We start from the raw sequence: 288,358 nt of genomic DNA on the forward strand, positions 1-288,358 counted from the left end.
AATGCTGGCAAGCTTGCTTACTTTGTAAGTGAAAAGAAAGAAAAGAAAACAGAAAATTGTGAGCAGTGTCTCTTTAATTCTTTTGTGGAAGAGAGAATCATAAAATGAGCCTTGCTGGGTCAGAAGGGAGGCCCATCTAGTCCAGATTCCTGGTCTTAAAGTTTCCAACCAGATGCCTGTTGGAGGCCAGCAAATAGGATCCAAGCATAACAGCACTCTTCTCATTTGTGGTTCCTACTAACTAGTATTCAGACTTTTCAGAGGTAGTCCCCTGGTGCAACAACATCAACCCGCCCCTCGTCCCTGAAGGATCAAATGCTTGCCCCCAAACACCCATCCCTTAACATAACTCATCATAGCTGTGATGGGTGTGGGAGAAATTCTGTTTAATTTACATTTTTATGTGAACCTAGCTAATTCATACTTCCTGAGACAATACACAAACTGAAGCACAGTTGACCTTCAGAACTTTTGTTTCTCAGAATTTTGCTATTGAGTCTTGCAACTGAAGAGTGTGTACAAAACTGTGTACAGTGGTACCTCGGGTTACAGACACTTCAGGTTATAGACTCTGCTAACCCAGAAATAGTACTTCAGGTTAAGAACTTTGCTTCAGGATGAGAACAGAAATCACGCAGTGGCGGCACGGCGGCAGCAGGAGGCCACATTAGCTAAAGTGGTCTTCAGGTTAAGAACAGTTTCAGGTTTAGAACGGACCTCCGGAACGAATTAAGTTCTTAACCCGAGGTACCATTGTATATTGGGGTGAAGTGTCCATAAAAATGCATACATTTCTGAAAATAACATACAAAAATTTGTAATATCAGGTAAAATGGCATATAAAAATGTGTCCCCAAAACTTGTAAGGGCTTTTCTTTGTAAACATGGGAATGTGAGAAACTGAATGAAGACCTGAAATGTCAGATTTGACCATCCCTGGCAAAAGGTGCAGAACTAATTCGCTAAAAAAGAGAGGTAGTGTGACATAGTGGTTAGAGTGCTGGGCTACGACAGAGGGGACCCAGGATCGAATTCTCCCCTCAGCTGTGAACATCCCTGAGTCATCATGGCTCATTCGCTTTCTTACAGCTTAATTTACCTCACGGGTTGTTATGAGGATAAAGTTGGAGGCAGGGAAGAACAATGTACTGTACATTCTTTTGAGCTACTCAGGTTGGGGCGGGGAGGAGGGATAGAGTGGTAACAAACAATCAATTTAGTGGCACTTTTTGAATGTCAGTTCTGCCTTGGCTCTTTACCATCACTTGTATGAATTCCTGTTGGTACTGACTACAAAAACAAACAAAGCTATTTACTCAGATTTAGATCCTGCCCACTTGGCTTCCCAAAGCCCTCTGGGTGGAGTAAAGAATCCTGTGCATGCCAGCAAGTTAGCCAGCTTTGCCACAGGCTGGAAACAATTAAGATTCAATACAGGTAAGCTTGTCCCTGAAGCCAACATGCAGTGAGGCGACTGTGAGACTAAAGCATGAATGCCAGAAACACACACAAGTGCTGCCTAAGTGTCTGTTTGCAGACCAATCTCCTGTGTAGGTATAGTCTACTATAGTGGTTAGAGTGTCAGATCTGAACCTGGGAGACCAGAGTTCAATTCCCCACTTGGCCATGAAATTCACTGGGTGACAATGGGCCAGTCACTGAGGAAGGGGCAAAAGTGATAGGCAAAATTAAAAATCCCCTCACATACCCTCCAACATTTCTCTGATGACAATAGGGACATCCTGTGTAACAACAACAACAACAATAATTTTACTATTTATACCCCACCCATCAGACTGGGCTGCCCCAGTCACTCTGGGCAGCTTCCAACATATATAAAAACACAGAAAAGCAATAAATATATATATTTTAAAAAACCTTCCCTATACAGGGCTGCCTTCAGATGGCTCAGGGGTCGGATAACCAATATTACTTTGATGAAAATAGGGACATCCTACCATAATAGATGCTTTTGAATTATGGTGTTGGAGGAGACTCTTGAGAGTCCCATGGACTGCAAGAAGATCAAACCTATCCATTCTGAAGGAAATCAGCCCTGAGTGCTCACTGGAAGGACAGATCGTGAAGCTGAGGCTCCAATACTTTGGCCACCTCATGAGAAGAGAAGACTCCCTGGAAAAAACCCTGATATTGGGAAAGATGGAGGGCACAAGGAGAAGGGGATGACAGAGGACGAGATGGTTGGACAGTGTTCTCAAAGCTACCAGCATGAGTTTGACCAAACTGCCGGAGGCAGTGGAAGACAGGAGTGCCTGGCGTGCTCTGGTCCATGGGGTCACGAAGAGTTGGACACGACTAAACAACTAAACAACAACAACCATATCCTTCAGTATTTCCACAATGAAAATAGGGACATCCTAAGGAAAAGTGGGACATTTTGGGATCAAATCTGAAACCGGGGTGGCTTCTGTAAATCTGGAACTATCCCTGGAAAATAGGAACACTTGGAGGGTCTGCCCTCATCTTTTGCCTTGTCTCCTGTAGGGCTATGGGTGCTTCTCTATGAAATATCTCTCAAATTCTAGTCCATTTATATCCCCCCCTCTCTCTCTCTCTCACACACACACACACACACACAGAGAGAGAGAGAGAGAGAGAGAGAGAGAGAGAATATCTGTGAGGGTTTCTGCAATGCTAATGGTAAGAGACAAATATGCATCCATGTTATTCACATTCTCTTGTGAACGCATGAGTAGCTCCTCTCTGACGACTGAGGCAGGAAATGAGACTCAGTTGCCTGTCTAAAACAACAGCAAGAAGAAGAACCACCACCCTGGAATCTTTTGGGGCTTCTCCTCCCCATTTTTCCCTACCCTGGGTGACTTCATTATATGCAATCCCACCCTTCTCACATGCTCAATTAGCACATGCTTTCACCATAATAAAAAGAGAGCCCTTTCCCTCCACCTTCCCAGCTGCAGATTCCCACCCAGGCTTACATGATGAGTCATGGCAAATACATTCATTTCAAATAATACAAGTATCTCTTTCTCCTCTCCTTCACCTTGCTACGCATTCCCACCCATAACTTCCTCCTCAGCCTGACTCCAGTGAAAATATTCTCTCATGCTCCCCCCGAGCATTGTACATCTCTCTTTCGCAGCAAATCTCTCCCGCTGCTTCCAGAGCAGGACATGACCATAGAGACCTCCACACAGCAATGTCAGGGATTGCTGCCATACTCATTTAAAGTAATCAGGCAAAACAGACACAAAAGGGCAAGGCAAGCTGCATGCAGGCTTTGTGGGTGAACAGAGGAGCAAAGTCCAGGCTTGCTGCTTCTTTGCGAGTTTACAGGGCTTTGCGTACCAGAGGTTAAATCTCTTACGAACAGCTCATTGCAAAGAGATCTCGCTGTGAATGTTAGATTTGTCAGGAAACAGCAATGCATAAACAAAAAAGAAACAACAAACTTGCATATATCACAGGTGATTTCAGTCACAACTTTTCCAGATAAGACTAAACTTTGCCCTGTGGTTAAGTCCATGCCAGATTTGAATTAAAAATGACAGCCTTTCGATAGGTTTACTGAAGCATCTAATGGCCACTAAAGGAAAATAGTAGCTTTTTTAAAAAAAAGCCCTCTGAGAGTTAAAGTTATTCAAAAGAATGCATTTGCAATTGTAAAGCAATCTCCTGATTTTAAGTTATTGGATCTTATTAGTTTGGTTGTTGTGTAGATAGCCAAGGGCATTTTCTGGAGATAGGGGCTGGTAGTGCTCTCTGTTTTTAAATGTACCTGTCATGCTAAATCCTTATCCCAGGATTTCTTTGAATTGCCCAATTTCACCAGCCTGGGTGACAAGCTTAGTTGTTACTTGGAAAAAGAAATGCTGTTGCAACCACATGTAGCCTTTTTGGTGCCAAACAGGAAAGCTTTTCCGTGTTCACCTTTGACAGGATGATTCACAGCTTTCTGTTCAGGATTCATTAAGAATCACTGTAAATTTGCAAAGTGATGTGCAGGCTCTGTCGCTTTATTTGACAAGTTATCATCCTGATTGTTAAAATCCAGAGCTCCAAATATGCATGTGGTATGCTGGTAGGGCCATCTGTAGCATACGCACCATCGGGGTGCAATGATCCGCCCGGCGCCCCCCCCATTTCCCAAATTTAGTTTAGCCCCCAAATTAACTTTGATTATGCTTATGTCAGACACCACACTTATGCCTTATCTCTTGTTTATGAAAGAAGGGAGGAAAAAGAAACAAACTTTTTTATTTGCTCATTTATTTACAATACACTTATACTCATTGAGTCTGACAACAACAACAACAACAACAACAACAACAACAAGAACAACAACAACATTTTATTATTTATACCCCGCCCATCTGGCTGGGTTTTCCCAGCCACTCTGGGCGGCTTCCAACAAAATATGACAAGCACCGCCATTGTGAATGACAAGCGCCTGGCGCACGCGCCTTTAGTAAATGAGCACACACAGTCAAAAGTCCTTTAGTGAAACAGTAGGTATACAGTTCAGTAATACCTAGGTATATATGTATTTTTGTCTTTCTAGCTTGATTAAAATTATTTATTATTTCATAACAGGTAGATCGTTAAGAGCTTAGGCGGCTTCAGCGGCGAGCACCTGGCACCGACCAGAATTTGGCGCTCGGGTGCCCCACACCCCTTGCACCCCTGGGTAAAGACAGCCCTTTATGTTGGCAATGACCCATAACTGGCAAAGAGGAAACTGAAGGGCCAGCAAAAACTTTGCGAGAAAATTTAGGAAATCTCCAGATTCAGCCTGTTCTGTCATGGTGACTGCAGTCCTATGCATACTTCTCTTGGAGTAAAATGCCACTCATGTGTTACTTGTGTGTAGCACATAAATATGCACACTGTGGCTGTGCTTTGAGCCCTTCCCCCCAACATTGCATCTTCTCCTTTTAAAAAATGCATAGGGATACGGGGGAAATTCATTTCAGCTTGCACTTAATGTATGAGCCTTCACAATGTGAACTCTGAATTTTGCACCTGGTCCTCCAGACAAGTAAAGGGTACAAAAATGCATATCTTAGTGAAAATAGCACACCAAGGATATTATATTAGAGGAAATTCCATTGTGAAAATTTGTATATTAGGGGAAAATTCATATGGATGTATACGGTAAGAGAAATTCGTGTTAAAATTCTGATGAACTTTCATGAGGGGTTGTTTTATTTTATTTTATTTTGCAAACTGATGTGGAAATGTGGAGAACTGAACTTAATACTGAATAAAAAAACTGTGACACTGAGATGGATTCACTCAACCCTGGTAGTGCACCAGTAAAACCATCTCATGCCTGAAAGATAATACCAAATGCTTTCACAGTTTTCTGAAATCCCTGCAGCGTATTAATAGAACACAGATGTGAAGGGAGAGAATTCCAAAGCCATGGGGCCACCACTGAAAAAGGCTGTTTCCTTGCGGTCACCCACATCACCAGCCTAGGAGATGGATGTACACCAAGGACTGTCTCTGTCGTGATCTCAGTGCACAGACATGTTGGGATGTAAAAAAGCAACAATTTCCATTCTAACTGGCCTTTGTCACAATCAGCCTTGTTTCCATTCTGCTGCAGTTCAGTTTCCACTACGTTATTTTTCCTCAATGTCTGCTATTTAAGGTAATTTGCATAATTAGTTATGCAATTTATATAAGATACAAATTTAACATAGTTAGCGACACAATTAGTTCTGCACCGTTCATTGCAGTTGAAAGGAAATGGTGAGATAATGTAAAAGAAGAAGTCACCAGCTGATTGCAGGCTAAAAAGAAAACCCAGCAACCAAGAACATTGTGTGTAAAATACCTATGGTATTTGCTGAACTGATATCAATTGTATATGAGTTTTTGATTTCTGTTCCAGAGGTGGGGGGGGGGGACGGACACAAACAGTGGCAATTTCCCTTTTTGCTTCGGTTTCCAACAGATTCTCCAACACTCCTACAGACAGGAGTATATGGGTGCAGGTGGTCCAGTAAATAACTCAGTCTGAAACCACTGAATGCTTTAAAGCAGGGGTGTCAAACTCAAATTCATCGGGGGCCGCATCTGAAGTTTGGTCACCCTCAAAGGGCCGGTTGTATCTGTAGGACTATGTGTCCACTCTTTATTATCATAAATTATTGTCACTGCATTCAATTATTACTGTTTTTTGTAATAATGTAGACAGTCCAGAAGGATGTTATGGTCGATTGTATCAAAGGTCGCTGAGAGATCCAGCAGAACTAGGAAACAAAGTTGTTACAAAGAATGAGCCCTAATGAGACAATTGCTGCAATCCTATGTGCATTTATTTGAAACTCCTGTCGAAGAAAGTGAGGCTGGCTTCTGAGTAAACATACACGGCATGGGGCAGTAAATAAAATGTGTGTGTGTGTGTGTGTGTGTGTGTGTGTGAGAGAGAGAGAGAGAGAGAGAGAGAGAGAGAGAGAGAGCGCTCTGACAGGAAAGCATCAACATGCCTTGTGCACTCTCATTTTCCTTGGCTAATTCCCCTGCCCCCCCCATCTCAGGGTGCCATTGCATAGCGCAAAAGGCGAAAGAGCGCCAGCGCGCTGCCTGCAACTGGATCTCCGGCTTCTTCCTTTCCTTCCCCGAGGCGGGAGGGAGATCAAGGCGGAGCTGCTGGCAGGGCGGAGAGCGAGCCGCCCAATTGTGTGACCGAGTGATGGAAGGGCTGCAAGGAGCCGTGTCCGATCTCCTCCCAGGAATGTGCCAGTGGGACTGACATGTGCCGGAAGGCGGGGAGAAACGCTCAGCGCCGCTGCGCGGGCGCGGAGTCCAACTTGTGGAGCTGAGATAGAGAGCCGGGCGCCAGATCGCCTTCCTCGCTTGGCTTGCCGCGAAATTGCAAGAGGAGGAGGAGGAAGGTGGCGGTGGGGGGCGGGGAGCGGAGGGGGTGCCACGGAACACAGCCCCCTCCCATCACGGCCATCATCATCATCGTCGCCCCCACTTTACATTTATTTTAAGGGTGTTTGGAGTGTGTGCGCGCGCCTCTCTCTCTCTCCCACTCACCCCCCCCACCAGCCACCCCATATTCCCAAAGAACAACTTGATCATGGGCATCGTCAGTCCTGGAAAGGCTGGCTGTGCAAAGATGGAGAGAGAGGCGAAATGAAGAGGAAGGGAAGCCCCGGGCTGGTGAAATCCAGCGCGGCGGAGAAGAGAATACCTCCCACAGGGCGAGTTTGCACGCCGGAATCCAGCATCCCCGGAGAAGATCCAAGGCTGGAATAAAAAAGTTTCTCCGAGGAGAAAGACTCCCCCTCCGCGGCACGGAGAGACCTGACCTTCCGCTTGCTCTTTTTGAGCAGTGAGCGGGAGAGAGAAGCCAGCTGCCTGCCTCGCTTCGGCCCCCGACGACGAAGGCGCAAGTTGAGAGACGCGGGGACATTTGAAGCAGCAGCCACGTCCTTAAGAGCGACGGGGGGAGGCGAGTAGGGAGCTGCACCATGTAAACTTTCTTGTGTAAAAAAAAAAAAGGAAGAATAAAAGGTGAAGGCTGGCGGCCGGCGGCGGCTACACGGGCCACATGACGAGGTCTGGCGGGCCGGATTCGGCCCGCGGGCCTTGTGTTTGACACCCGTGCTTTAAAGGATGAAAAACTCACATGATAAATTGGGCCCAGATTGTTCCTATTGGGACTCTGGAAGAACCAATTGAAGTCTCCAAACTTCAAATATAGACCATATTTTGCTAGTCTAATTTGGACGCGACCAGGGCATGGATCCATGTGGCAAGGTCAGACCTTTCCACATAGGGCTGAAGATAGAAATAAATCATCGTCCTAAATAATACTTTACTCCCTCCCCCTGCAAAAGCTAACATTCTCCATAGGCCCCTCTAATCTTTGGAGCAACTTTCCACAGATTACCTCAGCTCCCACACATGCAATATGTAGTCAACGAGACACGAACGCCAGTCTATGGCTTTATTTAATGAATCTCGTTTCTGAGTTCTTTTTCTGTGGTAGCTATAAGCAAACGTATAAACAAAAGGCTCCGAGCTATACGCTGGTTCTGAGGCTAGTTGCAAGCAGCACTTACAACAGCTGCCTCAGCAAGCTACTTTGGGCTCATGATATGTGCCAACAATAAAAAGGTCAGGCTGAAGACATAGAAAGCAAAGGTCACTCGCAGTGCCCAATGCAAACAGGTTGGTATATTAGTCCTTTGGCTCCCCTAGCAGTTTGAATCCTGGGACTTCTACCTGGGTCAAAAAGGGCAGCAATGCAGCATTTAGTCATTGCCTCTGAACTGGATCTCGTTGCTGTTTATACATATACATTTTCTGAGGCCACGTTCACACAATTCTTAAAGCACTATGATGCCACTTAAACCAGGCATGGCTTCCCCTGAAATAATTCAGGCAGCTGTAGTTTGTTGAGGGTATTGAGAGTTGTTAAAGGTAAAGGTAAAGGGACCCCTGACCATTAGGTCCAGTCGTGGCCGACTCTGGGGTTGCGACGCTCATCTCGTTTTATTGGCCGAGGGAGCCAGTGTACAGCTTCCAGGTCATGTGGCCAGCATGACTAAGCTGCTTCTGGCGAACCAGAGCAGTGCACGGAAATGCCGTTTACCTTCCCGCCAGAGCGGTACCTATTTATCTACTTGCACTTTGACGTGCTTTTGAACTGCTAGGTTGGCAGGAGCAGGGACTGAGCAACGGGAGCTCACCTCGTGGGGATTCGAACCACCGACCTTCTGATCGGCAAGTCCTAGGCTCTGTGGTTTAACCCACAGTACCACCCGCGTCCCACTGAGCGTTGTTAGGGGATCCCTATTCCCCTCCCCAAACAATCTCCAGAGTGGTTCAACAATTGTTCTCTCTTCACAGGGAACTCTGGAAATTGTAGTTCCTAACAACTCTCAGCACCTTTAATAAATGACAACTCCCAGAATTCCTTGGCTCCAGGATCACCAAGTCACAGCTTTCCCCAACCGAATCATTCTTTGGATGTATCCTGTGTTACAATATATTCCTTAGTAACAACTCTCAGGATCCAAAGATCTCATTAGCATTATTTACATAATTACAAAGTAATTATTGGAAGGGAGGAACCTTGGTTTGGTGCTAGTTCAGTTAGAATATTTCCTACTGAGAGTTTTCTTCTGTGGCAGGAATGGGAAGTCTGTTGCCTTCTAGATGATGCTGGAAAACAACTCCCTCATCTCTGACCAATGGCCATATTGGCTGGGAGTCGGAGTCCTACAATAATATTGGAAAGTCCACAGATTTCCCACCCCTGCAATATAGTCCTGATATATCTTACAGATATATCTTATAGATATATTTGACCTGTTCCACCTTGCTGGATTCTTCCCAGCCTTTAAAGGGAACTCCATCATTGTGAAAGTGTATCTGGGCTAACGTTTCAAAGATTTCATCATTTGACATCTCAAGGGCCTCCTAGATTGGTATGCCAAATACACCCTTTCCTGGAGTGAGACTGCTTGGCCATTGTGATTCATGTGTTGGCGACCTCACAACTGGACTACTGTAACATGCAGTTTGTGGGGCTTCCCTTCAAATTGGTCCACTGTGCCCAGGTTGTTGGGCAGAGCACCTTGGTGCACACATATTACACACCTGTGCTGAGGGAGCTGCGTTACCTACTGATTAGCTGCTGGGCTGTGTTCAAGGTCATGTTACCAACAAATAAAGCCCCAAACAACTCAGGACCAGGTTACCTGAATGACCACCTGCCCCTGTACAGACCTGTAATATCACTTGGATCATTGGTGGGAATTTTACTCATGACACCCTACACCAGGGGTGCCCAAACGTTTTTCAAAGAGGGCCAGATTTGATGAAGTGAACATGCGTGAGGGCCGACCAAAGTTGTTGCACTTTTTTAAGGACTGAAGTTGCTGAGTTTTTTTTTTTTTTTAAGGATTTTACCCCAGGACATATACTGCCATGAGGCCCAGATTAAATCAACCAGCGGGCTGGATTAGGCTCCTGAAACGGACTTTGGACGTGCCTGCCCTAAAGCTAGAGCTTTTAGCTAAAGCTAAAAGAGGAAATTTCTCCTGTTTCCCCTACTTCTCTGGAACGCCCTTCCTTCTGCCTTCCAAGAAGTATCTTCCATCAGTTGTTTCGGATGCCTTGTAAAGGCGCATCATTATGTCTAGGCGTTTCCTGACCTATAAGACTGGGTTTTTGTTTATCTCTGCTTTTATGATATTGTTTTGCTTTCTGTTCATTTGTTCTGTTTGCACACCAGTAAGAAGCTTCAAAATAGTAGGTAATTTTGAGCTACTTTTAAGTTAATAATTAGTAAATAAATCCTTGTCATGTGGATGTAGACCACCACCATTTGGGACTTCCTAAGCTTCCTATTTTAGCTTTTTCTGACTTCCTGGGACTTCAGAAGGGGAGCAGAAGTCAATCATCTGACCAGTCATGTAACATCGTGTGTGAGCTGCATTTACATGTGTACGTGTGTTTTAGGTGTCACCCCATCTCCTTGAACATTAATATTTCCACTGCTGCTTCTGTTTCTTTTTCTTTGAACATTATTTTCAAACCTCTTCACATCACATGTGCTTCACTGGCACAATATCGAATACGAAGTGGTGCTTAATGTTTGAGCTTTAGAAGCTAGATTAGACTGGGAAAGGTTATGGAACACCGGTATGAAATTCACGGCATGTAGTGCCTTGAAAGAGAACATTATGAAAATGGTATACCGGTGGTACATGACCCCAGTCAAGTTGGCCAAAATATATCATCTTTCTGATAATAAGTGTTGGAAATGCAAGGAGGCAGAAGGGACATTCTTTCACCTCTGGTGGACCTGCCCGAAAGTAAAGGCCTTTTGGGAAATGATACATAATGAGCTGAAAAAGGTATTTAGATATACCTTTTCTAAGAAACCAGAGGCCTTTCTCCTGGGCATGGTGGACCGGAAGGTGCCAAAGAAGGACAGAACCTTGTTTATGTATGCAACCACAGCAGCTAGGATTCTCATCGCTAAGTTCTGGAAAACACCAGATTTACCCACACTGGAGGACTGGCAGACGCAGTTGATGGACTACATGGAGTTGGCAGAAATGACTGGCAGAATTCGAGATCTGAGCGAAGAAACAATGGAGGAGGACTGGAAAAAATTTAAGGACTATTTGCAAAAACATTATAAGTTGTTTGAATGTTAAGATAGCGCACGATTAAGAAACATTATGCTTCTGCAATTTATTTTAAGCAAATGATAAAGTAAGCATTGATGGAAAAAAACGAGACATATTTGAAACAAAATATTATGTTTATTAAGAGTCTTAAAATTAAATTACAAATTTTTGAAATTGGTAACATAATATATTTAAAGGTATAAATAAGATGGGAAACAAGATAACAAATTGCTGAACTGGCTAGAACAATGAATGCAATGCTGAGAGGATGTGAGGAGGTCCAAAAGTGAACTGTTGAAGGACGTTAAGGAAAGTTTCTTAATATTTTTTCTTTGTTTATTTTTCTTCATATACATATATATAAAAAATGTCTCTTGTATGTTGCCATGTAAACAAATTTGTTAACCTATGAAAAGAAACGCAATAAAAAATTTATTTAAAAAAAAAAAATAGAAGCTAGATTAGTAGCGTGTTACAACGTACTACCTTTCTCTCCCCCTTTATTCTGAGATGCAGGAAGTTTACTAATGCAATGCTAGAAAACCCGGGAAAGCATGCTGGGTTAATCCTAATGTCTTGGTATAATAGCTTTATGTATTGAGAAGCCCACATCTCTTAAATCTGAAATGCAGTAATCCACATATCTACTTTTACAGTGGGTTTACTTATGAATTTTCCAGAATGTAGTTTGCATTTCCAGGCACTTTATAGTGCGGTACTCAGAGCCAAATTAGAACATGCATTAAATGCACGAGTGGATTTAATAGGTCTGGGTTTCGTTATTTATTTATTTTTAAAGCTGGAAGGTACCCAGAATAGGACCAGAACCTTGGTGTGTGGCTGGTTTCTCCCATCCTGCAGTCCCTCTTCCCCATCTGCTGTGGTCCTGATCCTGACACCATGCCTGCTTTTTTAAAAAAACCATACATAATAATGTCTTCACTTACTTACCTGTTTGCTATATTGTTTTTACTGTCTTATTGTCATTGAGTTATATCCAATGTTAATAATTCTCAAAGTAGACTTATTGAAATCAATGAACCGAAGTCCATTAATTGCTATAGGTCTACTCTGAGTATAACTTAGCTAAATAATTATTATATTTAATGCCATTTTTATTATGTGTTTCACTGTTAGCCACCTTGGGAGTTTTATAAGGAACAAATTGAACAAAGTAACATACAGGGCTCATCTGCATTTAACTTTTGCCCTGCATTTTCTACACACAGTTAGGCACTTTAAAGCACCGTGAAAAACTCATATTGCCATTTGTTCCAATCAGGGCTTTTTTTCCAGCTGGAACTCGCCGGAACTCAGTTCCGGCACCTCTCAGATGGGTGCCATTGCCATTATAAGAGAACAAGTGAGGTGTTCATGGTGAGTTCCAGCACTATTTTTCCTAGATAAATAGCACTGGTGCCACTGGTTATTGTGAGTAAAGTGCCAGGGCAAAAACCACTTGGACATGACGCTTTAAAGTGCAGACCTATGTCTAGAAATGTAGCAGAAAAGGAAGTCTGGATGAGACCACACACACACACTATATCATTGGGGTCCCTTCCAACTCTACAAGTCTATGAGTCTATGATTTAGTTTGGCCCTCAGTATGTATAGGCTTTTGAATAGCTGCTTCAGCCTTAAAAAAGATCCAGCCTTTGTTAAGCATCAATCTGATTCACAATCTGGTTAAAGTAAGTACTGGGATTTAAACTGATTGAATAAGCTTTGTTCCAAGTACATAGATTTAGGTGGGTCTGGGCTAGCGCTGCATTCTTACTTTGCGATGAACTAGTCTGCTGCTTGACAGTAGAATCCGTCACAGATGTATGCGTTTTAAAAGGTAACACCGGAATAATTTGTATTTACAGCAGTGTGCTTTTTAAGCGCTGTTATTTAAATGTGCTTGTCCTCCCTTAGCTATATGTAAATAAGCCCCAGGAGAAAACAAGCAAGCAAATAGGTACTTTATTTTGTAGCACTGCATCATGTGCTGCGGCTGACGCCTCTTTGCTTCAGTTTGTGAACACTCCTGCCAGCTCACTTCATGCATTTCTCTACACAGCTTCCGACTGACAAGGAGAATATTTACAATTATGGAAACAATTCAGCAACAAGCTCTGGTGGGGGGAAAAAAGTGTTCACTTGGTTCACTACTGATAGGGTATTTGGATTTTACAAAAAAACATTGAGTGCCGTGTTTCGAGCTGAAAAACAAACTAGGCCACTGACCTTTCCCATGACCTTGACACAAATTCCGACTCACATTGACCAGCAGAAGGTAAACATGAATGGGACCTGTCCTTTCGTTTTTTTTCACCATGCCTCACTCATTTCAAAGTGACAGAGGCAGAACAGAAAACCATAAGTTAGGACTGAAAAGCCTTTTCTTAATGACAAAAATCCCCTCAGGGCCTCACGTTCCTTTCTTTCTGATTTAAGGAAGCTGAGTCATTTTGTTCAAATGCTGATTTTTAACACTGAGTGTTGGTGGTGGTTTTAATAAATGGTACAACCCACAAACAATACACTTAAGCAGGAACAATTTAAGGAATAAATGTTTTTTTAAAAAATTAAAACTTTTAAAGATATGAAGAATGCAAACGGTTGGTTTTATAAAACCATTTTTTGCTGGCGTGTAAGATTTCCTTGTATTACAGCAATGAGCTGTTTGAGATTTTGCAGGTTTTTGCTGTCACAAAAGAGGCTTGTTGCCTTACATACCACACACCTGAGGGAGATTCCTGATGAGTGTTTATTGTGGGATTGGTGCTCCTCATTAGGAGAATATGCTAATTTCAGTTTCTCCCAGGTTCTCATTTTTCCAATCTTGAGTTCAGTTTTCCACATTTCGACAACCCTTAACAACTTTATTTATTTATTTATTTAATAAGTCTTCAGGAAGATTCATCGGCATTCTGTACAAATCTGTACTGAAAGACACATTTATTTATTTGTTGCAATTTTGCCTAATATGTGGCGGGAAGGTAAACAGCATTTCTGTGCACTCTGGCTTCCATCACAATGTTCCGTTGCACCACAAGCGGTTTAGTCATGCTGGTCACATGACCCAGAAATCTGTCTGCGGACAAACGCCGGCTCCCTCAGTCTGAAAGCAAGATGAGCGCCGCAACCCGAGAGTCACCTTCTCGTCCTCAAGGAGAAGGGGACGACAGAGGACGAGATGGTTGGACAGTGTTCTCGAAGCTACCAGCATGAGTTTGACCAAACTGTGGGAGGCAGTGGAAGACAGGAGTGCCTGGCGTGCTCTGGTCCATGGGGTCATGAAGAGTTGGACACGACTAAATGACTAAACGACAACAACAACAGCAACTATCCAGGGGTCCTTTACCTTTACCTTTTATTGTTTTGGAAAGTGAAAGTTAGAAAAGTTTGCACGTTACCAACAGCAGCCATGTGATAAGAATGCAGAACATACCACCACTGCGCCCAATAATCTGGAATTACCTTTTTCTGTGAAAACCAGAGAACTTAAAAATACTTTGTTGCTGGCAACCCAACTGGAATATCTGAATGACCCATTTGCAATATTAAGGCCCTGGTGTGGAAACACCCAAGAGAGTGCTTCTACTTCTGTGTCTCGTTACGGTCTCTGAAGATTCACTGAAGAGCAAAATACTGCCTGCTTCTGTACTCAGGGCAAGTGTGTCTAGGATTGTAGCCTATCCCATACCTCGTAGATTGATTTTATTATCAAATGGTTCAGGAATCCTTTGTGTACTTTTGTTTCTGTTGCTTCAGGTGCATATCAGGTGAGTATCCTCATCTTCTGATTTAGATGCATTAGTCATCTGTAGTGCTACCCAAGTTAATTGCACCACATCACTATTGCACTTGTTCAAGCAAGAGATTCCTAAGTTTGGTGTCTCCAAGTTCGCATTTCTCAAAACAAATGTCAGCAACTTGCTTATAGAGTTCACTGACTGGTCTGCTTCAACTGTTCCAGCCCACTATATCATACTTGCTTGGTAAACATTTTCAATCATCTCTAAAGTCATAAAAACCTGAAGCTTTCTAGTAACAAAATACTTGTTTGTCTCCTTAAGTGCTTGTCTGTAATTCAGTTTAATGATGCCACACTTCCTCATGGTCTCTCCTGGCCTAGAGGGTAGTTTGTATTGATTTAGTCATTGTGTTAGTCTCAGTAACAAAGTACCACATAAAACAGAGACTGGGGAAAGTGGAAACTTTCCTCAGACGGAAAAAGCACATTTGTCAGTGAAAGAAACTTTGTATTCAAGGGACTTTTTTCTTTTCTTTTTTGGAAAGGAGGGAATCTTAACACTTCATGAGGAATATGCACCAGTATACATTTCCTTACAGGACCTCCCTACACACCCAAAATGAACACATTTTTTTAAATAAAAAAAAAATAAGAAGTAGCTGAAATTTAGTTTCACCTCATGTATTCAAATTGCTTATTTCTTAATTGAACCCAGAATTTCTTCACAGATCATGCCTCAGATGCAATACCTCATGATCTCTCTTTAGGGTAATGTGCCATGGAAAGAGATTCTGTTATAAGTGGCTGTTTCTTAGCGTTGCTTCTCTCACTATATTTTTTTGTTTGGTACAAAGATAACTCAGATTTAAGCAGTGTGTGAATTGCCAGTTTCCCCTTTAAAATGCTTGGAAACATCTACTGAGTACAGAACCTAATTCCATGTATTTTAAAGGACAAAGACTCAATTTATACACGATATACATGCTCGCAGGAGGAGCAGCCGCTGCAGCAGGGCACGAGCAGCCTCCGCACCCCGACGCGCCACCGGGCCTCGCCGCGCCCTGCGCTCCCCAAAAACCTCCGAGAGGAAGCCGGTGGGCGGGCGAGGCCCAGCTAAGCCTCTCGCCAGCGGGTTAAGAGGCTTTCGGTTTCGTCAGCAAGTTTGGCGGGCTTGCTCAGGAGTAAATGAGTGGTGGATCATCCCCCTAAGGGTGTGTGTGTGTGCGCTAAAGAAAGGCTTCCGGTTTAAGTTCTTTGTTACGCTGAATGTTTACCTTTTAAAGATACATAGTAATAATAAAAATAAATGAGAAAAACGAAAGGCGTTGGATTTTGCTGTGCATGGTGCCCTTTGGGAACTGGCAAGGTGGGTTTTGAAGCTACTGCTGCAGAGTGGCGTAGCGTGGGGGTGCAGGGGGCCCGGCCGCACCGGCCGCACTGGCCGCAACCTCTGGGGGTTAGGGTTAGGGGCGCAAATCCACTGGTTAGGGGGCGCAAATTACTTGCCTTGCCCCGGGTGCTGACAACCCACGCTACGCACTGTGCACACAGGCTCTCTTCACATGGTCAGAAACTGTGCATTCAGTTTTGTCTACCCATGCAAGTGTACATGCAGTGGAGTTTGTGTGTGGGGTTCCTAACCCTTCAGGATTTTGGCTGAACACATAGATGTTGTGGGCCAGAGACTGTAGACACAATTCTGCTGTCAGTGAATGTGAATATCGCATCTGAATAGGCTATGGTGATGTTGCTTGAGAATAAGATAACACATATGGAAGTAGCAGGAACAACTGATGTGAGGTGGCTCTGGCACTTTTATTTGCTGCTGCAGCAACAGATTTAGCAACAGCCACTATCCCAATGGTGTCTTGCTGAGTGACACTCACACCCAACAAGATATTTGGTGTCATTTTCACATTTGTTTGAGGATACAGGCCTGTCTTATTTGAAGGGTTACATGTGCACTGATATTGGGTGGACTGTAGCTGTTCAACTTCCCTGTAAAACCTCTGCCACATTCAACAGATTATAAAAGTTCACTGCAAGAACCTTGCACAGTCCGTCACAGAGCAGAAAGTCAGCATATTGCTTCTTCACACTTTCCAGCAAGCTAATTGTTCCTGTAGCAATGTAAAACAGAGATACCTTTATAGTAACAATTCATGCTAAACACTGATGAACAGCAATGATTCTTATTGTAAAACAATATATGTAGATTTCAATGAATTTAATGCACTGAGATTATGGCTTTGTTTTCAGGACCAAATCCTTGTTAAGTTTTCTTATTATCAATATAAATCCTTAAAATTTATGTTGAAACAGTCTAGTTACTCTCTACAGCTTCCAGCACATTGCTATCACTGTCTCATTCATCTTCACCAATATTAGGAATGTTATTATGCAGCTTGACATTTAACACAAGCAAAAAGTACAGGAGAGATCTGATGTTCTGCAAGAACTTTATTGTGTTTCCCATTTCATTTTGCAGTTTCAATGGATTGCTTTCAGAAGATTCTCTGATGCTGGAAATCACAGTCATTAGTTCACAAGCTCTCTCTGTAAACTTCCAGCCCATTCATCTGGTAGCAAAGTGCATATTTAAAGTCCAATTATCTGCAAAAAGCACTTTTCAAGCTATGAAACTGAAGAGCTGCTGGAATCCATAGGAAACTCTCTGGCCAAGCAAATGAAGCTGCAGTTGCTAGTTTGATCCTGAAATTCCATCGCAAGAATTCTAATTGTAGAATTTCAAAAGGGGCTGGAAAGCATCATTAGAGCTTTGTTGTTTTTTTTAAAAAAACTTTAAACAGTGATGTATAGTGCTCTCTTTGGAATTATATACCATTCTTCCCTGCACAGGAAACCCTTAAAGCAGTGATGGGAAACCTGTGGCCCTCTAGATATTTGTTGTTGTTTAGTCGTGTCCGACTCTTCGTGACCCCGTAGACCACAGCATGCCAGGCACTCCTGTCTTCCACTGCCTCCTGCAATTTGGTCAAACTCATGCTGGTAGCTTCGAGAACACTATCCAACCATCTCGTCCTCTGTCGTCCCCTTCTCCTTGTGCCCTCCATCTTTCCCAACATCAGGGTCTTTTCCAGGGAATCCTCTCTTCTCATGAGGTGGCCAAAGTGTTGGAGCCTCAGCTTCAGGATCTGTCCTTCCAGTGAGCACTCAGGGCTGATTTCTTTAAGAATGGACAGGTTTGATCTTCTTGCAGTCCATGGGACTCTCAAGAGTCTCCTCCAGCACCATAATTCAAAAGCATCAATTTTTCAGCGATCAGCCTTTTTTATGGTCCAGCTCTCACTTCCATACATCAACACTGGGGAAACCATAGCTTTAACTATACGGACCTTTGTTGGCAAGGTGATGTCTCTACTTTTTAAGATGCTGTCTAAGTTATAGGACTACAATTCCCATCACCCTTGACCATGGGCTATGATATCTGGAACTGAGAGATTTGGAGTTCTACAACATCTGGAGAGCTACAGATTCCACATCCCTGGCTTATTGCCTGGGACTGCTTAGAAAGGGAACCTCTTAAGGCTAACTCTTCAACTCATATAACCTAGTGTGACTGATGTATTTGATTTCAACTCCAGCCTTTTCCAAGCTCACATTTTCATTAGCATCACTCTGTGTTCTGCTCTTGCAAATGGCTGAACATATAATCAGCAGAACTCTTCAAAATCTCCTGCCACATTTTATGACCTGCGGGGAGGAAAATCGTTGTGTGAATGTACTCTGAGACAAAAAAATCCCATAGATTCAAAGCATTTCTAAGACTAATCTAGTTTGTGGACAATAATGCAAGTGATAATGTACTGTAACTAAAACAGAGGACAGAAAGCAGACACAGACATACAGTGGTACCTCTACTTATGAACGTGATTCATTTTGGGGTGCCGTTCACGCCCCAAAAAGTCCGTAAGTAGAGTGCCGCTACTGTGCGTGCTCGAAGTGCGATAGAGTGCTTCTGCACATGTGCAAAGCACACAGAACCTGGAGATAAACACTTCTGGGTTTGCTGCATTCGTAACCTGAAAAGCCGCAATATGAAGCAAACATAACATAAAGTATGAGTGTATCTCTGATAAAGGTGGGCTCCCCTGGTCTACCTACACTTAAAAGCCAGTGTGGTGTAGTGGTTAAGAGTGGTAGACTCGTAATCTGGTGAACCGGGTTCGCGTCTCCGCTCCTCCACATGCAGCTGCTGGGTGACCTTGGGCTAGTCACACTTCTTTGAAGTCTCTCAGCCCCACTCACCTCACAGAGTGTTTGTTGTGGGGGAGGAAGGGAAAGGAGAATCTTAGCGGCTTTGAGACTCCTTCGGGTAGTGATAAAGCAGGATATCAAATCCAAACTCTTCTTCTTATACACTTAAAATGTTAAAAATGTGTGTGAAAATGCTGCTGAAATTCTGTTAAAACAGTTAGGGTTTGTTCACACTTCCATGCCCAGAAAGCATGGGTCTGAGCAGTTTCCCCCTTGCCCCTCTCTTTTCCTATAGAAAACTTGCTCTTTAGCTTTAAATTGTAACAAACAGCAGTCCACAGAAAACCTAACTGCTGTTTGTTCCGACTGAGCGCTAAAGAGCAGTTTCCCCTGGAGGCAGGGAGAAACAGTGGCAGAAGAGGAAGTGTGGATAAGTCCTTAGTTTCTCTAGTTCAGTCTTTTCTAACTTAGTTCCCTCCACCTGTTTTGCACTACAACTTCCATCAGCCCAGCTTGCATAGTCATGCAGGCTGGGGCTGATGGGAGTTTTAAATCAAAGTATCTGGAGGGAACAATGCTGGGGAAAACTGAGCTAGTTTCCCCCCCACCCATCCAGTAGTAAAAAGCTTTACAAGGCAGTCCTATGCATGTCTTTTTAAAAGTAAGCTCCATTGAATCCAATGGGGCCCTATCCAAAGGAAAGTAGGCTTAGGATTGCAGCCTCAAGTGCTTTAAAATAAACAGAATATATGTTACGTTTAAGATGAATTTCACTAATGGACAAATTCTGCAAGAAATGTGTTATTAGATTTCCTGATGATTAAAAAAAATTAATAATAATGGAAGAAATGGACTGGGTACCCATTTTCTCCCAACAATAGTGCAGGGGAAGAGGGTTGGAATTTTCTTCAGATTCTGGTCCAGATCAAAGTCATATCTCTACCCCCACCCTGCCCACCAGCTACTGTTAGCTCTGCAGATAACTAAGATAAAATAAAATACTTGGGAAAAGGCTGGGTAAATGGTGTGTGTCAGAAAGGGTTAATATTCCTCCTCCCTAGCACCAGAAACTGGCAACCCCCATAAAGTTGATTTTTTTTAAGCGTTTCAATCACAAATTTCAGCAAAATATGAAGATTGGTCCTAAGCCCAGGCACTTGGATTTAAACTGATATCGCCCCTTTGGCTTTAATGAAACTAAACTGGCTTTAATCCATTTGACTCCAGCTTAACTAATTTGTGGACCAGGCGGCTTGTATTCTTGTAATTCATTTATGGATGCTTGCATTAATATTTAACAAACAAACAAAAAATGTATCAACCCTTCGCTTAGAATAAATCATGGCAAAATAAAAAGCTACTTTCCTCAAAAGTCCAAATTCTCAGAATTATTGCTTCCATTTCAACTCCCAGGCATAAATAAAATATTTATATAAAATTACATGCAACATTAAAAGCAGAGCGCTAGTAAAAGTACTTGAAATAATTTATGGTAGATAAACAGCGCTGCCGGCATTTTCTTTGGCAATTTATAATCGACCATATTAGAGAAGACATACAAAAATCCCTTTCATTGTAAAATATTCAGGGCTCTGCTGAGTTAGGAAGACACACTTTGTCATTTGTCAGCTCCAATCCCAGGGCACCTCTTGATGTTTCCATGAATCAAATTCATGGAGGATTGGGCTATTGAGGGTTACTAGCCATGATCACTGTGCTCTGCCGCCACAGTTGGAAGCAGCAATGTTTCTGAATACCAGTTGCCAGAAGCCACAGGAGGGGAGAGGCATCTTGCGCTCAGGTCCTACCTGCCAGTTTCTCACAGGCTTCTGGTTGGCCACAGTGAGATGCTGGATTAGAATCATAGAATTGTAGAGTTCTAAGGGACGCAGGTGGCGCAGTGGGTTAAACCACAGAGCCTAGGACTTGCCGATCAGAAGGTCGGCGGTTCGAATCCCCGCGACGGGGTGAGTTCACGTTGCTCGGTTCCTGCTCCTGCCAACCTAGCAGTTCGAAAGTACGTCAAGTGCAAGCAGATAAATAGGTACCGCTCTGGCAGGAAGGTAAACAGTGTTTCCGTGCGCTGCTCTGGTTCGCCAGAAGCGGCTTAGTCATGCTGGCCACACGACCCGGAAACTGTACGCCGGCTCCCTCGGCCAATAAAGCGAGATGAGCGCTGCAACCCCAGAGTCGGCCATGACTGGACCTAACAGTCAGGGGTCCCTTTACCTTTACGAGACCTGAAGCATCATCTAGTCCAACCGCCTTCCAATGCAGGCATCTCAGCCATATCATCCATGACAGATGGCCACCCTGTTAGAATTCCTGCTCCATGATTGCAGTCATGGGATTGTTGTCTATCACATGACTGTGTATGTTTTGACTCCACAGAGTGGGAAGTGACGGAGACAGGATGTTTGTGTTACTGTGTTCCGTGAAGTGGCACTATTGTCCTTTGTTCTTTTTCTATTTGCTATCTGATACTAAAGAGAGAGGGAGCCATGTTGCAGTGCTCTGTGTGTGTTTATATGTAAATAAAGTAGATTAGCCAAAATGCTGAGGTGCTGAGGTCTGTTATGCAAGATGCACAAACTCTCCGGATCCCTAAATGTGCCGGTGTTGATTGGCATCGGTCGCTGTGATGTTTGGGCTGAAGAAAGCTTATGAAGCTCCTGAACAATCGACCATGAGGGAGGGAACGTGCCAGTTGGGCATGTGTCTCTGACAGGGTCCTACTCGAGTGTAGGCTGACACACCCAATGTCTGCTTAAAAACCTGCAAGGAGAGTCCACTTACCTAGGAGAAAGTTCAGCTGAACTCAGTAGGATTTCTGAGCAGTCACTAATAGGATTTTACTTTAACATCTTGAATATTAAGTAGTAGTAGTAGTTTTTTTAAAAAAATCTCCTAAAATCTTATTTCAAAAAATCTGCTATTTTGTTTGCTTGTTTATGACAGTGTGATGGCTGGCTACCACTTATTTTATTGGGAAGATTGCTTGCAAATAGCCCTGAATGGTAAACTGGTGTCTCTTTATGGCAGCCAATATTAGCAGATTGTTTCTGGAAACTTCTCTGTAGTGTTTTAAGTGCGAGAGGCATCGGAGCATGGAGAAGATTAGGTGACTTCCTTCTCCTTGAGGGAACAGCTTGAATGTTCCTGGAGATCTGGTGCCAGCAGTTAGATTTATAAAATTTATATATCACTTTGCGCACACGCACATGCACATATACAGTCCTGAAGCAAATTACAAAAGACATCTCATTTTCTCTTCTCCAGATATCTCCATTATGTTATGGGCATGAGTCAGGTGCCAAGTTTCCAGCTGCTTGGGGGCACCCCCCCTTTCTTCCTATTGCCATCATCAGAGCTGGATCAGAAGCAAACTAAGCAAGAGAAGCAGGGTGGTAGCAGGAGGGGTGTTAGGGACTTGTGGGTCGATATCTCCAGTGCTTTTTTCTGGGGAGACGCAGGGGTACTCATACTCATAAACATTTTGTGAATCTAACGGGCAAAGAAACTTCTTCTTTATTAAAAAAAGTTTCTTCTCTAGCACAGTGAACCGTCAGTTCTGTTGAATAGCATGGTGAATCTTCAGTTCCATTGCTACCCCCGATGGTGGCCTAATTTCCTGTCACGGTGTTTCCTGGGTTTCAGACAGAGTTTCAATCGAGAAGTGAGCACTTAATATGTGAAGCAGTGTGGAATGTGGATGTGTGGTGTTTCACTCATGAATTTTTGATTTCACTGAAAGGCAGTATTTCAATATGAGTAATTTTGTCCAGTATTTATTTTCCCCCGATTTGAATGATAAAATGGTGATTTGCTTGAGTCAAAATGAGAGTACCCCTAAACATTTTTTTAAAAGAAAAAAAGCACCAGGTAGCTCAGTGGTTGGATGAAGTGGATGTGAGAGCCTGTTGCACATGGGCACTTGCACATTTACAAGCAAAAGGAGGTGCATATGCTAATCTGTGTGGTGTGTAATGCTTTCCTCCCACTGGAGGCTTAGGATTCAAGTTAAATCATGGTGAAACCTTTTCTGAATTTGCAATTCCTCTACAATGTGCAGTTGCACAGAAGCATTTAGGAAATTGCTTCTCATCACCCACAGAATTATTGCACTTGGAGAAAATGAAACCATTCGTCAATTACCAGATTGGCTGTATTTCCCCCAAGATGCCGTAAACTGTGTTCTTTAGCATCCTTTCTTCAGTGCTGGATAATATCGTTACGCCACCAAGGTACGGATGTTTGCAAACACCGCTGTTTCAGCAATCTCTCTTTTCCATTTTTATGTGTCATGATTATTGGCAACTTTGTTTGCATTTGAGCAGATGTTGGGGTAGAGGTACAATTCAAATAAGGCCTAGAAAATAGTTCAAAGATGTTGTGTACAGGTTAGCTAAGGTGTTAAGGTGGTACTGATAACTCTGTAAGCGACAAATTTCTATCAACATTATCAAGGGATTTTTTACAGTACACACTTAATAATACTTTTATCTTATTACTTCATTATCGCTAAATTGTCGACACTAAATCGACTAAATTTGCGACACTGTGTCTGTATAACTTAAATAATCAAATCACCTCTTCTAAGTGACCCAGCTCCTATCAGACATGGGCTGAGTTACTTACTTAATAATGAATTCAGTCTCACTTCATTTTCAGCCAAGATTTCAAGCTATGATTGGCTGAGTGCAAAGTTAGACCCGAACTAAACACAATTCTTCACAAACATTTTTGACAGGATATTACTTTTTCAACAATTTTTTTGACATTTTGTGTGTCGAAACTTTCATCTATTTATTCGCTTTCTGCATAGCACCTTTCAGTAATATCCCACAGCCAGGTCTGATTTGCACTGCAGTAGGAGTGTGTGCAGACCCCAAGTTTCACCTTATATCTGTGCATTTTAAAAAATTCAAATTTGCTTCTGAGTCACTCTGTGAAATAAACTCAGAGTCGAGAGTGGATGTCATGCTCTTTATTTAGCTCATAGTGGTGAGGAGAAATGAAAGTCCCCTCAAAGTATCTGCTTTATATACATTATTTACACAATGGGCTGCACGTGATTGGCTAATTCCAGAATTCTCCTGTAGGCCAATCAGGCTGTGGATTCACTTCCATCTGGAGCTGGATTGGGTGGCTCTACAGACCAATCATACTGCTGCATTGTTCTAGGACCAATCAGACTGCTGCATTCTGAATCCTATTGTTCTGGGACCAATCAGACTGCTGCATTTTGGATCCTATTGTTCTAGGACCAATCAGACTGCTGCATTTTGGATCCTATTCAACTCAGTACATAACACTCTGTGCACTCCCCACTTCAATCTGTAATTTGGCTCCTTGAGCAACTCTTATTCACCTTGCCGGGGACAAGAAAAATGGCTATAACTTTTTCCACTTTGGCAAAGTGGAAACAGAAAGACACTTCCTGCTGCTACACGAAGTCACACTGAGATTAAGCTCAATTAAAAGAGAGAAAAAAAAACAAAAGAGAGAACTTAATCTTTCCTGCCTCTCACCTTGATCAATAACTGATAGCTCATCTTCAGAACCATTCTGCTGATTTCAGCAGATGCTTTAAAATATGAACTTCTGGCCTCCACCAGAGACTCTAATTTGGCTGGAAAGGATTAATTTATTTATAGCATGCTTCTCTTTGAACTGGTCACACAGATCATAAAGAAACCCTCTTAGAAGACAGAGTGCAACCTCCTTGCAGAGCCAGGGCTCCTATTTTAAGCCATGATGATAAAGGGTTCCAAGGTTCCTTAAAGGCATGAGTTTTCAGTCAGCTGCTGTAGGACACCCTTGGCTGCAGTCCTGAACATGTTTAGGTTGTCGGTGTGTGTGTGTGTGTGTGTGTGCATAGCTCAGTATAGAAAGCCTTCAGTTCAGTCTCCAGCACTTCCAGTTAAAACAGAGGTGGGGAACCTGTGCCTCTTTGCATGGTGTTGGACAAGAACTCCAATCATCCCTGACAACTGGCCATGGGATCTCGGGGGGGGGGTCACTGCCCGTTAAATACAATATTGTCCTGGGCTGCTATGCCAACAGTCTTTATAAGTACGAAGCAGTTCCATACACTTTCATATACTTGCATTGTAGTCAATAGCACACAGGTGGAGGTGCTTTGGGGTTTATAAACACATATTGAGTTGATGGGTGGGAAGCTTGTGGTCCTCTATATATTGCTGGATCACAACTCCCATTATTCCTGAACACTGAACATGCTGGCTGGGGATGGTGGAGACCAAACAACATCTGTACACCCTTGGACTCTTCTTCCATGGAGGTTTCTAAGCAGAGATTGGATGGCCATCTGCCATAGATGCTTTAGTTGAGTTTCCTACATTGCAGGTGGTTGAACTAGTTGGACCCTCAGGGTCCCTTCTACGTCTAAAATTCTATGATTAGCACTTATTTCATTATTTCCCCCTCTTCTGCCCTGACCTGTACTCCTCTGACTCTTGTTTTCCCTTTCATTGCCTCCCCCAAATCTGGGGGAGTTCCTATCCCCCAAATCTGAATTTCCCAAAGCACATTTATTCAAAATAACACACTTTGGACAGTCTAGTAGTTTAAACACTGTGTGTTTCCCCATGGCAACTTGAACTTAGGACGTGGTCAAGATGAAACGTTTCTGTGACTTAGGTTCATATCACATCTTTAAAGATTATCAACATCCTTCTCAAGGTGCTGTATTTGTGCAGCTGGACCATTTGAATTAAAATTGTTTACACTAGTAAACAATTGATGCTTTTGAATTATGGTGCTGGAGGAGACTCTTGAGAGTCCCATGGACTGCAAGAAGATCAAACCTATCCATTCTTAAGGAAATCAGCCGTGAGTGCTCACTGGAAGGACAGATCCTGAAGCTGAGACTCCAATACTTTGGCCACCTCATGAGAAGAGAAGACTCCCTGGAAAAGACCCTGATGTTGGGAAAGATGGAGGGCACAAGAAGAAGGGGACGACAGAGGACGAGATGGTTGGACAGTGTTCTCGAAGCTACCAGCATGAGTTTGACTAAACTGCGGGAGGCAGTGGAAGACAGAACTGCCTGGTGTGCTCTGGTCCATGGGGTCACGAAGAGTCGGACACAACTAAACGACTAAACAACAACAACAACAACACTAGTGAAATAGTATGAGGCTAGCACTGGGCTGCTTTCTTTCATAAAAGGGAATCCAGGGAAACCATTGCCATTTTTTTTTTACTTTAAAAAACCACCAGAATGTTTTCCACATTGAACGTTAGGCAGAAATTACATTCTTTTCTTCCATTTCACAGTCCTTTTTGGGGGATAGTGATTTATTCTTTTTTCTTTTCTTAAAGAGGCAAGTAAATAAATAAATGCTGTTCAGCATTTGTACAAAACTCTTGATGGAGGACCTATTGTTACAAACAAGTTAATAAGATAATTATAGAAGTTCAGATTGGTTTCCTTAGATACATAACAGTACCCAAACATTTTGGTTGCAATTCTGTGGCAGTGGCCTCAGAGTTATATTTGATTAAAATGCAGGGCTGCTTCAAGCTGGGAGTGCCTGATATCACTGAAAACTCCTTAGAAGTGCTTCAATGTACAATTACAACATACCCTATTTAAAGGTATATTTTTAGTCTTTGGTGCCAAATATAAACATAGTTCCATACATCACTTGTAATGTCTCTGATGAGCTGGTCAGAAAAAAATCCCTCACCCAGCATCAATCAAAGGTCAGCAATTTGGTGTCTGAAGCAAGCAAGCAAAGCAAAGCATTAAGTTCTTTATGTGCAGTTCTCTGCTGGAGTTACACTGGCTGATGGCCTTTAGGATTTGGGAGAAGCCACACAACAGCCAGCAATGGGATGTAAGCAGGGAAGCAACAGGAATGGTACCATTTACAGTAGTGTAGTGGCAAAATTCAGATGTGCAAGGTCTCTTCATGATGGTCACAGCCATGCACCCTTACAGCCATGCCCTCTTCTAAGATTGTGGAATAATATTATAATTGAACAATAATAATACTTGGGGACAGTGCTTTTTCTGGGGATACTCAAGGGTACACAATACTGCCACCTTTTTTTTCTAGAAGAAAAGCGCTGCTTAGGGGTGTGTTGCAATGATCAGCGCAGATCTCCATGTGTTTCTTTTCCAGCTAGATCTGCTATTTTCTGTGCAAATACATGAGCAAATGATCTGGAGTGCTGCCTATCTCCTTTCAGAGTGACTTCAGTTGTGCTTTCCTTGATGTTCCACTGTATGTAACAGAACTTGCACACCATTCTCTTGAAGTGGGCGCACTTTGCATTTTCAGTGTACCTAAATGCTTAGCTTTGGAGCATACAGAATAACTGCCGCTTTGGGTTTGTCCCATGCATCTTCTCCAGAGTGACCCTAGGAGACGATTCCCAGTGCCTGACTCACCACTTTCCCCTCTGATTGGCTCTAACCAGCACAAAGGGTGAGGAGGCTTATTCTCAGTGGATGAAATCTCCCCTTTCATGCTAACGGGATGTTGGAGATAGAGACTTTGCTGAAGAAATAGTAACAGGTCTACTGCCCACCCCCACAACCCTGAACCACTACTTCTCTGCCTTTCTGGTAGCAGTGATATTGGGGGGGGGTCTCTCTCATTTCCTGCCATTTTTGTAATTTCTAGTTGTATGGCCGTCCGTCCCCCCAGCCTCACTGGGCAGGCTACATACTTGAATATGGTAGCTGCTCCCTTTGAATCCTACAATTCCATTATTTCTCTGTCATGGCAGTAGCATATCTATGATCTTAGCATAATGTGTGTATAGAATGGCTTGCTTGGAATCATAGATTTATATAATTGTAGAGTTGGAAAGGACACCAATGGTCATTTATTCCAACCCCATGCAATGCAGGAATCTAAACTAGATCATTCATGACAGATGGCCATCCAACCTCTGCTTAAAAACTTCCAAGGAAGGAGAATCCACCACCTCTTGTGGGAGTCTGTTCCACTGTCGTACAACTCTTACTGTCAGAAAGTTCTTCCTGATGTTTAGTCAGAATCTCCTTTCTTGTAACTTGAAGCCATCCGGAGCAGGAACAAACAAGCTAGCTGAATCCTCCATGTGCCAGCCCTTTAATAATGATGATGATGATTATACCCCGTCCATCTGGCTGGGCTTCCCCAGTCACTCTGGACGGCTTCCAACAAAATATTAAAATATAGTAATGCATCAAACATTAAAAGCTTCCCTAAACAGGGCTGCCTTCAGATGTCTTCTAAAAGTCTGGTGGGAGGGTGTTCCACAGTGCGGGTGCCACCGCTGAGAAGGCCTTCTGCCTGGTTCCCTGTAACTTGGCTTCTCGCAGTGAGGGAACCACCAGAAGGCCCTCGGCGCTGGACCTCAGAAACTTGAAGTTGCCTATCATATCTCCTCTTTTCCAGGATAAACATTCCCGGCTCCCTCAAGCCACCCAAATTCCCCAGTTACTCTTTAAACAACAAAGCTTGTGAAGTTGAAATGTGACACTCTCCAAAACCAACTAGGTTTCAAATTACAGAATCTTGCTGACACCCTTTCAAATTACGTTTTTAGAATCTGTTTGGCCTTTTGCAGTTCCCATTTCATTGATGCCTGATGGATTTTGCCATATTTCATAAATCCCTGATACGATGAATGATGATACTATGATACTATGAATGATGAAAACGATCAGAAAGCAATAACAGCTTGATGTCTTCCCCTGGCCTTCACAAATCTGCAGAAAACCATTTTGTTTAGTAGGAAGGAATGGGATTTGCATAGCTATTTCCCAAGTGGCCTTTTGTGTGCATGTGAACATATGTATTTAATTCATCATGGGATAAAACCAAGCTTTTAAAAAACTGCATTATTAGTTAAACAGTAGTTCATCCTATGCTCCAGCCAAAAGTTCCATCTATTATTTAAAAGGTGAAAAATCTATTGGCAGATGACTGGAAACTAATCATCAAATATATCACCTACCCCACAGCAAAGAAAGCACCTGGAAAGTGTTCATTAAAGCCTGCCTCCATAAGATATTTTGGGATGTGACTCACAATAATTACAAATAGAAAATGACATTATTGCTCAATCTGCTTTGGCATTGATGCACATTTTATCATTGGTTCTACAAAAAGCAGAACAATTTAGCAACATGTTCACATACAGATCCAGTTCACATGATTGGTTCTATAACTGTTGAAAATGTAGACCATTGTGATATTTTGATAATATGTTTCAGGGAAGTTTTCTCTTTTGAGGCGTTTCTTGCAATAGAAATTCCAGGTGAGCCATCTAGAGGCCAAAGCAGAATTATTATTATTATTATTATTATTATTATTATTATTATTATTATTATTATTATTAAAAAAATAAGGTCACAGTAATCACAAATGCATTAATGTTGAAGTACCGTATTTTTCGTCCTATAGGGTGCACTGGCCCATAGGACGCACCTAGTTTTTTTTTGGGGGGGGGGGGGAATTAAAAAAAATATTTTTTCCCCAGCCGCGGGGCTGGGGCGGGGGAAGCCCGAGCTTCCCCTGACCCCAGCCCCCAGAACAGGCTTCTGCCCGCAAGCCTTGTGAACATCTGCCCGAAGCACGGGGCCTTGCAAGCCTTGCGGATAGCTTCCTGAAGCCTGGAGAGCGAGAGGGGTCGGTGCGCACCGGCGCCTCTCGCTCTCCAGGCTTCAGCGAAAGCCTGCATTCGCCCCATAGGACGCACACACATTTCCCCTTCATTTTTGGAGGGGGAAAAGTGCATCCTATAGGGCGAAAAATACGGTATATCCCATTAGTTTTAGTGGAATGTCCTCCTAAATACCCAATCTGACCACAATGAAGAATTTAACTTGTCTTAAATAAATCCCCCTAAGTATTTTTAGCATGTGTGGGTACCAAGGCCATGTGTTAAATTCATGTGTTAAATTCAATACTTTGCATTTTCCTTATACTTCTACCTTTCCTGTGAATTGCAAGCAGGTTTCAGGCTGCTTTCACTTTAGAATGGAGGAGAAGAATTTTGACTGTGTATCTCTGGGCTGGGAAAACCTCCAGTCCATGGGGCAAGTTAGACCCACCAGCATGGCCCACAGTTTCAATCCCGTTTGGTTTTTGTTTAAAAAGTGTGCTCAATATAACATGTAATCTGGCCCTAAACAATTTCAAGGTGAGAGGTGTCTTGATAGAATACTACAAGCAATGAAAAAGATGCCAAGAGCCAAAGCTTGTTAACAGAGCACCTGCTTTTCATGCAGGAAGTTCCAGGATCCATCACCGGACTCTGCAGGCAGGCTTGGGAGAGACTCGTGCCTGAAGCCCTGGAGAACCTCTACCAGTCAGTGTGGGACATACTGAACTAGATGGACCAGTAATCTTGCTCTGCATAAGGCAGATTTCCTCTGCTAACTTTGTCACAACAAAGAGACTATGAGAGAAGGAAGCAGGTTATTATTATTATACTGGTGAAATTTCTAAGGGACTTCTGCACACCCATAAGCTTTCACCAGTTTTGCTCAACGTGACATTATGAAACAAATGTGGAAGTTCCTGTTTGGGGGAAATGTCCAAAGTTCTTTGAGGAAGGAAAGAAAGAAAGAAAGAAAGAAAGAAAGAAAGAAAGAAAGAAAGAAAGAAAGAAAGGAGTTCTGACTAATATGTATCTCACCAAACAGCAAGGAAAATTCTTATAATGGGAACTACTTAGTAAACACATTCATAACTGTGACAAAAATTCTTTTAATGTGGAACTCAAAACCATTTTGCAAGCTGCCCATTGGCAGAGATATACCACAGCTGAACAATGGCCAGGATTCAGTGCTCCTCTTCCACATACAGAAACAATATCCTACACCATGCAGAGCAGCTATTTTTTCTGTTTCATGAAGCTCAGGTAAAACAAAACAAAATGCACACTCTTTTTTATGTGAAGGAAGTTATACTTGTTCTCACCCATGGTTGTTTCTCTGACTGAGAAGAAGGGATGCAGCTTAGTGGTCGAGCACAGGAGGTCCCAGGTTCAATCCTGGCAAGACTGAGGAAGAATGTATCCTGTCTGTAACCCTGGGTAGCCGCTGCTGATCAGTATAGACAATACTGAGGAATATCTGAGTGGTTTACACTGAGTTGTCTGACTTGTTATAAGGCAGCTTCCTGCGTTAGAGGAGAATGAAGGGTGGTTTCAAATGGACAAACAGCTTCAGAGAATGAGAAAGACCCTCAACCAGAGACAGCATCAAGTTCTACATCCCAAATAGCCTGTTTTACACAGCTAACTGTGCTCATATCTAGCAATTGCTTACACATCTGTGCATGGAAAGGGCTGGGTAGCATTTCTTCCCTCTGTACTGCTCATAGTCCTCTGGATCACAGCCAATTCTCAATACATAGAAAGTTCACCATTTCCTTCTAGTGGGGAATCAGTGACGTACTGTTTTCATTTTTATATGGGTCTTTGGTGGTGGTCAAAAGTGAAAGGCAGAATGGTTTATTTTCCCTGCTCATTTCATGTGAAACACACCTGCTTGGGTTGGAACCAGCAAACCAAATGCAGCCCACCAACTGTGCATTGCGGGCTGTCAGGTGCTTGAGAACTGTTCTTGTAGGTCAAAACAGGCAGCAAAATCATTCAGTTGTGGACGCCTCCCATTCCTGGCATAGTGCCTATGTACAACTAGTTGCATGTCCCCTGCTGTTGGAGGATAAGACAGGCCAGACCATCTGAAATGGAACGGTGTGTAATTCACCACCATATTTGTCAGCAGACAAATGGAGAGGGCCATTCCAGTTACTTTTCTCCCAAAGGAAAATAAGTTGTCCATCTGTTTCTCAGGGCTGGGCTTCACCGTTAACAGTGGGGCTGCTGCATTAAGTTTATTCTGTTTCTCTGACATTTCCCAAACTGTTAATTTCTGCATAACATTTGAGTTTTCACCCATCTTGCAAATTAAGTGTTTGAAAAAATATCCTCCTAGTGGGAGAGAGTCTAAACTGGTCATCCTTTGCTTGCTCCCTGCCTTAAATTATGTCATCATTATCTTATCAGGTGTTGAGTAGACTTTACTTGGCAACTTCATTTACAAGGTGTGAGGAATTAGAATATTTCCTGAATGCCTTCCAGGAGATGATGCCGGAATCAGAATTGTACCAAGGTCACCACAGTTCATAATGGGATATCTTTTGCCATATTAAGGTCATTCCAACCTTTTACATATGCCATGATCGGCATTAATAAACCATATAGTAAGTTCACACACACACACACACACACACACACACACACACACACACACACACAATTATTCATAACAGCAGTCCCTAAATTGAGGTACTTCCTGCCCATAGAAATGTGTCAAGCATCTACATTGTACAGTGGTACCTTGGGTTAAGAACTTAATTTGTTCTGGAGGTCCGTTCTTAACCTGAAACTCTTCTTAACCTGAAGCACCACTTTAGCTAATGGGGCCTCCCGCTGCTGCCGTGCCACTGCTGCGCGATTTCTGTTCTCATCCTGAAGCAAAGTTCTTAACCCAAGGTACTATTTCTGGGTTAGCGGAATCTGTAACCTGAAGCGTACGTAACCTGAGGTACCACTGTACAGGTTTTGCCATACGCTGAAGCGGCAGCTCTTTACCTTAACAGGTAAGGTATTTTATTTCAAAGACTATATTTCACTGAATATATATTGTTCTGTTCCATGTGGAATGGTTTTGCATGTTTTATAATTGTAATGGTTTCAGAAGTTTTTATGTGTGTATTCTAATGTTGCAACCCACCCTGGGACCTCGTGCTGGAGGGCGGGTAAGAAATCTTATAAATATGTGCTCATAATAATATGAAATGCAAGGATTTGAAAGTAAGTTGATCTGGCTGCTCTCATGTCATGATTCCTGGCAGAATTTCTTGCAGTCAATCAACACCACACTAAACTTCAGCTGCAATACAGGCAGGACAAACCAAACCATGTTCTACTCGGAAGTAAATCCTATTGAATTCAGCAAGACTTACTGCCAGGTAAGTGGGGTGCTAGTTTACAGACTTATAAGTCTGTTTACCTGGAAATAGGCCTCACTGAAATCAACGTGTCTTTTTGTTGAGTAGACATATTAGCCACTTTCTATGTTAGACTCTTTAAAAATACACCTGGACGGTTGGAAATATATTGTGCTTACACATGGATGGGGCTAGTTCATTGCTGTGCTTCATTATCACCAACATAGAAATGTGCTAACAACCACAGAACAGTAAAGAAACCAGCTCTCTGATCGTGAAAACAAGCTTTGAAATTGGCTCTTTGCTGCCGTTGGTCACATTCCAGGCATCTAAAACTGGGCAATAACATCCCTTTCGCTTTAGGACCATCTGTGATCATGCTGGCAGGTAAAATGAAGATGGAAATAGCTGGAGTTACCACCACAGAGGGACAGGGATAGAAAGTCAATCAATATATTTACTTGCCTATTATTGCAGAGTTGGCTACAGCTGAACAGTTGGCCTGGTCTAGCCCCGAGGAGACATAACAGGTATCCTAAACTTAAAGGCTGTCCAAGTATTAAAAACACTAGATTATGAACAGCTCATTTCCCGTAGCCATTTGAATATAGAGGACTAGAATTTAGCATCCTTATACTTTCAGGGCACATTTTCTTCCGGGGGGGGGGCAGGGGGATGTTTGGCAACGTGCTATGAAGATGGATCTGGCTCCACTAACATGGCTTAATATCACTGTTATTTCCAGCTCTTGAAAATATTAGCACATCGTGGATCATTCATTTGAAACAGGTTTGATGATACGGCTCTTGTGTTTCACATACGGTAGGTTTCTAACCTTTTCTTAAGGCTTGCCTCATCATTTATTATGAGGAGCTAATACCCATATTCCAATACCTTCAGAACACTTTGGCAGCCTGAGAGTATGATTCATCAGGACAACAAATAAGGACCACATTGATCAAACACGTACAATGTCACAATATCTTGGAGGGACTGTTGAAAAGACACCGGAGTCAGATGTTGTACTGTTGAGAACATGCAGTTGCCTTGCCAATAGCACAAACAAACCAGCATTTATGTCTTTAGCCAAATGCTTCTGGAAGCTCACAAGCAGGTCCATATCCTGTTGTTGACATCAAATGTCCAATGACCAAAGATCAGGGCTGGCTCAAGACATATTTTTGCTTGAGGTGGAGCAGCCAAAGTTTCTTCCATACCTCAGTCAAGGTGCGCATTGCCCTAGGGAAGTCAAAATATTTTTGCTCTTGAGGCAGTCTGACTGGGAGTAAATAACTAACGATTTGTTGCCTTTTCCGTGTCACTGAAAATCAACTGCCTGAGGTGCAGCCTCAGTCGGCCAAATGAGAAGCACCAGTCATGAGAGATACTCAGCCAGACCAAAAAAACTGCATTAAAAAGTAGAAATGTATCTCCCTGCCACACCGTCGTACCTGGAAAAGTCAGGGGTTGAATTTGGGACCTTCTGCATTTCAAGCATAGGCTCTGCCACTGAACTATAACCTTTTTGAAAGGAAGATAACGGAAATTATGCTAATTATGAGACAAGCTGAGAAAGGGGCATGGGAGGAAGGAGTTGGGTAGGCTCCTGATAGCTACACAGTTGATATGGTTACCAAGACCAATGTGGCCAAAATGTGTAGATCTTTGATTTTAAACATATTTTCATGATGCTTGAAGTGAAATAGGTAATGAAGAAATGTCTAGATATTGTAAAGGATTTCCTGCCAGCTGCAGTAAATAATAATAATAATAATAATAATAATAATAATAATAATAATAATAATAATAATAATAATTTATTATTTATACCCCGCCCATCTGGCTGGGTTTCCCCAGCCACTCTGGGCGGCTTCCAACAAAACACTAAAATACAACAACCTATTAAACATTAAAAGTAGATACCAAACTTTGTAATCTTGAACTAAAAGGAATGATAAAAGTTGAGATTCGATAGGTATAGGACTATGCAGCATGATTGCAACCCAAAAAGGTAAAGTGAAAACATTTTATGAATGAATAATAATTGATCAGAGGGGGATGTGTACTCGAGGAGGCATCAAGGAAGTTTGGGTGTTTGAAAATTGTAGCAATCCATTCACTCAATCTGTCCTTATCATCACCTCCATAATTAAAGCTACAATGGAGACATCACATTCCTTAACATTATATTTCTTACTATTGCTCTTCAACCAACCTTCTGTGACTTCAGAATACGATCTTGGATTTGGGCTTTACGGAAACGTTTGTCAAGAATGTCATAGCCACAAAACAATGGTTGTAGCTGTATATTCTAAAGACCTTTTGGCAGTGCAATTAAGCATAGTGTGACTCTCTGGCATGAGTAGCACTGGGATTAATCTCTTCAACCAAGGGAAAAAAACCCATCAAACGAAAAGGCAAACATCTGCAGCTGAAGAAAATCATCAGCCGCAAGGTCTCCTTCTGTCATCACCAGAACCAACAATGGTATGTGCTTTGTCTGGCTTTTTATTTTAATAAAAAATGAACTTGGTAATACAGTCAAAGATCTAAAAGTCAAAGTATTAATGGCCATGTTAATTAAATTAAATTTCTGCTCTCTAGCTGTCTCCCCCTCTTGACCACATTCTTGGAGGCCATAAATATATGAAGGTTTAAGAAGAGTTCAGATGTGCCTCTCTGAATGTTATCTGGGTTGGGAAGTTTATTCATTTAAGGACTCAGACACCACTTTACATTCAGAGAATACCCAAGTCGTGTACAGAAATGTTGGCACCCATCTGTCTCAAGAGACAATGGAGTGTGCCTCTGGGGGTGAAGTCAAATTGCTAGAGAACCACAGCGCCCACTGTGGCTGTGGAGACTGGTAACTCCTAACTGCTGCCTCCCGAGTTGTTTTTGCTGTGTTAGCAGCACTGAAGTGACCTCTCTGGGGCTCAAGTCTGGGCAGTGTGTACAGAAATAGACTGCAAGTATAGTCTGATTGTAGGGGACGCGGGTGGCGCTGTGGGTTAAACCACAGCCTAGGACTTGCCGATCAGAAGGTCAGACCGTTGCTCAGTCCCTGCTCCTGCCAACCTAGCAGTTCAAAAGCACGTCAAAGTGCAAGTAGGTAAATAGGTACCGCTCCGGCTTGAAGGTAAACGGTGTTTCCGTGCGCTGCTCTGGTTCACCAGAAGTGGCTTAGTCATGCTGGCCACATGACCTGGAAGCTGTACGCCGGCTCCCTTGGCCAATAAAGTGAGATGAGCACTTCAGCCCCAGAGTCAGCCACGACTGGACCTAATGGTCAGGGGTCCCTTTACCTTTATAGTCTGATCGTAAAAAGATCAAATAGCATTAAAACATGAATGCCAGCAAGAATTAAAAACTGCACAATACAGTTGCTTGGAGATGGCACATATCTATATCTATAAATTAGCTGACTGAAGTATGTACAAGCAGCCAGGGCTAGGCCTATTATGCAGAGATCACATCTCAGACCATCTGGCTGAGCATGATTATGGCAAATCTCTCTTCAAGACACAGATCTTCACACCAAAGAATGTGCAAATTCTCATAAAACCAGGGATGGACTTGGGTAATATGGCACCCTGAGTGAGGACCAAATTTGGTATACCCCGCCCCCAAATATTTCTTATTTTCACAATAATTCCTTTTGGAACAAAATTTGTTAAAGCACCCTCCCTCCCTTCTGTTTTGCACATATTCTCAAGAGCATAATTTTGTGCCCCCTTGACTTGGTGACCTCTGCAGGGGAACCGCCCACACTTCCCTAAAGCCGATGCTGATAAAACCACAGGGAATGTGTAGAAATAGATCTCAATGGGGAATTTGGTTCATGTAAGTTGATCATAGGGAGACGGAGCACATTAAGTCATCAACAGTGGTGGCTGGTGCCCGCTAAGCTCTGGTGGGACTTCTAGGAGGTCCCAGGGTTGTGGCTAATAAGCAGTCACAGAGGTGTAGCTGAGTTGTTCTGGATTTCTCCCCATCCTCCTCTCTTGCAAAGCTGTTGCGGATACTTAAGCATTGCAATTTTACGAATAGTTGGAACCTAGCTAAACTGAAAACTGGCTAACTTTAGTTAGAAGGAGTCCTTGTGGTCACAATTTCCAGTATGGATTTATGAAATGAATTACCATGAATTGTCCTTTTGAATTGTCACTCTTTTATATGATCAAATTCTGTTTTTTTTTATTTAAAAAATGCCCCAATCTGTTTCTCTTCCAGGCATTTGGTAGCCCAAGAAAACAGTTCCAGCAGCTTCTAGAATCACCTGCATTGCTTTGTTCTCAAGGCAATCGCAAGTGAACCCTTAAGTATTTTGCTCATAAGGTATTCATTGTCAGATGGTGTGCTCTGTGCAAGTCAGAGAAAGTTAATTTCCTTGGGGAAAAGACACATCCAGTGAGTAGGTACCAGAGGGCTTGGTTGCTTCAAGGGCTTCAAGCAGAAATCCGATTCCCAAGTCGCTTTAGCACATGTTTTCTTTCTTGAAAATTCTGCCGTCAGCTCAATTTCCACAACTTTAGAGTGAGCGTATTCATTTGAACTCTAAAGTGTGCATGCAGGCATGATTTATATCCATCCTCCTAAGCATTTCCCCACAGTATTCTTTAGATGTTTGCTCCATTCAAGCCAATGTACAAACAAAACAAGGGGGAACTCATATGAAGTGAAGTCTCTGCCACAAGGTGATTCAACGTCACTTAAGATTTTGCTTATAAGTGGTTTAAATCTATCAAGTGTTCACCCAAGCGGTTGCCTTTAAAAAAATCTTAATCCATATAGCAGTAATCTCTTTTTAAAAAACAAAAAAAAAACTGGGAAAAAAATGATTGAAAACAAACAAACAAACAGAAAAGATTTCTGGTTTTTTGTTTCATATGATAAATTAAAATAGTCTATTGACAAAATTACATAGTGGAAAATGTTGTTAATATTTATTTTGCACTTGTTTTTTTAAAAAAATATCAAAACATGTTATAATAGGAACAGTCTATGTTTCTTAAAGATAACGATTTCATTTCAACTATAGAGAAAAAGGGTAACTTATTTTGTTTCTGTAGTGGTTGTTTACAAAGGTACAGATTGATCAGGTAACAAGTTCATAGCAAAAAAAAATGTCCAAAAGCAGAGCAACACCCTTGAGGCCAGAAGTGCCTGTCATATCTAAATGTAGAGCTTGCCAAATAAAGACATACCTCACTGGGATAAGTGGCTTCATATGTTGTTTGCTCATTTGCATCACAAAAGCTCTACCAGCGGCAGCAAAATCCATTGCTTAACTGACCCTTTAGGATGATGGGGTAATTTTTCTGAGACAATGGTCAAGGGTGATGGAGGGCTGTTGTCCAGCAACACCTGGCAGGCCACAGGTTCCCTTCACCTGAGTTAAAGGGAGAATCCAAAGGAGAGGTGGAGCCTAATCAAGAAGGAACTATCTCCTTGAGGAGACACACTTCAGTGTCTGTTTCACACAGGGCTTAGCTAAACAATGGAATATGCTACCACACATTGTAGTGATGGCCACCATCTTGAAGGCTTCAAAAGGCATTCAGGCAATTTCATGAAGGACAAGGCTGGCAGTGGCTGCTAGCCATAATGACCACGTTCTACCTCCAAAGTTGGGGTCAGTAAGCCTCTGAGGATCAATTGCTAGGGCTCACAAGAGTGCTGTTGAGCTCGCATTCTGCTTGTGGGCTTCACATAGACAGCTGGTTGGCCACTGTGAGAACAGGATGCTGGACTAGATGGGGCCTTTGGTCTGATCCAGTTCTTAATGGACCATTGTGAGGATTGAATGGGGGCAAAGCACAGATGTATGTTCTCCATGGTGGCCATCAGATTTCAGGCTCCTGCCACAGTGCATTATCTATATGTGGGACTAAAAGACGAAAACAGAAGGTCCATATTTGGATCTGCTCCCTCAACATGCACATATGGATCCAAGAGTGAATGGATCGTGCCCTGTGTATTCAGCATAAGAACATTAGCAGCCAGGTTCTCAAAAACAGCAAAACTATTGAGAATAAACCCAAGAACTCTAAGTTGACTTGTTGTGGGTCAGACTGCCTGCATGATAGAATTAGATAACTCATGCTGAAAATAAGAGGAAGGGGGGGGGGAATCACTTCTTGCTTTATAAGGAGTTTCAGAGTTTTCAAAATAGAACACAGCAGATTTTCAGTGGGAACGAGTGAATTTAAAACTTTTTTAGATGTTTTTACCATAAAGACAGCTCAACCTCTCTTGAGCCTAAGATAACATCTTCAAGGGGCATTATGTACCTAACTGACATAAATAAAATATTTTAATTACAGCTAATAAGGATTGGATTTTTGTTTCTGAGCTCCATAATGTCAAATTTGGCAAGCTGCTGGAAGGAATCTGCACAATAGGTTTTTCTATAACTCACTCCGACTGCTATGTTCATGTCAGTTTGACCTTGTAAAGAACACATTGTGCTTAGAGTCTAAAAAGCACATTCTAACCAAATGTTCTTGCCTACAGACTTTTCCCAAAACTTTTAGAGTGCAATTTGTTAGTACCGCAGGAGAATAAAAGCAAAAGAGAGAATCATAAGTCTGGTTTGTACTTTTAACTTTGTCTAATGTAATGCAAGGAGAGAGCTCATTTGCATTTGCTTATGGGTGGAATTGTTCCGATTTTGCATTTGCTACATGATCACTCCACCCCAAAGCTTCTTTTTGTGCTGCAGCGTATAAGATTGTAAGGTCTTCGTACTGCATATATTTACATATGCAGCAAATGTCCCATTAAAGTCAGCGTAACTCACAGAACTGCAACTATTTGCAGCCTTCCAGCACTATGACTTGATTACTCCCAACCTTTTGCCTGCGGGTGTGTTTGTTCCACCCCAATGAAGGAGGAAGACTCTCAATACTTCCTCCCAAAGGGAGAGAGGGGAGAGCCAGTGTGGTGTAGTGGTTAAGAGAGGTAGTCTCGTAATCTGGTGAACCGGGCTCGCGTCTCTGCTCCTTCACATGCAGCTGCTGGGTGACCTTGGGCCAGTCACACTTCTTTGAAGTCTCTCAGCCCCACTCACCTCATAGAGTGTTTGTTGTGGGGGAGGAAGGGAAAGGAGAATGTTAGCCACTTTGAAATTCCTTAAAGGGAGGGAAAGGCGGGATATCAAATCCAAACTCTTCTTCTTCTTCTTCTTTTTCATATGGCCTTTCTTAGGCCTCAGGGAAGGGTTACCTATAAAAGATGGCCTCTCCCTGAGTTCTTCCTGTTTCTTAGTTGTGGCACTTCACCCTTTGAATAGCTTGGCCAGTTGCCACTTGGGGCTTCTTAGGAATTTTCCAGTGCATGGACTGCATACCCCACAAGTTTCCCAGGAAAAAGGGACACTCTGTTTTTTCACATGATAGCACAGCAACCATCTTGGGTGCTGTGAGCTTGCATGATTTCAGACCAAGACCTCGCCTCCCCAAAGTGCTTTTTTCAGGGCCGCAATATCACAAGCACCGCAAAATGTGTGTTTCGGGGTACTGTGCAAGCAGGAATGGAGGAATGGAGGCAGTCCTGAAACCCTTTAAGCATTTCTTTTTATAAAAAACCCCCTCTGTTTCCAATTGCAGTTTAATGCAACCATGTGTGCTCTTTCCATTGAGTGATCTCATTTGCAAAATTTATAGCCAAATCATATTTGTGATTCGAGGACCTGATCCCCGCTTGGGGAATAAAGACACGTGGACACAGAATGTAAGGTTAATGGGTAAGGTAAAGGCCACAACTTTATTGATTACAGCATGTGAGAAGGTATTGGCTTAGGCATTGGACCACGGAACATTAGACTCCACCCACTCGTAGAGGGGTGAGTCTGAGGAGGGGTTAACCACCAGTAGGGGAAGCCTGTTGATGCTAATCCAACTATAGGCTCTCTTCCTGATGTCACCGAGGGTCGTGCCATGGCCCCCCGCCACACGGGCATCGGACAGGATCCACGACCGCCGGATTCCTTTAGCGGAATACCCAAAATTGTCGGGGAAGGCGATGGCCACACCTTGCCTGAAACACCAAAAACACATTCCAATGCCTAACCGCCAAATACCACGAAAGTTGTGATGGTTGCTACGAGGTAGGCGAAAAAAACCCAAGAGGCCGGGCCAATTTAGCCAATTGGAAAAAACTCCTACCAGGCCCCCTGGTTAAACAGGGCGACCAACCAGAGGTCCATAGCAAAGTCTCAGGAACAGCTAATCTAAAGGGAGTGGAGGGTGGGTGACTTGAAGAAAATGTGTGTGCAATGGTGGGGATGGCTGGCATGGCTGCGTTTGAGCAGCAAGCCACGCCCCCGCCGAGCTTCCTTATTGGGTGCCCAACCGGGGAGGGGCGTGGCGCCAGCACCCCCTGCATGACGTGGGAATCGTCACCCGCTCACAACCCCTCCCCTCCTGGGAGGAGGAACACTCTATCTATAAATTTGTTCCCTTTATGGGACATTTATGAAGTCCTCATTCTGATTGTTGTCCAATATATCTCCACTTTACTTTAGTTAAGTATTTTCACCTTCCACTTGTACTTCTGTTTTAGCTTTGTCACTTGCTTATACTTTTTTATTGTAAGAAAGTACAGTGGTACCTCGGGTTACATACGCTTCAGGTTACAGACTCCACTAACCCAGAAATAGTACCTCGGGTTAAGCACTTTGCTTCAGGATGAGAACAGAAATCGTGCTCTGGCAGCACGGCAGCAACGGGAGGCCCCATTAGCTAAAGTGGTGCTTCAGGTTAAGAACAGTTTCAGGCAGAACAGCATGTGCCAAGAAGACTAGATTAATTCTTATTTTCCAAATGCTCCATGTCACATTGGTGACAAATCTCCCCAAAAAACTCAGGTTAAATGGTCATACAGTGGTACCTTGGGTTACATACGCTTCAGGTTACAGACGCTTCAGGTTACAGACTCTGCTAACCCAGAAATAGTGCTTCATGTTAAGAACTTTGCTTCAGGATGAGAACGGAAATCATGCTCTGGCGGCATGGCAGCAGCGGGAGGCCCCATTAGCTAAAGTGGTGCTTCAGGTTAAGAACAGTTTCAGTGTGAGGAAAATTATGGGCCGAGAAGCAGTTTCTACCTTTTACATTGAAAAGAAACCCCATGCAGCTCAGGATTGGTGCAGTGTAAGTTTGGAAGATTTAACAGCTGAATGTGTCTGTAGTCTGTTTCAGTGTTCTGAAGCATGTCCAACCTTTAGAGGATGGGAGAAGCTCAGAAGTGCGGGATACATTGAATGCTACGTTGTGATGTTGTGAGCTGTCTATATGTGACTGGAATCTGATTACAGTGGTACCTTGGGTTAAGAACTTAATTAGTTCCGGAGGTCAATTCTTAACCTGAAACTGTTCTTAACCTGAGGTACCACTTTAGCTAATGGGGCCTCCCATTGCTGCTGCCGCCACAGTGTGGCAGAATTTTTGTTCTCATCCTGAAGCAAAGTTCTTAAGCCGAGGTACTATTTCTGGGTTAGCTGAGTCTGTAACCGGAAGCATCTGTAACCTGAGGTACCACTGTATTAATATAAAAAAATTCCTTCCAGTAGCACCTTAAAGACCAACTAAGTTAGTTCTTGGTATGAGCTTTCGTGTGCATGCACACTTCTTCAGATACACACAGATACTTCAGATACTGTATTAATGTTTTGTATGAATGGTTGGCTGAGTTTCTGTATAATTTCCCTAAGTGGTTGTGGGAATGTGTGTTTATGAAATGAGACACATGGCTGTATGGATGTGATTAGGAGACAGGTGTGTGTGTGTGTGTGTGTGTGTGTGTGTGTGTGTATCATACCCACCCACTTCATTTAGATATGCAGCAACCCACTTTTTTTTTTTTTACACAGTTGAATGTCTGAATGAAATGGTTCATGAGGATGGTGAGGGATGAATGATATGAGTATATATCTGAATGGTAGAGACTGAACAGAGGCAAATACTCAGCTGCTATCCTTCTTGGAATATACTGCATAGTATATATTTATCTCCTTATCCTTGATACATAATTTATCAGATGAAACTTTAAATGGCTTTCAAGTTTTTAATTTTAAACCAGATCCTCACATTCCTTTGCCAAGCAGCCGTATCCATCAAAAGTCTCAGGAACCACAAGAAAGCACTCGGTTTCCTTGTTCTGACGCTCAGCTGGACAAGCTGGCAAAACCACTGTCAGAATTGTGTAAAGTTGTAAATAACTAAGTTTTTAGCTCACAGACTAACACTTCATCCAGATGTGATTCAGAAACCACCAAAAGTTGTCTTCAGATATAGATCTCTATTGAGGCCCCAATGAAAGGAACTGTGGAGTAACCACAAAGCTGTGAGAACATTTATGATATAAACAACCGTGACAATAATGATTTACTTAAACACTATCAGTTGGCCAGAGAACCATATTGTATGCACGCAGAGAGGGAAGTAGCTTAATTCTATAAGATGAAGTATTAAATATGTTGTCTCCTTCTGACATCTAGTGCTTTTGAGAGAGATTAGTGGCACAAAGCTATGTATTCTACATGCACTAGGATAGTTGTGCCAGATTCATTTTCGCTAAATTTGTCCCCAAACTCTTTGTTGGTGATTCCCAAAATTGAAAAATGCTTCATTTTGTGAACTGTGAGGTGGTATTAAAGAAAGATTTAGTGATTGTAATTTATTCCATATTTTTGCTAGAATAAAAGAGTATATTTTCTTAGATATTTAGCAAGTAGGGATGGAAGCTGATGTAACTTTGTCAAACTCTGAATGACTTTGGTATTCAAATGTAAGAGTTTACTTTACCTTCATGTGTAATTTACCATTTGCTACATCCACCCTGCAGGTTTAAACAGGAGAACATCTTTCACCTTACCTCTAAGGGTCCAGTGTTCAACAACTGCTTGAGCAGGTACCACTCCACTTCCTGTAAGTTTGCAGTCCTCCCAGTGCTATTTTTCTAGAAAAAGAGGTGTCGGAACCAGTGCTCTTTCTCTAGAGATACTCAAGGCTATGAAGTACAGTGGTACCTTGGGTTAAGAACTTAATTCGTTCTGGAGGTCTGTTCTTAACCTGAAACTGTTCTTAACCTGAGGTACCACTTCAGCTAATGGGGCCTCCTGCTGCTGCCGCACTGCCGGAGCACGATTTCTGTTCTCATCCTGAAGCAAAGTTCTTAACCTGGGGAACTATTTCTGGGTTAGCAGAGTCTGTAACCTGAAGCATCTGTAACCTGAGGTACCACTGTACTGGCCTCCCCACCCCAACACGGTTAAAAGTATGGTGCTTACTGTAACAACTTCATGGTGAGTACTGGCACATTTTTCCCTAACAAAAAAGCACTGGCCAGAGCTCACCACGGATGCATCCCTTTTGCCCTCCTGAGAGGTGCGGGAACTGAGTTTTCGGCTGGGGGGGGGGAAAGCCCCGAATCCTCCTATTCCACTGGAAAGTCTAGCCTCACCCTGTATCAATCTCTTTTACAGATCTGACCACCTAACAAATGACCAGCACCTTGCTCATGGAATGGTGCAATGTTTTGAAGACTTTGCTGTGAAATCCAGAGCTAGCTAAAATGCCCATTAAAGTTCCTGGGAAAGTTCTGGTTTGCCAGCTAGGAGAGTACAACCATCAAATTAAAAATCTCAGGTCTGATAGGTAATCCCAAAGCTCCAAGAATGGTGACAAGTCTATATAATATTAGAGAAAGCCTTTATGGGGCAGATTTCATGAGGCCAGAGCATCATAAACAGAGACCCCTTGTGTGTTTCCTTTGCATCAAGTATAGAACTGTTCTCGCTTCCAGCTTTCATTCCCCTTCTTCAGTATTGCAATATATTAGCCAGCTGATCCTTTAATCTCAATGTGCCAAACTGGAATCTTTGTTCTCGAGCAATGCATCTTTTCCTAAAGCCTGCATGCTGTCTCAGAGGCTTATTGCAATCTCTGCTGTGACTCCTAAGGTATTTAATATAATGATTTACCCGGAACCAAGATATGCCCAACTTCTCACAATTTGAAATTTGCACTTGAAACAAATTCAGACTTGTTGGGTTGACTGAATATTTTTTCCCTGACATTCCACAGCAACAGCTATTTATTATTTAATACTCCTGAATCCCTAAAACTGGCTCTTTTGGTTTTGTAAATCTGTCAGCATCCACAATAGTTGGCATTTAACCATCAGAGAAAGTTGAATTCGGCTTTATCGTGTTATCAGAGCTACTTGCTTCTGTCTAAGGGAGTTTAACCTATTTTAGAGGTTATTCTGTCATACTCAGCCACAGGGATTAATTTGGGTCTCAGAACCTGTTTTCTGCATTCTAATTCAACACAAGAACATGTAAAATGATATCAATTGATGGAGCCCCTTAGAGCATGTTATGGTGCCTTTCTGGGAAACCTGTGGCAGAGAGAGACACTGGAGCCAGCCAGGAAAATGTGACATTTTTAGTTTTAAACACTGATTTTATTTTTGACTGGCTGCCTTATTGATTGTTGCATAAGCCATGTTGTGATCAGGTTATAAATATTAAAAATAAATGACTAAAATGAGCCAAAGGAATCTCACCCATCACCATCTATGGTCCCTATAGTGTTTTATCTGAAAGTAAGACTGTCATCAATAGAATTCTCACAATGGACCCTTGAACCCTACATTGTTTCCACACATACATGAGTTTCTAGCTAGATCAGGGTAATGATAGTAAATGTCCCATATTTCTTAAAGTGTTTGGTGGACCACACTGTTTGTGCTTCTGATGTTTGTGATTTTATAATGCTGAATGGCAATAATTACAGGATTCTGAAAATTGCATATTCCAGACAGTCAAAGAGCTATAGATGTACAACATGTACAAAGATGAAAAGAGCTAAATTAAGATCTAATAAAGTAATGTTGCCATTGTCATAAAGGCTGAAGAGCTACAAGCCAATATTTTCCCTAAATAAAAAGGACATTCCAAAAATGGTTTCTGGAATATCAAAAGCATGTTTAAGCCACTTTGTGGAACTTTAAAATAATAAAAGCAAAACAGATTGAAATAAATCAAATGTAATTGAAGTCTAAACAAAGAAGGGCTGAAACCATTAGACATATGTGCCATTAATTTGACACAGACTAATATTTTAAAGTCAGGACATAGTTTCTCTTTAGCATAAGGTATTATTAACACCAGACACCCAAAGGGGTATTTATTCCAATCATGTAGAGATTTATTTTATTATCTGTTAGTTCACTTACAATCTGTACGTAGGAACACATGGAAAGTAGGAAACTTGCACATGAGGAAATAGTCATAGGGATATAAAAAAAGAAATATATTGAATGTTAGAAAATAGTCACTTAGTATATATTGCCTAATATGTGTTCAAACAAAGGAAAATCCATCAGAAAAATCAAATGGCAGTGGCACAGATTTGTGTTTTTGATGTGTCCCCCCAAAAATGTTTATTTTTCACATTAAAAGTTTGACGCACTCAGTTTTAAAACTCCTTTTTGTCCTTGAAAAAAAATGTAATGCATTGGGGAGGCTGGGGGAGGGGAGGGGATACAACCACTAGTAACCTTTAGGAATTAAGCTGTGAATAAAGCGTTTAGATTTTTTTTTAAAAAAATGTACTCTTTGTTTTTTCAAAAACCTTGTAGAACTGTTTGTGAGTGCACGATTGTTTAATTTTCAGGTTCAGCTTATCTGCAAAAAGGTCCTTATTTTTCTTCTGCAAGGAAGTATTTTACTATGTGTCTTAATACCTTTTTCATTGTTGGGAATATTAATTGGCATGTTGATAAGTCCCCCACCCTGCACAGTGTTTTAAAAGTTTCCATTACATGCATTTAAAGGAAATTTTACATCTAGGTTTAGACCCAACATGTCTGCTATGTCAGATTAAGGGACATTGAAAAGCAAAACATTGAGTCAGCTATAAATAAATTTTTCTCCCTCAAGTTTTATTGTTTAAATCCAACAGATAACAGGTTCACTTACATTTCAAAATTAATAATTCCAGTCCAACGCAGGGCCTTTATGTTAGCCTGACTGAACGTTTCTCCCTCAGCTTTTGTCAAGGGCAGATATTTAAACATCCCCAGAAACAATAGACATTGCAGATTATTATTTTAATATGCTGGACACAGTAGGACATATTCTTTTCTACTGTCCACTGTACAACCAGCTACATCATGGCAGAATGAAAATATCAGATTCTATCTGTCTGACATTAACCTGGAAGTAACTGTAAAGCTGGCTGTGTTTTTATCAATAGTATCTCTTAGAGTGGTGAATGGCACTATTTAGTGGGAAGAAACTTCAATGAAAACCCTCGTTAGTACATATTTTTACATGGTTGTTTATTTGCATGGGTTTTAAAATTTTATATATGGATGTTTTATGATGGTCCATGTTTGTAATGCCTAATAAAGGTTTGGAGAAGAAGGAGTAGTACATGTCTGCTATAACACACAGTGTCAGATTGAATGCTAGGAAGAATATATAGCTACCATATACCCACAGTGGAACCCACAAGAAAGTAGAAGAGCCTTCAGAATTTCTTCTCACCAGTGTTGAAGCAATGATTCTTCAACATCAACTTTGTTGGACTGGTCGTGTTGTGCAGATGCCTGATGATCGTCTTCCAAAGCAACTACTCTATTCCGAACTTAAAAATGGAAAGCGTAATGCTGGTGGTCAGCAAAAGAGGTTTAAAGACTGTGTCAAGGCAAATTTTTAAAAATATAGTATAAACACCAACAACTGGGAAACACTTGCCTGTGAGCCCCCCATCTGGAGAACAGCCTTTACTAAAGGTGTCATGGGCTTTGAAGACGCTTGAACTCAGGACACAAGGGAGAAACGTGCTAAGAGGAAGGCACGCTTGGCAAATCCACACCATAATCAACTCCCACCAATGTCCCCACTGTGGAAGGACGTGTGGATCCAGAATTGGCCTCCACAATCACTTACGGACTCATTGTTAAATCCGTGTTTATGGAAGGCAATCTTACTCGACTACGAGTGATCGCTAAAGAAGAAGATTTCTTCTTACAACAGCAGTGGGGTCACCTGGAAGACAGGTGTGGTCTGGTACATGATCCCTTTGTTAGATAAGCTACTTCAGACAATCACTGGCCCCAAGTAGTAGTAGCAGCAGTAGTAGTAGTAGAAGAAGAAGATAAATAAAGTCATCCAGTAAATATGACTGTGAATCCAGGTCTCCTCAACCAAAATCCAACATGCAGGTTGCCACACAACCCTTCGCCATTTCTTGCGCTTTTCGACTTTCCTTGGGGATGTGGCTCTGTAAGTGTCTTTGGGAGTGTGGCTCTGGGGGCTTTGAAATGAGCCCCTGCATTTCAAAATTTACCATTGCACTACTGCTTCCCCAGATCTCTTCCCAATAAGGTTTTGTTTACCAAAGCAAGGAAATTAAGGGACAAAAGATAAACCTATCTTGTCTTCCTCCAGAGAAGGATTTTAATATTTCTTGTGAACCGTTTCGTATCGTTTTCATCACCTGTTTTTATTGAGTTACGGTATATTGATGACCCTGTTTGTTTCCACCAACATACAACTACAGTGGTACCTCAGGTTACAGATGCTTCAAGTTACATATGCTTCAGGTTACAGACTCCGCTAACCCAGAAATAGTACCTCGGGTTAAGAACTTTGCTTCAGGAGGAGAACTGAAATCACATGTGGCGGCATGGCGGCAGTGGGAGGCCCCATGAGCTAGAGTGGTGCTTCAGGTTAAGAACAGTTTCAGGTTAAGAACGGACCTCAAGAAAGAATTAAGTTCTTAACCCGAGGTACCACTGTATAGCAATGTTGGAAGAAATTTTGTTGGAAGGAATATTGTTGGAAGGAATGCACTGGCTGGGTTCCCACCCAGCCAGCCAGGTTTTCGTTTATCATAATGTACAAACATTCATGCTTCTGGTCCATAATGACATTATCTATAAACTACAGAGAAAAATGGTCAAGGGTATGGGGAGCAAGCATTATGTGGCATTAAAACCTAAACACACACCAAGACAAGAATGGGCCAAGCTGTAATCAAAATAGACCTATCAGGAGAGCTACTGGTACCCTATCCTCGTTCCAGCCAGATATTTTCCTTCATTGGCTTAGTTTCATTAAAGGGAGTGCATTTTTTCTTTCGGGTTTTGTTTTGAGTTGAGGAAAGAAAGTTCAGCAAGGTAATTGCGTGTTGATCTATGTTAAAGAGTTTTTAAAAATACTACCCTGGAAAGTTGAATAATGCTCATCCATAATGCAGGCAAAGGATGGAAAGTGGCAATTATGATGCAGAAAGAAGATATTATCGAAGGCCAAGACCTCTGATATTTCTGAATTGTTGGTAAAATATGGGGGACTGGCTGCTATTGAACTTTTATTAAAGACGAGATTTATCTCTGGCAATTTGAGCCAGCCAACCCAGGCTCATACAAAGATAAATCAACCTTTTGTATAATATTCTCTGCCTAAGGAAAATCTGAAGAGGTAGTTCTTCAGAGCTTAGTGGCACGGTGAATGCACCATTAATTATTCTTCCCTTTCACATTATCCAGTGCTCTTAACTTGAGGTATGGTGTGTTTGAGGACAGAAGGCATCCTGTCAAAATCAAAGTTCTGTGTCAGCATTCTGTCTGGGTTCCTCACCACCACTTTTCTCTCCCCCCCAAAGTTTAGTGTTAAAAGACAAATGCACTTTGGAAGAAGGACCTTGAGGACAGAAGCGGAAAGAAATTTTGGAGGGGATCAACCTTCCAAGGCAGGAACTCACATTCTCCACCTGTTGCCATTGAAAGCTGTACAGTGGGCCAGCAGATACAAAGGAAAACACGGGGAACATGTATAAAGAAAAAGTTCTAGCACACTGGCAGGTTCAAATGTTGAGTAGTAATAGCAGTAGTACTCAAGGTTTAGGTAATATTAACAGTAGCAATAAAAAATTCCTTCCAGTAGCACCTTAAAGACCAAGTTAGTTAGTTCTTGGTATGAGCTTTCGTGTGCATGCACACTTTTTCAGATACACACTGAAAGCTCATACCAAGCTCATACCAAGAACTAACTTAGTTGGTCTTTAAGGTGCTACTGGAAGGAATTTTTTATTTTGACTATGGCAGACCAACACGGCTACCTATCTGTAACAGTAGCAATAAAGTCATTATTGAATTTTTTGTCACTTTATATTTCCTGTGGCAGCCCAAAGTGACTCAGAACAAATTGAACAGGCAGACTGAAAACTACACATAGATACACTAAAACCAAGTGGAAAAAAGAAATACAGTACATTTAAAAACATCCCGGTTACTTTTATAAAAGACAACAGATAGTTAAAGGCAAAAGGTTTTCCCTGGCACCTAAAGAGATATAATTATGTTGCCAGGTCAGCCTCTCTGGGGAGAGCATTCCGCAAAGAGGGAGACACTGTAGAAAAGGCCTGTTCTCGTGTTGCCACCCTCTAGAACTCTCATAGAGGAGGCACATGAACAGCTTCAGATGGTGATCGCTGGTTCCGGGTCAGTTCATATGGAGAGAGGCGGCCCTTGAGGTGTTGTGGTATAAAGTTGTGAGATTAAAACCAGCACTTTGAATTGGACCCGGAAACTAATTGGCAGCTGGTGCAGTCGGGCCAGGATTGGTGTTGTATGCTCAAAACCATCTTGCCCTGGAGAGCAAGTTATAGTAATAACAGTAATAAGTTAAGCTGAAATCAGCTGCTTGCTGAGCATTCAGGAAGCTCTGCGCAAAGGACTTTGCGAGCTCTGTGCTTCTCAAATGCCAACTATATGTTTTACCCAGCATTTTCTAAGTGCCTAGTGATCAGATGGTATGTTTGCATGAAGTTAAACGACTTACTATCTCAACCGCCCCACGTTCCTGTAAGCAAAAGCAACCCACCAGCAGGGAATCTGGCAAAGCACTTCTGACAAGAAAGTACTGGGGAGAGATGCAATTCTTCATGAACATCACTGAAGCCAGTTGCCATTAGAAGGGACAGTATTTGCTCTCTCAATGGGCACAAGTGTCAGTCTGCCTGTTGCCCATGTAGGTCTTCAGTCCTCTGGTCTTGGCAAGTGCATGTTATTGTTTTCCCCAGACAGATTTGGGCCTCAAACAAATCTTCACCTTGTGGAATACTTACATTTTAAACCATTAAGTGTGTGCTGTGCTGCAGAAGACAAAACTCTTGGGGAACAGGACATATAGAGTCTCTTTAAACCACCCTTCCTCAACCTGATGCCCTCCTAATACTTAATATTGATATGAAACTTTGGGGGGGGGGGTCTTATGGGGCTTGGTGTCATCAACATGTAGAAGACATCCCACTCTACTTCTTTATACTAACAAAACCAGATGGAACTGTCTAGGTACTTGACTGGTGCCTGCATGCATTTATGGGTTGGATGAAGACCAATAAACTAGAGCTAAATCCTAACAAGACGGAGACATTGTTGCTATGTAGTTCATGGGTTTGAGAACTGGGTGATCAACCTGTTCTAGATGAAGTTGCTTTTCCCCTGAGAGAACAGGTTTGTAGCCTGGAGGTAACCATGGATCCAGTGCTGTCACTTCAGTCTGTAGACACTGTAGTTTGTTAAGAGTGCTGAGAGTAGCATTAGGAGAAACAGGGTTAGGAGAACCCTATTCCCCTCAAACAGCTACAATTTCCAGAGTTCTCTGGGAAAATGGGATTGTTGAACCACAAAAATAAATATTGCATCTGAATATGTGTAAAAGGCTCAAGGTTTTATTTATCCTCTTATTTTGCTCCTTCCAAACAAACCAGCTTGAATCCTGGCATAATTAATCGGAGATAAAAGGCTGAATATTTAAACTATTGCTTTTATTATAATTACACTGGCGCACAAATAAATAAGCACTAAGTTATTGTAAAATATTGTCAATGCACGAAAGGAAACAAAACTGATTTTCAAACAACATCTTATTACTTCAGAAGTATCAAAGTACATTTAATTACATTTTACTTAAAAAAAGAATCAAGTACAAAAATGAAAAGAAATAAATATGTATTCATACTGTGTATATAGAAATGGCTAATATATGATTACAGTTATCATCTAGCTACTCCGTACACATTTCAGGCACATACCTGACATTTCTAATGAAATATGAAAAAGCAATATGACATTCAGTTTTAAAATATCGGTAAACATATTACATTGGAATGGACATGTTACGGTTTCATTTCCTTTAAAAACCCTGTTGCTTAAAAATGTAGGGCCATTGGCCACTTAAAAAAACCCAACATACTATTTAATACCATCAGCTATAAATTAAGGAGGGGAGCAATAAAGGAAACATACATTTGCTAATATACGTAAACACATTTTTAGTGCAAGAATTAACAAGACCTGTGACCTTACTGTGCTTTCTTGAAATCACAGTGCACTTGACACAAATTGCTACACTAGAATGTTGAACTTTAGAAATTTAAAGCAAAGTTAAGTGCATACCAAACATTTTCGTATATACAGTCAGTATAAGTGTGTGGGTATATATGTGTGACCTGGATGTTAGAGATTGCATATTTAAACACAGCTTTTTATGAGCTCCCCATGCTAATCCTCGTCATTCTCCCTGTACAGAAATAGGAGAGAATCAAGAAAATGCTTAAATAGGATTTGGTAGTAGTGGAGGCATGCTATTTCTTTGTGAGCAGCACCATCTCCTTATATCAGTGACACCCACTTTTGTGTTTTCAGGAATGATGTGTGATTTGGGAAAGTGATGGCTTCATCCCCAAACCATTTGTGTTTTTCCAACGTTTTCCTGTCAAACGCTTCAAGGGATTTTTGGAGCATTGAACAGGAATGCCTGCAACGTCCAAATGGGTAATATGTGCCTGCCCAATAGAGGGAAAAAACTGAAATGCTCTGGAAAGTGTGCGATAGCACTTGCTTTGATACAACCTCATCTAATCACCCTGTAATCAAATCTGAATGACTGCTCATTAAATACCCAGTGTTGTCTAATCTCCCTGGAAACAAATCAAGATGAATCTTCCATAAACAGGTCATTAGGGAGCAACCCCAGAATAAGGCAGTGTCCTATGTTGCTAAGCATGCCCAAAAATGTTCAGAGAATTTCTTTCCCTCACCCCCACCAAAAAAGCAGCAGAAAATCTGCCTGTGTTTTTATAGGGGGGATAACGTTTCATGAACCTTAAGGGTGGGGAAGGAAGAGGTTTTGACAAAGCTCTACTATATATATATATAATCACAGATGTGCTAAGGCAAGTTACTCCTATGTATGAAACTGCATGCTGAGTCAACATAACTGCAGAATGACAACACCACACACAGGTCAGTTTACCATGGGTTAGAGGACCTGGCTGGTGAGATCTTTTTACAAATAGCTGTGGATATGATCACTTTAAATTATATTTGTGTGATTAGACGTTTTAGGGCTGAAGAAAGGTTTAAAAACTAGTCTAAGACTTGCGTGGTGGTATACAGGAATGTCCAATTGTGCTGATTTGTGTTGCTAAGTGCAGCATTCATTAAAATGGCACATTGTTTCCGGAATAGCACATGGGGATGCAGTGTCTTTCCCAGACTGACTTCAACAAGCCAAGCAACTGATCCCTGCAAACTGGAATTTGGATTTTCCTGAGCCAAATGCATGTTACATATGACTACATCAAGCTTCCATTGGGAGCTCAATGACTTTCAAGTCATTCCCCTAACTTCACCCACGTAAACCTCCAAAACCATTTCCCAGCATCCCTCATGCTCGGCTCCTCATTTCTGCCAGCATCAGCACCAAGTATGCATAAAGATCCCCAACAAGAGGTAAATTCCTCCCTTGTGCCCCCAGAACTTAAACAGCCTCAAGATAAGCAAATGGGAATGGATTTCTGGAGACCTCCTTGCCTTTCTTCCATCGCTAGAGCAAATGGAAAGGTGAGTATCGCATAGGATTAAAGCTGGAGACACTTGCATTTGTGGAGGGAGGAGGTGGAAACAAGTAGGTGAGTCAGAGGGACTTGGTGGCAAGTTGTGGATGGGCTGCGGCTCAGTGGTAGAGTATGAGTTTTGCATGCAGAAGGTCCCAGGTGTTGGCACCTCCAGGTAGGGCTGAAAATGTCCCCCATCTGAAACCCTGGAGAACTGCTGCCAATTAATGTGGACAGCACTGGTCCAGATGGATCAGTGGCCTGACTCGTCGTAAGGCAGATCCCTATGTTTCTAACCAAGTGAGGTGCTTGATGGGCGGGCTAGTGGGTGGAAGGAAGGATTAGTGAATTGGAGACAAGTTCTTCTCCAACTGCAATTCAAATCCAAGTCAGAAAGAATTCAAGAGTCATAGTGCTTGCTGTGCCTTGGAGGTGAGGGTTATAGGCCCATCAGGAGTCTCAATCCCTGTCCAAGGAATTTCAAAGCTAAATGCCATCTCTGTGCAGAAGGAGAAGCAGGATGACTCTTAGGAGGACAAATTCTTGGACTGCTCCTGGTTATCTTAAGAAGCGAAGTCCTGCACACTTCAAAAGAAGTGACAATTTCGCAGTATTTCCAAGTATCTATTTCAACATTTTCTTTGCTAAGAATGTAACGGTACTTTCTTTTGCATATAACATTTTCTTTTAACAAATTAAGGATTGCTTCCAACATGCTTGTACTTGGTTTTCTGACTTGGGACACGTGAGCAGGTGTAAACTAGCAACTGAATCACATACCCATTTTTGCTGCTGCATATGCACAGAGTGGCAATATGTGTGTCTGTGTGTGTGTGTGTGTGTGTGTGTGTGTGTGTGTCCTTACGGTGTGGATAAACATAAATAATGATGCTTGAGTAACTACTATATACACTTATAGACCCCCACACTACTTCTTCTTTTAAATCTGATACAGAAATTGTCAATTTGGACATCAAAATATACATTAGTTATAAAATATTTAAAAACTTTATTTTTTTTATTTGTCTGGAAAGAAACTACTATTGGTAAAGTAATAATCAATTTTATCAATATAGATTACAAAATAACCTACTAAAATTTTGTTTCATTTTTGGTCTTATTGATCAGCAGTTGCACTTGTGGCAGTGCTGTCAATATCATTTTAAAAGAAAAAAGAAAAAGCCAATATGACAATAAATTCAAATGACACATTTTTTTCCTTCTTCTCAGAGAATATAATATTCTTAAAATGATTGTTAAAAGAGGAACCCTTTCATGCTGCCAAACTTTTAGAAGCATCGATAAAAATTTAAATATATAAAATATATGTGATCACATCAACTCTACGGCAATATGGATTTTTAAAAATCTTATCCTACACAGTGCCTTCTAGAAGATACTTTAATGCACAGATCTCACCCTCATGTACAGCATATAAACCATCTCTTTCTCCTGCTAAAACCAAGAGGTCATAATTCTTTGGTCATGACATTATAGTCTAGTAAGATGGGTGTGATGTCACAGAGGACTATGACCCAATTACAGGATCAACCAGGAATACGACAATGGTTACTTGAGAGAAATGTGCTCTACAGACCCAATCCAAAGGGTCAGACTTTCCAAGATGAAGTCAACCTTTCTCATTGACTTTAGTGAGATTTCACACTAACTCATTCTATAACTGGACACAAAATACGATATATTAGAAAAGTAACGTGAACATTGTGAACGGATTTTCTTTTTTTGTTACCTTTACTTTCAGGGACCCAAGACAAATGAGGATGGGAATTAGAGCTGCATTATCACCATTTCAACCTGCTAAATGAATAGAGGATAACTGAATCATGTGATGTATACAATTCCTTAATCACAGTGAACCCTGGTCTCCACAAATCATCTGAATAGAAGAAGGAAGAGTTCTCAGTTGAAGATAACCTTTCTGCAGCAAAGCTAACTCACATTTCTAGCTAAACTACTTGATCCGTTTTGCTCAAGACGTACACCCTGATCCAGACGGTTGATCCATGTGAAGTAGTCTATTTTTGTGTGCAGATCCTCCTTGCATTATTGTTTACTCAAAGTTATGTGGTCAAGGCTTAACCCCTGCCCACCATACCAACATGCAATATTCCTGCATCTGCTATACAAACATCTCACTAAGCTGAGTTGTTAGCTCTGACAACCTATCTGGAAGGATGGGGTTCGAGTACAGGGCTGATTTTAGACACCCTCTCGCTACCACCAATTCCCTCTAATGGACTGAATGCTGTTTGGCAGGAAAAAATCCTTGCACAGCTTCTGCACAGACAGGTCTTTGGATCAGGGCCCTATGGTACAAGCCATTAGACAGTCTCCAGCCATGTTAGCAAGGCTGAGGCAGGAGGTTGTGAAGCAGTCGCGCTTGGTAAATTGCAGTTGTTTCTAATACGTTAATACAATTTTACAATAGCAAATATACGTTGTTGTTTTTTAAAAAATGACACATTGTTAACATAATTCCGACATCTGAATGAATACTGTTTTACCTGCCTTGCTTGCAGTTCCATCCACCTTCCTGCCAAACAGTATACAGAAAATGAAATCAAATGAGTTCTTTTAAAATTATTATTTAATTTCACTTCTACATCCCTAGCACCGGTTTGTTACTGTTAAATCAAAAATGTACAACCACATGCTTATGTCAAGATAGAGAATGTAGGCTTATGGGATAATTTTAAATTGGTTTTTTAAAAAGAACAAAAACAAACCCCAAAACATAAAGGTAACACATAGAAAACAGTTAGAACAGTTTATGAGCAAAATTCTTCATACATGTTTGCATTATATTTTAAATAGTGTATTGTCTCAGTTTTTTTTAAGAGATTGGCAAAATATTTACATCTTTCTATTTTTTTTTCTGGATCCCAAAGAATCCTCAAAAATGTGCATGCCTTCATTTAGTGGGAGACATAGATTTTTCTTTTGATTGACAGGTGGGTACCGCTTTAGCAAGCTTTATCCCTAGGTAGTTCTTCACCTGAAAATTAAGTCCCAGCCACCACCTTATTAGGAAGATAGGCTGACAGTGCATGTTTTAGCAATGTGCGGAAGATAGCCCCTCATGCTCCTATCATATTGCAGTGTCCCAGAAAACTGTTTGTTGCTTGGAATATGGAGGGGGGCTGTACTTCTTGGACCCTGTGTTCTTCTTCCAACTCGGCAAGATAGGCATGCTGTCCTGTTTGCAAAGTCCTTTCTCGGATTTCTGCCGTGCCTTGATTTCTTTGCACAGGCAACGTTTTTTCTCAATCATTTCCAGCATTGTATGGTCTCCGTGCAACCACTGCATACATGTCACCTATTAAAAAAGGCACAAGAGTTTAACTGCAGGCAAAGTGGTAGTGCTGGTTCTCAGAAAGCATTTTCAAAATACTTACGGCAATCACTGGAGGAGAAAAAAAGAAAGAAAACCAGAAACTATGCAATCGGGCACCTTTAACTTTCACCCCCAAGACCAACAATGGGCACAAGTTCTGTGTTAAATATACATAAGAAATTTAGGGCTGATAGCTAGAACGGTAAAGGACCATAGCTAGACAGTTCAGTACCTACTTAGCATGCAGAATGTCCCATGTTCAAAACCCAGGCATCTCCCAGTAGCACTGGAAATGTCCCCTGCCTGAAATAGTGGAAAGCCACTAGCCGCCAGTGTAGACAAGACTGACACAGACAGATCAATAATCTGGCTTTGTATAAGGCAGACTTCCCATGTTCCTTTATGCAACAGTTCTTGGATGGAACCATGTAAGGCTGCAGGTAGTGGTAGGGTTTTCTTGTTTGAACTTTTGTCACTGGAAGGAAAATCTTTACACAAGGGAAGACTAGCATGCTAAAGAGAAGGGTAAGGTCTTCTTTTTTATTATTTATTTAACAAACTCCTAAAATCTTCTTTGTGTTTTCTTTCTTTGTACATCCGCTGAGTTTTAAAATGAGAGAATTCGATCCTGCAGTTTCCGCACTTGTTGATTCAAGTGATACAGGAAATTTTGTGCATGTAATGAACCATTTTCTTTAGACCAAACAAAAGATTGTGAGTGAATTTCTGTATGTAGAAGCCATCTTCATCATTCTTCATTTGAGTTAACTAAACACACATGAGGGGCAGTGGGAACGAGTGTGCTAGATTCATCTCCATTGTTATTCCAGTCACCCTCCTCATGTTGGAGGGTGAACTTGTGAAGTGGGGAGCCTTCTGTGCTTGCAGAGAAACCCCTGCATGTTTTGCAACTCTGAAAAATGAGGATTCACATAGTGGCACATTTCCTGGAAAAGGTAGGGATCAAGGCAGTGTTATTTTTCTAGAAAAAGAGGTGCCAGAACTCACCGTGAATACCTCCCTTGTTCTCTTATAATGGCAATGGCGCCCACCTGAGAGGTGTCGGAACTGAGTTCCGGCAAGTTCCGGCTGAAAAAAGTCCTGGATCAAGGTCATATGACATCACTGTGTTGTTCTCTAAACATGCTGGGGAGTGCAGCCAATGAGAGTGGAAGATGACTCTCTTCAGAGTTTCCCACTGGCTGCACTTCCAAGTGATATTCAATATGGTAAGCAACAATCATCCCCTCATAATTTTGGAGAAATATCTCCTCCTGCCTCCCCTCAGTTTTGCAGGGGAGAATATTTTCTGGAAACAGGAGAAGCTGATATAGACCTGGCCTATGTTCTGTCCCCTAGACTTCTCTTCTCATTCAAAAAGCCCATGTGCCAGAGCAGCAACTTTCTTCTCTCAAGGAGAAAAAATGGTGAAGCTCAGCCTTCTGCTTGTCTTTTCTCTCAGAGTCTCTCTCCCCACTGGTCTTCCCCCATTCAGGACTGATCTTTTAGAGTTTTGCCCTGGAGCAATGCTTGGTTTCCATTTGTATGGCAAATTCCCCTTTATTTTTATGACTTCCAGCATGTGTGAGTCTGTGTGTGAGAAAGATAGAGTGTGTGTGTACATGTGCGTTCAGCATGTAAAAATCCTCCCAGTGATGTGTTCCCATAAGAGAAGATCACAATAAGGTGCAGAGTTAACCCCAATGATTAGCCATCTGACAGCTTCTTCAAATGTTTAAGTACAGGGCAAAATTCAGTTGGGTGCCAAATCACAGCAAAAGAAAACTATAGATGCACACCAAAGAGTAAAGATGATTCTGAAGGGCTCACTAAATGTAACATAATATTGTTCAGGTACCAGATGGTCACCTTGGCAACCGTGCTTATTCCCCCTCAGTTCTGTAGTCAACAATGACTGAAGGCACATTCAGGTACCATGAAACTGATCATTGGGTGGCCCTGCAAGGTGAGCACATTAACTGCACCATCCCTCCATCATTATCATCACCCTCCATGGTTTGGTGGGTGGCTATATGCCCATAGTCAGAACCCTAGAAAATCAGGGTCCAAAAATGTGTGGGGATCCTTTATTAATGCAGGAGACCCCAGCTTCACACAGTTGCCCCCAAATTCATGGGGGGCACTGAGACTGCTGATGAGGTAAAGCAGAGGTAGTGCACATATCCCTTTAACCCCCTCTCCCCCCACATGACGACAGTGTTACAGCATTGCAGCGATGGAAGAGGGCTCAGGGTGCCTCTGCATCTGCCTTGAGATTTTGGTAAACAGTTGTTTTGGTAAACAGAAACCACAAAAATGGCCATAGCTTCCATAGCATTAAGACTGTTCTCATGATGTGTGAAAGCTGGGGAATTGAGGTAGGGATGTAGGAGGGAGCTGTTTTAAATTGATTTACACAGGCAGTTCCAACCAGTGGTGTGTGGTCCGTGGACTAGGGGGCTAGGCTAGTCCCTTAAATATTTCTGGTAAATTAGAGTATTAAAGTATTAAAGCCCAGCGCCTCCTTCCCAAAGCCCGGGAAGCTTCTGCCCAGCTTAGGGAGGGAGGATTGATGTTCTACAAGGTCCAAGAGCTTTCCTACCACCTTTCTAAAGCCTGCCTGGATTTGGGAAGGAGGAAGCAGGGCTCCAGCATCCTGTCAGAGGCCTGGTGCCTCATTCCCAAAGCCCGGGAATTTTCTGCTTGGCTTAGGGAGGTAGGTGCGATGCTCATGCACACGACATCAGGACGTCAGGATGTTCCCTGCACCACCACCACCCGCAATCATGCTCACAATCTGGTGCCTCTGGCCCCAACTGTTCCCCTACGGAAAATTTCACCACACGCCACTGGTTCCAACCCCATCATTCTTTGCTCACATTGAACCAGGTCTTGCATTGAGCACCCAGTTATGTCCGAGCATAACATACTCAGCTGCAACGTCAATCAGTCCGAAGAAGAGGAATACAACAAGCCTGTGTTCTTTCTTACTATTGGGTAGTAACATTGCATTCTGAAGAAGGGTTACACGATTCAATCATTTCCTGAAGAGGAAATAGGAGTGCCGTTAATGCTTGGAAGACAAAAAAAATAATATTTCTCTGAATTAGTACGAGCTTTTAAAAATGTCAGGCACTGCAATGTCGACTAATTAAAGGGTTTTTAAATCAATTAATTTTATTGCCTCTGAGCAAATTAACTGACTCGTTCATCAATTAAAGTATCGCATAGTATGTAAGAACTGACAAACCTTTGTATGACTAAATAATAAATATATTTTGTCTGTTAAATGAAAACTAGATAAAATGCATTTCCTCAATCAAGAGATGTGCTAAGCTTGTCTACCACAATGCTATCAGTGCTCAGCATCCTTTCAGAGGGCACATCTCAAATGTAATTTCATCTTTTTAATCTGCAATTAATCAAATTAGGTCCACTGATTAGCTGATTAAATTGTTCATTCCTACTCAGACATTTATGGCTAGTTAGTTTCAATAAAATGTGACTCTCAATGGAGGCAATAATATCAGCATTTCAATATGCAGATCTTCTTTTAGTGCCTCTCAGCACTGAAAGCACCAAACACGCACCACAAGAAACAAACGGTGTCAACACTGTACACAAAGTCAATAACTCAATACACAAAGCACGAGTGAAAAAAAATATGGAAACACCTATAAGAAAACACATTTTTTCTGCAAACGAAAAAGTGACCAAAAATATAGAGAGATTATGGAGGTGGAAAAAATGATATTAATAAAAGTAAAAGAAGAAGACAAAAGCCTTATCATTATATGAATGTGATTCTGCTTCAGCAGCTGATTCTCTTTTGTAATAATAAACTTATTACATGTACCATGCCTAATTGAACAAAAAGTGCATCTGCACAAGCCCCACTGAAATAAATGGAAGCATTTGCTGTGTTTCAGTGCAGTTCTCGTTCGATGGAAGATTGAGAAGGGGAACTTCTAGTTAGAGTGTACCTAAATATGAATCGATCTATTATGTTATAGGGACGCAGGTGGCGCTGTGGGTTAAACCACAGAGCCTAGGGCTTGCCGATCAGAAGGTTGGCGGTTCGATTCCCCGTCACGGGGTGAGCTCCCGTTGCTCGGTCCCTGCTCCTGCCAACCTAGCAGTTCAAAAGCACGTCAAAGTGCAAGTAGATAAATAGGCACCACTCCGGCGGGAAGGTAAATGGCATTTCCGTGCGCTGTTCTGGTTCGCCAGAAGCAGCTTAGTCATGCTGGCCACATGACCTGGAAGCTGTACGCCGGCTCCCTCGGCCAATAAAGCGAGATGAGCGCCACAACCCCAGAGTCGGCCACGACTGGACCTAACGGTCAGGGGTGCCTTTACTTTTTTATTATGTTATGGTATAGCATTAGCTATCTTCAGAACTCCCCACACCACATTCTTCAAGCATGCAAGGGGAAGGAAAAGGCTGTGGGTTCGAGTGTTCTAGCCCTCTTCTCCTCACTGTCACTCTCATCACCTCCAAGAGTTGTAGGGGATGACCAGAATGGTGATGGGCGAGGCGGAGCTAGCTGACTTGACCCCTCAGCCTTACCTCGCATGTTTCCAGAGCACAGTGCTGGAACTCCTAAAGATGGGTAGAAGCATCTTCCCCTCTCACTCCCCCACCCCCAGCTCCACAGCACCTTAATTCTGCTTCGCCTTGTGGATGGGCAAGATACTACTGTTTTTCCCCAGCTGCAGAGCTATTCTCAAGTAAATAAATAAATAAACAAATAAATGCATTGCTGTCCACAGCAGAAACGGGGCACATTGTCTTCCATTTTCTCTCTCCGTGTAGAACTTTTTAAAAACAATGCTGAGCCATTGTGCTGCAAAAACCCTCCCAGCTGCAGCTCCCTGGGACAAGGTGGCTGACATCATAGCGCAAAAAAAAAAAAAAATCCTTCTTAGTTTTCATCAGAAGAAAAGCCTTTCCCACCTCTTTGTCCATATGGCAGCATTTGAAGCTCTGGTCACTGAGACATGCCCACACTTCAGTAGGTGTTTCCATACTTTCCCCCAGTATTGCATTATCACACTTACTTTACTGTAATTGTTTACGCTACTAGGCTGTGGAAGTGGTTGTTCTCTCCTGGTTCTGGTGGGTTTCTTCCCTCTCCTACTGGGTGTGCAGTGGGGTTGATTCTACATTTAGAGTAGGTATGGGGGAGAACCAAATAAAATGATATGGGTGTGATCATGGAGTTCATTACGTATCAAAACAAAGTTCTTTTCCACAATTGCTGCACAGGAACAAAATGGACAAACCAATGTGAGATGAAAGGATGCACAGAAGCGATGGCTGAATTTAATTAAAAATGCAGTCGTTTCGAAATGGCCAGTGTGTCCAAAAATAAAGGAACCCATAAGGTGGTTTCCTGAAAAGTGCAACGCTTTTCACTTTTTGTAGAGCTGTCATCAGGCAAACAAAAAAAAAAAGGAGAGGCTTGTTGAAGGAATCACTTACCGTTTGCTGTAAAGAGGGAAAAAGTGAGGGCACTACTTGCCAACTCTGACTGAACAATTAAGGCATAGAATTCTTTAAATTCCTGGATTCAGTATGTCTGGTGAATGCATTTTTCTGTTATATTGATGAGATAAGCAAATTCTGGTACAAATCTATTATCTATACAAATATGGGATGTCTCTGCTATTTACCTGCAGATTTTTGAAGCAAGACGGCTGGCATGTTAGATTATGAACCCTGGGTACTAATAATAGAATCATAGCATCATATATTGTAGAATTGGAAGGGACCCAAAGGGCCCTCTAGTGCAACCCCCTGCAATGCCGGCATCTTGACTAAAATATCCATGACAGATGGCCATCTAACCTCTGCTTTAAAACCCCAAAGGAAGGAGAGTCCACCACCACCTTCCAAGGGAGTCAGTTCCACTGCTGAACAGCTCACCATCAGAAAGTTCTTTCTGATGTTTAGTCGGAATCTCCTTTCTTGTAACTTGAAGCTATTGGTTTGGGCCCTACCCTCCAGAGCAGGAGAAAACATGTTTGCTTTATCCTCTATGTGACAGCCCTTTAGATATTTGAAGATGGCTGTCAGTCTCTTCTTTTCCAGGCTAAATACGCCCAACTCCCTCTACCATTCCTCAGAAGGCTTAAGTAGTAGTTTTCGGACCCTTGATCATCTTGGTGAAACTCCTCTGTACACATACCTGCTTGTCAATATCCTTCTTAAATTGTGGCACAGAAATACACACAGTACTCCAGATGTGGTCTGACCAAGGTAGAATAGATCAAGACTATGACTTCCCTCATTTGAGACAGTATTCTTCTGTTGATAGAGCCTAGAATAGCATTAGCCTCCCCCCCCACTCTTTTTGTTGCTGTTGCTTCACACTGTTGACTCATGTTCAGTTTGTGGTCTACTAAGATCCCTAAATCATTTTCACATAGTTGAACAACAGTGTGCCTAGGACAGAACCCTGTGACATCTGCTTGTCACTTCTTTCACGTTGATGAGAAACGATTAGTGAGCACTCTTTGGGTTTGGTCAATTAACCAGCTACAGATCTAACTAACAGTTACCTTGTACAACCCACATTTTACAGCTTCTCCACAAAAATATGAAGCTTTACTGAAATCAAGATACACTACATCCACAGCATTCCCCTGATCCACCAAGCTCGTAACTGTATCAGAAAAAGAAATGAGATTCATCTGGCATGACTTGTTTTTGAGAAACCCATGCTGGGTCTTTGTAATCACACTAGAACATTATCTGTTCTAGGACCTTTCCTGGAGGACCACAGGATCTCCATCCCTTGAGTAGGGCTAGAAAACAGGCTGTAGAAGGGAAGAGTCACAGTACAATTATTATTAAGAAGCACACGCGAGATAATATCAAAACATTGAAGTCATTTGAATGACACAGGGACAGATTGTTTTATGTCTGAGACCTAAAGGTTTAATTCATCACTGTTCTGTCATCTGAGAATGTTTAGGCTTATTAAATTGATGCCTCCCACATCTGAAAAGGATGCAAGATTAAGCAAAAAGGAAAGATTCTCCCCACTCCTCAGGTGACAAATCCTTAACATCGAAGTGAGTCACAGAGCAGCAGGCAGCATGACTCAAGGTAAGTCACTGCCAGTAAATTCAGTTCCCTCCTGCACAATGAAGTAAATGGGAGTATTTTCATTTTCTGTCAGAAGAGAGTAAGAGGAGATAATTCTTGGCATTTGGAGTTCCGCAAGTTATGCTGTGAAGGGACTCGTGGAACAGGGGAGGACCAGACAAAGGATCTGGAAGTTATCTTCACAGGTCAGCTGTATTTTCCAACATGGAACTAATGTTCTGTTGGCAAAGTGCTTATTTCTTGCGCTAAAAAGAACAGCAGTGGAAATATATTTACATTCATTTTTTCATTAAAACAGGCAGTCATTGGGAAGAGTCAACATACATTCAGCAGGCTGCCCTGCGGCAATATGCCCTCAACCCATTGAGAGCCTTTGGGTGGGATGTGATGGTGGGGGCAGGACAAGCACACACAACCCTGCTCTTCTCCCCCAAGCAATTATCAGTGCTTTGTTGTGACCACCTGAGCAGGGCAGGATTCTGAAGCACTTTGTAAACTTGAGCACACACAGTAAGTAGTCCAAGCACTGTCCAGTGTAGAATTTCCTACCCTAGTGACTGTGTCCTTCAACACTTAAGGCTTGAGTAAAATTTCTTCTAAGTCACTAGAATGAATCTCATTAACCCGAGAGAGATTTGGATCAGATTGAATTCCCAAGAACCTCTGGTGGAACATATCCTCAACTCATTTTGTTGTTGTTGGTTTCCAGAATCCATCCTTCTAAGTTACTTCCTCCCTAATCCCATAAGCTACAGGCTAAAACTGAGTCTCTGAAGATGAAGAAGAAAAAGTTAACCTACAGAAGGAAGGTCTTGCACAAAAGAGGGATTTCGAGTTTGGCAATCAAAAATTATTATTTTAGAACAACCACCCACCACCTCTTTTTGTGAAAATGTGTTGTCCTTCCAGAAAGAAGGTACACGAGGCTGCCGTAATTTATTGTTCAGTTAGAGCAATCCAGCTGGACCAAGTCCCCAAAGATAAATAATAAAATTAACACTAATTGAATGGAAGTTATTACCCTTAAAAAGTAAATATGCCTTATGTTAGCACAGACAGTTCCTAATAGAGGCTGTAATCCAGCAAAGCACTTATGTGCCCAATGTAAAGTCTGGTGTTACTGATCATCTGTATGTCCAGTAAGAACAGAATGGAGGCTGGCCAAGATTTCATCTGGAGCCTCTTTGTGGCAGGTGTCCAGTGTGGGGAATAGGATGTTAAAGTGGGGCTGTGGAGTGGTACTCAGAGCCAAACATCACTATGGAAACATATTATGAGCTGGAGGGCAACAGCTAGTTTCCATGTATTATTTACCTAACCAGGGACTGTGAAAATGATCGTGTTGAGAACTGTGATAGATTCCATCACCTTAAATGCATTTTTACTCAGTGAATATAATCAACAATCTTAGCACAATCCACCCAATTTCTTTTCTTCTTTTTTAATGACAAGCATGCTAAAATGAAGACGGAAACATTGACTTTGAGATGATGAGATTTTTGACACCTAGTACGTCTGGGATTCTTTTCATTGAGACTTTGGGCTACTCACTGCTGCCATGCTTTTGATCTGAGTGGGGTTACAGTGGGACATGGTTATAGACATAGATAAAATTATTGAGAGTTGGGGGTCCTAGATCAACTTGGCCTCATCTGCACAGCAATCTCTAATTACCCCAGTTGCAAGAAGAAGAAAAGAGGCACATATCATATTCTAAGAGAATGAAGGAAATCCAAAGAGGCCAAGGTAAATATTAAAACCAAACGCCTTTGTACATTAAGCCAAATTTTACAATGTGTGATTTACCAACATCAGCCCTATGAAACAGAAAATATCTCAGGATGAACTTTAATTTAGCAATGATCAGGGTTAGAAATGTTTCATTTGTTTACAATTTTGATTTTAACAAGAATGCCTAACCCTAACAAGTTTAACTCAATACTATGAATACTATTTAATGCCCATTCTTATTGGCTGCGAAAAGTCACACCATGATATAGCTTATTGAGTCTGCTTTTAATTATCTGAAACACATATCAGTGCCTATAGCCCATGGTAACTAGCATGTAATTATGAACCTTGCAAAAGAAACGAATATAAAACTAAGAATATAACTACAAGGCTGCGACCTTCATTATTTGTTAGAAGAGAACTTAAGAGTAACAACCCTTGCTGCTTAACTAAACAACCCAAACTAGTTGAGCAAAGACCGAAATACCCAGGTGTGGGAATGGTGTTTAGGCTTCCCTCTGTGGTGCCTAAGGCTAGGAGAAGGAAATGATGGCTAAATGCAACACTCTGTGGAGAAGCCCTATGCTTTATGAATTCGCCTCTTGTATCTGAGTTTTCCATCTCTGTCCATGTATGGGCAATGATATAATGGGACTGCTAGTGATAGACTGAGATTCCCCCAGTGAGGGACTAACATTGAGGCACCACTAATGTTTCTATAAAAGGGATGCGTGTGGCGCTGTGGGTTAAACCACAGAGCCTAGGACTTGCCAATCAGAAGGTCGGCGGTTTGAATCCCCGTGATGGGGTGAGCTCCCGTTGCTCGGTCCCTGCTCCTGCCAACCTAGCAGTTCAAAAGCACGTCAAAAGTGCAAGTAGATTAATAGGTACCGCTCTGGCGGGAAGGTAAACGGCGTTTCTGTGCGCTGCTGTGGTTCGCCAGAAGCAGCTTAGTCATGCTGGCTACATGACCCGGAAGCTGTAAGCCGGCTCCCTCGGCCAATAAAGCAAGATGAGTGCCGCAACCCCAGAGTCGGCCACGACTGGACCTAATGGTCAGGGGTCCCCTTTACCCCCTTTAATGTTTCTATGCCAATTCTCTACAGATAGTACAGCTTTCCCACCCTTCAGTCTAATATCACAGCACTGATACTTGTTTTTCTGCTGCTCTACCTTGTTCCCTTTAAGGATTGCTGGCTTGTTCACCATTGGGAAGCCACTTTCTCGAACCCAGGCAGTTGCTCTCCACTCCCTGAACATAAACATGGGATCATAAGCAGAGCCCTGCTGGATTGAGCCATTAGCAGATATAGTCTAATATCCTTTTCTCACATTGGCCAACCAGAGGCCTGTGAGAAGCCCACAAGTAGGAGCCAGGCATAAGAGCACTTTCTTCTCCTGCTTTTTCCAGCAAAAGTTGGTGGCCATCACTGCCTCTGGAGTGAGAGAATAACATAGTTTAAATATGTGCTGTGCGAAGAAATACTTCCTTGGTTCGTCCTGAATTTTCCAACCTTCAAATGCACTGGATGTCCATGGGTTCTGGTATGACAGAGGGAGACTTTTTTTTAATCTACCTTTTTCATGTCATGCATAATACAATACGCTGAGACCTTTGCTCTTAAGAGGGAATCATTCCAGCTGTCCACCCTACACCTGAACCAAGAATCCCCACACAGGCTGCTAAAACAAATGACCCCACCCTATCCCAAGGGGCCACGCTTGAAAGTAAAAGAAAAGTAACCACTGTTTTAAAATTCTCATTTAAAATACACGAGGTTTTTATTTTCATTGTTTAACAAGACAAAATGAAGGTTATAAGTTATCAAAAGTGAGTGCTGGCATCCATACTTCATCATAACTTGCAGACATATAATGTTTGTGAGGAAGTCAAACATTTCAGAGACAGACTATGAAGAGACACACATACATATACAGATATATAAACAAACTATACATACATACATGGGTGAATAAATATACATATTTATGGGCATACAGTATACAGACAAGATACTATACAGTTGCAGTAAGTGCAATATACTGTATAAGGCTTTACAAACATTTGAGGGGGAATCTGATGAAATTATGGTCACCATGGCAACAAGGCTAGAGCGGTCTGTGATGTAACAAAAGAGATGGTGATAAAGAAAACGGTACTTTTGTTCACAGTGTCCTGTGTGGTGTCTCCCTCTCTCACACACACAGTTTAAACAGAAGACGCATGGGTGAAACCCAGCAAATTCACATATCAGAAAGGCAAAAAAGCAGTGTTTGTGGATAAAAGAGAAATGTGTGCTAGATGAAAGAAGTGGCATTCTATTTATAGCACATTATAAATAGGCTCTCTATTTTCCTTTCACAAGGGAATGGCGAAACTACAGGCAGTCTGCCATGTTGCCATAAACTTTTGCTTCATGCCACTTTTAATCATTGTTTTCTTTTTTCCATTTATGAGTAAATACCCTATAAAATTGTTGCCCTGAGTCAAACATAAATGTACACCAAAGGAGAAAAGAAAGGCACAAGGATTTCAACAGCAGGTGCAGAAGAGCCACAGGAAAGCAACTGAGCAATCCTGTGTGGGCCACATTTATTTTCTCAACTTGATTAAAATGATAATTTCTGCTCCAGGTCTTAGAAAGTGAATTTCCTCCCCCCCCCCCCATTATATGAAAAGGTGAGTCTCTTATGAAGGATCTTGGACTCTTACGCAATAAAGTTACAACTAACCTATAGATACACATAGGCTGACAAATAATATTAATATCTTATTACCATAAGCTTCATTTCATTCAACTGTCATGTAGTCCCTCGTAAGTTCACTGTGATGCTTGAATGGTATCACATGAAAGGCAGTTATAAAAAGCGAATGAAGCACTTACATTTTATTTCTTTTTATTTGCTAAGTAGACAAAAACAAAACATGGTTCAAAAGCCGTAATAAATTCAGGAAGCAGTCCTATGCACAAGAAACTAGCACCAAGCAGGCCAATGTAAGTTAAGCCAGTGTAAAGTTACACTAGTTGAAATGAGAAAGCCTCTCTGGAATATCTTCCACTGAGCAGGGGCTGGGGACTTAACACTGCTTGAGCCAGGAATCAGCTGCCTGAGCTGGAGATCTGCTGCATCCTAATCACCCTGGAGAACCCTGTCATGGGATAGCCCCTGTAGACCAATGAAGCCATAAGGATAAAATGTTTGTCTACCAATAACCACGTTTGGTTAGTCGCTATACAACTGCCTCACAGATGCCGCTGTGCTGTTGTGACTGTGAGGTCTTTTTGGTGGAAATAATATATTTTATTGCACACATTTACATCTGCATAAATTTTTATAGTATAGTAGTATAAAAACTAACACCCTGATCCTAAACACATCTACTTAAAGAACTGTTTCACTTTCATTTAATAGCAGGTACTTCTGAGGAAGTGAGCTTAGAATTGCAGTTTTCAGCTGCACTCCTCAAAGCTCTTACCTGCACCACATGTTCAAAAGCTACCTATGGCTACAATCCTCTACATGCTTACATGGGAATAAGCCTCACTTATCCCTGTAGAACTTCCTTCTGAATAGACACATCTAGGATTGCATGGGAAATGACTATGGATGAGAGACTTAACAGACATCTCTGTGCATCCTTATCCCTATTTGTTTTGCCTTTGTTCTGTTGCAGTCTACAGATGTGCCCTACTGTAGCCTAGCCTCAACCTTTCATTATAACAAATTGCCTTTCTGGATTCTGGCTCTTATCCTCTAGCTTCTGATTCCTGATCCGTGATTTGGCTCTAGTTCTCTATTTTCCATCACCTCCATCTTTCAACCTTTCTTCATTCCTGAATACGTACCTAATCTAAGCTCAAGTATGGCACCCTCAGATCATTTGGATTGATTTGCTTTATTTGCTTCCAGCTTTTTCTCAGATTATAAACCAGGCCATCATTGGTTTATAGGAGACCCTGGAAGAGTTCTTAACATTTCTCCAATGAGGACCACTTATTCCCTTGGTCTGATGCCTGCCTTTCCTTCCATGAATTTCCCATTCTTATTATAGCACTCTTATACCACTTTAACAGTCATGGCCTTCCCTGGGGAATTCTAGGAACTGTAGTTGGTTGATGGTGATTAGTCCACACAATTCCCTGCACTCTTAACACACTACAGTAACCAGGATTCTCTGTGACTGTTCAAAGTGGCATAATAATCATTTAAATGTTTGATGTGGACCAAAACATGACACGAGGTATCTAAATAATACTCATGGAAGGTTCAATTTCCCTGTTAGCTTTCTATATTAACAGGGCAGTCAGCAACTCCATATGCAGCTCAGGACTTTGCAATATGGATGTAGCAATGTTGCATGGTCAGGTGTCAGTGACCCAACTTATGGATAATACCAAGCTTATATAACACTAATCCTGAAAGATCTTCATTGGCTTCCAGTACGTTTCTGAGCACAATTCAAAGTGTTGGTGCTGACCTTTAAAGCCCTAAACGGCCTCGGTCCTGTATACCTGAAGGAGCGTCTCCACCCCCATCGTTCAGCCCGGACACTGAGGTCCAGCGCCGAGGGCCTTCTGGCGGTTCCCTCGCTGTGAGAAGTGAGGTTACAGGGAACCAGACAGAGGGCCTTCTCGGTAGTGCCCTCCCAGCAGATGTCAAGGCAATAAGCAACTATTTTACTTTTAAAAGACAGCTGAAGGCTGTTTAGGGAAGTTTTCAATGTTTGATGCTGTATTGGTTTTAATATTCGGTTGGAAGCTGCCCAGAGTGGCTGGGGAAACCCAGCCAGATGAGGCGGTGTATAAATTAAAAAAAATATTATTATTATTATTATTATTATTATTATTATTATTAAACCCTCCATAGGTTAGTGTTCTGATGGAATCTTGTATCCAATGGTAGTTTTGCACTAGTGAAAAGCACTTCCACTCATGAAGGGTTGGTTACCAGGATTTTGCTAATCCTCTATCCACTGCAGCCCCCACCCCATACCTCCTGAAAACTGCTCCTAAGTGTTGGGGAACCCTCTCTAGCAGTATGCGATGTGGCACAGAGGGCTGCAATAGGAAAAAGAGTGACTGGTGGACAATGGATGTGCTACCTTGCATGGCCATAAGCAAAACCACCATTAAATCACCTTTAAAATGTGGGTCCCAGTGTACAGTCTAAGGGCACATGAGGCCACCACCTTGCTGAGGCTAAGCAGGTCTTGGTTCAGTTAGTCCCTGGATGGGTGACCATGCAGTGCAATGCTTTGGATTCCATGCTGGGATATTAAAAAGTAAGCATGCAAGAAAAGTGAGATGATGCCTGCCTGTGAAAACTCTGGCAATGTAGTTTGTATGAGATGCTACTCATGCATTGCTGATCCATAAGAGGGAAAATACTGAGATAACCTGTATGCAACAGTTTGCCTGCAAAAATGTACAGTATCAATATCAATAATGGTGCTGGATTCAAGTTATGGATCACTGAATGTTAATAAATGAAAAATCTGTCAATTCAGTATGTGAAGGAAATGGGAGGATGGTTGAAGGCTGATGAAATCTGTGCTGACATGCTTAACTTTATGAGAAATGTGTTTTATTTTAGACCAGTTGTCTGACTAGACAAACCCCAATGAAACACACTGCCTACTGTAAATGAGTAAAATAGTTGTCACTGTGTTTCGCCAGTTCATTTTCAGAAAATTTAGAAATTCTAGGCTCCATCAGACCACATGATTGTTCCTTTGTATGGTGGGTAAAACTTTCGTCCTTTACAAAAAACTAAACACTATAAAACAAAGTAGATCAATACCTCCCTCTTGTGGGCACCCAAAAAAGAGAAACACAAATCTCAGTTAATAACCACCTACACATCAAACAGTACAAAAACAATTGTACACAACACATTTCAAGTCCACATAAGTTTGTGTGTGTGTTAAAGTTTGAACATCAAAACCAATAGGGTTTGGGGAACATTTTGTACATCTTTCAAAGAAAGATGAGGCTAAATTTTAGAGGTAGATTTTGCTAGGCTAGGTTCCATCAATTAAGCAGTTCTTAATCTTTGAAAAGAAGCAGACAAAAGCCGGCTCCCTCGGCCTTTAAAGCGAGATGAGTGCCGCAACCCCAAAATCGTTCACAACTAGATTTAATTGTTAGGGGTCCCTTTACCTTTACCTAAGCTTTGAAAGGTTTTTACACGAGGCAAATAACAACTTTAAGACTGCAGAGTCACAAACTGTCTATATCATCTATGTATCTTTTATACGTTCTTGTCCATTAAAGACATCAAACTTCACACATTTAACCCTTACCTTCCATACAGAACCAACATTAGTTGCCTCCATCTATTTTATTTTTCTGTCCAGCTGCTGTCCTGTGTCACATTTTCTACCCTGGGATCCACTAATCCTGCTGTAGAGCTTTTCTCTTGCAGAACACTCCTGCAACACCTGGCTATAATGACCACCCAACAGGCCCCTCTTCCTCCCCCCCCCTTTCCTGGAGTAGCAAAGGGAGACTAGGGATCTTTCAGAATTGTGGCAACTCATAGATTAAGGGGAATAGTGATGAGGCATGCAATGGGCTGTATCTAATGTTCTCTGTCTGCTAGCACAAGAACTCTTGCACTAGCAGACAGGTGAGTTTTAATGGTGCACAATGGGGGAATCCAATGCAACAGTTATCTTAGTGGAAACTCGTTGTGCAACTGGTTGTGCAATCTATTTTGCAACAGAGTTAACAGCAACCTGCTTATGTATTCTCTTGTGTGACAATATTCCACTGATGAAAAGCAAATTGCCAGTAGAACAAGTATACCTCTAAATGATTTCAACTTAGCAATGCATTGGACACAACCCCATATTTGAAAATAAAAATAAATATTAGGCCTTGGGGTGGAAGGGGTGAAATGCATACTCAGAAGCACAATTCATTTTAAGGAAACATCATAGCAGTAGCTTTGATTCAACTCATTTCCTTCCAGCTTCCTCCACCAACAGGACAACTGTTACTTTTTATGATGTTTCCGTACTTTCCTTTTTGCTGGAATTGCTTTGACTTGATCTAATATTGATGTTGTTCAGTGAATCACCTGCCAGTCTTTCTGAGCTGTTCTGATTGCACTAGCAAATATATCAATGGCAGTCAGAAAATAGCAGGGAAAATGGAACTTCCCTCCATTTCCCTTTCATAAAAATAAAGCAAGATATTCACTTAAATAATAGTGTGGATTCCAGCTCCATCTAGTGGCTGTTACAGTGCACAGTGCAATGGAAGAGTATAAGCATGCAAGGAATTTCATTTCCAAAGTGAAAGCTGGAAATTATGGGTAGACAAAGAACAAAACTGCAATGGACAGATTTCATATTCACAAACATAATCTTGACTTTGATGCTGTCAAGGGGAAATACATGTAGTTGGTTTGCTGTGCTCATTCTAAAGCATTACCAGAATGCACCAGCTTAATTTTAAGACTCTGAGAAGCAAAGAACAAACTTCATAAACTGACTATTCTCACAGTCAATGCAAGGCCAGCTTTTTTGGACCCCTTCCTAGAGATCTTCTTAAAGTCAAAACCTATTACTAGGGAAGAGGGAGAAATTTGATTCACTTCACATGCAAAGTCAGATTTATCAAATTTGCCATTTCTGAAACAACACGAGAGCTGAAAAATAGCAATCCTTCAAAATTCACAGTTATCTGAATTTTGCAATGCAGTTGTCCAACCAAACAATTTGAAATATGCATAAAAATGAAAATATTACTTAAAACAATACAAAAATGCATTATATTAAGAGAAATTGCTTGCAAAAATGTGTGCATTAGTCAAAACTGCATACAAAAATACAGTGGTACCTCGAGTTACAAACGCTTCAGGTTACAAACTCTGCTAACTACCTGGAAGAGTTACCTCGAGTTGAGAACTTTGCTCCAGGATGAGAACAGAAATTGTTTGCTGGCGGCGCAGCAGCAGCAAGAGGCCCCATCAGCGAAAGCACGCCTCTAGTTAAGAACAGTTTCGGGTTAAGAACGGACCTCCGGAACGAATTAAGTTCGTAACTAGAGGTACCACTGATTTTTTATCAGGAGAAGTTTGCACTAAAGTACTGAAAATTTCCCATGAGGGTTTTATAGCAGAAAAATCTGCAAATTGTGGAGAGCTGATTTTAAGATTGGAAAAATGAGAAACTGAGAAAACCAAAATGGACAGGTCCTCCTACTCCCTAGCTGCTACTTATACATGTTCTTTCAGACCTACAAATGGAACTATGAAGGACTGGTGCAGGAAAAGCAGTAATAGTCAGTGAGGCAGGGTGGGAAGGAGTGGCACAGCTTAGCTGGCTGGGGTTACTTCCGGGTACCAAAAGGGGGAGGGGTAAGGCAATGGGGAAGATGGCACGGGTTGGGCGCAGTGGCTGTCTATCTGATACTCCGTGCCACTTTGCCTAGGCTACCAGAACCACCCGACTCCATCCTGCTCCACCAACCACTGATGGGAATAAATCAGACAACTTTGTTAAAATAAGGAAAGAAAGAAAGAAAGAAAGAAAGAAAGAAAGAAAGAAAGAAAGAAGAGTTTGGCTTTGATATCCCGCTTTATCACTACCCTAAGGAGTCTCAAAGCTGAGGCTGAGAGACTTCACAGAAGTTTGACTAGTCCAAGGTCACCCAGCAGCTGCATGTGGAAGAGCGGAGATGTGAGTCCACCGCTCTTAACCACTACACCACACTGGCTCTCACCAGCACCTCACCAGAGAGGTGTAGTGGTTAAGAGCGATAGATCTGGGGAACCGGGTTCGCGTCCCCACTCCTCCACATGCAGCTGCTGGGTGACCTTGAGCCAGTCACACTTCTCTGAAGTCTCTCAGCCCCACTCACCTCACAGAGTGTTTGTTGTGGGGGAGGAAGGGAAAGGAGAATGTTAGCCGCTTTGAGATTCCTTCGGGTAGTGATAAAGCAGGATATCAAATCCAAACTCTTCTTCTTCTCACAGCTAAAAAGAAGAAGTGAGATCTGCTGCCTCAAGTGCCCAAATGACTTGATGAACCTTGACTTAAGGTGATGTACCATTTGTTGGTCTGCTAAAAAATGAGCAGGTGTGTGGGGTTGCTTGTGGGTCGAATCTGTCTCAAGATCCTAGTTGCTAGGTTTAGGGATTATTATACCCCCACACTGTGGTTCAACGCCCTGTGCCTGACCTCTCCATTGGGGGGGGGAGTCCCACTCATTTTTATGAGAGTTTCCCCCATGTGCCCCCTGTGCCCTCCCCAAAATTTCCCTGGAGGGTTGGGGAAACACCTAGAACAGATTTAGAGGGTATTGGGTGGGAGGAGGGGCAAGTTCCATTGCACAAGCAGAAATCCTTGAGCTAATGGAACATGTTAATTGGATACTGCCCAAGTATTTAGTCAACACACAGAGCTGGTCTTTAGAGGTTAAAGGTAAAGGTAAAGGGACCCCTGACCATTAGGTCCAGTCGTGACCGACTCTGGGGTTGCTGCGCTCATCTCGCTTTATTGGCCAAGGGAGCCGGCGTACAGCTTCTGGGTCATGTGGCCGGTATGACTAAGCTGCTTCTGGTGAACCAGAGCGGCGCACGGAAATGCCATTTACCTTCCCGCCATTTACCTTACCTTACCTATTTATCTACTTGCACTTTGATGTGCTTTCGAACTGCTAGGTTGGCAGGAGCAGGGACCGAGCAACGGGAGCTCACCCCGTCGCGGGGAATCGAACCGCCAACCTTCTGATCGGCAAGTCCTAGGCTCTGTGGTTTAACCCACAGCGCCACCCGTGTCCCATTCCTTAGAGGTTAGGCTAGTGCATATCTCCCACTTACATGAAGGCATGCACATGGGGCCCTATAGTCACTATTCCTCAAAGTTAAATGGCATCTGCACAGAGAAAACTGCATTGCCCCAGCAATCCATAGGCATTACGCACAGCACCAGGGTTCACTGCTCTGTAATCTTACCAAGTGCTCTGAAAATTCAGAAGTACAAACAATCAATAGGATGCTATCAAACGGCTAGAGCTTTGTGTTCCTTTTACTCCCTTCCATCCGGATAAGATTTTGCTAGAATCCAGCCAGAATGTGGCATTTCTTTAGAGTTCCTGCAACATTCTAGTTTCACGAAAGCAAAACAAAAGAGACGCGGGGAAGGATTCAAATATTGCCTTCATACTTTGGGTCTGAGAAAAGACGCTAATAACACTTAAGTGAAGTCCCTGTTCCTCCAGTTCCTCAATCCTAAACATGCTGCATGTTTTGGATTGCTGCGTAAGTAATTTTATATTTTAAATCTTGCACTTACGTAAAACACTACTTGATATGATCTCGACATTCATCTAATAAAGCTAAATATTCATATCTTCTTATCTTTCTTCAAGTTATATACATAGAATGATTATTCTACTGACTTCTCTGCTGCCTCTGCAGTTGTGAAATCTTTGTAATATATTGTAAGTAGTAATATTTAAACTGGGTAGTTTTTAACCACGATTTATCTATCTATTGACCTACCTACCTACCTACCTACCTACCTACTTTCTCAACATTGCATCCTATTCTCTAATGTGACTATGGCTCGGTGTAAACATGCAGCAAAATAGGTGGCAGAATGCTAAGGTGGTATCATTACTGCTGAGCTGAAAGTTCAATGGGATGAACTTTCAGCTCAGCGTAAAAAAATATAAGGCTTTGTTTTGTTAAACATATTCACTGCTAGTTTCGTAATTGTGGTGAAGAGGCACTTCTCCTTGTAATTGATGCTATGCTGTTTAGACTCCCTCTCCATTTCCAACACCAATCCCCTGAATCTCCCCTATTTTCCCTCTTGCAGAACTATAAAGGACTCTTCCACTTCATAGTATAGGTGGGGAATACCACATTTGAATCCCTCCCCCTTGCCAAAACCTCCTTGCAAAGAGAAAACTAGTACACTGGCATGGAAAGTTCCAAGCCATCCCTTTGCCTAATGCACTAGCTTTCTGTTTTTAACACAATGGAGCTTTCAAATGTGAGATACCCTGTGAAGCAGTGCTGATCACTCGGACATCTCAGCACCTCAGCACCTTTTACTGCTGCATTTGTAAGCTAAGTTTCCAGGGTGGAGCTATGTAGATAGGCTTAAGGAGAGAAAACCCTGTCTGCTAACCCAGAAAGAGAGGTATCCTTTAACAGTTAGAGCCCAACTGAATTGACTTATTTGCTGACAGAAAGAAGGTTCCTTTTTGGAGACAATATTGTAGTGATGGTAAAACCTGTACCAACACAACAGAGAGGATTACAAAACAGCTACGGGGGGACTGGGAAATCCAAGAAGTCAAGTATCAGCTGCACAAACTGATGTAGTTCCCAACATGTTTTGAGAAAGGAAGAAACAATACATTTTTTAAAAAAATAAAAACTGCTTTGGACAACTTTTCCTTTCCAGTTCACCTAAAGTCTGCTTTGGAACCATCTCTATTTGTGCAGCTGTCTGAGATGTTCTTGTTATTGGGAGCCAAACATGCCACTAGGTGACTTGCCTGTGTGATTGTGGTGGCTCAGGGTCTTGGAGGGACCTTCAGCAGGATACCCTCAGCAGACCCATCTCCTCCTTGCTTTTGTTCCTAATGCCCATTCAGTCACCATTTCCCCCAGGGCCCAACCACCCAAAGGCAAAGTGCACAGCAAGCAAAGGATGCTAATTTATCTCCTCCTTCTGGTCCATCAAATAGGCAGTAAAAACCAGGAGAAGGAGCAGTGGGACCAGGAGGCTTCTGGAATTAGCAGTGGGCCTCCAACAGTAGTGTGGGCCTTGGCCAGTACCCAATAACACCTAGCGGACAGGAAAACCCATTAGTGAGGTGGTTTGCAGAGAGCACATTGCACCCCCTGTCATTCACAATATATGGGACTTCCTTCCATGTATACCAGGCTTCCTCAACCTCGGCCCTTCAGATGTTTTTGGCCTACAACTGCCATGATCCCTAGTTAGCAGGACCAGTAGTCAGGGATGATGGGAATTGTGGTCTCAAAACATCTGGAGGGCCGAGTTTGGGGATGCCTGATATATACCCTGCTCATTGCAAGTTTTTCCCAGTTTATAAAAACGCAAGATATTACTTTATAGTCCCACTACTATTATATAGAAGCAAGAGCTGATGAAAAATGAGCTGCCACATGCAGAAAACAAAATATTTTGCAGCTTCGCTAAAATGTATGTGTGTGTGTATATATATATGTATATATATGTATAGACAGACAGATAGATCTATATGACTGCTAATCATGCACCAAGCTCAAAACAGATGCACGTATAATTACAATACAATAAGTCAAAGTTCAAATGGTATATACAAAGTCAGTGAGAAATAAAGTAAAAAAAAAAGTTGTATGTGAGATATTTAAAAGAAATATATGTTATAAACAGCATCGATTAAATTGATAAATTGTTGATAAAAAAATATACCACAGGATCATTTTTTCCCTAAAAAAAAAAAAGCGTGCACAGCATTCAGCTAATATATAGAGTATGAAAGGTCAGCACATTTATATTACAGAATGAAGAGGAGACAAACAGAGATTTAAAATGAATTAACAGCAAAGAAAGTCTTGACATGATACTGGAGAGGGTAGAATTTCTTTGCTTATAAAAGAGAGAGAGAGAGAGACACGCACATGTACAGGCATACAAACAGAAATCAAACCAAATACACAGAAGAACAATTTACAGCAACAGATGACAGACACACAGAGAGGTGAGAAAATTTGGCATGTTGCATCACAGGAAGTCATTCACGATTGGCTAACGATGGTACCTGGCTCGGTTGCAGATCGCTGGCTTGCCTGAGAGGAGTAACAGAGGGAGGAGGCACACCTGATGTGGATGCAGATCGTCCTAACCTGCAGCTTGCTTTCGGCTCTGGAAAGGAAAAGAAACAGGTCAGAGATCACGTTCTGGAGTCCCTTGTCCAAATCCAGACAGCCACGGAAAAGCATAGTTGTAAAAGTCAGTGGTTTATGATGTTCTCGTTTCTCTTTTGCTCTCTATATTCTGGCAGCGTGGTCTAGCTTGCTGCCCTCCAACGGTTCCCAACTTGTTTTTGAGATTTGCCTCAAAGAAGCCCTTGATTATCCACCACAAGGGCCTATGGAAGAGAACCCGCTGTCAACAAAACACAGCTCAAACATGTGCTTAGCAGGGAGTGGATTGGATCTCCCTCAGGTGACTCTGGAAATAGGGATCATGTGCAGGGAGCACACTGACATCAAGATGCTCAGGATGCCATGCTGAGACGAGGTGGCACTGGCATCACAATAAAAGCTCTCCCCCCTCCCTTGTCAGCCTTCTTCGGTGTGGCATCCCACCTGCCTGCTCTAGGTTGAGAATCAGCTTTGGCTGGCTGCTTCTTTGGAGCAATGAGTAGTCCCCCCCCCCGCTCCCCAGATTTCCCGATTGGCCATGTGGTTCCCTCTTTTTCCACACAGTCCATCTCTGGGTGTGATTTGGCAGATTGGCTTTCGTCATGACTGGCAGGAAGTACAAGCAGGAAATTGCAAGTAAGCTGAATGATTGGCCAGCACTTGAGGCCCTTGCGAGGTGCCACCAGAACACCTCTTGGCTGCCTGGCTTGAGCTGGATACAACTGAATGGTCCTAGGGTCCATTGGTCATACCCCACAGAACACCACCATTGGTCATACCCCATTGAACACTCCTCCTCTTCTCCTCTTCAGGAGTAGGCATTGAAGATCTGGGCCAAGCCAATCAAATAGTTTTGAGAATGTTATATCATTGTAAAGTGACTGAGGGTGAACTCAATAATCATTTCTCCAGCACTGTGCAGCCTCCCTGGTTGCTCTCACTTCCTGATATGAAAAAAGCCCTGTGGGAGCAGTTACCTCGTGACTTCTTCCCATGGGCTATCATTAACTCTTAGGCATCCAGGAAGGCTGAGACTGGAAACTGCTGGAGAGATTATTTGCAGAATGAATGAAAGGACACTCGCAAATACTCCCCAACCACCTCAAAAATAAGGCAAGTTTATAAAAAACCCTACACCTCGCCCAATAAAATTTCACCCATGTTTTCTCCCCCCTTTGATAATTTTTGAACGCAATTCCCTTTCTCATTAATTGATGGAGAATCATTGGGGTAGGGGTGTTTGGTTCATCTCTGCTTCTTGTAGGCAATGTGGTTCTTTAGTTTCGTTGATGTGAAAAACTGCAAGGTCTTGTCTACCACAGCTTCTGAACTGTTTGTTTCCAGAAAATGGAAATGCTAGCATTCTCACTTGGACACATACATCATCATGGAAGATTATCACATCTTCAGTAGCAAAAACCCCTTTCATCTGGCATCAAAGGAATGGAATGTATCATACTCAGAGAGAATGGTTGTTCCTTTTAAAGAATCTACCTTGCCTTATATTTCTAGCATGGTGTGCCTATTGCAGCTTTCAGGCTACAATCCAGTACACACTCGCCTGAGAATAAATCCCACTGAATGGGTAGTAAGTAGATAGGTATTATATAAGGATTTCATTGCCAGTTTTCTAGTACTAATAATTTCCTGTTACTGCTCCAGCACCTTCCTATGTCCATTATTCTAAGACTCAAAACAAAAAGTGGTTGTTATTTATAACCTTTTAAAACTATTTTCTTTAAAAAAAAAACCAAGTAAGAAAATAAAAACAAAATTAAAATAATTCAAATTATTTACTGGCACTTTAGTTAGGAAATAGCCTATTTCTTTCTCATGCAAACAAGGCCTCTGTATGTTTACTCCCATTCAAGATCAAAATGCTGCATCTTAAATTGCTTTATGTAATAATGGAGCTGCATGTCATATAGAATTATAGAGTTGGGGCCCTGAGGAGCATCTAGTCCAGGAATATGTAGCTATCCCATACAGTGATTGAAGCTGCAACCTTGGTGTAATAATAATAATAATAATAATAATAATAATAATAATAATAATAATAATTGTATGCTGGCTATCTGACTGGGTTGTCCAAGCCACTCTGGGTGGCTCCCAACAGAATAGTAAAACATGACAAAACACCATGCTCTAACCAACTGAGTTATGTGTGTGTGTTTCAGTGAGTAGGTAGGCTAAATATGCAGTAGTTTCCTGGTACCAGTGATCAGTAGTGGAGGCTGCTTGACTCTAGATGTCACTGTACTGCCAGATTCCTTCTCAATTTTCCTCGCCAACTCTGGGAGAGGAAACTCTGATAAACTCCACCCTCCTCTGCTAACCCCTCCAACTAATATAGTTATTAACAAATGCAAAACACCACAGCAAGCGTTTCTGTTCCCTCGGGGTCCCTTCCAACTTTACAGTTCTATGACTGTATAGTTTGGTCTCTTCTATATCTATTTATCTATCTATCTAGCTATCACGTTTATATCTCACCTTTGCTCTAAGGAGGTCATGGCGGCATGCACAGTCCCCTTCCCATTTTATTCTCACAACAACCCTGGGAGGTAGGTTAGGCTGAGAGACCATCAAGGAGCCACAGTCATCCAGTGAATTTAATGGCTGATCAGGGATTTGAACCCTGGTTTCCCAGGTCCTAGTCCAGTACTCTAGCCACTATACCACACTGGCATTCTCTAAAAGAAGGCACAGAGTATTATTACTTTTTAAAATTGAATTTATATACTGCCCTTACCCAGGGGTCTAAGGGTGGTTCACAGAATAAAATCAAGATATAAAACCACAAAATACCTAATACAAATAAAAACAACCCAATAGTGCCCCTAGTAGTAATTTTACTACCTTGCACTTGTTCCCAGTAGAAAATCTAGTCTCTTTCCAAGTAAGAACAGGGCTGGCCCACCTAGGAGGCAGACTGAGGCAACGGCCTCAAGTGGCAGAATCCCTTGGGGAAGCGAGGAGAAGCAGTGACAGCAGCTTCTAGCAACTTCTCGTGGGAGTTCCATGAAATCTCACTAGAAGCCACTTCCACGTGACTCTGGTGAGCAAGTCTTTGATGGAAGGGCAGCAGCGGGAGGGAGTGGCCGTCCCTGGTTAAGTGTGCCATCTGGCAACTAAAGAGACAACTCTGCAATGGCTTGCCTTCTTCCCCTCACTGTCACAGGGCAACCAGAAAGTTTGGGGCACCCCCCCTTCTCCCTGCTTAGGATCATCTGGGGCTTATCGGATGATGGCAGGTGGCAGTGCTGTGAGCAGCACCACAAGCAGGGGTGGAGGAAGGAGGTTGTGGTGGGGCTGGGCCACCGTGGGTGTCTTAGCTGAGCGGGGTGACATTTGGCATGAACCCACCTGCGACCCCCAAGCCTACCCTGAGCCGTCGGGAGAAGCGGGGCAGAGAGCTGTGTTGCTTTGCTGGCGACAATCCTCCCTTCCCCCTTCATTTTGACAGCTGGGGGAGGCTTGGGAGTCGGGGGTGGGCAGTGCGCCAAATGTCGCCCCATGGGTGGCTCTCTCCACTCCTGGCACCAGAGCGGCTATCCTGCACCTGGGAGGGCACCCTCGGAAGTGTGCCCACCTTGGGCAACACAAGCATATGCTCCACTGCTGAACACAAGCAGCCCCAGGCCACTTGAGCGCAGCCACCATTTTAATTTCCCACAAAGCCTCAAGGATACTGTGTCAGGTCCGTGGTGGGGAATTGCTACAGTGGCTAGACTCAGTCACACGGCTCTGTTCAGACTGCTGCACCAGATTCTTTCTTTTTTAAAATGGGGGGGGGGCAAGGTTGGCATCAGCGGTTGGCCCTCCTGGGAACCTGGCAGCTACCCAAGGATTCCAGCTGCTGATTTCAGCCCTGTACAAAAGTAAATTGGGGGCGGGAGGAAGAAAATTTCAATCCAGATTCTTGTCCAATAAGCCCTAACATCCAGGCCTGGAGTATCAGCAATAAAATCTGCAGCAGATGACATGATGACTTTAATTGTATACGCATCACACATCTCTGTGTAGACTCTTTCAGGAAAGGCAGCAGAAACTGGTTAATTTGCTGACAAACTGGCAAAGGAAGTTAGTTAAAGTGGTTTTCCTCCTGCTGAATTAAAAGAAGAAGACAGAATTTGCTATTCCCCTTGCATAAGATGGAGGTGAGCGAAGGCAAATGTCTCGCGCATCCTTTTTGTCAACATTTAGACCTTAATATCTAAGATTAATAATGCATTAGCACCGTTCCTCTCTAATCCTAAGCACCTTTACTAAGCGCACAACTGTTTTACTTGCAAATCGTTTTCACCTGACTTCTAAATGATCTGACCAAGTGCCAGCTTTGCAATGTTGAGAAATGAAAAATAAAACCGCAAGTAAACAATACAGTGTGGGACAGCATCTTAAAATGGAGCGCAGTGCATCTTTGCAGCAGTAGGTGGCAGTGCAAAATGCCTTATATCCCAAGCAGGCAGCAACCTTCTGGAAAATGCTGTTTGAAACATCCACAGTTGAGTTCGATGAAGCCTCCCATTTTGCCAACCCCCTGTGGTTTTCCACTGAAACAGCAGTGGCATGTTTTTGAGGCTGCAGTGATTCTTTCTCTTTTTTCCTTTTTCTTTTTAAAATCACTGACAGCTATTCCTCTAAAAAGCCTTCTGATGGCAGAGACCTGAAATGAAACGTCCCTGAGAAATTATCTAAGAGACGAGGGGATGACACATAGGGATGAAACGCAGCGGTGAAGGCAGGTCCCAAGGTCACCTTAATATTTACAAACTCAGAGGGGAAATAGCCTAGTTTCAAAGGTACAGCATCCCAGCACATGGGCTATAATGACACAGGCTGGGAGCAATTGAAACTAATTGAATGGCGCTACGCAGTATCAGAAGTGGAAGTCGGCGAGAGGGGGGATCAGGTGAACCAGATCTGATGCTGCGGGAATGCACAGCTGTGCCTCCACATGAAAGGGGACTTGGAAGGGAGGATGGCCGCCTGCCCTCCGCTTCCACGCTGAAGATAACAAGAGGACTAGTGTGAAGGCTCTACGTCCCACTGTGCAACACCAGAACCAGCTGGGTCCTGCTGAGCTGTTAGGCGGCTCAGCTGCACGGATCCTGCTGTCTGCCGATGCAGCAGGCAGGGGGAACTGCACAGAGCCAGAATTGCTGCTTGCACTTCAGCTCAAGAGTAAGAGTGAGGAAGCTGAGCCCTTCAGGCCTGTCTGTCCAGGCCTTGGGAATCTCCCCAGTCCACATAGCCTCACCAAGCCTGTTCCACATCCTCCTTGAGTGTTTCTGCCTGGTTGGGACATGTGCTGTGATCATGCCTCCTGCTGGCCTGGGTGGAAGACGATGTACATAGAGCCATCTTCCTTTTGTGGGGTTGAAACAAAGGGTCCTATCCATTGCTCTTCATACTTTTTCCTAGCGCCACATCCACCTTTGGGAATGTGTGGCTGAACAGTGTTTCCATCCCTGAGCCACATCCCAGGGGTAGGTATTATGGGTAGGTGGCACTGTGGGTTAAACCACAGAGCCTAGAACTTGCCGATCAGAAGGTCTGTTGGGATTTTTTTAAAATATACAGCTGAGAAAATGAACACTCAGCTGAGCAACTAGAGACCATGAATGTTAAAAATCTAGGAATGGAAAATTTCTGTGGTGCCCCACTTCCCTCGATGCCCTTAGCATGTACTTGTTTTGCTTAATGGGTAAACCAGCCCTGCCTGACAGTCACCCCGACCATGCCCCTTAACTCCTACAGCTTTGCTCCACATGCAACTGTGCCACTGTAGTGTCCCGTAGGTTTGAGAAGGATACTGACCATGTGAAGATACTTTACACTGAGTCTGCCCTAATACCAGGAAGCCAGCAGGGGTCAAGATAATTTCAAAAGTTGCATTTATCGGTCAGCAACAGATCAACAGCTCAGCAGAGCAACTAAGCCTTGTTAGCAGGTAAGACTAAGGTTCCAGCTAGTTTCCAATTAATTATGGAAGGAACCACACCCAGGGAGGAGTGCAGTCACACTACAGTGACCAAAGAAGGAAAACCTCTTAGAGTACACACTCTAATAGGAAGTAAACTTCGCACTTGTTGCATGTAAGGAGCAGGGGATCTGGAGAGATGCAAATGTATTACTTTACACCGGATCCCCTCAACAACCAGCCACAATCTATTTCATCCCTGTAACTGGTGGACAGGACAATGTCTTCATAGCACACTGCAAACTGCTACCCAAGATCTTGAAAAGTGCGGTTTTTTCGGTGACACATGCACACTTGAGGACGCATTTTAACAATCCGATTCTGAGAACAGTCTCGAAAGCTGGTCTACATGGGATGACATCCCCCCCCTCCCCGAATCCCCGCACATAAAAAAAAAGATTGTTATAAAGCAGAAACGTTTTCTGGAAGTGTTGCAAAATATTGTGATTTGATTGGCTTTTGACATCTGGGGTTAGCTAAATAAGGAACAATGTTAATACTGATCCCAACCCACTATGATCAGCTGTGCTGTGGGTTTATTTGCAAAATTAAGGATGCTCATTTCAGGTGTGCTGCTGATTCAGGATTATCTTGAAGAAATAATGCCCTGTCTAAATGCCTACAGAAATTCCACCGTGTTTCAGCTTTATATCGTTTTGTTAACCATCTCAAGTCATTAACGGATCAGTTTGCCTGCACAAGTTTCAAAACTCCAGCTGTTCATGATAACTATAGATAATACAGCTATGCTACTTTGCTCTTGATCACTCGATGGAACTATAGCTCAGTTGGTTAGAGCATGGTGCTGTTAATGCCAAGGTTGCAGGTTTGACCCCCCTATGGGACAACTGTGTCTTCCTGCACTTCAGTGGGTTGGACAAGATGATCCTCAGGGTCCCTTCCAACTCTACAGTTCTATGATACTTCTCCATACTTTAGAGGCACGTGTTGCAAAATGCATTCACTGTATTTTCCTTTCTTTGGATAACAGCACCACACTCTGTATCTGAAACAGATAAGACTGCAAGCAATTTTAAATTCTAATCTCTGTGTTTTATAATTATAACACATTCTAGCCCAGAGTTAGGTATACTTTACTGGAATATGCCAGAACTATAAAACACAGAGATTAGAATTTAAAATTGCTTCCACATGGAAAGCAATCTGCTTCACTCTTAGCTGGATTTAGCGGGTCCACTTACACATCACCAACAAAGAGGAAATTCACCAACAAAACAGAAGACAAGGAAGGACATTGATATAATAATAACAATAATTGCATATACTGATTTATGTGTATATGTATACGTGCAAAGTTAGAAAGAAGTTTTAGAATTTAAATAGAAATGCAATACATCTCGCCATTGTGGGGAAGACTGTGACTTGGTGACCAGTGTGCCTGTTCATTCTGCTGTCTTGGTACTAGCTGCTGAAGCAGATTAGTGCAGGGTGGGGTGGTCCAGCTGCTAAACTACTTAGGTCACTGTTGTTCACTGGGAGGGAAAGGGGGCAAGATGCCAGGGAGGGTGGCGTGGATTTGTCTGCTCTGCTTTAAAAAGAAAGAACCATGAGAAGGGACAGCAGCAGTGACCCACCTACAGAGAAAATAGCATGCTGGCTTTATCCCATCCAGTCAGCTGCTTCTGACTAACTGTTGTTAGGCAACTTCAAGGCTGCTACTGTCCCTTCTTGTGCTTCTTCATTTTTTAAAGCAGACCAGACAAATTCCTGGAGGGTAAGGCTATCAATGGTGAGCTAACCCTGACGGATATGTTCTGTCTCCAGTATGATTCTGAATACCAGCTGCTGGAAAGAGCAGGAATCGAGAGTGAAGTTGTGCTCAGATCTCCCGGGCAGGTTTCCCATAGGTATCTGGTTGGTCACTGTGAGGACAGGATGGTGGACTAGATGGGCCACTGGCCTGATCCTGAAGGCTCGTCCTTTGTTCTTCCGTTCTTGCTTCAGAGTATAGTCCTCTGTAAAGTGTGACACCTGACCACCCTATCTGGAATGTAACTGACTGACTTTAAAACTTCAGCACACTTGCAATGTGCAAAATTAGGAAGCCCTTTGCTTTGCATTCTGCTGTTGTGACAGTCTTGTGTGAGGAGGGCCTACAATGGTGGTGGCTTGGGAGGAAAGCTTAGACACACTCAGCAATAGAACTGATACACAATGTAAGAAACACACTTACCTGTTGCTGGACCAGTTTCTATTGGTGAGTGTGTGTAAGCTTTCAGTCTTCTAATTTAGGTAGAAGTCACTTTAGCAAGATGCATCACCTTACCTATTTTGTCTCTGGTGTTCTGGGACCAGCACAGGAGTAGCACTATATAACAAACAAAAGAAGTTGTTCAACACAGCAGGAATAGCCTTACCTATTTTGCTTCTCTTTCTACGGGACCAAACCACTGTCGCATTCTCACGCCCTGATGTAGGAGAGTCCCGATAAGCCAGAAAGCTGCTGATCTTGGATCAATGAAGCTAATAGCATGCCACCTTGGATTCTTGCATAAGGACAATGTGAAACGTCCAAGGCGAGAGCTCAAACTCCCCCCCACTCCAAAAGTCTGGCTTCATTTTGCATGGGAGAAAACAAGAAGTCCCATGATCCCCAGCAGGAAATGGGGCTTCTTGCATCATATCCACTTAAGGAGAGTCCTTGCAGGGCTTCTTATCCTCTGTTCACTCAACTGGACCCCTTTTGCATTCCTACAAAATGCTCAAAAGGCTCACGTGTCATTAATCTCTCATTAACTAGTACTTCCCAAATTTTGCTAGGTAGCCCATTGCACCTGATCTAGAAACTCAGCCCTTGCATATTTATTTATTTTCTTCTGTACTCACACTTACCTGAGCTATTATTTCCTGCCAACATGGTTGGACTAACAGAAGACCTTCCGAGTCTGCTAGACACAAGCGGTGGTCCTGGTGTGCCATCCCATTCCTGAGCTTTTATTGGCTCTCTGGAGGAAGATGCCCCATGGTGACCTCCTCTCTCTTTGTTTTCCAGCTTTGGTAGTGGCTCAGTGCTGTGGCTCCTGATCTTCAGCTCATCTAATGGTTCTACAAAAGAGGGAAAGGTCACAATCCATTATACCATGCAAATTGATTCCATCCATACTCCAATGCTTTTTTGTTTTTTTCCATTTAGTAATCAGCTAATTGAGCTCCACTGTAAATGCATGCCATAATCAATAGAGGACCACGATAAACGGACTTTATTAAAATTATAGTGGTGATTGAAGTTTGCTTCAGAATAGCAGGGAACATTCAGAATACAGACAGAAATGCTACATGCAGGATTAGAAGGTTGCATTAAATGTATTTCCTGAAATCTTAGATAATATAAAATACATTTCACAGGAAAGCTTTTGTGTGTTTTGTTAGTGGTGCTTATTTCATAGGTAGAACTGTTTTCTTTTTCTTGAAAGTATGGTCACAATTCAGCTTGGATGTGCTTAACCAATGGGCCTAGTACTACCTAACCATGCCGGATTGTGACTAATCTTGTCTGCTTAATGCAAGGGTGGGTCCCTGTGGGCATCATTGTGCTTGCCAGTACCTCTTATGGTGCCTGCAAAAGTACATATATAGCTCCCCCAAAATCCTCATTCCATGAGAGACGGTTTACTCTTCCTGCTCACATCCTGTTTGCACTGGTTCAGCCTCTCCTACACTTGAACATACCCTTTCAGACATGTCCACATTGGATGCACTAGGATTGGACACACTAGGATTGGATTCCCTTGCATTCTAAAGTGAGGAAAGGTTTTCTCTGTGAGCTTTTCTCTGTGAGTGTGGACAGTGGGGGATGATGTAGTGTCGAGTGCCAGCTCGACATCCGAAGAAATCAGTCTCACACCAAGATAGGTTGAAGAAATATGGCTGCTCTGGCTCCTTTAGAGCTACTGCAGCACAGCCTTTATTGTGTGAAATCAGAAAGATACAAAATACAAGCAAAGCAACTTATTCTCAGCCAGCAGATAAGGGCCATCACACTAGACCACACAAGTGATCAGGCTATGTTAGTTGACCAATCATTTGGAACAGCACGAGCTATTCACGTGCTGTTCATGCTCCAAGCAATGTCTCGTGCTGCAAAATCACTCTGCAATAATAAAAACTCTGCTCATGCTCTTATGTACAAGCAATCATTTTCCCACAATGTAGGTGCCTTTTTTCCATGGGGGTGGGGGGATGATGAGGGCATGCAAATGCCGCCTTCATACTCTCCAACATCTCGCTGATCAAAATCGGGACATTCATTTTTCAGTCCCAAGCTCTCATGAGAACCAGCTGACTCATGCAAGAGCATGAGACCAAAAAATGAGCATACTTTGGTCCAGTGCTCTGGCGCAAGCAGGCTGACTCATACCAGAGCAAAAGACAGGACATTCCAGGTTCCAATCAGAAGCTGGGGTGGCTTCTGTAATTCCGGGGTGTCCTACTCAAATTGGGACAGTTGAGCAGTATGTGTCTTGTACTCCTGTCTCTTTTTGTGCAGAAGTCGATTTGTGTCAAGCTACCCCCCACGGCAGCCATTTTCTGATTGGCATCCATGGCACTTCCTTAAAATTCTAGATGTGCCCACTGGCCCCCAAAGACTGGCCACTCCTGGCTTAATATTATTCCTTTCAGAGCTTTCCATGCAAGGACACTGAATACTTGGTCTTAGTCAAGGGTCATCAATGTGGTGACCTTCAGCTATTGTTGAACTACAGTTCCCATCATCTCTAACTGTTTTGTTCTGTTTTAATCTGGTTTCAATCTAGTTGTTGTTTTTTGGAGATTTCACTGAACACCAGTGTTGCATTTTTATGTAAATGCTCGAGAGATTTCGGTGGTTTATGAACAATTTATAGCACTTAATATAAATAAACAACCCAATTCTACTCCTTCTCCAGTTGCTTTTAAGCTTAAAATATTAGTATTTGCATAAACATTATGCATTTCTGTTTCACCCGTCCTCCCATAGGAAACCATGGCAGTTATGCAACATCAGAAAAAAATCTTTACAATAATTAAAAACCTAAAGCTGCATCTCTAAAAGATGAAAACATAACAAATGACAACAACGGTTGGCCGGAAGACATTAGCCAATATCACTATCTTTATTTAGCGACAAAATGTGTGGTACATTGTGCTTTTGGAGGGGGGGGGGGAATCACTTGGCGTATTAGATTTTTGGCTGGAAAAGCTAAACTGGACTTACTTAGATATTATGTGGATAAACCACAGAGAAATATAGAACCAGAGAATTGTAGAGTTGGAAGGGACCATGAGGGTCATCTAGTCCAACCCCCTGCAATACAGGAATCTTTTGCCCAATGCAAGACTCACGGCCCTGAGATTAGGACTCTCATGCTTTACCAACTGAGCTATCTTGTGGGCTCTTTTACCACTGTATGGTGGGGCTTCGCCTTACATGTCTGCAATGAACAATTGTACCAGTCTCTTCCCTCAGCCTTACCGAACATATGGAAAACGTAATTTTTGAGCCGCATGCCTTTTCAACTCCTTATTGACTTTGCTACAAAAATATTGTGATTAATTTATGTAATCTATGGTATACCTGATACGGTGTGTGTTTTCTGCGGGGTATTTCATCCTGATCCTATCTGATTTGACCTTTTTAAAATCTTTTTCTTGGTACTGTTTTGCATTATTTTCATAAAAATCACAATTAAAAATATTACACCAAAAGCAGGAATTCCCTGGCAGTCCATGTCCTTGGAGCCATTGCCTCCTCTAATGAAAGATGTACCATGCCGAGGAAATACTGACGATAGAAGAATGGAGAATGAAAGTGACAGATTATGCGGAATTGGACAAACTAACTGGGGAAATTAGATACACCAGAGACCAAAAGTTCATCGAAGACTGGGGAAAGTTCGTAGATTATCTGAAAAATGTATGTGATGTGAATACAACGCTAGTGGGATTTCAAGAGGCACTGTAAAAACAGAGAAGTATTGTTAATAAGAAATAGATGGAGAAGGGAAGTTTAATGGCAATACGAATGAAGGGAATGTGTATTAAAAATATAAACACGGATGATGGTCAGAGACGCTGAAGGAAGTTCAAAAAGAGACAATTTGTTGAAATTTGGATAAAAATGTATAATTGTATGGAAAACTAATAAAAATTTATTTAAAAAAGAAAGAAAGATGTACCATGCCACTCTAAATGGTCATAGCTTCCCCCAAAGAATCCTGGGAGTTACTGTTTGTTCAGGGTCCTGAGAGTTGCTTGGAGAATCCTATTCCTTTCGTAAGGCTACAATAACCACAGTGGTTTAACAGCCAATCTCTCCCTCCCCAGGAAACTCTGAACATTGTAGCTCCATGAGAAGCACAGGGCTTTCTTAAGCTCCTAACAACACTCAGCACCCTTAAGAAACTATAGTTCCCAGGATGTGGGAAACCACAACTGACTAAAGGTTAGGGTGGTTCATAAAAAACATTTTTTTGAAAATCCCTGCTCCAAAGGTCTTATCTTACTACACTAGGGAATATATAGCTATATCTGAAATTTCATGCATATCAGTTAATATCTTGACCCTCCTCCATGAAAATAGCTGTTTACTTGGCTGTTTTCCTAGGTCATGAGGGCCGAAATTTCAATTCAGTGGAGCAGGGTCAAGATATTAACTGATATGCATGAAATTTCAGATATAGCTATATAATCCCTAGTGTAGTAAGATAAGACCTTTGCAGCAGGCTTTTTTTAAAAAAGATTTTTATGAACTGCCCTACTAAAGGGGCATGATATTGCTTTAACAGTGTGGTGCAAAACAAAAGCGTAGGCTGGGATGCAGATTAATAAGGATCCTGTTGTAATATCAACATTGCAAGATAACCTCCCAGGCTTGAGGGCTGAACGATGACATGGATGGAAAGGATGAAGAGGGGGACTCTGGCATGAGTTCTATTTGTATCCTACCTTTCCTTGTGGTGGAAATACATGCCCCCCCCCCCGTTTTATCCTCATAGCAACCCTGTGAGGGAGGTCAGGTGGAGGGACAGTGGCTGACCCAAAGTCAGTGAGCTTCAGGGTTGACTGGAGAACAAACTCCCTGTGGTTGCCCAGGAAGATGAAGGCTTAATAGGGGACAATAATACTTAGCATTTGTGCAACATTTTAGAGCATTCAAAACACTTCACGTGCTAGATCTCAGTAATTGTACAGAATATCTAAGCCTTGCCATGCACTTCCAAATGAAAATTTGCAGTCCAATCCTAGCAATGTTTACAGAGAAGCAAGTTCCACTGAGTTCAATAGGATTCACTCGCTTCCTAATATGCATGCTTACGACGTCAACAGGGGATGTGTGAGGCGGCCCCACCTTGCCGCCCTGGGCTCCTTTGGGAAAGGCAAGATATAAATGCAATAAATAATAATAATAGCAGCCTCACAGTCAGAGCTCTGGGCTGGGCCCTTCCTTGCTTTGAAGTGTCCCTGCCTTAGACCCTGCATAGGAGAAATATTTGCAAATCCAAATATTCAGCCCTCCCATTGACTTTCATTGGTAAAATCAAAGCAACAATGAACTGCTTGTTTTTGCAATTGGTACTTGACATTTGGAGACATTGTAGCCCCTCAAGAGGGGGATTAATCCTACAAATCTTCAGATAGGTAGGCCCAGCAGTGTCCCCCCCCCCCCGCCGCTAGCCACTATCTCATGATCTCATGCTTCTTGAACTCCGTGGTTGATCACCTAAGCCCCTTGAGGATTGGAAACTGAGAGCTCGCTGGGGTGTTCCAAGAGCTACCGTAGCTGAACTTCCCAAGGTCCCTGGCCAACACTGTAACCACTACACCATGGTGGCTTTCAACAGGATCTATTGGAAGAGACAGCGTGGCTGGGAGTAGAAGGAGCAGCATGGCATGTGGATAGAAAGAGGGCAAGGGAGTGAGATCTGTGGTGCAATATAAGAGGCAATGCGAAACTGGCCCTTATCCAGGTGACAGTGATTTCTGCTTTCCATTACAAGCCATTTGGCTTGCTATCCAGAACACTTCTCCAATACTCCATCAGAACCCTTTGGCTAAAATGTTGCATGTCAAAAACACATCCTTGATAGTGTTAACCAATTCTGTTAATCAATTCTTGAGACCGTTCTTGTGCACAAAAATCTGTTTGCAGTTGACAGGTTATTTAATATATTTACATGGCAAGCTTCATTTTTGTGGTTATCTAAAAACTAATAAAGCTAAAAGAAATGAAACAGTCTGGATCAGTCTGCCATCTCACACGGTCCATTCTTTGCCTAAAGAACATTGTTATTGGATGATATTTATCAGCAACACAAAAGCACAACTTTTAAAACATTGCTATTTTCCAAACCCTATAAGAAGGAGGAAAAAAACATAAACCAAGGGAAATTACATTTTCAGAGAGCATCATTCAGGAGACCTTTCCATTGTCTGGATGTGCAGTGGTGAACTTCTCCCCCGGATTTAATATTCTTTGATGAATATGAAAAGATAATTTGGTGTGCCCGCTCTCTGAAATCTCCCACAACATCTGAAGCAAAGGTTGCCTTCTTTTCTGTGGTCCAATTCATCACACCTCTGCAAACAAATTGGGGCTGTGCTTGCCACACATATCAGCACAGATAAAGTTTTGTGAGTAATAATAAAGTTTCAGCTCAGCTGCAGTGACTAGAGCATGTCAGGAGCTCGTCCTACACTCGAGTAGGACCCTGGTAGAGACACATGCCCGACTGGCATGTTCTCTCCCTCCTGGTCGATCATTTGGGAGCCTCAAAAGCTTTCTTCAGCCTGAACATCACAGCGACCGATGCCAACAGACATCGGTACACTTAGGGATCCGCAGAGTCTTCGCAGCTTGCATAACAGACCTTAGCAACTCAGCATTTTGGCTAATCTACTTTATTTACATATAAACACACACAGAGCACTGCAACATGTCTCCCCCTCTCACTAGCATCAGACAGCAAAGAGAAAGAACAAGGACAATAGTCCCACTTCATAGAACACAGTAACACAAACATCCTGTCACTTCCCACTCTGTGGAGTCAAAACATACACTGTCATGTGATAGACAACAATCCCATGACTGCAATCATGGAGCAGGAATTCTAACAGAGCAGTGCAAATTATATCACATCAGTGCAAATTCCACCATTGCAGCTCTGCTGGTGCAAAGCACTTCGATGCATGCAATGGAACTTCCTCTACTGTCCCTGCCACCCGCCCCAGCACCCTCAAAATAAGCTCTGGAGCAAATTTGTGGGTTGAGGGGCAGGAGCAGAAGAGGGAATGGAAGTCCTGTTGCATAGCATTGGATACCAACGTGTATTTTAGGGTGTGTTGCATCACAAAATACATATTTTATATGTATTTTTTATATATGCAGAAATCTGAATATATATGGAGAAATCTGAATAATAAGTACATTCCAACTGACACGTGCAGGTCACATCACTTCCCACTGGAATTCATAGGGAAGGAATTCCTCAGGCACCTCAACCTGTTGCATCCCTCCGTGTTTACTAGGCTTTTAAATGCGAGAGGCAGAGTCTGGCAGGAGAGGGCATGTAGGCTCTGTGCAAACTGTGAATTCCATTTAATAAGCTACAGCTTAAAACAAAAGCAAGCTGATAAATCAAAGCTGCGGAATTGCTTAATCTAAAAACTCTCTCATTGAAATGAATGTACTCTACCTAGTCAGTCTCACATGCCTCCTAAGCACATATTAATTCTGGAGCCTGGCTGTTATAATGCTGAGTGACAAACAGTAAAGATCTCTTTTTAGGTGGCAGAAAAAGCGCAATCGAAGGAACGAGGGCAAATCTCAGCTAGTCTTCTATAAGTAATCCAAAATGTATCAGATAACAATGCATGTATTATTCATTCATCTTTGTCCCCTGTCTGTTATAAATCTAAATAAATCATAAATCACCTTTGCAGAAAGCAATTTTTTTATTTATTTAGAGAGATAATGAGAGCCAGTTTTGCCAAACTATGTTACTAATATGAAAGGGACTTTTGAGCAGCGCTGCAAAACAAGGTCACACTGACCCATGGTGAAAATTTAGCACACTGAATGGCTTTGAACCCATTCACTGAATGGTTTCTGAGTCGTCCCCCTGGGAGCTGATTTATACAACTATCCAGTACCTGGGAAATCACCATATTTTCTTGCTGATGGGTTTTGGAATGATAAAGCAGTCTGATAAATACTGGCCGTTATGTCAGTATCATGATTCATGATGTCCTGGCTGTAGCACCTTGAATATATATAAAATCAATTTTTTATTTATTTAGGTAATATAGGCTTTGTGGAAAGATTGCCCCACAGACATCAGTTCAGCACCAAATGTTGGGTACATCCAGCAACCATTAAAAACATGCTTTGAAACATCCTTTTTTTCATGGGTAGAGTCGTCATAGTGACCCATTGTTAAAAGTAGAAGTTGACAGATGTGTCCCTCTTTTTCGCTCTTCAGAATATGGCACCCCAATTTCCTGACTATTAATACTATCTCCTGACATTGATTGTTAGTGCAACTGATACAGATGTTCTACTGACATGATATGCATTGCTATACGTCCTTATTTGCCATTTGTTTATTTGCACTACAATTCTTTTAAATGAAAGCTGGTTTACAAATTATTCTTTTTACTTTTATTTTTTAGAAATGCATCAATACGATGACTTTTCCATGCACACTACACTTATGAGAATCAGCCCCAAGTTTCTTAAGGATCAGTTTTCAAAAGCAAAAAAGAATTTTGTTGTTGTTTCTCAGTGTGGAATTCTGCTTGGGAACCATATTTGAGAACTACTTGGGGGGCTCAGATGGATGACCCCCACATCTGACTATGCATCTGAATGCAGATGATGTTCACCCACATGCCTGTACTTTTAAAGGGATGCACATCTAAATGCACACCTCCATTCTGCTCCAACTTACTCATTTTATACAACTGGGCTAGATCAAGGAGCATCACTTTGGTTTCCTTGACAATAGACACATGGTCTTTCTCCCTGCAAATAGTTTCTTACCCATTCCAAAAGCTCCTATTTTGCACCCTGCATTTCACACTAATCTACATGCATTGCACATACAGCTTCAGCTAAGACCTGAATGAGTCCTAATCAAGTTGATTTGATTCTGGGAACCAACCTTTGAATAGATCCTTTGATTTCCCACCCTGTAGTCACTGCCAGCTGCCACCGCCATCTTTTCACTTGCCCTCGCTGCTGCCGCCACCATCTTACCGTTATTTAGATCATATGGGCCACGCTCCAAAAAAAATATAGTTGAGTCAAAGGACGTAAGTGCACTTAACTTTCTGGTGGATTGCCTTGGCACATATGTGCACAATACATTTTAAATGGCCATTGTAAGGGAACGTCTATAGGAGCTCTTTCATATGTAATGTACTTTGATTGTAATATTGAAAAATCTCTGCATTCATTAGCAAATTGGCAGGGATTGGCATGCCAGCTGCAAATCAAATACATTATTCTGTAGCATTTAGATGCATATTCTAGTTTTAAAAATGCTACATATTAAAATCTGCAGCTACAAATATAAAGTATTATTCAATTTTGAAATCAGAGAGAACAGACCTCTGTTCTATGAATGGATATAATTTCTTCAGAAAATGTATAGAGATATATGACTACATTTATTGTAACTAAAATAAGTGTATTATGGACCTTATTGTCCAAGACCAGACATTTTAGGGCTATTTATTTTTTATTAATATTATTATTCTTGGAGATAAATCTGTTATTCAATAGGCATGAAATGGAATCTTGAACTCACATTTCCCAATGCATCTCTTGCAATTTTGTATAAAGGTATTCTGCAACTGCTGTGACAGATTTGTATCTTACAAGGTAAATGCTCAGTCAATGAAACCTGATGTTGACTGCAGTAGAAATATATACAGTAGGCTGGGATTCAAAGCATAGCTTGAAGATTGTCCAAAGGCTTGGCTATGCCTGCTGCCCAGTGAAACTGTTGACTTTCTTCCCACCAATGAATGTCATGCCTTTTCACAAACTACAGTGGTACCTTGGTTCTCGAACTCAGTCCGTTCTGGAAGTCCATTCAACTTCCAAAACGTTTGAAAACCAAGGCACGCCTTCTAATTGGCTGATTGGCACCAGAAACAATGCCGACAGCTGGAACGGATGTTCGGCTTCCATAAAACATTCGCAAACTGGAACACTTACTTCCAGGTTTGCGGAGTTCGGGAGCTGATTTGTTCATCAACTAAGCTGTTCAGGAACCAAGGTACCATTGTACTTCGAATGAATGACACCTTGCTAAGAGATCAAGAGATTGTTAAGAAGGCCCAAAAAACGCTAAAGGACTACTTTGAAATAAATTTGAACACTACGGTGGAGAAAAGAATAATCTGGGACGCAAGCAAAGCTGTAATGAGAGGGTTTCTGATACAACAGAATACAATAAAGAAAAAATTTTGGAATGGAAAAAAGGAAAAAATTCTAGAGAAAATAAGTGAAGGAGAGAAAAAGTTGAGAACTAATCCGAAGTCAAAAGAGGTGCTAAGAGAGATTAAATTCCATCAAGCACAATATTCGAAATTGATTAATCAAGAGATTGAGTGGAAAATTAAACAAATGAAGCAAAGATCGTTTGAATCAGCAAATAAATGTGGAAAGTTGTTAGCTTGGCAATTGAAAAAAAGACAAAAGTTAAACACAGTTACAAACCTGGAGATTCAAGGAAAAATAGTTCAGAAACCAGAAGAAATAAGAAAGTGCTTCCACAGATACTTCAAGGAACTTTATGCACAGGGGCCTCAGAAAGAATCGGAAATAGACCAATTCTTGAGGACAAATGGACTATCTAAAATAAGTCAAGATAAAAGATCAATTCTCAACAGTAAAATAACTCAACAGGAAATTGAAGGTGCCATCCAAAATATGCAACTTGGCAAATCTCCAGGCCCAGATGGTCTCACCTCCAAATATTATAAGACTCTGAAGGATTGTTTGATACAACCGTTGCTGGAGGTTTGCAACCAGATTATGGAGGGGAGAAGGGCTCCGGAAACGTGGAAAGAAGCATTCATCACATTGATTCCTAAGTCAGAGAAGGAAAAGACTCAGCTCAAGAACTACCGTCCCATCTCACTCCTGAATGTGGATTACAAAATATTTGCAGACATTTTAGCAAGTAGACTTAAAAACGTTTTAAACGAAGTAATTCACAAGGACCAAGCAGGCTTTCTCCCTGGTAGACACATGTCTGATAACACCAGGAACATTATTGATATATTGGAGTTGTTGAGAATTAGAAACACAAGGGCTGCCTTAATCTTTATTGATGCGGAGAAAGCATTTGACAACATTTCTTGGATGTTTATGAAGAAAAACTTGAAGGGGATGGGAGTGGGACGGGGGTTTGAAAATGGACTAGAAGCAATTTATTCAGAGCAAAAAGCCAAGTTGATAGTGAACAATGTGGTGTCGGATGAACTTCTAATTGAAAAAGGGACACGACAGGGGTGCCCTTTATCCCCTCTGCTATTTATCTCTGTTCTGGAGGTATTGCTGAATATGATTAGGGAGGACCAGTTGGTGCAAGGTATAGAGGTCGGAGCGAAACAATACAAACTGAAAGCCTTTGCAGATGACCTAGTCTTGACAGTACAGGAGCCAGTATCTAGCACAAAAAGAGTTTTGGAACTTATCCTGGAGTTTGGTCGGGTGGCGGGATTCAAGTTAAACAAACAAAAAACTAAGGTTTTGGTCAAAAATTTGACACCTACAGAGATAGAGGGGTATCAGAAAGAGACAGAGCTAAGTGTGGTCAAAAAAGTGAAATACCTGGGGGTATACTTGTCCACCAAAAATTTAAATCTTTTTAAAGATAACTATGAAAAATGTTGGTTGGAAATTAAAAAGGATCTGGATATTTGGTCAAGATTGAAACTTACCTTGTCAGGCCGAATCGCAGCTATAAAGATGTGTGTTTTGCCAAAAATGCTATTTTTATTTCAAACCCTTCAGGTCGTGGACAGAATGGAATGTTTTGGAAAATGGCAGAAGGATATTTCTAAGTTTGTCTGGCAGGGCAAAAAGCCCCGAATAAAATTTAAAATACTAACCGACTCAAAAGAAAGAGGGGGGTTTGCCCTGCCGGACTTAAGGTTGTATTATGAAGCTGCAGCCTTCTGCTGGTTGAAGGATTGGTTCCTGTTGGAAAACACCGATGTCCTAGATCTGGAGGGGTTTGATAATGTGTATGGCTGGCATGCATACTTGTGGTATGACAAGGCGAAGGTTCATAAATTGTTCAAAAACCATATTGTCAGAAAATCAATTTTTGCCGTCTGGATGAAGTATAAGGATTTATTAGAAAACAAGACCCCGAGGTGGTTATCACCTGTGGAAGCCAAGATTTCTAAAAAAAAGCCCAATATGGAGGCCTATTGGCCAAAATATTGGGAACTGATTGAAAGAGTTGGAGACAATTGGAAGCTCCAAAGCCAGGACAAATTAAAAGGTAAGGTGCGAGATTGGTTACACTATGCTCAAATTCAAGAGGTATTCAAAATGGACAAAAAAGTGGGTTTCCAGTTGGAGAAATCGAAACTGGAGACGGAGTTACTAGAACCAAAGACTAAGGTACTTTCGAGGATGTATGACTTGCTGCTTAAATGGAACACCCAGGATGAGACAGTTAAATCTGCTATGATAAAATGGGCACAGGATGTAGGACACAACATTATGTCTGAGGACTGGGAAAGGTTATGGAACACCGGTATGAAATTCACGGCATGTAGTGCCTTGAAAGAGAACATTATGAAAATGGTATACCGGTGGTACATGACCCCAGTCAAGTTGGCTAAAATATACCATCTTTCTGATAATAAGTGTTGGAAATGCAAGGAGGCAGAAGGGACATTCTTTCACCTCTGGTGGACCTGCCCGAAAGTAAAGGCCTTTTGGGAAATGATACATAATGAGTTGAAAAAGGTATTCAGATATACCTTTTCTAAGAAACCAGAGGCCTTTCTATTGGGCATGGTGGACCGGAAGGTGCCAAAGAAGGACAGAACCTTGTTTATGTATGCAACCACAGCAGCTAGGATTCTTATCGCAAAGTTCTGGAAGACACCAGATTTACCCACACTGGAGGACTGGCAGACGCAGCTGATGGACTACATGGAGTTGGCAGAAATGACCGGCAGAATTCGAGATCTGAGCGAAGAAACAATGGAGGAGGACTGGAAAAAATTTAAGGACTATTTGCAAAAACATTATAAGTTGTTTGAGTGCTAAGACTGTGCACGATTAAGAAACGTTATGCTTCTGCAATTTATTTCAAGTAAATGATAAAGTAAGTATTGATGGGAAAAAATGAGACAAATTAGAAACAAAATATTATGTTTATTAAGAGTGTTAAAATTAAATTACAAATTTTTGAAACTGGTAACATAATAAATACAAAGGTATAATAAGTCGAGAAATAAGATAATAAATTGCTGAATTGGTTAGAATGATGAACGCAATGCTGAGAGGATGCGAGGAGGTCCAAAAAGTTGTCGAAAAAATTTTATAATGATCGTTTCTTTTTTCTATGTTTTTTTTTTATATATATGGAAAATGTTTCTTGTATATTGTTGTCCAAACAAATTTGTTCACCTATGGAAAGAAACGCAATAAAAAATTATATATAAAAAAAAACGAAAAGCCCCCTCCATATCAGAAGAGGTTTCCCATGAGGGATAGGTAGCTAATCCTAAACATACACAAGTTTCAAACCTCTTTTTGTACATAGAATTCATTACACAATTCTGTAGATTATACTGTAAACCAACCTTTGATTCTCAGGTGAAAGGGCAGTCTAGAAATTCAACAAACAAATAAATAATAGATTCAGGCCATATATATGAACCAATTCATGTGGTCAGAACTGGCAACAGGAACTGGATGATAAGTTTTCATCCCATCTACTGCATCCTTCTGGACCAGAACAGATTACATTTTCAGACTCATCACATTCAAAGGACTCTCTCCTCGTAACCCACTCATTGTAAAAGCCAAACTTTTCTGAATAAGGCAACAGCCCTTTCGTCATGAACCCGGACTCAGATTCCCATTCTTTAGGAGAAGAGGCTGAGGACTCTGAAATTGAAGGGGAAAGGAATGCAGAGCCAACCTTGGAAGACTTTCCAGCCCCAGAAGCACTTTCACTAGACAAGCCTGTGTGGTTAGTATCCCTCCAGCCTCACGATGTGACATCGCTGTCCTTGGACTTGGAAGACTCCATTGTAGAAATCCCAGTGATAGCAGAGCTCAGCCACACAGTTACAATAGGAGACAACTCAAGCAAGTTGGGCCCCTTTAAGTGAAGAAGCACCGTCCCGTGCAGCTAGGGCTACTAGTGCTATATAGGGATCAGTTTGTTGCTTCAGCAATGGCAGAGCTCTGTGTCCCATAGCAGAGCCTGAGCACTCCACTAAGCCTGACCCGTAACTTGCCTCATGCCTGAGCCTTGTCTAAGATCTCAGAAAGTGTTTGCTCCCAACTCTTACTACAGATGAGCAGCTTCAACCTGTGATCTGTCCATAGGACTGATAAGTTCTGCCCCTAGTTTATATGATTCTCCAACCAGCAGAGTCTTGGCTTGCTGGCCTTGACATTTTCTTTGTTCAAGTTTACGTTCACTTTACCTATTGAAACCTAACCTTGATTAATGTGACCTAAGAGACCATGCTTCACTGGCCACTATGCTACCTGATTAAGAAGTGCCACAATAGTATTTCATTTCCCTAGAGCTCAGAGCCTAGCCAGAGCAAGACAGGACAAGCCCCTTACCCTTTTCAATGTTGCTGCCTATTCAATCACCTTCTCTAACCTTTTGTACACTGCTATAGACTGCCTCTAAAGGAATAAGGCAACTGAATAAGCAATGGTGATGATTTCAAGGGAGTGGACCCATTCCAGAACAGGTTCCCAGTAACAACACATTGACTAGAGCTTCCCATGCCCCAGTTCTTGAGCTGATGCTGAATGTGGATGGTCAGGAACTTCTCATTCTCACTGTGTCTGAGAAACAAACTGGTTGGGTGAGATAAAACATGAAGCTGCCTCATACCAAGCAGATTGTTTGGTCCATCCAGCTGAATATTGCCAATTAGAAGACTCTCTGGAAGGAATCTTGCTCCCAATATCTGTTTTTGATCAGATGCCAGGGACTGAACTTGGGACCTTTCGGGTGCAAACCATATGCTATGTCAATCAGTTACAGTCCTTTCTACAAAGTGTTTGCAACCCCCCCCCCCCCGGCGTTTTTGTGTGTGCTGGAACATAGGAAAGATTTAATAAGGGAGGAAATCAATGATACAACTCCCTCCCTCTGAACATCACCTGTATCCTATAATCCACATCGATAAGTGCCTTACACTTCCAAGCTTTAGTTGCTAGTACCATTTGCTTAGTATGCTTAGTAAGTTAGGTAAGGTAAAGGGACCCCTGACCATTAGGTCCAGTCGTGATCAACTCTGGGGTTGTGGCGCTCATCTTGCTTTATTGGCCTAGGGAGCCGGCATACAACTTCCGGGTCATGTGGCCAGCATGACTAAGCCGCTTCTGGTGAACCAGGGCAGCGCACGGAAACGCCGTTTACCTTCCCGCTGGTGTGGTACCTATTTATCTACTTGCACGTTGACGTGTTTTCAAACTGCTAGGTTGGCAGGAGCAGGGACCGAACAACAGGAGCTCACCCCGTTGCGGGGATTCGAACCGCCGACCTTCTGATCAGCAAGTCCTAGGCTCTGTGGTTTAACCCACAGCACTACCCAGGTTCTGGCTTAGTAAGCTAGTTCCTCCTAAAAATATATATATTGTTTGCCATGGCCCCGAATGTGTCCCTCTTCTATTTGTAACTCTCACGAACAGAGCAAAGCCAACCAGCCGTGCAACATGTTCACACTGGCACACTGCAGACATTTGTTGTCTTTTCAGTCATTCCTTGCTGAGACTGTAACTTCTGGAAATCTGTTGGATAAATTGCAACTCAAGCTTGAGCAGTTGAGTAAACAAAGAGGAAAAATAAAAAAGTCTGTGTGCATCAGTGTCAAACAGCAGCTGCCTTGAACAACAATAAATAAAAAGAAACCCAAAATTACATTTGTTACATAATTAGGTTCCCTTCACTGATTCTATGTCCTCTTGCAGCATGAAGGCAGATTGGTCTTTTTTTATGATGATCCCAAATTCATCAAAGAGAAGCTAACATAAAATCAGACTCCCAATGAGGAAGCCTTTCCAAAACAGATTATTTTTGTATCCATTACTGAAGGCTGCACAGACCTCATGTGCATCCACTTTGTGTGTGGCTGAAAGATTGAATGACTGTACCCATGTTCATACCCAAAGCATAGATGGTGGAACTTGAACAAACTGGTGGTTGAAGTCACTTGTACATACATTACAGTACATACAGTAGTTGTGTGAACTACTGAACATGTAGCAACTATTTATCTGTGCACAGCTTTATTTTCCAAATTACAGCAACAGCAATTTAAGCGTCGTGCAATCTGCCTACCCAGCATGTGGTGTTGATCATTAGCATTTTGTAGTATTTCCCACTTGACTATTTCTGACTCATTCCCACTGTAATGCAGACTGGGATTTCTGTTGAGAACTTGCTTAAATCAGAATGCTTAATTAAACGGGCTGAAGGTATGAACAAAGAAAATGAACATGTATACAATGATCAATCTGCATTTGGGTAAACCCAGGTGTATATGCTGATTGTATGTGCATTCCCATTCCTTCATCTATCCCCACTTTGTGGATGGGATGGGGGCCACTCAATAATTAAAAGGACAAAGAAGGAGGCAGGAAGCATGGTGGTTGAAGGCCAATAAGAGGCAGATCAGATCAGGAACCAAGTCACCCAGCTCCCTTCCCTTTCCCCTACTAAAGTGGTGTTGTTAGAGGCATGACACTCCAACCTAGTAAGCTGAAGATTTTTACAATAAGTTACAAAGCAGAGTGAGCTAGTTCAGTGCTGTACAAGCACAACAGAAGTCTTAGGGCTTTATTCAACGTAGCACTAATGCAAATGTTCCATCAGTCAACAGAATGTTCTCCACCTGTGCACACCCTAAATCTATCCTGGGTTTCCTCTCAACCTTCTGGAGCAGGTTTAGGGTTAGCGGGGGGTTGGGAAAGGAGGTGTGTATGTCCTGTTGTGCTCTTGGCAGTTCTTGCATGTGCACAACTATTTCATCGAATACCACCTTAAATAGCCAGGGAGCTCCCAACTTCAACTGTTGTCATTGGGGAGTTGAACACATTCTCTCCACAGTGATGATGTGTTTGGCTGAGAGGTCTACAAACACAGCTGTACCTGTGGCTGAACAAATTGCATTACAAACAAATCAATTTCAATATTAATCAATATTAATCAGTTGATATTAATCAGGGTGGGCTGATGCCATCTGATGAATTGTTCAGCCTCAGGAACATCTGGCTTGATGTTCTCTCTTTAGCAGTCTCTATATTGACAGAAGTTTCATTGAAAGCCAATGTACAGGTGCTCTTAGTTTGCACCTTGTATGGTCTGTGTATCATGCAGTTGCACATGCCTTGCTGTTGTTTAGTCATGTCCGACTCTTCGTAACCCCATGGACCAGAGCACGCCAGGCACTCTTGTCTTCCACTGCCTCCCGCAGTTTGGTCAAACTCATGTGGTACAGTTCAAATAGGTGATACATAGCCATACGTATCAGGGATAGCTTGAGAAATCAAATTCAAGTTCATTTATATTTACATTTCTCTCTCTCTCTCTCTCTCTCTCTCTCTCTCTCTCTCTCTCTCTCTCACACACACACACACACACACACACACACACACTGTTGTGCATCATTTTGCTTCCGAGGACACTTGCAGATCATCCCTTCTATGCAAATACTACTGTTACCAGAATTTTTTTTGAAACAGACCTTACCGTAAAACCCATTAGAATGATTAGTGTGCTGTGTCAGTTCTTGAACAATCCCTAAGATCCTAATTTGCGATGAGTAATAATTGTAATGCAACTCTCTTTAATTTCCCTGCAGGGGTCTCTCAAAGCCTGCAACCCTTCCCTTCCCTGTGCAAAAATTCATGTCATTATCCTCAACTATGGATGGGAAGGATTATTATGCACTCACATTTTCAAAAGATTTGAGGACTTAGTTAGGCATCTGAAGATTTCAATAACTTCAATGTTTCAGATTTTTTTTGCTGGATGAAAAGTGAATCTTGGGTGTTATAGAATTTAATTATCTGTCAAGTGACATATACGGGAAGTTGAAAGTGACTAATCATATTAAAAATTGATACATTTGCAAAACAGGGTACTGCCAGCAATTCAGGGATATTCCAGGTACAAAAACAAAACAACTGATTCCAGAAAAGTCTGCAAAAGCTGAATATGGGCCAGCACAGTTCAAGGCCTAGCTTGCCAGCCACATGCCCAGGGTGCTGGTCATGGTAGCAGCTAAATATGTTGACCCTAACTATGAGATAAATGTTCTCATATTGCAACTGGATCATTGCTCATACTGCTCCAAGTTCTAACCAATTAAAGTTTAACTGTGGCTTTGGTCTTGAGGTAGCTTGTTCTTCACTACTTCCTAACACAAATACAGCAGACCCTCCAAGTTTCCATATTTTCCAGGGACAGTTCTGGATTCGTAGATCTTATCCCAGAATGTCCCACTTTTCCTTAGGACATGCCTATTTTCATTGGATGAATGTTGAAGGGTATGCAGTTTTCTGACCCCCAAACTGTCTGAAAGCAGTCCTGTATAGGGAAGTTTTTTAATGTTTAATGTTTTATTATGTTTTAATATATGTTGAATGCCACCCAGAGTGGCTGGGGAAACCCAGTCTGATGGGAGGGGTATAAATAGTAAAATATAATAATATATTGTGGGGGGCCCAGGTAAGCCCCACCCCACATAATCGATCACATGACATGGTGCACACTCACCATTTGAATGGCAATGCCCATCAACTTTGTGGGGCCCCAGCCCCCTCAAATATTTTATTGCAGGGGCCCAAGCCCCCTATGGCCCCCTAGGAGTTGGCTCTCTTAGTTTGTATGTCCTCTCTTTCTCATACCTAAGAATAAATTGATTAATTCCCATGGTGCTGCCACTAAAACCTTATTAACATAGTGGACAGTATCCTTTTCTGCCATGGTAGTGACCAAGGGGTTTGATTCCCCAATGGGGAGATCAAATACTTTGATAGTGAAGGACAAGAGTTTAGTCTGAATGCTTTGCATTCAGAATATCTCAAGTTCAATCCCTGGCATCTCCAGATAACGCAAATCTGGTAGTAGATTGTGGCATAGGCCTCTGTTTGAAACCCTGGACAACCACTGTCGATCAGTATAGGTAATACTGGACTCCATAGTCAAACAGTTTGCCCTGGTATAAGGCAATCCTAGATTCCTAAACTCTCCCAAAGTTCCATATAAGTGAAGCAAATTCCAGTCAATGATCAGAGAAGTGCTGTCTATAGGAGACCGGAAAGTGAATCCACACAATTCACACACATCTGCAATCTGGCTCATTTCTTTCTGCAAGTAACACCATAAATGCAGTTATCAAGTACATTAGACCAGGGTGTGCTCAGTGTTGCTCTTCCACCCCAAAGGCGTAATTTATTGCCACTTGCTACATAAACCCCAGGACTAGAAAATAAAACCCTTCTCAAATAAAAGCACCTCGGCTATACAGGCTTCAAGATACCTCAGACTCACTCATAAAGTGGTTTTATAGGACCTGCAGGGGAAAGTATATCATGCTCACTTACTTCGTTAAACTACTAAAGGCTTAGAATACAATCCCTGCCTGCGCTTGATTCATTTTCCCAAGGACTTGAATCAAAAGCATTTCTGACATGCTGAAGGCAAAGCAGAGACAACATAATGTGAGTGGTGAGAAGGATGGAAGTCAATTGCGCCACCTGTTTTGTGCCCTCTGATTCTTCTGACAAAAATTAAGCTCTTCCTGCCTAACCACAAGGCAGTAACCAGCAAAGAGCAATTTTGGGACCTGAGCATTTTCTTTTACTTGGTAAGAATACTTCTAAAAAAAATATACAGCTGTCTAGCCTTCATGGCTTTCATTAAAGGTTTTCATTGCATTAAACATTTTAGAATCGCAAGGGAGACCTTTGAGAGAGGAAAACTCTGTGATGATCATTCAGTGGTGGTTATTATTTTGTTTGTTAATATGCTAAGTATCTATGTGTTTTTGTATTGCAAACCACCCTGTGACCCTTGGATGAAGGGAGGCATAGAAATCCAATCAATCAATAATAAATAAATACAAACTCAGATATGAAAAGGGCCTTATATGAATAGTCCTAAACTAATCCTGGAACTCAAAAAGCAAATGAGTAAGTTGCATGGCGCCAAGTACACCAAACTCCTGAAATCCCAACAGTAGGCTAGTTCATCAATGGAGGTACTGCACAGTTAGAAATTGATCAATGGCATGACACTGATCTCAGTGATCATCAGTAAAGAGTAAAATAAGTAAATACGTGATTTGAAGCACTTACTCTCTGCAGGCTCTTTAGATCTTCTTCCGCTGGAGGATTTCCTCAGTAAACTTCGTCCTGAGGTAAAAAGGCTGGTTAATTCCTCTAGAGGACTGGTAGGTGTTCTAGAACGGGAACTACTTTGCGATGATGACCCGTAGGTATTGACAGAGGTGTTTACCATTTTCCCTCCTTCTTGCAATATATTTCTGGCTGTAGAATGAGGCACTGATGGAGAACTTCTTGAGAGACTTCCTGAATGTACAGAATCGTAAGGAGGAGGTCTTTTGAGACTTAAGGGGGTAAGTGACCGACCCATATTCACAGGAGAGGGGGAGGCAGAGTGGCTTTTAGGATAGCCATGCGGAGACTGTGTTCTGTATAAGGTAGAAGGATGTGGAGGAGAAGAAGAATGTCCTGGAGTACTAGTTCCATGAGATGCTGTTTGGTCTTTCTCCAGTTTTTGATGACTTGGAGTGTGAGGTGGCAGTGATGATGGAGAAGCTCCAGCTTGCTGCTTGATATAAGACACGTTTTCTAGCACAGGAAGCTTTGCGACTTCCAGTGGTGTTAAAGGAGATTCATCAGAATTTGGGGAGCATTGCACTGGTGCAGGTGGAAATACCAGGAGTGGAGGTCTATGAGAAAGCAAATTTGGAAATGGTGGGGGTATATCACAAAGAACACCCTTGGGAGTGGATGGCACTGAGGACTTGGTGAAATCAAGGTCAGGCACTGTGGGAGTAGCACACTGAGAAGAACAGCTGTGATGGTCATACTCACATGGACATTTTGAATCTTGGCCTCCATCGTCAAAGATGGGGTATTTCATTTCCTCATATACTGCCTCACTTTGATCCTCCTCATCTTTTTTGAAGTCTCTAAGTATATTTCCAACCATTTCGATATAAACCGGTTCTTCTTCCTCAGTATCTGGAGCAGGACTGCTGACCTGTGATAAGGAGGTATCCCTGCTTAGTGTTGACTTTGTGGGGCCATGTTTTTTGATGTATGTCTCATCAAAAGATGCACTTAGCTGAGTGTTTGGGTTCCGTTTCGGCTTAGGGGGAGGAACCTTCTTTGTATATTCATCACTGTGAGGCCTTGGTTTGGCCGACACTGCAAAGGAACCAAAATACACATCGATCAGATGTTTAGTCAAAACATTGTCCACCTTTCAAACACCTATAGTTTAGCTACTCTGTTTTTACATCTCCTGAACTACATGATGCAATGGAAGCAAACATTTGACAAAACACCATTCAGACTTCATGAAGCTCACTGGTATTTTAGATTTAATCTCCAGTGTTCAAAAATAATATTGTTTCAGGATAACTAATGTAAATGTGCCTCATGTTGTGCAGTAACCTTTGCTGATCACCTAAGTATTTTTAGATGAACTTGAGAGATCTAATCTTTTAACATCCTAAGGCTGCAATCCTATATCTACTTATATGACAGTACACATCCATTAAACTGAATGGGGAAATGAGCAGACATGCTTATTGGCCGTAGCTTATTCTGTAGCCTTTAAAACAGGCTTCCTCAACCTCGGCCCTCCATGTGTTTTTGGCCTACAACTCTCATGATCCCTAGCTAGCAGGACCAGTACTCAGGGATGATAGGAATTGTAGTCTCAAAACATCTGGAGGGCTGAGGTTGAGGAAGCCTGCTTTAAAACAGCTTCTTTCTGCTTGCTTTAGGAGATACAGAGCTTTAGAATGACAATTAGATAAATGGCAGTTAGATTGGGAGGAGCTGAATTTAACCAAATTTCTTAAAAAATCAAAACCAAATTGAGATAACCATAGAAATTTACATAAACTGCTTTCTTGATTATTCTGTAGAGATTAATTTGTATGAAATCCTTGACCTTTCTATTCAAATGATCCCAAAGCAATGTTTTTATTTGCAGTTTCAAAGACAGTCCAATATGTTGTTCCTGGGTTTATATTTGTAAAAAACAGGTAAGTTCCTGGGACACACTGAGCCTTCTAGACTTCCACTGAAGCCTTTACAATACATTCATATGCATAGAGTCTTAGAATGATAGAGTTAGAAGGGACCCAACATCTAGTACAACGATGTAAGAATCTTTAGCTGTGATGACAGATAGCATGCATTTGAAACAGGCAGACACTGGTTAATTTTTAGATGCTAAGTCTATTTCTGCTATATGTGTTAGTGGTATTCCCCCTCCCCCCTACACTGTTTGTCATATGTAAATTCCATGTGAAAAAGAAGACATGAATCAATCATGGCTTCCCCATGTGTACCTGAAGCTTGTTCCGCAGTTTATGCTCACCACAGGGAGTCAACTATGCGGACCATGATGATCCTGGCCACGTGAGTAGACTGGTGAGCAACCAAGGTGGATTCAAGTGCCAATCAGTCTGGATTTCAGGAACTGGAAACAGTGCCTCCAGCTCCATAAATTAGAGTTCTCTGGATGTACTTTGACAGGTGCCTATAGCACAATATGCTTCAGGTCCATGCTGCTTTCCATTACACAATAAGCAGCATGGATTAAGCTGTTGGCTTTCATTAGATGTGGCAAGTCCTGAGCCGGGACAGGAGATTGTATGAAGTGACCTTCAGGTTCCTTCCAAGTCTTCCCTTTTTTTTCATTCAGTGAAAAGGTCCTTTTCTTTCCTCCCCCCCCCCCACTCCAATTCCCCAACAATAATTCAGGCATTATCTGTGTTTTCTATTTTGCATTGTGCTGTGCAGTCAAGAAAAGGAAGATAACATGGTTTGAAGTGCACCGCGGAAGCGTCTGGCATTTTCTCATCTGGTGTATGAATGCCATGTTATATCATATACAGAAAACAAAATACAATTAGTGGCATAAAGGTCGGCTGACTTCACCCTCATGCATAATATGGAAGATAGATGTCTACAAGAGGGGTCCTCCTCTCTTATCCCTTTACAAGACTCTTATATCTCTCATGCTACTGTTTGCATGAAGCAGTTTTCACAACGGAGAAAAATATATATATATTTTAGCCTCTGCCTCCCCGCCACCCCACACAAAGTCTGGACTGTAAGTATTTCATAACACAATTTATTTAAAATGATCTATGGTGTACTTTCCTGTTATTTCAAGCCCTGCCTGAATAATCCCTTACCTTCTCAGAATATTAAGAGCAAAGAAATTATTGGGAAAATGAAGTTCTGCTTACAGTAATCACAGAACAAAAAAAAGTGCAATGGTAAGTAGGCAGTTGCTGCACATTTACGTGTAACTAATTATTGGCATGGATAGTGTGTGTGTGTATGTGATATCTGGGAGCATCCCACAGGCAATGAAAAGGAATTATTTGGCAATCTATGTGCAAGAGAAAAAGGCACAACATTGCATTAGCACTGTGACATTTAGCAGACAAGGAAAACATTCCACGCATGCTGAGAACACAAACTCCCATGAATGGCTCATTCTGGCCAATTGCCATACTCAGTGATATCCACACCATCCACTGTTGTCTTTTTATAGACACTAAAACTGATCCGAGAAGAAACCTTCTGGTTTAGACCATGTACTCCAGGGCAAAAACAAATAAATCTACATCTACTCTCCCCAGACCACTCACGGGACTGAATCCAGGCTCACTGATTTCAACTTGGCTCCCAACTAAATCAATTGCATTTAAGTCATGATTAACTTGTCATGCTAATTTCAGGTGGATCTAAGTTCAACTAACCTAATCTAGAACCGAGCCACATTTTTTTCTAAATTTCTGTTACCTGCCATACCCACTTTTCATCTTTATTGCTAAATTAAAAGGCATATTAGCAGTGCCACACATGTATGTTGTTGTATGCATGCATCCCCACACCATTAAGCACAAATTAATGCTGTTGCATATTACACACACACACACACACACACACACACACACACACACACAGCCTAAATAAAAGCAAAACTGAGTTTACCCTGGATTTTTTGTCACATTTGTGTGTGCGTGTTTTATACACTTTCTGGTCTCTGAAGTGAAACACATACATTAAAATCTCTCACGACCTTAACAATAACCCAACCTTCTACCAACATGTGTTTCCATTATTTCATTGCTCTCATGGGATCATTAGAAATTTGTTGAAGTATTTTTATGTTGATGTTTTGATGGATGTACCCCAACCTGAGATCATTTGATGCAGTCTAGGCTTTGAAATTTTTAAAATAAACACACACCACCATTTTAATTCAGGTATTTATGGGATAAAATGCTGTTGTTCTGCAGATAGTTTCACAGAATCCAATTCCACATTCCATCTTTTAATCATACTCCTGACACCCATATTTGGTAGGTTCATTGATATGCAACCCCAGTTTTCTTACCTGCAAATCCTTTTTGTGGGTGAGTGGAATGAAGTCCTGTATACCAGGACTCTAAAACAGCATATGCAGGGTGAGCTTCACCCACCTTTCCTGACAGGATGTGGGTGGGCGTGATAGTGACTGCATAACCCCCTACAGTCTTAGTTGACAGGCCTTCCTAGTGTTAGCATCTTCATCCTGTCTAGATTAAGCTTCAGTTTACTGATCCTTATCCATGAGAATGATACACTACAGTCTGCTGTCATACCTGAAGCTTTCCAGTAACCAGCTAAAGGAGCTCTAAACAAACAAACAAACAAACAAACAAACAAAAAGATGCATGGAGGTCTCCACTATAGTATAGGAAGAGAGAGAGCCAATTATTTTAATAATTATTTTATTACTTTATATGGAAATTTAGGCAAAGGGAGAAGAATATTCATGAAGAGATTTATGTATTTGTGGGTAGTAAATATACAAGTCTGCTCCAAAACCTAGAACTGGAATAGGAAACATGTTGTCCTTCAGATCTTGTTGGTCCCATCATTTCTAACTGTTGGCCATGCTAGCCAGGGTTGATGGGAGCTGGTGACCAAGACTATTAGGACGTCAGTATGTTCCCTGTTCCTAACCTAGAGAGCTCAGTTCTTGAAACAGATCTGATGGCACCCCAACTGAAGAAGCAGACTGATAATGTATAACATTTTTTAAAGGAGGTATTTTTGCAGAACAAAAGATCGGCAGAGCTTTCAGACATGCTTGCCACATGCTGCACTTAATTCTAGAAGTTTTGCATGCTCTTTGTCCTCACCACCTCCTTTCCTGCATAAGAATAGATTGAAATACGAAATTATGTTGTGACATTTCTTTTCATGATTGCTCAGAGTGTGAGGGGAAAGGGCAATTAAAACAACAACAGCAACTAGTTTGTCATTTTCTATTGTGCCTCACCTGTTTACCAGCTTTTGAGACCTCCATATGGAGTTAATTTACTGTGCAATTCAGCCCACTTAGAAGAATGACATTAAGTGCACGGGAAAATTAAACTCCTGCCTCCTCATTTATAAAGACACTATGCCAATAGGTATTTTAAAGCTGAACAACCTTTCTCTCTGCATCGCCTTAAAAAAACCACAAAAATCCCTGAAATGAAAAAGCCATTCTTTAGAGATCTCACCTGCACACATAGCACATAGAATTAGGCTGTGGTACCACGCTTACTACAGGGTGAGTCCCATTAAATTAATCAGGACCCATGTCTGCATAAACATGCTAGGATTGCACAGTTTATCAGGCTATGCTTGGACAGATGTTGCATAGCCTATTATAGTGTGCAAATGGGAGTAAATGGCTAATTTGCTCTGCATTGAACTCCTGATTTGCATTACAGTCAAAGCTGAAAATATACAAATAACTAGGAACTGAGGAGGAATATGTTTTAAAAGGGTTCATACAAGGAATCTGGCAGTTCCAACCTGATAAAGCTTTGCCCACATTGGACCGCCTCTTGCACTGATCTGCTTGTACGCAAAAAGGAACAATATATTATACGTATAGTACATATAAAAGAGTCAAGACCCATGTAGTGTTGTATTTCTGCAGCACAATTTTATAAGTGCAGTTGTACCTTGGATCCTGAACACCTTGGTACTCAGACGTTTTGGCTCCCAAACACGGCAAACCCAGAAGTGATTGTTCCAGATTGCAAACGTTCTTTTGGAAGCCAAACGTCCGACGGGCTTCCGCGACTTCCAGTTGGCTGCAGGAGCTTCCTGTAGCCAATCAGAAGCCACGCTTTGGTTTCCAAACATTTTGGAAGTCAAACAGACTTCCAGAACGGATTCCATTCGACTTCCAAGGTACGACTGTAATATTATATAAGATTTTATATACAGTAGCATGCCTTCTTGTGTGTGTCTGTATATTGCCTGGTTATTTTAGAAAACCTGGAGCTTATGTGTGTACAATATGATATGCAAAATGATGCATACAATAATGCACATAATAGAATTGCGTGGATTTTTAGCAAAATCGGTAAAAAGTAACTTGCTTCTTGTCAAGACCAAGGAGAGAAGATTTGGGGGGCGCACAGAGGAAACAGAGTTAGCACTGTGCTCTAGATACAACCATGGAACTCAACACAGATTTTCAGAAAGTTCCATCCCTACAAATAACTCATTTCTACTACTACTTTTCGGTTAGTTATGATTGGAGTTGTATCAGTGGTATATGTCTGCCATTTAAAAACACAGCCTAACTACCACGATAAATGCTGAAGACTGATTAACAGCAGAAATTCGTGAATGTTGCTTTGAAACTCAACCCCACAGTGCTCAATGAAGTTCACCCCTTGTGAATAGAATTGCAAGGGTATAAATCAGCTGATGTAGATACCATAGTATGAAATCAAAGCCACAAATGTCAAGGTTTTGTTTTTTCAAAATTGAAAAGGGCTTTATTTTGAAACTAAAATTGGGGTTGTTTCTTTGATTTTGAGGATTGTTTCAGAAGTAGTTTTAGCTCTGTATACAGCATGGATGAAGATGTCTGCCAGTCTTGAATGATGATATATTGGATGGATCCAGACTTCGTTTGCTTGAATCAATGGAACTTAACTTAGTCATGACTAACTTGTCCTGCAGATTTTGCAAGCAATGTGAATAAAGGGGAACAAAGGCACAAAGGGTAAACACTGTTATTCTGCCCTTAATCTGAGAGCTCCAGACTGCCTTATCTTCTGCATGAAACCAGGGACTCAGCTAGACTGGTAAAGAAAAAGCAATTTATATGTTTCAGTAGTAGATAGGTAGCCGTGTTGGTCTGCCATAGTCAAAATAAAAAAATTCCTTCCAGTAGCACCTTAAAGACCAACTAAGTTAGTTCTTGGTATGAGCTTTCGTGTGCATGCACACTTCTTCAGATACACTGAAACAGAAGTTGCCAGATCCTTCTATATAGTGAGAAGGTGGGGAGGGGTGTTACTCAGAAGGGTGGTGGGAATGGGAGATAGGCAGATAGCTGAGAGAGCCTCTTGACGACTCTTAACGACTGTAATAGGTCTTACAGGAAAAGGCAAGGGGTGGGAAGGTGAGAAATGGTTTAGTTATGTATAGTGAGATAAGAATCCAATGTCTTTGTTCAGCCCAGGTCTTTTCATGGTTTTAAGTTTGGTAATGAGTTGTAATTCAGCAGCTTCTCTTTCCAGTCTATTTCTGAAATTCCTTTGTAGTAAAACAGCTACTTTGAGATCTTGTATAGAATGTCCTGGGAGATTGAAGTGTTCTCCTACTGGTTTCTCTGTTCTGTGATTCTTGATGTCAGATTTATGTCCGTTTATTCTTTGGCGTAAGGTTTGGCCTGTTTGTCCAATATAGAGAGCTGAAGGACACTGTTGGCATTTGATGGCATACACAATGTTAGACGATGAGCAATTAAATAGTCCCGAGATGGTATGTGTGATGTTGTTGGGGCCAGTAATGGTGTTGTCCGGGTGTATGTGGCAGCAAAGTTGGCATCTGGGTTTATTGCAGGCTCTGGTGCCAGTGTCTGTGTTAAGTCTGGTTGTAGTATTATTGTGGGTTAGGAGTTGTTTAAGATTGGGTGGCTGTCTGTAGGCAATGAAAGGTCTTCCTCCCAGAGCTTGAGAAAGAGAACTGTCATTGTCCAGGAGAGGTTGTAGATCTCTGATGATGCGTTGTACTGTTTTAACTTGGGAGCTGTATGTGATGACTAGAGGTGTTCTGTTATTTTCTTTTTTGGGTCTGTCTTGCAGCAAGTTCTCTCTGGGTATCAGTCTGGCTCTGTTGATCTGTTGTCTAACTTCATCTGCTGGGTATTTTAGTTCTGAGAAGGTTTGCTGTAGATCCCTTAGGTGAGAGTCTCTGTCTGTAGAATTGGAACAGATGCGGCTGTAACGTAGTGCCTGGCTATATACAATGGACTGTTTGGTATGTTTGGGATGGTAGCTAGAGGCATGTAGATATGTTTGTCGGTCAGTTGGTTTGCGGTATAAGGTGGTGTCTATGCGCCCATCCTGTATTTTTATAGTAGTGTCCAAAAAATGTATTTCTTGCATAGATTGATTCATTGTAAGGTTGATTGTGGGGTGAAAATCATTAAATTTCTGGTGAAAGGTGTCCAGGGTCTGTTGACCATGTGTCCAGATGATAAAAATATCGTCAATGTATCGCAGGTACAAGAGAGGTTTGAGTGGGTAGGAGTTCAGAAAACGTTGTTCTAAATCTGCCATGAAGATGTTGGCATACTGTGGGGCCATGCGGGTGCCCATTGCTGTGCCGCTGATCTGAAGAAACAGGTCATCACCGAATTTGAAGTTGTTGTGGGTAAGGACAAATTGGCAGAGTTTAGTGGCAAGGTCCGCTGTGGTTTTATCTGATATGGTGTTCCTTATAGCTTGTAAACCATCGTTGTGTGGGATGTTGGTATATAGAGATTCCACATGTATACCAACATCCCACACAACGATGGTTTACAAGCTATAAGGAACACCATATCAGATAAAACCACAGCGGACCTTGCCACTAAACTCTGCCAATTTGTCCTTACCCACAACAACTTCAAATTCGGTGATGACCTGTTTCTTCAGATCAGCGGCACAGCAATGGGCACCCGCATGGCCCCACAGTATGCCAACATCTTCATGGCAGATTTAGAACAACGTTTTCTGAACTCCTACCCACTCAAACCTCTCCTGTACCTGCGATACATTGACGATATTTTTATCATCTGGACACATGGTCAACAGACCCTGGACACCTTTCACCAGAAATTTAATGATTTTCACCCCACAATCAACCTTACAATGAATCAATCTATGCAAGAAATACATTTTTTGGACACTACTATAAAAATACAGGATGGGCGCATAGACACCACCTTATACCGCAAACCAACTGACCGACAAACATATCTACATGCCTCTAGCTACCATCCCAAACATACCAAACAGTCCATTGTATATAGCCAGGCACTACGTTACAGCCGCATCTGTTCCAATTCTACAGACAGAGACTCTCACCTAAGGGATCTACAGCAAACCTTCTCAGAACTAAAATACCCAGCAGATGAAGTTAGACAACAGATCAACAGAGCCAGACTGATACCCAGAGAGAACTTGCTGCAAGACAGACCCAAAAAAGAAAATAACAGAACACCTCTAGTCATCACATACAGCTCCCAAGTTAAAACAGTACAACGCATCATCAGAGATCTACAACCTCTCCTGGACAATGACAGTTCTCTTTCTCAAGCTCTGGGAGGAAGACCTTTCATTGCCTACAGACAGCCACCCAATCTTAAACAACTCCTAACCCACAATAATACTACAACCAGACTTAACACAGACACTGGCACCAGAGCCTGCAATAAACCCAGATGCCAACTTTGCTGCCACATACACCCGGACAACACCATTACTGGCCCCAACAACATCACACATACCATCTCGGGACTATTTAATTGCTCATCGTCTAACATTGTGTATGCCATCAAATGCCAACAGTGTCCTTCAGCTCTCTATATTGGACAAACAGGCCAAACCTTACGCCAAAGAATAAACGGACATAAATCTGACATCAAGAATCACAGAACAGAGAAACCAGTAGGAGAACACTTCAATCTCCCAGGACATTCTATACAAGATCTCAAAGTAGCTGTTTTACTACAAAGGAATTTCAGAAATAGACTGGAAAGAGAAGCTGCTGAATTACAACTCATTACCAAACTTAAAACCATGAAAAGACCTGGGCTGAACAAAGACATTGGATTCTTATCTCACTATACATAACTAAACCATTTCTCACCTTCCCACCCCTTGCCTTTTCCTGTAAGACCTATTACAGTCGTTAAGAGTCGTCAAGAGGCTCTCTCAGCTATCTGCCTATCTCCCATTCCCACCACCCTTCTGAGTAACACCCCTCCCCACCTTCTCACTATATAGAAGGATCTGGCAACTTCTGTTTCAGTGTATCTGAAGAAGTGTGCATGCACACGAAAGCTCATACCAAGAACTAACTTAGTTGGTCTTTAAGGTGCTACTGGAAGGAATTTTTTTATTTCAATTTATATGTTGTATGTGCAATATAACATTGTGCCATCAGATGGCGACATGGAGTCCTGTTTTCCTCTACCTGTTTTCCCTGTTTAAATTTACACTTCAAACTGAAATGCTTCTTTAAGGTGTCTAGATCTTGCCCAGCTCTTTGCTTCTCTGCTTCTACCAAACTGAATTAGTTAACCTTTCCCACAATGAAGTATCCATCCACAGAGTGTTCTTGGCAAATTACAAAATGACTGATTACTCTCTCCACTTAGGGTCTTTTGCCTCTGGACTTTACACTTTAGCACCATATTTTTCATCAGGACTGTGTAACTGAACAACCTTGAACAACCACAAGAAAATAATAAAAATTCATCAAAAAGGACACTGCGGCTACGAGTTTTGTTTTCAACCAAATGGTTTGGAAAGAAGTTGTTTTACGCCTTTCTTTAAAAACCCAGAGGTTTCTTTCTTTTGGTGAGGAGAAACCCACATGTAGGGAAACTGTAAAGAGCTTAGTAGTTAGATTTTAGATTTCTTTGAGAGTTTATTTCAGAGAGAAAATATCAGTACTTTCTGATCAAAATGTTTTCACAAAATATGGTTTGTAACTGGAAAAATATTAACATTATTTACAGTTAAATACTTCATTTCCTTCCATCCCCAATAATTGATGGGAATTGTTTGTGTTTCTTGATAAACCCAAAAAGCTATTTTGGAAACAGGAGAATAGATGAAGCCTACTGAAATTGGGGGGACGCGGGTGGCGCTGTGGGTTAAACCACAGAGCCTAGGACTTGCCGATCAGAAGGTTGGCGGTTTGAATCCCCGTGACGGGGTGAGCTCCTGTTGCTCGGTCCCAGCTCCTGCCAACCTAGCAGTTCAAAAGCACATCAAAGTGCAAGTAGATAAATAGGTACCACTCCAGCGGGAAGGTAAATGGCGTTTCCGTGCGCTGCTCTGGTTCGCCAGAAGCAGCTTAGTCATGCTGGCCACATGACCTGGAAGCTGTACACCGGCTCCCTCGGCCAATAAAGTGAGATGAGCACTGCAACCCCAGAGTCAGTCATGACTGGACCTAATGGTCAGGGGTCCCTTTACCTTTTACTGAAATTGGGTAGGCACAAAGCTGTTACCAGGCTCTTTGCACTCTGTAATAAAGAGGGTGCTCCCTTTCAGTTCCATATAGAGAAGTCAGCTGGGCTGGCAACTGAATCTTGGGGCAGTCCTCCAGTACTTCGCTACCACTTCCTGTCCCCCAGCATCTGCCACCTGAGGCAGTTTCTTCACTCTGGTTGCACCTGCCATGCAGGGTCAAAATGTGGAAAGAGTAGATCTGCAAAGCAGAAGTGCTTATAATCACAGGACTTATTTTGTATCTTGGACCTGAATCCCCAAGTCAGTTCTCCAATAGATTTGGGTATTCTGATGCTCCTCAGTTTCCTCTGGGCCAGCAGGGGCTACCCCCCCAAAAAAAATGTCCAAAAAGCATGGAGGCAAAACGCGGAGTAGACCACAGCCTGGCCTCAACAGCCGGTTTCTCATCCTTCTCCTCCTTGGTGGTGGAGGTGATAGAAGTCCCACAGCTGCCATGTTCGTCTCTGCCCCGTCTCCTCCCGATGTCGTGATTGCAAGCATGTGGTGTCAGGTGTTACACGTGTGGCATCAGGACATTGCATGCACAATGTTGGCCCCCCACAATCGGCCTCGCAAGCTGGTGTCTCTGCTCTGTGCTGACCTCCTTACCATGGTGTGGCGTTTCTACGGAGCCCCCGGTCGTCTCACGGACTATTGACCCGTATACCACTAATCCGCTGCCACCAACCAGGTCCTCCCCTGTAAATCACTTAGTCAGGTTCTCAAGTTAATAAAGAAGTGTGTAGTTTGTTGCAGATACAAACAAACTTTAACTGCATTCCAAACATTGTTACTCTTTACCTTCTTAGCCTTAGTTTATCCTGTCTCTATCTCTTCTACCTCCCCTCACACAAGAACCAACTGCACTAACTGTCTCTCTATTCCCAACTGCCTGCCAACTGCTTTTCCAACTGCCTTTCCCAACCAACCAACCAACCAACCAACCAACCAACCCACTAAAACCAACCAACTAACCACCCCCAAACCTCGGGCTAAGCCCTTTTATAAACAGGCAGGCTCTGCCTCCGGCTTTCCTATTGGTCTACATTTTAGCCCTTTCTCTCCCCCCTATACAAACATTTTCAAATGAACGGGCAAACGCCACACATGGGAATACATATGTCATATGAGCAAGCTCAAAAATGGCAGATGCTGTTGCTTTGACCAAAGAAGTTTAAACTCTGCAAAGAATTGCCCCATAAGCAAATCTGCAGTGGCATTACGTGAGAAAGTATCCAATGAATCAAAAAAGTATTAAGAGGAAAGCAATATGTATTTGCAGTCTCCCTGGAGATTAATCTGTGCATCCACAGATCAGCTGTAATTAAACTGATATCACTATGTACTCTCACTGTTACCAATCCAGTGACAGGATTTCAAACTGAAAATTAGCAAGCTGCTAAAGATTACTTGTGAAAAACAGGATTTTTCCTGCAGGGACAGAGTACCAATATTCTCACGATAGCCATTTTTAATATAAAAAGTCCTCCTGCTGTTATCTCCCTAATTTGTTTATCAATGGGTTGTCTCATCACCACCTTATGCAGTTTGGAAAAGAAAAGGAAAACATTAACAGGACATGCAGTTTTGTTGAAGGGTGACCAGCAAAGCACATTTTAGTTCACATTTGATCATTTCAGGCCTGAGACCTGAGGGCCTTCACTGAAGTTTGTCTTGATTGCATGCAGGAATGGGGAAGAAACTCAATTCAATTTGCACTTAAAGGTGAACCTGCCAATTACACATTTTTTTTAAAAAAAAATCTGTGAACGAAAACATGATCATCCTTTGAAAAATAAAACTTTTCTGAATTTCACAATGCAGTTTTCCAGCTGAGCAAAGTGTACAATGATGCATGGATCAAGGCAAAGTATGCGTACAAATGCCTAAGTCAGTGACAACAACGTACATAATGCATTGTATTAAGGAAAGTTGTCTGCAAAACTGTGCATTTTTTGTCAAAACTTCATGTGTTTATTATGAGAAGTTTGCAGTAAAATGCTGAATAATTTTTATAAGGATAAAAAAGCACAAATTGCTGCAGAATCACGGAGAACTGAATTTAAGATTGTAAAAACGAGAAACTGAGTTAGCCCATTAATTGGCAGATTTGTTTCCCCCTCATTGTGTGAAGAAGATTTGCATGGACAAAGTAGGATCCTATGGGAGATCATGGCACTATCCTATGGTGAGGTAGTGGAGCTGGAACATGGGAGCATTCAGCTCCAGAGCTGTTTTCATATCATTGATGTTTGGATGAAAACTTGTCTGTCCGCCCAATATGATATTGCTGTGGTGGTTGCTTTATATTCTAATTTACTCCAAGGAGCTCAAAGCGGCATGCACAATTCTTCAACTCTACATTTTATGTAGAAAACAACCCTGTGAGGTTGATTGGTGTTAGTGACTGGCCCAAGGTCACCCAGTCAGCTTCGTGGCTGAGTGGGGATTCGAACCTTTACCTCTCAGGTCCTAGTCCAGCATTCTAACCACAACACCACACTAAGGAGTCACCAGCATTATGCCATGGCTGCAGTTGAGGAGTCCATGGCATGGCTCCTGGGGGTATATTTCAAAGATATACTGTATTGCCATTTGTTCTTATACAACAGCGGAGCCATATCGCTTTATATTGTGAGTGCAGACGGGGCTTTGGCTGAGCAGAAGATATTACATGCTACAGTCGTACCTTGGAATTCGAACAGAATCCATTCCGGAAGTCCGTTTGACTTCCAAAACGTTCGTAAACCAAAGCACGGCTTCTGATTGGCTGCAGGAGCTTCCAATCAGAAGCCGCAGAAGCCCAGTCAGATGTTCAGCTTCTAAAAATACTTGGCAAACTGTAACAGTCACTTCTGGGTTTGCGGTGTTCAGGAGCCAAAACCTTCGAGAACTAAGCTGTTTGAAAACCAAGGTATAAGGGGTTTACCAAGAGTGACACAAATAATGCCTCTTTAGACTGTGCTGCAGCGCTTGTGAACAAGCAGAGGAGAGCCATTTTCAAATTAAAAGGACATCCTAGCAGCAGTGTACATTTTCCTACCTCAGCTAAAGGCACCAGAATTGCAAAAGCCCATTGAAACCCCCCTTGTGAATATGGCCAGGTCACAGAAAGGAAAGGAAAACCTGAATAATTTTGAGGAAGTGTTCTCTTTTTAATGTATCGTTCTGGATGCTTTTTCCTCACAGCAATTGCATAACTGACAGACTTCTCTGTAGTTTATTATACCCATTAGTCAAGTCCTGTATTCCCCAAACTGAGCACACCTAGTAGTTTTGCGGTGAGCTGCGCTCTGCATTCTGAGCATCTTATCCACAGTATTTAAAGGAGTGCATCCCATGGATACTTCACAGAGGTTGTGCTTCACCCTGCTTAGGAAGCTTGAATGGCAGTGACCTAGAGGCACTGTATCCCACATTTGGAGACATTGGTGTTATCCTTCTCACCCATCACAGCTTTTGTATGAACCCAACTCCCTTAAGCTCCACAAATACCGGTTTGCCACTGCAGAGTTGATGGAGGACATGGGGTTAGGCAAAGGTCAAATAGCTTTGGATGTCATTTTGATGTCAAACAGCAAATATCTGCCAAACATTCCCTGCATGTCCGCAACTGGATGAAAATAAATATTTGGCGCATAGTGAAAAAGAACGTAGAAGGAATTTCTGGAAATAATAATAAATGAAGAAAATAATAATTGGGAGGGAGGGAGGGAGGGAGGGAGAGAGAGAGCACACACTGGGAATTAATGAGTGAATAGGGTGCTCCAGAACCCATATATATATATATATATATATATATATATATATATATATATATATATTTGCTTTCGTAGATTATATATATATCACACAGAGCAGAGAATTTTTATAGTGAGATTTTATCCCCTTATCAGCACAATTAAGCACACAATCCGCAGACAGGTTAGCGTATCTTGACTACGAGTGCTTGCAATCAGTTTCTCAGCACAACATAATTCCCAAGCTGCTAAGTACGTGTCATATATTTTAACACCCAACAGACAATGCTTTGCAGTGTTTGCGACTTCCTTGAATGTTAATGTGTCTATAGGTCTCAAAGGATGTGATTCCTGTACAGATTCAGTTAATGCAGTATGAAGTGTTTGCGTTAAATGTTGGCTTTTAAGGAAATCAAAATACAAAATTGTAAAAGACAATGATATGTAGCAGAAAGTACAATCTCTGTGATTGCAATGTGTGCTATTGAAATCCTGAATGAAACCTCTAACATGCCTGAAGTTGTTTCTTCAATAATGACTCCAGGATCTAGTATTCAACTTGCTATTGATATGTAGATCAAAACACACTAAATTCCACAATGTTCTTAGTAAGCAGCACAAATAAATGTAAGGCATTTGTTTAATCAGAGTCAAGTGCTTCCTTTACGTATTCTAGCACCTCAGAAAACAACTGAAGTTATTTTTTAAATGATCAATAGCAGGTATAATGAAGTGGAAACTTAACAAAAATAATCAGGACCAAAAAAAATGGGCTGTCTGCAAAATTCAGTACCCTGTTTCTATTATAAAGATGGGAATTGCGGATGTGAAACAAGGTTAAAATATTAGCCAGTTCAGAGTATTGTCCTTATTCTAGTTTGCATTTGTGATGATATCACATAGCTGAATGAAAATCTGACTCAACCCAACTTCCACTATGCCTATTGCTAGGAAATAAACTGCTGATGAGCAAGAAGAATATTGGGTTCTACTAAATCTTAAGTCCTTCAAACACTAGTTGGTCATAAGCAGGATAGGAACACCCCCCACCCAAAAGAAAAACTTGACAGCTTCAACTCTTTTCTGATCTAACTCATATTTCTCTGCTGTGGCAAGAGTGCACTATGGGTGTTTGGCATCCTGGATTGGTTTGTAGCAGTGATTTGATAGAAAATGGTGTTGCTTTGGTGTGTGTGGGGGGGGGGGCAGCAATTACTGGTATAGTAATTGCCTCTCCTAAAAGGTAAATGCCCTCAATAAGTCAACCACTTTGAGAGATTATAGTGCAGGAGAAACACTTTTGTCTGAGAGAGAATTATAGAGCAGCAAGAGGTACCTTTTCCAGGCAGGGTGCTCACTTGAGATTGCACAAAGAGTAAAAATTGCCAAGAAAATGTTCAGCCTAAGCCCCATTGAAACAAAACACAGTTGATCGAGAGTTGTGCTCTTGTTCAAATCCCATCCATGTTGATGAGCTGCCCAGAGGAGGAAATGTGACTGGCCAATTGTGCCATTACAAAAATAGTGTACATGTGGAAGCATTGTTAAAAGCCTGCATGGGTCTACATCTGTTCCAAGTGAAAGACACAACGGCATCTATTGGATCAGAATCCAGTAAGCACAAATCATTTTTTTTTCTACTGTTTTGAATGCAAATGGTCCTTATCTTTTCCTATATCACCCTTCACTTCCTCCAAGTAGCCCTTCACATTTTATCCTAACAGACCTCTGTGGTAGGCTAGGTTGACAGATAGTGATGGGCCCAAAGTGACCCAGTAACACTACATGGTGATGAGGGATTTTTGAACCACTGGTCTCCATACCTTAGTTCATAATGGCACCATACCCTACTCTTGCTGGGTGGCTGTTGCAACCCCTCACAGATAGAACTCCATTCACAAGGTGCAAGGAGTCACGTCCCAGTGGCCAACCTTCTACATTTCCTGCTCGGCTGCATTGCAAAGCAGGATAGCCCACCAAAACAAAAGTTAAACTGCAGAATCATGGGCAGCCAATGAGTGGAGCCTGCTCCGCCGACTATTAATAATAATAATAATAATAATAATAATAATAATAATAATAATAATAATACTTTATTTTTATTATTTATACCCCGCTCATCTGGCTGGGTTTCCCCAGCCACACTGGGCGGCTCCCAACAGAATATTAAAAACACAATGAAACATCATCAAACATTAAAAACTTCCCTAAACAGGGCTGCCTTCAGATGTCTTCTAAAAGTCAAATAGTTGTTTATTTCCTTGACATCTGATGGGAGGGCATTCCACAGGGCGGGCGCCACTACCAAGAAAGCCCTCTGCCTGATTCCCTGTAACCACACTTCTCTCAGTGAGGGAACCGCCAGATGTCCCTCAGAGCTGGACCTCAGTGTCTGGGCTGAACGATGGGGGTAGAGATGCTCCTTCAGGTACACTGGGTATTTATACAATATTTTAGAGTTTCAAGTCTTACTATAACGCTATTTACAGCACATCTTTTATCAAGATACCCCGGAGGCCATTTGGAACGGAGTTTGGTGTTAGCAAAGCGATGTAAGCATAAGCCATTTACACAATTAGAAAACAGAAGTAATATTTCAATTTATTTATTCTGTGTGTTTATTTTAGGATAGTTCTTAATCACTGTCAATAAAGTCAATGAGTACTGAACTAAGTGCAAACTTGGATTTGCATTTAGAAACTTGCTTTACATTCAGAAATTTAAACTTTAATGTTCAGTTATAACAGGAGAATTTAGCTTTGGCTGGGAATGGATGAGAAATACAAACACTTGCATTTTGGTGATGGAAACTGAAGAATACCCAAGTGCAGAACCTCCTCGGAGTTTGAGGAATACACTATTAACAAGTCAATATTTAATAGTACCTTCAAGAGTAAACAGAAGCTAAGCATTTACCTTCAGTTCGGTCTGGTAGCTTTCCACCCTTATTTGTTGTTCCAGCATTTACAGTTTCAGAGGATGTGCTTAGTTTGGTATTGGGATCTCGTTTCGGTTTCGGTGGGGGTTGTTTGCGGGAGCAGCTACTGCTTTCATCATCGGTACCTCCAACAGAATGAAGCGACTGGGATCTCACGGAAAAGCCACTCGAACAAGGATGAGGCAGTCTGTCCTGAGGGGCGGGCATTGTCATAAATCCCATGCGGAAATGCTTGCCAATGTAGCTTCCTTCATTTCCTCTCACCACTTCACCACCTAGGCTGTAAGGAAAGTAAAACACACATGCATATATATGAAGCTGATAAAGCTATTTGGATGCCTAACAAAATAATAATAATGATAATTCTCCTGTTAAGCAATTTACCCCTGAATTACAGAAAATGCTTTGAACTTATTTGACCCTATAACCCTATAAAACACACACACACACACACACACACACACACACACACACACACACACACTGCAACTAGTTATACTTTAGTTAAAATACAAAGTTCTTACACATGGCATAGATTCAGATTTGCTTTGTTATTGCCACTCCGCCCATGCACCCACCCAGCCTAAACACCCATGAAATAGATTTTCCAGCTTTACTCACAATAAAAATTTGCTCTCAGCACACCAATTTGTTTTATTGATAAGAAATACATTGGGTTTATAACGTAGAACCTCACTAATTGATGATATGATCATGGACATTCAGAAATCATAAAACAATGCAGCTACATAAGAACATGGATCATTCCCAAAAGATAATATTGATTGTGCTTGAATTTTGCTGCCACACTTGCCAGTGTCTCCTGCCACACCAGTGTGCGCCACACCATTTGAGAACCACTGAATTCTAGATGATTCTAGATGCATTTGGATCCAGGGCCATCTTACCCATAGGCGCTAGGAGTGTGGGGCACCCGGGTGCTGGGCTCTCAGGGGCGCCAGGCCAAGAGTCCGGGGCCTGAGAGTTGAGTCCAGAGAAGAGCCCATCTGTCAGTCAGAGTGCTGCAGCGTGCTCTTCTGCTGTGGGCAGCTCTGTGCCATGAATTTGGGGGTGACCCAGCCAGCGAGATGCTGAGGCGGCCGGCCAGCTCTGCCCTCCTGCATGCCTGGGACTGGGCAACCTGGGGGGGGGGGGTTGCCAGGTGGATCTTTGCACCCTGGCACTGCATGTGTTTAAGACAGCCCTGTTTGGATCCCACACTTTCTGATGAGGTTATCCTGCCTTTCCCTCCCTAAACATGCCCCAGACAAATTAAGAAGGAAGTAGTGATTGTGATCTTGCTATAATGCCCGCCCACAACATTATCAGGAAAGCGCTGGGACTGCTTAAATCTGTTTTCAAATGGACATTGTGGTGTAATGCAGAATCAATCTGCAATGAGCTTTTATTTTCAGAATGAGACCAGTTTCTCAGAAGTGCTTTTCCAGGGGCGAGCAAAATAATCATTAGATCTTGACTGTATGTACAAGTACAGTGGTACCTCTGGTTACATACGCTTCAGGTTACAAATGCTTCAGGTTACACACTCCGCTAACCCAGAAATAGTGCTTCAGGTTAAGAACTTTGCTTCAGGATGAGAACATAAATCGGGCTCCGGCGGCGCGGCGGCAGCAGGAGGCCCCATTAGCTAAAGTGGTGCATGCACACAGCATTTTATTTTCAAATTGATGGAGGCTGAGTACAGTGGTACTCAGGTTAAGTACTTAATTCGTTCCGGAGGTCCGTACTTAACCTGAAACTGTTCTTAACCTGAATCACCACTTTAGCTAATGGGGCCTCCTGCTGCCGCTGCGCCACCATTGCATGATTTCTGTTCTCATCCTGAAGCAAAGTTCTTAACCTGAAGCACTATTTCTGGGTTAGCGGAGTCTGTAACCTGATGTGTATGTAACCTGAGGTACCACTGTGTATCTATATATCTATATATCTATATATCTATATATCTATATATCTATATATCTATATATCTATATATCTATATAGCAGCTCACTAAATTTTTACTGCTTCTATTTTTATCTGGCATCTAGTAAATCCCACACTATTACCTACAGATTATCACCAAAAGTCAAACACGAGCCCCCCAAAGTTCCCTGTGCTTTGTTTTTTTGTCGCAGCCTTCGTTTTGCCCTGCCCAGTGATGTAAAGAGTTCATCTGATCTTCCCGACTGTAAATAGCAGGGCTGACTAGCCGAAGCCTGCTTTGTAGCAAGAGGAGGAAAGTGAGATTTATGTGGCACTTTCCTGTAAAGGAAAATGAAGACAGCGAGTAGAAATGATTGCGTAGATGATCTCATTCCATTACTTTTGACAGAAAGGGGACTGTGCTCTTACTGTTCAGATGATAAGCTCGAGCTCGTTTCAAAATTATATTATACGAGTTGCCAAAAATATATATGTGGCGTGGCTTATTAATATATATGGAAATGCATATTTGGATTATTCCCCTGAGAGCTTTTCATTTGGGCTTGGTCAGGTTCAAACTGCTTTTATGACAAGGAAAAACGATCAGCTGAAGTACAGCATGGGAAAGGTTACTTTAAAAAGAGGAGGTGGGGAAAAACATTTGTCAGGAAAGAAAAGTAAGAGGACAGTTTTCAGTCCACTTACCCCAGAGTAATCTTACTGAACGTTAATATTGAACACATGCTTTGAGGTGTTGCATTCTCATATCTTCATGATGATAAGCATTATGGTTTGATGAATTAGCCCATGGGTAGGCAAACTAAGGCCCGGGGGCTGGATCTGGCCCAATCGCCTTCTCAATCGGGCCCGCAGATGGTCTGGAAATCAGCGTGTTTTTACATGAGTAGAATGTGTCCTTTTATTTAAAATGTATCTCTGGGTTTTTTGTGGGGCCTGCCTGGTGTTTTTACATGAGTAGAATGTGTCCTTTTATTTAAAATGCATCTCTGGGTTATTTGTGGGGCATAGGAATTCATTCTTCCCCCCACAAAAAAATATAGTCCGGCCCCACACAAGGTCTGAGGGACAGTGGACCGTCCTCCTGCTGAAAAAGTTTGCTGACCCCTGATTAGGGTGATATTCAACATTAGTAATAATCAGAGTAGACCTAGTGAAACTGATGTGCTTAGACTGAGTAAACTCTGCAAATGACTAACGCTGGATTCCAACCTATGTTTGGCGCTGCTGGAATTCTGCCATCCTAAATAACTTATTGGATTGAAATACCCATGCTACAAAGTTATTCAACCATGGATCCCCAGATGGTCTCTCAGTGTCACTCACCTCACAGAGTGTTTGTTGTGGGGGAGGAAGGGGAAGGAGAATGTTAGCCACTTTGAGACTCCTAAAAAAGGTAAAGGGACCCCTGACCATTAGGTCCGGTCGTGACCGACTCTGAGGTCGTGACACTCATCTCGCTTTATTGGCCGAGGGAGCAGGCATACAGCTTCCGGGTCACGTGGCCAGCATGACTAAGCCGCTTCTGGTGAACCAGAGAAGCGCACAGAAATGCAGTTTACCTTCCCGCTGTTTATCTACTTGTACTTTGACGTGCTTTCGAACTGCTAGGTTGGCAGGAGCAGGGACCGAGCAACGGGAGCTCACCCCGTCGCGGGGATTCGAAGCGCTGACCTTCTGATCGACAAGTCCTAGGCTCTGTGGTTTAACCCACAGTGCCACCCGTGTCCCTTGAGACTCCTTAGGGTAGTGATAAAGCGGGGTATCAAATCCAAACTCTTCTTCTATAACTCCTGGCATCCATGACTATTGACAGCTGGCTGGAAGTTGTAGTCCAACACCATCTGGGAACCCCAGGTGGTCTATTGGTTTTGGCTGGCCCTGATATCAGAACCATATAGCTGAGAGTGGTCCCCCTAGCAACAAGAAACTTTTCACATCTGACCTACGAAGCCTTAAGCGGCTTAGGACCAAAATATCTCATGGTTGCCAATTCCCACACAACCCAACCTGGATCCTACATTCATCATCTGAGGTTCTTCTCTGTGTGACCCTTCTGAGGGAGGTGCAGAGTGGGACAACACAAGAATGGGACTTTTCAGTGGTGGCTCCTTGGTTATGGGACAGGAAAGCACGACCGATGCCATCAGTATTCCATTTGCCAGGCAAAAAAATTTCTTTTCTGCCAGGCCTTTGGAGGGTTTTGATATTCATGGCCTTCTTTAGTGCCTTTCATAAATATGCTTTTTATATTTAAATATGAATGTATTTTCAGTTTTAAATCTGTTTTAGTGTTATGTTGGCTTTCAGTCATGCACTACCTGTCAGTTACTTTTTTTGCAGGGGGAAAGTGACTTGCAAGTGCAATTTTTGTTGTTGTTGTTTCTGTTGTTTAAAAACCGATACTACCAGGGGACTCAGACCAACTCCAGGTACATTAGCAGGACAAAGCTCAGTTTAAGCGGAGTGTGTATGGGGGGGGGAGGCTAAATCAAAATGCCAGTCACCTCAATGCCATATTCTGTCACACACCATAATACCCAGACTAACACACACCCCACCCCACCACTTAACAATATATCTAAATACTGTTTGCGATTGAGGAGGGTAGTTTGTGAATTTTCCCTTTTCTCTTCTTTGAGCCCAAGAGTTTCATTATTTTATTCTCCCTTTTTCTGTATGATGGCATTGCTAAATTTTGACAGAAACCTCATTAGGCAGCTGTAAACCGAACGTGATACGATTATGCAATTTTCACCCTTTAGAAATTTTAAGATGTCTTGGAAATTTCCTTTCTTTAAATGTTAAAGAACTGATGCAGGATATGATACTAGCATGACACGAGAATGTTACAGACCCAATTTGTTTTCTAAACTGACCACCAGTTTCTACCTTCTACACTGCCCCGGAGCTTTTTCTTATTAATTCAGATCTATAATATGATGGTTTCTTGCCTCAGGCTTTACCATCATCCTGTGTTTCATGTCCTTTTGTCTAAAATTTATTTTCTCCTTCTGTGAACCCATGCCTGATATTTAAGTGCCACATACATTTCACTAAAGACACCAATTTCCTATCTAGCTAGTGGATACCTTCTGGATATTTTGATCCATGATCCATCATGTGCAGAAGCATATTTCATTGTTGCGCAGGAACTAATTCATTCATACTTACATGCTTCTTGATCCTTCAAGTTGCTTTACACTTCAAAGTAGAGCTGCACAATTTTTGACTGGTTTTTAACAAGATCTTTTAAAGGCATGGAATGACTCCTGCAAGTCGCTCCAGTTCCTGCACAGATGTGCTAATACGCTGGCTGAATAATGCATGCAGGAGTGTGTTGTGGTTCATTTTATGTTCCAAAAAGTTAGAAAAATGGGTGAATTGGGTCTTGGCGAGTTGTGAACGTAACTCAAGCTGGGGCATTCACCATGTTAAAAATCTACTACAAAGATTGATGCAATATAATTTCAGGGTGTAAAATAAAAAATAAAAAATGTCTCAGTGAATTGCAGCCATATTTCATCCTCAATGGCTCAATTGTGAATTGACATTGGGAGCCACTCACCCATTCGGAGGCAGAAAATTACTGCCTTCAAATTTTCTATGCTGTACTGTTAACAACCTTTATTTCAAGATGTTGCAACCAGAGGTGCTGGTTGTAGAAGATGGAAGGAGCCTCAGCTTGCCCAATATTTTTGGGCAGGGGGCAGCACATCCCAATATTTAGGCGGCCACACCACCACTACCAGGTGCCCACTGCACACCCCAGTTGTGCAGCTAGGCCCTCGGGTGCCTGGTGTGGGGGCATGTCCTACAGCTGGGGGCAGCGTGAACTGCCCATGGGGGCGGGACAAGCCTCTCTGATGCTTGGAGCCTCTCTGCTGCCTCCTCTTCAGCTGTCGGGTGGCTGAGGGAGAGGCAGTAGGCAGACACAAGTCTCATGCTGCCATTTCGGGCAGCGTGGAACCTCTACAGGTGCCTAAGCCACCATGTCACATAGCCCTTAGAAAACAACAACTCATTTTGCCACCCCCTCTCAGTGATGACACCCGGGGTGGACCGCAACCCCTCACCCCCTTCCTCTGCCACTGGTGCATCCCAGCCTCTGCCCAGCATCCCAGGGGCCAGGCAATGACTGGGACAAACACGGGAGATCTTTGCTTCACTTGTTCCAGCAGCAGCCTGGCAGCCTAGGAGCCGGGCTGTGGCTGGGTCAAGTGAAGAAAAGATTGCCCACACTCATCCTAGCCTCCACCCAGGAGCCTAGGACCTGGACGGCAGCAGGGATGAGCAAGCCCGGAGATCACCCTTTGCATGTCCCACATGACATATCACATGGCCATGCCCCCTCAATGTGTGTGTGTGTGGGGAAGTTGGCACCCCTGGTTGCAACTATGTGAGGTGTCTCAGCTATGGTTAGCTCTTTATAGCTATGGTGAAAGCTGGGTTGTGAAAACAGATGTGAACTGAGCCCACATAAACACAAAGAATTTGGCCACCCGAAGATGCTTAATCATAAAAATCATATGTTCAACTTTGGAGACAGAGTGAGAGCTATGGTAAACCTCTGAATGTTTGTTTGGGGACTCAAGTAAACATTGGCAGGTTTCAACAGTAACTCATATTGTATTTGGACAAATGATAAGATTTGCCCTGAACACACTGTTATATTGTTATTTGTTGTAGTTTGAGAAATAAATCAGCACTTTAAAATAAAATAGTTCAAAGGAAGAAGAGAAGAAGAAGAGTTTGGATTTGATATCCCGCCTTTCACTCCCCTTCAGGAGTCTCAAAGAGGCTAACAATCTCCTTTCCCTTCCTCCCCCACAACAAACACTCTGTGAGGTGAGTGAGGCTGAGAGACTTCAGAGAAGTGTGACTAGCCCAAGGTCACCCAGCAGCTGCATGTGGAGGAGCAGGGACGCGAACCCAGTTCACCAGGTTACAAGTCTACCGCTCTTAACCACTACACCACACTGGCTCTCTAAACAATCTTATCTAGTCCATCAGTGCTCCATAACATTCTATTGCTGGAATATTGCCAACAAATGCTACTCAAATTCAACCTGTTATCAAACCACCCCTGAAAGAAGTTGCTACTTTCTTGCTGGGTCATGGCACTCTTTAGGAGCTTCTTCCTAAAGTTCATGCTGGCAATCTTATATCCTGATGGTTAAAATTTTACTGTTCCATGCTCACAATGGAGACTATTAAATTCACAATTCACAATGGAGACCATTAAAAAGATCAAGTTATCCAGCATATAAAAAGATGCCTTGCTTAAGAAGAATCAGCACAGATTCTGCAGACATACATTAAGAGTTCTTTGAGAGAGTAAATAAACATGTCAATAAGCCAGCAGACATTCCATACTTGAGGGTTGTTATTTTTTTAAAAAAAATGATAGGTCCTCACCAGAGATTCCCAAGTAAATTCAGCAGTCCTAGAATAAGAGGGCAAGTCCTCTTACAGATCAGTAACTGGTTAAAGAATAGGAAATGGAGAGTAGGGATAACTGGACAGTTCAACTTCTTATGGTGGGACTATGGAAATTAATGGGCTTAAGTTGTGTTCATTAATTTTAGCAAACATGATGAATACTGGGTACAACCCCCAGATCTTTGCCCTATCTGTTCTTGTCTTGTCTTCTAAAATGTATCATATTTATATCTCTCTCCTCCACGCTTCTCAACTTGCATCATCTGTTTGGCATAAACATAGTGCAGTAGAAGAGGTTCTCATCTGTGCTGAGCAGAGTGGGACTAATACTCTCCAGATCTTGGAAATGATTTTCTTGACAGTGTATCCTAGAATGGCCTTTGCTTCAGCACCACCGCAGTGACTCACGTTCACTTTAAAACAAGTAAGCTCCAAATCATTAAAAGTGGAGATGCCTATAACTATATGCCTATAGAAGCAAGCAATGGTTCCTTGCAAATAGTCATTTTTTAAAAAAATCATTTAATTTTGCTTACCTAATGCACAAAGCACAGGGACATGGGTGGCGCTGTGGGTTAAACCACAGAGGCTAGGGCTTGCCATTCAGAAGGTCAGCAGTTCAAATCCCCCTGACAGGGTGAGCTCCCATTGCTCAGTCTCTGCTCCTGCCAACCTAGCAGTTCGAAAGCACATCAAAGTGCAAGTAGATAAATAGGTACTGCTCCGGCAGGAAGGTAAACGGTGTTTCTGTGCGCTGCTCTGGTTCACCAGAAACAACTTAGTCATGCTGGCCACATGACCCAGAAGCTGTACGCCGGCTCCCTCGGCCAATAAAGCAAGATGAGCGCCGCAACCTCAGAGTTGGCCACAACTGGACCTAATGGTCAGGGGTCCCTTTACCTTTAATGCACAAAGCATTTTCTAGCAAAAGAAAGAAAATAAGCAGCAGGTTGTTGTTTTTCTCTACACCAAATAACACATTCACACTTCAGAAAATGCAGGGCACAATCCACTAGAAAGTTCTCCTGCGCAAGCCCCATTGACAGCAGTACAAGGAAAGGGAAACTGTTGGTGGATTGGGTCCTGTTTATTCATTGTAGAATTTTTTTTGCCTCTTGTGGCTGCTTATGCCATCTAATTACCACATCCCCTCCCTACTTGTGTCTAATTTTCTGAGATAAAGGACTAGGGTGCCTTTGAAATTTCTGCTTCCCCTAAGAATAAATAGAATAAATTATAGAGTTTGTTTGTGTGTCTGTGTGTGTGTGTGAGAGAGAGAGAGAGTGAGTGAGTGAGAGAGAGAGACTCTTTTCTTTATTTCTGAAAAGTGCTTTCAAGATTAGCATAAATTGGATTTGTAAATCGGAACTTGCCTAAAAATTGAAGCTGCACTATTTTTATCCACTCAAACAAGATTTCCACAGTCCATGAAGAAGTCTAATAAAGGAAGGGGGAAGAAGAAAATAAAGATGCCCTACATTCTGACAGCTGCACATAAGCCACTACTGTAAAATATAACTGTTGTAAATTGGCCCAGATCTTTCATCAGGCAAACACAAGCAATGGGATAGATCTCTGCTTCCAGAGACATACAATACTGTTCAGTTCAGCATCTATGAATAGGTGTTGGGGTGGTGGTGATTTTGTCTCAGCATCACTTTTCCCCACAGCAGCGTGATTAAACCCTGTCAATCCTGCTCCTGTGCTTACTGAAATGTGACGAAAAGAAACACTTTCCCCCTCATCCAATCCTTAAAGGAATGGAGTTGAAGGCAGAGGTGGTGGGCTGAGATTGTGATGGACTTTGGTTTCCTGTGACCTAGCCAATGACACAGCATCGCCAGATCTTTGTAAAGTGTCATGTCTCTCCCTGGGCAGCCCAGACTCTTTCAGAATTGACAGCTAGTTGCCCAGCTAGTTGTGGGAGCGGGGAAGAAATATTATTTTGGCCTTTCTTTTTCTGATTGACTTTGGGGGGCTTGCATTTGCTTACCCATCACTGTTGGGTCAATGGAGACTTGTGTTATATATATATATATATATATATATATATATATATATATATATATATATATATAGGTTTATCTTAAAAAGCATCTTAAAAAGTAGAGACATCACCTTATAGGTCCATATAGTAAAAGCTATGGTTTTCCCAGTAGTGATGTATGGAAGTGAGAGCTGGACCATAAAGAAGGCTGACCACCAAAGAATTTATGCTTTTGAATTATGGAGCTGGAGGAGACTCTTGAGAGTCCCATGGACTGCGAGAAGATCAAACCTATCCATTCTTAAGGAAATCAGCCCTGAGTGCTCACTGGAAGGACAAATCCTGAAGCTGAGGCTCCAGTATTTTGGCCACCTCATGAGAAGAGAAGACTCCCTGGAAAAGACCCTGATGCTGGGAAAGATGGAGGGCACAAGGATAAGGGGACGACAGAGGACGAGATGGTTGGACAGTGTTCTTGAAGCTATGAACGTGAGTTTGACCAAACTGCGGGAGGCAGTGGAAGACAGGAGTGCCTGGCGTGCTCTGGACCATGGGGTCACAAAGAGTCAGACACGACTAAATGACTAAACAACAACATTATGCTTTTACTGTAATTTTACCGGTGTTAGGTCTCTAAGCCAGGGTGGGTGGGGTATAAATTATTATTAGTATTAGTATTATTAGACAGTCCAGTTCACCATAGAAAACTTCCTGCACAAGGGACCATCTGAACCCTGGCTGCAGTAGCTCCCAAGAAATCTCATCACCCACCCTTCCTAGTTTCAAAGGAAAACGCTGAACCTGGGATGGCTGCCTTTTACAGCCAAATATTGAGCAGCCTCAACTGAACAGGTTGTCCCAGGGCACACAGTTATTGATTCCATAATGCAGCCTCTCATACATTCCCAATTTAGACTCCAAAGAAAGCCTAGAGGATGTTCTTTGCAGCCAAACATGGTGCGCTTTGTCAGGGGACCCAATTCTCTGTTTGGTAAATGGAACACAAATGTATAGCCATCATTTTCCCCTGAGAGGAAACTCCCTCTCCCTCTTTTATGAACCATGCAAGCACATTTTGCTGCACTATTTAACACACACACCAATCTGCCTAGTGTACAGTTTAATTTAAGCCCCAAATAAAGTCTGCAGGACTCCAGCTAAGTGCCTTAACATCACATCCACTCATCCAGCAATTGAAGTTTAGAAACAGGAAATAGATTGCACTCCCTAATATCTATTTTTTATTAACCGGCCAATCAAATCCAAATTAAATCACATCACATAAATTCCAAAGCCAAATTTTAAATTTTGTTGGGGGGACCCATATTTCAAGATCCGAAGGGGGATTCTGATCATCTTCTTGCTACTGCGTTAATGTCCAAATCAGTCCAAACAGAGTTCATAATTCTATCCAGACTTACCGTAAATTTCGCTCCAAAACACGCACTTTTTTGCTCCGAGAAAGTAAGGGAAAATGCCTGTGCGTGTTAAGGAGTGAATGCACGGATCAGAGCCATGGCTGCCATCAGTCAGGCAAAGCGGGAGCCACTTACACGCTCTACGAGGCTCTCACTTTGCTTTCTTTAAAGCGACCTGGAGCCAGGAAGGAGGGAGGGAAGGAGAGCCATAGCAGCAAAGCCGGCAGCAGACGCTAGCAAAGGTCTGCGCGCTCTCTAAACAGAGCAATGAGGCTGCAGAGAGACGGCAGGAAAGATAAAATTTAAGCAACCAGCAGCAAAATAAAACCAACCTCAAGCTCTGAGCCAGCGCAGTGAAAACCATGAAGTAAAAAAAAAGGCTGGGGAGGGCATGAGGGAGAGGGGAAAACTTCGCAAATCCCCGCGTCTCAGCTGATCGGCTGGGACAGAGCAGCTTGTTTTCAGGCAGGATAGATTTGAGCATTGTCTGGGTCCTAGTGCCCCTACCGCTTTGTTGTGCTCCATTCTATTGCTGCTGGTGGCTGCTTATCGTTCAGGCTGCAAGGAGGAGCGCTTTTACACAGCTAATGGCGAATCCCCTGCAATCAAAGTCCTCCTCACTTGCTCAAATCTATTCCGCCTCAAAACAAGGAGTGGAAGGAAAAGGCTGCAAACTGTTAAATGGAAAAAAAAACCAGGCACAGGGCAAATACCTTAAGTATACCTTTAAAGCAACAGTGCTCTTTCCCTCCCTCCTCCCCGCGGAAAAGCTCCTTGTCCCTTGAGTTCTTTTCCTTCCCTCCCCACTTAAAACGTGGTTACAAAGCACGGATCCACATGGATCCTCAGGATTTTTGCATTGGGCTACCCCAAACTCACTGTCAGATCACATGTCTGTGGCCACAGCATGAACCATAAAAATCATACATCCACTGTTTCATTTAGAATATTTTTTCCTCGTTTTCCTCCTCTAAAAACTACATGCGTGTTATGGTCAGATGCGTGTTATAGAGCGAAAAATACGGTATCTTGCTGTTTCCACATCACATCTTGTTCATATATTTTCTCTTTTTTCTTTATGATCTCTTCTGATAGTCTCCTTAAGCCAATAAACACCATTAATAATAATCCTGTGTGAATTTTTCCGTTCTTCCAATCCTCAAATCGAGATGGTTTCCATATATCATCGTCTTCATAGATAACATCGCTCTTTCCATCATTAATTACAGAACTGTCGCTCTTAAGTCCCTCTGAGGAGTTTCACCCACAATATAAAAAAGCTCAATTTCTCTATTTCTCCTCCCAGACTCAAGACCTCCAACAGAACTTCCCAATATGTCGACGGCATTTTTAACTGTGTCATTCCAGAGCCCTTATACATTCCACGCTCTTCTTAAAGCATGCTTTGGTTCGAAAGTTTATCTCCACACAGCCTTAAATCCACAGCTTAATAATAATAATAATAATAATAATAATAATAATAATAATAATAATAAATTTTATTTATATCCCACCCTGCCCAGCCGAAGCCGGGCTCAGGCGGCTAACAACAATAAAACAGTACAAAAGTGCAGCATAAACAACACTCTAAAATCATTCATTATAAAATTAATTAAAATCAAATTAATGGCAACCGTTAAGCAAAATTCTGTGCAGGTTGCCAGAGGAGGGAGTCAGGCTGCGCCCTGACCAAAGGCCTGGTGGAACAACTCTGTCTTGCAGGCCCTGCGGAAAGATGTCAGGTCCCGCAGGGCCCTGGTCTCTTGTGACAGAGTGTTCCACCAGATTGGAGCCACAGCCGAAAAAGCCCTGGCTCTAGTTGAGGCCAGCCTAACTTCTCTGTGGCCTGGGACCTTCAAGATGTTTTCATTTGAAGACCGTAAGTTTCTCTGAGGGGCATACCAGGAGAAGCGGTCCCGTAGGTACGAGGGTCCTAGGCCGTATAGGGCTTTAAAGGTTAAAACCAGCACCTTAAACCTGATCCTGTACTCCACCGGGAGCCAGTGCAGCTGGTGTAGCACCGGGTGAATGTGATCTCGCAGCGAAGACCTCGTAAGGAGTCTCACTGCAGCATTCTGCATCCGCTGGAGTTTCTGGGTCAGTCTCAAGGGCAGCCCCACGTAGAGTGAGTTGCAATAATCCAGTCTGGAGGTGACCGTTGCGTGGATCACAGTGGCTAGGTCAGGGCGAGAGAGGTAAGGAGCCAACTGCTTAGCCTGGCGGAGATGGAAAAATGCCGCCTTTGTTATAGCTGCAATCTGCACCTCCATGGAAAGGGAGGTGTCGAAGATTACACCCAAACTCTTAACGGACGGTGCTGGCACTAATTGCGCCCCCGCAAGAGATGGGAGTTGCCCCCCCAATCCCATATCGCCCCGTCCCAGCCACAGGACCTCTGTCTTCGAAGGATTTAGCTTCAACCGGCTCCCACGTAACCATCCAGCCACAGCTTCCAAACATCTGGTGAGTGTGTCTGGGGCCGAGTCAGGATGGCCATCCATCAACAGATAGAGTTGGGTGTCATCGGCATACTGATGGCAACCCAGCCCCAAACTCCGAACAAGCTGGGCGAGGGGGCGCATAACGATGTTGAAAAGCATCGGGGAGAGTATCGCACCCTGAGGTACTCCACACACCAAGGAGTGGCGCAATGACAATCCCCCCCCAAGCTCCACCCTCTGTCCCCGACCAGAGAGAAATGAGCGCAGCCATTGAAGGACTGTGCCCTGGATCCCCACGTCAGCAAGGCGGTGGTCCATAAGTTCGTGATCGACCATGTCAAAAGCTGCTGGCAGATCTAGAAGAATCAGCAGCCCCGACCCACCTCGATCCAGCTATCTATGAAGATCATCTGTTAGGGCGACCAGAGCCGTCTTGATCCCATGACCAGCGCGGAAGCCAGACTGGAATGGATCCAGAGCCGATGTTTCATCCAGAAACCCACCAAGCTGTTCAGCAACTGCTCTCTCAATCACCTTACCCAGGAATGGAAGATTCGAAACCGGGCAGTAATTGGATAGATCTAAAGGATCTAATGATGTTTTCTTTAAGAGCGGGCGCACCACTGCCTCCTTCAGTTCCCCTGGGAATGTCCCCGTGCCAAGGGACAAATTGACGATATCCCCCAGGAGGGCCCACACCTCGTCTGGACACGCTCTAATCAGCCAAGACGGGCACGGGTCGAGAGGACAGGTGGTGGGCTTTCCAGCTCGGAGGAGTCTGTCCACATCCGGGGATATCCGGTCGAAGTGGTCCAATACTGGACCCGAGGACAGTCGAGAGGCCTCCAGTTCCTTTATTGTATCCAAATTGGCAGGGAGGTCATGGCGGAGCAACAAGACCTTCTCCGCAAAAAAGCTCGCAAATGCCTCACAGCTGTGTGTCAAATTGTTATTTAAATTTGGCTGTCCCTCAAGGGACGTTAAAGACCTGATTATACTAAATAATTGCGCTGGGCAAGAGCTAGCGGATGCAATGGAGGCCGAGAAGTATGACTTCTTAGCAGCCTTCGCCGCCATCTCGTAGGTTTTCATAAAAGCCCTATAAAATGTTCTTGAGGCCCTGTCACGGGCACCCCGCCATACTCGCTCTAGCCGTCTGAGGTCCCGGCTAAGTCCTTAAGTCCTTAAGTTGCTTTACGTCCTTAAAACGACATTTCTGACTTGTGGGGAGAGGGGATTCTTGTTTAATCACATAAGGAAAGAAAGGAAAGTTCCCCCCTCCCCCATCAGTCATTTGCCATACCGAGTCTTGGTGTATCTTCTCATAATCTATGCTTGTTCCCCCGACTCGTCTTGTTTTATCAGAGATCTCTTCTGTTAGCAGTCTTTACTCCCCCTTCTTCCTTGAAATATGTGCATTCCTTCATCCAAATTGTTTCTTTTGAAGTTCTTGCAGCTAGTGGCGCGGATCAGGGACGGCGTCCAGGAGTGCCGGAATCCCACAGGAGGGCTTTGTGCCTAGTGCCCCCATCTCCACAAATTTGGGGGTGGTATAGGGCACAGCAGGCAAGGGCAGTCCCCCCACCCTCCTGGGGGGGAGTAGGGAGACTAATTACTCCCATCATAGCCTCCAAATTACCTCGTGTGGGTCAGAGAGATGTTATTGTCAGCCATCTTCCGATGCGCCCCCTGGTGGTCCCCGCACTCCCTAATATCTCTGGACTGCTAAGCACTAGACTTGGCAATGCTGAAAATAATTATTCATTTCACCTTCTTCTTCTTTTTGCTCCAGAAGAAAACAAACTGCTTTTGTTCTCACACCCAGTGGGATACTAAGAATCTATCATATAACACTGCCAACACATGCAGTCCCAACATACCACAATATTTCATATGCACTACCCAGTCTTTTTCATTTCTACAAAATCAATGCATTTGAAAGCTGGTCATATATTACACAGGCACGTATATTCACAATTACACATAATGCAAAGCACCAGGAAATCACTCTTAAGGCTTTGAAACCCTAGCAACTAATGTTCGCCACCTTCATTCCCTCCCTCCCTCTCTCTGTGACTGGTTTCAATATGATAAAACAAGTGCGTCAAATATTGTACATCAATATTGGCAGCTTTCAGGCTTGCTTTTCATCCAGGCCTAAAAGGCTGCAGGGTCTTGTTCACTAACATTCAAATTTCCCTTTGAACGGCTGGCTAGAGTTCTTTTTATAGCACATCTTTATTCATAACAAAATGATAGTTATTGCCACAATGGAATATTTAAACGCTTTATTCCTAAATCTAGAAGCAGAAAGCCTATTTCTTGATGGATGCAAATCATTGAGCTGTTGAATGTATATTTACAATAAACTAAAATTCTAAATTTAAAGAAATAAATAAAAAATAGATGCTTTTTAAAAACATGAAATAAGGCTATCATATGATCAGCAAGGAATTTGGGGGAAGTATGATTTGGATTGTGTCTGAAATAAGCAGTTTCATTCCAAAACATGGAAAGGCAAAGTTCTGACATCTGTTGGAAATTACTGAATCTAAGCAAGTCTAACATTTGAATTCTACTGCACCTATGCCTACTTACCTGGGAGTAAGCCCCACTGTTGTCAGTGAGACCTACTTATGAGGAGGAATGTATATGATAGTGATGAAATCCTAAACATATCTACAGTGGTACCTCGGGTTAAGTACTTAATTCGTTCTGGAGGTCCATTCTTAACCTGAAACTGTTCTTAACCTGAAGCACCACTTTAGCTAACGGGGCCTCCTGCTGGTGCTGTACCACCAGAGCCAGATTTCTGTTCTCATGCTGAAGCAAAGTTCTTAACCTGAAGCACTATTTTTGGGTTAGTGGAGTCTGTAACCTGAAGCGTCTGTAACCTGAAGCATATGTAACCTGAGGTACCACTGTATTCAGAAGTAAGTCCCAATGAGTTCCATGGGGCTACTCCCAGGTAAGTAAATATAGGGTTTTAGCCATCAGGATGTAATACAAAGTGGCCCTAACAATGTGAACCTGTGCACATGGTTGGTTTAAACAAGTGGCTTCACACACACACACACACACACACACACACACTCTCCTTGTCAAAACATTGATCTGTTGCAGATGATTCTGATGCTCTTGCTGCATTTTGCATGTCAATATCAATTTATGTCCAGAGCTCAGCCACAGTAGTCAGGTAGACTCCAGCATAAAGTGATATATTTCATGGAACCCTTCTTAGGTCACTCAAAGGACTGACAAATACAGCTGGGATAAGAAACTGGAAAGTGAACTTCATTTTTAAAAAAATGATATTTATTGGAAATTTAAAAATTACAGAAAAAAGAAAAAAGGAAAACGATAAAAAATTTAACAGAACATACATTACAATACATAAAAAGAAAAACATAAAAAATACAATACAACAAAAAGAAACAAAAACACTAAAACACACATCCAATATTCCATATCTTTACCTTTCATTTACTTATTTCATCGACCTCCTCACACCTCCCTTTTTTGTATTCTAGTTCAATTAACTATTTCAGCAAATTCTTTCCATCTTTCTCAATTTTAGTTCTATAATTTATCTTAACGGTCTAACCTTAATTTTTTTCATTTTGGCCCATTATCAATCAGCTTTTACTTAATTCTTTATTACATTTCTGCTAAAACCATATAACTTCATTCCAGCATCCTTCTAACATTCATTAATTTTGCAATGTTTTTGTAAATATACTTTTATTTTTTTCCAATCTTCTTCCACTGACTCTTCTCCCTGGTCTCTGATTCTGCCAGTCATTTCCGCCAGTTCCATGTAGTCCATCAGCTTTATCTGCCATTCTTCCCTGGTGGATAGATCTTGTGTCTTCCAATACTTTGCGATAAGTATTCTTGCTGCTGTTGTGGCGTACATAAAAAAAAATCCTATCTTTCCTTGGCACCAATTGGCCGACCATGCCCAGGAGAAAGGCCTCTGGTTTCTTCAGGAATGTATATTTAAACACCTTTTTCATTTCATTATAGATCATCTCCCAGAAAGCCTTAATCTTTGGGCATGTCCACCAAAGGTGAAAGAATGTGCCTTCAGTTTCATTACATTTCCAATATATGTTATCGGGCAGATGATAGATTTTTGCAAGCTTGACTGGTGTTATGTACCACCTGTAGATCATTTTCATTAAATTCTCTTTTAAGGCATTACATGCCGTAAACTTCATACCAGTGGTCCATAACTGTTCCCAGTCAGCCATCATAATATTATGTCCAACATCTTGTGCCCATTTAATCATAGCAGATTTCACCGTTTCATCTTGAGTATTCTATTTCAACAGCAAGTTATACATTCTTGACAAATTCTTAACTTTAGGGTCTAACAATTCTGTTTCCAATTTTGATTTTTCCACCTGGAAGCCTAATTTTTTGTCCAAGTTATATGCCTCCATTATTTGATAATAATGGAGCCAATCTCGTACTCTGTTTTTTAATTTTTCAAAGCTCTGCAGTTTTAATCTGTCACCCTCTTGTTCCAAAATTTCCCAATACTTCGGCCATTTGGCCTCCATATTGAGTTTTTTTCTGAGCCTTTGCTTCCATTGGTGACAACCATCTTGGGGTTTTATTTTCTAACAAATCCTTATATCTTATCGAAACATTAAACAGTGCTTTTCTGACAATATGGTTTTTGAACGCTTTGTGTGCTTTAACCTTATCATACCACAAATATGCATGCCAACCAAATACATTATTGAAACCTTCCAAATCCAACACATCCGTGTTTTCAAGAAGCATCCATTCTCTAAGCCAACAAAATGCGGCTGATTCATAATAAAGTTTAAGGTCTGGCAGGGCAAATCCACCTCTTTCTTTAGCATCTGTTAATATCTTAAATTTTATACGAGGCTTCTTGCCCTGCCAGACAAATCTAGAGATATCTCTCTGCCACTTCTTGAAACAGTCCATTTTGTCCAAAATTTGCAGTGTTTGAAACAAAAACAGCATTCTTGGCAATGCGTTCATTTTTATCACAGCAATTCGGCCTAACAACGATAGCTTCAAATTTGACCATATTTCTAAATCCTTTTTCACTTCAGTCCAACATTTTTCATAGTTATCCTTAAATGAATTCACATTCTTAGCAGTCATGTTAACGCCTAGATATTTCACTTTCTTAGCCAGTGTCAATCCTGTCTCCTTCTGAAACTTATCTCTCTCAATCTCAGTTAGATTCTTCTCTAAAACCTTAGTTTTCATCTTATTCAGCTTAAAACCTGCTACCTGACCAAGTTCTTGAATTAATTCTAATACTCTTTTAGTGCTAGATTCTGGCTCCTGTAAAGTCAATACCAAATCGTCAGCAAATGCTTTCAATTTGTACTGTTTAGCTCCCACTTGTATACCTTTAACCAATTGGTCCCTTCTAATCATGTTTAACAAAACCTCCAGGACCGATATAAAAAGCAATGGAGAGATTGGGCAACCTTGTCGTGTTCCTTTCTCAATCTTGAATTCTTCCGTCACTACATTGTTCACAATTAATTTGGCCTTCTGTTCTGAATAAATTGCACCTATACCGTTTCCAAAACCTTGACCAACCCCCATCCCCAATAAATTCTTCTTCATAAAACTCCAGGAAATGTTGTCAAAGGCTTTCTCCGTGCCCACAAATATAAAAAATGCTTTGGTATTAATCTTCACTTGTAATTTTTCTAAGATATTAATTATATTCCTCGTATTGTCAGACAAGTGTCTGCCCGGGAGAAAGCCCGCTTGATCTTTATGGATTTCTTCTGTTAACACCTTTTTTAATCTTTTAGCCAAAATGTCTGCAAAAATTTTATAGTCCACATTAAGCAGTGATATGGGGCGGTAGTTCTTGAGCTGTGTCTTTTCAGTCTCTGTTTTCGGTATAAGTGTGATGTAAGCTTCCTTCCACGACTCTGGTGCCCTTTTCCCTTCCAATATTTCATTACAGACTTCCTTTAAAGGTTGTATTAACCATTCTTTCAAAGATCTGTAATATCTTGAAGTCAGTTCATCCAGTCCTGGAGATTTACCTAGTTGCATATTCTGAATGGCCCCTTCTACTTCCTGTTCCGTTATTTTGTAATTCAACATTAATTTATTTTCTTGAGAAATTTTTTGTAGTCCATTTTCAAAAATTTATCAATATCCATTTCTTTCTGCTTCTCCTGTGTACATAGTTGTTTAAAATACCTCTGGAAGCACTTTCTAATTTCCACTGGATTCTGTATATTCTTTCCTTCCACTTCCAAATTCGTGATGGTATTAAGTTTTTGTCTTTTTTTCATTTGCCAAGCCAACAGTTTCCCACACTTATTTGCCGATTCAAATGTCTTTTGTCTCATCTGTTTGATCTTCCATTCTATTTCCTGATTCATCATTTTCATATATTGTACTTGATATAACTTTATCTCTTTCAAAATCTCCTGGCACTTTGGTTTCACCCTCAATTTCTTCTCCCCTTCCTTTATTTTTTCCAGGATTTTGTTTTTCCCCTCATTTTGCATTCTCTTCTTAATTACATTCTGTTGTATCAAAAATCCTCTCATGACAGCTTTACTTGCATCCCAGATTACTCTTTTTTCCACAGTAGTGTTCATATTTATCTCAAAATAGTATCTCAAAGTTTTTTGGGCCTTCTTAGTAAATTCTTCATTCCTAAACAAAGTATCATTCATCCTCCATCTAAAGGAACCAATTGGCATCAATTTCATTTCCGTCTTCACGGCATTTTGATCGGAGCAGGTCTTGGGGCAGATTTCAGCTTTGCTAGTCATTGGAGCCAGTGGAAAGTGAACTTCATGACCAGTTACTTCGCTGTGGGGATTTAGAAGGTCAGGACATTTTTAATCTCCCAAAGCATCTACAAGGTAGGATGGAGGTAGAATATGTTCTTGACTGGACCAGTTCACTAGGGATAGGTGAATTCCTCTCAGTTCAATTTGTAAATGGGTCAGAAATTTAATACACCATTGGAGAACACTAAGAACGCCCTTTCTTAGTATCCTAGATTAATGTGTTCCAAATCTGAAACAATGCTGGAAAAGGACCTAATTTACATTTGACCCTGAGCCTTAGGGCACATGCCATACCAAGAAAATAGAGGGTAGTGGGAGAGAACAAAAGTATCACGGATAAATAGTATTTGCATAAGCTATAAGCAGTGTGTCCACCTGAGAGGTGCTGGAACTGAGTTTTGGCAAATTCCAGCTGATAAAAAGCCCTGGCTATAAGTTTAGTGAGTTGGAAGGGTATGCATGTTTCAATGTTTTGACAATGGTAATTCCTTCTTCATCCACACCGTAACCCTGTCGCTGAATCTGCATGAAGGCAACCAGTTCATGAAGAACATAGGTGCTTTCCCCACTTCAGGAATACAGGAATCTGCTTCATGGCAAGTCAGACCACTGGTTCCTCTAGCTCAGTATTGTATACATCGACCGGTCACAACTTCTGGTGGGGCCACCAATAACTACATTTGCGACCCTGTTATTCACAGTCCAAGAACAGACTCAAGGTTCAAAAGTAGTCTATCCGTAGCCACCAAAAGCTAGGGAAGAAGAAGAAGAAGGAGAAGGAGAAGAAGGAGAAGGAGAAGAAGAAGGAGGAGAAGAAGTTGTTTCCATCAGATAGTGAAATCCCAACAATAATGTGCTGCAGAATTTTGCAATGGACTTCTCCAGTGAAGTGATGTGTATAAAACTGCATACACTAAAATGTGCATAAAAATGCATGTGTTGGTGAAAACAACGTAGGAAAATGCATTATAGTAGGGAAAATTACTTTTCAAAAATGTGTGTATTAAGAGTAGCCAGCACTAAAATCCAGATTAATTTTCATGAAAATTTGTTTTCTAATATAAAAAAAATCAAACCAATGTAGAACTGTAGAGAACTGAACTTTAGGTTGGGAAACTGAGGAATTCAAATGGACAGATTTGGCCATGCCTACCAGTGATAGGAAGGAGCCCTTGGCAGGCAAGCCAGACAGGTTTCTTTTGCACAAAATTCAAAACCGGGACAAATTCCAAGTTTGCTTGCGTTTTATCCACTCCTGCACTTTTTACTTACTTGGAAATCTCTGCACTAACTTCTATTTTAGTGCCTATCTTGATCAATGCAGATCTGATTTAAGTATGGTCTCATAAAGCTGAAATGAACCTTACATTGAAACAAAGCTACTGCTCTCCTCCTCGTTCCTGCCAATTAATAAAAGGGAACTTTGTAGTTCTTTAATTCCTGAGCAATATATTTTGCCTTTGATTAAAGGTAACAAAAATATGCACAGACGATTCTTTCTTGTTTTTCTTTTTCTTTCACTGCAATTCATTGCTTTTGACACCTAAAACAATTTCTTATTATATATCTGTCATATCTCGTATATTTCTTACTCATAGAAGTAAAGTTTGAGCTGTCACTTAATTATATTTGCTGCATATTAGTATGAATTTCTAATAACAGGCTCCAGCATCTGTGTCTGCTTCTCTCTCTCTCTCTCTCTCTCTCTCTCTCTCTCTCTCTCTCTCTCTCTCTCCCTATTGTGCACTGCATGACTCCATTGATGTAGGTTCCCCCCACCCAAGATTTTTCCTGGAGTAATCATTAAGCTCATCTTACTTGCTTTTATATGTTTAAATATGTCTGCCTTGCACATGAATGTTAGATTTTTCTGACATTCCAACTGTATGAGGAACACACCTTGCTTACATCTGGAAAAATGATAGTCCAAAACAGCTTGCCCAAGTTGGGGGGAGGGGTGGCTGATGTGGGTTTTCTCTGACATTAATTGATTGCCTGTCACATATGCCACAAGCAAAAAATTAAATTAAATTAAAAGTATGTGTGCATGTTCTGCAGTACTGCTTCCCCCAAAAATAAAAATAAAAATTCAACTATTGTTGCAAGCAGAAAGACAATAAGTGGATGCTAATAAACACAGACTATTTGAAACCTTAAATTTTACAAATCATTCCCCCCCCCCAGCAATTTTTGCAGCAACTGTGAGAGAAGCCCATTAAACTGAACCCTTCTGCCAGAGGAGCAGCATTTCTCTCTGACTGAAATGCATGGTTCTGTTTTGTATTTCCACTCCCCAACACCACAGTTCAGTCAACGCTGGTCCAGTCATTTCAACTGAGTTTAAGACAAGAGTATCTGAAACTGAGAGTAATAAATTACCTGTCACCATCTTTTCATGCTTTTATGTGAGGCCAGGCAACATGACAAAAAAATCATTATATTTGCTTCTTTGTAATTAGCTGTACATGAGGTGGGTGGTGGGGAGTTTAGGAACACCTAAGGTTGCTCCAGACATGCTACTTGAATGAATCCTGCCTTTGTGTGGTCCTTCTCTATCTCGTTGTCTTCTACTCTTGTCTTGCAATCTTCCTTCTTCATTTTATCAAACCGCAGTCGGGTGTTATAACTGAACTGGGAAAACTACAGTTACCTCTGAGCAAACTAAAGTTTTGAATTGCAAATCCAGTTCTGTTCAAATTATGTTTTACAAACCAATCATCATTTTGCTTTGATGCTCTACACCAGGGGTTGTCAACCTAGTCCCTACCGCCCACTAGTGGGTGTTTCAGGATTCTAGGTGGGCGGTAGGGGGTTCTATGGCACAAGCTGAATCCTCCTTCCATCGAGCACTGGTGGGCAATAAGGAAGTTTTACCATCAAGAAAAATGCATTTTTTTACCTAAGGTTTTAATAGGTCATAAGATTTTATGGTATCTATAATTGTAATGTATTCTTGTCGATGTTGGTCCTTCGATGCTATGGCCTGTTGGCTACGCAAATAAAGTCTATTGATTGCATTAGTGGGTAGTAGGTATAAAAAGGTTGACTATCCCTGCTCTGTACAAAATAGGCCGATCAAAGTGAGGGAAAGGGGTGCTCTTCACAGATTACATACCCTCTAACATGCTGAGACCAAAACCCAGAATGTGTGTCTTTTTGGCCATGCTCCTGCAAGAGTCAAGTGACCTGTATACGAGATCACAGAGCCAAAATACATGTTTTAGGGATCAGTGATGCATTTTTGGGTGATGTGCTGAGAGCAATTTATTCAGTTGAGGTGTATGAGTTTAGAACAAACTAATGTGGTGTTAGTCAATGAGTATTCATACACATGCTTAAGTTGCACATGTGTGGACATGCACCCAACACACAAATGTATACCAGGCTCCAAGTCAGGGCTTGATTTGACTCAGCTAAAAACATTGGGCAGAAAAATATGTTGTTGTCGTCATTGCAATCCTCTTGGGACTTAAGCCTACAGTCCCATTTTTTTATTTGATTTAGGCAGTCCTCATGTTTCTGAATTGTAGCCACCAAAAATAAATGTATTGGTTTGGGAGGGGGGGGGATATGAAGAATTATGAAGATCAGCACAAAGCAGAAGCACATATGGTGGTAGCTGAGCAAAAGATACTTTGAAACTGGTATCCAAAAAGAGCCACTTGTCAGCTGCAAAAACTACTAACATAGAAGGAAGGAAGAGTGTTTATATTTTCTTCCATTATGCTCATAGCACTGACAATCATCTTTCAGTATGCTACAAAATATTTAATCTACAGAGGCAACAATGAAAATGAGTCTCTATTTCCAATGACCAGTCACGGAAAGTAACCTTGGGCCTGTCACTGGCTTTCAGCCCAACCCACCTCACAGGGTTGTTTTGCAGGATGATATAGAGAGCAGAGGACCTATGTCCACTGCCTTGAGCTACTTGGAGTAAATGTAGTATATGAATGTAGTTAAGAAAGAAAATTCAAAATTTCAGTAATCTCTGACAGAGTTCTGGATAAAGGTCATTATCTCATGATTTCTGGTTCTGTGCTTTAGCCATTATCCCATCCTTAAAGTCTAGAAATATTTAAGAACAAACCATAGTAGAAGCATAGAACAAACTATAGTAGAATTTTGGATTGCAGTTCAGAAAAGATTTAATTGACAATTACTGTATTTTATAAACACTATACTCAGCTAGTTTACAGGAATCTGCTGTTTGTTTACTAACTTTACACTAATAGCTGTTGCCATTTGTTTGGTATAGAAGTGAAATAATTACAGTCGACAGTTATCCTAAATAGCATATCTTTGATCAGGTGGAAGTCTGAACCACATGTTTGGCAAAGTTCCTGGACATTGGTCAGCCATTCATGCAACCAGGCTTCGATTTGTCCATCTGAACATTAGGTGTGTGGCCTCCATTTTCTTGCCATTTAAATCATGGAAATAAGGGAAAAGTAAAATAAAGGAGGCCGCCTTGAAACTTACAGAAGGGATGGGTATGGGGACGAAAGAAAAAATAAAGGAAAAGATTAATTCTGTTAATTTGCTTTAATACCTTGATCCATCACCACTCTCATGTGGTTTCTTAGTTCATTATCTCTGTGACTCAGAAATGTAAAAAGAGATAAAGTGAACTTAAATGCTTCAAAAAATTCCATTCAGGATTATGCTGTTTGGCAGCAAGATTCTGACAGCTTACCCAGGCAAGGCAGCCACACACATTGCTGAAGGCTTCCAGTTTGGGCCCTGGCAGTTGCTGGCAAAGATGTTGCCCAGAGAGTTTTAAAACCATATTTTGAGGAAGGGCCATAGCTCAGTGGCAGAGCATGTGATTTGTATGATGATGATGATAAATTTATACCCCGCCTATCTGGCTGGCTTTCCCCAGCCACTCTGGGTGGCTTCCAACAAAAGATTAAAAGTACATTAAAACATCAGTCATTAAAAACTCCCCTAAACAGGGCTGCCTTCAGATGTCTTCTAAATGTCAGATAGTTAAAATAAAAAAATTCCTTGCAGTAGCACCTTAAAGACCAACTAAGAGTTCTTGGTATGAGCTTTCGTGTGCATGCACACTTCTTCAGATACCAAGTGTGCATGCACACGAAAGCTCATACCAAGAACTCTTAGTTGGTCTTTAAGGTGCTACTGCAAGGAATTTTTTTATTTTGACTATGGCAGACCAACACGGCTACCTATCTGTAGTCAGATAGTCGTTTATTTCTTTGACATCTGATGGGGCTCCACTACCGGGAAGGCCCTCTGCCTAGTTCAGTTTCCTCCATCTGCAGGTAGAGCTGAGAAAGACTCTTGCCTAAGGAGCCCCCACTAGTCAATGTAGACAGTCCTGCGCTAGATGGACCAATGGGCTGACTCTGCATAAGGCAGCTTCCAAAACTTCTATAATAATGTACTAATCCAATGCTCTGAACTGGATAGGTGGGAGTCAAGGGAGAAAAATAACCTGGCCATTTCAAAAGGATACATAAGTACCACTATGCAAGAAACACCTCCCATGTTACTCTTCAATGCCTCAGTTGGGAATAGAAAATGCCGTTCTTACTGCATGAGGGAAGGCCTTAGAAACTAGACTATAAATCCTTTCATGCTGCTGCCGTTACCACATCAAAAAAGTAACATGCAACTCTGAGTTCAGAAAAATGGTAAATCTCCTGGAAAGCTCATAGGATGTTGCCAGAGCTGGAAGATGAATTGGCAGTGCAAGAGCAGAAGCTGAAGGTAGCCAGCAGTGCTCCCTTTTCTTGGCAGCATCGCCTTGTGTTGGAAAACACAAAAACAAATGAAGGTAGAAACATCAGACGCAAAGAGTAAAGAGATATTAAAGATTATGAAGCACTTCACGGATGGGAGGCTATTTGCTGCACTACAGAAGAATTGAAATAGGATCCATTTGGTAGATTAATGATGCTAAATATTTACACCACACACTAACTGATCTGGAAAAGCTAGCATGATATTTTTCATTGACTGAGATGACAAACCCATTAAAACCTGGATCTTTGACGCAAATCAGTCTCAATATACTGTTATAGTATCACTGCCGGTACGCTACATTTTAATGGGAGCAACCTGGGTCATTTTTGCCTGATAAAACTCAGATTTTGCTTTATAACGAAGTTTTGCTCCTTCTATCTAGCTCAGGGTTTCAAACAGAAGATATGCCCAGACTAACCTGGAGGCGTTTGGGGGCTGAACTAGAGACCTCCTACCTCCAAAGCATGTGCTCTGCCATTGAGCTATGGCCTCTCCACCATAGCTGGTGTCATGTGCACACACATTCTTGTACCTCTTTGGAGATTCATTTGTTTTGATAATGTCAGCAGTGGGGGAAAGCCACAGGGAAATTCTACCTTCCCTCCACCGTATCTGGAGACAAGAGAAGGCTTTAGACTTGGAATGTGGACAGCAGCCTCATAAAACTTTTGCAGTCAAACAGAATTGATCAGCCTCAACAGAAGATGCTCACCAACAAGAGACTGCTTGGCCAGAGATCTAGTCACATAATTCAGAGCAATTTATGAGGGTTTCATTGAGAGCAGGTAGTTCACAATACGGAAGATGTACATTAGCAATGCTGTTGGCTTTTTAGCTCACATCCAGGTTTTTGTGGGCCCTTATGAGTATTACAGCGGAACAAATTCATATACAGTACAAACCAGCTAATTAAGAATTTTGATGACTTTACTAATTGTGATGGACTGACTCTGCCTCTTGAGTCACCATTTTGCAATTGGTTCCAGCTGGTGAACTCAAATAAATGGTGCAATAGTGACATTTACCCACCACTATTCCTGGGACTGCAATTTGTTTTAATTGTTTTTAATTTTGATTTTTACATTGTTGTAACCTGCCCTGGGACCTGCTGGTGAAGGGTGGCAATAAATTTGATAACAGCAGCAGCAATAATAATAATAACTGCCCTAACTCAATATGTTGGCTTGGAAGGACTTGCTGGTGCCATCTTTTCTCATTCAGACTTTCAAGATGATCTCATAAACAGCATGTAGACCTAAAAAAAGTCTCTCTCTCTCTCTCTCTCTCTCTCTCTCTCTCTCTCTCTCTCTCTCATTGCAAGATAGGTGAGAAAGCCTATCCATCTCAACTGTGCCCTGTTAACAGAGGTCACACTGAATACTTCACATCTGGAAGTGAATCATGATACAGGTGTGCACCAGATGGGTGTTTGTGTTCCACGTGTGTGTGTGGGGGGGGGGGGGTACCCAGTACACCAAGGAAATTTGTGCATGGAAGCATATTTCAGTGTGTAGCTTGACTTTGGCGGATCATGACTCATATCCAAAAGTCTGAACAACGTCTGCTTATGGATATATCACCATCATATCCTTCAAACCCCATTTTGCAGCTCTTGTTTATTCTTGAGGCTGGGCCTCAGAACTTGAATCCATTCTCAGATCAAATCATTTGTGGTTACTTTGAGCACCGACAAACTGTAAATGTCACTGTACATATAAATCAATACAGACGTGTCTTTGCTTTGCCTGATTCCAATACACCAGGATGTTTACAAGATGGGCAAAGTCAGAAAAATTATTGTTACAAGAAGAGGGAGAATAGCAGAAGATGGATATGCAGCATATCTCCTTATAAATATGGGGCGGGAAATCGTCCTAAGAAGAAAAATGTGCAGTGCAAACCTATACATAACACTATACATAACCTGTGGCTAGAAGAAAATTACTAGATAAATATGCATAGCAGCTTTCATGAACCTGATGCCCTCTAGATGTCACACAAGGTCACACAGTGAGTTTCCTGGATGATTTTAATCCTGGTCTCCCCAGTCTCAGTCCACTTGATACCCCTCCACCTTATTCCAAATTCTGGAAAAGTGGCTAAGCTGGTGAAGGGTAATTCTATTATCCCATAGGTCTGGAAATGTATGGTTGCCCTTGTTAACACTCCTGTGAGGCCCCAACTCAGGCCTCCATATTGTACTTACCTATCAGGGAACAATCGCCACAAAATTCAGATTGTTTGGAATGGCACTTAAATTCTAAGCACTGACAAAACTGCAATGATTGCAAGGCCATTGTTTCTTTGCAAAGGAGGAAGATAGTGAGATAATCGGTACAGGTGTGAGGGCAGGGCACACAACTTTTTCCCCAGCAATGATGACAGCAGAGACTGCTTCTGAACCAAAGAAAGACACTTTTCAGTTTAGTTAAGGGCTAACTATTTGTAAAATTACAGTGCTTAACTACCCACTGTAGCTTTGAAAGGGAAGAGGATAGGAAGGAAACCAGAACATAGTATTGCATATTTACCTTGTTGTGAATGCCCTTATGGTGAAGGGTGGGTAAGAAACCTAATAATGATGATAATAATGATTAACAAGAGCAATAATATAAGCTCTTTACATTTCAGTGTTTAAAATAGCATGCAGTATATGTTATTTTAATATTTAAGTAATAAGTATTAAATATATCTTTAGCTATGGGGACACGGGTGGCGCTGTGGGTAAAACCTCAGCACCTAGGACTTGCCGATTGTCAGGTTGGCGGTTCAAATCCCCGCGGCGGGGTGTGCTCCCGTTGCTCGGTCCCAGCGCCTGCCAACCTAGCAGTTCGAAAGCACCCCCAGGTGCAAGTAGATAAATAGGGACCGCTTACTAGCGGGAAGGTAAACGGCGTTTCCGTGTGCTGCGCTGGTTCGCCAGATGCAGCTTGTCACGCTGGCCACGTGACCCGGAAGTGTCTGCGGACAGTGCTGGCCCCTGGCCTCTTAAGTGAGATGGGCGCGCAACCCCAGAGTCGGACACGGCTGGCCCGTACGGGCAGGGGTACCTTTACCTTTACCTTTATATCTTTAGCTGGTGGATGATTAATTGGTATTAGAAACACCAAGTGTTGACAGATAAACACCATTTCAGATTCTATCTGAAAATGTATTAAATGAAAGTGAAACGGGACATTTTCAAACCTGGGGTTGGGAGGATGTGTTTGCTGAGATAATGAGGATGTAAATTGGGACTGGTTAGTGGGAGGCAGGGTGTTGAACGTTTATGGGAGGCAGTAATTGGTTTGTTTTTTCTCCTTGTTTTTATTAAGCATTTTGTGGTTTTTTTTATCTTGTATTTTTATGTTGTGAACTGCCCTGAGATCTACAGATGAAGGGCGGTATGAAAAAATTCAATAAATAAATAGATATATATATAATAATGAAATCATATCCCTGAGGCCACCCACCTCATCCCACCCAGCAAGGTTTAATTCTAGGTGCAGAGCCTACTTGCAGGAAACAGTCACTGCTGGGTGAAGTAGGGGCATTTGTAGACATCAACAGGTAGGGAAAGGGTTAAGTGTTTCCCATTTGCTTATTCTAATGCCAGCCCTGGTGTGAGCATTATGAAGAAAACACAGGCTTGGCAATCTTATATTTACCTCATAAAGAGTTTGGAGCGTAGTGCGTGCCTCCTACGTACCTGTGGGGACCCCAGCGTTTACCGCTGAAGTCATTCCTATTTCTGCCCTGGATGTTCATTCAATAATTAAAAGCGCTGCCATGGATTTAGTCCAGCCTCTCAAGTAACTAATAAATATTTAACACACAATTGTAACTTTCCAGGAAAGATTTCATGTGAAAAGTGTAGAGTAGTTTGCGTTGAATTTTTTATTACAAAATGGTGCCTAAATCTTCAGCTGCTAAAACTGTAAAATTGATGCTGGCACTTCTCCCAAAACATGTACCATTAGTTTCTCTTGAATTAGATTTTTTTTTTAACACTCTGAGTTAAGAAAAGAGTGTTGGCTGTCACACTCTTGCTGTTCTGTATATTCCAGCAGATCCTCTCATTGTATTTTGTTCCCAGTTTGAACTTCCTAATGGTGAAAGAACCCCGAGCCCAGGGGGTGGGGATACTGATGATATGCTTTTGACTGGAGCATAGTTTGACCCACATAGTTAAATCCCTGCACACTGCATTAAGGCATATGCCTTCAAGAGTTATAGAGTAATTTTAAAGTTTAATTAGTAGTCACAAACATGAATATTAAAGTATTCTTAGAAGAGCTCTTCCCCCCAATCTCATGTACAATTTAAGATATATAGCAGCAGAAGCAGTGGAGTTGCTAGGCAAGCTACCCAGCAGGTGGGTTGCTGTTGCTTATGGGAAGCGGGAGAGGGAGGGGTGAGGCAGTGGGGAGGCTCGTGCGGGGCAAACACACCGGCAGGAGTGCTGGATTGGCTCCACCAATGTGTTCGCACAACACTGACCTCTGACCTGCCTTACCTTTTCTCTTCCCGGTAAGCGACAGCGTTTCACCTGTTGGGAAGCTAACATAGTGGCCCCACCCCACCTGACAACCTGCTCCTGCACACCTATGTATCTACAGGAAGGAGATATACAGGAAAAGAAAACAGGGGAGATCATGACAGCATGGGGTGCACATCAAAACAGTATATGGGGTGCACTTGAACAAGGTTGCACCGTGCTACAAAGGAAGAAGGCCTCCACTACCAGGTCCTTCAGACCGATGCTGCGCCAATAGATCTGCACTTTTACTTACAATCTGCTGGAAAGGGGGTGCTTAGTTTGCCCTAGTGGGCAGGAGGGCAGTCATCAAATAGGAACACCACTGGGGCAAATTAAAAACCTCACTTTTGCCTCCTCACAGAGTTTCAAGTAGAAAGGCTAGCCAGGGCCAGCTACAGGTTTGTGGGGAGTAATGGTCAACAGTTTCCATTCATCTGTCTATAGGCCCTGGCAGGTTTATCTAGGTGTGGTGGTAGTAGAGGAATGGGTGAATGGGTCAATTTTGGTTGCTCTCATTTTTTGAATTTTCATAATTCAGTTCTCCACATTGTCACATCAGTCTGCAATTTTTCTTTTTAAAAAAGAAGGCCCAATGAAAATTCATCAGCATTTTTACTGCAAAGTTATCCTAATTTTTTATGTACACATTTCTGGAAGCAACTTTCACTAAGATAATACATTTTAAATGATATTGTCATGAATATATACATTTAAATGCACATTTCATGGCATTATGTGCATTTCTGTCCAAGTAACATGACTGCTGAACTGCACTGCAAAATTCAGAGGTGTGTGAATATCAAAGGATGGCTCCATTTTGGTTTGCATGCTGTTTGGGGAATGCAAATTAGGTAGGTTCACCTTTAACTTTGAACTTAACCAAATTTACCCCCCATTCCCAGCACTTAGCTACCCTTTAATTTTTTCGCAAATCCCCAGAATTATACCAGATCCAGCTTTTTGGTGCTACTTAGAGGGCCAGCTCAATAACGAAGCTAAGGGGCCCAGGGTAGGCATCAACTGTGGGCCCTGCCTAGAAGCTGACACCAGTTTCATCCCAATTCCATAGCACCATAGGACAGGGATTTTCCTAATGACCCTGATTAGCCTTTCAATGTTCTCCTACTTCTACCATGTTTTCAGCACTTACCATCTGCTTCTTTTTAGGTCTATCTGGCTGCAGTATAACAAACACAATACTTTAAGTTTTCGTAACAGAGACAGAAACAATGAGATTGTTTTGTTCAGTGGTTCTGTGACTACATAATAAATGATTGATGATCAATTTAAGTTGTTTTGTATTGTTTCTGAAGAAAGCAGCTCCACTATTTTTTTGTGGCAGGTGCAAAAGTGTCAGAGATGTTAGTGATTTTGCAGTTGCATCTCATGTGTGCTTGCTGTACTTTGTCGTGATTCAGTTGATAGATTGGCTCCTCATCTGCATATAAGAAAGAAGAGGAGGAAACAGAGGAAGAGGAAGAAGCAAAGAATTGAAAGTAGATATAAACGCGACGCTTTACCCTAATAATGTCCTTAACTTTTTTAACATGGAATGTTAACGGTCTAAATGAGAAGCAAAAAAGAAATAAAATAGAGAAAGTTTTGAGAAATAAAAAATGTGACGTGGTTTGCTGCCAAGAGACACATGTGGCCAAAAAACACAAGCATATATTGATTAATAAAAAGCTGGGAATGGAGTTTATTAACTCAACGGTGAATAAAAAGAGAGGGTTGGTCATCTATGCTAAAGAGAAACTGGATCCCAAAATAATTTGTAAAGATGAGGAGGGGAGGATCCTCGGGATTCAAATCACCCACCAAGGAGAAAGGCTCAATGTAGTATCTGTATATGCCCCCAATAAAAACAAATCTGAGTTCTTTAAAAAATTAGAAAAAACATTATTAGAATTAGAAAACCATAACTTAATCTTACTAGGTGATTTGAATGGAGTCCCTGACCCTGAATTGGACAGAAGTGAAAAAAGAAGGAGGGGGAAACAGGGGAAACTCCCTAAAACCTTTGATGACCTTCAAGAAAACCTAGACCTAATTGACATTTGGAGGTTCAAAAACTTAACAGAAAAACAGTTTACACACTTCTCTGGAGTACACCAGAGCTGGGGCAGAATCGACCAGATCTGGGTCTCCAGAGAGCTTTCGTTAAGATCGGGGAGATGCATAATAGAGCCTAGAACATTATCGGACCATAATTCAATCCTCCTGGAAATAAAGTATTTACCATCAGGTCCATACAGATGGAGAATGAACGATTACTTATTGGAACAGGATGAGATTGTCGATAAGGCAAAGAATATTTTAAAAGAGTACTTTGACCTTAACCTCCATAAAGAAACTAAAATCAACGTGGTCTGGGACGCTAGTAAAGCAGTCCTCAGAGGCTTCCTGATCCAACAGAACAAATATAGAAAGAATTTGAGAGAGGCAAAGAAGGAAGAACTAACTAAACAATTAAAAGAAATAGAGGATAAATTAACAATAAGCCCCGGGGACGAGAGACTTAAACAAATTTATAAATTATTACAAACCCAATACTCAACATTGCTGAATCAGGAAATAGAATGGGGTATAAAAAGGATGAAGCAGAAGTTCTTCGAATCAGCAAATAAAACTGGTAAGCTTTTAGCGTGGCAATTAAGGAAAAAGCAAAAGCAAATGGTGATTAACAAAATTAAATTTGAAGACCAAATAATAGAGGATCCCAGCGAGATAAAGGGAAAGTTCCTTCAATATTATGGAAACCTGTATAAAAAGAAAGAGGGAGAAGATATAAGTGAAATAGAAAGGTACTTGGATGGGAATGGAAATGAAGAATTGTCCGATGAAGAAAAGGTATCCCTTAACGAACCAGTAACTCCAGACGAGGTTAGAGATGCAATAAAGAAAATGAAACCCGGAAAGGCCCCTGGTCCAGACGGCCTCTCACAAAAATACTATAAATCTCTAGAGGAACATTTGATACCGGTACTCTGTAATGTAATTAATAACATCCTCCAAGGAGGGGAAATACCTGATTCTTGGAAAGAGGCACATATCACCTTAATACCTAAAGCAGATTCAGATACGCTTAATATAAAAAACTACAGACCAATTTCGTTACTCAACAACGACTACAAGATTTTTGCAGGAATAATGGCAAACAGATTAAAAAAATATCTGAACAGAACAATTCACAAGGATCAAGCAGGATTCCTGCCTGGTAGGCAGATAAAGGATAATGTTAGGCATGTAGTTAATATAATTGAATATCTGGATCTCAAGATTGATATACCAGCCGCCTTAATCTTTGTAGATGCCGAAAAGGCTTTTGATAATGTGTCTTGGCAATTCCTCCTTAAATGTATGGAGAGGGCAGGAATAAGAGGGCCATTCCTAGAAGGTATTAGAGCGATATATTCCAACCAGAGAGCGAATCTTATCATCAATAGTAACCTAACAGACTCATTCACGATTACAAAAGGTACAAGGCAAGGATGCCCATTATCACCCCTGCTATTCATCTTGGTTTTGGAGGTTATATTAAATAAGATCAGAGGAACACCGGAAGTAAGAGGGATCAAAATAGGTAAAAAAGAATACAAAGTAAAGGCTTACGCTGATGACTTAGTAATATCAATAGAAGAACCCCTAGAAAGGATAAACATAGTTATGGGCTTAATGGAGGAATTTGGGAGACTATCTGGGTTTAGACTAAACAAAACAAAAACAAAAATGTTGGTAAAGAACTTAGACGAACAATCGAAAAGCAAAATTGAGTTGGAATCAGGAATAAAGACATCAAAAAAGGTTAAATATTTGGGTATCTGGGTCTCAACTAAAAACATAAACCTAGTGGAGGATAATTACAATAGAATTTGGAAAGAATGTAAAAGAGACCTAGATAGCTGGAGCAGATTACACCTCTCATGGGAGGGGAGAATGGCCGCCATTAAGATGAACATTCTCCCAAAAATGATATTCCTATTCCAAAATATCCCAGTAATCAGGGGCACAACAATGTTTAAAGACTGGCAGAGGACCCTTTCCAGATTCATCTGGCAGGGTAAAAGGGCCAGAATTAAATATAAGTTGCTCACTGACAGAAGAGAAAGAGGCGGTTTTGGGGTCCCCAATTTACAACTATATTATGAGGCTTCGTGTCTTTGTTGGGTTAAGGAGTGGATAGTTTTGGAAAACACCGACTTGTTGGATTTGGAAGGTTTTAATGCTAGGTTTGGGTGGCACGCGTACCTTTGGCATGATAAGGGGAGAGTGCATAAAAGTTTTTCTAATCACATTATAAGAGGGGCGTTGCTAGAGGTATGGAACAGATGTAAGAACTTGATAGAAAAAGACACCCCATTGTGGTTGTCACCCATTGATATCCCAGCAATTAAAAAATTAAATATGGAAGGTAAAAGGTGGACATATGCCGAGCTCTTGAAAAGATCTGAGAAAGGATGGGAAATTAGACCTTATGAGGAGTTAAAAGACAAACTATTGGGGTGGATACATTTCCATCAAATTAACTCTTTATGGAACGAGCATAAAAAAGCCGGAATGAGTAAGAACAAGTCCAAATTCCAATTAGAAATAATAGAAGGGAAGTCCAAAATCTTAACCAAAATGTATAACCAACTATTAGATTGGGACACAAAGGATGAGGAAATCAAGGAGGTCATGATTAAGTGGGCCATTGACCTAGGACACCCCCTAGATTATGAAAAATGGAAAAAATTATGGAATAGGGATATGAAATTTTCAGCATGTGTCGGTCTCCGAGAAAACATGGAAAAGATGATGTACCGATGGTACATCACCCCAACAAAATTAGCTAAAATGTATAAAACCGGAGACAAGACCTGTTGGAAATGTAAAAAGAAAGAGGGAGACTTCCTTCACATGTGGTGGTCCTGTGAGGAAGTAAAGAAATTCTGGGGTGCTGTTTATGATGAACTAAAAAAGATCCTAAAGTATACCTTTCCAAAAAAACCTGAGGCGTTCCTCCTGGGAATGGTGGGAAACGAGATTAATAAAAATGATCAAACCCTATTTCAATACGCGACAGTAGCCGCTAGGATACTGCTAGCGCAGAATTGGAAAAAACCCAGCATACCTACAATCAAGGACTGGCAAACTAAGTTAATTGAATACATTGATTTGGCAATAATGACTCAGAAGATAAGGCAACAGAAAAATATTAAATTTATTGATGACTGGAAAAAAAAAATTTCATACATAGAGACAATGTCAGGAAACATCAAAATCACAATAGGTATAATATAAAAATCGTGAAGTAGAATAAGCGGGTTAATAAAGACACTGCGATACATATGGTTCAGATAGAGGTCACGTTGTGGTGGTGGTGAAGTCAAACGATATAAACGAATGTATATTGATTTTTGTATCTGTTTTGTATCTGTTTATTTTTCTCTGTTTTGTTTTTATTAATAAGGTATATGTGTTTTTTTTAGATATTGGATCATAATAAAAAATTTTAACGTGGAAAAAAAAAAGAAAGAAGTCAAGCCACAACAAACTGGAAGAGTAAATTAGGGATCCTAATTCCTAATTAGGATCAAGTGTTTTGATGTTTATTTCCAGGTAATTAGAGCTGACGTCTTTGTCCTTGTTTAGAATTTCACACTATAGCTACCTCTATCTCTCAATGCAAATAAATAATACAACAAAGAGGAAATTGGGGTGTGTGATTGAGTAGCTTCTGTTCCTCATCTTGCTAAGCAATACAATTATAAAAAAGGAAATTAACTGTGCTGGATTTTAATTAGATCAGAACAACAATAAGTAACATACAGTAACTCCAGACTGCCATGCCATAGAACCAAGACTTCCAGTTTGAATCTCTGTGTTGGTGTGTGCTACCTGTCCCCAGGTGACTAAGATGCACACCACATGGGACTTATATAGGCCTCAGGTTCTCCAAAGCATACTAAACACATTTTCATCTTGAAGAGCCCTTGAACCTCTTAGAAACCGTGTGTGAGAGAGGTGGGGATATCCAGCTAAAAGGATCTGCTGGCGCAATACCTTTTGACTAAATAAAGGTACTCATCTCTTTCTGTTCACCTCATGCCCCACCCCCACCTCCCAGGGCTTCCCTCAAGCTTTCAGAGCAGATTTGAGGAGGGAGCAGAGGGGCAAGGAGAGGGAAGGGAGGGTAATGCCCACTGTGCTGGAGACAATCCTTGTGTTAGTGCAGGCTTCCTCAAACTCGGCCCTCCAGATGTTTTGAGACTACAATTCCCATCATCCCTGACCACTGGTCCTGCTAGCTAGGGATCATGGGAGTTGTAGGCCAAAAGCATCTGGAGGGCTGAGTTTGAGGAAGCCTGTGCTAGTGGATAGTGCCTGGTACCTTGCCAGAACATAAAGCAGTGTCACAAGAAGCAAGGAGTGCCTATAACAGCTCTTAGGTCATGCAAGGAAACAACCTCTCTCCCTCTCACCTTGCATGCCACATCTATGAGAGGAAGAGCCTTTCCCATTCTGCCGCAGGAGGTGGAACTAATAAGAAAGCCATTTTCAAATATATAAAGGGCTATCACGTGGAAGATGGAGCAAGCTTGTTTTCTCCCACTCCAACATTAAAAACTTCCCTAAACAGAGCTGCCTTCAGATGTCTTCTAAAAGTCAGGCAGTTGTTCATTTCCTTGACATCTGGTGGGAGGGCGTTCCACAGGGTGGGCACCACTACCGAGAAGGCCCTCTGCCTATGATTTTATAAGCACCCCATATACAAAAGTCTATGATCTATTGCAGTACAGTATTGAATTTTAAATTCACCTGCATCCAAATTGAACCGAAATTGCAAGAAACCTTCCTGTTCTTTCCACAGTCCCCAAGTTGACATGGTTTATAGCAGCAAGGTGCAACCATAGCACTATTTTTTTTTAGATAAGATGGATACAGAAGGCTCCACTTTGGTTGTCTTATATTTCTGCTTAAAGATCAAGGATAACCTACATCAAAATCTTTTTGTTTAATTATACAATAGCTGAGGGGATGTGACTCAGACTCTTTGAAGTGCCTCAATTGCTGTGCTACTTGCACAAGTGAAAGGATTCATCACTTTGAATTCCACCAGCTTAGATCTGTAACTTAATGGGTGCCATATTTCATCGGATATATTTTTAAACTGGTAAATATAATGTCAACAAGCCATTGAATTAACTAGCAAGTTAGTGGCTTGAAAATATAGGTTGTCAGGCATTATTCACATGCTTCCATTCTACATTCAGATCATTCAGGTGCTGGTAGCACAGCTCCCCTTGTGTATAGCAGAGATAGTAGGGGTTCTTTTTTCACATATTTTGTAATATTGTTATTATCATTATTTCACTTTTTAGCCCAAAGGGATGAACATTATAGTAAAATTTGATTTAAAAAAATATACAGGAGCAGTATAGATCTAATAGAAGAAAACAAAAAAGTACAGAATGAAAAGACACAAATAAAAGAAAGCCCTTCTAAGGTGAAAGATTAAAGCGCACTCCCACTACCGTTCTGCCCCTTATGCTTAGAGGCTAAAAACTCAAACAGATACTTATTCAAATATGCAAATTAGAGGAATTAAGAGGTGCTTGCAGGGCTGTCCTAAGCATATGCGGCACCGGGGTGCAAAGATCCGCCCCCCCCCCCAGGTTGCCTAGTCCCAGGTGCACAGGAGAGCAGAGCCGGCCGGCTGCCTCAGCGTCTTGCTGACTCAGTCGCCCCCAAACTCACGACACAGAACCTCCCACAGCAGAAGAGCCCATTGCGGCACTCCGACCAATGGGCGGGCTCTTCCCCAGACTTGACTCTTGGGCCCCGGACTCTTGGCCTGGCACCCCTGAGAGCCCGGCGCCCTGCACCCCTAGCGCCTATGGGTAAGATGGCCCTGGGCGCTTGCAACATCATCCCATCCCAAATATTCAGTAGCTCAGGATGAATGAGTGATCAGTATAAAGAACTGTTCAGCCTTTTTAAAAAATGTGGAAGCACTTCCAATATTAATAGTTCCCACAATGGGATAGAGTCCAACACATGATCCTATACTATTGTAGAAGGTAGACTTAAAGGGGGTGGCACTCACTGTCATGTCAACCTAAATGGATGACCTAAAGTGCAACGATTCCTTTGAAGTTGTTCCCTTTGACAGCGACACACTGGTGGTGACAACAGCAGCCTGTCAAAGTTAGCCCAAACCTCCCTGGGATGACAGCCACACAGCTGCAACTGCAAAAAATGTTCATAGGGAGCAGAACTAACTTCTGGACTCTGGTAGCTGTCTACTACTACCATTTTGCACTCACAGCAGGCATAAACATTGGGGTCAGATATACCAACTGATGCTTCTTTCACTGTGAGATAAAAATTCTTGTTCTTGTTTCTTTGTTCTAGCCTTGCCTAGCTGGGTATCTTCCAGATGCCTTGGACTACAGTTCCCATCAGCTCCAGGGCATGACTGTGCTGCCTGGGGCTGATGGAAGTTGCATTCCAAAACATTTGGAGTGCATCAGGTTGGCAAAGAATGCTTTGTGCAGTAGACAGTATGGCCAACTGAACAGGAGCTTGGGCCACTTGCAGCCTGCCCATTTTCTAGGTTCTGTAAATAGCTTTGGAACATCGATGCTCGATTATTTATTTCTATTTTATTTTAACATTTTTTCTCTCAGAACACTTCAAGTCAAGCATGCCTGTATCTTTCACACATGCTCGAGAGCTTGTAACTAAATCAGATACCTATTAAAGGTGGATAGCAGCAGCCAAATAAGTAGTGTTTCATGAGGGTTTTTTACATAAAAAATAAACAAACAAAGAGTCAATGACAGTGGTACAAGCACACTTTGGGATTCTAGACCTCCAACATCTGCCGTTGCATAAGTAACTTTATGAATGAAAATCAAATGTAGCAATTATTCATACAAATAACGATCTGCACAATTAAAACCAGTTGTCCAAAAGCTTAGCCACAATATTAATGTTTAGCTCATTTATAGAATGTGCCAAAAAGAAAAGTCTTCCCTTTATATGTTTGTTGAGATAACGTTGATCCCACATACATTGCATCCATCACACTCCCCCTCTCTCATACACACGTAAGTAGTGCCGATAACTGAACAGAAAATTGTGCTACAAGAGCACACACCTCCTGGCTCTTAGCTTCACACTCTGTGGCTCCCTAACGCTCATACTGACAGCATGCTAAGAGCATGGTAAATACAAGGATCAGGCCTGGATGCTCAGTTATAGCCACTGTTGACTTATATCTACAGTCTTCTCTAACCTATATTGCTGTATTTAAGTGAACGCAGTTGACTTTCTAGAGCTGTTAAAATGTATCCTTGGATTTTACCCCAAAGAAACCCACACTTTAAAGCATTTCTGATATCAGTGATCTCTGAAAGATTGTTATTATTAGGGCTTCTGCTGCCAAAAGCTGGAAAAGTAAAAAATCTGATATCAGGAGCATATTTGGGTGTCCAAAAAGGATGACCAACTGATGATGATTTGTTTTATTTTCTTGACTATATTACAGGGTTTCTCTTGTTCCAGATTGCCTCTCTATCCAGGGCTTGGATACCTCTGTGTATTATGTTGCAGGTCATAGAACACCAAAGGGAATTTCAGTATTGCTCTAGCCCACAAAATGACTCCACTGGGGTAGTCTGAGGTGGTTAGTGTGGAAAAGTCAATACAAGCCTTGGATGCTACAGCTTGGTTGTCATCAGTATGCCCTAGAGGCTTAGATGATGGGTAAGAATTTTTACAGGATCCCTTTAGGATCTCTTCCAACTCCACAATGCTATGATTCAATGTCTTGTTTTAGAAACCTAATCTATGGTGTTCCTTATCCCCATCCTATAAACTATCTCTTACCAGGAGTGAGAATTCACTAAAAGATATTGAGTGATTGATTTACCAATGAAAGTCTTGCCAATTCAATTACACAGTTGATTAATAATCAGAATAGCAGAGGGAAAGGGGGGAGTTATCACTTAGACAATACATTGTAAGACATGAAAGCTGGTATTTTCCTACAGGTCCTGAAAAAAATAATATTTTATGACACTTGCCCCTATTCCAATCTAAATATTTTTAATTAAAAAAACCAAGAACAGAACTTTCCCCAGCAATCATAATTTTGCTTCATTAACCAAAGGAAAGATGTTATGCAATTATATATTATTTATACCTGACATGTGGCATGCAAGACGTGGTTAAGATTAAATGACACTTATCACTGCCTACTTACAAAAGCTCCCTGGAGAGTCATGAAAGGGCATCTTGCATAATGGAGTCATCTGTTGAATTGCAGCCATTATTAACGGTGTGCATTAAATGTACTGAAGGTGAACACCAGGTCTCTTAAAGTACTGGGCTCTGATAGCTTAGGTGTGCCTGAGGAAATTTTGCTTTCTTCTGGTTTAATTATGTTTTTATGTTCAAGTACTGGAAAAGAAAGATGTGTTCTCGACAATGAGTGGAGTCTTTGATCCACAGGAGGAGGAGAAGAAAGAAACCCACAGCAGGTTCTTACTGTAAGAAAAAAACATCACTGCTCTGTGTGAGAGGAAAAGGTGTTTACCATGACAACTGACAGCCACTGCAATCCTATGCATGTTTACTTGGGAGTAAATCCTACTGAACTCAATGGCACTTACTTCAGAGTAGACATATACAGGACTGCAGTTTTAGAGACTCCAGTCATAATGAAGGTTTAAAGATATGCCCAAAAGAAAAGGACTGGCCTGCAAACTCTGGATGTTAAAAAAAGAAACAAATACAGTCGTACCTGGGGTCCCGAATGCCTTGCAAGTTGAATGTTTTAGCTCCCGAATGCCACAGACCGAGAAATGAGTGTTCTGGTCTGTGAACGTTCTTTGGAACCCAAATGTCTGTTTTGGCTTTCGCAGCTTCCCATTGGCTGAAGGAGCTTCCTGCAGCCAATCGGAAGCCGTGCCTTGGTTTCTGAACGTTTTGGAAGTCGGACGAACTTCTGGAATAATAATAATAATAATAATAATAATAATAATAATAATAATAATAAAAATTTATTTATATCCCGCCCTCCCCAGCCGAAGCTGGGCTCAGGGCGGCTAACAACAATCAAAATAATCCAACATTCTAAAAACATTCATTATAAAATTAATTAAAATCAAATTAATGGCAACCATTAAGCAACATTCTGTGCAGATTGCCAGAGGAGGGGGTCAGGCTGCGCCCTGATCAAAGGCCTGGTGGAACAGCTCTGTCTTGCAGGCCCTGCGGAAAGATGTCAGGTCCCGCAGGGCCCTAGTCTCTTGTGACAGAGCGTTCCACCAGATTGGAGCCGCAGCCAAGAAAGCCCTGGCTCTAGTTGAGGCCAGCCTAACCTCTCTGTGGCCTGGGATCTTCAGGATGTTTTTATTTGCAGACCATAAATTTCTCTATGGGACATACCAGGAGAGGCGGTCCCGTAGGTACGAGGGTCCTAGGCCGTATAGGGCTTTAAAGGTTAAAACCAGCACCTTAAACCTGATCCTGTACTCCACCGGGAGCCAGTGCAGCTGGTATAGTACCGGATGAATATGATCTCACAGCGAAGACCCCATAAGGAGTCTCGCCGCGGCATTCTGCACCTGCTGGAGTTTCTGGGTCAGTCTCAAGGGCAGCCCCACATAGAGCGAGTTACAATAATCCAGTCTGGAGGTGACTGTCATGTGGATCACAGTGGCTAGGTCAGGGCGATAGAGATAAGGAGCCAACTGCTTAGCTTGGTGGAGATGAAAAATGCCGCCTTTGTTATAGCTGTAATCTGCACCTCCATAGAGAGGGAGGTATCGAAGATTACACCCAAACTCTTAATGGACGATGCTGGCACTAATTGCACCCCCGCAAGAGATGGGAGATGGGAGTTGCCCCCTCAATCCCATATCGCCCCGTCCCAGCCAGAGGACCTCTGTCTTCGAAGGATTTAACTTCAACTGGCTCCCACGTAACCATCCAGCCACAGCTTCCAGACATCTGGTCAGTGTGTCTGGGGCCGAGTCAGGATTCCATTTGACTACCGAGGTACCATTGTAAAGGAGATTTTGTATAAAGAAAACCCAAAACAATTGGGAGTCTGATTGGAAAGAACTGTTAGATCATAGGAATCTGCCTGATAGTGAGTCAGACTTTTATTCATCCAACTCAGTTTTATTGCCTTTGCTGATTGGAAGCTGCTCTCCAGGATCTCAAACAGGGGTCATTTGCAGACCCTCTTTGAGATTTTGGGGATCAAACCTGGGACCTTTCACATGCAGAGCCGATGCTCTGCCACTGAGTTTTGCTTCATGGCCTTTCAACCCCATGAGCTCCTTAGGATTAGGATCATATGCTAGGCAACACTTTCTGTCCATCTAGCCCAGCTTTCCCCAACCTGACGCTATCCAGATACTTTGAGCTACAAGTTGCATAATCTCTGGCCACTAGCCTTGCTTGTTGGGGCTGATGGGAGATGAAATCCAGAAGAAAGTCGAGGGCACCAGGCTGGAGAAGACTGGTCTGTCCCATTACTGCCTGGCTGCAGTTAAGCTCCAGGGACTCAGTCAGAGGACTTTGACTTCACTTGCTGTCTAGTCCTTTTAATTGGCTGGTATGAGGAATTAACCAGATAGGAATGTCTTGCATATAAAGCACTTGCTGTCCCCCTCTGCTGTAACTTCTCTCTCACAAAATGCCAGATAATATACCTGTAGCACAGGGGTGCATTTAGATTTTTGGAGGCCCTAAGCCCTGAATAGATTATGGTAAAGGTAAAGGTAAAGGGACCCCTGACCATTGGGTCCAGTCATGACTGACTCTGGGGTTGCGGCACTCATCTCGCTTTATTGGCCGAGGGAGCCAATAAGGTACAGCTTCTGGGTCATGTAGCCAGCATGACTAAGCCGCTTCTGGCGAACCAGAGCAGCGCACAGAAACGCCATTTACCTTCCCACCAGAGCGGTACCTATTTATCTACTTTCACTTTAACGTGCTTTGAACTGCTAGGTTGGCAGGAGCAGGGACCGAGCAAGGGGAGCTCACCCCGTCGCGGGGATTCAAACCGCCAACCTTCTGATCGGCAAGTCCTAGGCTCTGTGGTTTAACCCACAGTGCCACCCGCATCCCACCGTAGATTATGGTATCCCATATGTAATTCAAAATAAAAAAAAATATTAACCTCCCCCCTTTCTTTTCTTTTTTTACCAATCTACCTTAACAGGATGCCCACTGGTTTAGGCGGGGATAAAAAGAGAACAGAAAAAAATAGCTTTGTTTGCCTTCATGATGTCCAAACATAGCCAGATTTGACTGGATAGTTAGTGCTGTAACATCTTCACATTCACTACAAGTTTCCCGATTGTCCAGGAAAATGGAGTGGGGGATGGTGCCAAATCAGAAAGACAGAAGATAAGTAGTACATCAAGTTAGCCTGCCTAATTCCTGAATATTGAAACGGGCCAACATTTGGCACAGCCCCCCACTCAGGCCCGTCCATAAAGAATGCTTCTGCTCCTTCAATGCTGCGTTTCACTGTTGTAGCTGCAAGAGTTCACGTAGACTAGGACTTCTGTCATATGGCAAGCTTTGCACATTGCTTTAATTTGACGTTCACGATTTCCTGACTCAACACAACAATGCATAAATCATGCTGGCTATCGCACGCAATGTCAACAGTCCCTGTGGTTGTTCTTTTATAGCCTGTCACATGCAGAGGGAGATGAAATGTAGAGCAGCTGGTGCCTGCATCAGATCAGGCAGGAGGTATTCTCTAGGTATAATTTCACCTTGACTCTTCACTGTAGAAAAGCCATTAGTAATTCTACCTTGCTGGAGGAACTGTTAGGAGAAAGAGACGAGAGGCATTTCTTCCCCGTATAGCATGAGCTAATGAAGTCTCGAGAAAGTTTAATATTTGCTTGAAAGTGGCCTGAAGTATTTGTGACTTTTTTTTTTTTTAGTTTTCCTTCCCATTTTTCTTTTCTCTTAAAGAAGATGGCAGAATATGGATTTTATAACAGTTTGCTTACTTAAAAAAAGACATGACGTCCAAGGATGTCTATCTGATTGTGCAATGCATTTCTGTTTGGTCAGTGGTCTTCCACTCACTCTTCTTCTTCCTCCATAGTCTCTCATAATCTGTCTGCACGATGGGGTCAACCTCCAGAACAGATTTGGGGGTGTACAAAGAGCTACAGGGGAGAAGAACCTGGTGTGGTCTTCCTTGGTACAGTGGTACCTCGGGTTACATACGCTTCAGGTTACATACGCTTCAGGTTAAAGACTCCGCTAACCCAGAAATAGTGCTTCAGGTTAAGAACTTTGCTTCAGGATGAGAACAGAAATTGTGCTCCGGCGGCGTGGCAGCAGCAGGAGGCCCCATTAGCTAAAGTGGTGCTTCAGGTTAAGAACAGTTTCAGGTTAAGTACGGACCTCCGGAATGAATTAAGTACTTAACCCGAGGTACCACTGTATTATTGCTAATGCTAGGGTGGTATAGAAATACTTCAAATGAATAAGTAAATAAAATCTAGGTATTGGGTGAAAAAAATATGAATTCCAATATAAATCCCATCCTTATTCAAAGCAGTTCACCCTACAGGGCATTCTATTACAGAACATACTACTACTAATTAAAAACATAATTATTTCAGAAGAGGTTCGTGTATTGGAGTGTGGGTATATATTGACTCCTTTAAGATGAAAAGGAGTGAAGAAAGTGATGACAGTTTAAGATCTGAGTCAAATGGTACCCAGCAGTGCAATCCTAACTACGGCTACTCTGAAACAAATCCTAACAAATTCAATGGGGCTTCAATAGAGCACAATTAGCAAAATCAACTAAAAGCAATGAAATACAAGCAATAAGACAGCTGCAATAAAATAAGAAGGGGAATTATTTTTTTAAAAAACTTTAAAAATAAGTTAAGCACCAGAAATTTAATGTTGGATATGTTTGAATGAGAAACTACCTGATTTGCCCTTCTCAAGCCACGGCATGGACCCCAACACAGGTATCCTTTTATATTTTTCCAAGCAGTGTGTCACAATAGAAAATGCACATAATAGTGAAAATACAGTAACATACAAAAATGCATTAGAGAAAGTTTATTGCAATAAATTGGACAATGGTCAAAACTGCATACAAAAATGTGTCTATTAAGATATACTTGCACTAAATGCCTCCCTGCTCCCAGACATTAATGTTTTAGTATGTGGTACCATATAACGTTTCATTGACCAAAACTCCACTTCACTGCTCTGGCTGCTTCTCAGAAGTTTTGCTTTTGACACCAAATCGGTGATGAATTTTCATGGGGATTTAAAAAATAAATAAATCACAAAATGCTGATGCATCTTCATGAGGATTTAAAAAGTAAACAAATTACAAATTGCTGCAGAAATGTGGAGAACTGAAGATTAGAAAATGTGAGAAACTGAAAGGTTCACCCATTCTAGATATAATGAACACTGTAGAACTTAGGACCATTGTGCACAATTGTGCAGTTAGCTTCCCTAACTGCAAATATGTTTTGATAATAAATAAATATGGCATTTTCAAAGCATATGAGTGCTACACAATAAGCATAACAGTTAGTTATGCTTGCAGTGTTTGATGACCCTGAGGACTCTATTCAGGGGGGAAGTGTAGTCGGTGAACTTTTGCACTATGAAGGCTGCAAATGCTTTGGAAATCCATATTGGCAGGGGCTTCATATTAAGCTTAATGCCTCTCTCTGATGATAACAGGTCAAACAGTCAGCACCAAGAATTGGATTAGAAATTCTGGCTTAAAATTTGCAGAGTTCCACTTAAATCCTAGCTGAGCATACATACAAGATAATATAAATCACTCTCCAGGTATTGTAATTCTACACAGAATGTGGCTATTTAATCCTACGATTTTAACTTTGGGGCACCCCTGCCGCAAGCAAGCAAAGCTGCCTATTGTGATATCATGGCCTCACAAGCTAATAGCAAATTTTCCATTACATTTTATCTGTTGAGGGTCAGGTGGCTTTTACATAGAGACCTAACAGAAAACAGGATGCGCAGTGTGGGCCATGCTATGGCCTCGTGCACAGTGTAGAGAGAGAATTATGCTATCACTCCAGATTGCATGTGGCACAACTCCTCATAAACTTCCCTATACTGAATAAAGTAAACATACTAACTAGGGGTAGAAGCTTTGATTGTTAGATTAGCTGGATGTAGCTTTAGTTGCTTCATCATTGATTGACAAAATCTATTCTGAGAGTCAAAGACAACTTGCAAGGGGTTATTTTAGTTTCAGTGTACTACTGAAAAAGAAATCTATTGCAGATGGTCTTTTTAACTACGACTGCTTACATAAATTACATAATTCCCACACTTGCTCCAATATCTCTGAGAGTCGCTTATGTTACTTTTTTATTATACAACTTCAGATTGATTGATTCAACTGAAATAAAGGCAGATAGGTAAGATACTCTTCGATAAGTTGATACTGAAACACCTGAGGTTACTAATATGTGATTAAGTCGGGACCTGTCTTTTCCTCCTTTTGCTTCTGTTTCTGCGCAAAGTGCCGTGCAGAATGGTGGCTCTAAAATCAAATCCAATTAGCAAAAAACCTTGGTATTTAACACGTTGTGTGAGGAGGGGCTTTCCAGGTCCACTCAATATCCACAATGCTGGGGAATCACAGCTGTTAAGGACAAGTGAACATAATTCATTCTGATTAAAACTCAGGCCTTTTCATTCAAATTAAAGATCCCTCCACCACCCATTCAAGCTCAGGGCATTTGTCAGCTTGGTTTCATTTTAAAATAATGCAGCAGTTGCTTTAGAATTGCACTGTTTTCTGGGCACCTGAGTCCACAGATCAACTCAAGATTTCAGAGAGCCCTTGATTTGATTTGATTTGATTTGATTCCAGATGTCTTGTTAATAGCACAGTCCAACTCAGGAATGTGCAACTCTCACCTGAATCATCTCTATTCACCTAATAGTTCAGGAAGTGCTGTTTATGTGCACCTTACACAGGGTTTACATTTCAAGGAGTTGTACATAAAGCTGAAATCATGTATAGTCCAAATAACCCCCTGGAACCACCTCCACATCAGCAATCCTATCTTCTGGAGCTGATGTGCTGAATGGGTCTTATTGCCCCGCCTTCCCCTCCCCCCATGCAAAGCTCTCTGCCTTGCTTACCTGACTCTGGGAGACTGTTGCACAGACTCTGGAGTCTCTCCACCTTAAGAGCATGTAATCTGTGCAATTCCAACTGGTCGGCTGCTAAGTGTGTAAAGTTGAAATGCATGTAAGTTGTGAGTTGACTACACAGAGCTGATGAACACCCCTCCAGCTGAGGTCTAAACTTTGTGCAACCGAAGGAGTGGACCATAAACATTTATGCCATAATAAATTTGCTAACCTTTAAGGTGCAACAAGACTCGTCCTTGCTTCTACTGCAACAGAGACTAATATGGGTAACTTTCTGGAAACTTGAAGATCAGACCATCTGAAAGATTTCCCTTGAACCTATATGGAGACTCAGCATTTTAAAAATCTAATATCCATCCCATAGGTCCTGGTCTAATGCATGTTGAATGCAATTTAATAACTCTGACTGATAGCATGTCTGCATCATGAGCAATTAGAGATTTCTCCTAGTCCCATAGTGAACCATGCCAGTAAGAGCATTGCTTCTATGGCTTTTGTGTATAGTGTCCATGCTGGCAGTGCAATTGTTATGACAATACATATGGAACTGGCACTGCTGTGAGAACTTCATGGGCTTTTGCCGTAATTCACCAGCCTTTTTATCGCTGTTCTACTGCACTTACCTTAAGCAGGCAGGTTGTATGAGAGACCTTGCTATGGAAGTCCTCAATCACCTAATTCGGGACCAGGGAGGATTTTGCCTTCAGACAAATTCTGTCTTGGGGTTTTTGCCTGCCTCAATGCAACTGTCACAACTTGCTGGCGGATAAGGCATTGTGATGGATCCTTATGCTAAGTAGACAGGGAGTTGTCCACCCCTGCCCCTGTGTGCCAAAGGATCAGAGTACCCCCTTAAAGGGATCCAGGGGAGGTGCTTTTGGGCTAGATGCCAGGGTGGGGAGCTGATGGGCCATGGAACTCACAACATGGCAGTCTTGTGGTGGTCACTCCAATTTGATGTACATCATAGGGAGATCCTTAACCTTGGATAACCCTGCTTACACACCTGATGCCTCTACCCAAGCCTGTTAACAGCTGTAATCAATAAAGCTGTGGCCTGTTTAAATCCCAGTTGGTTGTGCTGTGGTTACTGCATCTTTATCATGCCTTTGCCCCACCACCCGCAACCCCACTGAGGCTGGACCTGCAACACATGTATTTTAATATATTACAAGCCATGCTTACTTGTTAGGCTACAACAAAAAGTAAATCAGCAGTGACTATTAATGCTTTAAAAATGGTTTAATGGTTTTCAGCTGATACCAAATGTTCATTTTCATAGGCGCTGTAAATATACGCAGGAAGTGACATAAGTATTATTCCAGCAAGTTTAAAATTTCATACATCAATACTTGCAGCAAATTCTACTACCTTGTAGCTTTAGGACCATATTCAATTACATTATCTCTTTTAATAACACTAAGTGCCTTTGCTCCTTCAGATGACATAGTGCATTCCAGTAAAACCAAATGAAGCATTTTACTCTTCCCTATTACAGGCATGTAAGAGCAAAAGACCAAAAGACCCTTTTGACTTACAAAGACAAAGATTTTTCTGATAAGGTGATATTTCTTGTTTCCTATTTCCCCCCTAGATCATTGATTGCTTATCTGGCATTTCTCTCAATTTCATACTCTGAAAGAGTTGGGAGTTATTTCTGCCATTAATAGACTACTGAAAAAAAGATGCCATGTTTCCTGTTACAAGGCCCTTCAAACACTTACCGGTATTCCCCCTTCAAACATTTATTTCAGCGAGCCAACCTGACAGTGATGTGGGATTGAGGACTGCCGTGATCATTCTGTGATATTATGGCAGTGGACAAAGCTGTATTGTAACTTTTGAATAAAGTTTAAAGAACCACATTTATTTCCTCACCAGGCAACTACAGTATCAAGCGGCAAACTTCCTGTTTGAATGGTGAGGTCTTTCATATCGCCTCACATCACTTCAGATACAATGGTTTTCAGCGGGGCTGCCTATATATTTTGTGGTCAATTGAGTAATCAGGTCCTGAGAAACCAGGTGATAGGTGTGTTATGAGTAAAAGAGCCCTACATTGGATTGATTAGATTGCTCTGGGAATCCTTGCCTGGAAATAAAAGTATAATTGGAATAATCTCTTCAGGGTGAACATTCTAATGAAAAAGTGAAAGAATAGTATTAAGAAGTGGAGGGAAAGTAACTGCACTAATTACTCCAGAATTATGAGTTTATCCATACTTAAACTATGGATTTATTTGGCATTCCACATCCACTGAGCATGTTCTGTCTTCATTATTGGACTCCCGCTGCCTAATACACTCAATTTATGTCCACCCCACCAAATATTATTTGTACTTCTGCAAATGTTGTGTGCCGGTATCTCTCTTGTGTGTGGTGCTATGTAAAGCAAAGGTAAAGGACCCCTGGATGGTTAAGTCCAGTCAAAGGCAACTATGGGGTGCGTCACTCATCTCACTTCAGGCTGAGGGAGCCGGTGTTTGTTCACAGACAGCTTTCCAGGTCATGTGGCCAGCATGACTAAACTGCCTCTGGCACAATGGAAGCCAGAGCACACAGAAACACTGTTTACCTTCCCTCCACAGCGGTACCTATTTATCTACTCGCAGTGGCATGCTTTCAAACTGCTAGGCTGGCAGGAGCTGAGACAGAGCAACAGGAGCTCACCCCGTCGTGGGGATTCAAACCACCAACCTTCCAGTCAGCAAGCCCAAGAGGTTTGGTGGTTTAGAACACAGCGCCACCACATAGCACCCACACCAGTGCTATGTGGTGCCATTTGGCTACATATGGAGTGTCACTCAGAGAATGAAGACTGCTAAGGGCATATGACACATCCAGATATCTTCTGGATGTGGGTCATGTGGGTTTTGAAGAAGCAGGTGAATACCTAAGAAAAGGAAGCATTTCACCAAAGGCCATTCCCACCTGCTCCATTTAATGCAGATTATGGGCATACTTAGGAACAATGCCATTCAAATTTAACTAAAACTATAGCCCCTTTGCACCAGCTTTTTAAAAGCATGAAGTATCATTTATAGCATACTGTAACCAAGGCTGCAATTCCTAGTTAACAAAGAGAGTTTGTTTCTCCTGGTATCTGAACTATTTTCATTTGCATTTTTCACTAAGGTGCTTAGAAATGTATGGCTCAATGAGAAAATGAAAACAATGATAATGGAACAGTATCTCTCTCTATCTCTCGCTCTGAGAGAGAACTTTTCATTTCTGGATTCATCATATTTTGGAAGGGATTAATTTAATTCTATATAAAAACCTTACAGACAAGTTCCCGAGTAAATCTGGGGGGGGGGGCTTTTATTTGAACACAAGTTGTTGACTAAGGCATGTTTCTCACACATTTTTCACACGAACGGCATATGCAGAATAATTTTAACAAAGTTGAGGATTAAAAGCTCTGGTGATTTCCTACTTCCTTTGACCTAGTTGGACATTTCTAGCTTGAATGATGCAAAGACTACATGATTTGCCTTGAAGCTTCTGTTTTAAAAAAATAAAAAGTAAAAGTAAAACCACCTTTTCTTTATATGAATAAAACACGAGGAAGAGGAGATAATGGTGGGGAATGATGTTCATTTCAGAACTTCAGGAACATATGTTCCAGTAATCTATTGGGTTCAATTTCCAGTTGTGCCAACACTTATCCCAAATTTTCCTATGTTTGGTTTACTTTTCATCAGGGCAAAATAATCTGTGGATATTTGTGCAGCTAAGCAACCTGGACAAACATTCGTGGGGGTGGGAAAAAGTGTTATCATGTAATTTAGTCACTAGATGACACTGGTATTAGTTGTATCCAGGTGGAATCAGTAGCTTCCTGTTGCTGTTATGTTCTGGAAGAGACAATAATGTATTATATAGCTTCCTGGTTGTGTTTTCCTCCAAGCTCTCCATGATGGAAGGAGCATAAATATTGAATATGCTCAGGGTTGTTGATGCACATCCAATGTTCGTTGGCACAGAATTACTCTCAATAGGACATGCATTCCAATGTTTATTATTCCCATCCACAGTTAGTCAACAACACACAAAGACTGGCCTGCTGCTACTATATTTAGGTGGTTGTTTTTTTCTGAGGGAGAAAAAACACCAAATAAATATTTCACCTTTGCTGGAGTTGTTGAGGAAACCAAGGATGTAGGGGACACTCTGACTCTATTTGGGCATTTTTCTACTTGTGTGTTCAATGCACAAAGGGGGAGAGAGCAAGTACAAGCCTGCTAGTTCCCATCCCACGGCCATTGGTCTCCAGGACCTGGAGGATTAACCTCTGCTACAGAGAACCTACTCGACTTATGTAAGCTTCGGGTGTAATTGAAGACCCTGGAAAATTAGGATAACCTATCATGACAGGAGTCAACAGAAAACTCTGCTGATGTAGAAGGATTGCAACAGGGACAGTGACATGTTGACTGAACACAGAAGAATAATTTAATAATAACTTAATAATCATTAAATTTAATATATTCTAATAATATTTATTTATTCATTTACAAAAATGCCCGCCAATATTAAGGGGCAGGGAATAGCAAGGTGGTGAGCAGAATGAAATCAACAATTAAAAACAATGTTCCAAATACAAAATACCACAAGTCAGTAGATCAGGTTAATGCACCAAATGTATGCCTGACTACGAATTTTGTGGATTTTCTGAGACTGTGGGCAGGTAAATGAGAAAACCTTGAAGGAATAAAGCTGGAGATTTCATAAATCCACAAGCCTAGGTTAATTTAAAGGGGGGGAATAACTTTATCTTGATAGGCATGTCTGTCTTATTGTCTGTCTTTCTCTGCCTCTCAATATTGTGCACATTAGTGACCCAATTGGTATAACTTTTCCCTTCAGCTTCCTTTAGGTGAAATCTTGTTTTTTCTTTCCTCTGTATACCACAGTAGGCAATTTTGTCTGTGTGCCTGTTCAGGCAGATGAGTGAGCAAAAGAACCCAACTAGGTCCCAGGGAGAGAAGTGTAACCAGCCTCTGTTAAATCCCTTCTGAGCGCTTGTGGTCTAGGAGACAATTTGCTACAACAGAGTTAGTTGGTGGGCATCAACTGTAATAGGCCAACTGGGACCAAATCCTTCAGCTATTTAGGTTTAAGTCTACCCTGGGGCTTCTATCAGTGCAAGTTAGAAAGATGATTATTCGCAGAATGGGCCAGGGTGGTTGCAGCTTTGTCGCTTCTGATGGACCCATCAAAAAGATGGGTTTAATTAGAATTTCAGCTAACTTCCTTCTGCAGTAAAGTTTTCCCCCCTCCCCAACCTAACTTAAATGAAAAGGGGAAATGAGGGCACAGCAGCTTTTGCACTCTTCGTTTATTTTAACCTCAACTACAGCAGACTTTATTTGCTCATTATGGGAGGAGACAGACTCTCCACCACCGTGGGTTGAGAAGCTGGCTTAACTACAGTGTAAGGTGTGGGAGACTTGTGAAACTGTGATTAATCTAAAATGGAAGCAGATGTTTCTGATCTCTTCCTCACAAACAAGCAGGAAGAGAGAGGAGCTCAGAAGGTGCAAGCCCAAGGATCACTGCAATTTATACTCGTAATGCTATATCCCAGGCTTCCTCAACCTCGGCCCTCCAGATGTTTTTGGCCTACAACTCCCATTATCCTTAGCTAGCAGGACCAGTGGTCAGGGATGATGGGAATTGTAGGCTCAAAACATCTGGAGGGCCGAGGTTGAGGAAGCCTGCTATATCCTGTTCTAGCGCTCCATCAAAATGAGGCCAGGATTTGTTTATTTATTATTTATATTTATGGGTCACCTCATCATATAGTGACGTACAGTAAATTAATCAGAGCAATTTTTCAAACAATGTCAGAATATACAAATACATGCCAAACCAGCATAAATGAATAAATGAAAGCTAAACACAGCTCATTTTAAAAGGTAAGCCCAAACCATCCTGAAGAATTAACCAATCATCATCGAGCAGCAGCATACAACGTACTAAAAATGATGATAACATATATTAAAAGGCGGTCATGTTAAAGTTATCAAAGGGTCTGGGAGAATAAAAGTATTTGCCTCGTGCTCAGAGGGCATTAATGTGTGGCACTAGGGAACCCTTTCCCTCTGCCAGGGGTGCCCAGGTTCCATGAATCTGATCCTGTGGAGATAAGGAGGAGGAAATAAGGAGGAGGAGAAAACCATCCATTCATAGTGTTCATGATATAACCAACAAGCATTAGGTGTACGTCTAAAATGCGGAAAGGTAAACAGAACATTGGGGTGTTGTGGGTGGAGTGCTAGACTAGGACCTGAAAAACCAAGGTTCAAATCCCTATTCAGTCATGAAGATCAGTGGGTGAAATCAGAGTCTCTCTCTCTTTTTCTGCCTAACCTACCTCATGGGCTGGTTGAGGTAGAGGTGGGCATGTGACCACCGTGAAATCCTCAGAGGAAAAGTGGGATGAGGTGGGATATAAGCATAAAAATAAGTGAAATGAAATGAAATACACACTTATCAAGGAGCCAGGATTGGCTCCCTCAGTGGCAGATTCAGGCCTGTTCTGCCTTACATTCAAGGTGTGACCCAAGAACATGAATGTGAATATGTAACTAAAGCACCCGGTGGTAGCTGCCTAGAACACCTCAAGGTTGTTGATTTAGGATATGCATTTTACAATCTCTGGAATAAGGCAGGGTCTCTTGGTAGTGTAAACAAACCATAAACCTTTCATGAGGAAAATACAACCCCAGTCATAAATTCACTCATGAATAAGTGCTGTTTTATCCTTTAAAGGCCCGCGCATGTGATACAAGCTTGAACATTTACAATGCACTTTAAATCAACAAGGTGATTCATTTTACCTGTGGATCCAAGAGTGCCTTCCCCTAAAGTAAAAGCTAAGTATTATGCCATGGTACTCCTTAAGATGCTGATAAATGCTAGCACTTACGGTAAATGCATTACTAAATACACATGGCGAGACACAGAGTATGGTTATATCAGCACTACAAGATAATTTTGAAAGAAAAGTCCTCAAAGTGGGTGGGGGGAAGTTTCCTGGAAGATACAGGGAGAGAACAAGTGGGGTACCAACAGTGGCATGGGAAGTGGTGAGGACTGTGGTAATGTCACTGGGAAGTCACTGAGTGGAATCCTATGTAGTGGTAAGGCCATCACTGAGTCAGCACAAAGTTTTCTGATTGTGTAGTGGGACTTTCCCTCCCTCCTCCTCCCTGCACCCTCTCCTAAATCTGTTCTAGGGGCTCTATCAACCCTACGGAGCAGATTTGGGGAGGGTGCATGGGGAGTAGAGAAGGGAAAGTCCCATTATGCAAGTGGAAATCCTTGTGCTGATGGGAACGTCTTAGTAGGATATTGGCCAAAGAACCCCAAGAAGGAGCTCTGAAGATGCCCACCAGAAGTTAGCTCCTGGACAACAGACTAAACAAGCACACAGACCACAGTCTTCCCCATTATGGGGAGATGTACTGTATTACTATTTAAACCATAGCAATTATTTCTATATTTTGCATCTACATACATAAATCAACATACACAAATTTCATGCAGCCATTTACTTTTTGGGTGGTGCACTTCTAACTTTTTGACTATCCAGTAAGGTGTTTGAGAAGGTGTGTCTTGACTAAAAGATAATAATTTTAAGTGCAAATGAAAAGTCCTACTCAATAAGAGCAAAGGTCCAGCCAGTCATTTTGAAAGAAGCCCACCCATGGAGCTGAAGGGAACAGCCCTTCTCATAATGTTCCTCCTTCGGAACCAATACTCAAGAGTTTTACTGTCCCTGAACATGACATCTCCATTTAGCAAATGGTGGTTGATAAGCCCACCCTTCACAAATCTGTCCAATCTCTTTTCAAAGCCCATTTGACATGCTTTAGAACAGGCACTTTGTCCTGTTTCTTACACCAAACTTAACACTGACTGTTATGTGATGCAATCCACAGAAAGCTAGGAACACCAAATCCCTTGAGCTAACAGCCTTAGGTCTCAGGCCTGCCTCGGCATGTGTGCATGCGTTAGCTTTCAGGCAAAATTGTGGAAAAGGGATGCTGGCGCGTTCAGACAAGCAAATCTGCACATGTATTCTGCAGAGGTACAGTGCCTATGAGAGGATTGTGCTGGCAATCCTGGCTTGGGCAGGGGTTCAAGCTTCAGTGGAATCATCAGGACATATGTGCCTGGGCTGGCCCTACTGTGAGGCAGAGTGAGGCAGCTGCCTCAGGCAGCAAATTCGGAGGGGTGGAAAGTGGCTAGAAATGTGAGCGATGCAGTCTGCCCTGCAGCCCATAGGCTGGCTTGCTGCCCTGGCATGGCCAGCGGACCAGTGAAATATCCTAAGGTGACCTGCTTCAGGCAGCATGTTCCACAGCGGGTGGGAGATCCTGAGGCAGCCTTGGTGGCAGCTGCTTTCAACTCAGGGAAATGGACGATGCAGCCAAAAGTTGAGGAGAACAGCAGCAATGCCTCATGCAATGCCCGATTTTTCACCTTTACTCTTGGTGAAAAGGAGGTGCTTCCACAGAGAATCTGTGTTGCTGCTGGTCTCCTCCTACCCTGCCAGGGCATGGGCCCAGATCTGTGGGGCTGTGTTGGTGGCACGCCTTGCCTCAGATGCCAGAAGGTCTCAGGCCGGCCCTGATAAGTATTAAGTGGTTATTGTGCTTTCACTCGGGACGCGGGTGGCGCTGTGGGTTAAACCACAGAGCCTAGGACTTGCCGATCAGAAGGTCGGCGGTTTGAATCCCCACGATGGGGTGAGCTCCCGTCTTTCGGTCCCAGCTCCTGCCCACCTAGCAGTTCGAAAGCACATCAAAGTGCAAGTAGATAAATAGGTACCGCTCCAGTGGGAAGGTAAACGGCGTTTCCGGCTGCTGCTTTGGTTTGCCAGAAGCGGCTTAGTCATGCTGGCCACATGACCCAGAAGCTGTAGGCCAGCTCCCTCGGCCAATAAAGTGAGATGAGCGCTGCAACCCCAGAGTCAGCCATGACTGGACCTAATGGTCAGGGGTCCCTTAACCTTTACCTTTATGCTTTCACTGAGATGTAGGCATACCAACTATTTTCTGGATCATGGCCACAGGTTGTTTTTGTTTGTGTTTGTTTGTGTTTGTGTGTGTGATCATTCCTCTGTTGAAAGATGGTGGCTAATACAGCAAGAATTGTGTTCTCACAAAGCGGTTCAGTGGAAACAGTCTCTATTGCATCATAAATAGCCTGATGATTTACAGGGTGTTTTAAAGCAACACCTCAACAAATCACTGGTTGTTATTTATACATATACATTAGCTCATTTCATTTTGTCCTACAAAATGTTGATGTTGTTGTTTAGTCGTTTAGTCGTGTCCGACTCTTCGTGACCCCATGGACCAGAGCATGCCAGGCACTGCTGTCTTCCACTGCCTCCCGCAGTTTGGTCAAACTCATGCTGGTAGCTTCGAGAACACTGTCCAACCATCTCGTCCTCTGTCGTCCCCTTCTCCTTGTGCCCTCAATCTTTCCCAACATCAGGGTCTTTTCCAGGGAGTCTTCTCTTCTCATGAGGTGGCCAAAGCTTCACAATCTGTCCTTCCAGTGAGCACTCAGGGCTGATTTCCGTCAGAATGGATAGGTTTGATCTTCTTGCAGTCCATGGGACTCTCAAGAGTCTCCTCCAGCACCATAATTCAAAAGCTTCAATTCTTCAGCGATCAGCCTCCTTTATGGTCCAGCTCTCACTTCCATACATCACTACTGGGAAAACCATAGCTTTAACTATATGGACCTTTGTTGGCAAGGTGATGTCTCTGCTTTTTAAGATGCTGTCTAGGTTTGTCATTGCTTTTCTCCCAAGAAGCAGGCGTCTTTTAATTTCGTGACTGCTGTCACCATCTGCAGTGATAATGGAGCCCAAGAAAGTAAAATCTCTCACTGCCTCCATTTCTTCCCCTTCTATTTGCCAGGAGATGATGGGCCCAGTGGCCATGATAACAAAATAAAAGACAACAAAATAAGAGACAGCAATTCCTGATTTCTGTTTTGAGATCTTTCCTAACAACGACTATAAAGATGTCATTTCTCTTTAAATGACCTTATGGGTACCAAAGCTCATCTGCAACCTCATTTATGAAGCATGCTCCTTTTTCTCTTTGGATTCTTTACAAACACACACACACACACACACACACACATTTGAAACAGATAACTTTATATTCAATGACATTTGCAAGTAAATGTGATTGCTAGAGAAATAGAGATGAAAGTCTCATTGATTTGAATTGAAAATCGAAAGGAAGCTTTTCCTGAAGTTCAAATGCTGCATCGCAAATCACAGGAGTCATTAATTCCAGCATGCAAGCACTTTTCAAAATGGGCTCTCTTGATGTAACAGGGGAGCTTAAGCTTTGGCACGGGAACTGACGAGAAAGGCCAAATAATTGATTGTGCTTCATTCATTAAACCAGCATGGTCTTCACACCTTTTTGGTTCTGTGCCAGCTCTGCCGCCCTGCCTCTTTTTGTTGATGCAGCACATTTTTCTACATAATTTCTTGTCTGTAACTTATGAGGTCAAGTATAGCTGCTGTAAATTAAAAACGAAGTCCAAATGCTTCCTTTTTTTTTGTATATATAACTGAATTAACAGAATAAAAAAATTCCTTCCAGTAGCACCTTAAAGACCAACTAAGTTAGTTCTTGGTATGAGCTTTCGTGTGCATGCACACTTCTTCAGATACGCATGCACACGAAAGCTCATACCAAGAACTAACTTAGTTGGTCTTTAAGGTGCTACTGGAAGGAATTTTTTTATTTTGACTATGGCAGACCAACACGGCTACCTATCTACTACTGAATTAACAGAAATAAAGCTGGTCTTCCACTCAATCCAATATTGCACTTCCCTTTGTAAGTGTATGCATACTCAGTTGTATGCATACTCAATAAGTAACTGTATAACCTTTGGAAGACATCTGAAGGCAAGCCAGTACAGGGACATTTTTAATGTCTGATGTTTTATTATGGTTCTGTATATGCTGGAAGCCACCCTGAGTGGCTGGGGCAACCCAGTCAGATGGGCAGGGTACAAATAATAAAATTATTATTATAAGTAGAGCTATGTGTCATCAGCATATTGCTGGCAACATACCCCAAAGCTCCAGATGATCCATACTCAGCAGTTTCATGTGGATTTTAAACAGCATGGGGGATAAAATCAAACCCTGAGGAACACCATATTGAGGGTGCCATGGGACCGAAGAGCACTCCCCAAGCATCACCTTCTGGGAAAAAAACCTTCTAAGTAGGACTGGATCCACCACAAAGTGGTGCCACCCACCCTGAATTCAGACAGCCACTCCAGAAGGATACCATGTCTGATGGTAGTGAAAGCCATTGAGATGTCAAGGAGAATTAACAGGGACACATTTCTCCATCACTCTCCTGATGGAGGTCATCATACTGGGCAACCAAAGCAGTCTCTTTGCCAAAACTGGGCCTAAACCCCAATTGAAATGGATCTAGAAAATCAGTTTCCTCCAGAGTGCCTGGATACCAATAAGAGAGACTCCTGATGTTGACTGGATTCCATGGGAGGGAAGTGGAGTTTGGGAAGTGGAGTTTTAACTCATTTAGTTTGCTTTTCTATAATATTCCATATACGCAAATCAAGGATGGCCAACGTGTGGGGTTCCAGATGTTGTGTGACTCCTATCAGGCTCAGCTGTTGGGATAATAACATCTGAAGGATCACAGGTTCCACATCCTTGCTATAAAACCTATAATATGGATTTATAGCCTTCCTCTTTTAAGGACAGCAACAACTTAAGAGCAATAATCAGTGTTGATGTTGTCCCTACTGGGCTACCTGCTGAATAAGGCTAAATATAGGAAACGAATTACTCCAGAGCCATAGTTTCTGCCATTAGCATTTGCACGCAGTGCTCCTTACTATTCTGGAATAACATTTGGATGAAGAAAACAACATTTGCATCAAATAGTGCAACAGGTTTGCTCCCTTTAAAGCACTCTATTTTTGAACAACCCACTGCAATGCTCAACATACATCCCCTGATATTCCCATTGCCTGAAAATATTCAATTAAAAGTACGTTTCAGAAATTAAATTACAATGTGGTTTTAACTGAAGGTATGAAATACTACATTTGCCCTGGCATTCAAGGAAAGGCTGTACTTAGCAATTTGCTTAATGGCTCCAAACATGTGATCTCAACTTAATAAATGAAAGTGCCCTCAGCTAGCACAGAATCTACTGGGGAGAGATGTCCTATATAATCTACTAGAAGGAAAGGATTAAATGATATTAATTTGCTGCACACCATGTAACTGTCAATATTTTTAAATGGAGGGTTGGCATCATCTCATTTCTGCCAAAGGTCACATGTGTCATCCAATGCCATCTGTGTTTTACACAGCGGCAATTTCAAAGATGCCTGCAGATTCATGAAGCTTCAGGACCACCTCAATGGTACATTGTAGTGAATTACCTTCCATGTGTGTGTGTGTGGCAGGATTAAACAAACTAACAAAGCACTTGCATTGCCCTTCCCCCAATGCATAATACAGGTATCTTTCATAAACGACAGTGACTCTGTTTATGAAATTGGAGCATCAGAGTTGCCTTCTACATCCCTACTTGTCTGATTCTGTGTGAAAATATCTGCTTCCACACTTTCAAAGATTTAGGCCCTGCCAGCTTGCAAAGTCAGGGATTGAGTCTATTGTGTTTTCTGACCCTTCTGCACAACCTGGTTTTGTTGAATTGTCAGAATTCAGCCAGCACTGAAAAAGACTCCATGGCTTATATCCCAAGGGGTTTTGTGCAAGCAGAGCTCCCACAATTGTCACCTATCCTCCCTATTGACTACAGCCTCCATGCTGTTCTAGAGCAGGCTTCCTCAGCCTTGGCCCTCCAGATGTTTTTGGCCTACAACTCCCATGATCCCTAGCTAGCAGGACCAGTGGTCAGGGATGATGGGAATTGTAGTCTCAAAATATCTGGAGCGCCGAGGTTGAGGAAGCCTGCTCTAGAGGTTTAGGGAAGTTTTTAATGTTTGATTCTATTTTTAATATTCTGTCAGGAGCCGCCCAGAGTGGCTGGGGAAACCCAGCCAGATGGGCAGGGTATAAATAATATATTATTATTAATATCAATATCATCATCATCATCATCAAGGTGACTCCCACACTCAGCTTTTGGGGGGTACTGCAGTGGGTAGCGAGAACAGCAAAACCCACAGTCACCACTCTGTACAAGTGGAAGTTCTTTCCACTTGTATGCTACAGAACCTTTGTATGCTACATATTAGCTTTGTTTTATTTATTAAATGTCTTTCTAAATTGCTATTATCAAGATTTTAACTTGAATGAGAATTGTAATATTTGGAGGAGTTGAAGCTTTTTCATTACCAGTGCAAATGTTTCGGCAAATTAAGCTGCAGCTCAGAACTATGAACATTGGGGGGGGGGTTGTCTCAAAGCCCTGGACCTGTGGCAGTCTGAATTCACCTTCCCTGCTGTTGTCCTTAGTGAACTTTTGGGGGTCATCCTTTGGGCCAAGGCCAACTCCCTGCAATGCTGGCCAGAGTAACTGTGCCCAATGAAAATGCTCCATCCCACTAGGCCAGCCTTTCTCAACCTGTGGGTCCCCAGATGTTGTTGAACTGCAACTCCCATCACCCCTAGCTAGCAAAGCCAGGGCTCAGGGATGATGGGAGTTGTAGTCCAACAACATCTGGGGACCCACAGGTTGAGAACTGCTGCACTAGGCAACCAAAAAGTTCAGAATCATTATAGGGAAATCTTCAGAGCAAGGAACACTTTTGGGAGAAGATTTGCAACTTTTACTTTGGGCCAGTCACCACTGCATTGCAGGGGGTTGGTCTAGATGACCGTTGGTGTCCCTTCCAACTCTACAAATCTATGATTCTATAGTCAAGCAACATGAAAAAAGCTGCATGTCACCTTCCCACCTGCACAATTCCTCTGCAACGGGTAGATGATTCATTGGAGGGAGGATGCCCTGTCCTCTAGCTGCTAAGAAAGCACTACTCATGAGCAATTAGCACCTTCCTTGACTCAATATGCCTTACTCATGTGTGTGACACAAATGATCCTGCCTTTGTTAATAGATTCAGCGGAGAAAATCACTCTCGACGCTAAATTTTAAAATTAGATTATTTTTAATCTGATGGCAACTTTCCAGAGGGAATTGCGTTGACACTTTCAAATTACTTCACTTGGGATCTCAAGTCAAATTAGAACAGAAAAGCATTTGATGGAAAAGGCCACTTCATGAAGTAATACATTTTACAGTTCTTTCTTACGCCACTTTTACAGTCTATGGTTTGCCAGTCCAATCATATGGAAAGGTAATCCAGTTTTTTAAAAAAAGTGGGGGTGGGGAGCAACATTAATATTTTCATATCATTTCAGACAACTACCTGACTGATGACAGGTAAATACCCCCTGGCAGATGTTGGATTTCAGTAAAAAGATGAACTTTAGGACAGAATTTTTATCTGAGGCATTTGCAATAAGATATATATCTATATATGGATAGGCAAGTATAATCTCAGTTAGATGATAGCTTGTTTGATTGGATTACCAGGATACTGAAATATTTCTACAAAGTATTGAAAATATTCATATTAAAACTCTGTAATCTGATATGGCAGGGCACTGCTGATAGCTTGAGATAGGTCAGCTTAGTTCAGGGGCAGCAAATATGGTCCCTTCAAGACATTGATGGACTACCAACTCTCACTGATGGACTACCAATCCCTGACACTGACCCTGCTGGCTGAGCTGATGAGAGTTGTAGTCCAATAGCTGGAGAGCAGTATGTTGACTAGCCCTGGTTCAGTTACTAGCAGAGTTATTTGTCAGCTTTGGGGTGGATGGGAAGGAGATAATCCCTTTATAATCAGAAAGTCCAATACACCAAAAGGGGACGGGCAACGTATAATGTTTCTATATGTGAATTTACCACTAAAGTTTTATTTGTGAACCAAATTTTCACAAGGTTCAGCTTTCGTATTGAAATTTGAAATTTCAACCCACAAAAATGTTTCATCCAGCTATAATGCACCTTACACGAAGGAAATTAAAACAGAGTTTCCCTGTTAATTTAAGTTGCACAAAAATGAAAACTAAACTAAACTGGTAGACCTTGCCCCATTCTGCAAGTGCTTTTTAAGAATGTGTGAACTGACTGCTGAATCAGAACAAAGTCCCCCTAGTCCAGGACTAGATCTCTTAAGCCGCCAAAGTTTGACTGTTTTTTTTAATCTGTGCAACCAGTCACTCCCATTTTCCTACACAGGCAACAGCCATTTCGCATGTGGGTTATGTTCCTGGCCCCTGCACATGTTGACCGAGTGCGCATAAGCATGCCCAGCCCTGTTCCACCCCACTTTGGCCTCATTATGCCCCGTTCCCCCCCATTCTTCCTTCTTCCAGGTCAACAATTGTGCATCATTTGGACATTCCTAAAATGGTCACTGTCTGTACAAACTTCCACTTCCTGTTTGCAGATTTCAGCTCTGTAAACACAAAGCATTTACTATGTGAACAACTCACAGTTCACTGCATTGTGAGTCCCTTGTGAGGCAGTGGCAATAGTCCAGCTTCCTATGGAGGCTCTAGCAGTTGGGCTAGGGCCAAGGATTCAGACAGCAAGGGGGGTGGGTCTGATTACTCATATTACCCTAAGCCTAGCCAACCCTACTTACTTGCTGGTAATCAATAACATTATGGCCTCTTTTTATCCATGGTTGGTCTGGTCTACCTTTTCTCTGCTGCCAGGGGCCAGACATCTGCACATGGGCACAAGCAGACTCTTGCTTAGTCCCTCCCTATTCCTGCTTTGCTCCTTAGCCTTTGTGCTCCTTCTGCAGACTCCTCATGCCTTTGAGCCTTGCTACATGCATCTCTCCTTGCACTTTCCTCCTCATCTGCTTCTAGAATTGACCTCAGCTTGGCTCTCCGGTCCACAATTTCACCTTGCTCCCGAGACAGATGCTTTCATCAGCTTACCTATAACTGGAATAAGATAGCTCTGCAATCCAAGTCTTTCTTTTCTGCCTCCTAGTTTGCCCTAACCATCTACCATACCCTCCAAAATTTCTCCAATGAAAACAGGGACATCCTAAGGAAAAGTGGGACATTAAGTGATCAAATCAGAAATTGAGACAGCTTCTCTAAATCAGGTACAACCCTGGAAAATAGGGATACTTGGAGGGTCTGCTCTAGAGAGACAGCAGGACATGGAGACTCTCTGTGTAGTTCAAGTAATCTTGGTAGTATGCTGTTAAACATGGGAGCTCCATTTAGCTATTGGGGAAGGATTTACACTTACACAGCAGAACTTTCTCCTCTCTTTTCCATGTGTGCACCCCACACCCTCCCCACATTCAGAGCATTGCGGGGCAGGGGGGGACCCAGAACAGATTTTGGAGGTATGTGGAGGTGCTGTTTCCATTGCACAAGGGTGATCCTTTTGCTGATGGAATAAGTTACTTAACACTACTTCGGATACAACCCATTAGATGTTGATCAACCCATTCTCCATGAATTTATTCAACTTCTTTGAGGCACTTAGAATTAAGACCGTATTTCATACAAGAAAATCAACCTTTTCTAGCCTGTGGGCCACATTCCCTCCCAAGTGACTTTTTTTTATAAAAAAACAAAGTTTTAAATGAATTTTTGTTAAATATAAAAACATGTACACACCAGGGGCAAACAGGTAAGTAACAAAGCAGCTTTCCAGGGGCCGCACTCTAATAGTGGACGGGGCTAGAGTAGAAAAGTGGATAGAGCAATGAGATTCTTACCTTTGTTTTGTAGGCTACATTCCAGACATACAAAAATCACCCACCCACCCACCTCCATCCATGCAAGCAAAAGGCATTATATCCAACCAGGCAAAAGCATTTGAAGAAGGCAGGGGGCAGGGCTGGTGAGGCATGTGGCCTGGCCTAAGGAATGGTGCCTGGAAAGGAAGCATGGCTTGGGGAGAGTCCCAAAGTTCAGATACAAAGACCTGGATAATTTCTCGTCTGTGACTGTAATGAATCGATTCATTCATTCAAAGACCTGGGTAGTCAAATTTGGGCCCTGGGCCTGAGGTTCCACATCCCTGGTTTATGTTTTGCTAAAAAGAAACACAAATCCACAACACCTCAATATTGCACTTTTCCCCAAATTTGCATTTGTGTGTTTGAAATATGTTCTGCCAGCTATAGAAGATATTAGCAACCAATTTCATTGTTGTTGTGACGTATATTCGTGGATTGGTGTCACTGCAGGCAGATTCTGAGGACTGTGGAAGTTCATCGTCCTTTGCACCTGTCCTTTTCATTAATATCATTCCCTTGGGTAATGTCACCCTTTCCCCTAACCTTTACAGTACAAGTCACGAGTAATGAAAGTGTTTGTCGAGAACCACTATGGCATTTCTGAAGGCAGAAGATCAACATTCAGCACAGAAAACTAACCAGATCAGGCTTTGCTGATGCACGCAACAAATGGATGGTGCCATTTTGCTCAGAGTATTCCTTTATTAATGAGATTCAACCCCTTTAGTGAACTCAGAATGTAATTGGTCAGCAGTCAAGATTCTTTCTTCAGTCTGAGTCTGTCAATAAAATTTAATTCCTTCTGGGAATGTACTTAATTTAATAGATAATAAAGCTTCTCTGGTATATGTATATAGTAGCTTTTCTGTTTTAGAAAGATCTAGAAACATTATAAATTGCAATAGTCCATTAAAGTGCAGGCATAATTTCTAATAATGTGTATGTTTCAGAAAGGGCTGTGTCCATTAAATTTCATCTAAGTGTTTCAGTTGGGGTGGGGGAACTACTTTGGTAAAATATTTGTATAGGATTAGGAAATTTTTGCTATCCTTTAAAAAGGTTTTTAAGAATAAAGGACCCCAAATCCCTCCGTTCACATTATCCTGCACACCCTGGAACCTTGTTGTTTTGTAACACTAAAATGTTTGATGTCTGTTTTCGATTCCCTCTTTCAAAAACCCTCCTTCCTGGTTTAAGCACAGTCTCTTGTCACTGGGAGGCCAATGTTTGTACATTAAATTCATTACACGTGACAGCTGGATTCAAGGTAGATTGGTTATCTGAATAATATTCTGTCCTGTAGCAACTAAGGATAATTTGGCCACATGATGGAGCAATCAGATGGTTACTTTGCTTGTAAAATTTACAAGATTCACCACTAGGGTTGCCACATTTCAAAAAGTAAAAACCAGGATACCCCAAAAATTGTTGACTATTTTTTTTAATTGACTTGCCCAAGATCCAGGACTGTCGCCTGCCAGAAATTCCCCCCAGATGTCATTTTTTCTTTTGAAATCCCAGTAATGTCCAGGAAAATCCAGGTGTATGACAGCCCTATTCACCACAGATAGAAAGCTAATTTTATACCCTACTCCTTTCAGCAGGCTTTTATGGTGATTTAGTTATCTGATCACTTTTTTTGGTTTCTTGGTTTCCTTTCATCTGTTGCCTGTATATTTTGTTTTGTATTTGAAGATATATTTTAATGTTCTTTCTTGCAAAATATGCACTTCTGTCACATTTTATCCTCAATGCATATTTTTATATGCATTCTGGTACATTGTTTCCCTCTTTGAGAACTGCATCACAAAATTTGAGAAGGATAACTGCATCCTACTCCTCCACATTTGTCTGGGTGGTAAGAATCAAGTCAGTTCTTATCAGAATTTGCAAAGGTCAATTCCCTGAAGCTAGACATGCGAGGTGGTACTTTGATTAGGACCCCACTTGACTGAGTCCTGTCCATATATCCCCCTCCTTTTTTGTGCATCTGCTCAGCAAAGTTCTATCTACCCTGTTCAACCTCTTCAATCTCCTAAGAAGCTTAGCCAGGCTGCATGTAGTAATGTCAGCATCAACCCACTGAAGGACTGGACTATGGCCAAAAAGTGATTCATAACAGGTAGCAATAACATCTATTCCAAACTCCACACTATTGACCCTGGAACTATGGTGTATTTTTAGACACTGACTGAAAGATGAAGAACATTTTGCAATGCCCATGTCTCCGTGTTAATTACATTGTTCTATACAAAGGTACTAGGATGGCAGCAAAGTTTCAACCAGGTCATTTCTGCTTTAGGAGTATTAAAGGAAAATATCAGGCTATCAGCTTTCTGGATTAGATGAAGTAAAATGCATGGCTGGCAAGATCACAGGATGAATTTGTCTAGGGGCTGTCCTTCAGACAGGAGGTGCAAGGGCAGAATATATGGTTGTTGCTCCATACGGAAAACAAAAACAAAACCCTGCACATACAAAACTGGTACATCAGACTCAGTTAGAAGCCTCCTCCCGGGCATGCTAGCCTCCTTGGTCATCTAGGTTACTCTTTCGATAGATATATTGATATAGATTGGGGTGGGGAGCTTAAATTTTTAGAAATTAATAAATGGTAGGATTTTGATTATTGGTAGTATTGAAGGGAAGGTGGGAGGCCAGAAGAAAAGTACAAGCTAAACTTCCTTTCCTTTTTTTTTTTTTAAAAAAAATGATATTTATTGAAAAAAAGAATTTTTTAAAAAAAATTACAAAGAAAAAAGACAAAAGCAGAAAACAGAAAAATAAAAAAATAAAACCATCATTTTCAAATTCTCCACATTCATTACCTTCTTTCCATGACCTCCTCCTCCTCCCATCTCTTGTATCTTGATTAATAATTGTCACAGCAAATCCTTTCCATAATTCATAATATTCCGTCATTACATTACCTTACTCTATTTTCATCTTATCTTATAAAAAACCTTAAAACTTAAATCTTATTTTTACCAGCTTCTCATAACCATTACCTTTTTACCTAATTCTTTAAACATTTTTACAAGAGCCAAGTAATTTCATTTCAACATTTTTCCAACGTTCATAAAACATTTCTAATAATAATAATAAAAAGAGAATAAAGACAATCCAATCTTCTTCCAGCGTCCCCCCCCCCCCCCCCGATCCTGGGATTGTCAGTCCTTTCCAAGATAGGGTCTCACCTGGGATAGAGGCATTAACATGAAAAAAGGTGTTGATGGCCCATCTAAGAGGAATCTTGGGCCTGGGCACACAGAGATTGCCATGGTGATTGGGGGGGGGGTGTTCAAAGTGACAGGAAAGCAGAGTCTATAGAGGAAGGTGTGCTGGGAAAAAGAAGGGGAGAAGAAAGACTGAGATCCATCTTTGACCCCAGTACAGTGGTACCTCAGGTTAAGTACTTAATTCGTTCTGGAGGTCCCTTCTTAACCTGAAACGGTTCTTAACCTGAAGCACCACTTTAGCTAATGGGGCCTCCTGCTGCTGCCGCACTGCCAGAGCACGATTTCTGTTCTCATCGTGAAGCAAAGTTCTTAACCTGAAGCACTATTTTTGGGTTAGTGGAGTCTGTAACCTGAAGCATATGTAACCTGAAGCGTATGTAACCTGAGGTACCACTGTACTGTACTGTACTGCTGTGTGGAACAAGCCCCACTTGAAATCACCATGCTGTAAGGGACGCGGGTGGTGCTGTGGGTTAAACCACATAGCCTAGGGCTTGCTGATCCAAAGGTCAGTGGTTCGAATCCCCCCGATGGGGTGAGCTCCCGTTGCTCAGCCCCTGCTCCTGCCAACCTAGCAGTTCGAAAGCACATCAAAGTGCAAGTAGATAAATAGGTACCGCTCTGGCGGGAAGGTAAATGGCATTTCTGTGCGCTGCTCTGATTTGCCAGAAGAGGCTTAGTCATGCTGGCCACATGACCCGGAAGCTGTCTGTGAACAAATGCCGGCTCCCTCAGCCTACAGAGCGAGATGAGTGCTGCAACCCCGGAGTTGTCCGTGACTGGACTTAACGGTCAGGGGTCCCTTTACCTTTACTTTTAAGATCCAGACTCCCTCCATGCAGACTGAAGGTGTACACATGTGAACAAATCATCTTTCTTAAAGCTACGCCAGTCCCCACGGCATCTTCTATTCTCCAAAAGAGCACAAACTCTAGGTGACTGCCTGGAACCCCCTGGTATCATACTACCATTCAGCAGAGTGGGGATGACACCCAGCTTCTGTCACACTATTTATAAAACAGATGTTTCAAAATTGTAAGGAATAACACAGAGTCAGGCTTCTGAATGGTCCTTCTAAATGGGTTTTTGTGTGTGATCCCTTCTTATGATCAAAAATGATAATTGGGACAAAATTTCTCTTGCCATTACCATTCGCTTTGTCTTACATATGGGGAGCCATATGGATAGAAAGCTTTTGGAAAGGCGGATTTGTTATCTAGTTCACCTCAATTATTCATAAATACGCCGTAATGCATTTGGAGGGCATCTCTATTGAAACCATTTCATTGACAATGGGTAGCAAAGCTGTAGATGGCACCTTCTCCACATTAACCTGTCTATAGCAAGGTCATGAGATAATGGCATGTACATTACAGTATTTACTTTGCACGCAGTGGAGTCACTATGTCAACTATCCAGAAAGATCATGAAAAAAGCAGCTCTATTTGCGTCATGATTCCGTCCTTCCATAGGCACAAATCCTTTGATTAGAGCTGGCTATTATTCAGTCCTGGGAAACGGCATCACGTTGCATGTGAAGCATATGTTTATTAATGCAACAACTAAATAAGACATTGACCCACATAATCTTGACCCAGATAAATATCTGCCTTTGTCAGTGATACCCAGCTTTTTACTATCCAAGTGTTTAGATTACCGTAGCACCTTGAATCTTTGGCTACTCGTTACTGGGTGCATCTACCTTGCACTGATAAGAAGCAGGAAATCCTACTCTGATGCTTGCTGCCTCCAAGTCCGTTATCGAAGCTTACCCTCAACTAATATTGGAAATGAGCACATTGGAGATGTTGAGAAATCATCCCTGATCCTTGCATCATCATCATCATCATCATCATCATCATCATCATCATCATACCTTCTTTCTTTTATATGCTACACATTTGATTTGACCTGGTCACTGGTTGTTCCCAGCACAATAACACCAAGCCAGCTTCATATCCAGCCTTTGTTTGCAGCACCAGTTGAAAGCCACAGGTTATGACATTGCACTCTTGCAGCAGTCATTGCAAGCCATCCAAACACATTTTCCACTGTGGCAGATCACAGGGTTGGATAGTTTTCCTGGAGGACTGACCTACAGCATGTTGTCATTGACAAAGCATGAATCCCATAGCATATTTGAAGCATGAAGTTCACTGAGCACAATCTTAGCCAGTAGCAATTTCAAAAATATAAAAGTAGTCTGTGCCTTTCTATTTTGTTTTATTGGCCTATGGCAGGGGTAGCCAACATCGTGCTGTCTTCTCGACACTACCACATTATTGCAATCAAATGACATTATGATCTTTGATAAATTAATAATTGTCAAACCCTTCAATGTGGCCATTTGCAGAATTCTGGGCTTTGTATCTATGGAAGACTTCCTTGAAGTCAATGACACACATTTCCAAGCAGATACATTTAGGAGAGAGATGCTAATCCAATATTGCATTGTATTTTGTCAGCTAAGACAAAATTTGTATCAGCAATAAATCAAGTCTTGCTGCACATGCAGCCGTGTAAGATGTCAAAGGTACTCAGCCCACGCTGGGGCTGAAAGCCTATTTACACTTCTCCTTGAGTAAGCCCCATTGAACACAATTTGACTTACTTCAAAGTAAACAAGCATAGGATGGCACTGCAAGATCCTTCTTATGTCTGTCTGTCCCTTTCACACACACTCTCCCCCTCCCACATCCCTTGTTCTGCTTTAGATCCAGCTCTCTAGCTAAGCTAAACATAAATGCACACATAAAAGAATATGAAAGAGAGTTGTTTTCTTAAAGGAAAGCAAAAAATAGATGTGCTTACATTTGCTGAAGGGTTAGTCTTCAGTGTGTGGCTTGCCATAGATTATGAGGGGTTGAGATGACAGCTGTTCATTACAATTACTTGTTCTTTACAAGAGCTTAGCTCTGCTCTTGCCTGGCTGGCCCATTTCTGTTAGCTCTGGCACAGAATGGAAGCAGCAGACATGCTCCTCCTCCTTTGCAACATCTGTCTACTTATTCCCGGGAATGAGCAAAACAAAGCCGCATGCAGTGGCACTTCAGTGCTCGGAATGGGACTAAGGCTGGACCAAAGAGTGCTGGAGCTGCATATAAATGACGATGTGCAAGACTTTCACCATTAAGTGCATTGGGATTGGAAGGTGCTCAGTGGGAGTGAATGAAAAGATTAGCAGTTGCTGGGAATCAGAGGTCCTGCTTGCGGACATCTGGTTGTCCACTGTGAGGACAGAATTCTGGATTGGATGGGTCTTTGGCCTGATCAGCAGGACTCTTTCTGTATTCTTATTATGGCCATGGATTTACCTCTGGCTGCAACTAGGAGGCCTTCATGAGCAGACCTGCTGCTCTACCTGCTCAAAATCCACAGCACCCAAGGATGCTGTCCCAAGACCATAGGATTGCACCCTGAACCTCTTGCCCTTGTCTCTATGGAGATAAAAGAAAAGCACCTCACCTTCTGATGCAATAAATAAATGCATAAAAGAGTGTGCAATGGAGCGGGCTTGAATTATGTCAATCTTGCCAAAAACAATGTTAGCCACTGTAGCCATACAACACATTCATTCTCAATAAGCTCATTCAGATTTCGTTGTTATTGCCAATAGCAGTATTAAATGATCCTAATATATAAGCTATTTTGAGGTAAAGGGACCCCTGACCATTAGGTCCAGTTGTGACCGACTCTGGGATTGCGGCACTCATCTCGCTTTATTGGCTTCTGGGTCATGTGGCCAGCATGACTAAGCCGCTTCTGGGGAACCAGAGCAGTGCATGGAAATGCCGTTTACTTTCCCGCCAGAGCGGTAACTATTTATCTACTTGCACTTTGACGTGCTTTTGAACTGCTAGGTTGGCAGGAGCAGGGACCAAGCAATGGGAGCTCACCCTGTCGTGGGGATTCAAACCACCAACCTTCTGATCGACAAGCCCTAGGCTCTGTGGTTTAACCCACAGCGCCACCCGCGTCCCTTTTATAAGCTACTTTGGAGTGGGGATATTTTTCAGAAGGGATGGGGAACCCTTTTCGGCCTGCATACTACATTCACTTCTGGCTAACTTCTGGTGGCCTCATGTCAGTGGTGGGCGAGGCAAAAGTAGGCAGAGCAATGGATGTAAATGTTATGTTTGTAGAGTAGAGTAGAGTAGTTTCCACACACAACTCTTTCTATCCTCCATTCAGACAAGACAGGGGCATTATCAGAGGTCAAGGACATATGTCAGCCAGGCAAAAACATATGGGGCACAAGGCAGGAGCAGTGAGGGGTGTGGCCTGTGGAGAGTATTGAGGGCTAGACAGAGGCACCTAGAAGATGGAATGTGGTCCCTGAGCCTGAGTTGCCTCATCACTGTTTTACTACCACACATTTAGAAAAGTATTTCATGAGATGATGATGCTAGGAGAGCATAAACATGGAAACATTAAAATCAAAGCAATGTGAATTATCGGAATGTCTGCTTCAGCTATGTAAAGGCTGGCAGGCAAAGGTCTAAAACTACGAGTGCCTACAGGTAAACCAAAAATATCCATCCGTCCTACAGCACTATGAATTGATGGAGCTTCCCTGACATTCGTATCCAGAAGTAAACCCTCCAGCAGTTGGTGTACTGTGGTCTCTTAAGAGTGGGCAATAGACATCTAACGGAATGTGCAGACCACCCATGAGAAGGAAAGTAGGTCCATGCTTCCTAGGAAATGTGATGAGCAGTGTTGCGCTTTAACAATAGCAATGTGTGAATAATGCTGTGTTATATTTTAAAACAACATTGTTTTTCGAAATGATTTTTTTAAAGAAAAGGCTAACAATAAAACAGCCACAAAACAGTCACAGACATACTAAACGTTTGTATCATCATTTCATCTCATTCTCTTAATCACCACATTAACCTGGTATTCTTTGCACAATTGCTGACTGCTATACTAAAATTAGGTCAGAAATTCATCAGCTGACTCCATCCAGTAAGAGACAAAGACTTTATCAGTACACTCAGAAGGAATAGCTTAAGACTCACTTATTAGAAAAGATATATGAGGTATGTTTTGTTACTATTAACCATCCTGCCAAAATCATTCTTAATGCCACTGCTATTCATGAAAGCATCATTCTCACTTCCATTTTAGTCCAGGGGAAAATGTGCAATACAATGGATGTGAATGTCTTCCCCCCCCCTTTTTTTTACACAAGAGGTATGTAATACTTCCTATTGTCTTAGAATTTTTTTACAACTGTTTTTAACAATTTAAGATACAAGACAATTATTGTATGGTTCAGCACATAAAACACACACATACCTATCAGAAACCCTGAAGCACAGCAATTTGTTTGGGATTAAATGATGTATTGTGGAAAATATTTCCTACCATCTTATTCACAGATCACCCTGTAATACCTATCACTGTCCAGAACTACGGCTACTGGTATTAGCCTTCCTGTTTTTGTTCTTTAAAAAATCAGTATCCCCCCCCCCACATATACACACATGAAGACATATTAGAGCAGGGGTCAGCAAACTTTTTCAGCAGGGGGCCGGCCCACTGCCCCTCAGACCTTGTGGGGGGCCAGACTATTTTTTGGGGGGGAGAGAAAAATTTCCTATGCCCCACAAATAATCCAGAGATGCATTTTAAATAAAAGGACACATTCTACTCTTGTAAAAACACACTGATTCCCGGACTGTCCGTGGGCCGGATTTAGAAGGCGATTGGGCCGGATCCGGCCCCCGGGCCTTAGTTTCCCTACCAATAGCATTAGAGGAGCCAGTCTGTGAAAAAGTACCAAGTCCTTTATCATCCTTCTAAAACTCCATATAAAAGAGCAGTACTGTTTCCATATTTTTTGGAGTGGGCTCAAGGTTTTTTGCTGCCTGCCGCAGAGCTCAAAAGGTGTCAGGCCATCACCTTCAAATGTCTCGCTGCTTCAGATGTGATGATGCTCCAGACCTATCCAAGGCACTCCACTCAACCACAGCTACAAGCAAGCACCATCTCAGTACCATACTCCAATTGGAAAACAGACAGAGATAGATGAATCTAGTAAATCAGTAACATTCGTCTGCACTTGGAACCTGAAGGCAATCATATTATTTTTCCCACCCTACTTGGCCTTCATCAGGTCAACATGGGCTTGGCTCCAACTCACAAATAATCACTTGTATCTCTTTAAGCTCACCAACCAGTTGCTACCCATCTGTGGAAGCCACACTTTTCAATTCCCCAATTGAAGGCTAATTCATATATGCATGGACATCGCTCGGTAAATGCCAGCACTGACAGTGTGTGAGCGTTAATTACCCCATTGAAACACTGCACTTCAAGTGAAGTGAGGTGATATGACACCCATGCACTTGTGGAGGTGCGATGTCTGTTTCACAGTTGCAGATCTTTATTGATGCTGTAGTCCTCAAGTGATGAGCATGCATATGTAAATATAGGAGTCCAACAAGCATGTGAAGGGGAAGATATCTTTTGCTTCTCCTAAGTGGAATGCTACTAAATGCTACAGAAACCTTCTCTAACATTCTTCCTCTTCTCTGCGACCAAAGAATAGGTTTCTAATTTTCTCTCACACGGCTGCTGGATAAGGAACAATGATACTGGTGCACCAGACAGCACTGTCTGGAGATTAATAGATAGTCTGTTTCACTGTTTTGTTTCTAATCTATCAAGCACTCAAAAACATGTCATCAATATAATTAAAACAAGTGAATCTCTCCAATGTGCTTGGAAAGAATAGATTTCTTCCTGGGCTGGAGTCCCAGTAAATGTGAGAATTGCAATTATTAATTTCTCTATATATGTATTTTTAAAAATGGGCAGACTTCAGCACTAAAGGCCATTTTGGAAATGTGTCACAAGCCTAAGGGATGTGGCTGATTTAAGTGTAAAATTAGCATGATCTGCATATCATCTCCATGTTTCTGATACAATGAGTTACAGCCCAGGGATATAATTGCATCTATCAAAACAATTTCGGAATAAGATTATTGTATGGATATGAAAAATCTGGGTTGATCTTTGAAAGAAGATTCCTTTTCAGTGGGCTTGGATATCATAGCTTCAGAATTCTCAACCAGTGATATCTATGGCAAATCTAGACAAGATGTAAGTACTGATGGTAGAAGGGAAGGCTAAACTGGGAAGAGATGTTCAGCCGATTCAAGATGGGGATCACACTCCCCCTGAAGAAACACTTTGGGGAAACATTTCCTGGCTCCAGTTTTTGCTCCTGGATAGACAGGAGAAATGACATTTTCAGCCGTATTCTACTGTTTGTCCTTCTGAGAACATTCACTAGCTGACTACCAGTAGCATACGACCACATAAGTAGGAAAAACATCACATAATACAAGCACCACATAAAGGTCAATTGAAACCACATGCTACCTTCTCTCCACCTCTCTTCCAAGAAATATACATTCAGTGTAATCCAATATTCATTTGATTTGGCGGGGGGGGGGGGGGTTGAGATATACAGATATAGATGATACATAGCTATTGATATAGATATATGGTATGGAGAAGCTGAAGGCGTTTCTGTTGTGTTCCCCATTGCAGCTCATGAGGCAAGCCATGGTTTATGTCTTAAAGTGGCATGCTTCATTCAGCTGTGAAAGCAGTAGAACAGGAAGCTACAGGGGAAATCCATGGCTGTACTTGTGGTTCTCGTATCCGCATTCAAACAGCCAAACTCTGAAATCCATAATGCAAACCAGTGCTTGAAATCCACGTTCTCCTTGTGACATTTCTGGCCAGAACAAGTGACCCTTGTCAAACTCCCTTAGACATAGCCAGCCAAAGGATGCCCTCTTTTTTATATACATGCAGCTGAAAGCATTGTCAAGTGGGCCCCTGTTTTAAGCCATGGTATATGTGCAAGTTCTCATTTGCCACTCTCCTGAAGGCAGTGCAGTGAGGGACAGGCTCCCCTCTTCCTTCCTTCCATGACATGCAATGGGATGGGTAACACAGCTTGGACAATCTGCCGGGAAGTGGACTATATACTGTATTAGCTTCAACAGCATCATTATATCCTAACAGAGCTATCGCTGTTCCATTAGGCTACCAGTCTCATTGACCTCCAAAACCAACATCACTTCCTTGAAATAGCCATGTCAACCCTCAACTAGTGGAGACAATCTTTTAATCTGTAACCAACATTTCAGATTTTGAAGGGACCTGTTTACTCTTTCTCAATCAACCCTGATTTTTAACAAAACCAGATAGTTACCGTTTTATTGCTTCTTCTTGTTTCCGACGTTTTTCATTCTTTTCTTTCAAGTAAGCCAGGTTTGTTTCATTCCTCATCCGATCGTTCTCTCGAGCAATGTCAGATGCGTTCTGTATAACCAAACCATCATAGGCCTTCATGCCCATATCTTCAATATACTGGAGGAAAGTGCCCAAAGTGACTTCCTCCTGATTAGAACTCATCATCTTGTTGGAGATAATAAATGGAGGAAAATACTTCCTGTAGGTTGACAAAGAGGGAAAAGAAGTCCATACAGATAAATCATTTTTAGCTTACTAGCTTAAGATCAACTTTCTCCAATGTCATTTTACATAAAGCTGAAGAAAGATCTGAGTGACCGCTGAATTTTATATTTTAAAAAATGGGGGATTAGCCACTGTGTTTCTTTTCATCCCGGGAGTCCTAGCTGAAATATGAAACCTTCCTAGCAACTAGGTGAGCATAACCTACTTCAGTTTGCTTTCTCCTCCGATGCTTCATCTTAAGACTGGGAACAAATGCAGACTTTCTGGCTACAAATTACCTTGTTTAACATTCAGTTTGATGAAGAGTAATGACAACCTCAAAGACTTGCTCACTTTTTTGCACTGCCCTACTTTGGATTTCAAAATTTGCTTTCCAGATATTTTTGAAGTAGACTTAAATTTAGAGCAAGCATGTCTTTTGTTGTCACCTTAGGCACATTAATTTTGTCTGACACTGTTTTTCATGGTTTTGCAGGAGGATTAATGCATGGATCTTGGCTGCCAGGGATGTGTTTGCACTAGATCCATACGTGCATTCAGATTCATTGGATCATCTTTACTCCAATGGTTTCCCATGCCATATGCACAAGCCTCTAAATACACTTCAGGACAGAAAAAAGCAAGCTGGGGCTTCAGAAGGAAGAACTGAAAGCCAACCCAATAAGCCCCAAAGGGCTCTTAACAATGACATTGCCACGTGAAGATTATTTGCAGTTCTCATTACATTCATTTATGATTGTATTTGATCTTAAACACTGGGAAAACATTGTGCAACCTCTGTATGAATGAACTTCAGGCAAGTGCAACAGACACGAGGTTTGGATATGGTGGAAATAGCCTGCTTACATCTTTCAGTCATTTACTTTGTTCACACCCCTTGAAAAATTCTTGCAGATGCTCATGACTGTCTTAGAACCAAATTTTCTGATGAGTTAATATCAGCATCATTCTCAAAATTTGCATTGGCAAAGATTTGGATCCAAATAATACACTGAACAGGTGGAAGGCAATTCTACTCATACAAAGAGTGTTTTGTTTATTCCAGTTTTCTCCTGTCTTCAGTCCCTTGTGCTCCTTTTGAAAAACTGATTCCACAAAGGTAGGCGGACTGTTTAGAGTAGCCTGTTGGATGACATAGGAGACTACAGATAGGGTGACCTTGCCTGCTTCTCCACACTAAGGAAGTACCTTCCACTCTTGCAGAGAGATCTCTAAATTGCCTTTAAACTGGTGATATAGTCTAACCATGTAACAGGAGTCTATTTTTCTACTTGGTTATTTTTCCCCCCTTCTGAAATGATTAAATTCATTGTGACACCTCAACATGAAAAATGAAAATTCTGCCATGATACAGAATTTCACAGGAACTTTCTCTGGCCCTGCAGTGGGGATGAAAATGGGGAGACACTGGATCTATACGTGCAGATGTTAATAGGGACCATATCAGCCTAAAATCCAGGAACATCAGTTTGAGTTAGGCTAGCTGATCTCTTAGAACCGGTTTGAGGGAAAGAGTATTGAATTAAGGGGATCAACCATAACAAAACCAGTAATATTGTGTTTAGAAATGAGGCTCCAAATGAACTGGTTATAAATACCAGGTGCCCCATGGAGCTTCATGAACATCATTGAATTTTTAATGTATTTTTTCTCAAGTTGTGTCTATACCTATAATGAATCAATCAACAATGCAGAACCTTCATCTATCACTTTTTCATGAAATTTGAACCAGGGTTCATGTCATGCTTTCTTAGGTTACCCAGCTGCCATATAGGCTGCATACATGTCATACATTCAACACACATTCCAGCAAAGAGTCCTGGGAACTAGCTTCAGGGTGCTGGGAATTGAAGTTCTGTGAAGGGTAAAATGCCATATATATTAATCACGAATAATTATAATAATAATTTATCTATTTCAGTAGACTGGGTTTATAAGAGTCCTTGCTATATAAATATTATTGGATGTTCTGAATTTTATATGTTAGATGTATTGGTGTGTGTGTGTGTGTGTGTGTGTGTGTGTGTGTGTGTGTGTGTGCTGTTGTATTTGGTCTTATGTAGGCTTTGTACTTAGAGTATGCAAGTGGAACCTGCAACAAAATGTTGTCATTACAAAAAGCAGTGCTCCTCTTCAGGGTTCCAGCCGCCTAGTCTCTCCACCCCACACCCCACCATGCTACTCTCCTGGCTGTCACTCTACATTCTGAGATTGCTGAGCTATTCCAATCCTTTTTGGGCTGTTGGAGGGAGGGTTCTGCATACTTAGGGGTTTTTTAATTGATACCTCCCCTCTTGTTTCTGAATAGTTCTGTTTCGCCTACAATTTTGGTGGCACCTCTCACCCAAATTTGATTGCTACCTGATCATCTCTCACCTAAATTTGATTGCTGCCTGATCATCTCTCACCCAAATTTGATTGCTGCCTGTTCTTTGGCACAGAACATGTGGGAATGGGCTATAAGGAATAACCACGCGGCTTAGACAACCTCCCTGGAGTTTGATCATTTGGGGAAAGGTCTGGAGCATTTATGACAGTGACAGCCAACAGTGTCTATAGAATAGGAAGGTCATCACCGCCTAGAAAGCACAGCATGGTTTAAAATTTCCACTACTTTCTCTTCCTCTCACAGCTAGAGTCAAGAATCAGTTGCAGGATAGTAGGAGATGCCTTCGCCCCTGCAATCAGTTATCAGCAGGGAAGCAGTGAAGGGCACCAGAGAATACATGTATTTTTAAGTTTTACTGTTCCTGCCAGTTTGTTCACTTTATGGCAAGGTGAATCAGCTCAATGAATAATATTCCACCCAAGGACTCTCATGACTAACTGAAATATCATTATAATCATTCTCATGCAATTTCTGTAAATGAGGATAAATTATTAATTGAGTTTGCAATTCAGGAATGAGGGAATCAAGTATCTGACTTTTTTTTAAAGTGCAGACTTGATATGGCAGAGGCAAGGTTAAGCTAGTAAAGCAAAAACAATAGCAGAATACATCATAACGTTCAAGCAACTAAAGTCACATGTCCCCATCCAGCTAGGGCTACATTAAGAGGCTCTGCGTGCATCATCCCTGATCTTGTCCTCCAATGGGCTGCACTATGAATGAGATTTTGTCTGGATAATTAGCAATACCTGGCTTGAACTGCTCATTGGAAAAGAGGGAAAGCAAGAGGATGGCTTTTGTCTTCCCATCCCTTATTTCCTCATTTAGATAATTGGGATTTTAGCAGATCATCTGATCAGGTGGATGTAAAGAAGTCTGATGTTCCATGTGCACACAGTTAGATAAGAGAGCTGGACTTTGACCCAGCATGACTATGAAGTTCTAATGTGTGTAGGCTTCCCCATTCATTTCAGTGGCATGGAAAATTCTGCATAGGAATGGAAACCCAGAGATTTTCAACCTACTGAACTGCACAAGGAAGCCCTTTCAAGAATGTGAAATTAGTGTGTGCAGCAGAGCTCCTGTGTGTGAAAGGGTCTTCCAAGTTTGGCTGCGTTCTGAAGAGGCTACAGTGCCAGGGGGGTGGTACTGAATATCTGGATTGACCCTAAAACTCAATGAACACATGCAACTCATTTGTGCAAAGCAGGTCCCTACACAAGTTCTGGCAATTTTCACCACACTACTGCAAACATTCATTTTTGGTGTTTCTGAAGCCTCGCTCTTTTACAATGAAACCTTACAATGAATACTGCTTGCCACATGAAGCTGCTACTGCATTGCTTGCATTGCAAGTGTTTCCCACTCTGCAGTTTGCATGTGTGATTTGAGCTGTAAAAAAATGCTGTGCTGCAGGAGAAATAAAATATGGACCATCAAATGGAACAAGTTGCTAAAATAAAAATAATGAGTGCCTTCCATAGTTCATTGATATATATATAAAAGAAACTCACAACCATTTTCTATCAGTTTAATAGCTACGTATCACATTTTTAAGGGCCAACTGATTTCTTTTCAGATAGGCAGAAGAATTAAAAAAAGAGTTGGGCACATACCCCAGTAGTATACCATCCCTCTCCCTGAATGTTCACTTGCATTTTACAACATAACAATTAGCTCATCTGAAGTACACTCTTCTCACCACAGATGTTATATGGAGTACCACTTGTAGTGTTTGGGCTCTGCTTTCATTCTGTGCTTCTTGAATTGCTTACAAGACAGTAAGTGCAAAGAGGCTAGGCCACATCCAATATCTGGCAGACTGCTGACTACAGCACCACTGTTAAAGACCTAATGGCACTGGTATGTTATACACTGGGTTCCCACCCCCACTTCTTCAGAGTTGCTGTCTTTTATGAAATGGTTTTCAGAAGACAAATTATTTCTTTGCTAGGCACATTGTCAATGAAGCTCTCATATACATGTCTGCCTGCTGCCTTGTTAATTTTTAAGCAGACTTGATTTTTATTTATTTATTTAAAGGAAATGTTTTCTAATTCCACATGGCCCACATACAGGGAATAAAGCATTAGGCTTCTTCAAAAGCACAAAGGCAGACTGCATTGCTACACATAGTGCAAAGTTTGCAAGAATCAACTCTTCTGACATACTCAACCAGGTTGATCCAGAAACTTTCTATTCTGTCGCTGGCTACCCTTGTTGTAAATGGGAATTATGCCAACTGTAAAAGGATCTCTCTTTTAATAACACAAATGGTTAAAAGGAGCTCCTTCAAAATAATGAGGGGGGAAAGGCATTGCATACCTGAAATAAAACAATGCTTTCAAGAAGGTGTGTTTATATTATGTCTCTAGGTCAGAAATAAAGAGCTTTACAAACCCAATAAATGTGCACAAAGGATAAATCTCCCCTTCCTTGTGATTGCACTCCTCAAAGCCTCTAGAATGTGGAGTACTACTGTTGTTGTTTACTTGTCAACCAGAAGTCCTTCACATATGTGTTGTGATCCCAAAATGCACAATTTCCTAACAAGCAAGTAGCATGTGACTGGATAGCCAACAGCCAGCACTACCTATAATTAGGAGATTAAGATTATCCCAACATTACCAGGACAATAGGTCTTTTAATTTAGGAGAAATACTTATTTGCTTTCTGCTTAACTAAATTGTTTTCCATGTTCTTCAAGACGTGTATTGTGGGGAGGGCAAGATAAAGTGAAGATCTTTTGGCTAAGGGAAACATATTTGAAATGTTGTGAAATATTAATGGTGTGGGATGCCTAATAAGTAACTAACACAGCTGTTAGGTATTATATCAATTAATACGTCAGAAAAATAGCTAGCAACCTTTTAATAATTTAATGTTGCCTTTACAAATGAAAACTCCAGACACCAAATGTTCTTATTATCAGGCACCTAATGTGTAGAAGAACATTAAATAATCCCAAATACATTACAGTATTATTTGGTTTTGCTGTGGTTTGATTAATGTCTCCCCAAACAAAGTTCCTGCTTAGATATTTCAGGGTTGTAAATCATTCCATTTCTGCCAATATGCCTCTCTGATAAGTGATATAGTGATATATAAATATAGATAAGCACTGTATTTCATTAGCATGCTTAGAGATTCTTTTTTTAAAAAAACCAAAACAAACCATGTACATACCAAGATTAAAGTCCTCGGGGGACTGCTAAGTGCAATAATTAAAGGTGACTTTTGTCTGTAAAAGCCCTTTCCTGTGGTTTATCTCAGTGCAGTCTGAAGGGATATTTCAGCACCATAAAAACAGATTTTGCAGATTGGCTCAGTTTTTCTTCAATTAAAGTGCTTGAGATCTTCTTGGCAAACATTTCCAGATTGTAGCATTCTGCATCTCTAGAAGTCAGCGTGTTGCATTAAAAATAAAAGAGCGATCTTCTCGGCGTGGGATTAAAATAGCCTTTTTAAAGTTTGACTTTCAAAAATGCAGTGGGGCTGGGGGGAAAGAGCGGATCTGGCATCTTAAATCCACATTGAGAGAAAGAACAGCAAAGGTTTCAGGGGGGCATCAACGGCACCCTGCTTTGAAGTCCAGCAGGAAAGAAATGGGAGGAATTTTTTTGCCCACTTCACCACACAGAAGATTACAACACCAGCATATGCAGTGGCAGAGAGGTGGCTAAGGTGCCTCATTGGAGTGGATGCTGTGAAGACCAAAAGAAAAGACAAGGAGGGATAGAAAACATCCTATCCAAATGGCTTCTTGCAACAGAAAAAGATGCTCTCTCCTTTCTTTCATTGCCACCTAGACAGCGAAGGTTTGAAACAGTCTCTCTCACGCTCGCCCGGTGACTACAAGCAGGCTCTCTCTCTCTCTCTCTCTCCCTCTCTGTTGATGCTGTTGTTGATTAATCAGGGATTCTCAAACAAAGAGCAAGCCTACCTTCGGCAATGAGCAGTAATCTGGAGCTCCTCTTTTTCTGCAATCCGCTTGCGTTCAGCATCAAAGCAGCCAGCATTCTAGCACCCTGGACAGTTCCCGTTTGCTTAGGCCCATTGGAGAAAAAGGAGGCGAAGGAGCAAGTGAAGAAATGACAAGAGACCGGAAAGCAGCCGCCTTCTACTTCAGCTTGCTGTCCCCAGGGGCGCAGCTGCTCATTAAAGCTTCCTATCTAGGCAACAGATTCTCCCCCTTTTATCTTCGCTGCACTGAAGTCTGATTAGCAAAATAATCCAGGTTTTTTTTTGGGGGGGGGAGCGGGAGTGGAGGAGGGAGGGACCTGCACAAATTCAGGCTCTCTAGGTAGGACACAGCACGGCACAGCACTGCTCCATTCTTCTCCCCCTCCTACTCAAAAAAAGAAAGAAAGAAAGATTTTTTTCCAAAAAAAAAAAAAATGTCCCTCCACAGAGAATGGGCAAGTTAACCTTTAGCCCATGTTATGGCTCCAGGAAATGAGCAGCCACTTAGAGGGAACATCTAAGTCTCAGTTTGATACCTCATATTGATGTATCGCTTGCACTCACCCTCACTGTAAAAAGCCGTGCAAGGCTCACAATTACTGCTGACGCAGATTAGGCTGCTGCTTGGGGAAAGGTAGGAGGAGCTTTTTAACCTCATCAAAACAACCTCCCACCACCTGCTCCTACTGCATGAGCGAATAGACCTCCCCTATTTGGAATGCATATCTGTATAATGTGCGATTTGACAGCAGGGATATTTGAAACACAGCAGGGCAGTTTTATGCCCTCCTGCAAAGTTCATCTCTCTAAAGAAATATTTAGTTTCTGTTCACTGATTCAGAGTCCTGGGGATAGACCCACCAGCCACCTAGTCCAAATCCCTGTCTGCTATTCAAGGCAGAGTTCTCCGCCTACCACCTAAGGTTCTATAATTCAGCCTGTGCTATCCACAAAACAATGCACTGTGAGCAGGTATCCTGCAGAGACTGCGTTGACAGAGAAGAGAGCTTCCAAAGACTCAAGCAAGCAAGCCAAGACATAGCATTGCAGAGAATGCAAAAGGCTTCTTCACATGTTACAATGAACACAGGTACAAGCTATCTCTGCACATGTAGAAATGTTTGTGTGGAAGAGTATACGCTTGTTAATTTCTACAGCACACCTATTTTGTAGACAGGTACACAGATTCTAGACATTTTAAATGTTACATGTGAATAATGGTATGAGTGTTCACCTCAAGTATTAGTGTACATGGATTGTGCCCTCATTGGTGTGAATGCCCCTAAAAAGAACCCAGATCTGGAGAATTCATCCAACCCAGTGAATCCAAACTGAAGGAAAATCTTTAGTGTCAAATATGGCAATTAATAAGAAAGCAAAGAAGACCTGACCATTGACTGACACTTCCCAGAATAAATGGTTGTGGTAGGCAAATTTAATTATATAAAACTCAGCACTTTGATTCTAGCTGTGACAGTACCCAATGACACAGAAGTCTCAAGGACTATAGCCTGGTGCAGCCAGGATTGGTACAAATGAAGAATTAAACTTCCATTCTGAACTAGATGTAAACAGTTGCTTGGTGCTCAAATCTGCAGCCTGATTTCACAATCCAGTAAACAATCCAGCAGAACTATGTATGACCTGTGGTTTAAGATAAAGTGCTGTTGCCATCCGTCTGTCTCAAGAGACACTGGAATGCACCTCTGGGGGTTTATAGTCATGTCCACCTTTGGTCCCCACTCTGCACTCAGCTCTCACCTGTGGTTCCTAGAAGCTGTCAGCATGTGACAGTGACCAGAAACCAGGAAATGGCTTCGATTGCCCAGCTAAACCAGGTGAGGGTAGCCAATGGTTCCCAAACCCTCAGTGAGTTAGGGACTTCCCCTGCAGACAGGCTCCAGAAGATTGAGCAGACAAGATCAAGAGTGGGTCCAACAATCAAGAAGACAGTTTCGACACATGCTGTAGAGGGAAATGAGGGGCAGATGGGGCTCATCAGCCTGGGAAAGTAGCTCCTCTAGGACAAGGAAAACTCTGGTCCTAAACCTCCACTGCCAAATGGCTATAGTCATTCATGAAAAAGGCTTTGGGAGGATGAGATGTGATGGTTTGGATTTACCAGGCTTTGGGAGGACTATATGGTTTGGATTTAGTACATTCTCTCCTTCGCGCTCCTCCAGACAGCTGATATATGTTACTCAGATCATCTGAATGGTTTTCATATACTTTATAGTGTTGGGATATTTCTTTTCTGACTCTAGGGAATTGCAGATACATCATGGTAGAAAATCACACAAAATTCATCATGACCCTGAGCTGGTTTTACACAGCGTAGGAGTGCTTTGCCCCTTTTATTTATTTTCATGGTCCCCCTGTCCTTTTCATCTCTAATTATATACTCCAGATATATGAAAGACTGGTCAGTGATCGTTGGACATACATTCCACCAAAGCTGGAGCAGCTCAAGGCTAAAAACAGTGATTATACACTCAACCACAGTTTAAAGTCATCTTAAAGATAACATAATACTACCCCTTGATAGTGGACCTTACTTTGCCCCACTTTCATTTTCACACAAATACTATAATTTTATCTAACCTTTAAGAGAATTCAAGGCATTCTTAGGAACATAGTCCAATTCTTATTTCAAATAACCTTAAGTCTAAAACAGAAGCAAGTAGCATGCACTCACATTCAGCTATGTGCCCTATCACTAATGGCAAGTGGGCTGCCCAATTCTGCAGCAGTTTGAGATTTCCTGGTGCCTTCAGAATCATTCATATAGTCACTGCATTGGGCTAATTGGTCACTGAGGTTACTGGACTGATCATATGCAATATTACTCCATGGGAATTGTGCATGCATTTTGCTGGATACTATAGAGTGATATGGGACACGGGTGGCGCTGTGGGTTAAACCACAGAGTCTAGGACTTGCCGATCAGAAGGTTTGTGGTTTGAATCCCCGCGACGGGGTGAGCTCCCGTTGCTCAGTCCCAGCTCCTGCCAACCTAGCAGTTCAAAAGCACGTCAAAGTGCAAGTAGATAAATAGGTACTGCTCCAGCGGGAAGGTAAACGGCGTTTCTGTGCGCTGCTCTGGTTCGCCAGAAGCAGCTTTGTCTTGCTGGCCACATGACCCAGAAGCTGTCTGCGGACAAACACCGGCTCCCTCCGCCTGTAAAGCAAGATGAGTGCCGCAACCCCAGAGTTGGCCACGACTGGACCTAATGGTCAGGGGTCCCTTTACCCCTTACCTTTCTAGAGTGATGTGCATGTTGGAATCAGCTCAATATAGAATGGTGGCAATGGTTTTCCTATAGAGTCCACAACACAGGAAAAGAGGACTGACAGTAGCCCAGACAGGCCCTTGAAATTAATATGGGCTTCAAATATATCAGCCGTCATGCATCCCACTTTAGCAATCCCTTAGAGGCCTATGATAGAGGTAACAGACCCTGAACAGCGTAATCTATTTATTATTAGGTTTATGCCCCACGTTTTGTCCAAGGAGCTCAGGGGAGCCTGCATTGTTCTCCCACTCCTTGTTTTATCCTCACAACAACCCTGCGACGTAGATTTGGCTGAAAGACTGTGATTGGCCCAAAGTCACCCAGGGAGCTTCATAGCTGAGTGACAATTTAAACCTTGTTCTCCAAGGTCCTAGTTCAGAACGCTAATCACTAGACTTCCCGGTTAGCGCCTCCGGCAATGGCGGATTTCCTCTGATCGGGAGGAATCCGCTCCGTGGAAACTAGGGTCTGGACCTCCACGGCGAGGCGGAGACCCACTAAAAACCACAGGCGGGAGAAGCCTGTGGACGTGGGATTCAGCTGGCACTTTTTGTGCCTCCCCTACTGGCGGGGAAACCCGGTTTCGGGGATCCGGAGCGACGTGGGGTGAGCGGCGCGGTGCTTCGAATCGACTGCTTCTTTCACGGAGTGAAGCCGCATTGCTGTTGCCGGAGAGCGCTGACTTTTTCCTGTGGACAATTGGACTTTAAACAACTACCCGTGAGTAGAACAGAAAATTGGATCTTTAAACATCTTAATTTGGCACCGAAACGGGAAGGTTTCAAACAGGAAGTCCGCCTTCCTCTTTTGTAAATAGATTGAAGCAAAGACGTTGCAAGCTAAAGTCTGGAAAGCCTTTTGTAAAGGATTAAATCTCCATTGGTTAAAATTACTAAACCCCCCTTGGAAGCAGGAGAAGAGGGGGGAAATTTTAGATCGCCTAAGCCTGCAGGAGAGAGAGTGAAGAAAGATAAATTACCACCGTTTTGAACCTGGGAACGGGCTGCCAGTAAGATCAATGTTTTGGGAAAGTTCATTGACTGTGAATAAAACGTATGTTGACAGATAGTTAAACAAGAGAAATATATTGTTTCCATTGTTTCCTTTTGCACTTAAAAGGGAGCAAAAGTAACTGAAAATCGAAACTAACTTTGTTGCTGGATCTGCGTTTAAAAGGACGGATACAAATAGAAATTGTTTCCCCTAGAGGGAGCTTTTGAAACTGTTGCAGGAGTGGAGCTGGGGAATTTTCCAGCTGTAGAGATTAAAGACCGTGAGAATCAGAGATTGACCTTGGACAAGAATGTTGACAGAAGAAGCCTTAGTGATTGCATTTTGCAAGACAAGTGCTTTATTGGAACAGCTTCATGAGAAGACGGGTGTGATGATTACTAAAATTGACTATTTGGGACAAAAAATGACTGATTTGGGACAAAAAGTGAATACCTATACAGAAACTACTCAGGAATCGATTCAGGAATCTGTTTTGACATGGCAAGCTGTGGAGAAGATGAATGAGAAAACTGTTGTAGTGGAGAGAGCCCTGGCCTTACAGAGGCAATTTGATGAACATAAGCTGTTGCCTTTTACGATTGAATCTAGAGAAAGCCAGATTTGGAGGGATGGAGTCCCGCTTGGATTGGAGAAGGAAAGTTGGATAGATCCCCTTATGCAGGGATGTTCTGGCTTTTGGGATCTGGCTTTGGGTCAGGGGGAGATTAGAGTTGTGGGGGCCTTTAGCTTTGGAGGGATTTTGAAACATGCTCTGAAATATCTTTTGGACTTTAGTTCTGACTATGGAGATTGGGCTGACCTGTCGAGAAGGAATAAAGACATTGTTAGGTTGGAGTTTCCCCGAGATCTACTCCTCAGTGCCAAAGGAAGGAAATTAAGAACAAGATCAGCAGAAGATAAAGTAAAGTGTATGTATAAATATGAAGAAGATCTGCAGAAGGGACATGGAAAAGAGTTAAGAGCCTCGGACAGAAGATCACCAGGTTGATGGACCATATGGAATTGATAGAAAGGACTGACAAAATCCGAGACCAGGGAGAAGAGACGGTGGAAGAAGATTGGAAAAAAGTTTAAAATTTTATTTAGAGAAATAATGTAAAATTAATGAGTGTTATACGGCTTTAGTAGAAATGTTATAAGGAGTTAAGTATAAATAAGTTTTAGGGTTTTAATGATAAGATAAGGTTAAAATAAATTAAGACAATTCAATGACAGAAAACAGTGAAAGATGGAAAGGATTTGCTGAAATAATTAATAACTAGAACACAAAAAAGGGAGGTGTGAGGAGGTCGATGAAACAAGTTAATGAAAGATAAAGATATGGAAATATTGGATGTGTTTTTAATAGTTTTTGTTTTTGTGTTGATGTATTGTGTCTTTTGTTTTTTTTTTATATGTACTGTAATGTATTGATTTGTATTGTTTACTTTTTCTCTTTCTTTTTTACTTCTTTCTGTAATTCTTAAACTTTTAATAAATATTATTTTTTTAAAAACCAGAACGCTAATCACTATACCATATTGATACCATATTTTGCTCCTACAGAGTTTGGCAGGTGGGAAGGACAGTTATATTTTGCTTAAAATAGAATGAGTCACAAATGTGCCCTTCACTTAACTGATACTGAGACATCCAAGAACTATTTTTAAAAATAAAATATTGCATTCTTGCTAATCTTTTTAACTACAGTGGTACCTCGGGTTACATACGCTTCAGGTTACATACGCTTCAGGTTACACACGCCGCTAACCTAGAAATAGTGCTTCAGATTAAGAACTTTGCCTCAGGATAAGAACAGAAATCAGGCTCTGGCAGCGCCGCGGCAGCAGGAGGCCCCATTAGCTAAAGTGGTGCTTCAGGTTAAGAACAGTTTCAGGTTACGTACGGACCTCCGGAACGAATTAAGTACTTAACCCGAGGTACCACTGTATATCACATTCATTAGTCTTGTTGAGTTTCCCTCTCAAAAGTATCTCCTAATGAAGATCTGAGCACTGAGCTTTCCCCCACCCCTTTTGCATTGAAAAAAGCATTCTTTCTGATTAACAGAACCATTTAATCATGTTTAACCTCACCCTGTGTTGATACATATTTGAGACCCCAGCATGGCTTATTGTAGGTCAGCAAACAGGCAACAAACAAAAGCTGCAATCTATATCATCTATACCTATATCATGTACCACTGCATTCTATTACATCACTTTTCCTTTTGTTTAAGTGGGCTCTTAGCTAGTGGTGAGGCACAGACAACATTGCCCACCAATTGATTGTAGCCTCTTTTAGATGCTTGCTTCATACCCACATCATCATTTGAGGCGGTGATAGTTGAATGATCCACATATGAGTATAAGCCCATTAATGGGCCACCTAGAATGGCAGGCAGACAATAGGAATCCTATCCAATCCGCATCGTCTACCCTCTCACAGGCAACAATTTCTCCACTTTTCTACTGAAATATTCATTGCACAAAATACTTGGGCATAATAGCTTGCCTTGCCTGCTCCTACTGTCTACTTGCTGCACATTATAAGTATGTGAGAGAGAGACAGAAATCCTACTTCACGTGCTATTTCCTTCTGTTTTAGACCTATGATTGTACTGAAGCCAGGGGATTTAATTAATTAATTAATCAATTCATTAGAATATATATGTGTACTAGATATAAGGGTGCATGATAGTCATTAGACAAATTTAATGTTGGTGTGCTTATTTATTTATCATTTTGAATTCATCATTCACAAACGACTCTGGGGTTGTGGCGCTCATCTCACTTTACTGGCTAAGGGAGCCGACGTTTGTCCACAGACAGTTTTTCCAGGTCATGTGGCCAGCATGACTAAGCCACTTCTGGCGAAACCAGAGCAGCGCACGGAAACACCATTTACCTTCCTGCCAGAGTGGTACCTATTTATCTACTTGCACTTTGTCATGCTTTCGAACTGCTAGATTGGCAGGAGCTGGGACCGAGCAACGGGAGCTCACCCCGTCATGGGGATTTGAACCGCCGACCTTCTGATTGGCAAGCCCAAGGCTCAGTGGTTTACACACAGCTCCACCCGCGTCCCTTATCTATCATTAAAATGGCTAATATATGGAATGCACTTGTATCTGCAGTATCTGAATTTAAAAGACAGTCTATTTATTTTTTTCCTTATGCAGTTGACATCAGTCTCCTATTCATAACTCTGATCATGCTAACCCAATGATATAATTCAGTGAAAACTGAACGATAATACCATTTTGCGGTCAATAACAACACACAATGCCCTGGAATTATAAAAGCCATATTATGGCTTAAACTGTGTTACAATAGATTTTATTATCCACTTTTAATTGCATTCCACTAAATACAATTAGAATGGAACCAAAGCTTGCAGAAGGGTAGAGGATATCGCCTTTCAAAACCTACTTCGTATGACCTATTAGTACCTGATCTAGTAGCTAATCTATGCTTGAATTATGAATGTATCAATAAATGCTGACGAAAATCAGCAATCTTATTTATGCTTTTTTTAAGGAGTTGTTTTTTACAATATATATTTTATATATTGTGCTTCTTTTGTAATGGTACTCACTGTTATGGAGAACCATCACGTCCTCTTTTTTCTTCCCTGGACACCCATCTCGTGCTGACACCCACAGCACATCTATCAATAAATGAGTATCAGCACCTCATTTTTTTAAACCCCCAAAAGCATTGTATAAGACAGTGGGAAGGGCTTCATTCAGCAATAACTTTGGGGTATATTAAGATTAGCCAAAATTATATCCACTCTTCACAGATATGTGGTCTAGCAATCTATTGTTTTCACTGAAGATGAACTAGAGCTACTACTTGACTCAAATCATGGCTTTCTGGGTTTTGCAAAGCAGATCTTCAACCAAATGATGCGCTTATTAGTGAAATACATATAAAAGTGAAAATAATATGCAAAAATTGGTTATAATAGGAGGGAATTGCTTGAAAGAATGCACAATTGCACACAGAAATATGTATACAGTTTTCAATGTGGACTTTTCAATGTGGACTGTTATAAAAATTAACAAACATATGTACAATTGGGGTACATCAAACTTAAGACTGGGGGAAATGAGAAACTGAGAGAAACCAGAATGAATAGGTTCCTCTATTTCTAGAATTGCAGACTTAAGACATTATTAAAAATGTTAATAAATGCACACAGCTCCCTTTCATTTCAATTATCATTTTAAAAGAATTTATACTTTCCCTTCCTATAAAAGTACATAAGTCGGCTAGTGTACAGTTTTACAAAGGGTCTCTCCACTGGGGAACTCAACGTACACAAGAGAGTCAGATCCATAGCAGTGACAGACCTTGACATCTCAAATTTCAGTGCTGCCAAGTGCAATGCAAAAATCCAGCACCACCCATCGTCCCTCACCCTCTTTTCTATGTTTTGATGTGGCACCCCCTGCAACACCCTCTTGGCTCAGCACACAGTGTGGGCAAACCAGTCACACTCCTTTAAATCACTGCCTGGCTATAAACGTATGATGTGTATGTGGCCAAACTCTGCCACTCTCACAGCCAAACCTCGGAGGAGAGTGATAGCCCATGTGGAGTACAACTCTGTTTATTTACTTCAGCATCCCTCCCCCAAATCACGGTGACTGGAGTGGCCTCAGAAAAGGGTTCACTGTGATTAAAAGCTAGACCTGTCTGTCAAAAGAAAACCTCTCTCCACTGACTTCCCTCTTGAGCTCTGGAGATTTCACCAGTCAGGTTGGTTTCTTTTCTCAGAATGGGGAAACAAACCTATACATTTAACTTTTTGGGAAATAACAACAACAACAACAACAACAACAACAACAACAACAACAACAACAACAACAATAAATAAATACATTTTTATTTGTATCTTGCCCTCTCCAGCCGGGGCTGGGCTCAGAGCGGCTAACATGATAAAAACAGCACAATATGCATAAAAACATACATCAATTTATTAAAATACATTTTAAAATTAATTCAGACAAGTTAAAATCTGGAGAGGTGGCAATTATCAGCTTGTAATTGAGAGTGGTTAATACTTGCCAGGATCAACTGTTTCCACTGAACATACAAGGACTGTGAGTGGGTTGGGGGCTTCCTTTGTGCTTGCTTTATACAAAAGAAAGTAAGTCAAACTGCACCCTGCCCAAAGGCCTGGCAGAACAACTCCGTCTTGCAGGCCCTGCAGAAAGATGTCAAATCCCGCAGGGCCCTGGTTTCTTGTGGAAGAGCATTCCACCAGGCCAGGGCCGAAAAGGCCCTGGCTCTAGGAAAAGGAAAAGTAGGCCATAGGGGTGACTCGGAAGTCTGAGTCACTGCCAGGTGACATCTTAACTGTCAGTATCTCAGCTCACAGTCAGAGGTAACTGGCCTCCCCTGGGCAAACTGAGTGAGATACTTGTTTACATTCCGTCTGCGTCTCCTGGCAGGCAAGGTCGTAAATCGGCGATTCTCCTCGCCAGAGAAGAACACACCCTCTGCTACTTCTCTCTCCCTGCTCCCCCCCCCCCCAGGGAGGGGAAATAATTTTTTTTAAGTGCGCTGTTGCAAAGTGCATTATACAAATGTGACACCAGATGGTGATGATGAGCTATGGCAAATTCAATATATTTTCCAAAACATTAAAATAAACATTTTCACGGCCTATATAGATTCCACCTCAGTGTCCCTCCATTCTCGTTTCCATGCAACCTGCCTTCACTTTTCTACTCTACTCCTTCAATAGGAGCTGCACTCCAACTTCATGCAAGTCTAGTATTGTGATGTGGCCCTACAAATCCTCCAGTGGGGGCTGCATGATGACATTTACTACATGGTTATTATATGTAGGAATTGCATGTAGCGGCGCTGGATTCTGACATAAATAATATGATGTCATCCTCTTTTTCACACACCCTCTTTTTCACGGCCAAAGTCATCATAACAATCCATAATTAAATGTACAAGTCAGCAAATGTGTCCTCTGTTTTGTTCCTCAAAGTATAGTAGCCCTAAATGTTTAACCTGAATTTGCTATTTTAATTCTTCAGGACATGCCATTTGATTGTCTCTTTGAAGGAGATTAGATTAAATGATTTTGGCACTTTTCCAACCTCTTTAATTACTGGATAGCATATTCTAAATGAAAATGTTCTGCTTTACCTAAGTGCTTCTAGAGCCTGTCAACTCCTGCTTCTAATCAACTAAAATCTGTAAAATCTACAACTCTCCACAAAGTGCTAAATCTCAATTCAAATATAATGATATTGCATTTTGCTAACTTTTAACCAAGGTGACACCCCTAAATCTTTCTAACCATATTTACGGGGGAAATATATCCCCCACAAATAAATGGAACCCTCTTCTATGTACATACATCGTTGATACAATGATGAGTCTTTGGAAGTTCTTTTCTCTGTCAAGGCAGTCTCCTAATAATAATAGGAATTTTGGGACTTTTTTCATGAGAAGGAAAAGAAATGAATTTGAGACATTTGAGTCTGAAAATTGGGGAAATATTGCCCAACAGAAAGTAGAACAATTGGATGCCATACTAGAATGAATGTTTTGAATAGATTCCTTTATGTAAGTGACAGATGTAAAATCTGAAGGCCTTTTTATTTTTCACTCTCTCTTCCTTTTTCTTTCTTTCTCTTCTTATATACATTCCTTCTTTTTATCTTGTTTCTTCTCATTCTCTTTTTTCTCTTTGGTGTGCACTGCTCTGGAGTCCAAGGATTATACAAATATGAAGGTGGTTGTGTGGCATCTGAATATAGACTGCATTTTTAATCAAGGCATATATTGGCTTATATCTTGATCAGGTTCCTAAATTAAATGGGCTTAGATTTTCAAATGTTATGCCAGGCTGAAGACCAACTGCCTAAGTACTTTGGCAAGATGTTTATCCTCCTGGACAAGGGGGCCCCCTTTGATTTATAGCAGAAAGCAATTCTCAAAGTCGTAAAAGCTGGAATTACAGACTGAGTAAGGACACTGACCCTACATGTTACAGAAGATAACAAAGGCAGAGATAAATATAATTAGCAATGAGTAAATAGTAAAATAATACCAATGTGCCTCCCAGTAAAATGAGCCAGATCTTCTTCCTAAGGTTAAAAGGCCAAGACCAAATGGAGAAGCATCTAGCTGGCAGAAAGAGAGGCTTTTTGGGAAGTCTTTTTAAAGCTGTTTCTTTCTTAAACTGAGAGAGTTTGAGGGCAATAAATGTTGGGAAGAGCTAATGGAAACAAAGCAACTGGCTGGAGAAGGGGGGGAAGTGTAAACTGAAGAGGTTTCTTTTGAAACTGCTTTTTTACTGAGTTCCCTTTTCTACTTTACAAAGGGCCTTATTCCTTTTAAAAGGCTACCTATGTTATGTATTAAATATATTGTCTTAAATGTAATTATGCAAAGGAACAAATGCTAGATTCTTATTTCATATAGTTGTAAGAGTTGTAATTAAGTCAGCCACCAGTCTAGCCCCCCTGCCAGATAAGAGACGCCATCCAAGCTGTCCTGATATATTAGTTGTCAGACATTTGTTTAGAAACCTTCAAATGAAGGAGATCTTTCAATGTTGATGTGAAACTCAAGATCCTTGACATATGTTTAAGATAAAAATTTAAGATTAACCATTTGTTTTAGAAGGCAATAGGGCAAGGAGGGCAAGAGGTGAGCTGGTAATTAAGATTCCTTGTTGAGACACATGTAAGATATATTACTACTTATTTGTCATTTATAGATGTAACAATATATAGCTCTTTGTGTTCCATATAAGGACAGGAGGATATGGGTGTATCTATTAGGATTGGTTATAGCAATCAGCCAATAGGAAATCCAACCAGGCTGATTGGACAGAGGCAGCCAAAGGAGGAGCAAAGGGGGCTGGATTAAGGGAATATAAGGGCTGGCCATAATGGCAGGAGGCCAGGCCAGAGCTTGGTAACCATATACCACTGTGCCTCTCATTTATTTGTCTGACAAATAAATTATTATTTTAATTTCTCTGTTGCTGCGTTGAAGATTTCATTCCAGCTAAGCGTTAACCACAAGCAGGGTGCTACATTTTATGGTGCCGTGACTCGGATAAGTGGTCTGCTGGAACGCAGCCCCTTCACCTTACTGAGCAGGGTACAAGAGAGAGGACCACTCACTGCCTACCCAGCGCGCACTGGGAAAAATTTTTCCAGGGGAACGCAGCAGTCTCGTCTGTCTGATACCCTGCCCACTGACGGCGACGGACCGGGGGGGACCAGAGAAATAAACAGGCAACCAGCTAAGGGTAAGTGCACTAAGGGGTTTTGGCCCTCCAATTAATTGGGAGGAAGAGAAGTCTTGATCAAACTTCTGCGTCTCAGTAAGTGGGAACTGAGTACGCTAGGTGGTTGGGTATATCAGATGGTGGTCTGGTGGGGGAAAAGGGAAGAATGGGAGGTAGTGTGTGGTGAAGTATCTAGCGCATTGTATGTGTGAGAAAGTACAGAGCAATCTGTAGCTGACCTGAGTGTGGAGTGGGCAGTACTTCGGTTCCTGGTAAGGCGACTTCACCAGGCAAGGAAACCCACGAAGCGTGTGTGTGAGTGACTGAGTGGATACTTCACAGGGCCATACAATGGGAGTTGGGGGTTCAAAAGGGGAAAATACACCTCTTGAATGTATGTTAAATAATTTTAAGAAAGCCTTCTCAGGGGCATATGGAGTCAAAATGACGCCAGAGCACCTGAGAACGTTATGTGAATTAGAGTGGCCGAAGCAAAATACTGAATGGCCATCTCAAGGAACCTTTGATATAAATTTAGTAAGCAAACTTTGGTCTAACATCGCCAAAGAAATTGGAGGGTGCCCAGAACAATTTTCATATATAGATTCCTGGCTGAGCACATTAAATAAAAATCCTCCATGGATAAGGGAATGCAAAGTCCAACGATGCAAATTATTGGCTGTAAAAGCCGAAGCTAGGAAAGGAATCTTGCCAAATAAACTCAAACCCATTTTTGAGGGACCAGAGGAAGAGCTGCTTCCACCTCCACCCTATGCTCCACATCGAAGGGAGCCTAATCCAAACACTCCACCAGTTGTAACCCCAAGGCAAGAAAGTGGAATGAATAATGGGGCTGGAGTCACAGAACTTGATTCCTTGATAGATTATGATAAATATCTTCAGGAGGCATTGGAGGCCTATAATAAAGCCCAAGCAGAAGTGGTTATTCCATCTGTGAGTCCCAGTAGAACTCCATCTACAGTCTCTTTTAGTGGAACAACTGATTGCCTACCCCAAACTCCTGTACATCCAAGTCCTAGAGAATTATTACAGAAGTTACAGGGAGACCTTGATCGGTCAGCAAGCAATACAGCCAGGCGTATAAGGCTGCTAAAAGAACGCCTTGGGACAAATACCATCCCCTATGATTTGAGGCCCCTAGAGCAAAGCGAAGAGAAAGGTCACGTAGTAGCCCCTCTTAGAAGGGTATTTGATGCACTTGAGGAGCCTGTGCTGGTTAACGGGCAACCCGGACCACGGCCACCTCGAACTTCGACCCTGCAATATATTCCATTCACGACTACAGATCTGATGAATTGGAAAACACACACCCCATCTTTTGCAGAAAAACCTCAGGCTATGATGGACTTGGTGACTTCAATAATAAATACTCATAGTCCTACTTGGACAGATTGCCGCCAGCTCCTGAATACTCTGTTCACCACTGAGGAAAGGAGAGACATAATTGAAAAGGCACAGATATATTTGCGTGAGCAGGCCAGAGTGGGAAATATTTTTAATATTGACCGTCATCTCCAAGACAACTTTCCCTTGGAAGATCCTAATTGGGATCCAAACAATGTAATTCATCTGGCCAGACTTACCACCTACCGCCAGACGCTTGTGCAAGGTATCCGTAGGGCATGCCAGAAGCCCACTAATATGTCTAAAGTCTCAGAAGTAGAACAGAAACCAAATGAGAGTCCAGGAGACTTTTTAGAGAGGCTGCAAGAAGCCTATCGTATATGGACTCCTTTTGACCCTGAAGCCCATGAAAACAGCAGAATGATTACTGCTACATTTGTGGCCCAGTGCGCTTCTGACATTCGTAAGAAAATTCAGAAATCAGAAGGATGGGAAGGGATGCTGATGAGCCAAATTATGGCCATTGCACGCCGAGTTTATCGGAATAGGGATGAGGCTGAGAAGCAAGAGAAGAAGAAGTGGCAGAAGGAAAAGATGGTGATGCTAGCCACAGCAGTGATGTGTTACCCATAACACACTGTTTCGTGTTCCGTGTGCACCCACAAAAAGACTTAAGTTGTCACCTTTTGAGCTCCTGTATGGGAGGCCGCCCTCCTTTGTTCAGGATATTCCAACTGACCTCAAACAAATAGGAGACCATGTGACACAGGGACAAGTGCAATCTCTCTCCCGTGTTTTTGTCTCTCTCCCGTGTTTGTTTGTTTTTTTTATCTTAACAGGTGGGCCCTCGAGCGCACGCCGTGCAGCATTGCCGAGCCGATTCATCAGTTCCAGGCTGGCGATAGCGTATGGGTGAAAGAGTGGAAACGTGATCCACTTGCACCTAAGTGGCGTGGACCTTACACCGTCTTGCTCTCTACTCCAACAGCGGTGAAGGTAGCTGAGGTGACCCCCTGGATTCATCACTCCCGTTTGAAGAAGTCCGAAGGCAGTTGGACGTGCAAAGGTGACCCCTCTAATCCTCTTAAACTGACTCTCTCCAAAAACCCCTGTATCTAGCCCTACCGGGAACGGGCTAGGTCACGGGCAACATTAGACGACCGGCCTGCTGCAGCCACAACCTGGAAGCTGGCTGACCTGCGCACGCCTGAAGCTTGAGGAGCATCTGAACCAGCGATTGTGAAAGGAAAGATTCTCTTATACAATTAATTGAATGCCCCCCCCCCTGTGGAACAATTATCAGAGATATTACTCATTGGGGATCCTCGGGATATATGTTTTGGTCTTGGTGGTTCCCCATTTCTGTCACTGGGGGAATTATATTGGGACTAATATTTATATGCTATCACAATAAGGTAATCTTTTGTGGAAGGAATGCATATGCTAGACATCAACATGATTTTATTATTAATCCTGATCCCTTGGGAAGGGGAAGGGTCCTTGAATCTGACCAAATTTGCTAAATATGGATTCCGCCATGACCACAATATGTGGGTAGGTTTAGCTGAAATGGTAGCCAATGTTGCAAATAGGACCAATTGCCTTGTTTGCTCTCTTGGGCCAGATGATTCAGAGGGAGGTATGCCCTTATTACCAATACCATTAAATGCCATTGGTATGGTAAGCGAAATACCACACCAAACAGAAATACAGAATTTCCCCGGATGGAACTCAACTAAACCATTACGAGTTATACCTGTACAAGGGGAATTCTGTGTACATAAATCATCAGATGCAGCTGATTCTACCATGATAGGCTCTTCTCATTGTCACTATACTTGGGATAATATTAAGAATACCTGGGCACACGATACTACCTATCGAACTCGGAATGCCTTGCCCTGTGCACCTCCTTTTATTCATGCATGGGAAGTGGTATGGAACATAACTGTGACAGAAAAAGGCAATCTAACATACTGCACTGTGAACTCTCTACCTCTTTTGCTATTTCGCCTTCTGTACTCCACGTACCAAAAACCTCAGACCCGATGGTTGTGGTGGATATGTGGAGAATGGGCATACAAGAAACTCCCCTCCAAATGGAGTGGGACTTGTTTCCTGGGATGGGTATTACCACCAATGTGGATTATGCCCACTAATTTGGCCAAGCGTACACGAAGAAACGCTGATATTTCTCATATAGCAGGAGGAAGTACCCAAAGTTGGAGCGGTACTGATGATTGGCCACCAGAGCGCATTATAGCCTATTATGATCCTGCCTCCTGGAATCCTGGTGAGCTCATACAAGGGGCACGGGATCCTATTTCTAATCTAAACAGAATAATTCGATTGCAAGCAGTAGTGGAACTTGTAACCAATGCAACGGCCCAGAGTTTGAGACTTATTGCACAACAGTTGGATGAAAGTAGAGCCGCCATTTTGCAGCTGAAAATGGGAATGGATTATGTACTTGCCAAGCAGGGAGGCCTATGTGGAGTCTTGAACTTGACAGGGAATGCCTGTTGCTTTAACATTTCAGATAATGGTGAGGCAATCCGTGTGTTGGCCACAAAGATGGAGAATATAGCACATGTCCCAGTACAAACATGGGAAGGATGGGATATGGGATGGCTCACCAATTGGTTACCTAATGTCACAGGACTCAAAGGGATACTATTGTCTTGCTTGTTTTTCTTGACAGTAGTGGTAATGGTTTTATGTATGATGCCATGTATCATTTCATGTTTTAGAAGTACAATTAGCAAGATGGTTACAAATGAAACTCTACCTCATATCATGGCCCTATACAGAGCTTTAACTCAGGAATATGATGAAGATCAAGCAATCAAGGACACTTGGTACCAAGGTCATTGAGCTTGAAAGGGGGGAATGTGGCATCTGAATATAGACTGCATTTTTAATCAAGGCATATATTGGCTTATATCTTGATCAGGTTCCTAAATTAAATGGGCTTAGATTTTCAAATGTTATGCCAGGCTGAAGACCAACTGCCTAAGTACTTTGGCAAGATGTTTATCCTCCTGGACAAGGGGGCCCCCTTTGATTTATAGCAGAAAGCAATTCTCAAAGTCGTAAAAGCTGGAATTACAGACTGAGTAAGGACACTGACCCTACATGTTACAGAAGATAACAAAGGCAGAGATAAATATAATTAGCAATGAGTAAATAGTAAAATAATACCAATGTGCCTCCCAGTAAAATGAGCCAGATCTTCTTCCTAAGGTTAAAAGGCCAAGACCAAATGGAGAAGCATCTAGCTGGCAGAAAGAGAGGCTTTTTGGGAAGTCTTTTTAAAGCTGTTTCTTTCTTAAACTGAGAGAGTTTGAGGGCAATAAATGTTGGGAAGAGCTAATGGAAACAAAGCAACTGGCTGGAGAAGGGGGGGGAAGTGTAAACTGAAGAGGTTTCTTTTGAAACTGCTTTTTTACTGAGTTCCCTTTTCTACTTTACAAAGGGCCTTATTCCTTTTAAAAGGCTACCTATGTTATGTATTAAATATATTGTCTTAAATGTAATTATGCAAAGGAACAAATGCTAGATTCTTATTTCATATAGTTGTAAGAGTTGTAATTAAGTCAGCCACCAGTCTAGCCCCCCTGCCAGATAAGAGACGCCATCCAAGCTGTCCTGATATATTAGTTGTCAGACATTTGTTTAGAAACCTTCAAATGAAGGAGATCTTTCAATGTTGATGTGAAACTCAAGATCCTTGACATATGTTTAAGATAAAAATTTAAGATTAACCATTTGTTTTAGAAGGCAATAGGGCAAGGAGGGCAAGAGGTGAGCTGGTAATTAAGATTCCTTGTTGAGACACATGTAAGATATATTACTACTTATTTGTCATTTATAGATGTAACAATATATAGCTCTTTGTGTTCCATATAAGGACAGGAGGATATGGGTGTATCTATTAGGATTGGTTATAGCAATCAGCCAATAGGAAATCCAACCAGGCTGATTGGACAGAGGCAGCCAAAGGAGGAGCAAAGGGGGCTGGATTAAGGGAATATAAGGGCTGGCCATAATGGCAGGAGGCCAGGCCAGAGCTTGGTAACCATATACCACTGTGCCTCTCATTTATTTGTCTGACAAATAAATTATTATTTTAATTTCTCTGTTGCTGCGTTGAAGATTTCATTCCAGCTAAGCGTTAACCACAAGCAGGGTGCTACAGTTGATGATGGAAAAACCCTGGGTAAGAGGCATGGAAGGGAAGATCTCCCAGGGTGAGAGCTGAGAGGGTCCCCTACTTTCTCTGTGATCCAAGAAGAAAAAGAAGAGTTTGGATTTGATAGCCCGCTTTATCACTAACCTAAGGAGTCTCAAAGCGGCTAACAATCTCCTTTCCCTTCCTCCCCCACAACAAACACTCTGTGAGGTGAGTGAGGCTGAGAGACCTCAAAGAAATGTGATTAGCCCAAGGTCACCCAGCAGCTGCATGTGGAGGAGCGGAGACGCGAACCCAGTTCACCAGATTACGAGACTACTGCTCTTAACCACTACACCACACTGGCTCCACCACACTGGCTCAAGAGTTAAGCGCTACCTTGGAGAGAGGACTCTGCATTTTCGTTCCTCTTTCTGTCTTTGTTTTTATTTTATCTAAATTAGTTTCCTTTATATTTTTGTATTACAAAAAAACTTTAGGAAAATCTTATAAGAAAGAAACATAGAATTTTAAGTCTTAAAATATGCCTTATTATTTACTTAATCAAGAATAATTAAATGAATAAGGAATAAAGAAAAAACAAGACATTTAAGGAAAATAATAATTAACACAGAGACATGATTTCTGGCCATTTCATTTACAATCCCTTGGAAAAAAATTATTATTAGTGTGTGTGGGAGGCAGTAACTTTTTAAATTTCCCTTATTAAAAATACATATATCAGGATATTGTCCTTGAAGTCTTGTTATGTTCTCACGTGAAGCTGGAAAGTTGATAAGAATTTCAAACAGTAGCATATATCTCAGGTGGCATTTAAACATTGTAGAAATATAGAGCTGGGAGGGAACCTTGAGGTCATCTAGGGCTATGTGGTGCTCAAAGATCTGCAAACCAGTGTGCAACCGAAGCATCCCTGACAGATGCTTTTTATATAAAACTACAATACAATGCACTTGCAGTGCACTGTACAATCATATACGGCCAGATGGGGAAATGAAACTTTCAATAACCAAACTTTGGCCTTCACAGGCAACTATCAACAGCTCCCTGCTTATTATAGAGTTCATTTTGTGCCTGGTATCTGTGACAGGTGAGATGTTTTCTGAAGTAGCAGTCTGCCTGAACCACTGACCAGCTACACTGCAGCCCGGGCTCCATCGCAGGAGCCAATCAGATGTGCCAGTTTGTATTGGGAGGCAGGGCTTGGGAGAGAACCAGAGAGAGAGCCTCTCCTTTCTGACCTGCTCCTGGGCTAGGAATTAACCCTCAGATCTGCCTAAGCAAAAGTGGGCTGCACCCTCAAATCAAAGAAAGCTGCAGCAATAAATAAACCTACATCTTACTTTGTTATTGACACAATGACACATCTGAATTTATTTTACAACAACTGTGGGGTCTGATAGATCTGTGGGTGTTCACTTCCTTTCAGTCAGTTGTCTAGTCCAATGGTGATCCAGCTGATGGCATGGCTGAGAGATTATTTTTTGCTCACGTTTTGTAGAAAATAATAGCAACCAAGGAGAGCTTTTACATTATTTATCACTGTGCTCCGTATTCCACACACACAAAAACAATGCTTAAAAGAAGATGTTTAAATGTAAATTGTTGCTGCTGGCTAAATCCCCTCATCATTCCTTTGTTTTTCAATGGGCATTTAGTTTTATTTTGAAATTTAAAACAAAGGCTATTCATTTGCCCAGGTCCTGTAATTCATACGTTGCCTTTTAATCAAAAACCCTGGCGGATATTGGCAGTGTTACTACTCCAACCCCAAACTTCCAAAGAATTTAAACATCAATAAAAAAGCATTTGAAGCAATCGTTTTAAGGCAGCTTTTGTCAAGCACTTGTTCACAACACATTTCAACCTGCATTCATTTCAGCAGTAGTGGATGGCATGATGGGGCAGAGGCACTTACTGGACTACCTGGTGGGTGCGTTGCTGCTGAAAACCTATTAGGGAGGATAACAGTGAGGGTGGTGTGGTGTAAATGCAGTAGCAGGACTGCCATAATGGAGACGAATCAGCGTATAGAGGGGAGGTCCAAAAAATATCTACCTGGTGCCAAGGGAACAACTTTCACCTTAATATCTGCAAGACAAAGGAGATGGTGTTGGACTTTCGGAGGAAGAGAGGAGAACTAGCCCCACCGTATATCAGGGAGGGCTGTGTGGAGAGAGTCTCTTCCTTTAAATTCCTAGGAGTTTATCTTAGTGAAGACCTTACTTGGAAAATCAATACAACCCAGGTGGTTAAGAAAGCCCAACAGAGACTCCATCTCCTCAGAGTATTGCGAAAGAACGATGTCAATCAACATGTGATGATCTCTTTCTACCGGTCCACAATTGAAAGTGTCCTTTTATCACTGTGTGGTACGCTGGTTTGACATCAACTGATAGGAAGTGCCTACAGAGGGTGGTGAATACAGCACAAGATATTATGGGCTGTAAGTTGTACAAGTGGCAATAAAGTATTTCATTTCATTTCTGCTGGTGAATTTGCACCCCACTGGCACCTCACCCCTCCATTTCCTCCTCCTAAGTTGTAGCAAATTACTTGCTGGAAGGTAGAGGTTATGAATCACATCACAATACTAATATTTACCATGGCAAATACTCACATCCAGTTAGTCACAACCATTGATGGGAATATTTGGAACAATTGTGTATTGGAAGGGAAATGAAGGGCAGCGCAGCTCTGGGACTTTTTTCAGAGCAGGAGCAATGACCTCTTACACCGGAACAAAAGGGTAAGAGACAAACCCTCCTTTCTCTGAGGTGATAATGAGTCTTTCAAGAGTGTGTGTGACTGATTAGCATAGAGGAAGTCAGAGAAGGAAGGAAATTATCCGGCAGAGGTGTCTGTCATAACTATACCTAGGAAGGAGATCGCTTTTCTTTGATAGGATTCCTAGTTCACACTCGCAGCTTACATGATAACGCAATGCAAGATTGCATTTTTAATGATAAGTTAAAGGTGGCATTTCAGCTGGCTTGAGGTCTTTTGTTAAAGTTCAACATATTTTGCAGGTTGAATTTATGAGGTAAGTAGCACTATAGCCCATAGAGCTTAATCCCCGAATGTTGATGGTGGTGATATTAATTCTGTGCCCTTCACCAGCAGGTTCCGGGGTGGGTTATAGCCATTTAAAATTCAGAATTAAAAGCGATTAAAACAAATTATGGTCACGGGGCCCTGAAAATACCAATAGGATTGCAATCATGCTGGAACCTGATAAATTCCATATTATACTATGTAGCACTATTTTTTGAGAGTGGGGTATGTCATAAACCACGGATGTCCAACAGGTTGATCATGATCTACTGGTAGGTCCCTGTGATGTTTTGGTAGATCATGGTCTATCGCCCTCCATTGTTGTTTGAACTCAGGAAGAAAAGACGGAACTCCCTCTGTGTTTTCATCCATAGCAATGTTTTCATCCCACCCCCAATGGAACTCCCCTCCCCCCAAAAACCCAGAAAGCTCAACAACTTTGAGCTGAACCTCTAAAAAAAACCGGGGGTAGATCACTGCCAGATTTTAATTCTGAAAGTAGATCGCAGTCTCTTGGGAGCCACCCCTGTCATAAAGGATGGACACGGCTGCTTGTATTTTTTGCCTCTTCTTAGGGGTATGGCTATAGAAGCTATCATGATGAGCTCATGCACATCAGCATTTACCAGTCCACCACTACATAGGAGTTGAGAACCATGTTGATAGTATCATTCTCTAGTACTAGGTTGTTGTTGTTGTTGTTGTTTTTATGAGATTCCTAGATTGCCCTCGGCCGTGCTTACTTCCTGCATAGAAGCAGGGAAATGAAAAAGTCACACCAATCTGATTTTGCCATTTAAAGAGTGATATGTAATATATCCTCACCTTTTCCCTTTGTAGCTGAATGCATTCTAATATTTAAGAGTCTGTGTTGTGCCCTTTTTATTTTGCCTGCTCTGTTTTATTTTTGATAAAAATATTAATAAAAATGGTATGATCAGTGTCCTCTTTAGTAGGGTGGCCATACTCCAAAGAGCTAGATTTGGTGAGAGAAGTCTCCTTGCAGTGCCTGAGTAGCAGGAAAACCTCCATTGTTCAGTATGTTATTAATGAACAAACAAATCAGGCCACACACTCGGAGTTTATACAAAAAAACCTCTCACAAAATGTTTAACGTATTTCCTAGCATATGACTTTTGTGACTCATGCCCTTTTCCAATACCCTGCAAATCAGCTAGTTTTAACCGAGGAACGGTGGACGGTATTAATAGCAACCGCAGAAAATAGAACAGAAATAGAAGCTTCTTTTCCCAGGTTGTTGTCAAAATAAGGCTATAAGAAAGCCTGCTCCCTTCTTGAATAGGCCTCATTAATAGTAGAATGTTTCACTTGTTTTCTTTAGGAGAATGTTATGATCTTCCAAATCCTCTTAAGATAATAGCCGTTCCTATCAATGGATGTGCTGAAAGTGCCACCACTAAAGAAGGAAAGAATGTAAATGCGCTGTCCCAATTAACCTTCTAACAATTAAAAAACATCTCTATCTATTAGTGTGCCCATTAGTGATATTCTAGTTAATGGTCTGTCAACATTTCTATTAGACCTTTCCTCCCCCACCCTACCCCGCTGCACCCTTTCAAAAGTCTCCGCTAATCACCTTGGAAATACATCCCTGTGGATTTACAAGACACTTCATACATGCTTTAAAGGACTTAAATGTGGCTTCGCGCTATTACAATTCATTGCCAACACATTTGTACAGCACATTCAGAATGTACCGAGCAATTTACTGGATAGATTTATCTTTTAATTTCCCTGCACATCAGAGTAAAAGCACATTAAAACGCCTGCCTTAAATTAAATTATTTGTGCATTATTTATTTGTAGAATTATTTTTTCTTCATCCAGTTTATCCAGTTCTTTCTCTTTGAAGCTTCGAACCGAACAATAAAAAGCACCTATTGCCACTTTTATCACAACAACCATGTGAAGCAAATTGGGCTGAGAGATGTTACCTAGTGATCTTCATGGCAGACCAAGTCTCCCCAGACATGCACTGCAGTCCTAGGCGTGTTTACTTAGAAGAAAGTTGCATTGAGCTCAATGAGATTTGCTCCTTAGAAAGGGCCTAACTACATATTAACATTGACTGCATGGGTTTAGAAAATTTAATCCTAGGCACAGAGAGCCTGGTTCCCATTAGGATTGCAGCTCACAGGGAGGAGAGGCTTAAACCTTCCTTCTTAAGTCATGAACCTGTAGGCAATTCCCACTGCACTGCAACTAGAGCTTAAAAATGCTTCTATTGACACCAATGGGAGTCCCCCCCCCAACAGTAGTTGCAACACAGAGGGATTTCCATCAATATCATGACTGGAGAAGGAAGGGTTAAACCTCTCCTCTGCACACTTTGGTCCTATTAGAAATTAGGGGTCCCCATTGTCTTTTTAAGCCACATAACTAATTAACTTGTAGTTAAGCCCTCTGAGAATTTAAGATTCCTGCCTTGGTCCAACATTTTCCAGTGGACCACCTCTGATAGATGAGCTGCATTTTTCATAACTGATGTCTGCCAAGCAACAGACTGATACAGACAGAAGCTTATATCTGATGATATGATCCTTTATTAGGAGATTTGGGACAGTAGGTTATGTTTTGCGCTCTAATGCCTAGACAACATGGGGTGAAGCAAGGACAAGGTTTCATCGTTAATAGCGTGCAATCCCATGACATCTTGACGGCTAAGCCACACTCCCCACATTATTGCCATGTAGATTCTTTGTGTGTCAAATGCATTACAAATTTAACATGCTCATGTATATTGCATTTGCTACTCCTTTAAACTTTAAAAACACATTTAAACATTTTATAGTGCCCTAGAAAAAAACTATGATATTCTAGTGGCTGGCAACACAGAGCAGAAAAGAGGTATTTAGGGGGTGGGGGCTACAGAGAAAGACTGAAAAATCTTTTAAGTGCAGGTTATAAAATGCCATTTAAACACATGTTTTCAACCCACATTTTATGTTCCTACTGAAACCCTACATAAAAGCAGAAACACTGGTTGTAAAGACTGCCCACCTATGATTTTTGCACCCAAAGGCAGTAAATTCTTTCACATGCCCAGCTGAGTTTACTTTGGGCAGTCTGAGATGACTTGCATCAAAACAGCGCCTGCCCAGTTTGGTATGTAATTGAATTTCAACCCAGTTGCTGTTCTCTGCCTCCTATTTCTATAATGTATGTTTTTATACTTTTGGTCTGCATGACTCATCGGAGCCTGGAAAATTCCCCAAAATGATGGAAGATGCTTTCTCATTAGCCAAGATTAATCCACTCAAGCCCCAAGAGATTATTCTTATTCTGTTTAATTGGATGCAAGCCTTGCTCATTTTCTTTAGGTATTATCACCAGGACTACGCATGTGTGAAGATATATTCACAGACTCTGAAACCCTGTCAAGGCTACCTTTGTCATTATTATAGAGAGTCTATGTTCTCCAGTAATATGACTTTGGAGATTTCGATTCAGAGCTCATCACAAGCCATGCAGCCATACAACTCTCTCTTACATCTATTCTAATAGGACACCACTATAATTATGTGCTGACCCTCATGAACTTGCAGTACAAAGGGGAGGAGGAGGATCCCAGTGAGGGGTGTAACTGGGACTGGGACACACTGGGACAAGGAAGTACTCACAGGGTGATGGAGGATGGCGAGGGGATGGCAGTCAATGCACAGGAACCAGAGCAGCAGGACCCATCACCAGAGCCAGAAGGGCCCCTGTGCCCACAAACCCAGTGGGCTCTGAGGTGTAAGAGAGCAGTAGGAGTGGTGCTGTAGGAGGCTGAGGCCTGCAAGGGCCCACAGCCCAGCTCCCGGGCTGGCCAGGTGGGGCTCACTAGCTCTGGGAGGAGGTGTGTGATTTCTCAGCTGGAGTAGGCTTGGAACAGGCGGGGGTCACATGCCTCATCAAGTGCAAATGCTGCAATCAGCATGCAAAGTGCAAGAGAGAAGCAGAGGTGAGGTGCTGTGTCTGCTCATCTGCCCATGTTGATGGACCTTCGCTTGGATGCTCCTGGACCTCTACAAGACTACTTTGGGTTTGACTCTGGACTGTAACCTGACTGCTGGACTTCAGAGCTGGATACTGTGTTTCCTGACCTTCCTGAACTTTGGACTTGACATATTGATTTGCTGCCGGGTAGGCCAGGGGTCTAGGACACTCTATTGTCTAGCCTAAATCTCCTTTGTATGGCTTCAGTGTGTTGCTGCCTTTGATGGCCCTACGCCGGGGATGAGAAACCTTGGGCAAGGGGACTAAATGTTGCCCTGCAAACCACTCTTATCTGGCCTGAAGGATTCTCCCCATGCCACATCCCCTCTCCAGCTACACCCCCTGTTCCTCTTCTTGAACATTTTAGCCTGGCTGCTGTGTGTTCTTGGGCTCAGACCATGACACTTGCTTGTCTGTATAGGGGAATTTGTGAGTGTACAAAGCTAAAATTCACACTCGTTGCTCTGTCCACCATTGGCATGTGGACCCCTGATAGCTGCCCAGAAGGGAATGTAGCCCTCAGGTAGAAAAAGGCTTCCTACCCCTGTTCTACACGGATGTTGCAGTGTGTCTGAGATACTCCTGCAAGTGTCAGCTACATTTCCCTAGGACCTCCATAGCATCAAAGGGATGCAAGCATTACAACCCTTCAGGCTGCCACTGGCTAAGCTGCCTCCCTATAACAAAGCTTATGTAGATGTCACTGCAAATTCTTTCCTGTGTAGTTTTCTAGGTTGTAAGCCCATTGGGGAAGGGACATGTCTTCTTAGTCTATGTGTGCCATGTGCACAGATGCTGCAATAAGATTGGATTCCATTTTGCTGAACAGAACTGCTCCGCTTGCTGCTTATGTAGGTATAACAGTGACCCAAATTCCAGGGTGCTTATGAGGACGGTCAGAAAAGGAAATGTTATTCTAGATCCTACAATATTGTAGATCCTATTGTAGATCCCTATTGTGTGGGCAGGTGGTCCCTCCCCCTACCTGGCCTAATCACCTTGGCAATGCCTCCCCAGGTGGGATTGGACAACTGGCTGAGGTAGGCGGAGACCTCCAGGTATCCCACCTGGGGAAGGCAAAGCCAAGCCTGTGCTAATGGTGCTGCATAGGGTCCAGGGGGTTGAGCGCGACCAATCAAAGGGCACCCCCCCATTTAATGTGGGGAGCGGTCATTGTAGGTATCTTTATAGATGGGGAGGCTACACACATCCACACACAAATATATTTTTTTATCTTGACTGAAGGAAAAGCTTGAATCCCAAAATGGAAGCCAATTTTTTATTCAATCAAATGAGCTTTAAGACATTCTTGGGGGTTTATGGGGTGGGTGGGTGGGCTTTGGATGTGGATTCTTGACACTTTTGGACAGTTGGGACTAGCAGCATTTCAGATATGCCTAGCCTACTTTTTATGCGGTTCTATTATTCTTTCTACCATGCCTGCATTCAGACAGCGGTGAAGTTCTTATCAGGGGTCCACAACAGGCTGCTATTAAGCTTTGTGCAGAGAATGTTCAATGCATGGCCACAACATCTCTGAAGAAATAATTTATGTGTGGTGAAGGCAGATTAAAAATACAGGCACTTTAGTGCAAGACCCCATAAAGCAAAGATGTTTTGAATTTCCTGAATGGATTTTTGGCTGCAGATCAAGCACAGACTGGTAGTTAGATTCAGCTTTTCCATTTCTAAAAATAAACACAAAAACCTCCATACCTATCAGGCACGTGAGTTTAGTGGTAGGGACGATTTGAGCTTTAGGGCATCTTGTACCAAGCATATGGTGAAATTATAGCAAAATGGGTTTTGAAAATTATGGTACAGTATAAGGCAAATGGTAAAACAACCAGCGATTTCAGTTAAAAGGAGCAATAGAAAAGCTAAACTATTTTTAAACTTCTTTTCAGACTTTGCTTATTTGCTTATAAAAATGTGAGTTCGTTACCCAGGAAGGTAATGTAAATAAGGGTGTATCTACGTCTTTTAATAAGACCTAATAGATCAGCTAATTATAGTGCTGAGAAAAACTGATATACACACAAGCAAATGTGCTTCCCTATTTGCAGTGGAGATATTTTTCCAGAGAATTTTTCAGCATGGAGGCATGATTCATGTTCCTACTGAAAGTTTGTTTGTTTAGCAAACAAAATGACACTGCTGTCTGTGCATATTAAGGTCACCTGTAGCAATAATTTCTATTCCAGTGTTGCCAACATAGCATAATGCTATATATTATTGTTGCTATTCAGGGAGCGATCCTAAAGGAAGATCTGCCAGGCTGAGTGATGTCAGGATCCAGAAAATCTCCCGCTGAGTCAGTAGGTTTCCAGCTCAGCTGGATTTTGCTACCTGAACTCCTCCTTCCTGGCTCAGTCTGAGGTCTGCCAGCATTTTCTCCACATCCTGGCTTAGCCAGAGCCAAGCCAGCTGAGCCCATTCCACGGGATTTTAAGCTGGTGTAAGTCATGAAAAGGCATCCTGGAAGCAAAGCAGGGATGGGAAGGAAGGAGGGAGACATAGGCAGTATCCTAAGCCTGTTCAGTATGATCACATGATCTAGCAACCCAGCATAAGTTAAGCTAGCAAAAAAAGGGTTTTCAGGACAGAGAAAAAATGGTGTGATAATGGCCTCCAGTTTAGCTGGCTTTAAAGAAGGATTAGACAAATTCCTATGGGATAAGGCTATCAGCCATATTAGTCTTGATGGCTTTATGGATCCCCCTGTTCAGCAACAGCACGCCTCTGAACACAACCTTCTGCGGGCAGATGAATGGTGGCGGCTCACAAACATTTGCTGGAAACATGACACTGGACTAGGCATTTTTTTAGACCAGGCATCCCCAAACGTAGCCCTCCAGATGTTTTGGGACTACAATTCCCCTCATCCCTAAACACTGGTCCTATTAGCTAGGTGTGATGGGGGTTGTAGTCCCAAAATATCTGGAGGGCCATGTTTGGGGGTGCCTGTTTTAGACTGATCTAGCAGGGCTCTACTTGTATTCTGTGTTCTCCATGATACAGGGAATTGGGGTGAGACATTAAAGCAGCCATGGGTGGTGAACAAGTCTGAAAAGTGGACACCATCTGAAATAGAAGGTTATGTAAGAACTATGTCCCACCAGCTCTACTTTTATTCTCTAAATCTATATGGGTGAAACCTAGATAAAGCCATAGGAATTAGTGCCACCTCCCAAATATTACAGGGCTACAACTCCCACAATTTCTGACCACTGGCCATTCTGGCTAAGGTTGATGGGTGTTGGGAGTATAAGAACATCTTGAGGTCACCACCTTGGTGACCCCTGGTCTGGATCCCTGCTTTAGAAGAGTGAGGGTACAGGCTAAGTGTCAGCAACTGTAGCACACATTTTAGCTGCCCATCATGATTCTTCTTCACATTCTAGCAGCAACATGAATGACATACAGTATAGAAACATATGAAGACAAAACCACTGTTGTTACTTAATAGTGGCTGTGCAAATGCAGCAGGTGTCTGTAGCAATAATTTTGCATTGGCATGTTTAAAAATCTTTAAACAATATTGTTGCTTATTCCATTTCTCGCTCATGTTCTCTTTTTGTTAAGTTATTGTTACTGATGATAAGTCATCCAACAGGGTGTAATTATGAAGTGGGAAGCTTGAAGATACCATTAGCATGCATTTACTCATATATATTTATAATTCGTTCTTGTTTTTCACTACCAGTCCAAGGAATCAGAAAATCAAAAGCTAGGTTTTGCATCGCTCCATAATAACAAAAGATTCTGCCTGTATGATACATAAGTTCAAGGAATGCTCCTGTTACATTTTAGAGCAGTGATATGGTGAATCATAATTCCAAGGCAATTGTGTGATATTCTATCAATGCATAAGGGATATGGGGTCAGCCTTGCTGGATAATTCACTACTTTTGTGTGGAGACAATATCCACTGACAATATCAATGACTGAACTTGATGAACTCTTGCACAAAAGAAGAAGAGCGCTTAACCTGAAAGGAAGGGTCATACTGAAGCTGACTGGTCTCAGGGTACATTTGTTGTCAGTTTCATTTCAGCTATAAATCCCACCAAAGTCTCAAGGCAAAGTCTAAAGATTGACTCCAGATGTTAAGATATGGGGTGATGTAGCTGAAAATGACAAGTGCCTTCGCCACACTGATTTGAGATTTCAGTGCCCATCCTTGTGCCCATCATTTCTGGCAAAGATATTAGGATCAAAAATTCTTGGATCATTGGGCACAATGATGTATTGGGTGGGAGATAAGAAGCTGAGGCTTGATCTAGACAAATGATGGTTTTGGTCAGTAAGAGAGTTGACCTGGGCTTGGAGTCATGGCCTGTGCTGAATGGGGCTGCAGTCTCCCTTGAAGGATCAGGCCCACAATTTCAAAATGATCCTGGATGTGGCCTTGTTCCTGGAGGACCAGGTGGCAGCAGTGTCTTCCATCAGCTATGGCTTGTATGCTCTTTCCTAGATCATGCAGATCATATTACAGTCATTCATGCCTTGATCCCATCAGAGTGGGATCTTGCCATGCACTCTGAATGAGGCTGTGCTTGCAGAATGGTTGGAAACTGCAAGTGATGCACAATGCAGTGCCTGGTTTCATGCACTTCTCAGAACATATTGCATCAGTTCTGGTTTTTTGTTTTCACTGGCTTCATTGCCAGAGACACTATTCAAAGAGCTTGTTGTAACCTATAAAGCCCTAAACAGCTTGGGAACAAGTTATCTGAAGGGTCACCTCCTCTTGTATGAACCCAGCTCGTGCAACTCGCTCCCAAAAGTAGCTCGGCTGGCCTCCATCCTTTTTGAATTTTAGGGCAGCAAATGGTTGTTTTTAATTCAACTGTGTCTTGCATTTGTTTTAACCACCTGCTGGCTGTATCAATGTATTTTCAATGTATCTTGTTGCTTTCACGTCCTTCTCCTGGGCTTCTCAGACTTGCTTTGCTGGATTCTGTTGGAAATGGGACTTGATAGAATCTAGATCTAAACCAGTAGAGCTGTGTGCGAGAAGGAGTAACAGTGCTTCACACTAGTGATGCCACACACATTGCCTAGTAGTTGCCCCAAATAGAGAAAAAAAGCCCAATGAGTTACTTCTCACCTAACAACATGGTATAATTTTTGCAAAATGGAAAAAGGTGCTATCACACCAAACAGAAGTGTTTCCTCGATAATATGCATGGTCCTCACACAGCAAATGATCAACACCTGTGTGCTTGTGGGACTCTGCATTGACCATCCCGGAAGGCTCATAAAACATCTTCCTGCTGGCATCTGTTTGTCTCAGGAGATAATGGAGGAGTGTGCTGTTGGGGGTGAGGTGAAGCTGTTGACAGGCTGCAGTGCCTGCTGTGGCTGTAGAGACTGATATGGGAGAGACATGTTTTGTTGCAGCTGGGGTGGATGAAAGTGTCCGGTTGTGCTGCTGGAGATGCACCATGCCATTTCTTCTCTGTGCTCCTCCCAGTGGTTATTTCTCCTCTGGTCATAGCACATTACTGGTACAGTAGACCATTGGGTTACGTTACTCTTGAGTAACATAAACTTTGGGTTGTGAAAGCGGCAAACCCGGAAGTATTTTTCTGGGTTTCACTGCTCGCGCATGCGCAGAAGCGCTCTATCACGCTGTGTGCATGCACAGAAGCGGCGCTTCTGCATATGGATTTCTTGGGGTGCACACGGACCCCCGGAATGAATTAAATTCATATCCAGAGGGTCCACTGTAGTTGAAATATGGTAGAATATTTTGGTTGCATACAGGTTTGCCTTCGTTGAGCACAAATCAGTGAGGACTCTCTGGTTGTCTTAGCAATCCAAGGGGAGAATGCAGGATTTGGGGTACCTGCTGCCAGAACATTCTCTCTCTCTCTCTCTCTCTCTCTCTCTCTCTCTCTCTCTCTCTCTCTCTCTCTCCCTGCCAAACCACTGAGAGCAGAAGAGCACCTCATAGTCTTTGACAGAGGATTAGCTTTCCCCTAAGCAAGATCATATAATCAGTCTGACTTAAGGAAACCTGATTGTTTGCATTCAAATGCAAATTCTGCAAGGTTTTGCAGAATTCTGCTCAGGCACTAAAGCTGACACTTCATCCCTAGTGTAAACATTTCATTCATAGTCTCCTTGTCAGGTAAACCAGGCAGAGAAGGAAAACACTTGTTTATCTGCAAGATCACCCTGAAGCGGCATGTATTTATTTATTTATTAGTTCACAATCCTCTTCAAGTTCTTCTGGCAAATCCTTCTAACTCTAAAGAACTTGGAAAAAGTCTCAGAGTAGATGATATCATTGTGTAGATAAAATTATGCCTCCAGGCTGTCTGAAACTTAGCAATTTAGATTGGTTGCAACAGATCTCCTTGGGCTCCTGGCTTAAATTGAGCTATACAAGACTATAAGCATCCCTATCTCTTGGTTAAAAGATGCACTGTGTCAGGTACTTTATAAAACCCAAAGAACAGAAAACAGTCTGCACTTGAAGTGTAACAAAGGGCAAGGAATAGGGGAAATCACTTATTTCCTCCATACAGGGAATCAATCCATGCAAACCTTGTAGAATGAGGGCAATCAAATTAGTTAATTATGAATGTTCATTATTATGTTTTTTTCTGTAGTATTAAAATATTAATGCTCTCCCTCCTCCTCTGTTTGCATGGAACATGTCCACCAGTTTGTGGTCTAGGCATTTCTGGAAGGAAAAGGATCTTTTGCCCTTCTTTTGAGCTATCTGTCACACAACATTTCTTGCATAAAAACTCAGATCCTAGAACAATGTTATTTCTCTCACATCTTATCCCCACCATTTTCGATGCATGTCCTGCTCTTCAGAAGTATGGTGACATTATGACATCCTGCATATCTTAGTTCTGCTGAGACTGACATTCCTTTGCTCCAGTTTAAGGCCTCCAAGGTCACAGAGCTGAGGGTGGAGAGTACCTTGCTTTGCATTGCAATAACATGCATCTAGTGAGTGAGGAAGAAGTCAAAAGGAAAAGAAACTTTATAACTTTTATTGAAAGTGGAAAATTTAGATTAGCATACATCTAACATGCTCACAGATGGAACCTAATGTCCCTGGGGAGGTTTAAAGAATGAAAGTGAAGAGCGGTTATTGCTTAAGGCATTGTTGCGTACAAGACTACTAATGCTATTTTTATAAATGGCTTCACTTGGATGAAAATTGTGTGCAACCTTACCATTGTTTTCCTCTCTGAAGGCAACCTATCATTCTAGTTAACTATGTCAGATTGTGTGTGTGTGTGTGTGGAATCTTCAATTGCTTTAGAAGCTGTGGAATGTAGCTTATCAGCAACATTGGTAAGAAAATTGATCAGTGGGTCACACTCATTGGCATTTAGTCATCAGTTCATCTCTAATAAGCTGAGTCGGTCATCTAGAATTTAATTGTGGATACAGAGACTGACCTAGCATACTTAACCAAGACTTGGGTGGGGGAGCAGGGAGGAGTTAATCTCTCCCAATTGTACTCCCCTGAGTTCTTGGTTCAGCATTAGGAAGAGGGGTAGGGTGGGAGAATCCTGGTCTATCAGAATTCTCTCTCCAGTCAGTGCCAATCTGGAGTGTTTGCATTTTGCACTGGGAAGGCAGGACAGATTGGGGATTCTGCTGGAGTACCACTCACCCTGTTGTCCAGCAGTTTCTCTATATGAGCTGACAGAATTGGCCATGGATGTGGTGCTAATGACTCCAGGACTGATGACCTTGGAACAGCCTGGGATTTAATGGCTGCCATGACAATCATGGGACCATCTCATTATTTCATCAGCCCAATACATGCAGCAGAACACACACTATAATTGGTTTTCTTGGAGGAAGGGGAAGGTTAAGGAAGAAGGTGCTCTGAAAGTAGGGAATATTACAACTATTCCAAATGGATTCAAGGGGCCTCGAGGGACATGACTGGTGCTTCTCTTGCAAACCCTGCTGAATCCTTGGAAAGCAGAGATAACCCTGGCAGCTGACATGACCATTCCTGAGCGCTTTCTTGACAGAGCCCAAATTGAAAGAAGATGAGAGGGAGGTGAGAATTTGCCTTCAGAAGGAACAAAATTAAGGCAAGCACACATGGGTTCCCATTTCAGCCCCAAATCAACCAACTTCCCCCCACTCCCACTCTGCAGTCCTAAGTTGCAGTTCTCTTCTGGGGAAAAAAGAAATGACCTTGCCACAGTTATCCTTGTTTTCATAATGCTCAGGTTTGATTACTGCAAAAAGGGACTGCCTTTGAAAAATGTTTGGAAAGTTAGCATAGTTCACTTGTACTTAAATACCTGCCTCACTTCCTTTCCCAATTGCTTGTTTTAACTGATAAAAGCCCTAAACAGTTTGGGGCCAAAATATCTAAAGGATCACTTTCACCCACATAAAACTTTCACCCACTTTCATCTATCAGCTGAGATCTTGATTAGAAGACCATGTTTCTCTGCCTTTGCCTTCAGAGGTGAAGCAGATGATACCACAGATAACGACATTTTGGTAGCGGTTTCACTGGTATGGATCCCTCATAGAATAATAAAATCACAGAACTGAAGAGTTGGAAGAGACCTTCCAAAATGCATGCAACTAATGTAACTGTAGTTTTATTTCAGATGCCCAGATACAGCTGTCTGGTTTGCCTGAGCCTTTAAGATCTATCAGTGGTGCCCTGTGGAATGCCCCCTCATCAGATGAAAAAGAAATAAACAACTATCTGACTTTTAGAAGACATCTGAAGGCAGCCCTGTTTAGGGAAGTTTTTAATGTTTGATGTATTATTGTATTTTTAATATTTTGTTGGAAGCCACCCAGAGTGGATGGGAAAACCCAGCCAGATGGGCAGGGTATAAAAAATAATTATTATTATTATTATTATTATTATTATTATTATTATTATTATTATTCATCCATCTGTGGGGAGAGAGGTCTGAAAAGGGTTTCAGAGCACTTTCAATTGAAAACACTCAGATTTCTGTTGTGAAAAAGAACCCTGATTGCTCATCTGAACACACGGCAAAGCCCTCCCCTGACCTTCGCAGACAAGATGGAAAGGTTGGGGTTGGAGTAGGTGTGGGTCTGCTCAGCTTGTATAAGAGAGAATATTGTGGCAGTGTGCGCAGGCACACACAAACTCCTGCACACACCTTTTTGACCACCTGAAGAGAACTTCTATTAGAACATTTATATCTCACCACTTAACAATAAAATCAAACTCAAGGTGAGTAATAATAAAAAGATACATTACAGCAAAATTAAAAACAAAACTAGCAGTGAAACAAAGCAGCAAAACAGCCACATAAAAACCACCACAACAGCAGTGTGCTGATATTTGCTTAGCTGCTACATACTGAATTATCTGTTTATTAGGGTGCCTCCCAATACCCTGTTTGTTGAGCATTCGTCCTGATTTACTTGCAGGAAGATTAGACAACATTGGCCCTTTAATGAGCATTTGCTCTGATTAGTTTGCAGGAAGGGTAGAAGATGGTTGCATCAAAGGAGGTGTCACCCCACACTTTCCACACAGCATTTCTCTGTCACTATCCTGATCACACAGAAAAATTGAATCTTATGGGAAAGGAGGTATGCACTCCAAATCAGCTTTAATTACACAATTCGAATCTGCTCATCCTGGTGGATCTTTCTATAGGATTGCACCATGACTGGCAGAGTCAGAATCCAGTGGACCTCTGGCTGGCCTGGGAGGTTCTCGGCAAAGCAGGGCTATGCTGGTGCAACTTGTCAGCGTTTGAAAAAGAAAAGGTTCTGACCTCCTTTTTATTCCTTTGCCTAGTCCTCAGACCTTAGTTGGCACAAAAGAGTCTTTGAAAAAGAGTATTCTTGCAGAGTATTGCTGGAGAGCCAGTGTGGTGTAGTGGTTAAGAGCGGTAGTCTCGTAATCTGGAGAACCGGGTTCGCGTCTCCGCTCCTCCACATGCAGCTGCTGGGTGACCTTGGGCCAGTCACACTTCTCTGAAGTCTCTCAGCCCCACTCACCTCACAGAGTGTTTGTTGTGGGGGAGGAAAGGAAAGGAGAATGTTAGTTGAGACTCCTGAAGGGGAGTGAAAGGCGGGATATCAAATCCAAACTCTTCTTCTTCTTTTATTCTTAAAAAGTCTTCTTCTCCAACCACGACCGACAGCTTTTACACACACCAAACGCAACCAGCTTTCTACCATCCAACCAACCAACCAACCCACACCCAACACTAACATTCACCACTCTATATATACAGGTACAATTTGGTGAAAGGTTGCATGAGTCATTGTAGGCCGCTGACTTAGTTCTTTTATCCTCAGCTCAGCCAGAGATCTGCAGGTGTATCTCCCCCATCCCAGCTCAGCTGAGCCCTGTGGATCTTGAGTAAGCCTTGGGAAAGGAGTGTGATGGGGGTGCAGCCAGAGAGAAGACCCGCTCAGCTAGGTCATGTGACCTGGCAACCTGGTATAAATTAAACTGACAAAAGGCATGGTGTTACTCAACCACTATTCAAGGGCTTCTTTCCCGCCTGCCATGATTTGGCCATCTCGGCCAGCAGTAGCCCTGCTCCAGAATGGAATTTGGAATGGGCGTACTTAGCCACAGCTTAACTTTACATCAGCTTCCTGCATATAGGATTGCCTTGCCCTTGCTTGAAACCCACTTGAAAATAGTGAGCCTGGAAGTGCTCTTCGACTAGTTGCTGTGTTAAATCATGTCTGTGAGGCTTCATTAGACTGTTCTGCTCAAAGCATGAATGTTGGGGGTGAGTGCACTGAATGCACATGCTCCCATCCTCTTCCCCAGTCTTGGAGCCATAAGAGTGTGTGTGTGTGTGTGTGTGTGTGTGTGTGTGTGTGTGAGAGAGAGAGAGAGAGAGAGAGAGAGAGAGAGAGAGAGAGGTGCTAACATTTGAAATGAATAACCTGATTGTGCCAGTCCAGAAGGTTTCCAATTTCATCCTTTAAACAGAAATCAAAGCCCAAAGTACTCCAAACAGACCTTTCTCACAGCCATGGCACACACAGGATATGAAAGAGGGAAAGTGACAAGCATTTTTTGCCCACATATAGGACTCCAGAAAGGAAGTGGCATTATTACTTCTGTTATCTCCACCTTCACATTCTTCACCGGTCTTGAGCCACTTCAGTGCCAACATGATTTCATATTTCTGATGTTAAATATCCTGCTGTTGTTCAGTTACAAATATCAGCATATCTTTGAAATGATGGCAATAGAACCAAACATGCTGGGCAAGATTTTTATCTAATTGTGAAGAAATAAAATATTACTGACAGATTTTAGAATGGAATCTGCTAATAATGATGATGATGATAATAATAATTAATAATAATAATAATAATAATAATAATAATAATAATAATAAGCCAGACTAGTTTCTATTAATTAACATAGAGTAAGGTTATGAAGTTTCATGCTTCCAGTCCATGATAATCCATGATTATGGAACCAATCCTAAATAAACTTCCTAGGGAGTAAGGTGGTTGTTGTTGTTATTGTTGTTTTGCTGACATTTGCTTCTAACTATGGATGGGTGGATCTGTCAATTTTGCTATTTCTTTGTTTTTTCCAGTCTCTCAGTTCTCCACATTTCCACATTGGTTTGCAAACTTAAAAAAAAAAGACCTCATGAAAATCCATCAACATTTTAGTAATAATTCCTCCTAATATACATGTTTTTCTATGCAATGTTGCCTAATTTACACATTTCTTCAAACCAGTTTTGCACAGTAAAATTCACTTTTGTCTGTTACTTTCACTAATATCCATATGGCTATTTATGTACACTTTGCCCTAGTAGGTGCATTTTTGTATGTATTACTTCGTTGGAGAACTGGATCACAAAATTCAGAGAAGTGTGAGTCTTGAAGGGTGGCTGTGAATTATGACATTTAAAATTATTCCAGCATAAATTGCCCCAATTCCAAACTTGGGAGCCTCTGAGAAAGAGATTGTGGTGAATGTGGATCTCAGTTTTGAAGTGTGAGTCTTTGGTCACATGACTGAGCTGAGCAGCGTTTGGAATAGCTTGCCTTGTCTCATCCTGACCCCATCACACACATCTTTTGGGGCAACTTATGTAAGTGACTTATGTTCTTATGCATATTGATACACTCAACAAGCTCTGAAAAGTTGGTGAGTTCCGTATCTTTTGAGAAGCCATGTTCTTCAGCAAGACTTGTTCTTCTTTGTTCTTAATGATTAATATTTTTAATAATGCCTTTGACCAATTTATGAAGACCTGCACCATAGCACTCTCCAGACATTTCCATTTAATTAGTTATGGTAATGTGATCATTGCTAATATTGAGAGGACAAACACTATTACAGAAACAAAATTCCCACTGGACTTATCTCAAGTAGGCTTTAACAATTACTCTAAATATTGTTTCCCAATAGCAGATGGCTAGAAACTATGTCAAGATGTTAATCCACTGAATGTGCACTTAATAAAGTGACAAAGGAAAACCCCTGGGCGAAGCCCAAGAACAGAAGGCTGGAAAATGGAGATGGGCAAGAAGAAAGGAACCAGTCAGGCATGTAGGAGGAAATAACTCACTCAATGGAAGGTTGAAAAGGAAGAATCTTCATTAAAAGGGTCAGTTTGTGAGGATGTTGAGCCAAGGATGTTCCTTTATGCCCTTAAAATGATTTGGCTCAGAAACACCATGTCCACTGTCTTCTTCCCCAAAACAAGAGCTAAACGAATCTAGTCAGGTGCTAGCCCAGACCTGGCACCAGACACCGAGTCCTTGGAAGATGAACCAGACACCCCACAGGTCAATAACCTTGTGGAGCAGGCAGGATCTTCTGGAACTAGAGTTAAGAATCACCTTGAGGAGCTCTCCAGTGGGAGACCTGCTGCAGAACCCTTGGCTCTGTCGGAGAAGGAGGTGGAGAATGCTGGTGCCAAAAGGTTGAGGTTAACTTTTGAGACAGCAACCCCTTAAACTGTTTAATACCAGAAGTTATGGTTAGGGTGCAGTCTAGGAAGCCAGAGTGTATAAAAAGCTACCCTCTGGAGTCTTTTAAGTTATTGATAGCAACACAGGTTTCTGCCTTCTGAATCTAGTTGTCTTTCTTAATATGGTGTACCTCCCCTAACCTTTTATATATTTAAATTCTAATTGTGTTGTAGGTGGCTTTGTGAACTGTTGCAGGGCTGGTGGCATCAATCAGAAATTGAACTGGAATAAAGCTTCACAGCCTGCCACCCCTCCCCTCCAAAATAGATTGATAAAGAGTAAAACATTTCTTAAGCAATCCAAGGCTCAGCTAAACAGCAGCTGCATTGGTATTTGCATTGAAAGAATGTTACAAAGCAGGGACATGCAGTGAATGCAGAAAATGAGATCAACTGATCAGTATTATTTTTGATATTGGCCTTGGCTCTGTACTGATTCCTAGATGTTTCTCTTGACCTTTCTTATTCAAGGCTCCACTTAACACAACATGTGGAAGTGTATCTGAAACGTGTGTGGATACTTTCTATCTTCATCTTCACTCTTTCTGGATGAGAGGTTTAACAGGTTACCCCAGCACCACTACATATATGACAAGTTGCAGCTCAGGGGTGGAGTATCTGCTTTGCAAGCAGAAGGTCCCAGGTTCAATATTTGACATCTCCAGGTAGAACTGGGAGAGACCCCTGTTTGAAAACCTGAAGAGCCATGGCAAAGCAGCGTAGACAATACTAAGCTAGATCAAGTTGGACTTGAAACAAGACAGCTTGTTGTGTTCCTATAGCCAACACAACACAAGACTTGTTCCCCATCTGAAAACAACCAAGCTAACCTGATCAGTTCAGGTGTGGCAATTCCTGTTATCTGATGAATACCGGACTGATTGTAAGGTAAAGGTAAAGGACCCCTGGACTGTTCACTCCAGTCAAAGGCGGCTATGGGGTGCGGCGCTCATCTCACTTTCAGGCTGAGGGAGTCGGCGTTTGTCCACAGACAGCTTTCCAGATCATGTGACCAGCATGACTAAACTATGGAAGACCATGATGAGTGCATTCTTATACAAATGCACCCTTTTCTCATCCTTTGCAAGGCTGCATTTAAGATCATTTGGCAATCATTCTAATGCATCGGTGAGCATCAGCATCAGCATGACAATCTGCAAAATGAGAGTGTCCATATTCTTCAAACTTTGAGGATAAGTGAATTTGAAAAATGCTTGGATACCATGACGTGACCATAGTAACCTAATGCGTGGAGCTGCGTGTTATCTTCCACCTCTCTCAAAGAAGTTGAGTTCTGTTATTGTGAAACAGCTACATTCAGGTTTTCCATAAATACATTTTTACCTTCTGTGTAGTATTGGAACAGGAGACTGAACAACAAGATTTGTGCAACGTTTTGCATGCTGAAATCTACATGCAGAGCTGGCCCTGAATCCTGGTCGTTCAAAGCATGCAAATCAAACAATTTGTGAAGCTACTATTTTAGGGACACGGGTGGCGCTGTGGTCTAAACCACTGAGCCTCTTGGGCTTGCCAATCAGAAGGTCAGCAGTTCGAATCCCTGCAACAGGGTGAACTCCTGTTGCTCAGTCCCAGCTCCTGCCAACCTAGCAGTTTGAAAGCACATCAAAGTGCAAGTAGATAAATAGGTACTGCTCCGGCGGGAAGGTAAACGGCGTTTCCGTGTGCTGCTCTGGTTTCGCCAGAAGCGGCTTAGCCATGCTGGCCACATGACCCGGAAAAACTGTCTGTGGACAAACACCAGCTCCCTCAGCCTGTAAAGCGTGATGAGCACCGCAACCCCAGAGTGGTCTGTGACTGGACTTAACTATCAGGGGTCCTTTACCTTTACCTTTAATGTTACATTTGGAATTGCTGTGTTTCAGACAAGCCTATACATTTTCTAAGAACTAGCAAAAGAATAACAGTGTCTTGCTATTGACAGATGTATACAAACACACTCATGTACCACTAGGCAAATGTAATGTGATTCTAATGCAAATGAAAGTCCGTGCACTTTTTTAAATGGAAATTTGGACTATGGGTTTTCAATCAAGCTGATTGGGGTGCAAATTAAGTTCTGATTAAATTAAGTTGCAGAATTGTTATTAATTCAGCAGCATTGGAATAGGCAGGCAGAGACTGGGGAAATGCACATTGAACAATTCCCAGCCTCTCATTAACCTAATGGGAATTTTCATTTTCCAAACCTTACAGTATAACACTTGTGGAACCAGGAAAGTGTGGCTGAATGCCATATCAAGGCACAAAGTTGAACAGGAAAGTTCAAATTATGGCTCCTCATCTTAATGGCAACTGACACCATGGAGTGCTTAAGGAGCCTAGGACTTTCTAGCAGCCAGTGAGCAAACAGCAGTAGCAGCAAAGCTTCAGGAGCTGTTTGGCAGCCATCCACATCCTAAGAGCCAGAGAGAAAATTGTAAATTCTCATTCATTTAGCAATGACATACTGCAGAGGGAGGGAATAAGACTGGGACCAAAACCACTTATCACATTTTATGAACACTTTTAGCAGTGTTGAAAAAACACTTCACTTTCTTACTGGAAAGAAAAACATTTCTAAACCACTTTTCATTTTAAAAATCCCAGTGTAGTTTACAATCGTGGAGTATATTTCTACAATAAAACAACAAGGCAACCATGATAAGACAGAGCAATACAGCAAAACATCAGCAAAACAGTACAGGAGGCATTTCAAATCTGGCATGAATGGTCACGAACCACTTGGGTCAAAAGGTTAGGTTTCCATAAATGACAGAAACACTTAACTGTTGGAGCCTGGTGTGCTGTAGGGGTGGGGGTGGGGTGATTGTTCCACAAAAATAGGCACCGCCATAGAGAATGCCCACCTCCATGTTTCCACAAGATGGGATTCAACAGGTTGCCTGATGGCCAAAGAGAGTGATCCAACAGAGCTATATGGAAATGAAGTAGCTAGATCAATTGTTCGAAAGAAACAAATACTACAAATACTCCCTCTCAGGGCTGAAGTACACACTGCATGTCATTCCACAATGCAATGTAAGAACTATTCCCCCATCACTGGTGCTCCAAATTTAGAGAGGCTTCTCAAATTCTCTATGACCAGCTTTCTCCTTTGCTTTTTGAATTCAGGCTGGCAAACCTTGTTTCCACATTGGAAGCAACACACTGGGAAGCCTCCGCTTGAACCGACAAGGGAAAGGATAGGCTGAGGCAGGCAGATTTACCACTGAAGTAAGTTAAGTCCAGTAGGCAGGTGTAAGTCAGCCACATTGATGCAAGTCCAAGTATGTCAAACTGGGTCAAGGTAAGCCAGTTCATAGCAACGTCAGAACCATGGTTAATGCCGGATGTGTATTACTACTTGAGTTATGGAAAGGACCATGAGAGTCATGTAGTCCAACCCCCTGCAATGGAGGAATCTCTTGCCCGATGTGAGACTCAAACCCATGACCTTCAAGATTAAGAATCGTAAGCTCTACCAGCTAAGCAATCTCTGAAAGCAAAGAAAATTGTCTTGGTAATTTTGACAATTTTCCTGAACCCCTTTGCAATGACGTTTGGCAGGTTTGTTTCACCTCTCTCATTTGTCATTTCCCTAAGTTGCTCTCAGTTGACATTATCATTTAGTCACATGTTCTGTTATTTTCTTTGATGCCATCTTCTGCACTATTCATTGATAGAATGGGGTTAGCCATCGCACTAGTTCAGGAGGAGAAAGGAGATAACAGAGAGGAGTCACGCTGAGGAAACATGCATCTTACACACAGCCTCATTGGATCGTTCTGGTGATAACTTGGTCCATTGCCAGGCTCCTCTCTGTGTGATATTAATGCTCTGTCCCAAAAAAATCTTCTGCTTTTTTAAAAAACCCATTCTTCATCAATTAATGAGAAATTAAACATGGGGAGAAAAAACTTTGGTGAAATTCTCATGAATGGGGATGCTATGGGACAGCGGGTGGAGTTGTTGTACTTAGCTTAACATTTGAGTGGCTGAGTGCTTATGTGAGTATTTTGTTTTTACCCTACAAGTCATCTCTCCAGATGTTCAGTGGAAAGAAGAACACACACACACACACAAATGCCACCTTCTGTCATCTTGCAATAATAAAGTTAGCTCAACTCCATACCCGTTTGAAGTTATAAAGAAATTTATTAGCCCCTTTAGCGGGGAAAGAACATATCTGGGGAATTGGAGGACAGATTCTGGCATGGTACTAGTCTCTATTACTTCTGACCCATCAGATGCTGCTCCCAAGGTATATACACCACTGGGAAAGGGAAACAGCCTCTCATTTGCTGCTACAGCAAATTTATCGTGCTGGGACTGTAATAGAACAAGCTCTATTACCACACGGCAATTCACATAGAAATTGATTGGCAGGAGATTCGGGGCAAACAAAGGAAAGTACTTCTTCACACAACATGTAATGAATTTATGGGATTTGCTGCCACAAGACGTGGTGACAGGCACTAACACAGACAGCTTTGCAAAGAGATTAGACAAAGTTATGGGCGATAGGTCTATTGATAGCTTTTATCCCTGACAGTTATATGGAAGCCAAACATTCAGAGGTAGGAAGCCCTTGAAATTCTGTTGCTGGAAAATCGCTTCATCATGAGAGGGCTACTCTTCTTGGACTTTGCTTTTGGGCTTCCCAAAGGCAAATCATATTGTATACCTAGATCCATTCACCACTCACCAGGAAAGTATTGATACTTTAGTATGAACTTAATTTGAGTACTTCTAGAGGTATTATGAACATGCATGAGATATTGCTGTGTCTAATCTTCTTGTCTGGAAAGCCTGAGAGAATTTGTTCATGATTACATGCAGAAAGTGACAATGAGCTTTTGAAAAGCAACACCAACAACAACTAAAAAAAAGCTCATATAGCTTTTTTTTTTTTTAAGGTCCTTTCCACCCATCTATCGCAAAGGCAGATAATAAAATATTGTATATGACAGAAAACCTGCATAAAATATCCAGACACTCATAAATTTTAATATAGCAACTTCAATATTCTTTTTGTAGTCATTCATGAGTTTATTATATATTCTGTTTTCACTATAGAGTTATGAACAATTGTAAACAGGGATGTCAAAAATGGGTTTTTCCAACATTCCAACATTTTCTGGCTGTCTTGAGGTCTTAAAGTGGCCAGAAACATAAAGAGATTCTGACTAACATTAGGAAGAAGTTTCTGGTGGTAAGAGCCATTTGACATGGGAACTGACTACCTTGGAAGGTGGTCGATGATTCTTTGTTGGAGGTTAGATGGCCATTGAGGTCCAGGTATACGATATGATTTGCCTTTGGGAAGCCCAAAAGCAAAGCCCAAGAAGAGTAGCACTCTCATGATGAAGCGATTCTCCAGCAACAGAATTTCAAGGGCCTTCTGGCGGTTTCCTTACTGCGAGAAGTGAGGTTACAGGAAACCAAGCAGAGGGTCTTCTCGGTGGTGGCGCCCACCCTGTGGAATGCCCTCCCACCAGATGTCAGGGAAATAAACAACTATCTGACTTTTAGAAGACATCTGAAGGCAGCCCTGTTTAGGGAAGATTTTAATGTTTGATGTTTTATGCTGTTTTAATATTCTGTTGGGAGCCACCCAGAATGGCTGGGGAGGCCCAGCCAGATGGGCAGGGTATAAATAAATTAGTTTGTAGGGCAGCAGTTGAAGAAGGAGCAAAAAGGGTTTTCTTGTGTGTGTGTGTTTCTTGTGGCTGATTAGCTGTTTTCCCTGTGTAAAGGTCAGAGGGGGCAGGGTTTCTGTTGAGGCAGGGGATTAGCTGTGGGAGGAGCTTATCAGAGTTTGTAGGGCAGCAGTTGAAGAAGGAGCAAAAAGGGTTTTCTTGTGTGTGTGTGTGTGTTTCTTGTGGCTGATTAGCTCTTTTCCCTGTGTAAAGGTCAGAGGGGGCAGGGTTTCTGTTGAGGCAGGGGATTAGCTGTGGGAGGAGCTTATCAGAGTTTGTAGGGCAGCAGTTATATCCATCTTTTAGATTTAGGGGAGCTAGTCTCAAACGTTTGTTGGGGGAGACCTAGGTTTTTTTTTGTGGGCGAAGTTATTTGTCCTGTCTTCAAGCTTTTTATGATGGAGGACCTCTGTAGCCACCCCCAACAACACGATCTCAAGATGGAAGGGGAGGGAACAGCTGCAGTCACCTGCGATTCCTGCGCAATGTTTGCCATCTTGCCAAAGGTTGCAGGCAGCTTCACCTGCAGCAATTGCATGTTGATTGCCCTTTTAAAAGACAAAGTCCAGCAACTGGAGGAACGTGTAGCTACGCTCCAAAGAATTAGAGAGCTGGAGCTCTTCTTGGAAGCAACAGAGCACACCGTCCCCACCAAGGAGGAGACAGGGGACTCCCCTGAGAAGGAGGCTAGTTCATCAACACAGGAGCCAGATATATGGAGAAACGTGACTCAAAGAAGTAGGAGGCCCAGGGTTCACTCTGATTGTTTAGAAATACACAATCGCTTTGAGGTCCTCTCCCCTAGCATGGAAGACGAAGAGCAGACTCCATTTGAGGATCTCTCCCTCATTACAGTCGATCAGGTATATGAAGACGAGCAGCAAAGTCAGTCCTCAGGGAATGTGCAGGCGACCTTGGAACGGACAGCTCACGGAAGAACCCCGACCAAACCCAAGAGGAGGCGTGTAGTGGTGATAGGGGATTCCCTACTGAGGGGAACAGAAGCAGTGATCTGTGGGCCTGACAAGATGTCTCGGGAAGTGTGCTGTCTCCCCGGGGCTAAGATCCAAGATGTAACTGAACGACTGCAAGGAATCATAAAACCCACTGACAAATACCCCTTCCTCTTGGTTCATGTGGGAACCAATGACACTGCAAGCAATAGCCTCCAGAAGATCAAAAGAGACTACGAGGCTCTCGGCAGGAAATTGAAGCAACTAAATGCACAAATTGTCATCTCGTCTGTCCTCCCAGTTGAACGACGTAGCCCAGGGAGAGAGGGGAAAATAGTGGAAGTGAACAGCTGGCTTCGCAAATGGTGTAAACAGGAACGGTTTGGATTCTTAGATCACGGACTGCAGTTTCTTGAAGATGGACTTCTGGCAAGTGATGGGCTGCACCTCACAACGGTTGGGAGGAATGTTTTTGCCAAAAATCTCAGAAACCTCATCAGGAGGGCTTTAAACTGACTAATGTGGGGGAGGGAGACAGTGCTCCTGAAGGTAGGAGTCTATCAATTAATGAAGATGATCATCCAAATGTCATAGACCAAATGGAGCAAACAGCACGCGGACCTAGTGGTGGGAGGAAAAAATCCTTAAATAAGAGACACGGGGGAATGATTAATGGACTTCAATGTCTGTACACTAATGCGCAAAGCATGGGAAATAAACAAGATGAGCTTGAGCTCTTGGTACAGCAAACTAAATATGACATAATAGGCATCACTGAAACCTGGTGGGATAAGTCCCACGATTGGAATGTAATAATGGGGGGATACAATCTATTTCAGAGAAACAGACCAGACAAGAAAGGAGGAGGAGTGGCGTTATATGTCAGGGATGTGTATACCTGTGAAGAGATCCAAGATTTAGAACCTCAAAGCCAATGTGAGAGCATTTGGGTCAAAATTAAGGGAGAGAAGAATAACAGAGACCTCATTGTGGGAGTTTACTATAGATCCCCAAGCCAAACGGAGGACATAGATGATGCCTTCCTGGAACAGATGGCCAAGCATGCAAAAGGAAGGGAGATAGTAGTAATGATTGTTGTTAGCCGCCCTGAGCCCGGCTTGGCTGGGGAGGGCGGGATATAAATAAAATTTATTATTATTATTATTATTAATGGGGGACTTCAATTACCCGGATATTTGTTGGACGTCAAACTCAGCCAAGAGCATAAGGTCAAACAGATTCCTCACTGGCCTTGCAGACAACTTCATTGTCCAGAAAGTGGGAGAAGCAACAAGAGGAACAGCCATTTTAGATCTGGTCCTAACCAATGTTGATGACCTGGTTAGTGGGGTAGAAGTGGAAGGATCATTAGGCGCGAGTGATCATGCTCTTCTGAAGTTTACTATACAGCGGAAAGGAGCAGCCAAGCATACTAGGACTCAATTTCTTGACTTTAAGAAAGCCGACTTCATAAAACTTAGGGAAGTGCTGGGTGAGATCCCATGGACAGCAATACTAAAAGGAAAGGGAGTTCATGATGGCTGGGAGTTTGTTAAGAGGGAGATAGTAAAAGCACAACGTCAGGCAATACCAATGAGACGGAAACATGGAAGGTGCCTAAAGAAGCCAGGGTGGCTATCTAAAGAACTTTTAACTGAATTAAGATTAAAAAAGGATGTGTACAAAAAATGGAAAAGGGGGGAAACCACCAAAGAGGAATTCAAACAAATAGCCAGAACGTGTAGACACAAAGTCAGAAAAGCTAAAGCACAGAATGAACTCAGGCTTGCTAGAGAGGTTAAAAGCAACAAAAAAGGCTTTTATGGGTATGTTCGTAGCAAAAGGAAGAACAAAGAAACAGTGGGGTCACTCAGAGGAGAAGATGGTGAAATGCAAACAGGGGACACAGAAAGGGCTGAACTCCTCAATGCCTTCTTTGCCTCAGTCTTCTCCGATAAAGAAAACAATGCCCGACCTGAAGAATTTGGAGCAAATGATTCAGCAAAGGAAACACAGCCCAGAATAACTAAGGAGACAGTGCAAGAATATTTGGCTAGTTTAGATGTATTCAAGTCTCCAGGGCCAGATGAACTGCATCCAAGAGTATTAAAAGAACTGGCAGATGTGATCTCAGAACCACTGGCAGTCATCTTCGAGAAATCCTGGAGAACAGGCGAAGTCCCGGCAGACTGGAGGAGGGCAAATGTTGTCCCTATTTTCAAAAAGGGGAAAAGAGAGGACCCAAATAATTACCGCCCAGTCAGTCTGACATCAATAGCAGGGAAGATTCTGGAGCAGATCATTAAGCAAACAGTCTGTGAGCACCTAGAAAGGAATGCTGTGATCACCAATAGTCAGCATGGATTTCTGAAAAATAAGTCATGTCAGACTAACCTGATCTCATTTTTTGACAGAATTACAAGCCTGGTAGATGAAGGGAACTCAGTGGATATAGCCTACCTTGATTTCAGTAAGGCATTTGACAAGGTGCCCCATGATATTCTTGTAAAGAAGCTGGTAAAATGCGGTCTTGACTCTGCTACCACTCAGTGGATTTGTAACTGGCTGACTGACCGAACCCAAAGGGTGCTCATCAATGGTTCCTCTTCATCCTGGAGAAGAGTGACTAGTGGGGTGCCACAGGGTTCTGTCTTGGGCCCGGTCTTATTTAACATCTTTATCAACGACTTGGATGATGGACTCAAGGGCATCCTGATCAAATTTGCAGATGACACCAAACTGGGAGGGGTGGCTAACACCCCAGAGGACAGGATCACACTTCAAAACGACCTTGACAGATTAGAGAACTGGGCAAAAACAAACAAAATGAATTTTAACAGGGAGAAATGTAAAGTATTGCACTTGGGCAAAAAAAATGAGAGGCACAAATACAAGATGGGTGACACCTGGCTTGAGAGCAGTACATGTGAAAAGGATCTAGGAGTCTTGGTTGACCACAAACTTGACATGAGCCAACAGTGTGACGCGGCAGCTAAAAAAGCCAATGCAATCCTGGGCTGCATCAATAGGAGTATAGCATCTAGATCAAGGGAAGTAATAGTGCCACTGTATTCTGCTCTGGTCAGACCACACCTGGAGTACTGTGTCCAGTTCTGGGCACCACAATTCAAGAAGGACACTGACAAACTGGAACGTGTCCAGAGGAGGGCAACCAAAATGGTCAAAGGCCTGGAAACGATGCCTTATGAGGAACGGCTAAGGGAGCTGGGCATGTTTAGCCTGGAGAAGAGGAGGTTAAGGGGTGATATGATAGCCATGTTCAAATATATAAAAGGATGTCACATAGAGGAGGGAGAAAGGTTGTTTTCTGCTGCTCCAGAGAAGCGGACACGGAGCAATGGATCCAAACTACAAGAAAGAAGATTCCACCTAAACATTAGGAAGAACTTCCTGACAGTAAGAGCTGTTCGACAGTGGAATTTGCTGCCAAGGAGTGTGGTGGAGTCTCCTACTTTGGAGGTCTTTAAGCAGAGGCTTGACAACCATATGTCAGGAGTGCTCTGATGGTGTTTCCTGCTTGGCAGGGGGTTGGACTCGATGGCCCTTGTGGTCTCTTCCAACTCTATGATTCTATGATTCTATTCTATGAAATTATCTATTATTATTGTTGTTGTTGTTGTTGTTGGATTTTTAAAGCTGTGGTTCCTGCATTGGACTTGATGGCCCTTGGGATCCCTCCCAACTCTATATACTCCCAATTCTGCAATATGTACATAGTGATGTAGGCACTTCTATCTCCTCCATGTGATTGGACCAGATGCTTGCTTTTTGTGTGTCAAGCCCTTTCACATGCTAATGAAATGTGTGCATGGCAGGAGGGTATGTGAACCTTTTCTTTCTCTGTGTGTGTGGAGGAGGTTTAACAGCTCTTCATCATCCAGCTGCCATCGTACCTTCCATCCATTCATCCATCCGTCCATCCATCCATCCATCCATTTTTGCTGTTTCCCCATGGAGCTCGAGGTCCCCCTTCATTTTATGCTCACAACAACCTTGTGAGTCAGGCTAGATTAAGTTGTGGTGACCAAGGTCACTCAACTGAGCTTCATGGCTGAGAGGGGATTTGAACCTGGGCTGCCCTGATCCTAGTCCTATATTCTAGTTTTGCACCACTGTTCTTCTCTTAACTTGGCTAAACATAGACATTTCCCGACTGTATGGGATTGGCAGAAATGACCGGCAGAATCCGAGACCAGGGAAAAGAGACGGCGGAAGAAGATTGGAAGAAATTTAAGAACTATCTTAAGAAACATTGTAAAATTAATGAGTGTTAGAATGATGCGATTTTAGAAATTAAGTGGATTACAGCTGTAAAGATTAAGTTAAAAGAAAAGAAAGGTCAATAATTACATAAAAGTAAGGGTGAGGATTTGCTGAACTGAATATTTGAAATTGGAATGCAGAAAGGGAAGGTATGAGGAGGTCGGGGAAGTAAGCTTTAAGAAAATAAGGATTTGAAATTATACTTGTTTTTTCTCGTATGTGTGTTTGTTTGTATTGTTGTGTTTGTTTATATAATTTGTGAAACTTTAATAAATATTTTATATAAAAAAAATAAACATAGACATTTCCCTCTGCAGCTCTTGTTTTCCTTTCCAGAGTGTTTTGTCAGTTAGAACCACAGGAGAATGTTTAAAAGGGGACAATTCTTTTTGAAAAAAATAACCTTCTGTGTTTCAAAAATAAAGATAATGTGCTAGCATGTTTACTAAGGAATCTTTTATTATTTCTCTTAAATATTTTGTTCCAACCGGATGACAGGGCATTTATAATTAATAGAATTTGTTACAAACAATACAACACTTTGAATTGTTGAATAGCTGCAATTTCAGAAAGGGTATGCATTATAGAGAAAACAAATGAATATCATGTCTCTGTGTGAGGTGTATATCTGAAATTAGTAACAGTAGATCAGGAATGGGGAACAGCCATAGAACACCTGCTTTTCAGGCAGAAGGTCCAAAGTTCAATGCTTGGCATCTCCAGGAGAAGGTGGAGACGTCTCATGTCAGAAACACTGTAGAGTCACTGTCAGGTAGAGACTATCTTGGCTGTGAGTCCTGCCAGACCTACTCCTTGCCTTGCAGGCCTTTTCCCACCTAACCTGTGAGTATAGGGCCTTGGCTGACTCCAGTTACAAAAGCTGAGGCTGCTGAACAGACTCTTGGGCTGGGTATCATGCAGCGGGGTTGTTGCTATTGCCGATGCTAATTTTTTGTGTCTTTGTTTTGCATCTTATTATGATTTATGTGGAAATTTTTCAATTTGTGTGCTTTTTGATCTCTTATTTATTGTTTACGACTACTTTTGTTACGGTCTACTCTGAGTAACCTTTAATTGAATACTACCCTGTATATTTAGAGTGTGTGTGTGTGTGTTTCAGGGGTAATATTTCAGCAGTTTGGTACAATCATGGCACAAGAAGCCAATTTTATTTTATTAGTTTGTGCTACTGCTGAGCACTGGCTTCTACTCTCATTTGTATCTGGAGAGCATCAGTCAGTTCCTCAAAGTAAGAAGAACACATCTTCCCTGTCAAGTTGAGATGGTATGTGTTCCCTATAGCCCCATTGTCATTACGAGTAGGTTAAGCATTAAAGGCATCATTTATCAAGCATTCCAGATGTTACTAATGATCTTGCTTGACTTTATTACACTGTCACTGAATGGCGCTCTCTTAGAAGACCGATCATTACTTGCCTCTCAGAATATGAATCCCAAGATGAAATCATGTGTCTTTCTTCATAATCCTGTTATCTTGATAGGATAATCCTGAAACCAAGGGCGTCTTTGGTGTGTGACAGTTGCAGAACCCTACATGGAATGGCTTCCTGCATTGTAACAATGAGCAGTGATAAAGTCATTATGATTAGCTAGGTTTGGGCACCCAACTGTCCATACATGAAGAGGTGCACAAATCCATTCCAGGCTAAATCATTTGTGAACCATCAGAATTCAGAAAAAGAAACCCGAAACCAAAACACTTCCTTTCATTGGCCTGGCTAGAACTGAGCATAAAGAGCAGGGTTTATTCCAGTTACAAAATGGCTGTGTGAGGAGGACCATTTCAAAGAACACAGAATCTACTTTGGGCCTGTTCACATGCTGTTCATGACAACCTCTCATCAGCTTCTCAGGTTTGGTGAGCCCTTGTAGTACAATAATCATCCCAGCACTAGAGTAACACAACAGGACTGGGAATGAATGTTTAGAACTACTTCCATATTTAATTTTAACATCTAATCTGAATTGCAGAATTGTCAGAGCACTGACAGGCAATGAAAGGCCCAAGGGCTTTATCCAGTTTCTCGTAGATGGAAGCAGAGGTGAAAGAGGGCATAGAGATGGTACCCCAGAAGGCTTAAAAAAATGCAGATTACTGAATGTATGTCCTTTTGTATCAAGGTTATTGGTTTCACATTCACCAGCCCACAGCCTAGCCAAAACAGGACTCTGGCAAAGAGTTCCTACAGTTCTTTTTCATGTACCTTAGCTTTAATCAAGATCAGCTTGTGAACATCCTCAGGGAAATGTCTCACAGGTTTTCCCATCTTTTATTTGTAATTGTTGTCATAGGAATTAGATTAAGCATCTATAGAGGGAAACAACATTTATTGGCTTTCATGGGTAAAAATATGAATGCTAGCTTGAAAAATATTTGAAGATTAAGTTGCTGGGTTTAGTGGTTTGATAGCGCTTCTGCATTTTGAAGACTACATTGTTAAACAGTGGGTGCAAATCATATGTGCAAAACAGCTTGTCATCACACTGCAATCCACTATGCTTTCAATACGTCAGTTTTTAGGCTGAAATCCTCTCATCACCAGGGAGGAAATCTCACTGAATTCAGGAGAGACTGAATTAGTTATTGTTATTGTTTTATTTGTCACATATTGCACAAAATGTTAAAGGTAAAGGGACACCTGACCATTACGTCCAGTCGTGGCCGACTCTAGGGTTGCAGCGCTCATCTCGCTTTATTGGCCAAGGGAGCCGGCGTACAGCTTCCGGGTCATGTGGCCAGCATGACTAAGCCGCTTCTGGCGAACCAGAGCAGTGCACAGAAACGCCGTTTACCTTCCCGTCGGAACGGTACCTATTTATCTACTTGCACTTTGACGTGCTTTTGAACTGCTAGGTTGGCAGGAGCAGGGATCGAGCAATGGGAGCTCACCCCGTTGTGGGGATTCGAACCACTGACCTTCTGATCGGCAAGTCCTAGGTTCTGTGGTTTAACCCACAGCGCCACCCGCATCCCTTGCACAAAATGTTGCAAAGCAATAAATCAATAAATGAAAGAGTTAAAGAAACTGAAAATATCAGTAAAATAACAGAATCCTTAAAACACAAGGCTTGCACACAGCTGCTGTAGATGTAATATCATATTGGACCTCTGTATTTTATGTTTTGTTTTGTTTTTTTAAAAAGCTTTTTTGCCAACAGCAAGGAGGACAGTGTAACTCTGGTTCACAAGTCATTCCAGAGTCAAGGACCTGCCTCCATGTGGGAGGAAGAGAAGGCCCTTCCATGTGCTTCTAAAGATTGAGAGCAGTGAACCCCCTGAAGCAAATTACATGTATTAAAGGAGAGGAAGGGATGCAGGGAGAAATTTGGTTCAATTCCCATTTCAAGGTGAATCAACCTAATTTGTACTTCCTGAAACAATATGTGAACCAAAAGAGAGCCAGCCTTTGAAACAGATGTAGAAATGTGGAGAACTTAACAGAAGAATGGCGAAACAGAGAGGACCTTTGTATCTAGAAATGCAGCCTAAAGCTAGAAGTAAAACATTTTCAAAGTTTGGGAAGGCTGGAAAGGGGACAGGAAAGCATGAAGGCAACAGTCTATGCTCCCCTTTAGGCATCATCTGCAATCAACATGGCAGGGTTTACTATATTTTTTCCTTAGATACTGCTCTAGCACTAAGGTCACGTTGTCTATGATAGAGCCTCAAGCAGGTGACTGAATCACACAGTCAACCTCATTGCTGATGCTCGACACCACAGACAGCTCCAGCAGGATGTCTGGGTGCAGTTTTAGATGCCTAATGATGTATTTCCATTTGAATGAATGGCCTAAACTAAATAATGAGAAAACTGCATACTTGTAATACTGACCACATCCTCAGCTCCTCATTTCAAGGCATGAGATGTTCCAGAATGTTTAGGGAACTTCTGGATGATAGTGCCACAATTGTTTTTAAGACAGCTATATTCTGTAACATTCTGACTTCCACTTTTAATATTGTGTAAGTTAGCTTTTTTTCTCTTTTCTATTTTTTGCAAAGAGCTTTATGGAACAAACAGGTCACTTTAATATCAAAAGCCAATGATCCATACAATCAAGTAAACAATAATTTGCTTCTGCCAAAATGGCTTTATTTCTAATTCATTCCCGCCTTGGTAATGACTTTTCTCTGTTGTGCCTATTCTGATGATATTAACCACAAATTGCTTTTCATCATCATCATCATTGTCCTAGCACTAAACAAACTGCAGCCAAAAAGAAACAAAAAATATAATATGAATTAGCTATGTATCTACCATTGGAATTGTAAGCCGCATAAAACAAAAAAGGAGGGACTGTTCTTTGTTTTTCATCATTTTCTTTAGCGGTATTTTACCCGCATCTCTATTTACAGCATTAGTGCAGAATCTCTAAATTGTTTATAAAAACCAGTGCAATTAAGTGGGGATGTTAATGAAGTGGAACTTTTTAAAGACCTTTTAGAGTCCCCTTGGGTTTTTATCTGGGAATCACTGGTTGGTTTTTTCCCCTGCCATTACCAGAAGCCTACTTTATATACTGGTGCTTGGGAAATTAGGGGAGTACTCAGCGGTCTCGTAATCTCACACAGTCCTCGGAGCTGGCTGTTCATAGCTAGGCTGCCTCCAGCCAGCTCCCTTGTATGGCCCAGCACTATAACACATGCCAAGCAAGCAAATGGATTCTGATCAAATTGTGCAATCTCCAAAACTAACCTTTCTCTTATTATACATTATATTCTAAAAGGGAAGAAGCAGATTTCCTGGAGGAAAAGAAAAGTATGGGTTCTAAATGTATTTCTGGATCATTTCAGACTCTATTCAGTAGGGATGTGTAAGCCCCTACTATATTTTTGTGGGAAGGGATATTACAGGAAACCAGTAGCCATGGATATTTCCATTACCTGAATGCTTTTCTGTAGAGCTCCTGATACTCAGGAAGGACATTCCTAGACCCATGAAGGAAGGTGCTTCCTATATTTCAAGGATGGGTCTAAATTGTGACCAAAACAACTGCAACAAGTACAGTAGGTCAATACCAAGAATGAATCATGTTCACTGGGTATTTCCAAAACAGTGGTACCTCGGGTTAAGAACTTAATTCGTTTTAACCTGAGGTACTATTTTAGCTAATGGGGCCTCCCGCTGCCACCACACAATTTCTGTTCTCATCCTGAAGCAAAGTTCTTAACCTGAGGTACTATTTCTGGGTGAGCGGAGTCTGTAACCTGAAGCATCTGTAACCACTTTACTGATATTTCCTATAGGGCAGGAAATATTCAGCGGCCAAGTTGCTCACTGGAGCAAGACTGTAGGAGCATATTACAGTGATCCTAGTCTGACCACTGGCTACCAGTAGTTTCTGGGCCCTATTCAAAGTGCTGATTTTGACCTATAAAGCCTTAAATGGCTCAGGACCTATTTTTTTTTAATAATATTTATTAATTTTCCAACAGTTTAACTACAACACTACATAAAAACAAAAGAAACGATACAACAATACAATACAAAAACACTACAAAACACTAACACATAAGACTAACAAAACAAAACAAAAACCATTTAAAACACAAAACAATTTCAATATCTTATCTTTCATTCACTTATTTCCACGACCTCCTCACACCTCCCTTTTTGTATTCCACTTCTATTGATTGTTTCAGCAATTCCTTTCCATCTTCCTCTGCTTTCTATCCTATAATTATCTTAACACATTCTAACCTTATTTTTCCCTTTAATACTCTATTAATCTATTTATACTTAATTCCTTATAACATTTTTACTAAAGCCATATAACTTCATTCCAACATTTTTCTAACATTCATTAATTTTACAGTATTTCTGTAAATAGTCTTTAAACTTTTTCCAGTCTTCTTCCACCGATTCTTCTCCCTGGTCTCGGATTCTGCCAGTCATTTCCGCCATTTCCATATAGTCCATCAACTTCATCTGCCATTCTTCCCGGGTGGGTAAATCTTGTGTCTTCCAGTACTTCGCCATGAGTATTCTTGCTGCTGTTGTTGCATACATAAAAAAAGTTCTATCCTTTTTTGGCACCATTTGGCCGACCATGCCCTCTGGTTTCTTCTTCAGAAAAGTATATTTAAATATCTTTTTCATTTCGTTATAGATCATCTCCCAGAATGTCTTAATCCTTGGGCATGTCCACCAAAGGTGAAAGAATGTACCTTCAGTCTCATTACATTTCCAACATTTATTGTCGGGCAAATGGTAAATTTTTTCAAGCTTGACTGGTGTCATGTACCACCTATAAATCATTTTCATTAAATTTTCTCTTAGGGTATTACATGCCGTGAATTTCATACCTGTGGTCCATAACCGTTCCCAGTCAGCCATCATTATGTTATGTCCAACATCTTGTGCCCATTTAATCATAGCTGATTTCACCGTTTCATCCTGAGTGTTCCATTTCAACAGCAAGTTAATAATAATAATAATAATAAATTTTATTTATATCCCGCCCTCCCCAGCCAAAGCCGGGCTCAGGGCGGCTAACAACAATCAAATAATCAGTCAAATAATCACACAATCTAAAAATATTTCATTATAAAAATTAATTAAATCAAATTGATGGCAACCAATTAAGCAGAATTATGTGCAGGTTGCCAGAGGAGGGAGTCAGGCTGCGCCCTGACCAAAGGCCTGGCGGAACAACTCTGTCTTGCAGGCCCTGCGGAAAGATGTCAGGTCCCGCAGGGCCCTAGTCTCTTTTGACAGAGATACATTCTTGACAAATGGCTCAGGACTTCTGTACCTCAGGGACTGCCTCTTTCCGTACGAACCTACCCGGACCCTGAGATAATCTTCTGAGGCCATTCTTCGTGCGCCTCCTCCTTGAGAGGTCCGGAGGGTGGCAACATGAGAATGGGCCTTCTCTGCAGTGGCTCCCTGTCTGTGGAATGCTCTCCCCAGGGAAGTTTGCCTGGCGCCTTCATTATACACCGTCAGGCGCCAGGCAGAAACATTCCTTTTTAACCAGACCCTTTGGTTGATTTGATTGATGTCCAATGCCATTTTAAAATTGGGGGGGGGGTATTGGGTTGTTGTTTTTATTTTGATTATGCATTTTGTGGTTTTGTATTTTGATTTTGTTCTGAGAATTGCCCTGAGACCTCCAGGTATGGGGTGGTATATAAATTCAATAAATAATACTAATATAATAATGATAATGATGATAATAATAAATATCAATGCCCCCACCATTTCACTGCCAGTATCAATGACTGGATACATATAGCATTTTTTCTGCAGATATCTGCAACTTCCCTGATGCTGGTTGGTCTCCATATCTAGGATAGTACTTTCCATTAGATACAATTCCATTTTCATTGTTCTTTTCAAAATCTGACCACCAGATTGACCCATGAAAACATTGTGTTAGGTAATGGCTATAAGAACTGATTAGATTTCCTGAGGATAAAACTTCTGATGACAGAAGCTCCACTTCTATGTAGTGGCTGTAATGGCAAATTTGCTGTTGTTATTATTATTATTCCAACATACATATATTTGGTTCTAATTTTCTATGGTGAGGTTAATATACTCTTTAAATTTCAAGCTTTTCAATAATGGAGCCCTACAATCTGGCATTTAAACCCACCATTTTAAGATCCTCTCTCTTAGAAATTGCAAGTTTTCCTTAATTAAGGCATTTCTATTTCTGCAGAAGAGAAATGGCTGACCCAGAGGTTGCTATGAACCTTAAGGAGGAGAGGTAATTTACAACAATTTCCCCTCTGCAAATTCTCCTTAATGTGTTTAGCTCTAAATCCTTCTTTTGATCATTATACTTGAATGAGGCTTCCTCAAAATAGTGAAAACATATAAATGCTACTTAAATATATCACCACAAATTTGTACTATCTGGTGAGGGAATGAGTAGCTTCCTATTAACCTCTTGATAGCCTCATCCTTCCTCTTTGCCAGTTCTGGGCAGTTAGAATGAAGCCACACATTTTATTTTAAAGAAGACAATTGCAGAATACAGGATTATTATTTTTTTTAAAAAAAAACAATCACCAGAATTCTCAATATCATCACCATTATTATTACTGCTGCCTATGAAAAAATGAGAAGAGCCAACTGCATCACATGATAGGCTAGGGATATAAAAAGGCATTATTTTCCATTTTGTTCTTCAGTGTCATTTCCATTCTGCTGCAGTTTGGCTTCCGCAAAAGAAAAAGATTAATTGTTTTTTTGTGGCCAAATTTAATAATGTAATCAGTTGTGTTGTTGTCATATGATTCCACACTATTCACTGTAAGTGGGGGGGAAGGTAACCAATAATGTACTGGGGACAAATAACAACAGCGAACTGCGAACTGTCATTCCTTTGTGGCAAGGGATTGGACCCATGGAATCCCTTCAAATTCCACAATTCTATGAGTCTAGGATCTGAAGATGACAGACAATTTCTGGTACCATTTCCCATTTCAGTTGAGTTCTCTGACACCCCTGCCAAAAGCACCCAGTTTCCCACAGTAACCAAACAGATACCTGTGGGAAGCCGATAAGCATGGGGGGAAGGAAAGCATCTTTTGGGGGCACCAGCACAAAAAAGGTAAAGGACCCCTGGACGGTTAAGTCCAGTCAAAGGTGACAATGGAGTTGCGGTGCTCATCTCGCTTTCAGGCCGAGCGAGCCGGTGTTTGTCCACAGACAGCTTTCCGGGTCATGTGGCCAGCATGACTAAACCTCTTCTGGCACAGCAGAATGCCGTGATGGAAACCAGAGCGTACGGAAATGCCATTTACCTTCCCGCCGCAGTGGTACCTATTTATCTACTCTCAGTGGCATGCTTTCGAACTTCTAGGTTGGCAGGAGCTGGGACAGAGCAACTGGAGCTCACCCCGTTGCAGGGATTTGAACCGCTGACCTTCTGATCGGCAAGCCTAAGAGGCTCAGTGGTTGTAATGCCCCCCTACACAAACACACATGGGTGTTTGTGCTCACTGCAGTGTGGGCTATTGTCTGGTTTCTGGCTGAGTGGATACAGCTGGGGTGTGGGGTGGGATCCAGGGCTTGCCCTGCTATAAGAACAGACTCTGCCATGGGCAGCAAGGTCCACTTTTCCCTCCTCTTCTCTACCTTGGTATGCAGCAGTGTGGCAACAGGAGGAATGTCAGGTAAGCAGCAAGCTCCACCATGTTGCACCCACTACAAACATTGCCTTTTCTTTGTTGGCATTCAGCCTTGCAGTGCAATTTTATATAAGCTAAGTCAGATGTAAAACCCATTGTGTTCCATTGGGCTTACTCTCCTGCAAGTAAGAGTAGGATTGCATCCTTAAAGAGTGTTATTTTATTATTATTCCATACCCCATTGTATGGTGATGCACTTTACCCATTGTTTCACCTGCTGTTGATGTCTCCCAATATCATTTTAGTGTTATTTTAATAATTTGAACTTTTAGTGCATTGCAATTTGCTGTTTGTCAAACAATTATGTTGAGCCATTTTGCAAGGGTAGAGGCCCTGAAAGGTGGAATAATATACCGTAGTTTTCGCTCTATAAGACGCACCAGACCACAAGATGCACCTAGTTTTTGGAGGAAGAAAACAAGAAAAAAAATACTCTGAATCTCAGAAGCCAGAACAGCTGCCCAGTGAAAGCAGCAATCCCTCTTGCTATTCTGGCTTCTGTGATAGCTGCGCAGCCTGCATTCGCTCCATAAGACTCATTTCCCCTTACTTTTTAGGAGGGAAAAAGTGAGCCTTATAGAGCAAAAAATACGGTATTTAAAATCAAAACAAAACCCCTATTGAATAAATATGCTTGCCTTTTTCAATATCCTTGCAGTAGTTCTTAATCTGAATATTTCTTGTATCAAGATACCTAGCTTGAGATTAATTTAGAGCAAGGCGACTGGGGAACTGGAATTGGAAGCTGAGCATCAGCTTGAATGGCTGGTGAGAAGCAAAATGTACTCCTCCACAGAGCACCAAATGGGAAGCACCATGGTGAGCCTGGGGGAAGCCTTCACAGTTTGCCTCACACATTCACACATGTTGGAATGAAGAATCAAAGAAATTGCTCTGCCATCCTGGGAAACTGAATTAAACCCGACAAAGTTCCAAGCAGTTATCTTGCTGGCAAGGCTATTAGAACATATAAAGAGCATTTAAAAGGACATTGTGGAATATAAAAGGAACCCTTTTTAAAATAAAGAGTCAGATGCTTATTATGGCACAGTGTTTTGCTCTCTAGATCTGTAGTCATGCATTTAGACAAGCAAGGTAGGGATCTATATCTATATCTATTTACAGAAAATTGCTTGTTTGAACTCTGAAAATCAAACGTCTAATTTTCCAGTGAAAAATATGCTGCCCTCTCCAGTAAAAATAAGCATGCAATATATATTGTTCAGTCAGAATGTTACGCTAATTTTTCTTTCAATGATTTATGACCCATAAAATAATCTAATTAGCCATTTGAAATGGAAGGCACTCTTTCAATACAATGTTATGTTGGGTACGGTAGACATCCTGTCCTCCGTTTCATCTTATGGATATAAAAAAACTATCCATCTTGTACCTTTGGTAGTAATCACGGCATATTGTAATGTTTGGAGTAGATTCATTGAAATTAAAACATGACTAAAGTCCTTTCATGTCAGCTTAGTTAGATATAACCCTCCATGTATTTCAAGTGTTGTGTTTCATGATCTTGGTGATCAGTGACAGAATATTAGTAGGGGGAAGGCAGATGTTTATACAGAATAACATGCTTCCTAATTCAGTTTTGATCTGTACCGGCAAAATAGAATTATTTTGAATTGCAAAATCAGCTATCCAAACTTCCTCTGCCAAATCAAGTGATATCAAGGCAGTCAAGCTCCCAATTCCTTGGCCCCCTTTCAATTTATTAACAGCTGGCCGGGCAAAAGAGTTACAACCCTGTAATTATGTGTGTGTGGCAGGGGAAAGGGTTAAGTTCCTGAGACCCAGTTTCTCACAAACATATTATATCAAATTGCTGGAACAGATAAATAAAATCCTTATCTGCCTTCTTATTAACCCAACCTGCCAGGTTGGGTTAATACCATTCTGGATGTTAAGACCTTTCTGTATGTTTTCTAGTCAGTTATGGTATCTTAAAGGTAAACGGTAAAGGAACCCCTGACCATTAGGTCCAGTCGTGGCTGACTCTGGAGTTGCGGCGCTCATCTCGCTTTATTGGCTGAGGGAACTGGCGTACAGCTTCTGGGTCATGTGGCCAGCATGACTAAGCCACTTCTGGCGAACCAGCGCAGTGCACGGAAACACCATTTACCTTCCCGCCAGAGCGGTACCGATTTATCTACTTGCACTTTGACGTGCTTTCGAACTGCTAGGTTGGCAGGAGCAGGGACAGAGCAATGGGAGCTCACCCCGTCGCGGGGATTCGAACCGCCCACCTTCTGATCAGCAAGTCCTGGGCTCTGTGGTTTAACCCACAGCACCATCTTAAAGGAGAGCTAAAGGTATTATAATTTGCTTTTCTATTATTATCCCTAGGCCTGGGTTTATCTTGAGCATTTCTTCGTGGATAATCCCTTTGATTTCTGGAAGATAGATTGCTATCAGGGTAGGAGTTTGGGGGATTTAACCTGGGCATATTTCTTCCAATGCTTGCATTTGTGCCAATATAATGAATCTCCCTTTCTTGTCTATTGGAGCACATCTGGGTATTATTAGTATAGGTGACAAAGGCAGGAGTCATATGACTTGAGAACCTCCTGCTCATCCTCTCAAGTTGCCTTTTCCAGACTGCAATTCCTTTCATCTAGTAAGTACAGGGAATGGATTTCTAACTTGCCATTGGGTGCAGGGCAGGAACATATGAATCAATAACCAAAATTTATCCTGTACATCTGGATCCTGAAAGGTTAGTTTGATACTGCCGCTCTGGTCACAATTAGACCGGTATTTAAATTGTAAACCATTTCCTAAATCCAGGGAAGGCCCTACAATGGCTTGAATTCCTGCTTGCAGCTGAGATTCTGCTTTCATTATTCCACTGGATTTCATTACTGAATGATCACCTGTAGAACATCTGGATATCTCTTTCTAGAAGAGTCATCATTGGAATTTGGACTTTCCAGGTGTGTTCATTAATCCATCGTTCACTGCCTTTTACTCCTGTCTGCTCTGTGAGGCAGGAAACATGGAGTGTCAACCTGTAGCCTCCAGAGTTCGGTCAAAAGAAGAAGAAGAGTTTGGATTTGATATCCCACTTTATCACTACCCAAAGGAGTCTCAAAGTGGCTAACATTCTCCTTTCCCTTCCTCCCCCACAACAAACACTCTGTGAGGTGAGTGGGGCTGAGAAACTTCAAAGAAGTGTGACTGGCCCAAGGTCACCCCACAGCTGCATGTGGAGGAGCAGAGATGCGAACCTGGTTCCCCAGATTACGAGTCTATCGCTCTTAACCACTGCACCACACTGGCTCTCCAGACGCCAGATTGGGGTTTGAACAAATTAGGTTAGGTGACAGGCCAAGATCATTTCCTTGGAAGGTAGCGTGGGTTTTCAGCATACTCATCCACTATAAATAGCCTTGGATCTGAAGGGCTTAGATTAAGAATGGAAAACAATTCCAAGTCCATCGTCATTCCATTGTTTTGCTACTGAATCTGATAGGGACGTAGAGATCTCAGACTTATCCCCATCTTGATGTATCTCCAAACGATCACCAACTTCAGTTTCTTTGCTGGTAGGCCCCGTCTGCGGGTCTACAGTAAGAATTCCTGTCTCCATTAACCCAAACAGTGTACCAATTATGGCACTGAAACAAAAAACTTGCTTTTCCAATGTGTTGATTCTGCTAAAGACCACCACCCCCTTGCTGTTTGTTTCATCAAGAGACATTGGTTGTGTAAAAGTTCCCACAGAGAAGACTTTCAGTCTCTGTCCTCTCTGTTATGGCAAAATTGTTATTGCACTTTGTTGTGGTTTTGTTATATGTCAGAAGCTGAGGTTGTCTAGGAGCATATGTATCAGCTCCCAACACTCCTGCTGGGGCCAAAGGAGCCTCTTCTGAACTGTGTTTGCTTAGGAGTAGGGGGTTTGTGGACATTTTTCTTACAATGTCTCCAGATGCCTAACTGAGAAGTGTGGCGGCTGTTCTAGCATTAGAAGTTTAGCCGCCACCAGCAATCAATGTATCCTCCCACCCCCAATGACATTCTGGCCTCATAGCACCACATTTGGGGCCTGGTTTGTTTCCTAGTGCTGAGAATGGGGCCCATCTGTCTTTCCTGCACCATTTCCTGCAGCATTCGGAATGTCTCTGGCTGCCTCCTCACCAAGTTCTGACCTCGCCTCAACCTGCTTAGTTTATCAGAGCTGATGAGCTCGCAGCTTGAGACTGTTTGGCTGCAGGCAACAATTTGACTTGACTGCTGCTTTTATATTTACTCTACACACTCCTTTGGTCTATGGAGGAAGACGGCGAACAGGTGGTGAACCTCCCAGGAGCGGCCAAAGAACAATTAGTTTATGACAGCTCACTTGCCATTGGAAATGAAATTGCTTTATAAGAGTTATATTTCTCCAAGGATCTTTCCTGCTTTGTTTCTAAGGCCATTACCAGGGCGTCCAGTGAAGAATGCAAAAAATCTAGATGAATTTTGGAAGCATTCCCCACTCAGCTATTCTTACTTGCTGGAAGAGTATGGGGGTGGGGGTGAGGTTGGTGGGGCAAAAAAGCCCAGACTTCTTAAAGAGGATTTTCTCCCCACTCTGATTTGTCCACTATGTTTTACTTATTTATTTAACAGGCTGTGGGCACAGAATCTGCTTGTGAAGGTGCAGCACAACACAGGAATGGATCCTCCTGCTTAGAAGGTAAAAAGGTAAAGAAACCCCTGACCATTAGGTCCAATCGTGAGCGACTCTGGGGTCACTTTATTGGCCAAGGGAGCCGGTGTATAGCTTCTGGGTTATGTGGCCAGCATGACTAAGCCGCTTCTGGCAAACCAGAGCAGCGCACGGAAATACCGTTTACCTTCCCGCTGGAGTGGTACCTATTTATCTACTTGCACTTTGATGTGCTTTCAAACTGCTAGGTTGGCAGGAGCAGGGACCGAGCAAGGGGAGCTCACCCCGTCACAGGGATTCGAACCACCGACCTTCTGATTGGCAAGTCCTAGGCTCTGTGGTTTACCCCACAGTGCCACAGGGATACTTCAGGGGGCAGGAAGGAGGAGAGGCCCAGCAGGAAGGAGAGGTGCAGGGAAGCTACTCATGAAGGAGCAGCCCCATGCAGAATATGAACCTGTTTGCGGCTGGTGCGCCCCCTTCCCAGCCATATTTTGAAACCCTGTTTTAATGTGTGGTAAAACCCTCAGCCCTACTCCAAATTACTTCATTGGCAGATCTGGGCTGGGTGATCTCTGGAGTTGCACACAGTGAACCAGCCTGGTCCAGGGCCCACAGGGCAGGTTGGAGGGCCATTGCACAGCCCCCATTTACTTTCAGCAGCAGGGCTGCCTGGTGCAGCATTGTTCATACTATTGGGGCCAGCCTGCCCATGAGGTGGGCTGAGGCAGCTGCCTTGGGTGGCAGAAGCACAAGACGCAGTGCCCATGCCAACACCCTGCCCACTCTGCCACTGGCAGCACTGGAGAAGCACTGCCAGTAGTGAGATAAGATGAGATCACATAGAGCTTGCTGAAATCTTGTAAGAGTTTGCCAAAATCTCATTGAGATCTCAAGCATTTTATAAGAACTTGTGAGAACCCCTTGAGATCTTGCAGAAACCCACCACTGTGCAACCCAGGTAAGGGAGGGTGGAATATTCCCATTTTGCGGCCCCTGAACTCTATAGGCAGCCCTGTTTAGGGAAGCTTTTAATGTTTGATGTATTACAGTATTTATTATTATTATTGTTGTTGTTGTTGTTGTTGTTGTTGTTGTTGTTGTTGTTGTTGTTGTTGTTGTTGTTGAAATCACTGTGGTCTTGTCCTTATTCTTTTTTCCTCTAAGCTAAACATTCTGTTCTTCCCATGCTTTCTTCACTTACTTTTGTCAACACCCTTTTGTGCCCTAACGAATGCACGATTTAATGGCAAATCAGATATTTGATGAGCTTGGATAGCTCAGTTGGTTAGACCATGGTGCTGATAACACCAAGGTTGCAGGTTCGATCCCTGTGTATATTCCAGCATTGCAGGGGGTTGGACTAGATGATCCACAGGGTCCCTTCCAACTCTACAGTTCTATGATTCTACGTCTTATTTCTTCTTCTCCCACTACTCTATTACCCATATAGGCTTGTTTTTTTCCTTGGCTTGGAAAAGAGGAGGAGTGGAGTTTTATTACGATTTTCCCATTATAGTGAATGATTGAACACAGATATTCATTTCATGCAGGAGAGTTTAGAACTTGAAGCACAGATCAAAAAGGAGGGAGCAGAGTCACAGAGTGGCTCAGAAACAGATCATTTTTATTTTTATTTTAATGTAGAAAAGTAGGAACAAGAGAAAACGTGGGCTCCAGTTTAGGCTGCCGTATCACCTGCCCACCCATTATAGAACCACTAACAAAATCAGTAGTCCTTGCACCAACAGAACCTCCTGAAAACTAGAAATGTATCACATATTAATGAACCAAATGAATCATATATTAATCATCAGAGCAGCTTACTGTTCTTACACTTAACAACTTTGAGAAGCTGTAGTTAAAGCTGGAATTCCAAATACAGTGGTACCTCGCAAGACGAATGCCTTGCAAGACAAAAAACTCGCTAGACGAAAGGTTTTTTCGTCCGCGATTTGCCTCGCAAGACGAATTTCCCTACGGGCTTGCTTCGCAAGACGAAAACGTCTTGCGACTTTGTTAAGCCGTTTAAACCGTGCTTCGCAAGACGAAAAATTCGCTAGACGGCAAAACTTGCGGAACGAATTAATTTCGTCTTGCGAGGCACCACTGTACAATAAATACATTGATTTGTGAAGGTCTGTCTCTCTCCCTTGTCTCTTAAGTCCCTCCGCAGGAGTTTCAGCGAATCTCTTCCACAATAAATATTGTATTCCTAATCATTTGCATGTTTTTTTTTCATTTAGCTCTAATCAATCTTTCTGATGACTAGAGAATATAGCGATGCACCACATAGGATATCCCATAACTTGGGCATCAGGTGAGGCTCTGGAAGCGATGAATGAGTGCCTCAATTCAGTAATAAGCTGGATTTAAATGGAAAGTGATATCTTCCATTTTGACAACAGGGAATTAATATGGATGGTTGGTCTTTTTGCATACACTCTGAGAGAGCAAGTTTACAGGAAACTTGACCCTGCTTCTGAGCCCAATTCAAGCTGCTGGTGCTCAGCTGTAAGAACCTAAATGTCTTGGGTTCTATGAACCTGATGCAGAATGTGTTGGGATACTGCCAGGGAGGCTGCCTGATGCCTCTGTTTTCCTGTCAGTATCCCAACAGAATGTACCTATACAGCATCACCACTGTTGACCTGTCATATCCAAGTAGGACACGGAGCTGTGTGGAAAAATGTTCTCCCTCTCTGGCTTGCATTTTAGCCTGGCCGCCATTTGTTATTCTCTGAAATCCTCCATACTTAGTGTCATTTCAGACATTGTTGCAAGGAAGGAGTGTGAGGTATAGTAACCGTCACATACACATACAAGAGTGAACATTCAAAGGAAATTTTGCAAAATGGCCTTCGTTTTCTGGGCAGAGAGTAAGAACAAGAAAAAATATCAGAAATTTTCTCAGAAAATTATATATTCTGAGAGATTTAGGATAACATCTATTTCAGATACTTCCCCCATCTTCTGTTGAGCAATAGGAACAGCTGATCATCTGTAACACTATTCTAGTGAGGTTGAGAAAGCTGGTTGTGTGATCAGTAGTGTGGTCCTTAAAAGCAAAAGACTTGAAATATTGTCTGGTTAGAAGAAGCCCTCGAGTGCAACTTTGTTGTAGCTGGTTTCTCTTTGAAGAATCATTTCCTGTTCTGGTTTGGGCTTTCACAGAGCCTTCTCAGCATGCTGAGTTCAAAAAAGCAACCTAGATTACTGGAGCTGAATGAACTGTATATTTCATAGGATTTCTAAGTTCTGTTATTTCCACTGCCCTGGTTTTTTTCAGTAACTGGAGCAGAAAGAATTTTACTCTACCTTAATGCATCCCAGGGAATACTTTTCAGTTACCTTCTGCTTATCAAGGGAACTAGGAGGAGAAAAATGTAAACCACAGCCTTTTCCAGGACAGGAAACCTCAAATATTACACCGAAACCATTGTTATGAATTTTAACAATTGACCAGCTTCTAAAGAACCCTTCATACAAAAACGAAATACTTGGCATCTGGTCATTTATTTTTCTTAAGGAAACCACATTCTCTATCTGCCTCATGTATTTTTTAAGATTCCCAACCAGCTTGTACGCAAAAGACTTCATCAGCGCACAGTCGGTTTCCGTGCAGCTGTGAATGAAATGTCAGAGCCTGTCATGCAATACATGCTTTACGATGTAAACAATGAAATTGCTCTGCCTCTCTCCTCCCTGCAAGTGGCTTCTTGAAAGATGTTTTCAAACTAGTTCCTAGGCACTCTTTTTTTCTCCTTCTGGATGGTAAGTAAAGTTCTGCATCTCACTTCTTTCTACACTTTCCATACATTTGCTGGTGAGCCAATTTTGTATTTTTGTTCAAATATTATGGATATCTCATAGTGGTGAAAGAGATGGTGTGGTAAGTAAATTTTGGTATTTGAGATTCTAGAATCAGTGTAGCCAGTGCTGGTTGGGGCTGATGGGCATTGTGTTGTTGTTGTTTAGTCGTTTAGTCATGTCCGACTCTTCATGACCCCATGGACCAGAGCACACCAGGCACTTCTGTCTTCCACTGCCACCCGCAGTTTGGTCAGACTCATGCTGGTAGCTTTGAGAACACTGTCCAACCATCTTGTCCTCTGTCGTCCCCTTCTCCTTGTGCCCTCACTCTTTCCCAACATCAGGGTCTTTTCCAGGGAGTTGTACTCCAGTAGAATCTGGAGCGCAGCACATTGACTACCCATGTTCTAGAACAGGGGTTGGCAGCTTAAGGCCCATGGGCCACAAGCCGCCCACAGGGGTCGTTTAACCGGCCCATGGACCCCCGCTGCCTGCTCAGTCAACTCCCATGCGCCACACTAAACCAGTGCAGAGCAGATTGAGGCCCGCCTTCTGCGACACTGGTCAGCTTCCCATTGGAAGCTCCTGCAGCCAATGGGAAGCTGCACACACCTCTTTCGCACTGGAAGGAGCACCAGAAATAGTGTTTACACACGTGTGTGCGCACACTCAGGCCCAATGCAGCGTCTGCGGGAGTGTGAACCGGCCCAAGCCACAAAAACTTTGCCGACCCCTGTTCTAGAATGTCAAAGCAGAAAGATGTCAAACAGCAGTGTGAGATATATAAAAGCAGTACAGTGGTACCTCAGGTTAAGAACTTAATTCGTTCTGGAGGTCTGTTCTTAACCTGAAACTATTCTTAACCTGAAGCACCACTTTAGCTAATGGGGCTTCCTGCTGCCGCTGCACCACTGCTGCACGATTTCTGTTCTCATCTTGAAGCAAAGTTCTTAACCTGAGGTAATATTTCTGGGTTAGCGGAGTCTGTAACCTGAAGCGTATGTAACCTGAAGTGTATGTAATCCGAACTACCGCTGTAATGTAAAACAGCAACATTCTGCACAGCATTTTAATTAAAGGCAGATTGGAACAGAAAAAAACCTCAAAGCCTATTTTAAAGAAGATGAAGGAGCCATATTATTTTCCTTGGGGAGAGTTCCAAAGCTGTACAGTCACCACTGAAAAGGCCCTGTCTCTTGCATCTATCTCCCATGTGACAGCCCTTTAGATATTTTAAGATGGCTATCAGATCTCCTCTCAGTCTCCTCTTTTCCAGGCTAAACATACCCAACTCCCTCAACCACTCCTTATAAGGCTTGGTTTCCAGACCCCTGATCACCTTGGTTGTCCTCCTCTGCACACATTTCTGTTGTCAATATCCTCATTAAATTGCAGTGCCCGTATCTGGACACAGTACTCCAGTCTGTGGTCACAGTACTGACCAAGACAGAATAGCGCAATACTATTACTTCCCTTGAAAAAAACACTATACTCTGTTGATGCTGCCTATAATTGAATATCCCTCTCTTTTGTAATGCACAGGTAAATATCCCTAGACACATTGTTATATCAAAAAATAGTAATATATAAAAAACCTGGTAGGTATCATGTAAGTGGGGCAAATTTTGATCAAGTAGGCAAGGTTATCTTGACTTGACCTGTACTGCTGCAGTTTTCAAAAAGGCAGATGACCCCACTTAGGCTGTAATCTTTAAGCCCCATTCAAGTATGGCTGGTACCAGCCAAATACTTGAAGAATCATATATTTTTCCTGCAGCATCTAAATCATTGATGTTAATGTATATGGATTACTTAATTCCTCCCTCTACTTTTGCATTCTGATTTAAACACATTTGGCTTCTACAAATATGGATGGCACTGACCTATTTTATCACTATTTATTTAAAGCCTAATTCCAGCCTTGTCACACAAATAATAATCTTCTGCATCGTGCAAATTCTGCATTTGTAATAAAAAATGCCTTGCAAAACTAGATAATTTGCAAATGATATCATGTCTAAATCCATCTCCTATGACAACTGTGTCGTTTGCATCTCAGCAGAATTAAAAGTGACACTAAAAGCATGGGATGATTTAAGGGAAATGACATGGAAAGGGGATACTGTATAGTTTAATGGATGAAAAGGAAAAGGAAAAACAGCACATGGTCACACCTTTCTGATTCATGGGAAAGGCTCTGCTTAAAAAGGAACAGGATATTCAGTTCAGAAAGTGTAAAGTACTAGATACTAATATCTGTTCCCTATAGAAACCATGCTATAGATCAGGGGTCAGCAACCTTTTTCAGCCATGGGCCGGTCCACCATCCCTCAGACCATGTGGCGGGCCGGACTATATGGGGGGGGGGGATGAACGAATTCCTATGCCCCACAAATAACCCAGAGATGCATTTTAAATAAAAGCACACATTCTACTCATGTAAAAACACTAGGCAGGCCCCACAAATAAACCAGAGATGTGTTTTAAATAAAAGCACACATTCTACTCATGTAAAAACACTAGGCAGGCCCCACAAATAACCCAGAGATGCATTTTAAATAAAAGGACACATTCTACTCATGTAAAAACACTAGGCAGGCCCCACAAATAAACCAGAGATGTGTTTTAAATAAAAGCACACATTCTACTCATGTAAAAACACTAGGCAGGCCCCACAAATAACCCAGAGATGCATTTTAAATAAAAGGACACATTCTACTCATGTAAAAATATGCTGATTCCCAGACCTTCCATGGGCCGGATTGAGAAGGTGATTGGGCCGCATCCGGCCCATGGGCCTTAGGTTGCCTACCCCTGCTATAGATGATACAGATCAGTCGCATGTCAATGACAATTCAGGAACAGACAACAGTTCATTTCAGCCTTCTGGTGCTAAGTCCAAATGATGTCAGAGCAAGGTGAAACACAGGACACTCAAACGGTGCTACTATCTTGCTCTGCTACTGCCCTCTACTGAGTTATTTCCAGTGTAGCATTGGTTGCAGTTCTCAGAGTAATCGATAAATAATACTACGTGCCTGATTTTTTCTACACCCTGTACACATATTAAAAGGGAAGGCAGACCCTGTCCATAGGACCACCATTTAATAGATATGACACAAGAGGAAGATTTGGGGGGGGGGGGAGAGGAAAGCAAGTGTTGACTTTCTGGGCAATAGATGGGGTCAAGTTGGCCTCCCCTTTGCCATTATGTTCTTGTTCTTTCTAGCTTGGGGGAGCGGAGGACCTGTCACCTGTAACTGCTCCATCTCTAGCCAGTGAATGCTGCCAGGTAGGTCTCCAAAAAACTGTCCTTTTTTAAAAGGGAAATTCCCTTATTCTGAATAGGATTCCTCGCAAGAAAAGGGAAAAGTTGACAGCTATGTATCCCAGTAACTCTTGGTCAGTTAACTGCAGATAGAATTTGTGGAGCTGACTATTCTGCATGCTTGATAACTATTTGCCAAGCCACCTGCATGAAATATTTCAAAGAAAGAATGGGTTGGTGCTGCTTTCACTCTGGTTTAAATATCCCCCAAATTTGATCACACAAACAGTCACGCAAAGCTAGCATGGGGTGCTTTGCAGTTAAAATATTTCAGTTTCTTTTTGTTTTGTTCTACTTTATTTCCTTTGATGTATTTGTCACACTCATGCTTGAAAGCTTAAAGCTGGAAAAGATATATATTAGTTTTTCCTCATAGCTTCCTAAGCACCAATAACTTGCTTTTCATAAAAGGAGACTCAAGAAGGTCAAGATTTCAGCATGAGAGAAATGTACAGTGAGTTTCAGGAAGTCAGCCTCAATGATACCCTGGCTCCCCTTCCAGCTGGCGATCCTCTATCTTTGAGGGTAGGCTATATAAGAGGCAGGCTGCCAGGCTACTTCCTTTGTCAAGTTAATGGCTTTGGCTGCCTAGTTAGGCGCCATGATTTAACATATCCAAAGATGTTGCTCTGTTGCCATAGTGACAAATGGGTGGGCCTTTTCCCACCTCACCTGGCTGGATGCCATGTCATTCTAGAAGGAAGAACAATAGGTCAAGGGGACTGGGTGTGGAAGGTTGTGTGAGAGAGTGGGTCTGATGCTGGAAGCTGAAGGGACAGAGGCATGCCTTGCTCTGTGCTGGATCCAAAGCTGAGTTTGAGGAAGCAAGATTGCTGGAGCGTTAATGCTGCAAGCGCCTCCATTGTATGCTCAGGTTGTATATACTGTATGTGTAAATAAAACCATATATATTGTAAATACACCACAATCTCCACTGATCCTCATTCCAAGGGAACCAAACCCTGCATAAAGCACAGACCTCCACAGAATCTGTTGGTGGTTGGATATTGAAGTAGCATGTATCAAAATGCTGTAACTGGAAAACGTACATACAGAAAATTCAGAAAGCTTATTTTACATTTTGCCCATTCTTCATTTCAGATTAGCTTGGAAATTTCCTCTCTTAGTCTGGTACAGGCATCCCCAAACTCGGCCCTCCAGATGTTTTGGGACTACAATTCCCATCACCCCTGACCATTGGTCCTGTTAGCTAGGGATGATGGGAGTTGTAGTCCCAAAACATCTGGAGGGCCGAGTTTGAGGATGCCTGGTCTGGTAGACTATCACTAACCTGAGTTGTGTGGCATGTGCAAGAGGGCAGTCCCTGGAATAGAGGAGGAAATGGGGCATACCAGCCTCATGTATGGGTTAAAAATTTCTTGATAACAGGAAGCAAATGGGGTTGGCATGGCATAGAACAAGGATCTGAACAACCCACCTGCTGGGCACACCCGTGGTAGCTGCCATCTTGGTTTATGCCGTGCATCTGGGAACCAGCAGACAACTCAAGGTGAGTGGCATTAGGGTCACCCCACTGAGCTAAGGCTATGGCCTGATATGTTACTCTCCGCAGACCCCCACATGGGGTCCCTTGCCATATCCCAATGCCATATCCAACCACAACAGCCAGGCTGTGATGCTGACCAGCTCACCAGTGCTTCTGCCACAACCAAGTGACAGACTGGAATGGTTTATCCTTATTTATCTATTTTGATTCATTGGCTCGTTGAAGGATAATTATAGAGCTTAGTGTAAGGAAAGTCACTTATTAATTTTCTATCTTTATATTTAAAACTTTTTCTGGTTTGTAATACAGTGGTACCTCGGGTTACATACGCTTCAGGTTACATACGCTTCAGGTTACAGACTCTGCTAACCCAGAAATAGTGCTTCAGGTTAAGAACTTTACTTCAGGATGAGAACAGAAATCGTGCTCCGGCGGCACAGCAGCAGCAGGAGGCCCCATTAGCTAAAGTGGTGCTTCAGGTTAAGAACAGCTTCAGGTTAAGAACGGACCTCCGGAACGAATTAAGTACTTAACCTGAGGTACCACTGTATACCGTTATATCTGACATCTATACAGTTCCCTTTCCTTTCTTCTCATTTATATTGCCTCCTTGCCTCCTTTGCATGCCATTCCTGCCGGCTAACTTCATAGGTTTTCTCTCCACGAACAAAACTAATGGACAACTTCCTTTTTTGCTCCTGGAAAACTGCCTTGTTAGTGGCTCATGTACGTCCACAACCACTGAGGGACGGTGATGCTTTAGTCCAAGAGAGAATCCCACTCAATGATGCAATAAAAGCACATTAATGAGGTGCTAACAGGACAGTTTCCCAAGGGTATAACAAACTGCCCATTACCTTCTGTTTATGGAGCAAGGTCAAAGTCCAACCCCATAAAGGGAATGCCTCACAAATTTCACAACAGATTGCTTAGGATGTTCATATATGCCAGTAGTACAACTGTTACTTCTTCGTAAATAAAAGTCTCTTTGATTTACTGGTCTTTTAACACTGAGTCCAACACAGAGATGCGCCCCTTTAAGTAAAAGTATCTTACATCTGAGCTGCATGATGAAAAAATGTTTTCCAGAAGAGCAAAAGAGCAGGAAGGAAAGTCTCAGAAGAACAGAGATTAAAGGTGCGAATGCAGACACACCCTGAAGATTATTTGAGCCTGTATCAAAGGTCCTATTTTTCTACTTCTCACTAATACATTTGAGGATAAATAGTGACTCCAGAGTCTAAAAAATGTCAGAAGTCTTAGCAACTATCAGTAATCCATCTGGTAGAATACACCCAAGGCAAGCAGCTGGGTCATTGGGATTTGCATGGTTTAAATTTCCAGGGCTGGACAAGGAGGATAATTAAGAAAACAGAGCCTAAGGTTAGTGTGCAGTGAATCAAGCTGCATGTAGGTAAACGGAGAGCAACAATGCCAGGCCCCAAAGGCATAGGCTGATGGAAGTGAAGCAGTTAATTCCTCACTTGCTGGCAGCATGTCGTTAACATAATGTCGAAGACCAGGTGAACTGAGTCAGGTAGAGTTATACAAAACTATCAGCTAAGCAGCATCCAGAGTAGCGATGGGTGAATCTGTCAGTTCTGGATTCTCATCTTCCCAGTCTTAATTTCAGCTCCCCACATTTCCACATCACTTTGTGATTTTTCTTTTCTTTACAAAAAGTTATAGGCATTTTAGTGTGAATTTTTCCTCATACGCACAACTATGCAAGCAATTTTGTCAAATATATACAATTTTGCAAAGCAGTTTTCCCAGATTTATTTTGTATGTTACTTTCACTAAGATATGCATCTTTCTGCACAATTCAAACTAGTGTTGCAGGGTGGGGTTTTGTGTTGTTGTTGGTTTTTTTTTATTAAAAAAATTATTTGGAGAAATGCACTGCAAAATTCAGAAAAGTGCAAATTTCAAAGGATGGCAGTATTTTGGTTCATGCATTGTTTCAGAAAGTGCAAATTAAGTAGGTTCACCTTTAAATGAGAACTAAATCAAATGTTTTCCTGGCACCTAGTCTGAAGGTACTACTTGTCTCACGTTTTGCTATATATTCTGCTATGTCTTCCTCTAGAACCAAAGAATGCGGTGCAATGGGGCTGCCATTGGCCTATTCTACACACAGAGCCAAATGAAGAGGTCGAAACCTAAGGTGGAGTCATAGAACTGTAGAGTTGGAAGAGACCATGAGGGTCATCTAGTCCAACCCCCGGCAATGGAGGAATCTTTTGCCCAACATGGAGCTCAAACTCATGACTCTGAGCTTAAGAGTCAATGGAGCTGAGTAAACTCTTGGCTTTCTGATGAGGAATGTCAAGTCTGAACATCTTCCTAGCCCTTTCATGCATTATCACCCAAAGAGAGAACATGGATAGAACAGGGCTGTGCAGATGCACCTATAGCTCCACTGCTAAGCCACATGACTCCACCCCAGAGCTACATAATTCCTTCAGCTCTTTGCGCTTTTGGACAGCTGAACCCACAGAGAAACTTGGAAGCCTCTGATCCAACTTGAAACATCTCCATCGATTGCCTGGAGTATATCTTACTGCATTGTGGGCAGTATGAGCAAGCAAGGGACCAACCGATCAAACACCTACTGGCAAATCTGCCGGGAAAATCTGAAGCCTCCCATATTAAATATCTTTTGGAGGACAGGCCCAACAATATAACACTGGCCGTGGCAAAGTTTCTTTCGGAAGTTAAAAGAAACAAAGATCATCATGCTTGAGACATAACAAAATGACCACCTCACTTTCTCCCTCTTTTGTGGTTGGCTGTCTTAACTGTATTTTGTTCTGAAATTGTTCTATGGGTCTTTGGACCGCAATAAAGATTTTTTATTATTACAGTGGTACCTCGGGTTAAGTACTTAATTCGTTCCGGAGGTCTGCTCTTAACCTGAAACTGTCCTTAACCTGAAGCACCAGACAATTTCTGTTCTCATCTTGAAGCAAAGTTCTTAACCCGAGGTACTATTTCTGGGTTAGCGGAGTCTGTAACCTGAAGCATATGTAACCTGAAGCGTATGTAACCCGAGGTACTTGAGACATCTTACTCTTGGCATGATGTCACTTGGAAAATGAGAACCTTCTCCAAATCACCCTAGTTTTAACAGTTGGTTGACCGTAATAAATATTTGATTGGTGATTCACTTCATACACACAGAGCAGTTGCACACCCCTAATAAATGCAAATAATAAACAAACAAGCACCACGATAAACTCAGAGAGCAGGAATTTAAGTTCTCTATCCCCCTCGTCAAGTGTTCTAAAGAATTGTGCAGGTCTTATAGTGGGGAGAAGGTATGCATGCAACCCCCACCCCCAACATCCAACTGCAGATCAGTCCCTCTACCATCAATTGTGAGCCGAACATGGTGTCTGAGCATGGTGTCAACCACAGTCAGCTGAACATGGCTAGAATCCTCCCCGTGAATCCTGCACAATTAGAGTTGTGCATGCATGCATGTGCATACACACCACACTCCTCCTGCAGAATGTGAGACCTATTTTCTTTGTGAATTGTCAAAGAGTGCTTATTAGCATCTTGACACTGATATCACTGAATATCATTGTTATACAAACTGTGCTAGGAAAACCCTGTAATAGAGGATCCTGATATACCGCTGAGCTGCAACCACTGAAGTCTGGTTAAAGGCTTGAATTATTACATTTTAAAAGTCAGTTATGGTGTGCCACTCCCTAGATGACTTCAAGATTCCCTGCTGTCCTATTAAACCACCTACTGGTTCTTAGCCACATCTGAGCGTGATTGCTGGAAGGAACCCAGCAGTGCTTGTATATAGGTTGCCAACAGTGGAGCACCTTGAGCAATTGCCTCCAGTCCTGGTTGCATGGATATGCTATGGATTTATATTCTCATCACACTGATTTAGGCCCTGTAGGTGCCAGCACTTAATGTGGAGTTACTTACTCTTACAGGGGAAAAAAACATATGGTATTCCTTTAATTTCACTACCTTCTTAAAATTGGGTAATTTCACTACCCAATCTTAAACAACTCCTCACCCACAATAATACAGCAACCAGATTTAACATGGACACTGGTACCAGAGCCTGCAATAAACCCAGATGCCAAATTTACTTCCACATACACCCAGACAACACCATCACTGGACCCAACAACATCAAACATACCATCTCAGGACTATTTAATTGCTCATCTTCTAACATTGTGTGTGCCATCAAATGCCAGCAGTGCCCTTCAGCGATCTATATTGGACAAACAGGCCAAACCCTATGCCAAAGGATAAATGGACATAAATCTGACATCAGGAATCACAAGACAGAGAAGCCAGTAAGAGAATACTTCAATCTCCCAGGACATTCAATACAGGATCTCAAAGCAGCTGTCCTATTACAAAATAATTTCAGAAACAGACTTGAAAGAGAAGTTGTTGAATTACAACTTTTTACTAAACTGAAAACTATGGAGAGACCTGGTCTGAATAGAGATACTTGTCTCATTACATATGCTAAAGCTATTTTTGGTCATCTGCATGCTATCTCTTGCTTTTTCCTGTAGGACTAATTGCAGTCGTTAACGGTCAACAGTTTACCATACCCATTGAGTCAATCACCCATCTCCTACTACCCTTCTGAGAAAAACCCCACCCCACCCTCCCACTATATAGAAGGGTCTGGTGATTTCTGTTTCAGTGTATCTGAAGAAGTGTGCATGCACACGGAAGCTTATATCCAGAACAAACTTAGTTGGTCTCTAAGGTGCTACTGGACAATTTTTTGTGTCAGACCAACACATTTACCTACCTGAATCTACCTTCTTCTTTGTCAGTGATCATGTTAATGGATCTGTGCATATATCTATTAAAAAGGGCTCCTTACAGAGCAGCAGGATATAAATAACATGATAGATGCTTTGACTTGTAGTTACAAATGCTCCCACACAGAAGCAAATGGGCAACACTCTCTTTCACTGTTACCCTTAGAGGAGCATCAAAAAATGATGTGTAGATTATTAGCTCCAATAACTTTGACACCAAAGGAATTGGCAGCATAGGGAAAACAAGGAAGAATAAGCAAAAGTGACTTTCTGGATCACACAGACAGAAACCGGGTAATATGAAGATTCAAGATTTGTAAGCATTTCCCCAGCTGGCTTTTGCATATAGCAAAGTATCAAAAGTTAATCAAAGTGACTGAGATTTTAGGGATGGGGGACCTCAGGCCACACTACTTAGGCCACACCCCTTCCACCCAGGCCACACCCCTCCACTGACTCTTCTTTGCACCCTCCCTGAGTACTTCTGCCTGGCTTGAATGAGCCCTTGAGTTCTGCTATTGCTTCTTGCTTGCCTGGGTGGAAGATGAAGAGAGGTATGTGCAGAAACAAACCTATTGTGCAAAGATAAAATTAAAATGTGTTGCTCAACCTACTTCTGCTTCCAGAAGGTTGCCGAAAAGGGCATGGAAAGGGGCTGAAAGAGTTCCCCATCTGTGTTTTGGACTTGCATAACTGCGGCACTGGAAAGAACCAAGTGGGTCTACTAGAGCAATACAAGGCACTGGAAAGGACATCCTGTTTCAAAGCTGCCCATGAGAAAACATTCCAGTTTTCCAGTAGGAAACAGAAGACATTCCACAGCCTCCTTGAGCAGTTCTTCCCAGTTGTAATTCTCTAAACTCTGGGAGCAGGTCCCACTGAACTCATATTGAGTTTGCTCCTGCTCCTTCCACCTGCAATCTGCTCACTCCATGAAACTCTGCTCCAGAGGGTCTGAGAACCTTCCAGAGCATCATGAAAAGCAGGGCAGGGTGGAAGAACAAGAATTGCCTCTTGCCTTCTGCCAATGGGATCTTCTCCTGGATCTCAGTACCATCTGTGAACAGAAGGAGACCATCTATTCACAGAAGACTAGTTAGGATCCAAGTTGATGGGACTTACTTCAGAGTAGATATACACTGGATTGTGCACTGAATTTTTCAATTTTTTGGGGGGGGGAACCAACCAATTAGACATTCTAAAGTTTAATTGCTATTTATTGCCTATTGTACCTTGCTCTGTTCTTTCCACCATGCTTTTATGTATTTAAGATTTGTTTGGCTTTTAAAAAAAAGATTTAACAAAACCAATTTCTCCTCTTTTGTTCCTCTTTCACTTTTTCTTTTGTTCGGGCTTGGATCCAGTCAAAGAATATATGGGCTGGCAGTTTTAGGGAGCATTTGTTAGTTAAAAAAACCTCTCTTTTTTATTCATCATGAATTGAATTCATTCTATATATAAGAACTACTTTCCCTACAAAAATACTGTGCCAGCTTTTGGCTTGAGCATAGCCTAATAATATTTCTGGTTATGATATCCATGCCAACGTAATTAAATGCTATTTTATAGCTGGACTGTAATAACATTCCTTCAGCCAGATAATGAAATGGCTGCTCATCTGACACATGATTTCTTTTTCTTTGAAGTTTTAATCTCATATTTAGGAGTTGGCATGGGATAACTTCCTTCTAATCTGACAGATAATAGTCATTAACTTGTGACTACTTGACTGCACCGCTACTGTTCTGGTATGGAGCTGCTTGCAAGCCTCTTCACTTTCTATTAAGGGCTCTTAAACTGTGGGGTCAAAAGGGGAGGAAACAGCTTAAGGAACGTAAGAGCATAAAAAGCGCCTGCTGGATCAGGTCAGTTGTCCTTCTCGTTCAGCATCCGGTTCTCACAGAGGCCACCCAGATGCCTGTGGAAAACCCTCAAGCAGGACCTGAGATCACTCTCTCCTCCTGTAGTAATCAGAAGAATTACAGCCTCTGACCATGGAGGGAAAGCATAGCATCATGACTAGTAGCCACCGATAACCTTCATCATGTGATAGCCTTGATCACATGTAACTTAACTCCTCCAAAGAAACTGAAATAGGCATAAGCTGGCAACCCAAAAATTACATGTTTGAAACAAACTGTGGAAGATTCTCTCCTCCATGTTGGGCTTGAGCCTGATGCAGGATGGTGTGATCATAAGGGAATTCAGTTTGTGTTTTATGTGTTCCAGTTTCACAGCGTTTGGCGCAGTTCCTGTCCAGATTTTACATGAAGTGCAGGATATCTAGAGCTTAGATCCTGTGGAAGTTGAAGGGACATATTTCTGTTGAGCTTTCTTCGTCCTTAATGTGTACTAGTTTGTTGTAAATGAAGAGATCTGGTCACCATTTTTTGTGTACAGAGTACATCTTACAGATGTGTCTGAGCAGAAGAACGATAGGTAGAGATAAGCTGTCCTCTCACGTCCTTTTTCAGCTCAAAACTGCACTGCACAGATGCCCTATCTCTCTGCCTCTGTGTTTCTTTCTGTCTCTCTCACACAGAGTAATTTTGATAAAATAAAAAAATTCCTTCCAGTAGCACCTTAAAGACCAACTAAGTTAGTTCTTGGTATGAGCTTTCGTGTGCATGCACACTTCTTCAGATACCACTTCAGATACCACTTCTTCAGATATCTGAAGAAGTGTGCATTCACACGAAAGCTCATACCAAGAACTAACTTAGTTGGTCTTTAAGGTGCTACTGGAAGGAATTTTTTTATTTTGACTATGGCAGACCAACACGGCTACCTATCTGTAAGAGTAATTTTGATTTAAAATATAAGATGAAGAACAAGAGGGTTTACCTTTCCCTGTGAATCCCTTTTCTGTACAATTATCTGCTGCCCCACAGTTGCTCTGGATTAAAACACACACACAAAAACCATTAAAAAAAAAATTGCAGAACTCTGGGCAACTACGTAGTTTAAGGAAAACAAGAATAATAAGTTTATCTATAGTGCCAATAATTTTCAAAGTAAAGAGCAATAACCATATACTTACTCCACCAGAAAATGTGAATATTAAACATTTAGCCTTTGTAAACAGGTTCATATGTTTACCTAAGGCATGATTTAGATTATGGAAGGTATGTATTGTCTGCTGGGTCATTTACTTTACAAGATCCTACAACCAGAACACCATATTTCCCTCCTTAGCAACTGTATCCAAGGCTTCTGTTAGCTGTCACACTCCTGTACATTGTAACCTTCACAGAGGTCTGACTAATTAGATACAGTTTTACCTCATGTTTCATGTAAAGCTGAGATATTTAACCATAGTGCAAACTAATTATCATGCAATAGTCTCATTGCTTATAGATAACCATGCATTACTCTGAACGCCTATCATTTACATTAAATAATAATAAAGAATACATTTTAAAAATATATTATCAAGAACAACCTGCTGCAATTTGGGGCTTGCTTCCTTCACACATGGCAGGGGAAGACTAAACACTTTTCCTTTCAGTTTTGGCTAACTGTAGTTCCCTGCACAAATGTGGTTTAATCAATCTGAAACAGGAAGGAAGGAAGGAAGGAAGGGCAGACCTGCAAGCCTGAAGC

The 288,358-nt window shown here is 42.0% G+C and overlaps 1 protein-coding gene across 5 annotated transcripts; it reads right to left on the minus strand.

Annotated features, from left to right (window-relative positions):
• Positions 1-56,803: 56,803 nt before the first annotated feature.
• Positions 56,804-208,979, minus strand: NYAP2 (neuronal tyrosine-phosphorylated phosphoinositide-3-kinase adaptor 2). Of its 5 annotated transcripts, none has more exons than XM_081192593.1 (9): positions 208,362-208,979; positions 201,764-202,003; positions 125,860-126,161; positions 107,709-108,806; positions 87,968-88,180; positions 87,402-87,443; positions 79,023-79,126; positions 62,442-62,543; positions 56,804-57,362 (listed from the first exon to the last, which is right to left on the minus strand). In XM_081192593.1, exons 2-9 carry the CDS (start codon positions 201,967-201,969, stop codon positions 57,135-57,137), a joined length of 2,295 nt encoding a protein of 764 aa, XP_081048719.1. In that variant the 5' UTR covers positions 201,970-202,003; positions 208,362-208,979; the 3' UTR covers positions 56,804-57,134. The 5 variants fall into 5 exon arrangements, with proteins under 5 accessions (XP_081048719.1, XP_081048718.1, XP_081048720.1 ...); XM_081192592.1 differs by having other exon boundaries at positions 207,605-208,979; XM_081192594.1 differs by lacking the exon at positions 87,402-87,443 and having other exon boundaries at positions 207,605-208,979.
• Positions 208,980-288,358: the final 79,379 nt, after the last annotated feature.

This window comes from Podarcis bocagei (assembly GCF_964188305.1).
Source record: "Podarcis bocagei genome assembly, chromosome: 4".
In the NCBI taxonomy this organism is placed as follows: Eukaryota; Metazoa; Chordata; class Lepidosauria; order Squamata; family Lacertidae; genus Podarcis; species Podarcis bocagei.

Coding starts and splice junctions, on each gene's coding strand:
- NYAP2 (XM_081192593.1), bottom strand. CDS start 201,969: ATGATGAGTTCTAATCAGGAGGAAGTCACTTTGGGCACTTTCCTCCAG. Junction 88,181..107,708: donor ATCTAAAGAGCCTGCAGAGA/GTAAGTGCTTCA, acceptor CCTCTTTTGTAG/AACCATTAGATGAGCTGAAG. Junction 57,363..62,441: donor GCGTAAACAATTACAGTAAA/GTAAGTGTGATA, acceptor CTTTTTTAATAG/GTGACATGTATGCAGTGGTT.